Source organism: Mustela lutreola, chromosome 11, assembly GCF_030435805.1.
Source record: "Mustela lutreola isolate mMusLut2 chromosome 11, mMusLut2.pri, whole genome shotgun sequence".
In the NCBI taxonomy this organism is placed as follows: domain Eukaryota; kingdom Metazoa; phylum Chordata; class Mammalia; order Carnivora; family Mustelidae; genus Mustela; species Mustela lutreola.
In genome coordinates this window covers 13,639,096-13,925,633 of record NC_081300.1, presented here as the reverse complement: position 1 = coordinate 13,925,633, position 286,538 = coordinate 13,639,096, and the positions used below count along the sequence as shown (strand labels likewise).

Sequence of the window (286,538 nt, the reverse complement as noted above, 5' to 3'; positions counted from 1 at the left end):
TTGCTAGCATTTTGTTGAGGATTTTTGCATCCAAGATGAAGGCTAAGCCTGCAGGACAGAAGAGACAATATAAGCCATATTTCACCACTCCTTTAGGGTCGATTGCACTGAAAGTAGGAGTGGTTAAAAGTTGTTCAAAGGATCAGACTCCCAGATTCCCTTTCTGACTTTGGTAGAATTCTGGAACTTTACTTTCTGAACTTGGGTTATATCACATGTAGCTGAGAACAGGAATGAGTGCTGTAACGAGAAGGGGGAAATTAAGTGAAGGCATAATGATGGGAAACTTTGTTACCTTTCCCCTTCTTGGGTCCAAAAATGCTGGTAGTCGGGATTATTCCCATAGGGGAAGAAGATAGAAAGTTTGTTTGTGCCCAATTTACCTTAAAGTGAAGTTACTCATGCATGAAGAAAATTGTAATCAGCACTTTAGTGCTCCAGTCTTTAGTGGACATTCCAGGACCACCAACCATTTGAGGAAAACCCTCTAACATCAAAGAGATGAAAACATACATGCAAGAAAGAGGGTACTGGAGGAAACAGACAATTCTGGGAACAGAAGAAAAAGTACAAAAAACTTCCCCCAAACACAAGAAAGCAGAAACTAACTAAACAAACAAAATCTATAATCTGTGAGATGAGAGAGTGGAAAATCAGAAAAGATTCAAAGAGGATTAATTTAGATCTAACATGCATATGACAAAAGTCTCATTTAGTAACCAAAGTCCTTACTGTCATCTGCAAGGCAGTCTAAGCCCTGGCTCCCTCTCCCTGCACATCTCAGACCTCATCTTCTACCCTCTCCTTTGCTCACTATGGGCCCACCAGTCTGGCCTCCTTTCCTAGAATGTGATAGGTGTACTCTCACCCAGATGGAGCCTTTGCTCAGCCTTTTCCTGGTGTCTAAAACACTTGTTCCTTCATCTCCTTCATGCTTTTCCTTAAATGTCATTTCCATGAAGACTGCTGGGGATACCTCCATGTAAATTGTAACATTCTTCACCTCGGCCTCCTAGCACCCTATGTTTTATTCAATACTCTTTCCAAAGCCCTCTCACCTTCTAATATACTACATAACTTGCCTATTTTTTATATTTATTTTCAAGAAAAAGCTCTCCGTAAGGTGGGAATGCTCTCTGTTTTGTTTGTGCATTCTTTGTATCTAAAAAAGTGCCTGGCACATAGTAGATGACAGTAAATATTTGTTGTTTAGTGACCTCCATGCCCGAACATGGGCCAGGAATATTCAGGAAGACATTCAGTTTCTGGTGTGGTTACCAGCTTAGAGGAGCAGCTTAGATCCCTCCACCCTTTCCATCACTCACTCAGTCTTCCTGAAAAAATGATGTTAACTCTTAGGTGCCCATTGTATTCCCAGTTACACTTTAGTAACCACAGACCTATACCTGGTCCCTGCTTTAGACATTAAAATAGAGCATCTTACTATTTGCAACGTGGAGAAAGCAAAGCAGCTTTTACTGGGAAAAATGTGTGTGATCATGGAATAAATATATGTTAAATGTATAGATGTACACCAATTTTATTTTTACCATTAGATGGTAGGAAAAACTAAGGGAGAATTGAAGTCAGAGTTAGGAAGGTTAGTGAAAATCAGAATCAGTTATTAGGTTATATGATTGAGGTCCTTTTTTATTTTTAAGATTTTATTTATTTATTAGAGAGAGAGAGAGAGATCACAAGTAAAGAGGCAGGCAGAGAGGGAGGGAAGCAGGCTCCCTGCTTGCACCAGAGAGCCTGGTGCAAGACTTGATCCCAGGACCCTGAGATCATAAATGAACCAAAGGCAGAGGCTTAACCCACTGAGCAACCCAGACGCCCCTGATTAAGGTCTTTTAAAACTATTTCTGCACGTAATGTAGCAATCTAATGTGAATTTCTTTAACAAAGTGACTGCTAAAACTTGACACTTTTAATTAACACTAGTTTGTGGTAATACTAAAAGTTAAATTAAAAAGTTTAGATTAAATAATAGTATTTCACTAAAGTCATTTTTTTTTTTTAAATCAGGTCATTTTAAGTTCCATGATAAAAGAGTGTGAACAAAAAGTAGAGAACAAGACCGTCCAAGAGCCTCAAGGGTAAGACATTAATTTTCTTTTTAAGACTTTATATTGACCTTAATTTCTCTATCTAAATTTTCTGTAGATGGGTATGGTGTTTTATTTTGTGTTACCCTTTAGTCACTTTTGGAAGGTAAGAAAATTATTTAAATCAGTGGTTATCAAATGCTAGTTTATAAACCATGTATCAGAATTATCTGGGGAATTTAAAATTTTCATCTCTACCCCATGCTCTGTGCCATCCTCTCAACAGTCTGATTCAGCCAGGGATCTGTATGTTTAAAAGCTAAAAACAATGGGATAGGTAGCCGGATTTGGAATCACTGGTCAAAATAGTGTCTTAGAAATTTATGACAAGAATTATAAGGTGTAACTTGATTCACTGCGTAAAGGATTGTAAACTCATGAATGTTCTCCTAACCAAACCAACTTGAATTCGAAGATTCATTGAAGTTAAAATACAAGCATAAATGTGGAAGAGTAAAGGTGGGCATTCAGGAGAGGAAGTAATTTACAGATAGACTGTGTGTACTCTTACCTCTTATTCATGTAACCTTGAGCAGTTAATCTTAAATGGACTCTGTTAGGCATAAAAAGCTCAAAGGTTTTTCCTTTATTAAGATGACTACTAGGAATAAGGTGTCATCCTATCAGGCTAGGTACCCAGACACACACTTACCTCCTCACACCCCCAACTTCTTCCACACACACGTACATATACAGTTTTTTATTTCTTACTGTGTGTCAGAGCCCTTTCTTGAGCCTCCTGGGATATTAGGAACTTTCCTACCATTGTAGCCATGGAGAGTTAAAAAACAGTAAAAGTACTTTGATAGACTTCAATTCTGAACACATAATCTATAAAATTAATGCCAAAGCAAATGCTTCTGTTCATTTGTCATACATTTAGTGTTAAGATTATCTGGTGCCTTATCAGTTGAAAATGTAAAAAGTTTGGGTACAAAATTAAGAAGAAGTATATGTGAAATGCATTCTAAATGAAATTTCATTAATTAGCATGCAGAAATTAAGAAAAAGAAAAATACCTTCATAACTTCCCAAGACTGCTTCAGTTATATGAACGTCCTTTTAAAAAAGTTTATTTTTATAATTATATTTTCCCATTATTCAAAACTTCTATATTATTTTTTTAAACTTTTAGATAATTGCAAATAAGCACAGAATAAATTATGCAGTGAATTCCCATGTGTTCATCCCTCAGCTTCAGTAATTATCAACTCATGGTCAATTTCATTTCATCCATCCCCCTCCTATATTCTGGTATGCATTTCTGAAAGACCAATGCTATTTTTAGAAACATAAACATAATGTCACTAAAACCAAAATAACTACTTCTTAATATTATCAGTTATCTGGCCTGTGTTCAAATTTCTGATTGTTTTATAAATGTTGTTAGCAATTTGTTGTTGTTTTTTTTTCCTTTACAGTCTCTTTCTTTGAGTCAGGATCCAGAATTCCATTCATTGCAACTAATTGACATGTCTCTTCAGTCTCTTTTAATCAGTAGGTTCCCCTTCTGTCTCGTTTTTTTCTTCATGTACTTATTGAAGAAATTGAGTCTTTGTTCTGTAGAGGTCCGCACAGTCTGAATTTGGCCGATTGCATTTCCCTCTTGTTGTTTTAACATATTCCTCTGTATTTCCTAAATAAATTTGGTGGTTGGGTCTAGATCTAGAGGCTTCATCATATTCAGTGCATATTTCTTTATTTTGCAAGACTGCTTCGTAGGAGGAGGTGTGTTTTCATCGTGAGAGAGACAGTGTCTACTTCTCTCTTTGTTTCAGTGGTATTAGCATCTGTTAATGATCAGTACCTGGCTCTACTAATTGATTAACTGTTACTAAATATATTACTCTAATTCTGTCATTCCTTCTTCATTTGTGAGCTAGAATACTTCAGGGAAGAAACCTTCCCCCATATGTATTACAATTACCCGGTGATACAGTTTTTTATAGTAAAGGCAAGGTAAATGTTCATTCTTTCACTTTACTTGCCAGTTTTCTAAAATAATGAATTGATTCATCTTCTGATGGTGACTGGTTAGTCACATTTGCTCAAGTATCATAAACTCATGTATTTTCAAATACCTGATACAATTCAGTGTATTGTACTTAGTATCTTTTGATGTCCAAAGTATCCCATCTTTGGCCATTGTAAGGCTTCTCAAGTTGACTTCCCAAGCCCTTTCGACATCAATTTGTAAAATGGAATGGTATGGAGGGAGAGAGAAACATTCTAGGATATAAATAGTTTTGCAGATCAGTCAGGTATAAGAGGTTCTGCAGACGCAGAATAAGAAACGGCAACTGGTTTGATATGAGTTACAAAAGAAAGATCTGAGATTTCCTTGAAAACTTGCAGGAAAGGGATAATATTACCTTACAAGGCAGCCCATTTTTTTTTTAAAACAATTCTATTTTTTACAGATTACTCTTATCCTAAGTTAGTCTCCCTTCCTATTACTTTTCCTCTCTAAAATGGGTTTCATCATCTGGCAGAGAGATGGGGGGTTGTTACAGACCCCTTTGTAAAACTGATAAAAATGTAAACTTTCTTTTCAGAAAAAAATGCTGTAATGTAATGGTTCTCTGTTGGAAAGCTTTGTGTAAAGTAGGTGCCTGTATCCTTTATACCGTATGGAAAGAATCAGAATAACTGGGTTTAGGACAAGACATCTGTATTTTCAGTACTTCTCTGGGTGACTATGATGTATATTAGTAGAGCTATACAAATATATACAGCTATGCAGATATATATTTAAATCTAATATTTTACATGTTTAACATTGGTATCTGTTAAGTCTTCTGAATTTACTCTTCTCCAGACTGAACATCCCAGACGCTTTAACATCTTTGTTGCCCTCTGGTTAGACTATCATTAAAACTTGATAATACTCGGGGCACCTGAGTGGCTCAGTCATTAAGCGGTTCCCTTTGGCTTAGGTCATGATCCCAGGGTCCTGGGATGGAGTACCTCATCAGACTCCCTGCTCAGCGGGAAGGCTGCTTCTCGCTCTCCCACTCCCCCTGCTTGTGTTCCCTCTCTTGCTGTGTCTCTCTCTATCAAATAAATAAATAAAATCTTAAAAAAAAAAAAACCAAAAACTTGATAATACTCAAGTATTATCTGACCCATGCATCCTATTTTTCTCAATGCAAACTAAAATCATACCTTTCAGCTTACAGTATTGTTCTACAGAAAGAAAACAAAACTGTAAACTTGGTACATTAAGGAAAGGCATTAGAGAAAATCTAGGACGTGAACTGGGATTTAAAGATTGTTTAGGCACCAGATAGAAAGGAAGAGATAAGTTAAAAATGTTTTGAACACAAACTTAGCAGGCTTGACGTAGGGGGATCTAGAAATTGAACGTTAATTGTTGGTTAAACACACACACACACACACACACACACACGAATAGATTGCTGTGTTTCTTGAATGCCAAGCACAATTTATCTTGTAGGTAGTAAGTAGCCATTGAAGATTTGTGAAAAGGGATAGGATATGAAGAAGTGATTATTTCAGAAGTTAATCTGATCATGCAAGAAGACCAGATCTAAGACTTGGTATAATTCAGTTGGAAGGTATTATCGGTGGAAATAAAAATAAATGATAGATGTTTCATAGAATAAAATCAGAGGATTTGATGATTGGTTTTATTTATTTTTTAAGTTTAATTTATTTAATCCCTACACCCAGTGTGAGGCTCCAACTCATGACCCCAAGACCAAGAGTCCCGTGCTTTCTGACTGAGCCAGCCAGGCACTCCTGCTGATGTGTTTTAAATAGAAGACAGGGAGCCATTATATTCACTGTTGGGAGGAAAGGAAAATGTTAAAACCACTAACAAGGAAATAAAAACAGTGGATCATTTCTAAAGTTTGGAGGTAAAAAAGCTTCATGTTAGCTTATCAAAAAAACAATAGTAACCGGACACTTTTTCCAAACTCCTTATGGAGATGATACTTGAAACTTCAAGAGAAAGTTTCAATAGTGAGTTTTGTAATTGAAGAACCAGGAGCCAAATGCCGAAACTTATGGAGGATTACTTTGTGGGAAGAGAATGCAGCAGGAGACAAGTAGAGACAAGGGATTGGCCAGGTTGGTGTACTGGCAGAAGAGCTGTGGGAAGAGATTTTAAAGATGGAGTCATGGTCTGGCATTTAACTTAGTAATTCACAGCGCACACCTTTAAGGACTAAGAAAACCAGAAGCGCTTGACGGCAGCACGTACTTCATCTCTAGTTTCCCTGGACAGGTCCCGGGCTCCTGCACCTCGCCATTCACTGCCCTTGACATGGTCAAACATATTCTCTCCTTTGGTCCTGCAAATGCAATGGGCAAATACAGTTTGCAGCAGTAATTGCAATCTGTATTTTTCAGTTTAAGAAATTGAATCAGAGTAATCTAAAGCATATTGGCCAAGGCTACAGGGCCAGCAAACTGGGTTTATTGTTGGATCACTGGAAAATTGCACTTGATCACTGTTTTGTTTGGTATTATGATAAATTAGCAATCTTTAGTAGTTATTTAGGTGTGTTTACTCCCTATACAGAAGGTTGTTCAAAAAGAAAGAAGAAATGGATTTTAAATTGTTGATTGAAACTAATGCAAGTGGCAGTTGAGGACATTGTGCCCTGTCCTCCCAAAAGTAATGTCATAGGATTGTTATCAGAACAGTTTGTAAAACCTCACTGTGATTTAATATACTCATTTGTGAAAATAGGGATAATATCTATCTTCCAGGGTTGCTATAAGAATTAAACGAAGTGATGGTGATGAGAAGAAGAGTAACTACTCATAGTTACAGCATGTTATTACGTGCCTGGCACTACTAATAAGCACTATGTGCACTTGTATAATTCTTAATAGACCTGTGAGGTAGGTAATAGACTTATCTCCATTTTACAGATGAGATCAAATAACTTGCCCAGGGTCACAAAGCTGCCAAATGACAGAGCCAAGATGCAGTCTCACTGCAGACTTGCTTCTAACCTCTACACTATACTGTTTCCTTTAATATAAACAGTGAATGTGAAGCAGAAAACCTAGTATGGTCCATAAAAACTCCTGTCTGTAAATACTAGCTTCCCCTTTGTGATACCAGCTCAGAATGTATTTATTAACATTATTACTACTGAAGAAATGAAAAAAATGGATATTCTAGTTTTTTAATTGCTTTACTTGAATTTTAAAATTTCTTTCCTAGCTCAATGTCAATTGCTGCAAGCTTAGTGAGTGAAGATACAAAGACCAAGTTTTTGAACAAAATGGGCCAGTTGACAACATCAGGTGCCATGTTGGCCAATGTGTTTCAGAGAAAGAAGTAAAAGCAGGAAGGAAGCCCCAGTAGACACTAAGATGGACTCAAGCAGACTGGTTCCTTGTACTTGAAGTACTTGCCTTTTTTATTTCCTTGTTTTATGTTCTTGCATTATAATTTTATCCTAACCTCCAAAGATATTTGCACTGCTTTTGATTATTGCTGTATATCTGTTAATTTTGGAGTTATAACTGTGGTGATTAGAAAATTGGGTTTATAGTCTGTACCAAGTTTCTCTTCTATGTTCTTGTCTTTTGGAATAATTTTTTTTTTACATATATATATACATATATATATATAGTGAAGAGTTGTTTTTTTTTAATTTTTGGATGGGATATTAGCAAATCTGTATTATACACTAAGCTATTACAATGGTACTTAAAATAATGTAAATTTGAAGTCATTGTTATAAAGTAATAAAAGTGGAGATTACTTAAGTATTTAAATTATGAAAGAATAATGCAGACTTTTTATTGTTTCTTAACTGACTAGAAAGAGCCACCAGCATTACTCTGTGCCTTTTGGACTTCAGTTTTTGTGTCTGTAGGAATTGTGTGCATTCCATTCACACAGTATTTTATAATGCTGTGATGAATTTGAGTTACAGATCCTACAGAAAGTAGATTATAATGAAACCTTCCACATTTCAGAGCTCTCATGAATATTCTTTAAGTGCTATTCAAACCTCCCCAGCACTTACATGCATATAATGGACTTACCTGAGGAAAGACAGCACATAAACACGGTGGGGGGGGGGGGGCGGGGGTAGTAACCAAGGTGAATTTTGAAAACTGATATGTAGTAGATTTAAATACTCAAAAGTAAACGTAGGTAAGAAGAGCTAATAATTGTGAAATTCTTCCCCAAATTTAAGTACACAGGAAAATATGGTTTGAATTTGAAATTTAACACTGACTTACATGAAATATTTTATTTAAAATATTTTCTAATGATTTTGATTTCAGAGATTATCTTTTCATTCTGTTTGTTACAGAGAAGTACCGAAAAGTTAAGGACATTTGGGGGCTGCTTTTTTCCCTCTAAACTCAAACTGACATTAGCTAAATTACTGTTGGTTAGTTAACACCTTGTCCCTTACAGTCAGTGACTATTCTTGTGTTTGATATATATTACATAGAGTCTTAAGTCAGTGTACAGCTCCACTGGAATTGGACAGTTGTCTCTGCAGTAATGCAACTTGAAGTAGAAAGAGTGGGACTGGACATAGAAGGGGATGATTGGTTTGAGGGGGTAATGTGAGGCCTTTTTGAAAAATGAATATTTTGGTAAAGAGAATTCTTGTTTGAGCACAGTTGATACATATAGGCGATTCTCGTGTTTGTTGTATAAACTGTTTTAATACACTTGGAACATAGTTGGATTACATTCACTTCTGGAAAAGATAGCTTACCACACAGTCAAGCTTATAAAATGAGTTGCCATAAACAAAGCCATTTAAAAAGTTCATTCTGAAATTATTTCTTTTACCTGTAGTGACACAATTGTTAAAATTAGTCTTTCAGAAACTGTTGGATTCTAGGCATTCCTGAGAAATTGAAAGTGGCTACCTTTCATGTCAAAATTGTTGATCTATTATAAATAAAATGTTTTTGCATATTTGTTTTTGTTTTGTTTCTGGCTATGTGTATTTATTTTCATTTTGAAGCACTATATATTCTGTATCCAAGCAAAAGGAAATGAGAAGGAATGTATTCATTGAAATGTACTGTTATTTAAGGAATATAATTTATATAAATTACCTATTTAATTTACTTTTACTAAAAGAAGATTGCTGCTCTAAAATGAATATATTTCAGAGACAGTTTAAAGGAACTGTTATGGTTCTCATTTGCTTTGAAATGCAGTAAAATAAATATATTCGTTACCAAATGTATGAATATAAATATTTTTATTGTGATAATTTTTATCAGTTTGTGAATCCATTTGTCTAAATGCTAGTGTTTTCTTTAAAAGGCAGCATCTAGTAAGATACACAGTATATTTCAAGGGAGTCTCCCTTATTATGCTGTTAAGCATCTTAATGTCAGTAAGACTTCATGTTTATTTTCACAATGATTTTTAAGGCAAACTATGATTCTTTAAAGACCAGATAGACTAACCATACTAATCACTGAAACTGAGTGTGTTCTTCCAAAACAGGCCTTAAAATTCCCAAACTCACTCTTTTTACACAGAAATAAAAACAGTACAGATTTAAATATTTGACTTAACAAAAAACTAAGTGTGCAAAGTAAACTTGATTTAAAGCTAATTTGAAATTATGCCTGTGTTTCTAAAGCAAGCCAGAAATTAAAAATTGTCAGAAACCCAGAAATGCCATAGCTAGCAATTTTGCTGAATTACTCCAAGAACTATGCTTGAATGATAGCAGTATCTAACTTTATATGTGGATGTCCTTGACTTCATTTGTTTGCACCAGTCACCCCTTTTGAAAGATTGCTTTGCTAAACACCAAACAGACTTGCAGCCTGAATGAAATTGTAAATAATTTTAATAGAGTCTCGATTCAAGTTGCTATCTAATTCCTTCTTTAACAGGAAAGAAATACTGGTTCAAATAAATAGTCTCTGATAGAGTTTGGGGAGATGAAATGGCTATGTATTGATTTGTCTTGTCATGATCCCAATTTTTAAAATAACCTATTTTAGACCATTTTTTGAACTTTAAGGACAGGACTATCTCCAGACATCACCTTGTTGATCTTTGAACTGTGAGAGCTAACTACAGTGAACATTGTGTGCTAGTTACCAATTCCTTAACTATTTTTGTATAAAGAATGTATGTTTGAAGAGTTTTGTAATTAGCAATTCTAATTCCGAAAATTCTCCAGATTGGCTAGGTCATAAAATTCCAACTTTGTCTTGGATGTTAACTCTTTTATAAGCAAACTATGAAATAAATTTAGCTTTTCATATGAATAGATATGTGTTTGAAAGTTCTCATGTAACTTTACAGTATGCTTGTTTTCATTACTATTTTATTTCAGTATGTTTAAAAAATAATAGATTAAAGGTGTTTGCTAGTAATAAAAAATAATGTATCTGGTAGATTTCTGAATCTTGGCAAAATAATTGTATTTTAGGCTATTTTCACACTACAGATGGATGTTCTGCATGCATTTCATCTATGGAATTTGCACTCTAGTCACAATCTCTGAGTGGCACATCAGTCTTCCGGATTTTCCTATTAGAACTAACTACAGGAAACTTTGCCTTCTTTATAGTTTACTTTGTTTGCATGTTTAAGAAAAATCTTTAAAAATTCCTGTTCACTGTAAGACCACACCAGTCATAAAGTACATAATAGATAATGAACTCAACACAATATAAGCTATAATATATAACTATACTATATATAGTATATGTATATTATATGTAATATATAAATATATATTTTTAAAGTGATAATATATAAATAATTTTGATGATATATAAATATTTCCTTTGGTTCAGGGTGGTGACAGATGTAAATTATTTACTTTCCTTAAGAGTCTTCAGTAATAGCTGTAAAATTCTGTCCAAAGCATATCTATATTGAAAAGTATATTATTGGGGTGCCTGGGTGGCTCAGTTGTTAAGCGTCTGCCTTGGACTCAGGTCATGATCCCTAGGTCCTGGGATCAAGCCCCACATCGGGCTCCCTCCTTGTCAGGAAGCCTGTTTCTCCCTCTTCCACTTCCCCTGCTTGTGTTCCCTCTCGCTGTATCTCTGTCAAATAAATAAATAAAATTTAAAAAAAAAAGAAAGAAAGAAAAGTATATTACTATTTTAATATCCTTTTAATACATTAAAGACTAATCCATTATATTTATTTCAGTTAGATCATTGCATGAATAGATTCCTTGAGGGATTTCAATGTAGTAAAATTTATGTTGGCTTTAAGCTGGCATTTTGTGTTATATGTAATAGATATTAAATTTTTCATCAGTGATTGTTATTTAGGGTTATCATTTGTTGACAATCTACATTTCAAAATTTTTATGGGCACCTGGGTGGCTCAGATGGTTAAGCTTCTGACTTTGGCTCAGGTCATGAGCTCCAGGTTCTGGGATCGAGCCCCATGTCCAACTCCCAGCTCAGCAGGGAGTCTGTTTCTCCTTCTGCCTCTGCCTCCGATGCATGTGCTCTCTCCTTGTCTCTCAAATGAATAAATAAACTCTTAAAATAAATTTAAAAATAAAATTTTTAAAAACTATTCTTACTGGAAAAACAACCTCTTTTTAAATTGTTGGCATTTCCAACCTTAAGATATTTTTAGGATATGCATTTTCAATGAAGCTGAAAATGTTATAAGTATCTTATGTAACATATATATTGCTAAGTAAATATAATGATTTCTCAGTGACTTTACAGTTTTAAAGATGCTTTATCTACATTTATGATAATTGACAATTCTTTAAATTTTTAGCTTCCTCTATTCATAAATCTCCCTGTTATGTATTAAGTATTGAACCTAAGGTGAATGCTTTTCATAATGTAAATCATTTCCTAATTTCATTTTTATATGAATTTTATAAATATCATTTCCTTTTTAGTAAGTTCTTTTTTGTCTTAGAATCAAAAAGCATGGAAATAATAACATGCTCTCTATTCCTTATAGGACTTAAGGACTTACGCAATAGTAAACCTGAAAGTATGTTAGCACTTAGTATCAGGAAAGTTCAAATTGGATTTAAAATAAGCCCCTGAATAACTAAGGCATAGGTAACTGTGTATAACCTCCTCCCCCATACTTCTGTTTTCTAGTAAGTGTATAGGTTACCGTGACATGCATCATTTACCTAAAATTGCAGTAGAAGGCAGAAACCACTTTTGATTGTTAATTTTGCCTACTTTAACCATTCCAAGAGTTTCCAACCTAGTGAAGACTGGTAAGGTAATTTTACTTTTTGCTTACCAAAACTTGAAATTAATTTTTTTCAAAAGCCTAATAAGTAAATTAGTCCAATAAATTAATTTGTATTACATTATTTAGATTTTATAAAATATTTTATTTACCCTTTGCAACTTCACTCATGTCTTTTGGTATATATTTGATTCTTATAGTAATTTACAGATTTCTTTGGTATGTTATTTGAAGTTCCTTATAACTAAACTTTTCATACTAAGGGAAGAAAAATAAGAACTGCCATTTCTTGAAAATAATTGGTTCCTAGTGTTATCTAAGAGAAGGAAACTCTTCAGTTAACCATTGATCATTGATTTCAAAAGTCAGAATCTGGTTTCTTGAAAACATTACGAAAGTTTTCACATCTTAGGAGGTAAATGCTGCAAACCAAATTTGGAGACCGTTTTGTTCTGTCATACTACTGAAGGCACGGTGTTGTAGTGTAATAATCCTCAAGAAAATCATGGAGAGGCAACAGACTAGAAATGGATAAATCTCCTGATTTTCAAAAATGAGAAGCCAAAAGATAAGAAAAAATATGGACTACCATTCTAAATCTATATAAAGCCTCTTCACGTTGGCCTTTTCGGACTACTCAGTCCAAAGTAACCCCTATAATTCATTCCTTAAGCTCTCCCTGTTTTCTTTCTTTCATAATTATTCTTCTTAGTACTCATTTTCTTATTTTTTATTGTCTGTCTCTTTCACTAGACTCAGCTCCATGAGAGAGAATGTTGTCTATCCTTTTCAACCAATATGTCTCCGGTATTTGAAGAATGCCTGGTGTATGATAAGTACTCAACATTAACTGAATGGAGTAATGAATTGTGAGCTTGATACCAATTCCATGCAAGTTTGCCAATTAGATTAAAAGGATGAGACCCCCAGAACAGGATCAATTTACTGAGCCTACATGCCAAACTAACCTACAGTCCTTTTCATAGAGCTATTATATGTTGTGGATCAGGAGGATTGTGTAGTCTTGTGCATATTTTGACCTCAGCAAAATATTTGACTTTGTTCCTCATAATGTCCTTATTTATATCCAAGGTAGAATATATGGAATAAATAAAAGTGCAAAAAAGAATTGTGCCATGTGTGTATGGTCTAAAAAGCTCTGCAGAGTTTATATTCATATCTGGCTCTCTGCGCAGCACCTCTTAACCAACAAACCTCACCAAGTCTTCCAAGTGATCTGTCAGTGTAGAGAAGCCATCCCTTTTTAAAGATTGTAAAGTCATTCACCATTCAGCATACATCTGTGGAGGACGTGTTTTGTGCTAAGCATGAACGAGACTGACAAGACAGCTTAACAGCCGGACGAGGAAACAAACAGGTTGAGAAAGTAGGGCTGAGGAAGACGTACGTTAGGGGGGATTATCTTTATGGTTTGCTTTGAAGACATCTGTGAGGTAACATTTTACCTGAAAACCAGGAAGAATAGGCTTTGAACATGTTTTCACATAAAAAAAAAAGAGCAGTATGTGCACAGGCAATGAGATGAGAAACAGTGTTGTGTTCAAGGAATTGGGGGAAAAAATTACCAATATGGTTGAGACACTATCAAAAGATGAAGTTGGAGATGGATATAGCCAGATCATAGAGAGCTTTGTACACTATGATTAAAAGTTAGAAAGGGGAGCCTTTGAATAGTTGAAAAGTAATTGAATAGTAGAATGGCTTAATCCAATTTATATTGGATATACTTGTGCTTTGTAAGATGCTTTTGAAAAGGAGATGAGTAGAGGCTGAAGGCAGAAGCTATTGAAATGCAGTAACCTAAGCAAGAGAGGATGGCAGCCTGAGCGAAAATGGAGGGAAAGCATCAGATCTCCAACATAGTTGGAAGCAGAACTGGCCTGACAGTTTGAGTGTGAAGAGGGAAGGAAAGGGGTAAACCCAACATGTTGCTGAGATTTCTGACTGCAGTAACAGAATAAAATAATGGGTGATGACAATAGTGAGGAAGTAAAGAACAAGTTTGGGGGGTTAATTTACATTTTTGTTCTAGATAGGTTAAATTAAAGATACCTGAGCACTACCTATGGAAATGTTAAGGAAGAAGTTAGTTATCTAATGAACTATTGGGACTTCATCAAAATCAAAAGCTTTTGCACCGCAAAGGAAACACTCAACAAAACCAAAAGACAGCTGACAGAATGGGAGAAGATATTTGCAAACGACATATCAGATAAAGGGCTACTATCCAAAATCTATAAAGAACTTATCAAACTCAACACCCAAAGAACAAATAATCCAATCAAGAAATGGGCAGAGGACATGAACAGACATTTCTGCAAAGAAGACATCCAGATGGCCAACAGACACATGAAAAAGTGCTCCCCATCACTCGGCATCAGGAAAATACAAATCAAAACCACAATGAGATATCACCTCACACCAGTCAGAATGGCTAAAATTAACAATTCAGGAAATGACAGATGTTGGCGAGGATACAGAGAAAGGGGAACCCTCCTACACTGTTGGTGGAAATGCAAGCCGGTACAACCACTCTGGAAAACAGCATGGAAGTTCCTCAAAAAGTCGAAAATAGAGCTACCCTGCGACCCAGCAATCACACTACTGGGTTTTTACCCTAAAGATACAAATGTAGGGATCCGAAGGGGCACGTGCACCCAAATGTTTATAACAGCAATGTCTACAATAGCCAAACTATGGAAAGAACCTAGATGTCTATCAACAGATGAATGGATAAAGAAGATGTGGTGTGTGTGTACACACACACACACACACACACACACACACAATGGAATACTATGCAGCCATCAAAAGAAATGAAATCTTGGCATTTGCAATGACGTGGATGGAAGTAGAGCGTATTATGCTGAGCAAAATAAGTCAATCAGAGAAAGGCAATTATCATATAATCTCCCTGATACGGAGAATTTGAGAGACAATGTGGGGGGCTTGAGGGGTAAGGAAGGAAAAAATGAAACAAGATGAGATCAGGAGGGAGACAAACCATAAGAGACTCTTAATCTCACAAAACAAACTGAAGGTTGCTGGGAGGAAGCGGGTAGGAAGAGGGTGGTTGGGTTATGAACATTGGGGAGGGTATGTACAGTGGTGAGTGCTGTGAAGTGTGTAAATCTGGCAATTCACAGACCTGTACCCCTGGGGCTAATAATACATTAAATGTTAATTTTAAAAAAAAATTTTTTAAGTTAAATGGATCTCAGGCTAGACTATGGAGTCATCAATATTTGGATAAAGCCATGGGGCTATATGAGATGGCCTGGGGAGAGAGGAACCGTGGAGAAGAGGATCCAAATCTGAACCCTGGGGCACTCCCCATATTTCAAAATCCAACAGAGCAAGAACTACTACTAAAAGAATTGGAAGGAGCATACAGTGAGATAGGAGGGAAACCAAGAGAGTGGTTTCATGGAAGCAAAGAACCTTTTTTTTTTTTTTTAAGATTTTATTTATTTATTTGACAGAGATCACAAGTAGGCAGAGAGGCAGGCAGAGAGAGAGAGGAGGAAGCAGGCTCCCTGCTGAGCAGAGAGCCCGATGCGAGGCTCGATCCCAGAACCCTGAGATCATGACCTGAGCGGAAGGCAGAGGCTTAACCCACTGAGACACCCAGGCGCCCCAGCAAAGAACCTTCTAAGGAGGGTCAGTTTCTACTCACAGGTAGAGATGAGGATGGATCTGAAACCCACTGGAAGATAACCTCAACAGTAGTTTCAGTGCATTGATGAGAATGCAAACCTGATTGGAGTGGGTGAAAGACTGTGACTAGAGATGACAGCTCTTTTAAGACATTTAAGGGAGCAGAGCTATGGCAGGTAGGAAATAACAGGAGGCCATTTTAGGGTATTTTTAGTCTTATTTTGTAATAGGAGAAATCAGATCATGTTCACGAATGAGAATAAGCCAGTAAAATGAAAGATGATGATGATGCAGCAGCAGTAACAAGCAAAAATTGTGCAACCAAAGTCCTTGGGAAGGCGAGAGAGGTTGAGATTCAGAGAACAAATGGAGGGACTGGCCTTCATTATAATAGGGGTGAAGGCAGAGAAAAGATGCACGTGGAGGTGATTGGGTAGATTTAGTGGTGGGAAGATTAGGGGGTTTCCACTTAATTCCTTCTGTTTTCTCAGTGAAGTATGAAGCATGGAAATCAACTGGGCTGGCATATGGAAAGTGTTAAATGTTTGAGGAGAAAGAAGGTAGACATGGTTGTCTCTGTGAATGGCAGGATGAATTACTGAGGGAATCGCAGAATTGCTAAGCAATTTTGAAAGCCCATTTGAGAACAGTAATTGTGAATTTAAAGAGAGCTAGTTAACACAATGAATTCTTTTTCTCCAGCCAGGAGCAACTCAAGAGCAGGTGTGAAATATCAGAGAAGTATAAATAGGGCTGGGTTTTTCTAGACGCTTAAGAGGAGAAGAAAGGACAAGGACTTTAAAGCTGCTTGTGAAGTAATGGTTATAGCGATGGACCATAGAATCCCAACCGGAGAAGGGGAGAAAGGAAATACTGGAATGAGGGGGGAAACGAATAATCCGAGGGATGGGTCCCAATAAAATGTTAAAAATACGTTTTAGTGAAAATATTCAAGTAGGTGAACTGGAAAGATACTTCTTTGGGGAGTAAAAATAAAAAGCAAATAAGATATCTGTCCTACCTCCAGGCTGCAAGCTACAGAAGATTTTGAGAACAAAGATGAAACGCCTCCACTCTGAAGCTTAGCCGGAAGGTGGTGTCTTAGGGCGAGCCAGGATTCAATTACACTTGACCCTTGAACAACATGTGCTTGAACTGCACAAGTCCACTTATACGTGGAATTCTTTTACAGTCTAGAGCTGTAAATGTATTTTTTCTTCCTTATGATTTTCTTAATAACATTGTTTTTTTTCATTAGCTTACTATATTGTAAGAATATGGCATATTATACATGCAACATACAAAATGTGTGTCGGTCAACTGTTTATGTTATTGGTAAGGCTTTAGTGGGCTCAATAGTGGGCTGTTAGTAGTTACGTTTAAGGGAAGTCAAAAGTTATATGCAGATTTTTGACTGTGTGGGGTCTGTTCATGAGACATACTGGTCTATAGTTTTCTTATAACGTGTATGTCTAGTTTTAGTATTAGGGTAATGCTGGTCTCAGAGAATGAGTTAAGTATTCTCTCAGTTTCTATCTTCTGAAAGACCGCAGAAAATTGGTATAATATCTTTCTTAAATTTTGATAAGAATTTATCAGTGAACACATCTGGACCTAGTGCTTTCTATTTTGAAAAGTTCTTAATATTTTGATTCAATTTCTTTAATAAATATAGGCCTATTCTGATTCTGAGTTTTGGCAGATTGTATCAAGGAATTGATTAGTTTCTTCTTTTTTATTTAAGTAATCTCTACACCCAACATGGGGCTTGAACTCACCACCCCAAGATCAAGAGTCACATGCTCTACCAACTGAGCCAGCCAGGCACCTTGGAATTGGTCCATTTCATCTAAATTGTCAAATGTGTATGCATAGAGTTGTTCACGGTATTCCTTTATTATTATCCTTTTAATGTCCATGGGCTCTGTAGTGATGTCCACATCCTCTTTCATTTCTGATAGTAGTGATTTGTGTCTTCTCTCTCTGTGTTTTTCTTAGTTAGCCTGGCTAGTGGCCTCCTGGTTTTATTGATCATTTCAAAGAACCAGCTTTTGATTATGTTTATTTTTTCTGTTTTTCCTGTTTTCAATTTCATTGTTTTTGGTTTGTTTGTGGTTCTCTTATTGTTTCTTTCTTCCTTTTACTTTGGATTTAATTTGTTCTTTTTGTAGTTTCTTTTTTTTTAATATTTTATTTATTTATTTGACACAGGGAGAGAGATCACAAGTAGGCACAGAGGCAGGCGTTGGGGGTGGGGAAGCAGGCTCCCCGCTGAGCAGAGAGACCGATGCGGGTTAAGCCTCTGCCTTTGGTTCAGGTCATGATCCCAGGACCACCCAGGTGCCCTCTTTTAGTAGTTTCTTTTTTTTTTTTTTTTTTTAATTTTATTTATTTAGGGGCGCCTGGGTGGCTCAGTGGGTTAAGCCGCTGCCTTCGGCTCAGGTCATGATCTCAGAGTCCTGGGATCGAGTCCCACATCGGGCTCTCTGCTCAGCAGGGAGCCTGCTTCCTCCTCTCTCTCTGCCTGCCTCTCTGCCTACTTGTGATCTCTCTCTGTCAAATAAATAAATAAAATCTTTTAAAAAAAAAACAAAAAACAAAAAAAAAAACAATTTTATTTATTTATCAGAGAGAGAGGGGGAGAGAGCGAACACAGGCAGACAGAATGGCAGGCAGAGGCAGAGGGAGAAGCAGGCTCCCCGCTGAGCAAGGAGCCCGATGCGGGACTCAATCCCAGGACGCTGGGACCATGACCTGAGCCGAAGGCAGCTGCTTAACCAACTGAGCCACCCAGGCATCCCAGTCCCTCTTTTTGTAGTTTCTTTTTTTTTTTTTTTTTTTTTTTTTTTTTTTTTAAAGATTTTATTTATTTGTGAGAGAGAGAGAGTGAGAGCGAGCACAGGCAGACAGAGTGGAAGGCAGAGTCAGAGGGAGAAGCAGGCTCCCCGCGGAGCAAGGAGCCCGATGTGGGACTCGATCCCAGGACGCTGGGATCATGACCTGAGCCGAAGGCAGCTGCTTAACCAACTGAGCCACCCAGGTGTCCCCTTTTTGTAGTTTCTTAAGGTAGAAGCTTAGGTGACTGATTTTAGATCTTCCTTTTCTGATCTGTGTATTCAGTGCTTTAAGTTTCCCACTAAGTACTGTTTTGCTGCTACCACAAATTTTAATAAGCTGTGTTTTCATTTTCATTTAGTTTAAAATATTTTGTACTTTCTCTTGAGATTTCTTCTTTGACTCCATGCATTATGTAGAATTTTTCTTAGTCTTAACATATTTTGGGATATTCCATTTATCTTTCTGTTACTGATTTCTAGTTTAATTCCATTGTGATCTGAGAGCTGACATTTTCTGATTTCCATTCTTTTGAATTTGTTAAAATGTGTTTTATGGCCCAGAATATGGTCTGTCTTGGTGAATGTTCCATGTGAGCTTGTGAAGAATGTGTTTTCTGCTGTCCCTGGATGAAGTAGTTTACAGATGTCAATTATATCCAGTTGATAGATGATATTATTGAGTTCAACTATGTCCATACTGACTTTATGTCCATTTTTGAGACAGTTGAGGTCTCCAACTGTAATATAACTGTAATAATAGATTCATCTATATCTTTTTTTTTTTTCAACACATAATGTATTATTAGCCCCAGGGGTACAGGTCTGTGAATCACCAGGTTTACACACTTCACAGCACTCACCATAGCACATACTCTCCCCAGTGTCCATAACCCCACCCCCCTCTCTTTACCCTCCTCCCCCCGGCAACCCTCAGTTTGTTTTGTGAAATTAAGAGTCTCTTAGCATTTGTCTCCCTCCTGATCCCATCTTGTTTCATTTATTCTTTTCCTGCTCCCCAAACTCCCACGTTGCTTCTCGACTTCCTCATATCAGGGAGATCATATGATAGTGGTCTTTCTCTAATTGACTTATTTCGGATTCATCTATTTCTCCTTGCAGTTCTATCAGTTTTTGCCTCACATGTTTTGACACTCAGTTGTTAGGCACATACCGTCTTAGGATTGTTAGGTCTTCTTAAAGAATTTACCCCTTTATTATTACATAATGCCCCTCTTTATCCCTGATAACTCTTTTGTCTGAAGTCTGCTCTGTCTGAAATTAATACAGCTACTCTTGCTTTTTTTAATTGGTGTTAGTGTGGTATATCTTTCTCCATCTATTTACTTTTAATCGTTATGTGTTTTTAAAGTAGGTTTCTGGTAGATAACAAATAGTTTGGTCTTGTTTTTTGATCTACTCTGAGACTGTCTTTTGACTGGTGCATTTAGATCATTGAGGTTCAAAGCATTGATATAGTTGGATTAATATTTACCATATTTATTACTGTTTTCTATTTGTTCATTTTGCTCTTTGTCCATATTTTTGTCTTTTTTTCTTCTTTTTGTGGTTTTAAATTATAATTTTAAATGATTCCATTTTCTTTCCTTTCTTAACATATCAATTTTCCTTTTTTTAAAATCAGAGTTTCCAATATATATTTAAAGCTAATCCAAGTCCAATCTCACAGAACACTAGAATGCTTCAAAGGTAGTGCAAATAACTTATAATAACAAAAAAATCCTAATTCCTTTCATTCCTTGTATTATACTGTCATTCATTTCACTTACATATAAGCATATATTAGCATGTATATAATATATACGTAAGCATACATAAATCAAGCAAAGCATACATAAGCATACATAAATCATAAATAAATGATATATTTTGAAAAAACTGTTATTGGGGCACCTGGGTGGCTCAGTGGGTTAAAGCTTCTGCCTTTGGCTCAGGTCATGATCCCAGGGTCCTGGGATAGAGCCCCACATCCGGCTCTCTGCTCAGCGGGGAGCCTGCTTCCCTTCCTCTTTCTCTGCCTGCCTCTCTGCCTGTCAAATAAATAAATAAAATTTAAAAAAAAAAAAAAAGAAAAGAAAAAACTGTTATCTTTTAGAGTAAGAAAAGAAAACGTTTTTATTTTACCTTCACTTATTCTTTCTTTAATGGTTTTCCTTTCTTCATATAAATCTGAGTTTCTGACCAATACTATTTGCCATCTCTCTGTTAACATTTCTTGTAAGGCAAGCCTGGTAGCAACAAATACATTCAATTTTTGTTTACCTGAGAAAGTCTTTATTTCTCCTTCACTTTTGAAGGGTAATTTCACAGGTTACAGAGTTCTAAGTTAGTTATTTCTTTGAACACTTTTCGTCTCTGCACTCTTCTCTTACTTGCATGGTTTCTGAGGAGAAGTTGGAAGTAGTTCTTATCTCTGTAGGTAAGACATTTTTCCCCCTCTGTCTTTCAGGACTTAATCTTTGACTTTCTGTAGTTTGAAAATAATATGCTTATGTGTATTTTTTCTGGCATTTATGCTGATTGGCATTCTCTGAGATTCTTAGACCCGTGGTTTGGTGTCTGATATTAATTTGGGGGAATCCTCAGTCATTATTGTTTCAAAGATTTCTTCCGTTTTCTTTCTCCCTTTCTTCTCCTTCTGGTGTGTCCATTATGCATAAGTTTTTAGTTGTCCCGGAGTTTTGAGTATTGTGTTCTGGGCTATGGGCCCTCTACCCCACCCAGTGTTTTTGGTTTGCTTTTCATTTCTGGAAGTTTCTGTTGAGATATAGTCAAGTTCAGAGATTCTTTCCTCAGCCATATCCACTCTATTAATAAGCCCATTAAAGGCATTCTCCCTTTCTGTGCAGTGTATTTCATCTCCAGTGTTCCTTTTTGGTTCTTTCTTGGGATTTTCATCTCTCTGCTTACAGCCCTCGTCTGTCCTTGCATGCTATGTGCTTTATCCATTAGAGTCCTTAGCACATCCGTCATAGTTGATTTTCAGCTCCCCATCTGTAATGCCCATATCCCTGCCATGCCTAGTTCTGCTGCTTGTTCTGTCTCTTCAAATTGTATGTTTTGCCATTTGGTATGCCTTGCAATTTTTCCTTGATAGCCAGATACTCTGTGCTGGGTAAATGGAACTACTGTAAATAGAACTTTAATAATGTGGCAGTAAGGTGTGCGGGAGGCAGCCAGTATTCCATGCCTCTGCGATTAAGGCCTCAGCCTTTTGCGAGCTTGTGCCCCTGGACTGTGAACTTAACAAGCATTTCTCAGTTTTTCTTCCCCCCCTTAGTGAGGCAGGTGGGTGAGAGTAGGTTGGAATTTGATAACCCCCTTCACCAGGTTAGTTTGGCTCTAATAAGACCCATCAGGTTAGGCTCTGGTTAACTAGTGTCCCCTGAGGGCAGGCCTTGTTCCAAAAAACCAGTTCAGAGTGGTTCCTTTTCCTCTCCCTCTGCCAGAAGCACAGGAGATTTCTAGGATATTTACTGTGAGAACCTGGTTGAGCTCCTGAAGGTAAAACTTACAAAAGTAGGGGGAGCCCTCTACAATTGGGTCCTCCTAGAGTTCTTCGCTCAGACCTGCCCCCTCTGAGGCTCCAGCAATTTATCAATTGCCCTTGGGGTTTTCCTGCCCAGCACTGGTTCCCAGGGCGATTTCCACTCATGAGTTTCTGAGCTGGTAACTTGGGATTCTCTGTATTTGCCTGTCAGTTTCTAACTTGGGGGGCAGCAGTATGCCCTGTGACCTCACTTCACTTATGGATTTTGAGAAGATGTGTTGATTTTTCAGTGTGTCTGGCCTTTCACTTGTGGTTAGGACAGAGTGGCAACTCCCTGTGTGCAGAACCGGAAATGGGAAGCGGCACAGATTTTTTTTCTTAAATGCAAAATACAGAAAAGAGGGTAAAAGTCATATGAAGGAGAAAAGAAAGAATGGGTAGAAATATTATTTGAAAAGCAAAATGGCCAAGAATCCTCTCAAACTGACGAGCCATCAGGAAGGTCAACGAACCACAAACCAGGATAGATTCCAAGAAAACTAAGTCTACATATGTCACAGTAAACCTGCTGAAAACCAAATACAAAGAGAAAATCTGAAAAGCAGCAATTATAAGACTGGTAGTTTACTTACCAGTAGAAACAAAAGAACGATGTCTTTAAAAAGCTGAAAGAAGGGGCACCTGGTTGGTCCAGTGGGTGGCACATGCGACTCTTGATCTCTGGGTTGTGATCACATTGGGTGTGAAGCTACTTAAAATAAAAATAAATAAATAAATAAAATGCTGAAAGAAAATAACTGCTACCCTAGAATTCTATATTCTGCAAAAATATCTTTTACAATGAAGGTTGAACTAAGATATTTTTATTTTTTTTAAATATTTTATTTATTTATTTGTCAGAGAGAAGGAGAGAGAGAGAGAGCACACAAGCAGGCAGAGAGGCAGGCAGAGGCGGAGAGAGAAGCAGGCTCCCTGCCGAGCAAGGAGCCCATAGAGGACTCGATCCCAGGACTCTGGGATCATGACCTGAGCCGAAGCCAGCGGCTTAACCCACTGAGCCACACAGGTGTCCCGAACTAAGATATTTTTAGACAACACTTGCACACACACACACACACACACCCAAAAACACAATTTTTTATCAGCAGACCCACACTGAATGAAAAACCATAAGAAATAATTCAAGCAAAAGGAAAGTGACCCTACATACCAATACAATTAAAAAGTTAAGTTGGAAGGACATATTCCTGTTACCAACACAAAGGGGCACCTGGCCGCTCAGTCAGTAGAACATGCGACTCTCTCAAGGTTGTGGGTTCAAGCTACATTTGAAAAAACAAAAGCTTTAAAAACCCAACACAAGAAGAAACAAAATCTCAATAGTTCTAGATCTATTAAAGAAACTAACCTTGTGACTTCAAGCTATGCCACGAAGAAACCCCAATGCCCATGTGGCTTCTTCAGTGAGTTCTACCAAATAGTTAAGAAGAAAATAAAGGCATTCTTACACGTCCTTTCAGAGTTTTTCCATGTATTTCACAGTCTTGCCCAGCAACATCCCAACACCATAAATTGACCCAATTCAAAAAGGATAATGATGGGCCAATCTCTTTGATATGAAAACTCTTAAACTAAATATCAGCAACCTAATTCCACCAACATGAGAAATAACCCAAATATCCTTCACCAGTAAAATGACAACTGAAAAGGGGTATATTTTATTTATTTATTTGACAGAGATCACAAGTAGACAGGCAGGCAGAGAGCGAGAGGGAAGCAGGCTCTCTGCCGAACCATACATGGTTTCATACAACGGAAACCATGCCGTCATGAGCTCGATGACTCCCATAAACACGAGCAAACACTATGCACAAGGGGCACCTGGGTGGCTCAGTGGGTTAAAGCCTCTGCTTTGACTTAGGTCATGATCCCAGCATTCTGGGATCAAGCCCCATATCGGGCTCTTTGCTCAGCAGGGAGCCTGCTTCTTCCTCTCTCTCTCTCTGCCTGCCTCTCTGCCTACTTGTGATCTGTCTCTCTGTCAAATAAATAAATAAGATCTTTTTAAAAAAATTATGCACAAGATAATACTACAGTGCAGACTCCATTTATATAAAGCCCTAAAGCAGACAAAATGAATCACTGGTATTCTAATTAAATCTATCAAGAAAGATGGGGTAATGATTAAAGGGGCTTTGGGGGTTCTGTTCTACTTCATGATTTGGGTGCTGGCTCCGCATACGTCTTCATTTCATGAAAATTGGCCATGCTGTACACTTGATGTATGATCTACTTCAATAAAAGTATTGCTGAAAAGAAACCATTCTGTCTCCATCTAGACTGAAGCATGAGTGGTCTATTATGGCCAGTCTGAACCTGACCAGTCTGAAAGCAGAAGTGGCCAATGGCATATAGGAGAATACCTGACTTTGTGTTCATATGTAAGGGACATACAGCTGCTTTGTCCCTCGAATCACTAAAGTAGGGTTAAGAAGAAGGGAAGTAGAGGAAATAGAAATTCTCTCTCTGTTTCACTTGAAACCATTTTATCTATAGCAAAATATCCAAACAGTAGTGATAACTACTAGTTTTACAGTTCAGCTCCGAAATGCGTTTATTTTGAATACCAAATCCATAGAACTAAAAAAAAAAAAAAAAAAAAATTCTTGTCTACCAAAGCAAGCAAGATAGGTTTCCATGTATACAGATCAAAATTTCTCATAAATTCTCGTGTTCTGTTCAGGTATCGTTACGGATAGTATTGTGCCTTAATTTATCTCTGAATCAACACTCATTTATCAATGCCTTACTTTTGTTTAAAAAGTGTTTTATGGCAAGATGAGAAGAAGAACAGAGCATAACAGGGTAGGTAAGGAAAACATTTGTGTTTATTAGTAAGTTTTCACTGAAAGAAAGACTTGTAAAGCCCTACACTTATTTAATAACTTCACTTTTTTTTATAAGTATTTTTTTAAGATTTTATTTATTTATTTGACAGAGAGAGATCACAAGTAGACAGGCAGGCAGAGAGAGAGAGGGAAGCAGGCTCTCTGCTGAGCAGAGAGCCCGATGTGAGACTCGATCCCAGGACCCCGAGATCATGACCTGAGCCGAAGGCAGCGGCTTAACCCACTGAGCCACCCAGGGGCCCCAATAACTTCACTTTTTAAATGTATTCTCCTTAGCTCCTTACCGCAGAAACAGTAACTATTTGATGTCACCATGTCAAAAAATAAGGATTTCATTAGGAAGATCATGTCTTTTTGCTGCTGCTTAAATGAAGATTAAAATGTTACATTAAGATTAAAATATTACATTAAGCTGTAATATAAGACTTAAAAGCTATCCACTAGAAACAAAAATGATAGCTACATTTTTACGTTACCTTTGTGATTCTGAAAACTGAAGAGTTCTTGCAGAAGTGGGAAGTGGTGGGGATTTCCAGGGTGAGATGCACACTATCCATATAGAAGAGTTTTCATATAAACCTATGATTCCTGTATTTGCGTAATGTACTTTGTTTTTCCTTAGTACAAGTAAGTACAATTCATTGTCAGCTGATTACTTTTTAAAATCAGAAACATTTAACTTTACTATATAGTAAAATATCCTTTGCCTAAAATGTATTTTTATTTATTACATATAACCAAAATTTAATTGTACATGTGCTGGTAAATGTGGGGTTTCTTAAATCATAAGTAACATTTAAACTAGTTTCTGTGAACGATGAACAACCTGACTGTAATATGTATGTCCTTCACTTAAGAGAAAAAAACTATTTGAAATAACTTTCATGTTCCTAATAATAATGTTCTTTTTATAGGAAAGAGGACATCCTCACGTCCGTTTTAGTGGATTTTGTTAACAAATGGTATTCTATATTAATATTTATAAAATATTTGAATTATGTGAGTGATAGTTCTGTGAATATAGAAATAGAGTCTCCAAAGAGTAATTTTGTTTTGTTAAAATTAAGCTCTTTTTTTTTTTGCTAGTAGGTTTAATGTGTTAACATGGGCATTCTATTGTTCAAAGTGCTTCCAAAACCAGCACACTCACCTCTGGGGCTTTCCAAGCAGAAGTTTAAGTCCTTTAATCTTTTTTGAGAAAAGAAGGGGGTAATGTTGGAAATGTGCCAGGAATAAGCCTTGGTATTTCTCATGAAGTGCCACAGTGAAAGTACCCTCTCCACGAGTCAGTTCCTTGTAGCAAAATCCTAATCTCTTCTGGCTTTCACACCATTATCTTTTTCTAGAAAGCCTTTCTCCATATTCCAGACAACAGTAGTCCAGATAACTAAATAAAGTTGTTATTTTCTCCTTTCTCTTCATCATCAGCATACCTGATACTAAAAATTGGTGCCTCATAAGTCAGAATAACACTCAAGAGCCAGATAACCAGGGTTTGAATCCCAGTTCTGCCACATTGGCAAGTAACCCTAAGGCAAGTTGTTAACCACTCTGTGCCTCAGTTTCCTCATCTGTAAAATGGGACTAATAATAATGATATTCCTTACAAGGCTGTGGCAAGGATTAAATGAACTTGCATGCTTAAGTATGCTATTGGTGTTTGCTATGATTATTGTCTTTCTAGAAACTTCCTTTACATCTATGGATAAAATCATTTTTATAATTGTTTACAAACAAGGGATATTACTCTGTAACTTGCTTCTTTTACTTAGTATATGATAGACATCTTTCCAAAACCAGCTGCCTTATACTCTAAACTACAAGGCACTAGAGTTTTTTCTACCATTTCTCCAAGAGCACTCACACTTTCCTCTTTTTTGGGGGGGGGGGTTTACAAAAATGCTAAGGTAAATAGGCATCCTTGTATATCTCTCTTTATGTCTTGATATATTAGAGTCCTAGACATGGAATTGCTTTTTTAGAGGATATTTGCACTTCTAATTTTTTTAATTTTTTATTTATTTTTTTAAAATTTTTTTTTAGAGAGACAGATCACAAGTAGGCAGAGAGTCAGGTGGGGGGGGTGTGCAGGAAGCAGGCTCCCCACTGAGCAGAGAGCCTGATGGGGGCTCGATCCCAGGACCCTGAGATCATGACCTGAGCCAAAGGCAGAGGCTTAACCCGCTGAGCCACCCAGGAGCCCCTGAACTTCTAAGTTTTTAAAGGCAACACTGTCAGAGCATTTTCCAAAAGCCCCGAAGTAGCTGGGCAGGCTGCACAGTCGGGAGTTACAACGCAAAACAAGGGGTCTGACTACAGGAGCACAAAGCTGGGAAGGGGAAATGGAAGTGTGCTGCTCTACAGTCCTTACACTATACGTCAGGGGACAGAATTGTTTCTGAAGGTGGACTGTGACAAGTTACAGATGCATGTTGTAAATCCAGAGCTAAAAAAAAATAAGCAGGTATATAAAGTAAGCTAACAGTGGAGACAAAATGGAATCCTAAGAGCCCAAAAGAAGATGAGAACATTGGAACAAAGACGGAACAAACAGAAAACAAATAGCAAGATAGTAGACTCGAATTTTGCCATCTATATAGTCACATTAAATGTGAATGATCTGAAAACTCAAAAGATAGAGCCTGTCAAAATGGATAACATGAAAAAGCAAGACCCAATTATATGCTGTCACTTTCCATAGATATAAATTGAAATAGAGGGTCCAGGGCCCAGGGACATGACGGAGCTAGAGGGTCTGCACTTTCGAGACTCGGCCCATGACTTTCTTTACCTGGTGCCTCTACTCACCTGGGCTTTGCCTACCCGACACACCCCTGAGACCCACTGAGGACAGGGCAGATGCTTCACCTTTCTGAACCTTCCAATAGCTGTCTCCGTCCTCGTCCTGGTCCCACTGGCCCTTCGGTGGCCCCAGGATATCCCCTCCCCTTCCTAGTTCTGGCTCCTTCAGAGGAGTTTGCTTTGAACCTTTGAACTCCCCAAGCAGCATCTTACACCTTCAGGCCAAGACCTAACCATGTGGGGCCAGAGTCCCAGGGTCTCAGAGGTAGGGCTGCAGAGGCTTGCGTGAGGTCCAGTGTCCACCCTCTGGCCACTTGGCTGAGAGCATGGTAGGGAGGGAGGGTGATATATTGGGGCCCTCCAGGCTGGCCTGCATCTCACCGTTTCTCCTCTGAAATCCTGGTAGTCTGTCAGTGAGAGGTCCTTGTCACCCTCCCCTTGCCTTCTCCCGCCCTGCAGAGCCCTACAAGTATCAGGCATCTCTATCTGTGGTAACCTGGCTGGTGTGCAGATGGGCAATGACTGCTGGGAACTCCATTGCCTGGAACAGGTGTCCAACCTGATGGCCAGATGCCAAGTGACACTACTGGGGGAGGAGATGACTCTTTCACTGAGACAGGTGTTGGTAGGGCAGTGTTTGTAGACCCGAAGCCCACCATCATTGATGAAGTTTGTACCAGAACCTATCACGAGCTCTTCCACCCTGAGTAGCTCATCCCAGGCAAGAAAGATGCTACCAATAACTATGGCCCTAGGCACTACACCATTGGCAAGGAGATCATTGATCTCACCTTGGACCAAATTCAAACCAGGGCACAGATTTTCAGGGCTGCTTGTTTTCCCACAGCTTTTGTAGTGGTACTGGTTCTAGGTTCAATTCCCTGTTGATAGAACCTGTCAGTTATGGAGAGAAGTCCAAGCTGGAGTCCTCCTTTTACCCAGCCCCCAGGCTTTCACGGCTGTAGTTGAGCCCCACAACTCCATCCTCACTCCCCACCCCACCCTGGAGCGCTCTGACTGTGCCTTCATGGGCACAATCGAGCCTATCTACGAGCCCATCTACAACATCTATCTTAGAAACCTCAATACTGAATGCCCAACCTGCACTAATCTAAGTAAGCGGATCGGTCAGATTGTGTCCTCCATCACTGCTTCTCTCAGATTTGTTGATTTGACCATCCTGGTGCCTTTATCGCCACATTTACTTCTCTCCGGCTACATGTGTCCTTGTTATGTCTGCCGAGAAAGCCTACCAAGAATAGCTAACTGTAGCAGAAACCACAGATGCATGCTCTGAGCCAGCCAACCAGAGGGGGAAATGTGCCCCCTGCTGTGGTAAACACATGACTTGCTGCCTGTTGTGTCATGGCGACAAGATTCCCAAAGATGTCAATGTTGCCACTGCCACCATCAAGACCAAGTGTACCATCCAGTTTGTGGACTAGCGTCCTACTGGCTTCCAAGTTCCCATTAATTACCAGCCTCCCACTCTAGTACCTGGTGGAGATCTGGCTAAAGTACAGTACAACACCACAGCCATTGCTGAGGACTGGGCTTGCCTGGACCACAAGGTTGATCTGATGTATGGCAATCTCGCCTTTGTTCACTGGTATGTGGATGAGGGCATGGCAGAAGAAATTTTTCTGAGGTCCATGAGGACATGGCTGCCCTTGAGAAGGATTATGAGGAGGATGGAGTGGGCAGTACTCAGGGAGAGGACGAAGGTGAAGAGTACTAACCTGTCTGCTGAAATTTTGCACTCTCTTGTCTTGGGACTGTCCTATTTCCATTGTTCTGTGAAGCTGTCCATTGTGGCCTTAACTTGTCAACAAAAGTGATTTTTTTTTATTATTATCAAGAGGCTATTAAATCACTTATTGATTATACACAATGGATGATACATAAGCTTTAATCCCATCTACAACTTTATCTGATACCATAATTCAATTTAGATATATTGCATAGCATGTGCCAACAATCATACTAGCCAAATAACCAAATAAACTCCATGACTTTCCTTAGGTGACCCTTTTAATGGTGAACTCCATGTCACAACACATTAAATTTCAGTTCAACAACACCAAAGTTTGTGGAGACAATGGCTTCTGTGGCCAAGCAGTTTGCAAGTAAATTCAAATGGAACCTGGCATCTCCTTGAAGGAATTCTAGTTTCACCCTATTGGGGTAGTTTACCAAGATGACTTCAAGTAGACTAATTTTACACAGCACATTTTTTTAAAAAAACACATTTATTCAATGTCATGATTAGACAATTACATTTAGCAATCAACAGCATGGGTGAAAAAACAAACAAACAAAATCCTAAAGACCTTTTTTGGAATGCTTTACATTTTCCACAGGATAGAAACTAAAATAACCTGTTAGACAATTAACAAATACGGTCCTCAAGCTTTTTGCCCATACACGTGAGTATTGTCTGAAACATGTCTTCTTTGGAGCAACTCGGCCCCACTACCACTGTGCTTGGCTGAGTTCACGGATCTGGTGCAAGTGGTTTCCACGTTGCTTTTCTGGCTCTCCTCTCCTGCTCAGTTTTGCTTCCTCGCAGGAATGAAAACTGTCTGCCACTGCCATTAGCTACCACTGCTGCGGGAACCACCACAGCCACCTTGGTTTCGTGGTTTGGCAAAGGATCAGCTTCCACCACCATAGATGCCAGAGGCACATTCTGCCTCCACAATTTCCTCCTTTCAAGGGCCCCAAATGTGAAGATTGATTGTTGTCATTGCCAAACTCATTCTAACTTCCGCCACTTCCAAAACTGCTTCCAACACTAACAAATCCATCATAGCCATTCCCACGCCACCATACCTGCCACCACCACAACTGCCACCAAAGCCACCATGCCCAATGAAGTTCCCTCCATGGCCAAAGTGGTCTCTTCCACCAAAACCACCTCCACGGCCACCACCAAAGTCTCCAGAACCACTTCCACCTCTTTGGCTGGATGAAGCACGAGCTTAGTTAGCTAGGGCTACCCTTACTTCCCAGTTGTGGCCATTCACAGTGTGGTCTTTTTGAATGACAGTCTTATCTACAGAGTCATGGTCCCCAAGTGTTAACAGAGCAAAGCCTCTCTTGTTGCCATTGCCTCAGTCAGTCGTGATTTCAATCACTTCAATGTTCTCACGCTGTTCAAAACAATCTCTCAGATGACGCTCTTCAGTGCCTTCTTTATGCCACCCACAAAAATCTTTTTTTACAGTTAAGTGGGCACCAGGTCTTCCAGAATCTTCTCTTGAGATCATTCCCCTTATGTGGCCTTGCATTCATGGCTACATTTCCCTCCTTCACAGTGGCAAACCCGACAAACAGCCCAAAGCCTCTGTTCCGCTTGGTGTTTGGGTCTCTCATTACCACACAGTCTGTGAGCTTTCTGCGTTCTTCAAAATAGCTCCTCCGACTCTCGTCAGTTGTTTCAAAGCTCAGAGCTCTCATGAAGAGTTTCCACAGCTCTTCAGGCTCTTTGGGAGACTCTGAGTTAGGCCTGACATTGGAGGGGAGACTTTTCGATGCTTACTCGCCAGCATCCATGGGCAGAAAAGGCTGATGTTTCCTTTAAGTTTCTATTTTAAATGTTTAAGAAAAGGATGATATGTCCCATGTAAATGCTATTCATAAGAAAGGTGAAGTGGCTATGTAACTAACATGAAAGTAGACTTCAGAACTGAAAGTTTTTTTTTTTTTTAAGATTTTTATTTATTTATTTATTTTATGTATTTGAGAGAAGAGCACACAAGTGGGGAGCAGAGGGAGAAGCAGGCTCCCCACTGAGCAGGGAGGACCCAGGCTGGGCTCAATTCCAGGACCCTTGGATCATGACCTGAGGGAAGGCAGATGCTTAACCAACTGAGCCACCCAGGCACCTCAGAACCCAAAGTTTTATCATGGATCAAGGAGGACCTATAATAATGATGAAAAGTCAATTCATCAAGAAGACGTAATAATTCGAGATGTTTATGCCTATAGTCTGAGCTTTAAAAACAAGGGCGGGGGGCGGGGAGGTTGAGAACCGAAAGGGAAAAAGAAATAAACCCACAGTTATTGTAAATTTCCAGTTTTCTCAGAACAAGTAGAAAATGATATTTCAAGCAATTTGACCTAATTGACGTTGAAAACCCACCTGACCTAACAGCGGCGGAAGATCACAGAGAACATTCACTAGGCTACACCATGCGCTGGGCCAGAAGTAAGGCAAGTCGAGAGTTCTCAAGAACTACAGAACACCGGACAAGTATTTCTGGGGACACCGGACAAGCATTTTCAATCAAAAAGTTATCTATTCCAAGCAGCGGGTGTGTGCGCGCGTCCAGCGCCGTGTGAGGGAAGACGCCCTCCCCAGCAAGGACAAGGTGAGAACAGGTGCAGCGCCCCGAGCAGTGGCTGCTTCTAGACCTGGAGAGGGACGCGGCAAGGCGGGTGTCTTGGCGGGGGCGGGAACAGGGTGGCGGCTGGCACCCCGGAGAAAGACCCTGGAGGCGAGGCGAGAAAAACCGGCTGCGGGCCGGGAAACTCTGAAGGAGGCTGGTAGGAAGCGTGCGGGACGGTCTGCCGCGGTGACCTTTGCGCAGCCGTCCACGAAATCCCCACCGAAGGTCGAGCCTCTCTTGGTTAATTCCGGGGTGGGGGGTGGCATCCAGCCTCGCCGGGGAGGCCCGGTCTACCAGGGCCGAGCGCGCGGGCTCCAGGCGGCCGCCGCTGCCCTCCATCCCCGGGAAGCCGGCCCCGGAGGTCTGGGCGCAGACCGGCCCGTGCTCGCGAGCGCGGACGACGGCGCAGGCCAGGCCAGCCCCTGCGGCCACCCGCGCGTAGAAGCTCCGGGCGATGCCGCAGGGGGTGCGGGCGGCGGGGCGGCCAACCCTCCGATCGTCCCCGCCACCCTCACCTCCCAGCCGCCGGGGTCCGCCCGCGCACCCGAGGGTCGGAAGACGAGCACCCTGCGCTCGGGCACCACCTGGCGGGCGCGGCCCGGGCTCCGGCCGGAGGGGGCGCCGCGCGGGCGGGCGGGGACAGGTGGCGGGGCGGGGCGGGGCGGGGCGGCGGCGGGGCGGGCCGACCCCCGGGTCCCAGACAGGCGCGCAGCCCCGGCCGCAGAGGCCGCAGAGCGCGGCGCCCGCCCGCCCACCGCGCCATGGCCCCGCGCGCCCGGCGGCGCCGCCCGCTGCCCGCGCTGCTCGCCGTCTGCGCGCTGCTCGGCCCGCTGCAGGTAAGGAGGCCGAGGCCGCTGCCGCTCGCGCTCCCGCTCCGGCCCCCGCCCGGGCTCCGGATCCCGCTCCCGCTCCCGCTCCCTGCGCACCGGGGCCGGCGCGCGACGCCTCCGTGGGAGCCGGGGAGGGACCCGGGCGCCGGGGCTGCGAGGCGTCCTGGGACCCGGGCGGAGACGCGGGAGGCGGCGGAAAGGGGCTCGGCGGCTTGGACGGTGGAGCGACGGGAGGGCGAGCGGAGGGGTGATGGGGGCAGAACCCGGGGTCGCGGGGCCCCAGCACCCGGACACGGGCTTCCGAACGTCCACTGCGCGGCGGGCTTTGAGGTCAGTTATCCAGGTTCCCAGGCCGCTGCGGGGCGTCCCCCGCGCACGCAGTCAGCGAGCGGGAAAGTTCGGAGCCGCCGACGTGCCCGCCTTGGCCGAGCGCTCCCGTGTCCAGCCGGTGCTTCCGGGCCAGTCCGAGCCCCGCGGGAGCGCTAGGCCGGGCCCTTCACCCGGCTTCGCACCCTCTCCCCGACTCAGTTTCCCTGGTCATCCGAAGACCGAGAGAGCAAGGCCAGTCGCCTCATGGGGATGTCTGGAGCGCGCGGTGAAACCGAATTTTGGCAGTTTCTGCGGGAAAGCGGACAGAAGATTTCCTTTTTATGCCCCCATCCTGTTTTTTATGTTACCCCCCCCCCCCCCCCCGACAGCTTCAGGTCCACCAGCTCAGGCTCTGGCCCGGAATAACCCTAGAATCACTTGTCCTTGGAAACAACTTTGATGACTTTAGGACAGAACACTGTTGGCTGTTGGAGAAACCAAAGCCCTTGGGGTGCTTCAGGCTCTGGGGGCGGGGGCGGGGGGAGCCCGAACTGCGCCCTGTTGTGCGCGAGCTGGGCTCAGGCTGGGGCTCGGACTCAGGCAAGCCCAGCGGCGCGGGGCTCATCCTCGCTGGGGCTCCCCAGCCCAGGATGTTCCCGGGGCTCCGCCCCCCCCATTCCGGGCCATCAGCCCTTGCCCTTGGGAGGGCTGCTTGGCTTTGGCGTGAAGAGGGCGACGTGCCAGGAGATGAACCTCCCCTCAGATCCTTGTTGCCACCTGGTTTTCAGAAAGAAGTTTCGTGACCACATCACTCAGTACCGTTGCCAATAAATAAACTGGTTCCTGGTTTTCTGTCCTCCTGGAGGAGAGCTACAGAGCTGCAACCCCAGCACCGCAAAAGCTATAAAAACCTTGTACACTTGGAAGTTCCTCAGAGGGAAGAGTAAATGGTGGTGGTTTTCTTGGTTTTCAGCAGTTTCAGATTTCCCTTCTCTGTTACCGTCAGATTGAGGCAGAAGGGCCCAGAACTCCGTGTGTTTGGCGTGGGGGGAAGCTGGCTTGGGATTTGAAGTCTTGACAAAAGTAATAGGAATGTGAGGTAGGCTCCAGCAGAGAACTCTCTGGAAGGTGCATTCTATTCCGCTCCTATGGGTATGGGTCTCTTAGAATGATTGAGGGAAAAGAAGGCGGAAAAACCTAATGGAATTATTTCATTTTAAGCATGTCAGGTGTTGCTTAATGAAGTGCTGGACAGGTTGGACAGGGTGCTGCCTCATTTAAACAGTTAGCTACCTGAGAAAAACCTACCCAGTCTGCAGTTTCAAAAACGCATCTCACGCTGCTATTGCAAAAACTATGCACATAACATCTCTTCATTCAACGCGGTAGGTCTGATATGAGCCGCTGATGCCTCCAAAACAAATCTATTTTTCGGAGATAGCTTTCAACAAGTGCTGTTTCCCCTCCCTTTCCCTTTTGGCCACTCGAATTCGGTGCAGTTTTGAATCACCCCTAAACAGGAAACCAATGATACTTCGACATTTCCAATGGAATGCTAGGAGTTTGTGCCCAGTGTCGCCAGTGGGAATCCTTCCGTTCTGCAAGGTGGAGCCAGGTGCTGGAACCGTGGCGGTTATGATCCACAGATGGTAACGTGGTGTGTTCTCGCAGCGTGTGGCTCTCTGCGTGTTTCATGACTGCTTCTTGGGCCAACCTATTCTACGTGTTCAAAAAAGGGAATGGCTTCGGCAGTCCACTGGCATTAGCCACCACACCCTGGGCACGGCTTGAAGAACGCTGAGTGAGAGGCAAGGATATTGCTTTCTATAAAATCGCTGGCAAACCTGGCTTCTAGAAAGTGCTTTATCTACGACTTTTTTTGAATGAAACTATTTCGTTTCATCGACATTATGGTAGATAGATAGAAATGTCCCTGGAAGGCTGAAAGTTTTGCCCTTTATTTATTTATTTTTAAAGATTTTATTTGTTTATTTGACAGAGATCACAAGAAGGCAGAGAGGCAGGCAGAGAGGGGGAAGCAGGCTCCCCGCTGAGCAGAGAATCCGATGCGGGGCTCTATCCCAGGACTCTGGGATCATGACCTGAGCTGAAGGCAGAGGCTTTAACCCACTGAGCCACCCAGGCACCCCAAGTTTTGCCTTTTAAAACCTCTGTGTGCCTGTATCTATGAGGGAATTTGTTTTCAGTGTTTGCCCACAGACAACAACGCTTTATGTTTTTATGTTGGTAGTTCTGCTGTTTATTCCAAGTAAGAAAATAGAGAAGCTCGCTGCTGTTTTCGCTAAGGTCACTGATTAGATGAAGCCGGTTTTTGTCCCCAGTTATCTAAGACCTAAGGGCAGACCTATTGAGATCCAGGCCGACAAAGGTTTATGGCTTGTGACTCCAGGCTCATGAGAAACAGGACAGAGACAACAGCGTTCACAGGCCACTGTCTAGTCAGAGGACTAGACGGATGAACCTGTAATAATAATAAGGCAGCATGTGATCAAGGAAGTGCAGCGTGGGGGCGGAGAGCAGGAGGGAACCAGTACAGCTAGAGCAATCAGGGTGGACTTCTGGAGGAAGGGGTTTTTCCTGAGTAGTCTTTACAGCATGGACAGGGAATCAAGGGCCAGAGAGGGACTGAAGCCAAGAGGCTGTTGGGGAAAGGAAGCTTTCTAGTCAAGAGAGTGGTGTGAGTGGTTCAGGCTTAAAGGAATCTTAAAAAACAAAAACAAAAACAAAAACAAAACCTCACTTTTTTTTTTTTTAATGACTTTATAAATACTACAAAGCGCTTAATCAGGAAGACCCACAACAGCCAAGACATTAAACACCTACAGTTTCTGAGCTAGCTTTCATATGGCCTTTGCTGAGGTGGTAAGGTAGAGTCATCAGAGACAGAGAAGCCACAGGGCCCTGGAAAAGCCTGTGGGGAGACCCCACGGAGGAAATCCCCTAGAGGGGAGCTGTAGGCTTTGGAGAGGCACCTGCTCGCTGTTCTCCTGCCCCCTCCTGTCCTAGAGAGAAGACTTGGCTATAGGTTAATACTTTGGAGAACCACAAACGTGTAGATCGGTGGTCTTTTAGTCCATTCTGTTGATAACAAAGTATTTCAAATGCCTCGCTTGCTACTTCCTTCCCACTACTCCCCTCCACCCCCGCCACGACAGATCTGTAATATAAACACATTCTCTGTGTTGATAAGGAAATATGAGCTTGCTTTTTCAGTTATCTACCAGAAATTCTTACACCAGGAAAACTGAAACAATAAAGGTGTATCTTTGAAGGTCAATAAATCAGTGCTTTATGAGGCCATGAAAAGGGGAGTTCCAGACCAGGGCCTCCTTTGCAGAGACTGTTGTGTTGAGAAGGTGCTGCGTGAACTTTATCACCATGTCAGTATTAAAATTTCCCCCGTTGTATTTTCCCATTTTTGAAGTACAGAGAAAAACTAATATTGTTTTTCCCACATGGTGTGTCTAAGGTGCCAGAGGTTTTGTCTGTTGTCTAGGCCATTTTTGTTTTGTCTTGGTTAGGTTTTGGGTTGTGGTTTTTTTGTTTGTTTGTTTGTTTGTTTGTTTTTGCTGATATGGGTCTGCACCCTGATGGTCATTGGCTCTCCAGGTGATTCACTCCCAAGGGCACCTGCCCGCCCAGTCGGGTGGCCTCCCCAGACTGCCAGTCCACCGTCTCCCAGCAGCATCCCGACCCTAGCCCGCAAGGGAAGCACCCCTCACAGGGCCTAAGGCAACCTGACCCCACCTCCGCGCACCCAGAGCTGGTCTGGGGAGCATTCTGCCCAGCAGGTGAGTGTCCCCCGCCCCCCAGCAGCAGGCACTGCCAGGCTCTCCACCTGGTCGGCAGAAGTCAGTGCCTTTCTCTTTGTGCTTGCAGTGGGGTGGGCTTCCCGCAGGGTCCACTGCTAGAAACTCCTTTCATGTTTTTTGCGCGGAGAACACGGAGTCGGGAGAAACCAAGAGTGAGACAGTGGGCTTCAGCAAAACAAAAGACTTGGTCGGTCTAAAGTTCGCAGTGAGCTTTTGAGGTTGAGCCCAGAGTGGGCGGCGAGTGAGATTACGCACGGCCCCATATCTCTGTCCTCATTCCGAGAGGCGCGCTCCGTCTGTTTCCTGCCACCCAGACCGACCTGCCCGCGCCCCTGCAGGCTTCCCCGCTGTCTCTGAAGTCAAGGGCGGGCGGCCGGCGGGGCTCTGCCTCTGCCGTTCTCACAGCAGCGCGCGCACACGCGCGCACACACACACACACACACACACACACACACACACCCGTCAGCAGTTGGAAGCACATGCTTCAGGGATGTGTGCAGATAACCTGACGTCTGCATTCGCCGCCTGGGCCCCCTCCTCTGCCTGGCCCCTTCCCAGCCTTTCATGTCCGCGGGCTGCTGCATTGAGAACAGGGGACCCAAGAGTGAGAAGTGACACCGAATCTGTGTTCATGTATTTCAACAAAATGAGCACTTACTACGGCGTGTGGGACACTCTGCAACAGGCAGAGGAGACAGAGACCAGGGCCATAGCCACCCCCCACACACCCCCTCTCCAGGAGGCGCACAGCTAAACCTGCGCACAGAGATTCGAGGAGGAGGCTTGCTTACTGGGAGCATTTTCCAAGTGCGGCGGGCACCCGGGACAAGGAGTGCTTTAACCTGCTTGAGAGAAGAGCTCCTTCTTCCTCAAGGTCCAGTCTTGTACATCTAAAGCCCAGAAGGAGGGACAAGGGGGCAGCATTTGGGCTGGGGGACCCCGGGCGGCTGATGCCAGGAGACGTGACAGTGCAGGGTTTTCGGGGAACTCTAAAAAGGACCGTGCTCCTGGACTCCCAAGGACATGTGGGGAGAGGGAGAGAGAGCCAGCCCTGGAGAGACTTCTGTGCAAGCAAAATAGTTCAGATTTTATCTGGCTGCTCTGTGGGCTGGGGAGGGTCATGCTCAGATTTGCGCGTTACAAGGAAGGGGGTGGGGGGGGGGTCCAGGGGGCAGTAAGGAGGCCACTGCCCTGGTTTGGGGGGAGCCAGTGAAGGCTGGAATCAGGTCGGTGTAATGGCAAGAGAAAGGAGAAGCCAAGTGCAGGAATGATTTCAAAGCTAGCCGAGCAGTGCTAGGCGCCCACAATACAGGGGCAAAGGATGTGGTTGGACTGAATACTTAAAAAAAAAAAAAAAAAAAAAAAAAAAAAAAAAAAAAAGATGTGATGGGTGTCAGAGTAAAATAGCTGACCATTTGAACTGTGTTTCTCACAGCTCATTAAGGAGACTTCTGTCCCAGGTTCAAGTCAAGAAGGATTTTTTTTTTTTTTCCTAAGCCAGTAAGAAATGAATTTTAGGCCATTGAATTTCAGCTGCTTTGGATTATTTTACTGTGTGGAGAGACAAAGTTCATCACCCTCCAGCGAGGTAAACAAGCTGAGAGCCCCCAAGGCACTGGGATCCTTGGGAAATTAGTGTGCTCTGGAATTTAGAGCCATTTCCTGACTTAAAGGTGCCTTTGAATCAGAAGTTCAGGATGTAGGCAGAATCTGAAACTCTCAGACTCAGGCAAGAGAGAGATAAGGGGCCAGGATCCCAGAGGGTCCATCATTAAAGCAGGTGTGACCTGACCTGCGGTCCTCCTGCACTGGCCTCGAATATGTCCCCTGCTCCTAAATAGAAACCGTATTTACCTGGGAACCAGGGCGTAGCAAATCCTTTGCACTTAGAAACAACACATTTTCCCAGTGGATTGTGGTGCCTACGAGAAGCGTTTCCCTTTCTCTCTACCCAGCTCCCTTCTGCCTCGCCTCCACCACCCCAAATCTAGCCGAGCAGGTGACACGGAGGCCCGGCGGGCACCAGCACAGTCAGAAAGCTGCCAGGTTTCAAAGTGGAAGGAAGAACCGACTGCAAAAACTATGCTTCCAGTTTATCAGAATAATAATAACTCATTACATTTCCTGTTCTCTGTGGAGAGTGCAAGGGCCACTTCCTCCCGCCACCAGAAATTTGAAGACTTTCCATTAAAAATGAGGAAGAAAAACTCTCTTAACTTTTTGTGAATGTGATGGTTAAACCTGGCAAGTGGGCAGGGAGGCCTGCGGTGGTGCATAAATCCTACTGGCTGCGCAGGGTTTGGCCCACGTGGGTTCCCATGACACCCCTGAGTTGGAAAACCAACCACTTCCCCAAGGTATTGATTTTTTAAAAAAATATTTGTGACTCTTTGCAATGCGGATAGCAGTGAACTTGACAGTGTGTATCTTTAAGTAGCACGAACAACTTGCCAAACCCCTGTCTAGTTAAAAGAAACCTGTATACAGGGCCCTTCCCTCCCCTCAACTTTGTACCCAAGATATTAAAGCAGAATCATGTCGAAAACTTCCCCGGTAATCGAGAATCTGTTCCATCTTAGAGCAGACTGGAGATTTTTCACATCCGCCTTCGCTAAGCCAGCTCCCTGTTCATAATTCCCTATATCAGGAACTTCCCTATAGCAGACCTAAATCGAATATGTCACAGTTTGACCCATTTCCTCAAATTTGTTCTTTCAGGGGGGTAAAGATCAGTTGGTCAATGTTCTTTATTTTAATGTTTCCACTGTTGAAGATTGTTGCCCACAACTTCCCTCTGCCCAGAGTTATTCATTCTGGTTCCTTGAACCTCTCTGTCAGCTTTTTTTCCTTTCAATTCAGTGGATCCTGATTTATTACTTAGTGGCAAAAACTCACAGACATCACAAACATACAAACAGAAGGCCAGAAGACCCCGTGGAAAACATCAGACCTCTGCCACATGCCCTTGACCCGAAGGCTCCCCATCTGGGAAGGCAGACGAGACAGGACAGTCCACACTCCTTGCAATGCCGAGGGTCTAAATCCCTACAAAAGAGGAACCCGGTAGATGGCCAGGAGCACGGGGCAGGGCGGAGGGATGACTGGAGAACTGAGCACGTAGTTCCTGACCTGGTCCTGGAGGGTAGGGGTGTCTCTGAGGGCAGGCAGCAGGGGAAGGGGCACGGGAGACAGGGCAAAGCTGAGTCCAGTCCTGATGTCTGGAGTCCAGGGCTGGCCAGAGAGACCAGGAAAGGGTCAGGCCGACGTGGCAGTGGAGGGAGTGTGGGCTGACTCGTCGTGAAGGGCTGTGTGGACGAGCCTCAGGAGCTGAGATGCGACCCCGTGGACAGTGTGGTCCCTGGGTCCGGCATCCCCACCACCTGGGAGCTTGTTAGACATGCGCATTCCCAGGCCCTACCCCATGTCACTGCATCAGAACTTCTGGAGGCAGGGTCAAACAATCTCTCCAGGGGATTCTGAGGCGCCAGTAAGCTTGAGAACCCCTGCTGGAAACCCTGGGATTCCCTAAAAAGATTCTGAGCCAGCTCGACGTTAACATTGTAGGATCAGTTATATTAAAAACACCTGCCATCTGTTGGCTCCCTTCTGGGTGCCAGGCTGTGCTTGGTGCATTCACTCTAATCCTCACTTGGACAGGACAGGGGGAGAGGGAGGCCCAGGGAGCCCCGGGTCGCACAGCCTGTAAGTGGCGGAGCTGGAACTCCTAAGGGCCCCTCCAGAGGCAGGGCCTTCCCCCGCTCAGGGAAAGCGCTCACGCAGCCGACTGCACAACCCGCTGAAGACCTGAGCAAGACCCTCCAGGAGTGCGGGGACCAAAGCAAGCTTTCCGGTGTCTTTGGAAATACCATAGCCAGGCTGCTCCCTCATGAGAGCTTTCTTCTGTTAACTGTTGTTATGCAAAAAGAAAAACGCTGTGACTTGACGCAGGTCAAGTTTCAACCAGTGCCCTGAGTACCCAGTCCAGGGTCCCTGGCCAGTTGACCCCTGACTCAGGTGGAAAAGAAATGTGACAGATTGAATCACCCCTGCCACTTCCTGGTGCAGAGATATCTCTGACTTCTCTGTGTTCCACCCACCGGGAAGACACCAGACTATCGCTCACCGTCGTCCTGAGTGTGTCCCTGTCTTGCCACCTGCCCCGTTCTGTGCCAATGAGGTAGGGGAGGGGAGACAGGTGAAATGTAGCTCTATTATCTTTCTAAAGGTTCTCTATGGCTTAGCATTACTATAACCACAGTGGATCTGGGGACACCTCTCTTGGCCCAAATGACCTGACTCCGATTTTGATGTCTCTACAGCAGCATGCTTCTGAATCCTTCCTATTCCGAACGGCCATCTTTTAGTGTTGTAGAAGTCACTGCCCTAAGTAGTAAGAGAAAAGCTCCAAACAGGAGAGTCAGAACATACCTAGCCTCTGGTCACCATCACGTCTTGAGCTTTCCCTTGGCGTGAGAGGAGGAGTCCCCAGTGGGGTTTGTATTATCCACACCCAGTAGCAAGAAACTTGGACACAGACCCCAGACCTCTGGCTATGGAGGACCAGTCACAGGGACAGCTGAGTTCAGTGGGAGCATACCTGAAATCTGTCTTAAAAGTTAACCCTTAATTTCTAATGGCTCCAAGGTTTAAAAATTTTTAAATGAAATCATAAAACATTGCCCACCACGGGGCTCCTAGGTGGCTCAGTGGGTTAAAGCCTCTGCCTTCGGTTCAGGTCAGGATCTCAGGGTACTGGGATTGAGCCCCGCATTGGGCTCTCTGCTAAGTGGGAAGCCTGTTTCTCCCTCCCACTCTCTGCCTGCTCTCTGCCTACTTGTGATCTCTCTCTGTCTCTCAAATAAATAAGTAAAATCTTTAAAACAAAACATTGCCCCCTTCCGATGAGTTCAGATGAGTTCAGACGAGTTCCATGGCTCAGTTGGTTCCGGGTGACCAGGCCCTTAAGGTCCTATATATACGTCAAATTGCAAACGGGCAAAGGATCAGAATGTACTGCTGACTGGTTGTTATCCTAAGGGTGCAGAGCGGCCCTCGCAGGCCGGTCGGTGCAGAAGGGGTGAGCAACAGGCCGCTCGTTCTGCCTGCCCCAGGAATGCAGAGGGACTTCAGGAAAAGGGCCAGGGGCACCCATTCCCGGGCCTGAGGCCGGGCCAGCTGTGTTGTGTGCTGGTTGGGCAGATCTATGTTCTCCTATCCCTATTAGAAAGGAGAATTTGAGGCCAGGAAGAGATTTCTAAGCTCAGTTTTGCAACCGCCTTCCCTCAGGGTGGCTCTCAATTTGCCCCAAATTGGTGGAACTCTTCTAAGCCCATGCTTGGAAGTGTGAGTTTAATCCAGAGCTAGGAGAAAACGATTGTGTCTTCTGGAAAGGGAAGTTAGGAGCTCACAGTGGTCCTTCAGGAAAAACGATTCGTCAGTTCAACAAGAATCTGAGCTTTTGCTACGGGCCTTTGCTGTACCCCTAATTGTTTTAGCCGGTTACTCTCTCTTCTTTCAGGACGCAGGAAGTGAGAGAAAGGAAAGCCTCCAGCATAGTGCCTGGTACACAGGCGGTGTGTCGTAAGGGCCGTGTGTTGTAAGGGCCGACTCTTCCTTCACGTCCACTCAAGATAAATGGCGTCTGTATCCAGTAGTGGGAGGTGGTTCTCAATATCCATTATATGGATGGAGATGACTGTGTGGTGTTTGGGGATATGAGAAAGTTCTGGATCTTGGTCTTTAACATGATCTCTGACCTTGCCACACAGAGACCAGCTGCCGCAGAACCGGGAGCCTGTTAGAAATGCAGGATCTCAGGGCCTGCCCCAGACCTATTGAAATCATCCGATTTCTGGGTAATTCTGTGCACGTCTGAGAAGCGCTGGACTTCACTCTGAGGGCCAGGGACCAGCTAGTCCCTTCTCTGGCCACTTCAGGGGCTCGTGGTCTTAGTAGCTCGGTGCATCCCCAGAATGAAGGCCAGCGCGCTCTTGGAAGCACAGGGGTCCTTGACTTTAGCGGTGGGCACAACGGAAAAGTAGCTCTCATCTCAAATGAATGCAAGCTTCAAAAAAATCAGGATGTTGAGAGAAAGAAAGAAAGAAAGAGAGAAAGGAAGAAAAGAAAAAGAAATGAAAGAAAAAAGAAAGGAAAGGGAAGGAAAAGGCAGGCGCGGGGAGAAGAAAGGGGAATTCACTGGAGCCTCTCGGTTGATAATACAAGGACAAGTCAAAGCCTTCCTAATTACTGTGTTTAGGAAACAAAGGGTCCTTGCACTTTCCTTTCAAGGAGCCCACAGCTGCCAACTTGTTTCCCTCTTTTTATCTGTCTGGGAGACAAAGACACTTGCAATTGGAGTTTTGAAATGCAAGGTTATTTCTTCATTTTCCCTGGGGCCGTATGTTTTCTTTTCAAGGAACAGAGATAATGACTGTATTGTGAGGAAAGCACGGAAGAGGGCTGAGCAGAAATCAATAGAGCTTTGACGGGCCCCTTTCTGAGGGAGGAGAGAGTGAGTGCAGCCACCGTGCTCCTGGTTTTCCTTCAAGAGCACACCTGGAACCCAGGTTGGGGGGGGGGGGGCGATGCTGATGGGGCCACACACGCCTTCCAAGATGCTGATGAAGTCACTCACCGAATGCTTGCTCAGTCGAAATGGCCAGTATGTCAAGACGCTGAATAGGCCGTAAGTTAGTGTACGTTTTTGGGGTGGTTTGTTGTTTTTTTTTTTTTTTTTTTGCTTCACACTTGACCTAAGTCAGATTTTTTTTTTTTCTGTGCCTAATATCTATTCCTAAAAAATCTTACAGCAAAGTGGTTAAGAGAGTAAATTCATGGGGAACGCCTGGGTGGCTCAGTCAGTTGAGCGTCTGACTCTTGATTTTAGCTCAGGTTGTGATCTCAGGGTTGTGGACTCGAGCCCCACGGTGGGGGCAGGGCAGGGGGTCCACGCTCGGGGGGGGGGGGGTCTGCTTCAGAGTCTCTCTCCCTCCGCCCTCCCGCTGTGTCCACGTGTGCTCGCTCTCTCTCAAATAAAAAGAAAGAAATCTGAAATGACTAAGATAACACATTTTGCATCATGTGCACCTTCCCACAGTTAAAAATTTTAAAAAGTTCACCTCTGATGGCAGATGTTGTCATCCCAGCCCTGATTATTTAAGCCTTGACGGTGTCCGTCACCCTTGGCAGGGAGCCGGCCGTCAGTGCCACCCAGTCCCAGCGCTGCGAGGGCACGTTCCCTCGAGATCAGGGTGATTATGTAATGAGTTGTGTGACTTCCTGGACCGCCCTCCCCTCACCGCACAGGGCCCTGGGGCCCTGATGCTCTTCCTGACCCAGCCCTGCGCACTTCTTGGAGTTCTGCAAATGCTCCTTATGCCCACAGACAATCCTCCTTCTCTTGACACTTGCTGTGAACTTGGCTTCTTCCCTTCCTTTATCCGGGTCTCTACCAATGTCATCTGACCCGCACTTCCTTTCCCAGGCTCGTCACATCACTTCGCGGACCCAGACTGCGTTCTGGGTTAGCCCGTCCTCTGTGTTCTACCGTGGACGCTAAGCAAGGACACTCCTTCTCCCCAGGGCTCCCCCTGCTTCCTCCTCTGCCTACCTGCCCAAGCACCTGCCTTCACTTCTCCCTGCTCTGCCTGCACCCCTCAGCCCTGCCCCCCTCACCCCTGCCCTCTGGGGTTAGTGCGCCTCCCTCTGTGATCTCTTCCCAGTCCTGGAGGCTCTCTCTCCTTCCCTGCCCGTGTCCAGGGCCGGTCAAATGCAGACACTCGGTGTACTTGGATCTTTCCAGTCCATGCAGAGCAGCTCTTGCTCTGTTTCGTGGGTCTCTATTACAGTTGTCCGTCTGTCTGTGCCTGTGTCCGGTGCTAAGCACTTTGAGAGGCCAGGGATGGGCTGATTTCTTCAGTCCCGCACCCAGCCAATCCCTTGCCCAAGTATGAGGGCTCAGTAAAGACACCTTTGAGGGTCTGATGATAGCAGAGCTTTCGAAGTGATCACTGCCTTCTAGTATTAAACCCTAGGCTAGGGCAGGATTGTTTTCTGGTCATAAGCACAGCAAATGACAGGCAAAGGAGTGACTGGCCTTACTCTGTTACTTGCACAGTGAGTAAATGAATCACAACCGCATCATGGAGTGTGGTCTCTGTGTGGGGAGGGGGTTGATTCATATTTGTTATTTTCAGTGAGACAGTGGGAGTTGACCAGCTGTGATGAATATCCTTCGAGTCTGAGTTTTACATCCTCTTTGTTACTGGAAACATATTCATAAAATGCATCGTAGGATGTTCCAGATCTTTTCAAGATTTTATTTATTTATTTGAGAGAGAGAGAGCAAGAGCGGCATGGGGGGGGGGTGGGATGGCAGAGGGGGAGGGAGAAGCATGCCCCCCGCTGAGCAGGGAGCCCGACATGGGGCTCTGTCCCAGGACCCCAGGATCATGGCCCGAGCTGAAGGCAGATGCTTAACTGACTGAGCCACCCAGGTGTCCCCTGTTCCAGATCCTTTAATAGCAGGTCAATTAGCAGAGTATCTGTGACAGTCATAATGTTCTTCACAATCAAACACAGTAGACTCATCTTTTCATGTTAATTACAGAAAACTTGAGCCTCAATTTTAGCAGATATTTTCCCCCAAGAGTTGTGTATAAACTATATTTCTGTGAAATGAATTATATTTTAAATACTCAGGGCATTTTCTGTTCAGACCCTCTGATTCTCTGTACCCACTTCTGTTCTGACTTGAGCCAGTTCCTGGCTGGTTCAAGGGTGTCTCCAAGTGTTCAGTGGTCCCATAGCTCAATATCTCCCAGGTCAGGGCAGTATGCTAGGTGATCTGTTGGCGTGTATGGAGGGGGGTCCCCAAAAGCTGCCCCTTTCTTCTCTTTGTGCCTTTATAAGCTACTGTCTTCCTAGATGCCTGTGTAACGTTGTTCTGAAGTGTGGAACCTGAAGCTTTTGTTGTACAAAAGGAAAATAAGGCTGATACTCTGTAAATCTCCAAGCCTGAACTTCTGTCAGTTCATTTAAATGAAAATGTGTAGAAGGCATTTGGTCATAACTCAGTTATGTCCTAGTTAACAGAAATCCCTGGCAGATAAAATCTAGCAGCCACTTTATCAGCAGCCGCCCTGAGTAAACTGTCTCTGCCCTCATCCAAGTGCACCCCGTGTCACAGACTGAACCCCCCCCAGACAGAAAACCACTGAGATGAGTCTGACCACTTGTCACGATTTCAATCCTATGAGAAAACACTTCTTTATGTGAAATCAAATATGCTTTTAAAAAGGGCATTTTTTTTCCCCCTGGGCGCCTGCATGACTCAGTCGGTTAAGTGGCTTCATGGGCTCAGGTCATGATCCCGGAGTCCTGGGATCGAGCCTGGCATCGGGCTCCCTGCTTAGCAGGGAGTCTGCCTTTTCTGCCCACCCCCATTGCCCCACCCCTGCTCATGCTCTCTCTTGCTCTCTCTCTTTCAAATAAATACATAAAATCTTAAAAAACAAAAAAACAAAAAAACACTAAACCCCACCCCTTCCCCCCCACCCCATTCCCTCACCTTGGTACGCCCAGGGAAACTGCCAGGTCTTCAGAGTCTCCTGCAGGTCCCTCCTCTTCCCCTTTCCTGGTTACAGTCTTCCCTTTACCTCCTCAGGGAATGATCTGCTCTAAGTGACGGATGCTTACCAGCCCTGCCCAGGTAGGCGTGGTGGAATCCAGCGCCCCCATCACTGGCCGCTGGCCCAGGCATGGCCGTTGTGCTGAGCGAAGAAGGCGGTTGGTTACCTCGCTCGTTCTTCCACAAGTTAGTAGAGACATCTCAGCTTCAACGGGGGGAAGCGGAGCCTTCCTTTTTCTGAGTACTGCTGCCTCGTGTGCATGGATGATCACATGTGATCTCACGGCGGCGGGAGGCGTGCGATGATTAGCCCCATTTTACAGGTGAGAAGACTAAGGCTTAGAATGGCCCTCCCCCTTGTCCTCAGGTTGTAGAAAGGTGGCCAGTTTTGCGGAAGCGATGTCAAGCTCCTACTATCCCAGCCAAACAGGAAGCTCCGTTCTGGGCACTGGTGGGAGGACGCTGGAGCCCACTGCCCTAACCATGCGGCGGCCGGGCCAGGCCCTTCCTCCCGGTCCCATGCTCCCCTCTTCCCGTGTCCCCCCGGCCCTTCCCTCTGTTCTGCTGAATTCCTGCATGCTGGCAGGTCAGACTTTATTTTAGTTAATATTTCATTTTTCTTTCTTTTTTTCTTTTTTCTCTCTTACTGGACCTCTGAGCTACAAATGATTCCTGTGTCATTTCCACTTCTGGTTATGAACTTTTAACCAAGAAGCATGAGGGGAGGATGCTTTCTTTTTATCAGTACACGGATGACTGTGCCGTGGTCGAGGACCGATAGAGAAGAGCATCGGGAGACTCCTGGAGGAGAGGAACTAAGAAAGGAGTAACCTCAGGGTTCCTCAGAGCATCTCCGTGGGGAGGGTGCTGACCTCTGAGACAGCTGTGAGGGGAGGACCTCTCTGGCCTGCCTCCACAGCCAGAGGAGAGAAGTCGTCGCTCAAGGAAATGCTCCAGCGGCGGCAGCGTTTGCTAGGTTGCTCTGATCTGTACAGTCGTCTTTATCGCTGTTATCTCTTGTTTGTCACTTACTTGTTTCTAGAAACAAAGTCTTCAGGGACAGTTTCCTGGCGTGAGACCATGCTCGTACACCAGCTGTCTTGGTATTCGGAGGGACATAGCTCCCTGGTCCCCGGTACTCCGCTCTGAGCAGGAACAGTTTCAATGGTGACTTTGTTTAAGGACGCTTTTTCTCAAGGGCCGTGGGACTATTAAGTGAGGTGTTAGTTTCACATTTCATAGTTTCTCTCTTAACAAAAACCACATCTCTCAGTTCTGCAACATTCAGAAATCTGATACCATCTTTACTTAAATTATAGCCAAATTTCTCAAATAGAGTCACAGATGATATTTTATAGAATGAAATCTATGGAAAATCCCTCATTTGTTTTTCTGGGTTGAGTTCTTTTTCCCCTTGATCTGACAGAAGGGGCCAAGCTTCTTTCTGCTCTGTCAGATGTCAGCATGAGTCTTCAGTAGAGCCAGAAAATAATTTTAGTTTCTGTGATGACTTTCACTACAGTTGGGTTGCTTAACAGCACAAAAAATAAGTATTTAAGTCAACCTTCTCTACAGGATCTAGATACAGACCCACGGGTCTCTGTCACTCCACTGGTAGAGAGGTTGTGTTTCTTCAGTTTCCTTTTTTTTCAGAATTGGATCCTATGTGTCTTTGCATTGGGAAATAAATCCACGCAGCTTTATACAGAGAAACCTGATTTACAATTTATTATCTTCCCCCTTCCCCCCAAAGTCTTTGTACCAACTGTGGACATGCTTCTTCCAGACAAGTCTGCCATCTGTCAGAATAAACAGCAGCCTGTACGCCTCAAAAAAAAATATGCGCGCGACACAAAACATACAAAAAAGTAAAGCAACAGAAGGCAAATCAATTAAGTGTCACATCTTGCCATTTTAGCTCCTTTTTTAAGGACTTTCCAAGGAATGTATGCGGGTGGGTGGGCAACAGAAAGCCTATTTGCCATAAACAGACTCTCGTGTTCCTTATTCATTCAGGGGAGGTGTAGCAGAGAAAAAGGTTAGTTGACATAAACTGTGGGCCAGACATTGTGTTAGTAGTTTATTAAGAACTGTAGTAAGCAGGTGCCTGCGTGGCTTAGTGGGTTAAACCTCTGCCTTCGGCTCAGGTCATGATCTCAGGGTCCTGGGATCAAGTCCTGCATCAGGCTCTCTGCTCAGCTGGGAGCCTGCTTCCGCCCTCTCTCTGCCTGCCTCACTACCTACTTGTGATTTCTCTTTCTGTCAAATAAATAAATAAATAAATCTTTAAAAAAAAAAAAGAACTATAGTAGGACCCTGTCGATACATAGCTGGTTTTTCTTACTCCCACTAAGAAGTCCAAGTACTGTTGTATTATTCACCAAACACAAGGGCTGTGAACAGACTTGCACCAGGCTGACCTCCAGATCAGCTGTTTCGTAGAATCGTTTCCCCGGTGGATCCCAGGTCACTTCTCCCCTACACCTGCCTGGGACGCACAGGGGAACGGTCGCACTGGTCCTACTGGGAGAAGTGGTCGGGAGAAGAGTCACGGGGAGACTTCCCTCTAAGCCTGTGGTTACTTTTGGATTTTACATCACATGACTGTAGTCTTTAGTAACTAGACATTTGTTTGTTTATTATTTGAGCGAGAGAGAATGAAAGCGCCTGCGCGAGGAGAGGGGCAGAGGGAGAGCAAGGCGGACTCCGGCAGACTCAGTACTGAGTGTGGAGCTGGACACGGGGCTGGAACTCATGAACCTGAGATCACGATCCTGAGGTCATGACCCTGTGCTCGCGACCTGAGCAGGAACTAAGAGTCTTGACGCTCAACCGACTGAGCCACCCTGGCACCCCTAATAACTAGAAATTTAAAAAAAGTGGTTCCACTTTATTTGTTTAATGAAGACAACAATGGTTCAAAAGCTCTATTGCTTTAGAAGGAAACAAGTCAAACTTAAAGGACAACTGGAAAAAAAGATCCGGATAACTAGAAGGTTGTGTATCTCAATTCAGTTTCCAAAGGCCTTCTGCTGCTGGGTCTTGAGCAAACAAGAAGACTGTAGGTAGACCAAGAAATCACCCCATTAACTGCAGCCTTAGGCTGAGTTCCCCTATTCTCCGGGGGAGTACGGTTCTGTAACGCTGGAGCAGTAATTTATCAATTTACTGCCCTTCTACCGTTGCTATGGATCATAATAGCTACCACCTCACAACAGAGAGCTTGGTCTTGGAGGGTGGCCTCCGGCTCCAGTTCTGAGCAGTTGGAAGGGAAGGCTTGACGACCAGCAGGGTCTCCAGGGGCCTGGTGAGATGGGAGACATCGGAACCCAACTCTGTAGGCAAAAGAAAGGATGGGACTGGGAGGGGCTGGCGGGCGTCCATTCATGCCCACTGAAACATGCCATTCAGAGGATGTACCTGGCAAGGCATCCAGGCAGAAGGAGGCTGGCATAGAGGAGCTGCAGTGCAGGAAGGAGATCTAGCGCAGGCTAACCAGAAACCAAACCCTAGCAGGCAGGCCTCGGGGACTTGGAAGCTGGGAGGCAGACAGGTAGACTCAGTCTGGCCTGCAGCTCTGCGAGACGAGGCAAGTCTCCAGGGGACCAGCAGCAGGCCAGCAAATCAGAGATTTGGATTTCCTAATCATTACAAGCACAGGTACTGTGGTTCAGAGAGCAGCCCGGAGCCTGTTCCTGGGAGCGGAGCACAGCTCAGGGTGAGACTAGCACAGGGAGGCCACCGCGACAGACGGCACTGGGTCGGGGGAGCTGCGAGGTCCTCTAGTGGGAGGCTTCAGCCAGGAGCTGCGTCTCTGGAAAAGGACGGAAGGAAAGTTGGTAGAGAGCCGGCCGCGAAGGGGAAGGAAGACAAAGGCATGACTTGCCTTCTCCTGAATGTGCAGCCATCCTCAAGAAAATGGTTCGATTCTTTCTGTTAACCCCCAAACCATAGTTCTTTACGTATATGTGTATGTAGCCTGTTGCGTTGTATTTGTGTTGCCATTGTGAAGGTCTGAAGCCACACTGCAAAGTACAGAATGTGCCTAAGAACAAAATGACATTCTGTTTAAGCTCTACCTCCAATTAATTTTCTGCCTCACCACTGCAAGTTTTCCAGAAGCAGAACGGCTGCTGCTTCTGAAAAGATCCATAACCCTAGAGCTCTATCAAGCAGCTATGTTGTTTTGGGGGTGATACAAATGTTCTAGAATTATATGGCAGTGGTATTTGCGCGGCCCTGTGAATATACTAAAAACCACTGGCGTGTACCCTCTCAAATGGTGCATTTTATGTGAGTTATCTATTGATTTTTAAAAAAGAAGACACGTCCAGGTATAGAGTCACAGTGAGCTTAGGAGTGAGGAATGGAATCGAAGGGTCAGTTTGAAACTCAGTTTTAGAGCTACGACACCTGCTCACCTCTGGAATCCGTACACCTCCCCCTTCTTGCCAGGAGGTATAAGGCCCCGGGTTAGACAGCGGGCTGAGTGGATCCCGGCCACGCTCCCGGACGGGCGGACAAGCCGTCCACCTGCTCACATCCGATGGTGCACGCCGGACCGTGCTGTGGAGCCCAGGGCAGCGCCAGCAGGCTTGTGACAGCGTCACAGGGTAGCCCTCTCACCAAATTCCCCTAAAAAGAACCTCTCTGTGTGTACCGTAAAGCCCGAGTTTATCTCACAGAGACTGTTGCAGCTTGCGGACGGGGCAGAAGCAATTGATAACCTTGATCAGCCTCTGTCGTAGGGCGCGGGAGCGCTCACACGCCGGTCGGCTCAGCCCAGGCCAATGGGGCAGGATTCGCACGGGCTGCCTCCAGCTTTTCCGTGTTGCTTGGGCCCGTCTCTCCTCCATGCCCGTTGCTGTGCGAGACGCACCAGGGCTGCCCACTGAGTTGCGGCTGCCTCTAAACACGGGAAGGGACAGAGAAGGGGAAGGAGGGGTGGTTTCTGTGCGGTCCTTCTTGCTGGTTTCGTCGTTCAGCCCTTGTGCCACGGCTGCGGCGCGGAGCCCCTAACTCGGGAGCCCGTGCCCACGGGGAGCGCCGGCCGACCTGGCCCACCTACAGCCTTTCCGGCGCAACGGGCTCTGTGAGCCCATTGACCTTGTCGTTGACCTCAGAATGGTCCCTGCCCCTCCCCACCTCCCTCCATAAGCCCTTGCCGGTCCAGCGTGCGGTCAGACAGGTCCACATTGGCTGTGTCCCCCAGAGCCCACTCCGCTGGCCTTGGGCTTTCTGGGTGTGGGGCTCTCTTCAGAACTGAGGTCTTCTGGGGCTGCATGGCTGCTTCTAAGCTCTGTGATTTCTACACCTTCAGTCCAGTCCGTCGGGCGAGCCCTCTGTGAGCTCTGTCTGGGCTCCCACCACTCTGCTGATGGGCCTCCGGTGCCACCCCCACCCCACGTGCCACGGCAGGCCTCAGTGGCTCTGTCTGACCTGTTCACACCATTTAAAAAAAATATTTTATTTATTTATTTGACAGAGACAGAGAGAGGGCACCAGCAGGCAGAGGGAGAGAGAGAAGCAGGCTCCCCACCAAGCAAGGAGCCTGATCCCAGGACCCCGGGATCATGACCTGAGCTGAAGGCAGACGTTTAACCCACTGAGCCATCCTGGCGTCCCCTATTCACACCATTTTAAGTGGTCTTCCTTGCCTCTCCTTCCCCTGCCGGTTGCTTTTCCCTCCTCTGGCTGATTTCTCCGTATCCTGTAAGACAGAGCTCACCTATCACGGCCTTTAGGACACCCTCCCTGACCTTCTCTTGCTGAGGCCGGGGCCTGTCTGCCCCTGGGTAGGGGCAGAGGGACGTAAGTCCCCTGGCATGTGTAAGCCCCTTGAGGGCAAGGCTTGTAACTCAGGATCCCTAAGACCCAGGAGGGATCTTGGTCCTTGGTCTGCGGCACCTCGTGTCTGTTCAGTCAGACCCCCTGCTGGGTGGTTGCCCGGCTCAGTGTCCAACGTGACCGCCTGTCCACAGCACTGTTGTTGTTTCTCTCACTCCGAGAAAGCTGATGCAGAGAAGAGCTTTTCTGTGACAAAGTGATAAGAATCTGAGTGACGGTAGGGGACTTGGCTTTTTGTTTTGTTTTGTTTTGCTTTACCTAGATGGGCAGATTTGGAAATTCTGTTTGTACTAGACTTATACAGAGGCTCAAAAAGCTTAAGCAGCTTGTCAGGGGGTCCCTCAGCCAGCAGGCGGTGAGGACTCCTTCAGCCAGGCTCCGGGCTCCAACCCCTCAGGGTTCCTATGACATCCTGCTGTCCTGCTTTAAGACATTCTCAGCAGGTTTAAATTTTTAAAAGGTAAGCAGTATTAAAAATCAGAGGAAGTGTGTAAGACCAAATTTGACATCCCTGGTATATGATAGCTATAGTAAGGGTCTTCCTTATGTTCTCCTACAGTCTTGTGACCAAATTTGTGACTATAATCCATCATATTACCAGATATTTTTTAAAAGACTTATTTATTTTAGAGAGAGAGAAAGAGAGGGAGAGCCTGGGCTGCGGAAGGGGTAGAGGGGGGAGGGAGAGGCTCCTCCAGCAGACTCCTCGCTGAGCACCGAGCAGACTGCCAGCTCGATCCCAGGACCCTGAGATTAGGCAGGATCTGAGCAGAAACCAAGAGTCGAACACGTAACCAACTGAGCCACCCAGGCGCCCTGTAGCCAGAATATTTTTAAATGCTTTAATGGATTTTTAAGCCAGTATCAGTTGGCTTTATACGTTCTTAGTGGGGAGTGGTCTAGTGCAGGAAAGTGACATTTTGGGGGGAGGTAATATCACATAGAGCAGTTTCAAGACTTTATTGTATTTTCTTATGCTTTTCAGAAATGGAATTCAGTGATTCATTTTTTATTTTATCCAGAAGGGACTTGTGCAAACTCTCTGTCTGATGTCCATTTTTTTTTCAGGTGACTTTTCAGATCACCCCTCCGTGTGCCCGTGAGAGGCATTATGAGCATTTTGGACGATGCTGTAACAAGTGTGAGCCTGGTGTGTATTTCTGAGCCCTCTTTCCTTGTTCCTCAGAAGTGGATGGGGGCTTTGATTTTATCTTTTAAATTCAAGGGATAATTTCAATGCTGCCAGCTTAAGAAAAAGCAATTGGATAGTGGCAGGGAATAATGTGTCCCTCTGAAGACAAAAACCTTTCGATAGATAAAATCCCTTAAAAGCAGTTGTAGAACCTAGTACTTAATTTATACTGGAATATGGTTTTCCAAAACACTATTTCTTGAGAAAGCATGGTTATATTTTATATATTTTAGCACTTTGCAATTCGAACTTTCAACATATAAAATGCACCTCTTATTTAAAAGTATTTTACACAAAAATTTCTTGGGGGGAATAACCATACTGGAATTGTTGCTGCTGCAAATTGCCTAAACCCTGTTATATCTTCTCCTCACACCCCTGTTGAGAGGCAGAACTGCTCACCTCCCCCCACAGCTGCTCTGCCAGAATGAGGCCAAGTGTTTCTACGGCCTCAGTGAAGTCCCGAGTCCGCAGTTTCTTCCTTACTCACTCATTGTTCTAGAAGCGGTGGTTAATTACATCCGGACATCAGGATCCTTTAGCTATTCAAGCTATAAATATTTCTCGGATATGTAGAACCAAGACCCAGTGATTGTGGGAGCATGCGTGTGTGAGTGTGTGTGAGTGTGTGTGTGTGGGGGGGGTGCGCATGCGCGTGTGCATGTGTGTGTTACTCTGGTCATTCTGTTAATTGAGGGCCCATGGTAGATGTAGGACACAGGAAGTTAACACTTCAAATTGGCAGTAGAGGGGATCTTGAAGATGGGAGCACAGGGGTACAATGAAATTCTTGCTTAGCCCCCAGGGAGCCCCTCAAAATTTTATAGGCACGTTTGAAGACCATCATCTTTTCCTTGGTCAGCAGAGGTGTGTGGTGGGAAGGGTGATCTTTTACTGAGATGAACTAAAATGTGGCTGTGACCATATAGACACAACCAACCTAGCGGAGATTATTTTTATAACAGATTTTATTTATTTGACCAAGAGAGCACAAAGAGGGGGAGGGGCAGAGGGAGAAGGAGAAGCAGACTCCCCGCTGAGCAGGGAGCCCAAGGTGGGGCTTGATCCCAGGACCCCAGGAGCGTGACCTGAGCCAGAGGCAGACGTTTAACCAACTGAGCCACCCAGGCACCTCTCGGGGAGGTTGTTTTAGCCAGCTGGGCAGCCTGAGGAGCCCATCACTGATACATGTCTCTATTCTGTGTACCAGACTGTGTTAGGGGACTTCCTAGGATCACAGTCATTTAAATGGTCTGGTAAATTGCTGTATTTCTGTTGTTATTTTAGGGGGGTATTTTTCATTCGTGCATTTTTTTTCTTCTAATTGAAGGAAAGTACATGTCTTCTAAATGCACTACTACCTCGGAAAGTGTATGCTTGCCCTGTGGCCCAGATGAATACTTAGACACCTGGAATGAGGAAGATAAGTGTCTGCTGCATAAAGTTTGTGACACAGGTGAGTCAGTCATGTCAGCAGGGAGTGTGGGGAAGTGCTATTTTTAGATACAATAGTGCTCTCTCTTTTGGAGGGTATAGGAAGAAGTCTTTGACCGTGGACCCCCAGAGGTAAGTGCTTCAGATCCCAGAAGCATTGTATTAACATTCTTCATTGAGAACCTTCTTTCTGGAATATAATTGTGTCTCAGTGTAATCACAGAGCACACGTGTTACAGTTGATAAAATCTTGCCACAATGTTTCTGTGTATGTTGTTATTTAATTTCCACAGAAACCCCACCAAGTAACCACAGTTATCCCATTTTAAAGAGGGAGAATGGGAGACCAGGAGAAGTTCGGTTACTTTTCCAAGGTCAACAAATTAGGAGCTGAACTCAAAGCCAGATCTCTCAAGACTTTTTCCTGAACCTTAAGTGTCTTCCTAACTCTACAGTTTGATCTTACAGGGGTCCTATAGTTTTTTGTTTGTTTGTTTTCTACTCCAAATTTTTTAAAATTATAATTTAATTGTAGGAATCAGAATCAAATATGTCCCTTAACCTAGAGGTACCTTTCCCTCTTTTTTTTTCTTTTTCATTTTACTCTGTTAGAGAGACCACATTGTCAGTCCTGTGGGTTACAGGAATCCTGTAGGTCACAGTCTGATTTCTGCTGGTTGCACTCCTTGGTGTCATTTAATGTATTTTTCTGTCTCCTGTATTTCCTATGAGTGGTTGTTGGATCTAGAAGGCTGGTCAGAAGCTGGTTTGTAGTTTTTATTTATTTATTTTTATTTTTTTATTTTTTTGCAAAACCGTGTCACAGTTGGCATAATCTAGTTACATCAGGGTCGTATAGAAACTGTTTATCTCTCTTCTTGTGATACGAGCAGCTGTTGACCATCATGGCCTAGACCCATTTTCATGAAGAGCTGTAGGTAGATGACCTTCTATCATTCCTCCTTCATGAATGGCTGGATACTTTATGAAGGGAAGCTTTCCTAAGCAATATCCATCTCCCTGAAGTACAATCTATATGGGAAAGGCAGAATGAATGCTTATAGCTTTATTTACCACTTTCCAAATCATAATTTGATCTCTGTGCTTTCTCCAAAGGATTTATATGACTATGATAAACTCAGCCATTCAGACATATTTGAGGTGTTTTAATCTATTACAGTTCCTAGGTGTATGGATGCTTGGATTGTCTCACCTCTTCCAGGGACCCCCCAGCCCCCAGCCCAGTCTTTGATATGACCCCAGGTGACCCTAAGAGTTTTCCTTGCTTCCAGGTTCATCCTGGACATTCCCTGCCTCAAACCTTGAATCAGTCATTTCCTTAAGAATTCGTGATTGCTTCCTGCAGAACATCTTATTTAGCAACCTCAGTCTGGGTGCTAGGGAGGTTCACTGCTACCGGACTGATCCTTGTTTATAGGTTCTTTTCAGAGGACAGAACTAGGAGTGAAGTAATTTTTTAAAACATCATAACTTTCTAGTGGGTTAGAGACAGCTGGCAGATTTTGGCCACAGAAAGTAACATGGAAACTCCACTGAGCAGAAGCATCTGATCAAATCTTTTTTCTTCCCACTGCTTAGTAATGACCTTGACTCACTGCTGTCTCCTGGAAATAAAGATTCATTCTGTCTACTGCCAAAGTTGATTAAAGCCCCAAACCTGGTACATTAAGATATTTAAAAACATGTCAGAATTGTTCACCACCACACAGGCTTGCATTCACTCACAACTAAGTGGGGCCATGGGACTAGAATTTTCCAAAGAAGTGACTGTCTGTTCTGGGTGTTAAGCACATGTTTAGGCAGAGTGGCCTCCGTGCTGCACCAGTGACCTGGGCCTCGCAGGATAGACCCAGGAGGGACACAGGAAGATTTCTCCAGGTTTGCCACGCTCTGGTCTGAAAGGAATGGGAATAGAAAACGTCCCTTCCCTGCTGGCGGTAACCTGAGACAGCAAAGGAGACAGGGTTCTGGTTTGCCTGTTTATCTGTCCCTTGGAGCTCTGTCCTAGTCCGTTCAAGCTTCTATAATAGAACAGCACAGACTGAGGGGCTGAAACAACAAACATTTATTTCTCATGGTTTGGGAGGCTGGACGTGGGGGACAGGGTGCCAGCATGGTTGGGTTCTTGGTGGGAACCTGTGTTAGGATTTCAAGACACTATTTTCTTGCTGTGTCTCCAGATGATGGAGAACAGAGAGGGAGGAAGCAAGCTCTTTACTGTCTCTTTGGTACAGGTACAAATCCCACTCGTGTGCCCTCCAACCTCATGGCCTTACCACCTCCCAAAGGCTGCACCTCCTAGGACCATCACTGGGGGTTAGGATTTCAACATGAGTTCTGAGGGGACACAAACATCACTCCATAACAGACTCCTATAAGTACTCAGGAGTCTAAGTCCATGGGTTATGGAACAATCCAGGAGCGATAGGGTCCTGTAGAGGTGGAAGGTCTGTTTCAAATAGTATTATTGTGTTTCATTGTGTGTGTGTTTGTGTGTGAGTGCAGGTTGATTCTTGTTAGTCATAGAATAATGTCAGTGTTCTGAACTAGCAAATACTAAACCATTGCTCCTAAGCGTAATACAGGGTTAGGTTCCTATGAGCCTCTGGTCACATTTTTGTGAACTGATCCACATATAAACTTGTTTTATGTGTGTTTCTGTTTAAAAATACCTTAGCAAATACTTTGATTCATTAACATTGAACTTAGAACCGACAGTGCTGTAACTCATGCCTGAACAAAGTTTATCTAACATGTATTTTGCTCATGAGACACATCACAGCCTTCTTGGTCCTGGAAACAACATACAGCACTTGAGCATTGTGACTGTGGGCCATTGTGAGCGTGGAATCACTAACAAAAAGCACAGAAATGCCCAAAATGGAGCACTAAGTAGACCACAAAAAGGAAGCTTACTTCCAGTCTAAGAGCTATAGTGAGAAGGCAGAGTGTGACCTTGTTTGACCACAGCTGAGAGTATGCACATCCAGCCCATGGCTGGAAATTTCCACCGTTCTGCATGTGTCCAAGATTGACTGCCAAAGTACCAGGAGCACTGATTTGGGGGTCACACTGAAGTGTTAGTGGGTGGGTGAAATTGCAAATAGGAGGCAACAAATAATGAAGCATGACCTCTATTTCACCAAAACTGGAAGGGGCAGGAGATTTGGGACAAGAAGGAGAGCACTTTGCTATGTGTTGTGAGAGGAGAGACAAGTAACACACGGATGACCCTAAGTAAGGGGGCGGGGGGTGGGTAATTCACTTCCAAGTGTGCCATCAGGGTGGGCCTCTGTAAACACATTCCCTTTTCTAATTACCTGTGACCCCTGTTGCCACAACTCTCGATACTCCCGTGGTCCTGCAGGATCCCAAGATGAATCCCCAGTCTCCAGAACCTACACTCCTAGGTTCAGTCTAGCATTCCTGTTCAAAATATGTCTCACATTTGCGTTTACTAAAAACCAAGAAACTGTGCGGTCTATTTTGCATTAGCCAAAAGAGCCAAGGATCCTCAACTCCCCAGTTCTTAATCCTCCTCCTAGCCTTAAAACTATTAAAAACCCACAAGACTCTCAGTTATTGGGAGTGGGGTAGAGAACCAGCCCCACTGGGATGTTTTAGCGCCAGCACAGGAAGGGGCTTCTCGAAACCTACTGTCCTGCGCAGCCAGGCTGCTGGGGAGTTGCTCGCGGGCCGGGGGTTGCGGGAGGCCGAAAGCGAGCAGCCTGAGCAGCCGTGTGTCTCTGTCTCCCGCAGGCAAGGCCCTGGTGGCGGTGGAGCCCGGCAACCGGACGGCCCCGCGGCGCTGCGCCTGCACCGCCGGCTACCACTGGAGCGCGGACTGCGACTGCTGCCGCCGCAACGCGGAGTGCGCCCCCGGCTTCGGCGCTCAGCTCCCGGGTACGGGTTCGCGTCGCGTGGCCCGAGGCCCTCGCCGAGTCGCGCGCTTCGACCAGGGTCAGAGCGGGCTTTGAGGGGCGTCCCTGCATCACTCGTGCTCCGGGGAACCCGGTGGCGCTGGGGCAGCTCCAGGAGCACCCGAGGAAGGGCCACGTGACCCTCTTCCAGGGGAATGAGAGCGCGCGGTGCACGTGCTCCCTGGAACGCTCCTCCCTCTGGGAAACCTGGGGATCCCCCCTTAGGCGGGCAGGGGTAATGCAGGGGGCCTCAGACTTTTTTTTTTTTTTTTTTTTTTTAACTGGCACACACATGCCCCCCACCCCCTTGGAAGAATTCTGAAGAGCCGTGCGCCCCTGGCAGATTTTTAAGTCGGCAGCTAACGTTTTTTATTGCCAACTTAAAGAGTTGCTAAGGAATTCGTTTCCAAGGAATTTTAACAGCAGTAACACTTTTAAAAATGGAATTCGGCGGGATCCAAACACCGTAGCAATTTGATAACACCATCATCCTTGTTAAAATGCACTCATCGTCCTTCACCGTTGCAAGATTTGTGCAGTCTCGGCCCTCCTTGGATTTGTATCCATTTCACCTTCCCCAGAGAATTTTACCCTAATGGGTTTTATGCTTGGAGGGCTTTTACTAATCACCTTTTCATGCACTTTCACATCAAAATTATGCACCCGTTTGGGATCGTAATTTAAAAAAATTTCCTGTGATTCAAGGTTCTAAGAGTTAAAACACTTCCAGACTAAGTTGTTTTACAGTTATTACAGGATTGTCAAAAAGTGCTATATTTTGCTATATTATAGTTGTAAAAGCTTTACGAACTTAATATTGAATGTTCTTTCCTGATTCATATATTCATGGTTGAATATTATTTATTGCTAAAATGTAACAGATTTCAACATTAATTCTGTTTGCACTAAATGCTGAGAAACTCGCTCACATAAATAACTGAATGGCTAAGGAAGCCTTCTGGTAGAGGAGTGTGCGTCAGTTCTTTCAACACTTTCTGAGTTACATGTCCAGAACACAGTGGTGTGACATCAGAAGCTGTTTTTATTTTTTAATTTTTAATTTTTTTGATTTTGAAGATTTTATTTATTTGACAGTGAGAGACATAGCGAGAGAGGGAACACAAGCTGGGGGAGTGAAAGAGGGAGAAGCAAGCCTCCCGCTGAGCAGGGAGCCCAACATGGGGCTCAACCCCAGGACCCAGGATCATGACCTGAGCCCCAGGCAGATGCTTAATGACTGAGGCACCCAGGTGCCCTAATAGCTGTTTTTAATCATCTCTCAGTTAAGAACTCAGTTGTGTTCTCAGTTTTGTTAAGAGTAAAGAAAGAGATATCTTTTTGCCAGAAAAGTAGTTCTTAGAGTTCTTTACCTTCCTGATTTCTGGAAAGTACCCCAAGTGGTTTTTTTCAAGGTGTAACAAATGATTATCCATACCTGTTAATCTTTCACTTAGAGGCATCTTGTTTTAACCCAAAAGACTTGGCCAGGGGTAGGAGAATTAAGATAGTATTCATTTAAATTCGTACGGAGGAAAATGTCCGTCAGAGTCTCACTGGTCCCGTCAGTCCTTATTACCAAATGTATCAACCAAACCAGATGAGCTTTCTCTTGGGAAAAGTCTGACTTGATTTTTTTTTTTTTTTTTTTAAAGAGAGAGAGAGAGAGGATTGGGGGAGAGGAGCTGAGAGAGTGAATTTTCAAGTAGACTCCCAGCTGAGGGCAGAGCCACGATCTGAGCCAAAATCAGGAGTCCAATGCTTAACCAACTGAGCCATCCAGGCGCCTCCTGATTTTTTAATTATTAAATCTCCTGATGACAGCCAACTTCCTTATGAATTTGACTCTAAGACAAGGCTAAGAGCCTTTCCGTATCGTAGTGCTCTGAATCACAGGAGCTTTGCTCTTAGCAGTATTTTGATTTGTTATGGGTTTTGTTTTGTTTGGTTTGGTTTTGGGGTTTTTTTGTTTGGTTTGGTTTTTTGTTTTGGGGGGTTTTGTTTGTTTGTTTGTTTGTTTTTTTGACATAGCAGGATTTGGAGTGGATAAGCAGCATGCCTTCTTTGTAAAATGGGAACAGGGTGATTGCGTCAGGGGGAACGGGAAAGGAGAACCTGCAGGATGCCCCTGGCAGGTCAGTGCTTCAAAGAGTTAATGGGAACTTAAGTGCATGGATTTAAGGCCCTTAAACCTACATGTAACTCGTGGCTCCTTAGGAAGTTGCTTTGTTTTTAGGGGTTACTCTTCTAGAGTGTGTTAATATTGTAAAAAGCTGTTTGAATTCATGTGAGCAGCTAGATGTTAACTGGGCTTTTGTGAAGATCATTACAAGGCGACTCAGATTACTGGATTGAGGGGGGGCACCCTGCTTACTGAGGCAATTGCAGAAATCTAGAATGCACTTCCCATTTTTGACTTTGGACCAAGAAAATGTAATTCCTTATTTTAGTGTTTTAGTTATGACAATAAATCACAGAGGCGCTACTAATTTCAAGAGTAAATTGTGGTTTGGGCACGAGTCAATTGCCTGATTATGATACCACGTGGAAGCCAATGTTCTTCTTTATTGGAATTACCAAAGGGCCATCACATGTCAGTTGCAGCGAGGCTCATAGACGTAGGAAATTGGAGACATGTCCTCCTTTGATAATGGAGTTGATGAGGAAGGTGAGAGTGCTGGAGAAAGCTTCCTAACCAGGATCAATTCCTGCTCTCACTGCCGTGGCTTGGGGCAGGGGTCCAAAATCCATTCTACCCTTGTGTTGATGTAAATAGAGTGTTAGTGGAACACAGGCACGTCTCTTTGTTTGCCTATTATCTCTCATGCTGCAAGTAATTACAGCAGAGATCAGAGGGCCCGCAAAACCTGAAATATTTATCATATGGCCCTTTCTAGAAAACATTTGCTGCCAACTCTTGATTTAAGAGAGAGATTTATAGGGGTTTATTGGGGGGGGGGTTGTTTTTGTTAATGGTTTTGTTTGAGAAAAGTGTGTTACAGTCACTCTTGTGTTCGGACTGGTAAGATTTATCTGGTCCGAAGGAGTCAGGACAGGAAGTTTGCCTTAAAGGTGAGAAAAGGACAGAAACTGACTGATATAAACTCAAAAGGCTGAAAGGGGAGGGCAGACAGGTGCCTGGTGAAAACACGGGGGATAGCAGGTGTCCCAGCTGGGAAAGAGGCTCAATGACCAGGACAGTGGCTCTGAACAGCCAAGGGGCAGTGCCTAACTCAGATACTGAGGTCAGTTACCTTGCTGAATGTAAGTCAGTAACCTCCTGCTGGGTCTGGGGGCCTTCTGAAGCCAGGAGGACCCAGAGCCATCAGCCTCAGGAGGCGAGGGTGGGAATGGAGGCCAGAGGCCCAGGGGGCAACTCCTGATCTCTGGTCCTCTGGAATATCGTCCTGGCCGATCTCTAAGTGTCTTTGTTGGTTTCGCTTGTTCTTTTGTCCATTCGTTTTTTTGACAGTGCAGCTCAACAAGGACACGATTTGCAAGCCCTGCCTGGTCGGCTACTTCTCCGACACCTTTTCGTCCACCGAGAAATGCAAACCCTGGACCAAGTAAGTGGCAACAGGGGAGCCAGGAGAGTGTGCTGAGTTCGAAACTCGACCTGCGCTGTCTCATCTAGGTTGAAACCAGACTGATCGCGTTTGGGGAGGCTTCTGCTCAAACCCATTTTCAGAATGAGAAAAAGTCTGTCAGTTTAGCAGGGGGAAAATCAACCAGGCCAACTCATCTCCAGCTTCACGGGCAACAGGAACTCTGTGTGACTTTTCAGATTTGGATGGACCAAATCTTTGACTTACAGTTGCAGCTTCTTTTGTCCTTTTCCTACCCTTAGTTACTTGAAAATGATTTACGATGTTCATTATCCTTCACTCGACACTCCCACCGCGCCACCAGTTTATTGGTCCAGAAACGTGTGTGTGTGTGTGTGTGTGTGTGTGTGTAGTGTGTGTGCATATAGAAGCCTCCTGTTTATGGAAATGTTTGCATATTCTCAACACTTTGGGTTTTTTAACATAATATATGCTAAAGGAAGCTCATTCCATATTTGTTCACTTAGATCTTTGTGGCTTCTTGTAGCTTAGAAAACTTTTGCTGCCAACTCTTGGTTTGTACCATAATTTATTTTGGTAGGGATGTACATAGAGACATACCGTAGTTTTACTTAATAATAATTTACTTAATAAATTCCCTGTAGGTAGTCGTTCCAGTAGCATCTAGTCTGTTGTGGTAAGAACTAATTCTGCAATGAATCATCTCATCTATATACTGGGTTTCACACTTAATGTGAGTGTGTGTGTATATACATATATATACATAATATGTATATATAGTGGAATTATATGTGGAATTATATTTATAGTGGAATTTTTGGGTCCTTCCATTGCATGCTTATTATTAAATACTAATATAGTCCCAATATATTTTTTAAAGATGTATTTATGTATTTATTTTAAAGGTGGGGAGGGGCTAAGGGGGAGGGAGAGAGAAAATCTTTGAGCAGACTCCCTGCTGAGTGCAGAGCCTGACATGGGGCTCGATCTCAACTACCCTGTGTTCATGACCTGAGCTAAAATCAAGAGTCAGATGTTTAACCAATGGAGCCACCCAGGTGTTCCCCACCAGGAATATATTAATTATCATTAGATATTTATTTTCTGATCCATTTATCCAGGTTTTATGTTAAAAAGATTTTTTGTGTTTTCAGCTTCAGAAGAGCTTTCGTCCAAAGTTTATCACTCAGACAAAGGCAGCTGAAGCACTTGGCATCTTCTTCACTGAAGACACAAGTGTACTCTCTTTTGGATCATAGTGTCAGAGTGGTTTTTGGAGAACCCTGGTAGTGGTTACTTTTGCTTATTCATTGGTCCACGTGTAGACAGACACCGAGGATTCAAACATGCAGGAAGACCTCTCAGTTCTCCTGGGGAAGCTAGCAATCTAGCAGAGTAGAGCCCTTTGTGCCATGTTTTCTTTTCTTTTCTTTTCTTTTAAGCAAGATTAGAAAAGCAAAGCAGTTGACTACCTTTACCTCCACAGCTGTAGCGTTCTTGGAGAGACAGAAGCACATCACGGGACTGATAAGTCAGATGTGGTTTGTAGTTCTTCTCTGCCATCTGCAAAGCCACCAAGAGGTACGTTTAAACAGAGTGGGTTGGCTGTAGCTGTGCCCGGTCTAGTCAGCAATTCTAGATTTCTCCTGAACTACATGCTTTGTCTGAAGGGGTTCACAGGTCCCTCATCATCCCATTTAATCCATGGTCACTTTTATCAGTATTTTAACTCCAGATATGTTGTTTATTTGGAAATTTCCACTCTGAAGTGGATAACTAATAAAGTATATATATATACAAAAAGAAAGAAAGAACAGAAATGGAGCTACAAACATGAATTAAAATACCCCAGTGTGGCAGGATTGTGGAGGGCCCAGTCAGGGTGTTTGTGGGAGATTTGGGTCACCAACCAGAGTTAGAATATAGCTAGCGGTTTACATGGCACATTTTGTAGATCAAGTTAACCTGAGCCTAACAGAGTTGACAGTTCATGGTGGAGGCTGATTGTCCAGGGGCGTGAGATGGTGAGAGGTGGGTCCCGACATGGCAGTGCTGGAAACGGAGACATGGCAGGAAGAACCCAGGCCACAGATTACTAGGGTTAATGAACTAAGAACATCAAACGCTTAGATTTTGACATTTTGGGAAATAGGAGGGTATCTAAGCATTCTGGATATGGGGTTACACAGAGTAGCCTATAAGAAAGAGCATTTAAAAAGATAACATTGAAAATAAGAGAGGGAATAGAAAGTTATTTTTTCTTTTTTTAAAAAAGGTTTTATTTATTTGACAGATATCACAAGTAGGCACAGAGGTGGGGGGGGCGGTGCGGGGAAGCAGGCTCCCCGCTGAGCATAGAGCCCCATGTGGGGCTCGATCCTAGAATCCTGGGATCATGACCTGAGCCAAAGGCAGAGGCTTTAACCCACTAAGCCATCCCGGCACCCCCAAAGGTTTTTTTTTTTTTTTAAACAAAAGTGAAGATAGAGAATTAATTACTCTTTAACCCCTTTTTCTCATTGTCTTTCAATACAGAGCCCCTGATTTACTTGCCCAGTTTAATTATTCTGCTTCTCTTCTTCTCCGTGGCTTTGGTTGCCGCTGTCATCTTTGGTGTTTACTATAAGAAAAAAGGGAAAGCACTAACAGGTACTGTGTCCATGCTGGTTTTCTGAAAATTAAGCTTAAAGAAAGGAGATACATTTCTAGATATGTGTGCCTCTCACTACCTCTGGTGACCCCCCTTGAGTAAGGATCTCTGTGTGATTGCGGTTAAACTAAGAAGAAATACCCTTTATACCTAATTCATTGTTCTCCAGTCAAAGAAATAAACAAAAACCTGTGGTGCCTGTTGATGTGTAAGCACACAGAATATGCTGGGTTCGGAACACGGATGCCTCGTAAGCTGTGTGTTCCCGTTGGGGAGGTCAGGCACCATCAGTGTGAGCAGGTCACCTCTATCCAGGAATACCAATGGGTTTAACGTCACGACGTATTTGACATTTACATGAAGCTAACAGAGTGTCATTTTTTCCAAGATTTTATTTATTTATTCATTTGAGAGAGAGAGAGAGCACGAGCAGGAGGAGGAGGAGGGCACAGAGCAGGAAAAGCAGGCTCCCTGCTGAGCAGGGAGCCCCATGTGGCGCTCGAGCCCAGGACCCTGAGATCATGAGCTGAGCCGAAGGCAGAGGCTTTAACCCACTGAGCTACCCCAAGAGCATCATTTTAAAGAAAGGGTTCCTCGAGAGATTTCGTCATGCTTTTGTGGTCAGCTCTTCTCCTCCAGGAGCACTGCTGTCTCGTTATCCGTTCTCCCCTTCTGGCTGCGCAGGGTAGCACGTCCACCTCCGCCTCGCTGTGACGTGATCAGGTCTCCTGCGTCCCGGGCGTGGACTTCTGAAAGCCTGCCTCTCGTGCTCTTAACCCCCAGTGGCACGCTATGTACTCCTGGGCCGGCAGAGGTTTTTAAAGAGGGAAGATGCTGTTTGAAGACGGCCGTGTGAAGCAGAGAACAGTGTTAAATGGCTTTTGTTCAAGAGTTGACTCATTATTGAGTAGTTTTATTTAATGCCACTCCACTTCCCTAGCCACCTGCTAACTAGGGATTAGAAACTGCACGGTCCGACGAGGCTCGCTGGTGGTGTCCTGTTTATGTGGGATACACAGAGTTATGATTATTATTATTTTTTTTTTGTCTCTACAATCATCTCTTCCTGCCATATCTTATCAGTGAGAAGGACAATGGGCCTACCAGTTACTGAATCAAGATGTAGAGCTGTTAGCCCTTTCATTATCCATTCGTGGGGGGCCCCAGTTTATTGGCCCCCTGGGGCAGAACCGGCCCTGGGAGCTCCTTACTGAGTGGCACAGTGAGTGCCCTTGTCGAGGAAGCGGCCAGGGCAGCAGGGAGCCCCCAGCCTGAGGCCAAGGACTGCAAGAGAAGTTGCAGAACTGCAGACCAGCAGATGACGGGGTCGTCTCAACTTGGGGCCAGCAAGGGCCTCCCAGAGGAGACCAGGAGCTGAGTATGAAAGCCGGTTGGAACGGGCTAAGGTTTGCGCAGCTGGACGGAAAGCCAGAGCCAGCGTGAGACAACACAGGAGAGGAGGCGTGGCCAGATGACGCAGCCCCCCAGGCTTGGTTAGGGAGTTTGCTCTTGGTGCTTCGCAAACAGAAGGAAAACTAGCCCTCTGGTTGTAGGATAGAAAAGAAATTCAGGGGTACAGTAAGACTGGATGGAGACACACGAGTCGGGAGGATGTTTGCTGTCGTCCAGGAGAGAGATGAGCTTAGTAATTATGAATATCTCCTCGTGCACAAGTGTCATCTTTTTACTATCATTTGAGATTATCTGGTACGGATCCCTACAAGGGAAGAGCGACAAGTTTCCCTTAATTTGGGGTAACTTTATGTGATTTCAAAACTAGAGAAAGGAAGCAAGAATAGTAACAAAGATGATAACAACAGCTGACATAGATTGAACATTTATTCTGTACCAGCCCCACTTAATGTACTCACGACATCACAGCAGCCCCACGAGGCAGGCACCGCTCTCTCCCCTTTCATGATGAAGAAACGGAGACTCAGAGAAATGACATGAACTGGGCAAGGTCAGGGGATACAGATCATCAGCTGAGACTGTGACCTGATTATCTTCTGGAGCATGGACGGCCTCCTGCTTCCATGTTTGTAGTGAATTCAGCATCAAATAGTCAGTGGAAGAGGGGGGGAAACTTTTATGTTTGTAGAACAGAAATTCATAGATTTTTTTTCAGTTCGTAGATTTGACTTTTTTAAAGTTACATCAGTTCTGCTTTTTTTTAAAAAAAATAAAGAGTTTATTTATTTATTTGAGAGACAGAGATCACGAGTAGGCAGAGAAGCAGGCAGAGAGAGAGGAGGAAGCAGGCTCCCTGCAGAGCAGAGAGCCCGATGCAGGGCTTGATCCCAGGACCCTGAGATCATGACTGAGCCAAAGCAGTTGTGCCTTTTTTTTTTTTTTTTTTAATTTTATTTAGTTATTTATTTGAGAGAGCGAGCATGAGCAGGGGGGAGGCAGAGGGAGAAGCAGACTACCCCCTGAGCAGGGAGCCCCACCTGGAGCTCCATCCCAGGACTAGGAGATCATGACCGGAGCCTAAGGCAGCCGCTTAAACTGACTAAGCCACCCAAATGCCCCCATCACTTCTGTTTTTAAAACTTAATGGAGACGTGCATTGTGGATGCTACAGAACGTACCTTTTCTCCTGGGAAGCAACAGGGTATAGTGGAAAAGGATTGGGGGCCCCCGGCACTCAGTGGGGTCTGACTGCCTTCCGGCCGGGGACTGCACTCTTCTTGGTCGTACATGTGTACATCCGTATGAGCCGGTTTCCTGGAAGGGCAGTGCCCTAGGCCTGTGTCTTCATCATTGCCCGGCAGTGCCTAGCTCCGTCCTGCCCTCCTAGTCACGGGAAAGTGGTGAAGGGAGTGGGGATGCGTCCAGCTCTGAGTGTGCCCAGAGGAATTGCGTGCAACAGTAGTGGAGGATACTTTGCTTTCCATAGATCAGAAGGTTCTGTTTGGGGGAGGAGGAGTCTTTGAATTGGTTGATTTTTCTTTTAAATGTTTTCACTCGCAGGGACTCTCCCCAAAAGACTTTCAGAGGATCGTGTTTAAAGAGATATTGAGCTGGCATAGTGATCGATAATACTGAATTAGACGAAGTAATATGAAGTTCTTATCCTTACTTTGTTTTTCTAGCTAATCTGTGGCACTGGGTCAATGAGGCTTGCGGCCGCCTAAGTGGAAATAAGGTAAATTGAAATCTTAAGAGCCTCCTTAACACCCTTTTAATGGTTTAGGCCAATGTGGCTGTTATCAGTCAAACCTCGAGCCCCGCTGTAAACAGGGTGCTTCCTTGAGGGATGGAACTTCGAATCCCAGGACTGATCCCCACCCTCAAAGGCCAAGTGGGCGCCCGTGGTAAATGCTCTTTTCTTTGTATTTCCTTCCCCATCGTATCCGTGAGCATAATTATTCATGTTGTAGTTCCAGCGCCAATCTTGATTGCCTGGGACAGGTGCCAAGCAGGAAGGAGCTGCCATGTCCCTCCAGTCTTTAGTTATTTTGGTGACTTTTCATTTTGATATAATCAAAATTATAGAAAAGCAGTAGGAATAGTACCAAAAAAACCCCAAAACCCAACCTCCCCCACACCCTAAACTCAGACCCACCAAGTGCTCACACTATCACAGTGCAGTACCGTTTGCTATCTCTAAGTGTGTCTGTGTGTGTTTTTATTCAGGGACTATTTTAAAGTGAATGACAGACATCATGCTCCTGTACCCTTAAATACTTCCGTGTGGATTTCTTGAGAAAAAGCACATTCTCCTATATAACCATAGTACATGTATCAAAATCAAGATAGTTAATCATGATACAAACTATTATCTGATCCACATGTGATATTAAAAATGTCTTTGATTATCCCATCATGTTCCACAGATCTATTGTCTGCGGTATAAAGATAGATACCGCAGGCAATAGATATATTTAAATATATATTTACATTTTAAATATATATATTTAAATATATATTTAAATATATATATTTAAATACATTTTATACATTTTATACATATATTTATACATTTTAAATATATATTTAAATATATAGAATTTAAAATGTAAATTTTAAACCACGAGGTCATCTGATTCTTCCAGGTCCAGTTCCAACACCACGGGATTCATTCGGTCTCTCCCTTACCTGGATATGAATCTTCCTTCTCCAACAGGACGAAGCCTGGTTCCTGTTATTCTCAATATATTTACTCAATTCCTCAATGCCAGAATACACAGAAAGTAGTTTCAGAATGTTTGAACTGTACTACAGAAAAAAACAAAACTGCTAACTAGAGTTCCTTTTTTGTTTACTTTTTTTTTTTTTAATTTAGATTGAATATATGGTCAAAATACCGTGTTGTAAAGTTACTTGAGTTTTGCTTCAGTGTGAACACGCTATTCATTTGAAATGCAGTTTGATTCTCTGGTTCCCATATTCTATTTCAGGGTTCTCCCTGACTCTGTAATCTTAAATAACACAAATAAAGTGCCATAAGGAGGTTTCCATCTATACTTGTTGTGGTGGAAATAATTACTCTAAACCATCTCCAGGCATGTTTAGCAGAAACATGTTCTAATAACTCTGGGCATTAATACTTCTGCCTTCTGAATTTACCTCAGCAGGAGTCCTCAGGCAACAATTTCAGCAGCACTCCTAGGGAGGCCTCTAGTCAGCGTGAAATTTGTGATGGTGTCTTACTGCTGACTCTGGAAGAGAAGATGTTCTCTGAAGATCTGTGCTGTCCCGACGGTGGCAGTCTCTGTGCAGCGGCGTGTGCAGGCGGCGGGCCTGGTGCACAAGGCCAGGAGGCCGGGATGCTCACCCTGGTCAGCGAGATCGAGGGGGACCCCTTCCGACAGATTCCCATGGAAGACGAGTATGTGGACAGGCCCTCCCAGACCCCAGACTCTTCTTTGCTGTTCCTCACCCAGCCTGGGAGCAAGTCCACCCCGCCTTTCCCCGAGCCCCTGGAGGTGGGGGAGAATGACAGTTTAAGCCAGTGCTTCACTGGGACAGACTGCCTGGCCGATTCTGAGAGCGGCCACTTCGCAGAGCCCCTGGGCAGGACTGACTGGACTCCCGTGGCCTCCGAAAAGTACTTGCAAAAAGAAGTGGAGGGCGGCCACTGCCCGCCCTGGGCAGCCAGCGCCAGCTCGGCCGATGGCTGCGCAAACTGCGGAAACCCGGCCTGGGAGGCCCGGCACCCCCTCCTGGCTTCGGCGAGCAGCGGCCCCTGGCCCCAGTGTGCCTACGGCATGGGCCTCCCGCCCCAGGACGCCGCGGACGGGGCGGACCAGCCCGCCGACGGGGCGGACGCCCGGCTTCCCGGAGCCGCGAGGGGAGGGCCCGGGTCCGGGAGCGCCCCCGGTGACCCGCCGCCTGCCTCTGGTAAGTGATGCTCCTGGTGTGTCTCTTGCTTTGGAGACAAGAGGCCTGTTCCTGGGGCAGCGTCTGGAGGCCAGTGTCCCAGACCGTCTGGGGAAGGACGCCAACGCGGGGCAGATTCCCCTGGAACCTTTTCTCCTGATAGGCTTCTTGGCAGGGTGGGTTTTGATTGAACGCCCATGTGCAGTCTGTGAACTGTGACCCTGCCCCACCCCAGGGGGTGTCTGTTCGCTGCCCCGCGCCCAGCACCCACCGTCCGCTTCCCTGTGCCCCGCGCCCCGCACCCAGCACCCACTGTCCGCTCTCCCGCACCCAGCACCCACCCTCCGAAGGCAGCGTGGACGTCGGGGTTGCTGACGTTGAGGTGTTCCCTCAGATCGCTGGGGTTTGGTGTTGTTTTTAAAGCAGCCTCTACCTCAGATCTCCTCTGAGAAAGCCTTTATGATGGTCAGGGGGACAAACAGCATCGTTTGGTTCATCCTTAATTAATGAGCTTTTATTCAGAGTAGCTTGTGGGTTCTATACCTAATTAACGATGCAGTAAAACTGTCCTCAAATGCTCTGTAGGCGAAGCCCCTTTTACAAGCGCCGCCCGTGGTACATGTAGGGAACCAGGAGGATCATTTTGCGATGGAAAATCGTGGTAGAGGTTTATCACTACTGTGCCGCTGGAGCATGAATAACCCACCAGTTACAATAGTAGAACTTTTTTCCCCGCACAAGGGTAAAACACCATCTGTTTTATGTTGTAGCTAGAAGGAACTCTGCCGCCGATGGTGAGGGCTCGGGGATCTCTTGGAGAATCTTCTGACAGCTATAGACACTCGCTCCAGAAAAACGAATATATGGGTCTATGCTATTTAAGGGGCTTCACAGAACCCTCCTACCCTCAAAGAGAAAAAAGGAAAAGAGCCCATTTGCGGGCCTCCTTTATCCTGGGATGCCTTTTCTTCTTCGCTTCTGCCTCTTTATTTAGACAGCAAGTAGTGCTGGCAGCTGCTGTTTGAATTATTTTATAACCCAGGGGTAGCTAGAGTCTGCCCTGAATGGAGACTCTTCTGCCTCGTGTTGAGGATGGCTCCTGGCTTGTTTGGCAGAACAATGTACTTTGATCGGTCTCCCAGGCTTGGTGGTTTTGCTGCAACTATACAAATTCACTGATGTGTAAATTCTATAACATCAGTTCTCAGTCAGGCTGAAAGGAGGAGATACATTTGGGGATTTTTTTTTTCCCCCAAGAACTGATTTGTTGGTTTTTTTTTTTTTTTTTTCCTTTCGAAGACCTCCACCTTAAGATTTCAAGGAATTTCCATAACTAAATGTTTAGTCCTCCTGTTCCTTTGTAGAATTCAATTGCTTCTTTCCGTGGTTGATTTTCTATCTGTTGGTCATAGAGACATACAGAATGCAGGTTTCGGGAGCTGGGGGCGTGGGGAGGCCACAGCTGAGTGTGGCAGTGACCGTGTCCTGGTACCATGGCCAGGGGCAGACCAGTTTTTCAGCGAGTGACACCAGGAAGGGGATGTTAGCCACTGTGTGCACATGGTCAGCAGCTGCTGGAAGGAAAGAGTTGCCTAAATTTAAAGAGATCTTTTTCCCCCTTAGTGCCATGCAGCCAAAAGCCAGACCTGTGCTCTCCTACGAAGAGTTAAAACAGTGCCCTAGTCTGGTTTTCATTACCGTTTCTTTCTCAACCGCTAGGCATGGAGGAAAGGAGGGGGGAAAGTGTGTCATCAACTAAATGGTGTTAATTTGCAGAAAGTTTACACTGCTTTCTCTTCTCTTTCGTCTGGTGCTTAGCCATGCAAAACATCCGTGGAGAGTCTGCCTGCGGATGCCAGCAAGAGGGCCGAACTCATTCTCGCCTGAGGAGAAGCAGCGGCCAGATTGGTTTTTTTAAGCTGTGCTGTTCTCTCCATAATTACTTCTACATGAACAGGCCTTCTGGTTTCTGGTCAAAATAGCACTTTCTCATCATTGCTTTTATGCCTTTTTTTTTTTTTTTATAAGAGTGTCATTATTTATGTTCTATAAAATCTGTGAAAGACTGTGGAGCTTGGGTGACAGATGAGAGGGAACCTAATCCTGTTTGATCTCCTGAAAGCCACTGGAGGTGGCCTTTTTGGTTAGGTTTTCGTTTTTTATTTGTGGGTTATTTAAACACACACACACAACCAAATCAAGCGGTTTCTGAGAAAATGACATGATTGGGCACTTCCTCAGTAGGGAGGAATAGCTCCTGGGCTCTCAGCATCCCTTTGAAGAGAAGGGTGGCACTTCAAACAGTTCTACAAGGGTAACTTTTAAAAATAATATCCACTGTTAAAGCTATTCCAGCAATGTTATAACCTTCCAAGAACAGTGAGAATTATGCAAAGACCAATAAGGGGAAAACATGTGTTTGGCTATGTCTTATAAAACCATTTCCTAATTTACATCTGACATTTCTGTCCTGAGGACATGATGGCGGCCACCTTGGTAATAAATCCTTTCACCTGGAGTTTGGAGAATTCTCACTGTATCCAGAAAAGTAGTGCATGGGAAAGAAAGAATCACTTCTTACAACCAAGGTGTCTGCAGTGGCCGGGGACTTGCTTTTGGCTCCTGAAACCACTTTCTTGCGTTGGCCACTTCTGAGCTGGAAACAGGTGTTTATCTACGGGGTCCACAGCAGTTAGCAATGAACAGCAGCGTTCTATTTGTTTTTCTATCACATCTTTACTGAGGGTCTACTGAGCCCTGGAGACTGGGAAACCCCACAAAACAAGTACAGATTGTTGGGACGCCTGGGTGGCTCAGTTGCTTAAGCAGCTGCCTTCGGCTCAGGTCATGATCCCAGCGTCCTGGGATCAAGTCCCGCATCGGGCTCCTTGCTTGGCAGGGAGCCTGCTTCTCCCTCTGCCTCTGCCTGCTATTCTGTCTGCCTGTGCTCTCTCTCCATCCCCCCCTCTAAGAGAAATAAATAAAATCTTTAAAAAAAAAAAAAACAACAAGTACAGATTGAGGTCAGGGAATGGACAACTGAAGAAATCAGCAACTGGAGACAGCAAGGCCTCAGACAGCCTGCTGCCCCTTCCCCTCGGCCTAGCACCCCTCCCTCCCCCCCTTCCCCACCCAGCCCCGCTTGTCACCCCACCCCTGGGCCTGCTCTCTCCTCCCATCCCCCCACCCAAGTTTTGGCCAGAGCCAGCCCCTTTTTCTAAAGTCATGTCTCACCTGCCTCTTCTGCTCTTTCATGTGTTTCTGCTTGTGTGAACTGCCTTGGACCCACACTGTCCGCTTTCCCAGAGCGCCCACTCCTCCTGTCCTTCAAGTTGCTGCTCCAGTGCTACTTCTGAACCAGGGAGGGCAGGTGTGCTGGCTGCGTGGGTACCCTCCCCCCCCCCCCCCCCGCTTCTGTGCGCTTTCTGTCTTTCTCACTGAGCCATGCTGGTGCACGCCTTTATCAACAAGGGGGCTCTAGGTAGCACACCATTCAGTGGGAATTCCCATGACCTTCTCCACACCTGATCTTTCCAGTGTCTCCAAGGCAGCTTAGTCACAGGGTGTGAAGCTCATTTATTCAGCGAGTCATGGGTAACTAGAGGAACAGGAGACCATACCTCCTTGTCTGTTCCCTAAACTCACTCTCAGCCTCCCGCATCTTCAGTCTCTTCTGGTAGCTGGAGGCCAAGCAGGGCATGGCAGGACTGGCATGAGCTCTCCTGGACGGACCTCAGTCTCCTGGGTGGAGGAGGCAAGGTGAGCTGCTTCATGCAAGAGGCAGTGACACGCCAAGGCTGATTCCTGGGAGCCCAGGGCACTGGCAGTTGAAAGGCACTGCCTGACCCCGTGTCTCCCTAGCCTCGGTAGGTCTCCCGTCCCTGGGTCCCCCTCTCTTGAAGTAACTATCTTTGACCATCCATTTCCGTCCTGAAAAGACAGATAAAGGTTCTCCTACCTTAATTTTCTTCTCTTTCTCTCCCCAACCCCCAAGCAATAGGCAATGCTCTATCTAGTTCTAAGTTCCTTTTCTTTCTTGCTGGAATGCCATCCACGAGCTTGTGTTTTGCTTTTAGCTAAGTACTATAAGGGCTTATTTGGTTATTTGGTTATTATTTGGTTATCTGGCAATATTCATTGGTACTGAAAGTCCGTGCATTCTTTCAAAATATATGAAAAAATATGTTTACTGGATACTTTAATTCAGTCCTGCTTGCTTTCTTTCTGTTCTAATGGGGCTCGTTTTGGAAGAGTTTCATTCGTAAGCCATTCTAAGTAACTTTCAAGCATGATTCAGAATGGAACTATTAAATACTTCTTCCCTTCCTTTATCATCATATACTCCGTTTCTTCCAAATGCCTAAAACAGCACTTGCATTTCCATAAAAAGGAAAATCACATGAGAAGCATATGGGTTAAATATAAAATAAGTTTTTAAAAAATTCCAAAAGAACTCAGTGTAGCCTGGGTAGTTTGAGTGTATTTGTGTATATTTTTAGTTCTGTTCCTTGGAAGAAAAATCTACATGACAATTGGGTGGTTTTATTTGCTATAGTTCATGTGATTTAATATTCACACGTTATGCATTTTAAACAACATAATAAGCTTTTGGGAAGAAGAGTGTGCATTACCTTGCTTAAAAATGTGAATTCTCTCAGAGATTGAGTTCTTAAAATGAAGCTTGTTTTCTTTGCCCGAGAAAGAGAGACTCCACAGAGGGGCCGTGTCAAGCAAGGACTTAGGCAAGTGTAGACCTCTTTCTGATTAGGATGGACACTTCATTTGTCCATTGCTTCTGTGGACGTCAATGCTGTTTTTAACCGTCTCGAGTCACCTGAAAAATTTGCTAGTTAAGTTCCAGTAAGTCTTAATGTAAACCCAACCGACCCATTTTAAATGTTAGAAATTCTTCAAAATTTCTGATTTCATAAGAATCCTCGTGTCATTCTGGCTCTCAAATCCCACTTTTAGGTAGCTTCAAATACAATTCCCAGTCACCTTGTCTTGAGAGACGAGGAGACGCTGCTCTCCTGACCCCGTGCCTGTGAGGCCCGTTCCTCGTCCGACTGCTCTGCTGTCATTACATCGACGCCATCGATACTGATTTCCTCTGTTCATGGTGTGTCAGAGACCCTCCAGGGTGCCACAGGATGAGGGTCTGGGAGAGCTGACTACTCTGGCTGAGTGAGGGGCTGTGGCCAGGCCAGGCCCAGAAGTTTCCATGGGCAGGAACGCTAAGGTCTGTGGGAGTGATGCCTACCTTGGCCTGTGAGTCCCCGCGCTTCCCCCAGCGGCCTCCAGGAGGTACTGTCTTCACTATCCCCGGTTCTTTGGGGAGGAAAGTTCTTTCCTTCATATACCTCCAACCCTGTCTTTTTCTCAAGTGGCAGTGAAGTTAGAATCAATGCCAAGGGCAGCCTACCAGGGGAAGGTGTCAGAAGGGCAACCTTGGCCTCCTGGAGGCTGACTAGACTAAAAGTCTCAGGCCTTTGTAAGGCATCTTGAATAAGCCTCATCTACACCTTCCTTCCCTTTTCATATTTCCCCTTACCAGCTGCCAACAAAGGCTGGGCCCCTCCCCAACCGCAGAACAATCCAGGGCTTCCTTGGCCCTCAGTGGAAAGAGTTACCCCTTTGGGGCAGATACCAACCATAGAAGCCATCCAGCCGTGCCCAAAAGGAGACCCCACAGTGCCTGCAGGATCACGTAGCTTGCTGACATGGGGACCCGCTGACTCGTCCTCTCCAGTCTGCTTGCCTAGCCCTATAATACCTTTCTGTCCTAAAAGCTAGAAAGCGCATCAGAAGGAATTATTTGCTGTTGAGAAGGACGGTTCAGGACTGAGGTGTATACAGAAGAAGGCTATTACCGACTCATTCTAAACCTTGATCCACGCCCATGCCACAGGCAAGTCATCGCTGACTTGTGTGAGGAGAGAGAGACCATGGGCTTTAGGACAGAACCATATGATGAGGGTTCAAACCAGTGACCATCATAATGATGAATCAGTTTGGCAAAGAAAACCAAAGTTGCTTGGATTTCTGGAGGAAAATGTCCTCTTGGTCTTCAAGACATGTTGAGATCTTCCAACAAGACATGCATTGAAAAATAACATTACTGCCCGGCACATTCTTCCCATCTGTCTCCCTGGGAGTTCCACCTGCCGGGAGACGTAACGGCATCAGCGCGCCTGTGCCTTGTTGTCGGCAGTTTCCCAGCATTTTCAAACCCATCACCTCATTTGATCCCTACACCGTCCTGCAGGCAGGCTTTCTTTCTTTCTTTCTTTCTTTCTTTCTTTCTTTTCTATCATTTAACAGGTGTTCCATGCTGCTCTGTGCGGCCGCACCTGCCAGGCTAACAGGGCTTGCAACTTGATCCTCATTTCACAAACAATCAGGCTGACATCTGGAGAGGTTGTTAGATGGCTTGTCCCAAATCCCACAGCTAGGGCGGGCCAAGCAGGACCAGACCAGAGCTTCCAGACCCCTGCTCTCTCCTCTGTCCCTCCCCACGTACCCTGCTGGACTTGGACAGCCGCTGAAACCTCATCCCTTTAGTCAGCACTGAGTACCTTCTGCTCTTTAGAGGCCGCAACACTAGGATGACATTGACATTACTAGATGACTAGCGGGTCAGTCTGCATTGGACAAGCCATGAGAGAAGAAGGCTCTTTGAGAGTTTCCCTTCTTAAGGCAGTGGTGGAGGCGGGAGCAGGGAGAAAGAAGTCAGCCTGGAATGCCCCCATGCGAAGTAGCCGGGAGCTGGTGTTTGCAGTGCAGCCAGCCCGGTGTGGGGGGAGCTCTCAGTAAATTCTGGATTGGGAGCACTCACACCTAAGGAATACCCAGGCCCTTCTGCTCCCACTTGGCGAATGGCCGTCCTTACTAAATCCGTGGGTGTTCCCTGCCCCAGGACTGTGAGCTGATCCCGTTGAAACTGGTGAGCTGGTAAAAACAAGTCAGTTTGAAAAGCATGAGAACTGTTTCTGTGAAAACCGTTCAGTGCTTCTGGACTATTCAAAGAGTGAATCCAAAATCTGTTTGCTGTGGAAGCTGAGGTGGGTGAGACAACTGTGAACATTGAGGGAAGACAGCTCTAGAAGGATTCTGCACTCAGACTGCTTGGCAGGTGGCTTGGTTCTCATTGCACCCTGAAGAAACCAAAACTCGAGGCTGTAGGCAAAGCATCAGAGGTAGCATTGATACCATCCTAGACTTTTCCTCAAAGGGACGAGCCTCAGTGCTACACCAGAAAGTTGGTGTCAGTTGTTTCCATAGCAAATAACAAGTGGCTTGAGCATCAGGGAACTATATCAAAGGATCCACGTTTCACTGGCCCAGGTAGATAGCCTCTGTGACTCAGTGTCTTCCCAAACCTCGAGTTCTGTATTGGTACAGAAAGTCAGATTCACAAATACTTCTGCAATACTGAAAGATCTCCAACTTAGAAGAGGTTACCTCCAAAATGAGTCACACTAAATTAAAGCATCGATGTGGGGGAAGACCCCAGAGCAACAATCCTTAGAGCTGCCAGCCACTTAGTACCTGCTACATCATTTCCAGAGCCCAGTGAAAAATGAGAACATGAGGTGTCCATGTGCAGAAATTAATAAGTCCAAGATGATGACAGCAGAGCATTAAATCAAGCATGGCCTTCTGAGGGTAGGGCGCCATTAACCACACAGGTCACGTGCCCCTGAAGATGGCTCTGCTGCCACTTACTGTCACTGGCAGATCAGTAGAACTTTTTTAGGAACTCCAGTCTATGTCAGTTTACTACTTTCATAAAAGTCAGCATGGACGGAATGCACTCGGACTTAATCGAAGGACGTCTTTGTCATTAATTTTACCTTGAGTTAAAAAAAAAAAAAAGAAATGTGAAAAAGAAAATTGCTTTAAGGGGCACCTGGGTGGCTCAGTGGGTTAAAGCCTCTGCCTTCAGCTCAGGTCATGATCCCAGGGTCCCGGGATCAAGCCCCGCATCGGGCTCTCTGCTCAGCAGGGAGCCTGCTTCTGCCTCTCTGCCCACTTGTGATCTCTGCCTGTCAAATAAATAAATAAAATCTTTAAAAAAAGAAAATTGCTTAAAAAAAAAGATTTTATTTTTTTATTGATACAGAGAGAGATCACAAGTAGGCAGAGAGGCAGGCGGAGAGAGAGGAGGAATCAGCCTCCCTGCTGAGCCGAGAGCCTGATGCGGGACTCCATCCAAGGACCTTGGGATCATGACCTGAGCCAAAGGCAGAGGCTTTAACCCACTGAGCCACCCAGGCACCCCCAAAAATAAAATTGCTTTTAGAATCTTACACTCCTTCTAGATACCTTTTCTTTACATCCTAATTGTCAGGAATTTAAAGGCCTTGTTCTTGTCCATCTCCACCATTCTGTCTCTACCCTAGCCCCAAAAGAATATTCTTGATCCAGTCTCAGTCAAAGGATTCTGAAATGTTTAAATATATCTCAGGCGAAAAGTTTTGAGTTCCATTTTCGATGAGAAAAAAAAAATAAGAATATAGATCCTATGGAATATATCAAAGATATTGTTTGCCATGAGGCAAATTGGCATGGGATGAAATTCTTAATGTGCGTAATTAAACAAGATCTTGATGTGCAAGATGATAAGAAAAAATGGGCTTTGACTTGAGCTCAGACAAATTGAAGATTCTGGCCAGGAAGAAGGTCAGCAACAGTGGATTCATGAGGATGATTTGTTGGGAAAAAAAATTTTAATTAAAATGGGGGAGAAATCATATGTACCATGACATAAGTGGATAAATCTCTGTATGAAGAGGATGAAGAAGATGGGAGATTAAATTCAAAGCCATAAGCTAATCACATAGTGGCTAGCGAAGCCCTCTGTGTAGCTCTCCATTCTACTGAGACCAGCAGAACCAGAAGCCAGTGATGTTCTAATAACAGACTAGGGGAACTATATGCAGAAAATCACACCTTTAAACAACTTTTTAAATTGCTGCTTTTATTTTAAAAAAACATGGTATGTTTCAGTTAGAATAGAATGTTGATGGTATCTTCATACTGTTGTTAATTTCTCACTTTGATGTCTGTTCACTAACTAGTGATCTCTCCACTGGGAGGACTTCAGTGTCATGGCGTCCACTCCTCCAGCAGCCGCCACAGGAGAGGCCCTGGTATCAGCCCAGGGTCAGTAGTTGCTGAGTTACTTGGAGAAGTCATTTACACATCCCATGTCTTGGGCACCTTTTAAAACTTAAAACGCAAAACTTAACATTCACATGGATTATTTTTAGTAAAGGGCCATATGTGTTGGCTGATGATAGTTTTTTTTTTTTTTTTTCACATTAACCTCATGATCTTAACTTCCACTCTCTCAGTCTTTAGTGTGGAATGGGAAATTGTAGAAATTTGCAAAGCAAATTTGAGTGCAAGATCCTTCTGTAGTTTTCATGTGTTTCCTTTTTTTCAATAGTTCTCTTGTCCATGTCACCGTACCAGTTCAGCCATTTGTGGATATTGTCTTTTGTTTTGCGTTGAGTGACTGACTCACTTTTATTTGGGTCCTTGCACTCACTTGAGTTTTTACAGAAACACTTCCCCTCTTGTATCACATCTACATCTTACCACGTTAGAAACTAGATAGTTAATTAGATTTCCTAATGAGTTCACCCAGTGAAAACAGAACTGAGAACTAACTTGGTAACTGGTGGGAGAAATAAGGCACAGACAGACTAGAAAGTAGAAGACTCCTAGTGTAGAGTACATCATATGTTAGGAGCACTTGCTGATAAATTCCAAAGGATGTGGAGTGATCCAGCTAGCCGGTGAATGGAAACACTAGCTGGCCTCCTCCATGTTGCTGGGGGGCTTATTAGGCAAATAAATCCCCACCACCATCTTGAAATATACCCCCTACAACTGCCTGTGACAGAAACAGCGTGAGTCATAAATCTTTCCGATTTGTCGCTCACACGTGACATCTGTTTTCATTTAAAATCCTTGTAGTTCCCTGGGTCACTGGGTCTTCATCTCAGCTCCTCTCAAGGCACCTTGTGGGTGGAAGGAAGTCTCCCCAATGGGATTTTCCTGTAGACTGTTGGTATTTTAGTCAAACTATCCAAAACTTGCCTTCCAAATATGGGGGAAATCTCTTCGTGTGGAGTAGTGCTAGAAAGCTAATTTGTATAAATTATTATGAAGCTGGGTCACAGTAATTGAGAAAAAAAGATGAGGACGTTAACAGTGAGGAGCCATTTTGATGTTCCCCTCTTCTCCTCAGAATGAAAGATTCTGTTTCTGATACTGAGTGTTGGGACATTTCTGCATGTGCTTGGTTGATAGCATTCATTTTCCCCTTGGACATTTCTAGATACTGGTTTTTAAAATAGAAGAGTAATAAGAGTAGCGACTTCCCTTGTTGAACTTTGTATTTGTTTCCCAAAAGGTTCACCAATTAAAGACTGATCAAATCAAATCTAGTCACCCACAAAGAGGTGATGGTAGAACCCCATAGGGACAAAACACACCTCAGGGTTCAGAAGGAAAGAGTGATTTACAGGATTTCTTTTCTTCTAGTTTAGTCTTATGAATCTCTTTTGTTCCAAGAGTTAAAGGTGTTAAGGAAATTGATTTAACCTCTGCTAAATACTGAGCCTGGGTGGACCCATGGCCCTCCAGGGCTGAACTGGTAGGGACCTCCGTGGAAGGTTCAGAGGTGTGACAGTCTGGTCACAGGGGAGGCTGGGCTCCTGGGCTCCAGGGTCCTATCAAGCAACAACCTTCCCTCCAGCAGCGCGCTCCCTCACTGAGGCCTCCGACCGCAGCCAGGCCACTGTCTGTCTGCCGCCTGGGGATCTCCGCACGCACACCTTTTCCCAGGTAACGGCCGCACCTGTTACAGCCCGACACCTGCTGTGCTCGCCTGCCGGTGTCGCGAGTCCCGCGTGGCAGACGACGAAACTGGAGCATGGCCCACAGTCTTGCTTCTCTTTCGCCTTCTCCCCCGCCCCCCTCCTCAGCCGCAGCGCGCCTGGTGAGCTGACACATGAAGGAACCGCTGGGAGCGTCCCTGCGCGTTGGGACGGTGTCGGAGGGGACGCCGCTGCTGGAACAGCCTGTTCCCTTGGGAAACTTCCCTCACAAGACCAAGTTCTCACCCAGAACCGATGACTCACCTTCTGCCCGTTCTCTCTCCTTCTCCCCCTGCAGGAAATGTGACTGGAAACAGTAACTCCACGTTTATTTCCAGCGGGCAGGTGATGAACTTCAAGGGCGACATCATCGTGGTCTACGTCAGCCAGAACTCCCAGGAGGGCCCGGCGGGGCCGGGCAGCGGCGCGGGGGAGCCGGTGGGCCACCCGGTGCAGGAGGAGAGCTCGCCGCGCTGCGACTCGTTCGCGGGCCTCGGGCCGCGCTTTCCCGACCCGTGTGCCGGCCTGGACGCGCGCCCGAGCGGGGGGCTGCAGGAGCGCGGCGCCCCGGGGCCCGACAAGGCCTCGCGGCCGGTGCAGGAGCAGGGGGAGGCCGAGGCCGGCGCGGCAGGGGCGCGGCGCTGAGCACCCGGGGACCCGCAGCGGCTCTCGGCGCCCCTCAGAGCCGCCTTGCCTGGGGGTGAGCGCCGACCTCCGGCCCGTCCTCTGTGGGCACCGCAGGGGCCGCGTCCTGGAGCCACGCGCACCTGCCCCGCGCGCGGACGGGGGCGGGGCCCTCGCACCTGCGCCGGGGCGGGGCCTGGGGGGCGGCGCGCACCTGTGCCGGGCGGGGCGCGGCGGCCCCCCGCCCCCATCTGCTCCCCGACGACGCTCCCTCCGGGTACATCCGCGTGGGATGACCCGACGGTCAGCGCCCGCGTACTCTGTAGAATCGGGCACTTTTCAAACACCTGCATTTGTTATGAGCATTTACTGATGCCCACAGTCACGTATCAACTGATGACACAGGTACACGGCGCTCCACTTTTACCTCCTTTCGGGGTTTTCGGTTTTCCTCCGTCCCATCCTATTCCCCATTATCATTTCATCATTAGTTTGTCTCTTTATGGCTCATGTTTTAATGATTGTTCTCTTTGGGTCTGCTTCCCCCCCCCCCTTGTATTTGTATTTCATTTCGGTAACATTTTCTTAATACTCTTCCCCTTTTTGTTTGGACTATGTAAGGGTTTTCTTGAAATTCTCCTAAGGGTGCTGGTCTCCTTTACGTATTTTGTGCACCCCTTCTTGAAAGGTTGCCCGGATTTTGGTGATGGGGTTTTGGGGTGGGGGCAGGGAGGTCTGTACTAAGCACTTTTGGTGAAAAGGCCTGGACTGGGAAGCCTAGAGGGAGGCTCAGGGAGCAAATGGAAGGGCTTTTGGTTTTCAAAAAAAAATTGTTGTGTTCTCATTTTCTTTAAGGGAAACCCTATTTTTTGTGTTCTCATTTTCTTTAAGGGAAACCCCATTTCCCCCCCTGAATGTTTCTAAGTTTCTGTCACTCTGCAGGCAGACGGAAGTCGTACTGGGTCCTTCTTTCCCCCACCCCCAAATGGCTCATTCCTGAGGGGAATGTGTTTACTCCTTCCAGCAGAGGCAATCACCTACTTTGGTAACTAACTTTCTAAAATCCGAGTTGGTGCAGCTTGGCATTCTTATTCTTGATGTCTCTCTCATAAATACATGGGAAATAAACAGGACACGGGATAGCCCGAGTACAGGGTGACAAGCAGCTGCCAGGAAAGTTCAGGAAAGAAGGGATGGGGCACCTGGGTGGCTCAGTCAGTGAAGCATCTCACCCTTGGTTCCCACTCAGGTCATGATCTCAGGGTCTCCAACTCTGCTTGAGATTTCCTCTCCCTGTCTGCCCCTCTCCTGCTCGTTCTCTTTCAAATAAATAAATACATAAATAAAATCTTTAAGAAAAAAAAAAAGAAAAGAGGGATAAAGCCAAAATGTTAATTTGCATTTTCTTTTTCTAAGTAAGAACCACCTAAGTGTATTTAGGCAATAGACCCTATTTTCTTCCTAAATAATTGTGCATCTGTAATTTAGTCTTGTAGAAATGGAAAACATTTCTGCTATTTTCCTTGTTTAAAAACCAAATCCTCATATTGTGAATTTAAGAAAACTTATCAAAGAGATACTTTTCTCTAAGATCAGCTCTCTCGTGAGGAAACACACAGCGTGAGTCAGATTAAAAGGAAGGACCTGACTTCTTCCATCTGTTATGGTCAGTGAGTATTCTCATATACCAAAGAAAAGTTAAAATACCTAAACATATTAAATTAATTTTGTGGTTCTGGTAGGTTTTAAGAGTGCTAATAGTGGTCAGTGTCCAGACTTAAATGGCCATAGGTGCCTGGCTGAAGGAATGATCTTTGGTCGCTGATTTCTCCCTACTGGTGGCAGATCTCTTGGAAACACTGAAATAATAGCGATTATGATTTTTTTGTTTTTGAGAGAGAGGGAGAGAGAAAGTGAGAATGATTGGGGGGGCAGGCCAGAGGGAGAGGGAAAGAGAATCTCAAGCAGGCTCCATGCCCACCGCAGAGCCCAACGTGAGCCTCAGTCTCACCACCCTGAGATCATGACCTGAGCTGAAATCAAGAGTCAGATGCTTAACCAACTGAGCTGCCCAGGCGCCCCTCAATTATAATTTTTAGTGGAGGAGCAAAGGCTAGCTCTCTAATTTATGGGACTCCTTAGCTTACGTAAAAAGCTGCAGGAAGTAACCGCATTGCCAGGATGATTAGTTTTTGGGAATCTACTGTTTGTTCTGCCCATTTAGTTAACATCCTTCCGAAGAGACATGTCATAAAAATGGAAGAAACTATTATACATTTTGATATGGAGTGTGTTTAACAGACAAAATATGGTTCGCAGAGTAGAATGCTAAGCTAAAGACCCAAGTTTCTACTGTGACTGGAATCATCTCATGGACCCTATTTTCACCTTTCTGTACTTTCCTATTTCTTTTTATAAAAAAGCACTAGCGATCATTTTTGACACTTTCCTTACCCAGAGGTAACAAAAGGATGCTACAGTGAATGTTTAAGTATCTTGAGCTCCTTAAATAAAAGGTGCTAAATAAACACATTAAGAATCTACCTTCAGAAAAAGGTAGTATTCTTTCCCACCCTGATCCCTACGGTCGATATTGATCCAAAGACAATTAAGTGGTAGAAATCTATGACAAATAGAAGTCTGTGTCTATGTGTTACAGAGACGTATATGACAGATGTAAACAGAATAAAATGAAGACAATAATGAAAAATTGTTTGGGGAATGTGATAAAGAGATTATTAAACTCAGAGTTCACCATAAAAAAATGTTTTTAAATGGTTGTTTGAACACGGCTCTTTGCAAAATAATGGATGTGACTTATTTCTGCTCTCTGTGGTCTGCTATCGTGTCAGATGTTGGTTATATTGTTTCTTTTCGGTGGAGCCCTCAGCAACAGAGTTGGGACAGAAAAGGCTTTGCTTTGACGATATATCTACTGTTGATCTCCTAAGAAAATTCTTTAAAATACAGGTTGGCTGTGCAGCGAAAGAGTGGAAAGGGAAGTGGAGTATAGGGTCTCCCGCTCACATTTACCTCTGCTACCTGAAGAAGGCAGAATGCATTTCTCTCTCTACCTGTAAGTGCAAAGAACAATTTGAATGTCATGTCCTGGAACCTTCCTGTGGTAGGAGGAAGGGGTTTCTGCACCCCAAAACAGTGATTTAAAGCAACCACCATTTATTCTGTGGGTTGGTCCCACCTGGGTGGTTCTGAGTGAGCCTGGTAAGGCTTGCTTACCCATGTGCAGGCTGGCTGCTGGCTGGCTGCGGTTAGCAGGGGCCAGCCTGAGCTCTCCCCATGTGCTCCCTCAGCCTCCCAGCGAGCTAGTCTGGCCTTGCTCTCTGGTGGTGGCAGGTTTCTGAGAGAGCAAGCATCCCAGTGCTCGCACTGGTATTCTGTGACTTCTGCCACACTCTGTTGGCCAGAGCAAGACACAGGAGCAGCTCAGGTTCAGGAGTTGGGGGAGACAGAGCCCCAGCTCTTAGCGGGAAGAGGAGCAGCGTGAAAGAGGGAGAGGGATGGATGCAGGAAGGGGAAGAGTGAGTCCCTTTTACCATCCGTCTACACTGGAGTGTTGTTCAGAATAAAATGGTGTGGAGTAAAATGCTCCCAGAGCACATCTGGGAATAAGAGAGGGATGTTCCCAGCCCGGGGGGTGCTTCCATCTCCAATGATCACATTCCAACAGAGAGACCCCCACATCCATATTTAAGGACTGAAATTCCTTCCAAAGCCAAATATCCATGGTCGGGGTCCTGTGTCGACTGTACTACTGCATTCCAGCGGCACAAGTCACTGAAGAGCAACTACTGCACAGTCAAGAAGACTGTAGAGGAACCTGGTATAGAAACAGATAAGAGATGTCCCACTCACCCTTTATGCTCATTCAGCAAACCATGGTGAGGTATTGGGCAAAAGAGCGAGCTTGAGCGAGGGTTCTGTCTCTGGTGGAAGAGGCATCATTTTGAAACATTGGCTCTTTGACAGTCTCAGGATGCATGCCTCCCCTTGGCCATCTGCTCCGGGGAGCTGGGGGGTGCTCTGGGCACCAGTCGCATAACCCCCTTTGAGGGGAGGAAATAAGCATTCAAAGGCCTAAACATTCAGTTGGTGAGTCATTGTTTTTATTTATGCTTGGCCCTGAGCATCCCTGAGAAAGGAGGTGAAGCGGGCTGGAGAGTCCCAAGGCATCTGGGGTCCTCCTAGGGAGCTAGGGAAGACTTTGGGTGTTGCTCTACCCCAGGGCAGGAGAGGAGCTGCTGGGAACAGAGATTATCTGAAGAATTCCTGCCACAGTTCGACCCCCACCCCACCCCTACCCCCAACCGAGGCCAAGGAATGAGGCTGTGCCGGCTGGTGAACAGACTGCCCTGCGAGGACTTGAGCCTTGCCAAAAAGAGGTGGGGCCAGCAGCGGGCACAGCATGTCAGGTGGAATCACTGAAGACAAGGCCAGAGGTGCAGGGGGCCACAGATGCTGGAGACCCTGGCCCGATACCCACATGGCTGGCCCCACTAAGGAACTGCCTCCCTTGGGGAAGTAACCCAGAGTTTCCCAAGGTTTGAGCAAGGGGAGCACAGAATACATTTCTGAATGGAGAGGGACACCTAAGCGACCTCTGACTGTGATCCTCGATGATCCCCTTCAGCCTGGCTTCTCATGCTCTTGGGAGCCTGACTGTCTGTCTGTCTGTCTGTCCATACTCATTCCTGCACGGTTACCTTGATCCCAGGTATCAGGGCGAAGTTGAAACTCCTGCTTAGTTTGCATCTCTTTCCTCCATTCTCCTTAGTAACACTGACATGCAAGAACACTTGCCCCAAAAAATCTTCACTTAAGATTTTCACTAATAAGATTACCAATAGCATAAAAAGTTAAAACGACAAATTCCAGGACGTTTCTGGTAACTTCATTCTACCGCGAGGCCCTGGAGGCATCCCCCTGCTTCCCCCCCCCCCCCCCACCGTGTGATGGAACAAATTGAAGAGTCGCAGGCAGACCTGGAGTCGAGATTCAGCCCTGCAGCTTACTGCCTTCCCTCGCACCGCGGCCCTCCTTAGCTCTGTTTCCCACGTGTGTGAATTGAAGATAACCATATTGGTGTACAGCGCTGGGGCAAAGGTGAAATGGGAAGATGGACAGCCACGCACCAGCAGAACTCCTGGAAGATGGTAGTGGTAGAGACCCAGCTGTTACACAGCACCCTCTGTGGTCTCTTACAGCTGTCCATTCCTGGGCACAGCGGGGGCCTCAGACATCACGTCCACTTCCTGTGTCGGGCCACGTAACTATCACTCTGCCCCCCACCTCGGACACCTTCCCACTCGTTGAAACAAGACCCAAGGGGTGCGCCTTTTCCACTGTAAATTCACAAGACTGTGGCAGCTGATCCAAAGTTGTCATTTCCTGACATCACACATGGAGGGAAGGGGGCTTATGCCCAGTAGCCCCCCAGTGTACCGCCTTCACTGGCCAGTACAATTAGAATGGGTGCTGGGGGATAATAAATCTGCCACCAGCTTGGACAACATGGCAATATAGACCCAAGCCCCTCTGGGAGGGGACTGGAGCCCGCCCCTCTGACCCAGGCTGTTGATTTCTTATGGGCAGGTGTAGTCCTGAAAACAGTCTACGTGGACATGAGTCATGAGAAAAACCACATTCTTGTGATGAGACTCTGACAAGTTGTCTTAATTTAGGCAGAGGTAGTAAAACACCTTATCCTAAAATGGAAAAGCAAATTCAACTTACTGGCTTTCATGGTCTATTTCAATGACAAAGAAACCACCACCACCAAAAACAAAACAAAACAAAACAAAAACCAAAAAACCTGTATATTTAAGGTTCTTAAAAGAGCTTTTTCTAAATATCTACTCCTTCAGTGGAAAAAACAAACAATTTTTCATATCAGGTTTATTGAGTTTGTGATTTATATCCAGTAAGATTCACCCCATTTTAGAGATACAGTTTTAGTATAAGTTTTGACAAAAATTTATGGTTGTGTAACCACCACAATCAAGACAGAGACTATTTTCAGTCCCCTAAAATTTCCTGTTTGCCTTTGTAATCAATCCTCTTTGTGTTACCCCCACCTCCTGGCAACTGCTCTCTGTTCTCTGTCCCTATAGTGTTGCCTTTTCCGGAATGTCATCTGAATGGAAGCCAGTTGAGTTTGGCTTCTTCTAGCATAACGCCCTTGGGCTGCATCCCAGTTGTTGGGGGTATCCGAAGTTGGCTCCTTCTGATCGCAGAGTCGTACTCTGTGGGATGGATGCACCACCGTTTATCTACTCACCAACCTTCAGATTCCTTCCAGTGTGGGGCGATGACAAATAAAGTTGCTCTAAAAACTTGAGTGGACGTGTGATTTCATTTCTGCTAGGAGTGGGATTGTGGGGTCATGTAGTAAATATATGCATGGAATTGCAAAACTATTTTTCTGAGTAGCTGGGCCGTTCCGCACTCACATCAACAATGAATGGGAGTGCCAGTTGCTTCACGTTCTCATCAGCACTTGGTATTGTCAGTTGTTTGACTCTTAATTTTAGCCGTTCTGCTAGACGTATAGTGTCTCATTGTGGCTTTACTCTGCGGTCCACGATGGAGCATCTCTTCATCTTTACCTCTTGTTTGGTGAAGCATGTGTTCAAATCTTCTGCCCATCTATTTTATTTTATTCTAGTCTATTCTCTTTTTTAAGTAAGCTCTGTGTCCAGTGTGAGGCTTGAACTCTGAATCCCAAGATCGAGTCGCTCCCTCTACCGACCAAGTCAGCCAGGCACCCCTTTTGCCCACTTTTTAATTGCATTATTTATTATTGAGTTTTGAAAGTTCTTCTGTATTCTGGATACAAGAATATATAGGTATTTAGGGCTTTTAGGGGATTCTGTATTTACTACTGTTTGTGAAAAATAAAGACATTAAAATTTTTTATTTTCTAAAAAAAATATGTTTCAGGAGATGTGTACCACCAGTAATATTTATTCAGAGTAAATGTTTCCACAATGAAAACTCTTTTCACAGTGGGACTCCCAGTGTCAGGGCCGAGAGCCACCCCTTGTTCCGTGGACTGTCACATCCTATAAGGCTTTCTGGAGTGAAGCAGGCACACTTCTAGGGAACACGTTCACCCGTGGAAATTGTGAGTTTCGTGATAAGCATGCCGACGTAAATGTCTTTTTATTGGTTGAGGAAAGATGGAATGTTTTTCTATTGATATTTTCTGATTTCATTATTTTTATATTCATAATACGAAAATAATGAGTGACTGAATAAGAAGAAAAAAAAAGACAAACTCCTATCTTCTCTGTGTGGAAACAGAGAGAGCAGGCGGCCTTGAGAAAGATTGTCAGTCGCCTGAATGTAGGGCTAGACAGTGTCTGGAAGGTAAAGGGAGCTGTTGTCCCCTATAAAATGGGCTTGGTCTGCAGAGCTAGTGCTGGGGATCAGGGAAGTCCAGCAGCCTCCTGAGAGGGTCAGCACCAGCGAGCTTCTTAAAGGATCAGGAGCATCTTAGTGAGGTTCCCCCAGCAGGAGGGACACCACGGGCTCCCAAGGGGCTCTCATGCTGGTGGTGAAGGGTTGGGCCAGACAGGTGGGGGCTCCTGAGGTCCAGCCACCTCTGACTCATCTCTGGAGACCAAGGCTGTGCATGAGCAAGGTGAATGTGATTTTAACCCTGGGGCCTCCCCTCCCTCGGCAGTGCACAGTATCTCTATGAGTGGGACAGAGCTGGACAGTGGCCAGGGGCTGTGACAGGGCACTGCTGAGCTCACAAGCCTTTCTCAATCTCTTGGGGGAGGTATTTGGAAGGAAAATCTGTTCCCTTTGGACCAGTCAAAAAACGAGGACAGTCTAGATAGGGAAAGGCCATGACAAGAGCTAGATGGGGAGAAAGCGTCAGAACCAGGGAGCATCTCTGGCTGCCCTTTCCCGTTCTCTCCCACTATTCCTCTCCCACTACCCTGACCTCTTTTCTGTGGTTGCTCATTCTGTGTCTCTTTCTTTCTCTTTTCCTCTTGCTCAAGCCATTCTCAACTCTCCACCTTGGGCCCCAGGCCCTTGGTGCCCCTCCCCCTTTCCATCCTCCCGTGTGGGTCCCACATTTCTTATTGTTCCCTCAATGACTCCTCTGTCCCTCCCTGCCTCAACACTTGTCTCCAGAACACTGAGAGCCTTCCCTGCCTCGTCTCCTTCCCTCTGTCCGTCTTCCTTCTTGTCCCTTCCTCGGCATCTTCCATTTCCCTTCCCCCATCCCAGGGGGCCCCAGCTGCAGAGGGGGCTGTGCTGAGATCTTCTTGCTAGAGGTTAACCTTCTACCGATGGCTCTTTTAGAACTTGGCCTTTTCCTAGAAATTACCCCATTTGTTCCTCTTGCGCCAGTGGGCAGACCGCTGCACCGCTTGGTGAATGCAGACCCCGCCCTCCCTGGGATGGGCCCCCTCAGACATGAAGGGCAGGGTTTGGACTCCGCCTCACCATTTCAGCCACTGGCAGTGTGTATGGACCCATAGCACTGTCTTTAAATGATCTTTTAGGAAAACAAATAAATAAATAAATAGTCTTTTAGGGGCATCTGGGTGGCTCAGTCTGTTAGGCACCCGACAGCTGATCTTGGCTCAGGTCATGATCTCAGGGTGATGGGATTGAGCGCCATGCCGCCCCTCCCGCATTCAGCAGGGAATCTGCTTGAGGTCTCTCTCCCTCTGCCCCTCCCCAAATTCTCCTGCACACATTCTCTCTCTCTCAAATTAAAAAAAAAAAAAAATGTTTTTCTAAGCCTTACTCCATGGTAGTTGAAACCAACACCCATTTCTGACTGGGTCAATGGCTTGTGTGAAGGTTTCAGGAGTTAGGAACCCACTCTGGAGAAGTCAGGGCAAGCGAGGGAGGGATCTCAGGATGGCAGGGGAAAGTGAAGCCCCAAGTGCTGGAAGGGGGGGACTGTGGTAATTCCAGACACTGCCACTCTGTTCTGCCTCCCTTACCTCCCAGTCTCTCCTCACGACCTTGCTATGTGCAGTGTGTAAAATGTCTACTCTCTTCCCCAGTCTTCAGCTCCCAGATCCCTGCCTTCTCAGCGTCCACTACCCACTGGCCATATAGATATGTGCATGCGTGTGTGTAACATATGAGCTTTGTGTGTGCATATGTACAGTATATGAACTGTCCAGTTTATACATATGACAGGTCCAAATTCCACGAGATAGACTCTGGTCACTGCAACGTAACTACGGAACCAGAGTATCATTCATAGGTTATATGGATCAGCCCAATCAGCTGTGGCCAGGGAGGGTCACTAACACCAGAGGAGGCCACCTGGGATGGTCAGGTGTGTGGCAGGAATGTGTCCAGAAGAGGACGGAGGAGGCCTGGACCACGTGTGCACCCTGACCCAGGTGTCACCCCAGACTGCTTAGGTCCAATGACAAATACAAACACATCAAACACAGGGATGAGATCACTGTAGGAATTTTTTCTCTTCCGATTTCTGCTATTGTTAATGACTCAAGAAAAGATATATTTTTCTAGTTGGAAGTCCTGACAATTTAAGGGTCTTCTCTGGAGAAGCTGGGGGGGAAATGGAGCTATTTAGATAAGGATTCTTTGTGCGTCTTCCTTCCTTTTTAAAACAGGCATTTTTATTATCCCGGTGCTGGCCATGGTTCAGAAAGCAAAGGAAGGATAGAGCAATAATCCCTGATGATATATGAAGCGGCCATAAAATAGAAGGAAATCCTGCCATTTGTACAACATGGATAGACCTTGAGGGCGTTATGCTAAGTCATCTAAGTCAGAGAAAGACCAATATTGTATGCTCTCACTTATATGCAGAATCTAAAAAAGTAAGACTCATAGAAACAGGGACTAGAATGGTGGTCGTGGGAGTTTGGGGGGTTGGGGGGAAATGGGGAGATGTGGGTCAAAGGGTACAAACTCTCAGTTACAAGACCAATGACTTACGGGGATTTAACATACAGCTTGATGACTATAGGTAAAAACACCATACGAAGGATTTGAAAGTGGCTAAGACAATAGCTCTTGAATGTTCTCCCCACATACTCATACAGACCAAGTAGTAATTTGTGAGGGGGCGGAAGTACTAACTAGCCTTACTGTAATAACTTCACAATATATCAGATCAGCATGTTGTACGCCTTAAACACACACAATATTGTATGACAATTCTATCCCAATAAATCTGGGGGAAAATAATTCCTGTCAATAAAAGAAACAAACCTTAGGCCTCGTGAGAGTTCCAATGTCAGGGCCATCAGCACAGCCAGGGGCCCAGGACTCTGACCAGGATCCTTGCCAGATGCTAAACTGTCATTTAATGCAGAGCCCGGGTCCTCTCCACACTGACTGGAGCCTCTGCTCTTGACCTTAAATTCCCATTGTAAATATGTCCACTTGTGGCTGCCGGTGGAGAAGGAGCAACAGCAGCAATCGCTGGCCATTCTGTGAGGGGAAGAAGAGTGTGAGGGAAGACGAAGCCTCCCTTCACATCAGTTGGGCAAACAGCCACCATTTGCTGAAGCGACGTGCTGAGTAATGTACATGCGTTATGTCATATGTCATAGTGTTATGTCATTTAATCACTACAGCAGTCCATGAGGTGACTGTCATTTTGTTTACACAACAGGATAAGGGTCAGAGAGGCTAATCATCTCCACAGGCTCACAAAGCCAGTGTGTGGATTTTGCACCCAAGCCCCAAAGGGTGAGTTCTCGCCCACTTTTGTAACGATCCTGTGGCCAGCCGGTCACGATTATCTCTGTTTTGCTTTCTCTCAAGTGTCCTGTTTTCAGCTGCAGTGAAATGACGTGCATGGAGCTGAGCCAGTGCGGGCGAGGGAAGCCAGTAATGAAAATATCTTTAAAATAGCTTTTCATGATAATCAGATTTAGTTTCTCAGATTCAACATTGAGCCCTAAAATGTGGCATCAGATACCTTATATCCTAAGCATACAGTCTATGGGCCCTATGCCCCCAAAGAGATTCCATTCTTTGGGTAGGGTGATACTGTTTAACCTCTTTTAGCTTCGAGAGCAAGTGTTGATTCATGGGATGTGTCAGAAGGACGATCAAACACCCCCACCCCCCACCCCCGAGCAAGCCCCAGGTGGGCATTTACCCATGACTGCCTCCCACCATGTGTGTGCTTCTGGGCCCTATAGATCTGTGTCAGTGACTGTATATTTATTGCAGTATTTATGATGAGTAATGGAACAGCCATCATGACATAGTTAAGAGATCTTTAAAGTCAAGCAAACAAATATAAATCCGGCGATTACTTGACGTGTCCACATCCCAGGGTCCATGGATGGCATGGACGATCTGGAGACGACGTCCGTGGGACAGAGGAGCTTTTCCAAAAGGGACAGATGGAGGCCACTGTTCTTTAAGAGCATGACAGGTCAGTCATGGGCCCTGTCAACTGAGTGCATTGCCTTCTTCTCAGACAGAGGAAAGCAGGTACAGTGTGCCACCTCGGCTAGATATTTAAGGGCAAAGGACCCGTCCACCCGGCCCACCCATGTTTGCATCGGGGGTGTTCATGAAAGCTTATTCAACATCAGCATGATAATTAGGAAGTCACAAAATGACTGGTTTTTAAATCAGCTTCATGGAGACATTGTAATTGACATGCAGTAAAATTTACCTTTCCCTCATCGACGATTCTATAAACTCTGACAAATGCATTGAACCACGCCGCAGTTGAGACACAGAGCATTTGTGTCATTGCCAAAGCTCCCCCTGGTCCTTTGTAGTCAGTCATCTCCACCCCCCCCACACCCCCGGTGATTGCTGCTCTGTTCTCCATCCTTACAGCTTTGTCTTTGCCAGGATCGATGGAATCGTGTGGTGTGTATCCGTTAGCGTCTGGCCTCTTTCTCTTGGCACAGGGCTTGATTCTGCATGTGTTTGTAGTTTGTTCCTTTTTATTGCTGAGTAGTATTTACTTTACAGTAATTTGTCCGTTTGCCAATTGAGCGACATTTGGCTTCTTTCTAGCTTGGGGTAATGACGAATAACTCTGCTGTAAACCTTCACATACAGGTTCTCGTGTGGACACGGTTTCTGGGCTGGACTGCGTGGTGAGCACACGCCCACGGTACGCCGGTGTAGGAGAGATCCAGTCGCTCGCCATCCTCACGAGCCCCGGATACTGTCCACAAACCGACTCTAGAAACAGTTAAAAGTAGTTGCTAAAGCCTGGCAGTGTTTTGTTACCTAAAAGCAAGGTTTCTATCTATGTTTTAGATCAACCTGAAGAAGTTAATAATAAAATAAAGTGTTTTTCTGGGTAATTGCACCCTTAAATTATGGCTTTCCCCCATTACTATTTAATTAAAACTTTTACAAACATCCTTGATACCCAAGCGGTAGGTAGGATAGCAATTGATCCTATGCTCAATGGGTATTTTTAAACATTCAAATGAGGTGGTATTTTCTTTAAAAGGAAGTGTTCGACTTCCCTAACGTTGTTTTGAAAAGATGGTGAAGATTCCTGTGCTCTGGGGAAAACCAAAGCCAGAATTAGAACAATGGCAACCTTGGGCTGTTCTCATTTCTCTTGCAGGAAATGGCTTTTTTTTTTTTTTTTTTTTTTTGAGTTAGTTGTGTATATTCTACCTATGGATTATCTACTTCCAGAATTATACACAAGCATTTTAGAACACCAACTTGCTCCACATTTGCCTCTAATTCCCACTTCCCAAGCCAACCAATTTTCTTTCCAGTCAACCCAGGCATACTCCAAACTTACATAATGAGCATGAATGCAAATGGAACATAATTAGAGAAATAACTCAGGAATCAAGATAATTACATACACCCACATCAAGACAAATACTAAGACAAAGACAGCTTGAAGTAGTCACCATACTTTGCAGGGGGGGCTGCTGCATCAAGTCTGAGGTTTTCCTTCAGCAGCCGGGGGGGATTAAGAGCAAAATGGCGATGTGTCCACTACAGGGTAGTGGGAAAGACACAGAGGAGAACGGTCTGAGCAGGTTCGGCCTCCTCCCTGGCCTGTCGTCCCACAGCACAGGGAGGCTTCCATGAAGATATTAGCTCACTGTTCTGGTAGAATCTCACTGAACCTTTCAATGACTAGGTAGACAAGCGGCTACCAGTTTAGTCTCACCATGGTTTCTAGAAGTCTTCAAGGTTCTTTGGGTCTGAAGGGCTGTCCCAGGAATGATGAGAAGGCAACTGTCCGTTGGGTCCTGACTCTGAACTACCAAAACCCCAAAGAAGTTGCAAGGTTGACAGTGCAAGTCTTAGGAGCGGCTCTGTGCTCCCAACAGCCCTCAGGAGCCAGCAATAGGAAGTGTTTCCTCAAAGTTTAACCCCAAATGAAAGAGAAACTATGTGGAGAAAGTGGACCTGGGGCTACTATGGGCCAGAGTCCATTTTGTGAAGTTTCAAATTTAATTCTAACCCGTGCCCCATGAAGGAAGTATTACCTCCCATACTTGTGTGTAGCTGGGAAACGCAGGGTCTGAGAAGTTGCTTCAGGCCTCACTTGGGACATATACTAAAATCGGGACGATACAGAGAAGATTAGCATGGCCTCTGGGCAAGGGTGACACGCAAATTTGCGAAGAGGTTGCTTCACTGCCTCATGTTGCTAATTAGGTGGCCAAGTCCTGCCAGGTCTGTCTGGCCCCCAAAGCCCTGTCCTCCTTCGAGAGCCCAAGAAAATATCTGATGCCCGCTTAAATTTTCAGAGAAACAACTGAATATGTTTTTAGTATTTGTAATTCCCAAATATTACATGGGATGTGCAGATATTAAAAATTATTCCTTGTTGGGGTGCCTGGGTGGCTCAGTTGGTTGGACAACTGCCTTCAGCTCAGGTCATGATCCTGGAGTCCCGAGATCGAGTCCCACATCGGGCTCCCAGCTCCATGGGGAGTCTGCTTCTCACTCTGACCTTCTCCTCGCTCATGCTCTCTCTCAAATTAAAAAAAAAAAAAATCTTAAAAAAATTATTCCTTGTTTATCTGAAATACAGATTTTTTTTAAAAGATTTTATTTATTTATTTGACAGAGATCACAAGTAGGCAGAGAGACAGGCAGAGAGAGTGGGGGAAGCAGGCTCCCTGCTGAGCAGAGAACCTGATGCGGTGCTCCATCCCAGGACCTTGAGATCATGGCCTGCGCTGAAGGCAGATGCTTAACCCACTGAGCCACCCAGGTGCCCCTGAAATGCAGATTTAATGGAACATCCTATAATTTTATTTGCTAACTTTGGTGACCCTGACCCTCATTGATGTTTTCAGCCACATGATGGAGTTGCTGATATCCTGCCGTTTGCTGCTCCTCAGTAGATTATTGCAAAAAGATTTCTCCCCCTCGTGTACTTTGGGGGACGGGGTGAGGAGGAAGGGCGCTAAGGGCGGGCCCACCTGAGCACAGTCACGTGTGGGGAAAGTTACAAGCACCTCCTTCTTTCAGGATCACTGAGCTGCGCTGGGTCAGGTCATTTTCCGTAACGTACATGTGTCTGGGTTAGAGATTCCCGAAGTTTGTTTTCGTGGAGGGCTAGCCCCTGAGATATTTTGGGCACAGCTAACTTTGGGAAGTGCTACAAATGGTCCCCTCTTGGAGGGTCCTGGGGCACAGTCGGTCATTGTAGGTCTTGAGAAAGCCTGTCAGGAAGACCGCAGTTGACTTTCTGGAACTGAGAGGTTTTCACGCTCCCAGCCCACAGCGGGAGCCCCTGCTGGTGGGATGATGGGAAACTCCGTCCTTTCTGATGGTCCCTTGTGAGACACTCTCTGAGAATCCACAAGCTATGTTTACACACTCTTTTTTATCTGGGGGCCTCAGAGCTGAGCTCACGTAGCTTACGAACCGCTAGAGGTGTCAGCCATGTGGCTTGAGCTGCACGCCACACACACGTCCCCTCCTGCCACCTTGTCACCTGCTTGCTCTGCTGCTGGGCTCCTCTATGTTAATTTGTCCTGGGCTCAGACACTAGCCTGCTCCTTGATTCCCCTTTCCAGGTGCAGAGAAACAAACAGCCTTGGAAACAGGACAACTCCCAGAGCCTCCACGGGGTCCCCCTGCCAGCCGTGTGTTGCTAGATGCTTAGCAACGGGCTAGAGGAGTCTGATTCCCAGTGTGTGGGGCTCAGACTCTCGACCCCCGTGGTCAAGAGTCACATGCTCTACCGACTGAGCCAGCCAGGTGCTACATAATTTGATTTCTAATGATGGCTGTGCTTATCAACCAGCTTGCAAAATCCCTGACAATTTTACAATTTTACAGGAGCCCAAATTTACAGGAGCTAGCTCCAGCACATCCCTACGGCTTCAGGGTGACTCGCTCCTTAGCCTCTAACTCCCAGCCACCATCCACTTTTCCCATCCCCACCCCAAGTAAAGGAAGGCACTCAAAACCATTTCTGCCCTACCCAGAATCCAGGCCTAACTGCTTCCCCCAGAATCACTTTATAGATTTATGAACACAGATTTTTATCTTATAATAAAAATGCCTTTACCTTGAACCGTCCTATTTCAGAACAGGATACACGCTTTCATTTGCATATATAAAAGGGCAATCAGTGTATTTTTCCCCCAAAGAATCATCTGCACTCCCAAAGGTGACTTCTAGCCTCTAGTTGGAATTCAGCCCAATGGAGAACCACTAAAGGTTTAGAATTTGGGGGTCAGTTTTTTCCTCCCGGGTTTCAGAGACTTCTGGACCAAATCTTAGATGGGGCTCTGAGTCTCTTAGGCATTCCTGTCACAGCTGCTATTGAAGAAAGGCTTTTCCCAGACATATGGCCTGTGGAGGGGGGTGGTATGTGGGTTGAATTGTGTTTCCCCAAAATATGTTGGAGTGCTATAAATGGGATACCTATAAACATGACTTTATTTTGAAAGAGGAGGTGCTCCCGCCTCCTATCTTCCTACTGTGGACAGCACTGCCCCGAAGAACCTAACAATCAGGACAGGAGTAAACGTATCTCTACATGATTAACTCCAGGGTGGTCTATCCTGATCCTAACTTGTCCTTGATTTGTAACGCATGCAAACTCGAATTCACCTCCACTCGTTTATTAGTAGCCGTGGACAACACTTCTCCCTCCATACTTCCCAAATAAATCACTTCCCTGCTAGGACCTAGGAGTTCTGGAAGTCTCCAGAATTGAAATAGATCACCTTGAAAATTCTTAATTCAGTTGATTTCTGTCTCACAGCAGATGTTATATAAATACTTGATTATTGATAATATCCTCAATTTGCATAAGTGTTGATACTATGTTAAAGAGGATGAGAAGAAAAATGATATAATTACTACAAACTAATTTTACTAATTACTCAGAGCAGAGCACAATCAGGGGTTCCAAAAGATGCATGGAGAGAGGACTAGGTGCTGAGCTCTGAGATTTCAGGGTACACAGTGATCCAAGCACTCAGACGTAGGAGGACTGGGAGCAGCCAGTGTCCTTTGCTGACCAATTCAGCAGCCAAGTGTATGGGCTGAGACTTTTCTGCTTCCAGGTCCCAGACATGCCCCTGAACCTTTTCTTCGGATCCCTTCATTCACAGCCCCAGCCCTCGTTGTTAGCATGGTCACTCCCCTCCCCAGTCGAGGTGGCCAGGCCCCTTACATTTAGAGGTCTAAGAGGAGATGGAACTCCTGAGCCGGCCTGAGTCAGAGGAGGTGGTTGTTCTTCACTGTGGCAATTACCAACGCAGGCCACCCATACCTGCTGGCGCTGTCGGGGGCAGCCCAGGGGTTTGCACCGAGCTCCTACTTAGGGTTTTGCCCAACTATTCCTTAGTCATTTTGTTGTTGTTGTTGTTGTTTGATTGACCGCCTCTGACTAAATCCAAGATCCAATATCTAGGAACCCCTGGAAGACAATTCTTCCAGGATTCTGGCCCTAAGTGCCTAAGCCTGGGTTAACTTGGGAACCAGAGGTAGAGGCAGGACTTAACAGACTCTAATGAATCTCTCTGCGCGTGTGTAGCACCTGGCGTCAGCCCCGCCCGCATCGCTGCGGGGTGGGGTCACGTGACTGGTATGGGCTGCTGTGCGCTTGCGCGTGAGCGCTCCCGCAGTAGCTGGACCCACCAGGTGCTGGGGCATGTACCCTGCGGGGGAGCGGCTCTTGCTCTTGTCTGCCGAAGAGGTCGTAGGGTCGAAGACAGAGGCTTCTGGCCAGTGGTCCCCCCGCATTCAAGCGAAGGTTTCTCAGACCCTGCAGTCTTCTGAGTAGCCCCACAGAGGACCGGCCAGCCAAGCCCAGAATGGGGAGCAGGTAACGGTGGCATTTTAAGCTGGTAAGATGTGTTTTTGTTTTTTTAAAATATTTTATTAATTTATTTGACACAGAGAGAGATCACAAGCAGAGAAAGAGAGGCAGAGAGCGGGGAGGAAGCAGGCTCCCTGCTGAGCAGAGAGCCTGATGTGGGGCTCGATCCCAGGACCCCGGGATCATGACCTGAGCCGGAGGCAGACGCTTAACCCACTGAGCCACGTTCAAGCTGGTAAGCTTTGAGGTTAGTCGTGACTCAGTGATAGACGATGATTAAACACTGCTTGAGCTGCGGAACGTTTTTCCAAGACATACCTTCCTGAGCACCTACTGTGTACCAGACTCGGTGACAGGGAGCGGGGAGACCGAGGTGAACACAGAATAGCTTCCATCAAACAGCGCAAAGTTCCGGGACAGAATAGACGGCGTCGTGGTCTGCACAGCAAGAAGAGGCGCGTGGCAAAGGTGGCATTGCCTTTCTTTCTTGCATTAATACTTAATGAGCTTCTGTTGAGTGCAAGGTTCTGTACCAGGGACAGCAGTGAATGCGAGAAACAAGACTCATAGAGCTCGTGGCATTCAAGGTAGACAATTCTGGGGAATCCTGGGTGGCTCAGTCAGTTGAGTGTCTGTCTCCGCCCAGATCCTGATGTCAGGGTTCTGGGATCGAGCCCTCCATTGGTCTCCCTGCAGTGGGGGAGCTGGGTTCTCCCTCTGCCTCTGCCATTCCCCCGGCTTGTGTTTGCTCTCTGTCAAATAAATAAAATCTAAAAAAAAAAAAAAAAAAAAAAAAGTCTAAAAAAAAAGATAGACACTTCTGTTCCCCTTCTTGTCTTTGTCCTGGGGGTGATACCTTCTCATCTTACCCCAGGGTGTAGGTGGTCCATATGAGAGAGGTAGAAGAAGGAATAACATTGCTTCCATAAAAAATGCTTTTATGTAAGGCAACCATTTAATATTTGTATCTAAGTAATTTATTTTTTTTAAAGGTTTATTATCTGAGAGAGAGCATGGGAGCAGGGGGAGGGGCAGAGGGAGATGGAGCAAGCGGACTCCCCACTGAGCAGGGAGCCCAATTCGGGGCGGATCCCAGGATCCTGAGATCATGACCTGAGCTGAAATCAAGAGTTGGACACTTAACGGGCTGAGCCATCCAGATGCCCCTATATCCAAGTAATTTAAGCAAAGAATTAATTTCAGCAAAGAGGTAATTGAGATGTTGACAACAATGCATCTGCATACCTTAGTGTGGGGTGGAGAGCAGTTGTTTGGGGCCGTGGATATCAGTGACCTGTTTTCTCCCCCGCCCCCCACCCCCCAACCACCTGTTTATGAGCTGCTTGAGAAGGTAGGAGGAAGCAGGAGTTAGGCACAGCTTCACGTCTCCTAACAGCAGCTGGTTGGCAGCAGGACAGCTCTTTTGAGGGTATCTACCAAAGTCTTCTGGAGAGTGGTTCCATCACAGGTTCCGGGTTGGGTTCTCTGGGACACTCACTCTGAGATGGAGACGAGCTGCTGGAAGTTTGTTAGGGAGCGTTCTTAGGGTCGGCACCTGGGGAAGAGGAAGGAAGGAAGCAGGCCTGGGCAGGAAGTGGTGGGATTAACCAGCTCCTTGGGGAGCTCAGAAGCTGCCCTGGTTTTTCCAAATTTTCAGGTTGCGCTGAGGGGCCAAGGCCTTTATACTCCTGAGTCAACTGCTCGCTTGCTCATTGGCTTGCAAGGAAGTGGGGTTCCCTGGGGCACAATAGCTTTTTTCAGCCCCTGTAATCCCTGAAGAGGGATGACAGCTGAGGGCATCTGCGTGTTGTCAGCCTCCGACAGACCGCCCTTTATCTCTAAACAGGATCTGCGGGGTGCATCCCAGCGGCTCCCACGGAGAATGAACAGGATCTGTCCTCGAGATAACAGAACATCTGATGTCATGGAGCTCGGCCTTCGTTCCTCTCCGGGCACCCGTTCTTCCTAGCATGGTAGGTAACTGGCTCCGTCTCCTAGACCGCTCTCCCATTTGGGCCGTTTCAGAATAGAGAGGCTCGCGATGGTACTCGAGGTGATGAGGATGACGAGGGAGAGCGTGGGGAGATCCGATTTAGCCATCCATTTGAAAAGGCCAGCCTTCTCCGAATGCACATAAGCGATGCGCCGTTATATTTGCTGACCAAGAGACTGAAGAGAAGAACACAGTTTGAGTCAGTATGTTCCATACCTGGCAGACCAGATTTCAGACTGAGGTATCTGCACTGGCAGTGTGAGGCTCATTGCTGTGTCGGGTCCTGGCCCTTGGGGTTATGCTGTCAGTCAGGTAAGTGGGGTAAGGAGCCAGCCTTCCCTTGGCTCGTGGAAAGCGTCATGATCCTTGATGTCTCAGGGACTGATGCAGTAGAAGCCAGGAGCTAATTTAGTTCACCATAAAGAATCTGCTAAAATAGGCATTTCTTTATGGCAGAAACTAACATGTATAAAAGTAAAAAGATTAATATAGTGAGAGATCTCTGATCTCCACAAACCATAACTACAGAGCAGTGTCATCCTCTTAAAGATTTTTTTTCTTTCATTTATTTGAGAGAGAGGGCAAGTGAGTGGCAGCAGGGGGAGAGGGGGGGAGGGGGGAGGGACAAGCAGACTCTGTATTGAGCGCAGAGCCCAATGCTGGCTAGATCCCATGACCCTGAGACTGTGACCAAGAGTCGGATGCTCAGCCGACTCTGCCACCCAGATGCCCCAGGGCAGTGTCATTTTATACTCTGTAAAATATGCACTTAGTCCCTTGGCCACATACCGGGGCTCGTGTTTGTCTGATTTCGACCCTTTTCTCTCATCAAACACAAAACAAAGATAGAAAGGTTTTTCAAACTAGTCACCATAAAGAATCTGTTAAAATAGGCATTTCTTCATGGCAGAAACTAACATGTATAAAAGTAAAAAAGATTAATATAGTGAATCTCCCATGTACCTAGCGCCTAGCTTCAATAGTTAACAGTAGCTTGCAAATCTTATTTTACCTAACCACATATTTTTTTTTTCTGGAGTGTTTTAAAGTAAATCCTAATCATCATGTTATATCACTGGCATGTAAATATTTCAGTATGCCTCTCTCCCTGACAAAGATGTTTGTTTTTTTAAATAACCAACATGGCATTATCTTTAACTTAAAATTTTGCAATAATTCCTTGACATCAGGTAATATTCAAACATTTTTGTCTTAAAAATGTCCTTGTGGGGTTGGTTTACTCAAGTTGGCCTCCAGGTAAGATCCATGCATTACATTTGATTTTTATGTCTCTTAAGTCCCTTTTATTCTATTCTGTTACACGCTTTTTTTTTTTTTTTTTTTAAGTAATGCCATTGATTTGGCTTGTTTGAAAATGAGTTCTTGGCCCTGTAGAATGCTGCACAGTCTGGATGTGGCCGGCTGCTTCCTCAGGTTGTTATTTAACTAGTACCTCCTCCTACTGTTTCTCATGTAAAATAATATTTACATCTTGAGTTATTATTAGATTCATGTTCAATTATTTTAGGCAAGAATGCTTCCTAGGTGGTGTGATGTCCTACCTATTGCGTCTCATCATGTGGGACATTATGTCTGACAATCCCACATTTCCCAAAGCCTGTTTTGTCCTAGATCGGCAGATTCAGTGGCTCTGACCAATCCCTTCATTAGAAAGCCTTTCATCTTGATGATGCCCTTTCTTTCCTGGGCATGCCATCTCTTCCTGCCTACAAAGGCTCCCCTGATATTCGCAGTATCCGCCTGTGAATATAGCCTCGATCCATTTCAAAGTGGCAAAAATGGTAAATCATTCAACCCCCTTATCCTCTCTGCACTTATTGGCTGGAATTCTTCTATCAAAACCAAACAAAAACCAAAAAACTTCCCTCATCAGTTATCGGTTAAGAACCCATTTCGGTGCTCTGGTTAAGTGTGTGATATTTATTGTTTGACTTATGTTTACCAAGGGATCTCTAAAGAAAAACATGGTTTAAACATCTACAGCAGCAGAATCTGGAGGACAACCTGGCTGCTGGACTGTGTGCTTGATGCCATTCTGTCCCTCCATGTTCTTTCCGAGGTCAGGTTCTGTCCAGGTGCTTTTAGTCCCATCTCAATGGCAGATCAGCTGGGACGTTGCCCTAGCAGTCCTCTTCTTTCGCCTTTGTCTTTAAATTCTGTCTCCATTGTTTTTATGCCCTGCCTGAAATATATACAGTAGTTTCCCTTATTTTGGAGAAAAAAAAAATCCTTCTCTTATGCTGTAATGCCTAACGTGTGCTCCTCCTGAGCTGGGCCCACCATCTTTCCAGCTTGATTTCTGTTCATCTCTTCTTATATCTCATGGCTTGACCAGACCAAATCTTCCTACTTCCCATAGGTGGCCTGTGCCTTCCTCCCATCACTTCTTTATTCACACTGTTTCATCTGCCAGAAACATTCTTCCCAACATTTGTCCAATGTTCCTATCCCCCAAAGGCTTGGTTCAAATGCCATGTCTTCATGAAACTCCTTTTTACCTCACCAGAAGAAAAAGATCAAAATCCAACTGCCCAAGAAACATATACCTCTGTGGGACATAATCTACTAAATTTTAGTTGTTTGTTGTTGTTATTGTTGCTGTTTTTTAAGTAGGCTCCACTGCATGGAGCCCAGTACAAGACGTGAGCTGAGATTTAAGAGTCAGATGCTTAACTGACTGAGCCACGCAGGCGCCCCTCTATTAAACTTTTGAACAGATCCACTAAATGAAAAAGGATGCAGAGAGACAACAGACATACACAAAGTTTAGTGAAATGGAAAATCAAGAATAAGGAACAGAGAGATGCAAGCTCACTAACTCTTTGGGTTACCAGAGTTGCTGTGACTGAGCCACAGAGGTGAGCTTCCCAAAACCTTGAGAAAATGAGAGAAATGCCCAAGTTACATGATTTTCACTATTGGAAGAAGTCCCTTCTGTTCTGTAGTGTTGTAGGAAAGTTTTCTGGGCCCCAATATCTGAAACAAACCTTTCCAGGTGGGGCTGTAAATGGGTGGTATAGTGAACGACATTTTACAGCAAGTGCAGAAATAAATTTTGTGTGGCCAGTGCCTATAGCAACATCAGATAAAAGGTAATGCAATCAAAGATAATCTCATGATGAGTTAATCACGTTTAGTTCAAGTATCAAGGCTTCTGGTGTTCTAGTCTGATCAAAGGAAGTGCAAAATACTTAAAGAAATAAATGGAATGTGCAACCTGCATAGGCAGTCATCTCTGTTTATCACCTTTCCAATCCAGTGATAAGAGCTGGGCAAAAGAGAGTTCAAATCGAACCCATTGGTAAGAATCTACAATGCTTGATCCCATATGGCTCATGAGGGCAGATGCATATGATTTGAAAACCAAGTAAGCAGATGGTAGGGTTGATAACCTTCAGTGGAAATTGAGAAGTTAATCTGGGTTCTCAGTCAGAGGGAAGGTCATTGTGCCTGCAGTTAACTGTAGAGAAGGTTAGGAGTTCCCTAAATAGACTGCTTGTGATTGGCTCTGGAAATTGAACACAAGGGCCTCTAGAAAACATTTGAGAGCCTAGACATTTTTCAGCATGGTTTTTAAAAATTATCCTACAGTAATACTATGACTCAGTAGCTTTCTGACAGAACTAGTTCTGTGGCTCCTGTCTGCCTCCATGGGAACACCACCATGTAGCTCGATAAGGAAGCTTTCTTCAAGGAATTACTTCATGTCATCCAAATATTCAGCACTGGATTTTGGAGAGTGTGTGATGAACATACTTGCTTGCTCTACTTTATTTAAGGGGCTTTTTATTCTGGAAGATTTCAAACATACATAAAAGTAGAGCTTCAACAATTAACTACATTTTAATTTGCTTGTTTTTAATTATAACAGTAACACACATGATAGAAGAAAAAAAATCAAAAAGTACTGAAAGACATTATGTAAAGTCCCCTCTGCCCTCTATCCCAGCATAACCACTGTTAACAATTTCTTGAGTATCCTTCCCGAAATGTTCTATGCATATAGGTATGCACATTTGTCCTTTGTAAAATGTAAAATACTGCTTTTCTTATATGTGTTTTTCTCCTATATGTACTGTTTTTCACCTTGCTGCTTTTTTTTTTTAAGATTTTATTTATTTATTTGACTGACAGAGATCACAAGTAAGCAGAGAGGCAGGCAGAGAGATAAGAGGAAGCAGGCTCCCTGCTGAACAGAGAGCATGATGTGGGGCTCGATCCCAGGACCCTGGGATCAGGACCTGAGATGAAGACAGAGGCTTGAACCCACTGAGCCACCCAGGCACCCCCACCTTGCTGCTTTTTTAAAGCCCAATAATATACATTGGAGAGATTGCCACATTTCCAAGTATAAATCCACTTCATTCTTTAATCACAGGAATCACTCTTATATACTCCTAACCATATACCTACAGTTATTGATCTTTTTTAAAATTTTTTAAAAGATTTTATTTATTTATTTGACAGAGAAAGAGAGAGAGCACAAGTAAGGGGAGCAGCAGAGGGAGAGGAAGAAGCAGCCTCCCCACTGAGTAGAAGCCCAATGCGGGGTTCAATCCCAGGACCCTGAGGTCATGAACTGAGCCAAAAGCAGACGCTTAACCCGCTGAGCCACCCAGGCGCCCCAGTTGTTCATCTTTCTTTACATATCCTAGTCCTGATCCTTGCACCATCTCTACATATTATTATCCCATTTTACAGATGGGGAAATTGAGGGATGGAACACAAAACTTTGTGTTCTTCACTCCCTCACTAGCCTGCCTCTGTGTAGCACCATGTTGTACCGCTGCATGCTAGCCCATCTCAGGGACTGACCATGCTGTCTTTCTGGGGCTGCATGTTTAGGTTGTGCCCAACTTTGCTTGCTTAATAAGAAGAGCTCTGTGACTTCCGATTAAACATGGAAATCTGAACACTCTTCCTCCTGAAGCTCCACCAGTATGACAGTGAAGATGTATGTGTTCATAAACAAACACACACACACACACACACACACACACACACACACACGGAAAACCAACAAGGATAAAGATAACAAGGAAAGAATATGAGGGACTCCTGGGTGGCTCAGTGGGTTAAGCGTTTGCCATCGGCTCAGGTCATGAGCGCAGGGTCCTGGGAGTCCAGCATTGGGCTCCTTGCTCGGCGGGGAGCCTGCTTCTCCCTGTACCCGCTGCTCCCCCTGCTTGTGCTCTCTCCCTCTCTGACAAATAATAAATAAAATCTTAAAAAAAAAAAAGGAAGAAGATGAAAGTACCGACATTTTAGAAGCTGAAAAGTAGTAGGATGACCAGAGAAAGTTGAAACCTTTGTGGTAATGGGTGAAGCCAAGAGGCAGGTCTGTTGGTGTTTCAGGATCTCAGGAAGCTCAGGGACCTGGAGCCATGGAAAGAAGGAAGGTGTGGCTGAAAACAAGAGAGCTGGTACAAATGTATGAGATGAATAAAAATTTAAACAGTCATGAAGCAGAATAGGGAAGGATTTCCTAAAGAAGACACAACAGGCACTAACCATAAGGAAAAGACTAATAAATTCAACCGCTGGAAGAACTCTTCATCCAAAGACACCAGAAAGAGAACACAAATGAAAACCACAGAGTGGGAGAAAGCGTTTGAAATATAGGTAACTAACAAAGTATTCAAAAGCCGTAAAGAATTTCCAACAATAAGAAAATAAGAGAAAGTACAAATTTTAAAAATAAACAAAACATGCCAAAATGCTCTTTGCAAAAGGGAAAGTCCAAATAGTTGATAAACGTGTGGGAAGCTATACCCAATGTCATTTTTCATCAAGAAAATGTAAAGTAAAGCCATAATGATATATTTTTACATATCTGGCAAGTGGGCAAAATTTGAGCAATTCTAATGACCTCAATTATCCGCAAGGAAGATACAGACTCTTCTGACACTGTTGGTGGGAATGAATCAGGGACGGGTTCTTGGAGAACAGTTTGGCATTACATGACTAAGTAGTGTAAGTTGTGCATACCCTGTGACCTAGACCTCCGGCCACTAGCTCTATGACCTTCATTCTGACACCAGTTCTGACCTGTGGGGGGTTTCCCCCCACGCCAAGCAGATCTCCCACACCAGATCCCACAGGTTCAAGGCTCAATCCCACAAGACTGACTGCCTCTGTTCTGATACCAACGCCGAGTCCAGTTGTCACCTGTTCTTCTGGCCAAAGGGTTGTACCTCTGAGGTTTCCATGACCCCCTCCTTGGCGTCATTAATTTGCTGGAGGAGCTCACAGAGGAGCTCAGGGAACTCAGGAATACATTTTACTCACTAGATTACCAGTTTATTAAAAAAGGATATAACTCAGGATCAGCCAGATGGAAGAAATTCCCACAGTAAGGGACGGGGAAGAAGAGCGGAGCTTCCATGCCCTCTGTAGGAAGCTCTCAGAACCCTCTCCTTTTGGGTTTTTATGGAGGCCTCCTTACATAGGCATGATTGATGAAATTATTGGTCATTGGTGATTGAATCAACCTCCCAGAGGTGGGAAGGAGGGAAGCGTGAACTTGAAAGTTCCAACCCACTGGCACTTCTTGGATTCCCTTGGCAACAAGCCCCTACCCTTAGGTGACCTAGGGGCTTCCTAAGGCATCGCATTAACATCACAAAAGACATCTTTATTGCTCTCACCACTTAGGAAATCCCAAGGGTTTTATGAGCTCTGTGCCCACAAAAGGATGAAGACAGCTTATTTTTCTTATTATAAATCACAATATCACAACACCTTAGAGAGACGTGTGCAGACATGTATCAGGGTACCTGACCAAACAGGCTCAGAGCGTCATTTCACTAACTGGTCTCAAAGTAGAAACAACTCAGTTGTCCATTAACAATACAATAGATAAATCACTCTGGCACAGACATTTGGTTCTGTGGGATCTTGTACAACAGTGAAAATAAATATAAATGTCATACAGTAAGACAGATGAACTGCAAAAAAAGTTGAATGAGAAAAGACACAAAAAATGCAATAGGATGTCATTTATAAAATCTTCAAGAACATCTGAGAGCTGGAAAATGTTAATTGTAATAATTTTATTATCTAGTCAAGCATGACATAAGATCTGTCCAGGAACCGCGTGTAGCCCAAGCTGCAAGCTGCCTCCCACAGACCTTTCCCAGGGTCTGTGGGGCTCCCGGCCTCAGGAGATAGGGCCCTCTGCTTCACGGGGGGCTCTTTCTAGCCTGACTGCCTCCCCAGCGGGCCTGCCCCTCAGGACCTTTCTTACCTCTTTGCTGCCTGCCCCAGCCAGGACCCTCCCACCCCAGAGGCGTGCGAGCACAGCAGCTCAGACAGCAGGCCTGTGGTGACGTGGCTCTGTGCTCAGGAGGATGGCCTCTGGCTCAGACTTGGGGTTCCAATCACCTAAAGGCTTTGTAATCTGCAGCAAGTTACTTAACCCACCTGTGCTTCCCTGTCTCACCCCCACAATGAGATATTAGTAGAACCCACTTCATCATGGTCATGATGAGACAAAAATGAGGTAAACCAGTGAGTGTGCCAGGTGCAGCCCAAGCTCCTAGGAAATATTCAAGATGATCGTTACCTGCCGAAGTACAAGTGACATCGATGACGTGAATCCCCGATGTTGGAGGTTTCTCACAGGGCAGCTTTCTCCACAGCCTCTGCGTCTTGTCCGTCATGGCCACTCCTTCCCCCAGCCAGTGCTTTCCTTTACCCCTAACCTTGACTCCATCCTGTTCTTTCTCAAGCAGCGTAGCTCCCCGGAGGCCTTCACTCAGCCCCTGGCCTGCCTCCACAGCCAAGGGCACCCACGTGTGCCCTGAGCACCAGGCCATCCGCTCCAGGTGATGACAGACTGCAGAGGCAGCGACTCTTTGGCCTCCCCGGCTTCCTCCGAGCAGGAGAGGATTCGTTTTTGCACAGAAATGAATGATGCCGGTGCCCTTCAAACAGAGAAGCCGCTGCCGCCTGGCACCTCAGGTTTCAAATAGCAAATGTTCCTTCACGCTTCTGAATAAATGCAGCCATCTTTCCTGTTTGATCTGCGTCGCTGTCTTCCCCGCTAAAGGGACGGTAGTGAGACCTGAATCCTCCTGCCATACATCTGGGCTCTCATCCGGACCAGTCCCCGAGTGGATGGGTGGTTGGAGCCAAAGCTGGTTGGGTTTGACCAACTAATCCTTCTAAACCTCCCAGCTGACCCCGAAGGCGCGCTGTGACCTCTGCTGGGGGAGGGGGGGCGTTAAAACTGGGGGAAGGGCAGAGAGTTCTGATGACAGGCCCCCGGGGGCTCTGATCCGGCCCTCTGATAGCCACGGAGAATAAAAGTCCAAACCCGGAGGCTTGACTGCATCTCTTTCAGGGGTTGCCCATCCCCAGAAGGTAGAAAAGAAAGAGACCTAAAGCCTTGGAGGTTAGAAAACTCATTTTATAAAAACCAGGGCTCTTGCAGCAGGTAATCGTGACATCATGGGAAAGTTGACCCATCAGAATATTTGCTTTGAAAGTTCTGCCTCACCTCCACGAACAGCTGTGGGGCAGCATCGACAGCATGGCAAGTAGAACGTGTCCCTTTACCGGTTATTTGGTCCAAATCAAACAGCCCTGGGTCTCCACTTGACAGGAGGAGCAAGAAATCACTCTCAGGCTGTGCTTCCCATGGGTGCTGTGAGTCTGTCCAGAAATTTCGGGAGAAGGCCATCCCGAACGGTGCTGTGGATCCTCCCACGCTAACGGTGTCCACTCCTGAGCTGGTGGGAAGGCGGAGGGCCGTGTTCTTCCCAAACGAGCTTCAGACACAGAGATCTTCAGCTTCATGGCTTTGGGCCTGGCTGTCTGCTTATCCCATCAGAAGTTCTGCTGCTGCAAAGGGAGTCGGGGGAGAGGAAAGCCACTCCTCAGGCCTGTGCGATCTGACCCCTGTCTCAGGGACCACACCACTCCTCACTTTCTCAGCCCCCTTGGCCTCTTGGGAGACTGAGCCATGGGTCTCCGACTACAGAAGAGACGAGCAGATCAGGGAGTGCTGTGAGCGAGGGTATGCAGGCCAGGGACCACGGGGCAGCCTCTGGAAGCAGGAAAAAGCAAGGAAACGTTTTCCTGAAGGCTCCAGAAGGAACTCAGCCCAGTCAACAGCTTGATTTTTGCCCAGCAAGACCCATTTCAGACTTCTGACCTCCAGAACTGTGAAATAAATTTGTGTCATTTTATTTTATTTTTTTAATTTGAGCATAGTTGGTACATTTCCATTAGTGTCAGCGGTACAACATAGTGATTCAACTTCTCTATGTGTTTTGCCGTGTGCACCACATGTGTAGCCCACCTCTGACCATATGATACTATTACTGCACCCTTGACTCTATTCCTTAGCTGTGCCTTTTATTTCTGTGACTTACTCATTCCCGAACTGGAAACCTGTGTCTCCCACTCCCCTTCACGCATTTTGCCCAACCCCCCTCCTTCCCTCTGGCAACCATCAGCTTGTTCCCTGTATTTATAGGTATCATTCTGCTTTTTGTTTGCTCCTTTGGTTTTTTTTTTTTGGATTCCACTTATGAGTGAAGTCATGCGGCATTTGTTTTTATCAGTCTGACTTACTTCACTTAGCATAATGTCCTGTGGTCCATCCATGGTGGCACAAATGGCAAGATTTCATTCTTTGTTATGGCTGTGTGATATTCCATTGTGTGTGAGGAATGTGTGTGTGTGGGTGTGTGTGTGTACATTTATAAACACATTCCTTATCTACTCACCTATCAATGGACACTTGCGTTGCTTCCGTATCTTGGCTACTGTAAACAAGGCTGCTATAAACATAGGGTGCTTATATCTTTTCAAATATACATTTTTGTTTTCTTTGGGTAAATCTGTGTAATTTTAAGCCTCCAAGTTTGTGGTCATTTGTTATAGTGGCAACAAGAAACAAACGCAGCTCCTTTCCTCAATGGACAATTGAGCTCTTTGGCCCAGAATTTTGAAAGTAAAATTTTAATGGGATGAGAGAAACCCAGCTCCCCGGGATGCTAAGACCAGGCTGGTGGCCTCCTTAGAAGGGGGAGGGGAAAATATCTGCATTTTCTTCACATGAGCTCACAGCCGGACGTAAGACACAGTTGATCTCTCAGTCACGTGATCCTGTCCCTCAGGAACATCTGAAGTCTTAGTCTGGGGGGTTCTCCTCCAGCAAACCTGGGACCGGCAGCCTGCAGCATAAAGCTTGGGGCCATGCAGGTCTGTGACCAGTGCTTGGATAACCCATCCTTGGCTGGGTGGGCCTCAGTCACCTGGACAAACACAAAGCCTGCTGACCGATTCTTCCCAAAGAGGAAGATGTTGATGATCTCCTTAGAAGGGTCCCCCGAGGAGAGGCAGGGCTCAGTGGAAACTCAGCAGGACAGTAAGTCTAGGCAGAGGGGAACTGAATGTGGGCACAGCAGGGAGGAGGGGTGTTGCTTTGGCTGGTGTGTGGACAGGACAGGGCTCCCCTTCATACTCTCAAGCTGTAAAAATAGGACATTAACAGGCAAGAATTCCACTTAGTTGAATTAGTTGAAATCCACTTAGGCTACGTCCTAGATATTGATCATGCTTTGTTTTGCCTTCCTAAGATAACATTATATATCTCTAATGGGAAGGAAAATCTGTCCTTCTTATTTTTCTCATAAAAACAAGTTTTTAAAAAGGTTTTATTTATTAATTTGACAAAGAGAATGAGAGAACACAAGCAGAGAGCACAGCAGAGGGAGAGGGAGAAGCAAGCTCCCCACTAAGCAGGGAGCCCGACATGGGGCTCCATCCCAGGACCCTGGGATCATGACCTGAGCCAAAGACAGATGCTTAGCGGCTGAGCCACCCAGGCGCCCCTCTCATAAAAACGTAACAAGGTCATCTGGTTAAAGGCGGGTGTATCCATTTCTCATTGCTGCTATAACACATGACCACAAACTTTGTGGCTTAAAACAACACAAATGTATTATCTGACAGTTCCTTCTGGAGACTTGGGGAGAATCTGTTCCTTTTTCCTCTTTCCATTTCCACCTGCACTCCTTGGCTCATGGACCTTCCTGCATCTTCAGAGGCTGTGAGGGCATCACTCCTACCTCCGCTTTCATCTGCCCTGCCTCTGAGTCTCCGGCTTCCCTCTTTCACTTCTAAGCACCTTTGGGGTTGCACTGAGCCCACCCGGATAATCCGGGATGATTTCCCCATCTCCAGATCCTTGAGTTAATCACACCTGCTTGGTCATTTTTGCCATGAGAGATAACGTCTTCATAGATTGCAGGGGTTATGACCTGGTCATCTTTGGGGGCCATTATTCTGCCTACCATAGCAAGCTACTTTATAAGATTTTTAAAACTTAGCTATAAAACACCTGTTCATGGAATCTTCTTAAGGGGGGTTAGGTTTTTCATAGGTGCCTAACATATAGTAATGACTATTTGCTTCTTTCTCTCACAGCTGTCTCTGTCCATTGGTTCACTCCTGAGTCCTTCCTTTCCAGTAGACAGTCGTTAGGAGATGATCGTACGGTGAAATTCTTCACACTCCTCACGAAGGACCTCCAAGGACCTATGGATAAACACATCCACCCTCCCTGCCCTGGGGTCTGAGGGCCAGCTGCTCAGTCCATTACCAGAGAGAAACCACCCTTGTTTCTAGCCAATCAGAAACACACATGCTTCCAGAAGATGGGGCCAGACATTGCCTTATTTTTCCCTTAGGGTCTGCTGTACTGAGCTTTCCTCCATGAACTCCCAAGAGGGTCCCCACTTTCTCTGCTTCCTCTCCTTCTCTCCTTCCGTCCCCACCCCTTCCCCAAGATCCTGGCTCCATCCTGGCAGCAGTCCACGGAATCATGAGGAACATTCCTCCACCATCCAGGTAGGCAGAGCTAGTTCTTCCCTGCTGCCCTCATTAGTACAAGTCATAAAACTTTCAGGTTCCTCAGAGCAGGCCATGAACAAGACAAGCCCTTCTCCCCAGGATTAATCACTAATGTACGTGATCACATTTAATATGTCTGACTAGGTTGTCTGTCTTTCCAAGGCCCTCTCTCCACAGGGCAGAGGGAAGGAAGGCTTTAAGGGGGAGAGAAAATTTCATTCTGCCACCAACAAGCAAACAATTGAATAAATAAATGAATGGATGAATGTATGAATGAATGATTGATCCAATGTCTTTAACCTCCTCCTGTCTTACACCTCTTAAAACATTGGTAACGTTGGCCTGAAGAATTTGCCTTTACTACAGAGGCCGACCAGCGCCCACCTCTGCTTGCTTATCTCTCCCACGTGCAGCACATACCATCTTTCTGCTCTGACTTTGGCCTCTCAGTGTACGGACGGACACCCTTAACTCTGAGGGCAGTCTGTCTTCTCTTTGGGAATGCTGGACAATATGAAATTCTGTAAATGTCAAGTTGGAAAGTTATTTCATAATTTATGCTCCAGAAATCTCAGTATATTCTCTCAACTCTAATGGTCAAGGGCTGCCCAACTGCTTCTGCCAAAATCTCTTCATTACCACATCTCATATTTCTGAATATTAATTTGGATGCCTAAAGCATGCTCGCACCTTCCTGCATAAAATTATGTGCAGTAACTCTCAGTTAGCCAGGCTAGCACGTGCCGTAACGTCAGACCTCCACTGGGAATATTCTCCTTTTAGTGATCTTTTAGAGAGATTGTAGGCATCTGAGCAAAACTTTTAAAGAGTTCCCTCTTTGAGGAAAAATCTCCTAGAAATATCCTTGGTGGGGCTCTTCTGAGAGTCGCTGGGCGATAACAGTGCCAAACTGCATTTCAAGGAGGGTGTAATTGAAGTCAAAAGCTGTGTCCTAGGAGAGTAGGGTTCACTCTCAGAAAATCACTTGGAGAAGGCGATTTCTAATCTAGACTGTTTTTATTAGGGGTCTTTGGGCTTAGGTGGAAACAAGAAAAACATCTTCCCTGTGAGCATCTTCTGCTAGGACTGGATTTTCCACCGTAGACTGAAACCATCAGTGGGCATGGCTTCACCAACTACCAATTTATTTGAGTATCAAGCTATGAAGACTTTGAAATCAATTATATTGGCTGTGGTGATTAAAGTGTGTTCAGTCAACTCTGGCATATAATGACTACTTGTAATGCTTGCTGTCACAACCCCTTTATCATCGATGATGCCCTCATTAATAATCAAACTCATATCCAGGTCTGCCTAATGGCCAGTCTGCTGAAGTCAGCCCAGTCAGCCCCCAGCCCTGCAGCTAATGCATCTCTCTTACACTTCTCCCCAGTTTTCCAACATTTGTCTCCAAACTCTGACAGTTTTTCATTCATCAGTGTGACTCAGAAAAGGAAATGTGATGCATAAAATATAAAATTGGCAATAGCGTCAGGAAAGTCACCACTTAAGAAATGAAGCGTGATGTTCCACTTGGCGCTGACCGATGTGAACGGCAGGTTCAAACTTTTGACAAGGTCCAAAACAGAGATGATTTGCGTGACATCAGCAGGATTTCAATTCTAAAAGATCAAGAAGGAGGTCAGCTCAGCTCGGGCACCTGTGAAAAATCAGAAATGCTTTCGAAGGTGAAGGCGCAACCTTCTAGATCAGAATTATCCTACAGAATTTTCCGAGTTGATGGCTGTTCTGAACCTGTCCGTCCAATATGTAGCCACTAGCCACAGTGGCTATGGAGCACTGGAATATGGTGAGTACCAGAGAGCTCATAAGTTTTTAATTTTATTTGATTTTAAATAAGTTAAATTTTTAATTGAAGCATCTTTAACATACAGTGTTATCTTAGTTTCAGGTGTACAACATAATGATTCTACAGTTCTAGGCATTAATCAGTGTCGTCAGCATCTGTCACCCCATAATTTAAGCAGCCACAGCCCAGATGTAATTCAGAAAGTCCTTATAGGGGAGAGGTCTGAGAGAATGGGATGTACGTCACACCTTCCGCAAACTTAACCATTTAGATACGGCCAATCCACAGGCTTACAAGGATAAAGCAGGCCACCTGGTGTATAAGCTGGAAGCTGTCTTTCCCCATGTGACCTTGTTTCCACATTTTGGCTGAATGTAATATGTTATGAATGCTTATGTACAAGTTTTCGGTGGAAACTTAGTGGAATTACTGGGTTTAATCTTTTGAGGAATGAGCTCACTCAAGGGGGGAATGCATCTTTGTATTCCTGGTATCCAAACTCTACTAGGAGAGATGTAGTAAGTTACCAAGTTCTCGCTCAGAGATGGCATCCCATCCGTTTTCCTGCATTTTGGAATCGGAAGGGAGATTTCTTACCGGCGGGCCCGGGTTCTGGACCAGGCAAGCTCCCAGGCTGTGGTTGTGAGGCGATCATCCCTGGTTCACGTTTCTCCGTCTTGCTTACGTGGTGCCAGGATAGCTGAAGGGTCCGTAGACAAAAGGACGAGACTGATACAAAGCGAAGGTCAAGCAAAGCTTTATTTCGCGCCAAGCATCGAGAATCAAACTGACTGGCCAGGGCCATCTCTTGCAAAGAGGCGACCCCTCCCAGTCTCACAGACTAACTTTTATAGAGCAAAGGCCATGTGGTTGAGCCTGGCCACACACAGGTGGCCAATTGAATTATATTCTACCCCATGGTAGTCATCTAATTCAGCCTATGACCTTGGCTAGAATTGGCGCCTTTGCCTGGTGCCCAAAAGGCGGGGCTCACACTCCTTGGCGGGTAATATGTGCGCTTTCCCTTGATTGGACATTTGCACCCGGCCTGGCTCATCCTTGGCGGGTAGGGACGTAATACATGCACTTTTACTGATTGGACGTTTCCACCTGGCCGGACACGTCCTTGTATGTGGGCTCCGTTATCAGGGGCTGGCCAGTCATATTTCATCAGTTCTGTTTCTAAGCTCTTTTCTCTTGGGGGAAGGGGCAGGTCCAATCTAAGTTTACTGCATAAACAACAAAATGGCTTGCTCAGGCTAAGTAGGCCCTTATAATAGCCTCGGCCAAAATCCACATCCCCAGGCTCTCTGGGTTTCCCATGACATGCTAGTGTAATTGTCATCCTATCAAATGGGGAAATGGGGTTGGTTTGTCACCACCAATTCCTCGTGCTCATGCTGAGGGCTAAAAGCAGACTGCTCTGTGACATGCTGTCATCTTCAGCCAGGAATCGATACCTGTTGTCTATACATTCCACTTCCCTCTTTCTCTTAGAGCAGGACCTCTGATTTGTCGTTGGGAGTTGTCATTTCTCTCTCGGGGTCCTGCTCTTCAGGCTGCCCCTCAGTGGCTCCCAGGCCCATTGCACGTGGTTCTCCTGAGCTTGGCGGCCTGTCGGCTCTCGCTCTAGCTCGCTCTCTGGGTTTTGCATCTCCAGCCTTATTTTTCTTTGCCACTTCCGGGTAGAAAGATCATTTTCTATGATACAGAAACAAAAGTGTTATTGACTGGTTCTGAGTAGCTCTGTAGTCCTTCCAGCAGGTGCTGACGCCACGCTCCCCCTCAGGCTGGTGAGTCATCTTCCTCATTCCGTGGCTCTGAGAGACCCACCAAGGCCCTCTTAGTTGACCACGCACTTTTCATAAGCTCCAGTCACTGAGGTCTTTGGAACTTCCTGACATGGCTCTTAAAAGGTCCAGCTCTTCTTGTGTGGCTGGCCGTAGGGAAGTAACCCAAGGACCATTTGCCTGTGGGCGCTGTCTCAGAACTCTGCGTGGCGGGGGTGCCCCGTGTTTGTCTTTTCGGCGGGGCCCGGACTGGCCGGCTGCTCTCTGCGGCTGCCCCATCTACTCTGAGCCAGGCTTCCGCCTCTTACTCAGGCGCTGCAGGGAGGAAGCCCGCTGGACATCTTTTGCCCTCCTCCAACTCTAAATAAGGCTACAAGTATTTTCAAAGTCATCCAAAGTAATTTAGTGCTGGCCAGGGCAGGAAAACAGAGGAGAGGATGAAAAATGACAGAAAAGTGATAAGAAAATTGTAGCATCTGTGGTTGTCATCCCTGGAGCCTATCGGGACATGATTCGTCCTGCTCTTTCTCGGTCCCTTCATGGGATCAGAAATCAGCCCTCCCCAACCCTTCCATCCCCACGTTCAAGTGTGGGACACTCATGGGTTTTCCCATCTTCCTTCTCCTTCTTATCTGGACCTTCCTGCCGGCAGTGAAAGAGGCAAAGATCAGAATACTTGGTCCACAAATCAGAAGTCCTCTTCAAATCTAGTAACTTCTAATCTAGTGACTTTTCTTTTCACTGAGTGTCGTTACCTTCCTCTGCGTTCCTCCTCCCATTTGTATACATGAACTCATCTGCGGGGTGCTGAGCGGCCGTACTGATTTTTGTAGATGCTCCGCTCCTCAGGAGCACGTGGGGTTCTCCCAGTACTCGGTATAACTCTGTGTGTGTATACGACAAAGAGTCTGTTCTGATTCAGGGTAGTAAGAGTCCATAAGGTCGCCATGAGTCCTGTCCCACTTCTCTTGGGGGAAACACGGAGTTAGTTTTCTTGGAGTTTTTTTTTTTTTTTTTTTTTAAGATTTTATTTATTTATTTGACAGACAGAGATCACAAGTAGGCAGAGAAGCAGGCAGAGAGAGAGGAAGGGAAGCAGGCTCCCTGCTGAGCAGAGAGCCCAATGTGGGGCTCGATCCCAGGACCCTGAGATCATGGCCTGAGCCGAAGGCAGAGGCTTTAACCCACTGAGCCACCCAGGTGCCCCTTTTTGGAGTTTTGATCATACTTTCTTTCGTCAGCTGGTCAGTACTTAAGCTTGCTTTCTGTGTGTTTCCTCTAAAAGACAGCTTATTTAATATATCTTGTTAATTAACTACATTGAGCTCACACCACTAGCGTTATAACGCAGGCCTGAAGGAGGCTTTTCTAGCCCACCCGGTTTCCCTGTGAGGCACAGCCCGGCCTTCTTGCACTTAGCGACACTGGTCAGTGCTTCATCTCTACACTCAGGGACATTTTAAACAGCAAAATCAACAAAAAGCACCCAAAAATGCAAGAAACATGACACCAAGTAGATGGCGGGAAGGACCCATGTTTGCATTGTGGTGGCTGAAACAAGCAGGTGGAGCGCTGCCTGGTTTGCCCTGAGCTGGGAACGCGTCACATCAAGGGGTCCACATTTTTGACCGCTCGGCACATCTCAGCAACTGACCACAGAAGCACAGGTATTGATTTGGGGGGTTTTAAATATATTTTCGTGAGTAGGTGAATTCACAAATGAATACTGAAAATCAGCTCTTTACACACAAGTACATACATACATACGTTTATACAAGTGCATATACACATCCGTACACACACACACACACACACATATACATACAGAACTCCCAGGGTAGATCTCTCTGTCTGTGTTGTAACTGCCATGGCATAGGCCATGACACAAGCCAGGAGCTATGTTATCTGCTTCACCGGTGTACACACCATACCTTACACCAGGCCTGGCACATTGCCCGATGAGGTCAAGCAGATACTCGCAGATGCGACAGCCTCTCCATCACGTACTGTGTCCATGCAGAGATACTGCCCAGATATAGTCCGTAAGAATTGCATGTGATTTTATAGCAAACTACCAGGGCCTTTTTAAAGTTGCTCATCACATCTTCACCTTCATTAGATACCTAATTTTTATTATGATTATTACACGGATGTAGCTCTTTGTGGATTGAAACATATATTCGTGTAGTTTCCAAGCCTATAGTGTCTATTGTACGTAAATTGATTGTTGATTCGACCACCATCTGGAATTGCTGTGGAATGTTTGTCACTTTTAATAATGTGATGAATAGGGTAGTTCATTGGCCTAGTTCTGTGTGTTTTGACTCACTAATAATGTGGTTCTGGCTCTGTGGCCATTTGAATTTCAGGGGCCCAAAGAGGAGAGATGAATTCACAAATATATTTGTTAAAGAGCTCAAGATATTTTGGAGATGAGAAAATGGGCACATTTCCATCTAGTGGTTAAAAGTAATATGTGGGGGCCACCTGGGTGGTTCAGATGGTTGAGCGACTGCCTTCAGCTCAGGTCATGATCCCAGAGTCCCAGGATCAAGTCCCGCATTGAGCTCCTAGCTCCATGCGGAGTCTGCTTCTCCCTCTGACCTTCTGTCCTCTCATGCTCTCTCTCTCAAATTAAAAAAAAAAAAAAATCTTAAAAAAAAGGAAAAATGTAAAATGTGAGAATGTTGAAATGGGTTTGGACCATTTGGCATTTGTCAGCATACCTAAATGTGAGCTGCTCTTCTTGTGAGGCAGAGGTTGGGGTAAGGAAAAGCGGCAAGATTTGTTAGGGAAAATCTACCAGGCTGACTCTGGAAGATGTTATGTGAAGGTGGCCCAGTACAAGCTTTGAATCATGAACTCGAATCCGGATTCCACCTTTACCACTAAACAGCTGGTGTGATTTGGGGCAAGATCTCTGCCGCCCAAGCTCAGCTTCCTCATCTGTAAAGTAGAAATGATACTTAGAGCATAAGCTTATTTTAAGAAGTAAATAAAATGATGCATATAAATCAATTAGCATGATGTCTGACACCTAGGAGCAGTCAGTCAATGATCGGCATCACTATTAAGTCTATTTGAAAGGAGGGATTTTTTATAAGGTTATAAAAAAAATAAGGAATAAGAGTGTTGTATGCTTTGGTGCAACAGGATCTACTGAATTATCTAGCAAATAGATAACATAGCAGATAAGAAAGAATCCTAGAGGGACAGCTGGGTGGCACAGTGGGTTTAGCATCTGACTCTTGGTTTCAGCTCAGGTCATGATCTCAGGGACATGGGATCCAACCCCGCGTGGGACTCCACACTTAATGGGGAGTCTGCTTGGGAGTCTCCTTCTCCTTGTCTCCACTGCTCTCGCTCTCGCGCTCTCTCTCTCTCTCAAATAAGTAAATTAAAAAAAAAAAAGAGAGAAAGAAGGAATCCTAGGTAAAATGACTGAGAAGAAAGTTGCATATTTCTGGTTGGCTCTTTTTCAGTGAAAATGCAGAGAGTGTTAACTGGGTCATATTTATTTCCAGCACACCTACCAAAAATAAATGGCGTATGTTTAAAATATATTTTGAATCCTATTCTAATAACAGTATGTGATATTGGGGTCTTGTCTGGTGTGCATATGTAGCCTCCTGTAACGGATATCTGGAGGGATAAGAATGTGGGAACTCGAGAAAACAACCATTGGCCACGATGGGGAGTCCCTGCCTCCATGCTCCCCCACCCTCGACACTGGCATTGGTCTTGTGGTTTCTGCCTGCTGTTGTCCCTTCCTATTTCTCATGAGTTGAACATGTCCCCAAAAAGATACATTAAAGTCCTAACAATCAGTACCTGTGAATGTGACCTTCTCTGGAAATAGGATCTTTGCAAGATGGCATCAAGAAGGAGGTAAAGATGGGGTCACACTGGAGGAGACTGAGTCCCTGATCCATGTGACCGGTGTCTTCATGAGAAGAGCAGAGGAGACGCACGGAGAGTGCAACATGGAGACGCAGGCGCACACAGAGGGCAGAGGATGGGAAATCACGGCGCAACGCCGCAGGGAGAGCCTCGTGTGCCACGTCTACAAGCTAAGGAAGGCCAGGGATGGCCAGGAGCGCAGGAAGCTGGGAGAGAGGCCCAGATTCTCTCCTGGCGCCTTCAGAGAGCATCGCGCTGCTGACACCTGGGTGCTGGAGTTCTGGCCTGCAGAACCGGGAGAGGGCACATTTCTATTGCTTTAACCAGTTCATGGTGCTTTTTCAAAGCGGCCTTGGAAAACGATACGCTATTCCTCATGGAGCTCCAGGGTGGCTGGGTGGTGGGAGTTTATCTGAGCACTTGATTCCCTGAAATTCTAACCCTGCAACATTGTAGCAAGCTGCCTCTATAGGAGAGGGATGAAAGGACTGAAATCACTTATGTTCAGAACACATTGGGCAACAGGCGATGTAGAAAGAATTTAAACATTTAGGATGTCCTGACAATGCCCGTGTGGCGGGGTGGGGAGAGATGGGGATTTTCCCTCTGGGTGGCTGAGAGCCAGCTTCCGAAGCCTGGGAGGCAGCTCATCTGTCTGCCTCTGTGTTCATAAGGACAGCATTCATTTAATCTGCCCTTGCCTGATCTTACACGGAAATTTCCAGGACACGTGCCTTGTTCTCTCCTCTCCTTCCCTACTCCTCTCCACTACTGCAGCAGCCAGGAACTCCATCCCAGTATAAGATCCACTCTGCTCTCCCGGAGTCAAGAGGACGTGGAGCTCAAGCTCTCAGGCTTTGAAGTAACCTCTCTCAGTTAACATACACCCTGCTTACATCCGCGATATGTTAACACGACTGATTTGGATTTGGGAAGTGCCCAATCATCCCATTGACACAGAGCCTGAAATAAGAAGCCAGTGCCAGATCCCTTACGCAACAGGGACTCCCTTGGCAGCATAAAGCTTGCGATTGAAGGCAGTTCCGCTAGATGGAGCTCTGCTGAAGAGTAGGCCTTGACTTCCCGGTCAGTACTGGCAGTTTCGGGGCAATTCCGGAATGAATGAGAATCTCCAAAGGGTAGCCCTGAACTGCTCTGGACAGCTTTAGAAGCCCACTGTACTTACCCTCGAATGTTTGACTTAATCTTCAGTTTGGACAGAGCCTCTGACTGCTCATCTGTGGGTGGGTTCCTCCTACCTTCCCCTCATTGAAGGGTTCCAGATAAACCCAAGCAAACCTCAAGGTCACATGGAAACCAGTGAAAGGAGGCTCTCAGGGCCCTGGGGCTGTAATACAGGAAGCGATACCCAACCAGGCTAGCCGAGTGCCTGACAGGGAGAGCATGGCCCGGCATCTCATCAGCCGATGCCATCTGGCCCTGGCTAGACGGAAGGGACAATCTGTGCCTGTTAATAACCTTCTGGAACACTCAGAGTGACCAGCTGAGAAGATGGGATGGATTGACATCACAGAGTGAAGTGCGTTTCTAGTTGGACAAGGAAAAGAACCTGTACAGGCTCCGCCCATAGAGATCCCTGTGAGTGTTTCAACATGGGAATACAGCCGGGCACCACGTAAAAACAAGAGAGACTAAATAAAGAGTAAGAAAACCGAGATGAGCTCTTTGGCTACCACCACTGTATACCTTGAAAGGAGCTTCCCCTTTGCATTGGCCACAGAAGACTGGTTTTACTAAGCAACAAAGGTTCTTTTGAACACCAGCCTCACGACATCCTCCTAATCCTCAATTTCCTCGACCGTGAGTTGGAAAAATTCGTTCTTTCCCTGTGAGATCACACTGAGGCTTGGAAATAAAGCACTGAACTTTCTAGCGAAGGGCCTGGTGTATGGCAGCTCCTCAATAAATAAATTTCTCCTCTTCCTGCTGTTCTTCTCAGAACTCAGAGGAGACAAGGGCTCTGCAAACACAAGGGATGGACGCAGTCATTACGCATGAATCACCAAAGCAAAGCTGCTGAATCCTTAAGGGTAGATTTTTGCCACAGGTGCAACGAGAGCGCATCCCATTCTCTCCACCTTCATTAGCATCAGCGGTGATTATTGGTTTATGAATGGTGGGGAACGGAGCCCGGGGCTCCCTGCTGCCCGCCAGTCTGCCAGCTCAGTGACTGTGAGGAAGGACCCAGAATGACAAAGCCAGGTGTGCTGACTTCCCCCAGATGATCTGGGCGCTGGAGCCTGGGCAGCAGCGACCATTTTAAGCCTTCTCCAGGACACTGATGTAGACAAACCTGAAACAGGGCACTTTCCCCTTCTCCCGAATTTCCTTCTTTCCTCCCCCATAAATGTTACAGGCCTCCCTCTTTCTTCCCTTTTTTTCTCCATCAAACTTGTTTTTTTCCTCCATCAAAACTTAATCTTGAGGAAAAACTGATTATCAATAACTTTAAGTCAACACATGTTTGTAAACTGCTCTCTCTCTCTCTAGATAAGATATTCCTCATTTATTCACCACCAAGAAGGTGGTGTAAGTGCTCTGGAAAGCAGGGATCTTGTGGTGTCACTGACATCACCCCAGAGGACGCCTTTGCTCTTTGCTCTGTCTAGGTTGTTGGAAACGTATTTCTCGAGGCCTTCCTCAGGAACAGGTGGAGGTTTGTAATAGTTTGGTATCTGCTGCTGGAATTCCTGAAATACAGCAAATATCTGTAAACAAAGCATTGGAAATGAAATACAAAATGCTTGGCATTTGGTGTATTTTTAAAACTTTATTTACCCATTTCTTTCCTCCTTTGCCAGTTGTTAGAGTTGCCAAGCAGCTCTTTAAGATTGGGCCTGGGCCCACCTCTCAGATCGCAACCCTGGCTCAAGGAAAACATCATCTGAATTCAAACAAGCCAAATGTGTATTTGTGCCTGCTTGAATATCCAGACTGTTCTATACCTTCGTCAAACACGTCACCTTAGGATGTGGGACACGCGCTGGGAGGCAAACAGGGAATAGCCAATGCGGAGCTCCGTTCGCCGGTGTTCTCGGCTCCCTCTGCTGCAGCAGCCAGCTAGGACTCACCCTTTGTTCTCGTGGGGGCGGAGACAGAGCCTCACAACCCTCTTCCACGCAGCTGTTTGAGAGCGGGCCCTGAGATGAGACTCTGATCAGAGTTTAATGTGGGTGCCCAATGGGAAGGCCAAAGCCACCTACCAATTGTTAGATTCCTTAAGACAATGCAGAGTAGATGTTTCAAAAGAGACGACAGGTTGCCCCTAAAATTCCTCCCAACTCCACTGTTGGCTGAGCCCTTAAATTCTGTCATTAGACTATCCATCCCTAGTCTGTAGTCTTGGTGCCTACAGGGCAAACACTGTACTGAGTCCCCATCATATGCTAACTCATTTGATTTTCATGATCTGCTATTATCCCCTTCTTATAAATAAAAAAACCAAGGCTCAGAGATTGAAACCACTGAGATCAGACAGCTAGTAAGTGGCAGAGCCAGGATTATCAAAATTAGATCTATTTTTCACCCCTCTCCAAGACCTTGCTTTCCGCGCCGTGCCACACAGGCTTCAGTGGGTGAGGACGGAGAAGGAGTCAGGGAAAGGGAGCATGGGAGGCAGAAGATTTCATTTCACAGGGAGAAGAGAACAGAAGGAAGGCTGCAGGCTTCCCAGGCCTGAAGAAATTCCTCAGGCTGGCCTTGGGTTGGAAGAAGAGAACCTGAGGAGAGGCTGGCATTCCCCCCAGAATCAAGGTGCCTGCCTCCCACAGGATTCAGCAGGCTCTTTCTTCGGCAGCCACCTGAGAAGCAGATGCAAGGATCTGCTGTACTTTCATCGACGTTGGTGCTGTTGTTACTACAAAATTATGTAGCCATGCTCTCTGAAAGAGTGAATGTTACCTTTGATGGGTGGGCGGAAACTCCCAGAATGCTGTACCTTCTCCAGCAGTGGCCTGGAGCACATCACACCCATGGTGGCTTCTTTTAACAACTCCCCTACCATAGTGTACAGTTAATTTGAGTCATCTCATGAAATTAAAGAAAAACCAGTAATGGCAGGGAAAGAAATGCAGACAATGAATTTTTTCTTTTATTAAGCTTCACATACATAATCATGGCAGTTAAATATGTATGAGTCAATTAGTAAATGAATAGTATATTATCATAAAAGGGGGGAACGGGGGGGGGGGGTAAATACTTATCAGTCTTTTTTTTTTTTTCTTTAAAGAAAAGGGAGAACTTTTTGCCATATGTTAGGAACAAATGGAACATTACAGTTTTTGTCTTTGAGACTTCTGCAGACTTGTCAGTGATTTCATCAAAATTGATCCCGAATAGTCACATTCAATAGGCAGCATTGTCGGATTTGTCAGTGTGTCTCATAGTTCATTGAGGAATGTTTTTTACTCATTTTAATTTCTAAAGTTTTCTCACCTTTTAAAATTGAAGTATAGTTGATAGACTGTGAAGTTTATTTTTACCTGTAACAAGAGACATGTAAGCAGTTAAGGAAAGCCTGAAGCATGAGGATAAAATTGGCAGAGACACTTACCAATCCCATGTCACAGCGAATTCCAGAAAGGGCAAGATAGTTCACATCTTTGTTCCTACAGAACCAATTCTAGCAGCTTTCTTTCTTTCTTTCTTTCTTTCTTTCTTTCTTTTAAATATTTTATTTATTTGAGAGAGAGAGAGAGCAAGAATGAGAGACAGTGTGAGAGGGGATAGGTCAGAGGGAGAAGCAGACTTCCTGTGGAGCCGGGAGCCTGATGTGGGACTCAGTCCTGGGACTCCAGGATCATGACCTGAGCTGAAGGCAGTTGCTTAACCAATTGAGACACCCAAGCACCCGATTCGATTCTAGCAGCTTTCAAATGTCCTCTAGGTTGAAAAATTTTTGCCAAAAACCGATCCCCTGGAAATTTAGCACAGATTTCTATTGTATTTGGTTCTCAAATTTACAATGCAAAAATAGAGAAAGTGTCCGAATGACAGCAAATAGGGACTTATCTGAGCCATTGTGTTCTTGTCTAGTCCTTGGAGAAACTGACTCAGGCTTCAAACACTGCCCTGTTAATTTCCCCAGGCAATGTCAGACTGGCACGTCTGCTTGTTTCTCCTAACATTTCTTCCTTACCTTTGATTCTTTTTTCTATTTATTTACTTTTTGTTTTGTTTTGTTTTGTTTTTGGCAGAAGTCGTAGTCCTCTCCACAGTTCCTTTGCACTGATCTTGAGGAATCATTTTAAAGTGTTGTGTGCCCTTTTTAAGGTCGATCCTGCCAGTTTGCAAATATTTCTGCATGGTTCCATACGACAACAGGATTAAAGTCACTCAAGTCCATGCCTCTGTCTATGAGGGCTCGCACTGTCTTCTTCTCATCCACTATTTGGAAACAAAGCCATGTGCTAAGTTAACTCCCATACGGAATACAGTATTTTTTAAAGGATAAAGAATATGAATGTGCTAATTTGGGTTTAAGATTATTCAGGGCAGGGCGCCTGGGTTGGCTCAGTGGGTTGAGCCTCTGCCTTCAGCTCAGGTCATGATCTCGGTGTCCTGGGATGGAGCCCCACGTCGGGCTCTCTGCTCGGCGGGGAGCCTGCTTCCCCCTGCCCCGCCTACTCTCTCTGCCTACTTGTGCTCTCTGTCAAATAAAAATCTTTAAAAAAAAAATAATAATAAGGGCGCCTGGGTGGCTCAGTGGGTTAAGCCGCTGACTTTGGCTTGGGTCGTGATCTCAGGGTCCTGGGGTCGAGTCCCATATCGGGCTCTCTGCTCAGTGGGGAGCCTGCTTCCCTCTCTCTCTGCCTGCTTCTCTGCCTACCTGTGATCTCTCTCTGTCAAAATAAATGAATAAAATCTCTTAAAAAATCCCTATAAAAAATAATAAAAAGATTATTCAGGGCAGAACACTGTGTCACTAATGTTATTTAGAATTGCCAGTGCACAGCGAGTGAAAAGCAGACCAACTTTTAGATGGTTTGACCATGTTTTAAAATTTCACTGCCCCGGCTCGGGTTCAGATCTCATGAACATCCTGTTCTGAGACTCTTACAACCTCATAACTTCTTGCTGTCGAGCTGGTTTCGTTAAATAGGATTGAACATTTAAAAACTAAAATCTCACAGGTTGATTTTCTCCCAGTCAAGCTGTAACCCCCTTACCTGGGAAGGGGCCCATGGATATCAGGGCCCAGCTGCATCCTGCTGGGATCAAGGCCAGCTATTTGCAAGGAATATAGGGCTCCTTCTGGGCCTCCCCTCCAGCATCCTGCAAATTCTCTTCTTCCTGGCATCTGCAGAGTGGCATTCTCGTCTCTGTGCAGCTACTAATTAGCTGTGGGATCTCGGAACAAAAACTTTTCCTCCTGCTTGCTTACAAGCAAGCGTTTCACTGAGTCATGTCTAAGGCTCCTTCTAATGTCCTCAGACACTGGCTATGAGGGCACATGACCTTGGCCGCCCATCCCGGGCTTCTGCACGTGGTGCCAGTGCAGTAAAAGGTCAGCTTCTGGCAGTCCCTCCCTCTTCAAATTGTTCCTTGTACGCCATCCCAGGGACACTGCTGACTGTTCAGACTGTCACATTTCCTTGTTTGGCATCTTCAGAACCCCTGGTCTTCGGAGACTTCCAGATGGCTTTTTTAACCGTCAGAGCTGGATTTCTTGGGCAGTGCCCTCCTCAGCAAACGTTCTTATTTGTCATGGCACTGGCCTCAGAATGTGCAGGAATGATTTCTAAAAGGCATTGCCAACCTGTCCTGGGCCCGCCCTCCTGTTCCATCCCCACTGCACACCAACCGTGGGGAAGGGAGAGGTGGACTGGCTATACCCCTTTCACAGGTGGGGACGCCAAGGTGCCGAGGCTTGAAACGCATGACCATGGCGGTGCCAGCAGGGTCAGGACTGGGACGAAAGCCCTCCGATCCCCATTGTCCTATTTACTCCTCTAACCCCGACTCCAAGATGCTGAGCTCAGGCTTGGCCCAGGCCCAGTCACACTAGCTATACAACCGCTACCCAGCATGCCTTCGGCTGCAGAGGAGGAACTGACCCCATGCCTTGTGGCTAAGAATTTATGATTCAAAAATCATAAGATTTGTACACTGAGCATTAAGACGTCTGTAAAGATGTTAAAAAGTAGTGATAGCATGGTAATAGCTTATTTTTATGACTTTGTATATTTTTATATCAGGACATAAAAATCTCTTCCCTGTGTTTGGCAGCAACATATTTAGGAATTGGTTCCCCCAAAAAGCTGTAGACCAGAGATGGTAAGCATGTGGCATCTGCCTGATAGTCCTTGGGGATGTCTGTGGTAGACGGTGACTCTGTCGTGGCTCTCTTTCCACTTAGCACAGATGCGGTCTCAGAATCTTTCCTAACACAGCGTGCCACGCAGTCACATAATTTACACCAGATTCCAAATAGTGGGCCAAGCTGAACTTGCCATCCCTGCTACACATCTGGGCCTGATTATTCTCGAAAATGGAGGAAGAGTGAAATTTTGGTGGTTTGCCCTTTCAGGGGGCTGCTCCTTGGTGTATCTTTTCTTTTCTCCCTTCACATCTTCCCCCAGCCCCCAAACAGGTGCTAAGGTCAACTGATGGCCAGGAAGTAGGTAATCCTGGTTGGAAACAAAAGTTACACAACTGAGATAGAGAAAACGTTTGCAGAGTGATGGTGGGTTACTCTGTAGGGGACCCCTTCACCACGCACAGCTTGCCGCCCACCTCCTGCAGAGTCCCAGAGCAGGTGTTCTTTGTAAGACACCCCAACCAGGCAGATGATTCTGATGCTCCCCACCCATGCTCCCGCCAGGAATCACAGCTTGAGAAATGATCTCTTGGTGATATTTGCCATTTCTCAGAGGATTGAGTCTTGAAGATCGCGTTAAATGATTTAGAAATTCTTCGTGGGAAAACTCAGCCATAGGAGTAAGTGGTGAGCGGGTATTTTGAGCACCAGTGATGATCTCCTCTCCTGGCATCCACTCCCCCAGTGCCAGCATTAGATAATTCCAGAACTAAGAAAGAACCTGAGGGGAGCCTGGAGCCCTAAGCTGGGTTGAATAATGTCTCCCTAAAATTTCGTGTCCACTCAGAACGTCAGAATGTAATTAAGATAAGGATTGAGGTGACAATGTACAGAGTTTAGGTGGGCCCAGAATCGAATGAGAGTGACCTTAGGGGAGACAGAAGAGGGTGTACAGAGACACACAAAAGAAGGCCACGTGACAACAGAAGGAAAGATCGCGGGGATGAGTGACAAGCCGTAAATTGCCACGGATGGTGAGCAACCACCAGAAGCCGGGAAGAGGCAGCAAAGGATTCTCCCCTGAAACCTTCGGAAGGAGCGTGATCCTGCCAACACCTCGGTTTGGACTTCCGGCCTCTCAAACTGGAGGAAAGTATGTTTCTGTTCCTGTAAGCCATCCGTTTGTGGTCCTTTGTTTCAGCAGCCCTAGGAGATGAGTATGCTTTCCAAAGGATAAATCTGCTCCCAATTCTTTACTCAGGCTCTGCTCTCAGAAGAGAAGAAATCCAGACTAGGTGGAAATGTCCTCGTACTGCCGATGAGGAGCCCGAGGCAGTCTTGCTCAAAGAGCAGCTGTGGGAGGAAACAATGAGCAGCGAGGTGTGGCTTGTAGGAGACAGAGTCACCCCCTTGGCGGTGCGAGAAATGTGGTCATAAAATGTAAAACGTGAGATCCTTTGTAAGCAGCGGTCCTAAATGGCCGAAGGATGGTGGGGGATGGGGGTGCAGTCTCTTCCCTTGCACCGTGGCTAAACAGATCTCTGACAGGCACTTCCCTCACTTGTCTGCTCCCAGGTTGGGAGGACACAGTGAATCAGGCCATTTTGCCTGAGAAAGCTGCTTTAACAGTTGGCAGCTCAGAAGATAATACAAAAGTATTTGTCTTTCTCGTGTTTGATATATTTTTCAAGGATATATTTATTATTTTTTGAGAGCTCCTGGACACAATCCATATTTCGTTTTCAGGAAGAAAAATCCTCAAGTCTTCTTGCCTTTTCCTTAATTAATCACTGAAAATAATAGAAAAGCATTAGCAACCGATGTTGTATATTTTCATAAACTTAATCAGTTGGTCTGTAATCTTTTATCCCCTTTGGAAAGGACAAAGACCTTTTCCAATAAAGAAGTGTTCTCTTTATTGAAGATTTAAATCTCCATGGCATTGTTTGCTCCCCATTGGTGGACTGGAAAGAGGCCAGTTTCAGGGCACTGGTAGATTCTAGGCAGAACACAACCCAATCTCCTCACGCTCCCGGGTGGCAGGAGCTGGGATCTGCAAACCTCGGGAATGGGAGGATCAACAGAAGCAAGTGAAAAGGAGGACAGAACACCTGCCTGCAGTGTCTCTGCGTCCTGGGGGCCTCCAGGCCGCATTTCCCTCCACCTTCCCTGGAGCGCAGCCCACCTGCGCCCTGCTCATCTGCCTCTTCGCTTCTCTTATCTAAGGATGACTCAGAGGCGCCTCTGAGCCAAGGGATTTCTGCGGCCTGGAATGGCAGCCATTCCATCTCCGTAGCAATAAAATGCAGCTGGAGGAAGGCCTTTGTGCGTGGAGAGAACAGGCAGTGAGGCTTCGGCTCTGGGTTTCCAACAAAGGCAGCAGCTACATACGTCATGCTGCACAAAGGTCTGGCCTGCGCAGATAGATTGAAATCTTGGGACTGCTCAAATCTGCTTCCTCGTAGCCTCCACGGCCTGTCCCATGAGAGGAAGGAGCCACGTAGAAGCCCAGAACACGGCTGAAATGTTGCTACCTTAACATGGGTTCTAAGAAGGGCCATTTTGTATTTGTTAGATGTGCACCAAACACAGGCCTTGTTTTCATGATTCCTGAACCGCATTTTGATACATCGGAGTGGCTCGGGGGGGTTTATTCTAAATCAAGGTTCATCCCCCCCCCCCCCCCCCGCTGCCCTTTCCCAGAATGCTGTAGAAAGTCAGTCCCTACAGAAAGATGGTACCTTTCAAAAGTCAGAAGAGACCCACAGAGCTGCCCGAGAAGCAGCCATACTGCAGGGTGGCGAGAAGGGTAGTTGCCTCCACGGTGAAGGGTTAAAGGGGAGCGATCATGACCTGGTCTAGACCAGACCCGGATCTTCTACTAACGAGCTATTAACTATTGACTAGCTCTTAGCTGGAGAATCACTGGACTCTAGTTAGCTCGCCTGCTAGGCTAGGCAGGTGTCCCCTGTGACCACCCAGGTCCCATCTCTTCCTAGTAATTCCTGATCTTGAAACCCATTTAGTGCCCGGGTTACCCTCAGACCACTGGACAGATGCCCCGTGGTTCTCTTGGATGGTTCAAACACCTCTCGGCCCTGAAAAGCTTGTAAATGAAAAGCAGAGAACTTCTAGCTCGCCGGTGTCCCCTTCCCAAATAGTAAGCTTGAAAAACAGCTCCCTTTCCTGAGGAGTGGAGAAAATAAATCAGTTAGAAATAAGAGGGTGACGGTTCAGGTCAGGCGAGAATTTACAAGGGGCTGTTTTGGGAGGGCTGTTGAGGAGGAGGCCTATGGATTTCCTCCCCATAAATTGTCACAAAGCTATAGAAGCAAACTAATAATCGTGTTGTCTACTACGTGACTACGTCTGCTGCAGCTGAGAGGGGCGGCGAGAGGAATAGACTACCCTCAGCTTCCAGTTATGCTATGATGATTGTTTAAATTTTATTGAGTAAATAATTATCTTTGAATTGAACAAGGAACAAAGCACAGCCTAATTCCCATTACTCGTCTGTCGGAGGTAAGACTTAAGTATGTATTTTACACATGTGTTTTTTGTTTTTTTTGTTTTTTTTTTTTTAATTTAACGCCCTGATTCAGCAGAAGGCGTGAGCTACTCATACCTCCCAGGGGATAAAGGACTTGTTCTTTTGGTAAATTAGGTATTTGTTTTCCTCTCTTGTTAGAATCTTTGTTTTGGGTTCTTAATTTATTTTGAACCAAAGGCAAGAAGGGAGAAGAATATGCAGGTGTTTCACGGAGACCTATGTGAGAATGGGTGTGTTTGTGGGGGGTGGGGGGAGGCAAGTCCAGTGGTTTCCATGGGTCTGGGTCACCAGAGAGGGACATAAATGTTGATTTGAACCAGGAGGGAGGCATACAGCAGAGCTTTGGACGTACTGATTTGTCTTTTAAAAGGACTAGTTAGTGAGGCCTCTTACATTGTCTGTGCTGGGCTGAAAACAAAGGTTTTGTGGACAATAATAGGAGACATGACACTGAGGTAAAATGAAGAGGTGGACAGTGTTTCCCCCTTTGATTATAAGCAGTCACATCAAACCATTATGCGTGTGGCTGGTGTTGATTCTGCTGTCAATTCAGATGAGAGCTCTCTCTAATTCATTGTAGGAATGGGTCAGCTTCTGGGGTGCTGACTGCTGAAGTACGGTTTCCTACTCTTGTTTGTGATTACATCTGGATTTTCTTCCCACCCAGTACACGTTTAGGGAGTTGAAATCGCGATGGCCAGAAAAGTGGGTGATTACGGTGACTTGGGACTAAATAGTAGAGCTCTGTCCTACACCGGTGTGGTGGGGGTGTGGGCCGTGGAGGTTCTGGAGGGAGATGCCAGAGAACTCAGAGATGGGATCCCTTGGTGAAGTTGGAAAACTATATATTGTCACGCTTTGAACAGGTTTAGATAAAGCTGAGCCATTTGGTAGTGAAAATGTTGGGCTACATACGGATTTCCTCATCCTAGGACACCACTCTCTAAAAACCCCTTTTGTCTTGGTTTATAACTAAGCCCAATGCTTCTTGGGAAGAGGAGAAAAAAATAGGTAGATTTTGTGCTTTCCTTCATCTTTGCTGGCTAAGCCATCTTGTTCTAGTTGGAGTCCCCTGGGAGTGTGAACCGCTAGGCCTAGGTGCCAGTCCAGGAGCCCCTTATCTGACAGTGTACCTGTCCCCCAGCTGCTTAGAGCTGCTTGCCGACAGAGCTGGGTTGGCACATGGGCGCTGCCTTACTCAGGGGAGGGGTGGGGTAGCCCCTACTCCCATAAGCACCCTTCCATGTGGCCAGCAGCCTGGGACTGGTGAGCCACCAGGGGACAATGACAGGAGGACATCAAGATGGGGTAACTCTGCCTCACAGCTTGTGTTCCAGAGCTTTCTTCAGGTTGAGTGATCTTAGGCGTCAGGAAATCCTCGGACAGTTTTGTGTAAGAGATGACGGTGGCCTTCTGGCTGGAGTCCTGTATTTAGGAGCGGAGGTATGATCTTCTCATTGGCGAGCGAGGTACTTAAGATTTACTCCAGGTGGGTCAGGGAAGTAGGATCCGTACTTCTTTTTAAAATTCATTCATTCATTCACTCATTCATCCATTCATTTGAGAGCGAGAAAGAGCACTTGTGAGAGAGTAGGGACAGGGCAGGGAGAGGGACAGCCCGAATCTCCATTGAGCCTGGAGCCCCATGCAGGGCTGGATCCCATGACTCTGAGATTATGACCTGAGCTGAAATCCAGAACTGAACGCTTCCCCGACTGAGCCACCTATAGGCGTCCCAGGATCCGGCCTCCTTAACCAGCTAACCCCAGCGTGCTGCCGTGTAGGGGAATGGCATAGGACCCAGCCGAGGCAGCTGAAACCGGGAAAACAGCACAGTCTCCAAGAAAAGACTTGTTACCAAAGCCAAAGCTTAAGGCAGTAATAACAACTTTGATTTATAACGAGAACTATTTGTACATAATTACTAAAATATTGATTGCACATTCAGCAGTATGCTTAAATTAACAACAAACCAAATCTGGTAATGGCGCCAAAGGAGTCTTCTTGCAAACAGTCACCATTTAGTTCTTTCTGGCAATAATCTGGTGGGATTTTATGGAGCGCAGTGTAATCCAGTGTGTGCACTGCCGAAGCCAGTGTGGACACTGTTCAATTTATGGAGTGCTGCATTCATTGACTACGGCTCCTCGTGACCCTAAAAGAGTCCCCAGTTAAAGGCATAAAACAGTAACCATGATACAATGTCGGCTCTGATACAATGTCAGAATGGGGATCGGGGTGCAAATAAGTGTGGCAGAAGGGGTCAGGGAAAATACCAAAGACAGACGAGGGGGAGGAGAGAGCTCCAGACACAGGAGGAAAAACACCGGACAAGCCGGGATCATTCCAGGGGTTGCTTGCAAGCCGTACTTTGCAGCCAAATTCAAATTTAAATTCATAACCACTAACTTCATATGGGCCTTTAAAGTGTGATTGCAGGCTGGTACATCCTGTCTTACTCGGCAGGGCTCCCAGGACCTGCCTCCCATTACCTCCCAGAGCCCCCAACCCACTCTCCCACCCACACCGGCCTCTTTGCCAGGAGGTCACATAGATCAACCGGATCCGTACTCGAGGCCACTGTACTTGTCATTCCCTTTGCCCGCTGTGCTTTTCCCTCCAGTATGCCCACGTATTGTTCCTTCATCTCTTTCAACCTTCACCCACATGTCCACTTCTTGGCGAGCTGTTTTTCCATCTTTCCTATTTATTAAAACACAGCCCTATTCACCGGCAGTGCTCTCTAGCCTCCTTCCCTGAGTTACATTTCCGAATAGTATGCTCTGTATTTGACTTACTTGCTACAGTCTATTTTGTAATCTATGTGTGGGCGGGGCCTTTTGTCTCTTCTGTCGGTGGCTATATTCTCCCAGCCTAGAAAGGTAGTTTACTCGTGGCGAATATGAAAAACATATTTGTTCAGGGAATAAAGTGACCTCCTCAGCTATGTCTAATTGGCTGTCTCAACCCCTCATCAAGGGGCATTGTCTTTAACTTTTACAATTCTGTTTTTCATTTTTCACATTGACTTTTTTTTTTTTTTTTCCCAAAACCTTCCTGGTCATTTTTCTGGTCTCTTACTGCTTGTCTACTTTAATGATCCTTTAATGATCTTCCCCCCGCCCCAACTTTCTACATTGGCTCCATGGTTATTTTATATCTATTTGTGTCTGATAATTTCATTACCTAAAGGATGGAGATTTAATTCTGGGATTCATAGTTTCTGCTGATTCTCACTCACGGTGGCCCGTTTGCTTGTAGGTTTCATGTTCTTTAATTCTGGATTCATTGGTTGATCTTCATTGGGCGGAATCCTGAGGGCCTTCGATGGGGATGCTTTTATCCAGAGAGGCCTTGAGTTTGCTTCTGCTGAGGGTGGGACAACCGTCCTAGCATAATGCAAGGGTCTCCATTTTTGCTCCTTACCCCCTTTGGCTGCTGGTCTGTCCCGAGGCTCACCATCACCGTGCTGACTATGACATCAGAGCTCAAAGCAGCTCTGCCTCCCGAAGTGGCTTCTTCCCTGACGGTCGCATTCTCGGCTCATCTCACTCTCCTCCCTCCCTTACTTCCCTGCGGGAGTCTGTTTTACACAGGAGTTAGCGCTATAGTATATGGAACTGCCAGACTAAATGCAGGGCTTCCTTCCGCTCCCGGGACTGGGCACTGGATTGTCAGCTCTGCAGGCCGCGGGTGCTTCTGGAGCTGTCTCACGACTCTTGATCTCTCAAGCAGGGCACTTGCAAACAGTGTCCAGTATATAAATCCTGCTTTGTTGGTTAATCTGTAAACATCCAATCAGGCGAGTGAACATGCTTCACAGCCGTGGCCCTTTAAGTGAATGCTCTAGATCCGTGTGATCTATGCTCACATTCTCCAGAGCTCCCCTCCCTTTGCACTGCAGGATTACGGCAGTGTTGCCGGTACGATTTCGCCCACCACCACCTCCGAGCCTGTTGCCACCCGCGGTTTGGAGTGGCTGGGCTGGCATCCCGGAGGCCTGTTTGTTTGTCCTAGTATTCATTACTCCTTGGCTCTCGTCCCATCTGCTGCCAGTGTGGAGTTATTTATAACAAACCAGAGAAGCCCTGGTGAGCTTCGCAGTGCTAACTCACATCCTCAGAAAGCCTTGCGCCCCCAAGGACTTTACACGCGGTATCCTCACAGGAAACCCTCCCCTGCTGACCCAGGGGGAAACTCCTGGTTTCCCTGGGAAGTGGCAGCTGCTCCATCCATCAGCGTGGCTGATAAAGCCTTTGCATTTAGATGCACAGTGCTGGCCCACAGAACCTGCCGTGGAACTTGCCCACAGAGGTCATGACAGCTGAATCACAGAGAAGAGCGTTTACACCGCAGTCCTGGGGAATGGAAAGCGCACCTCCAGACTGGGTCCAGAGTGCTGAGTCATGCCCCTCGGGCCAGCACTGCATGGTGTTTTTGAGAGCTCCCAGAAGAAGGGGACACTGCTCAAAAGTCACCAGCCCTCCCACCTCCGGGCCTGCCCTGTGCGTTCTGAGACCAGCAGTGCATCCCCCTTGAAATGACTGTGTCAGTGTCACATGCGGGCCGCAATTCATCAGCTCTCACATGTTCGACCCATAAAACTTCATCGCAGCCAGGGTTTCAGTGTTAGACACAGGACAGAGCCAAGTGAAGGTCTTCTGCTGGCCTGACGATGCTCTAACTCAGTTAACAAATTCACATGAGTCTACAGGCACAGATCTCTACAGAAATTAGATCAGCTCTGAAAGATATCAGGTCGGAGGTGGAAAAGGTCAATAGTCATTTTAAATGAAATTGAACAAATCCTTGGTAGTCAAATCCATACTTCTGTTGGTGTTTGTAGCAAGCAGCATCAGAGACAGGATGTTGGGGAAGGAGCCAAAGAGAAAATGTATGGCCTGGCCAAATTTTGTGCTGAAAATAAATTTTCAGATAAAATGCATTTCTAAGTCTGCCACACACTATCAAATCACAATGTGGGGGAAGCTGCTAGTAGAAAGCCTGCCCCATCTTATAGCCTCTGGGAAGGAGTTTCTGCCAGGGAATATCAACATTGCACCACCAGGCCAGTGTTGAAATTCAGTGGGTGCAGGGAGGTGGCGAGTGTGGGCGGTCAGTTTCAAAACAGTTTTGAAACTCCCACGGCTCTTGGCAGCCCGGTTCGATGGTGGCCAGACTCACAGCCGTGGAAGGTTATTCTGATTCTCCTGTTATAAAAAGGCCAGGTCCGGTTCCGGGAGAGCAAAGCAGGCAGTATTGTATTCTTCTGGTTTCATTGCCTTTCTCTTAAACTCAGCACTTGCTGCAGAGTGTGGTCATAGGTTAAAATTTTTCCCTTTGCTCTAAAGGATTCCTTTGTCATTCCCTGAAGGTTAGTCAGAATAAATATTACAACTTGGACTTTAAGCTTAGGACAAGCAGATGGTAACTATTCCGTCACTTTTGTTTCTGGAGAAAGGTAAACAGAGTGTGGTTTGTAGAAATCCTCCAGAACTTGACGGTGTTCTTTGCTAGAGAAACTGGGCTTATGGGTTAGCAGTTTATTCCAAAGAGAATACAGTGTGTTGACATCCTACTTTTGTTCATTAGTGAACATTTTAAGGGTTTTGTTTTGTTTTGTTTTTGGTGTTTATCATGGGATATAAAAATTTCAGGAATAAAAATAAAAACCTTTGAAAGTTGATTAATATTATATCTGTTTCTCTCCTTTTCTCAAGCCTTCAACATCCTGCTCCCCTTCTTAATTCACCCAGAAAATAGAAGAACTTAGCAGAGAACTCCCGAGGTACCACTCCCTCGGTCTACTTGTCGGTCTGTCCCTCTCCTTGTCTACTTGGCTTTCACTCCCCCGTCCTTCCCTACCTGCTGGTAGGCTCGCTCTCTCTCTCTCGCTCTCTCGCTCTCGCTCTATCTCAATTAAATAACTAATATTTTTGAGGGGGAAAAAAAAAAGCCTATCATCACCATGAAGACAAACCAACGCTGTGCCTGGGGGTTGGCTTTCCAACTTTTAGGGTTGATCACGATACTTACTCTGTTCAAATTTGTCCATGCAAAACTGAGGCAAACAGCGTAAAAAGCAAAATGAGCAAACAGTATGAACTTGCAGAGCTTCACAGGAAGCAGCACCACTGGCCAATAAACATATCCCCAAATGCTAAAATTAGTAATCAAGGACATGCAAGTTAAAACCCATCAGATTAACAAAACATCTTAGTCCGTCCCACCGAATTGATGAGGCTGTCGGCAGGGGCACTTGAAGACACAGCCTTCTTGAGGAGCAGCTGAGCAAGATCTCCAAAAGTGAACACTGTGCAGCCATTTTGACCGCAGCCGTAGAGGAAACCCAAGGGAACTTGCCCAAGAGTGTGTAGAAGAACATAGATAGCACCATTGTCTTTGATAAGGAAAGATTAGAAACGGCCTAAATATTCATTATCAGAGTTCAGATAAGCAGGCTTCCTGCAGAGCAGGGAGCCTGATGTGGGGTTCGATCCCAGGACCCTGAATCATGACCTGAGCTGAAGGCAGGTGCTTAACATCTGAGCCACCCAGAGTGCTCTGTTCTTAACAAGGCCTGCCCTCAGGAAAGACTGGTTACCAGAGCCTAACTTACTGGGGTGTTCTCAGAGCCTGGCTGACCTGGGGAAGAGAAATAACCAATGCTGGTGCACACGCTCAACTGTGTCACACCTAAGGGAGAGAACAAAACTGAGAAATGCTTTTGTAGTTTACAATCCAGAGACAGAAGAGTAGAAGACTGACATGTGTCACAGAACTCTGGGTTACTTCCCCTCCCCCAAACCCCACCCCCGTATGGCGAAAGAGCTATTTATATCCATTCCTCTTATCCAGTACACCACACCTGGCGAACTAGAAAAAAATTATAGGACATACCAAAAGGTGAAAACATACAACCTGAAGAGACAGAACAAGTATCAGAACCGGACATGTCAGGGATGTTGGAATTATCAGACTGTGAATTTTTGAGTAACTGTGATGAATGTGCTAATGGATGAAGTTAACAGCAGGGAAGAACAGATGCGGTGTACGCAGAGAGGTGGGAGTCCTAAGAAAGAACCAGAAAGAAATGCTAGAGATAAAAAACACCATGACATCAATGAAGACCACTTTTGATGGTCTTATTAGTAGGCCGGACTTGGCTGAGGAAAGAACTGCTGAGCTAGAACTATCCATAGAATGCTCTAGAACTGAGAAGCAAAGAGAACAAAAAACTGAAAACAAACAAACCAACCAATATTCAAGGACTGTGGGACAAGGACAAAAGGTATAACGTGCATAATGGGAATAGCAGAAGGAAAAGAGAGAGACAAGAGAATAGAAGGAATGTTTGGAACAATAATGACTGAGGATTTCCCCAAATGAATGTCAGACACCAAACCACAGATTTCAGGAAACTCAGAGAACACCAAGCTGGATAAATGTCAAAAACAAAAACAAAAACAAAACAAAACAAAAGCCCTACAGCTTGGCATACTATTTTCAAATTGCAGAAAGCCCAAAATTAAAACAAAAAAATCCCAACAGAAGGCAGAGGAAAAAAATACCTATAGAGGAACAAAATAAGAATTACATCCAACTTCTATTCAGAAATCATGCGAGCAAGAAGAAAGTGAAGTGAAATATTTAAATCATTGAAAGAAGCCACCAGTTTAGGGATGCCTGAGTGGCTTCATTGGTTAAGCATCTGCCTTCGGCTCAGGTCATGATCCCAAGGTCCTGGGATCAAGACCCACGTCAGGCTCCTTGCTCAGTGGAGAGCCTGCTTCTCCCTCTGCCTGTTGCTCCCCTGCTTGTGTTCTTTCTCTCTCTTTCTCTGACAAGTAAGTAAATAAAATCTAAAGAAAGAAAGAAACTACCAGCCTAGACTTCTATAGCTGCAAAATTAGCCCTCAAATGCAAAGGAGAAACAAAGACTTTCTGAAACAGAAATCGAGGTAATTTGTTACCAATAGACTGGCTTTGCAAGAAATGTTCAAAGAAGTTCTTTTTAAAAAATATTTTATTTATTTACTTAGAGATTGTGTGTATGCACATGCATGAGCAGGGGCAGGTAGAAGCAGAGGAATAGAGAGAAACCCCAGCAGACTCCACCCAGTGAGTTTGGGGCTGGATCTCACAATCCTGAGATCATGACCTGAACCAAAATCAAGAGTCAGATGGCCAACCAACTAAGCCACCGAGGTGCCCCATCAAAGAAATTCCTTAGAGAGAAGGAAAATAATCCAGGTCAGAAGCTTGGATTTACATAAAGAAGGGAGAACATCTGAGAAGGAATAAGTGAAGATAACAAAGTTTTATTTTTCTTCTTTTTAACTGACCTAACAAATAACATTTTGCTCCACATAATAATGGCAACAGAGTTTTCAACTATGTATACTTAGATGTAAGTGAAGTGACTTCTAGATGTAAGTGAAATGAGTGACTGCAAGGGACAGGCAGAAGGAATTAGGATGAGGAAAGCCCTCACACCACCTGTGAAATGGTATAGTGATATTTGAAATTGAACCTGGATTCATTGTAAAAAATTTATTGCAAATTCTAGCGCAACCACTAAAAAAGTTTAAAAAAGAAATAGAACTGATTTGCTAAGAGAGAAAATGAAATCATAGGGAATGTTCAATTAAAACCACAAAAAGTAGAAAAAAAGTGGGAGACAAAAACAGGAAGAAAGAACAAGGGCAATAAATAGAAAACAGTAACAAATACGGCGGAATGAACCCAAGTATTTCACTGGATTCACTTAAACTATCTCCTCCTGATGGTGGTGGAGGAGGAGCTGAGTGTCGAAAGTGTTCTGAGCTCTCTGAGCAGAATTTCAATGTACACCGCCCCCCGCCCCACCAACACGACTGATGGCTCAGAAAGACTTGTTCACCGCAAAGGCAGAGTGTATCAGAGTGAGGGTGGTAGGGAGTGATCCTGTGTTAGCCTTGCAGGTAATTCTGGGGTGTTCACTCCTTCCCCACCTACCCACCCTCCTTTTTCAGAATCCCGGCCTTCAAGGAAGATGTTATTTGAATATAAGGCAAGAAAACCCACATACAGTCACTAGAGCTAGATGAGTTGACCTCATGGCTATGACCTCAGAACCCTCATGATCAGCCCTTCCTACTCTGGCAAAACAAACAAAAAACAAAAACTGTCCCTCTTTGTCACCAGGGCCCAGAATTCTACAATGAACATCATTCACTGAGCTTGAGGCTTTGGTGTCAGATATGTCAAGGTCATTTGTGGAAGGGACTCGGACAGGTAAACTGGGAGACGACCTAACACTAAGATTCCACAGTCACGTGCTGCCTTCCTTCAGGGTGAGTAAATTCCAGACTGTGACTTGAAAGGAGATTTGGGGAAAGGATTGTAATCCGAGGAAATGGGAATGAGAACAGGAGGACACAAACCAAATTTGGGGTTCCTCACCTATGTGTGGGCTTTCCCACAAGCAACTTTTTCTCCGCTTGAAAGGGTGTGGGGACGGGGGGAGAAGAACTGGTCTCAGGGTATGAATCGGCAAGCCTGATGGACTGGCAACTTCCCTGCAGCTTCGGGACGGAGAGTCTAAAGCTGGAAGAGAAGTGTCTGGAAAAAGCCCACCTAGATGGGTGTCGTGTCTCTTCAGTCTCTCCAAAACTCACCTGTTCAAGTCCCAGCCCCTGCCCCTTCAGGATGGTAACCTGAGCTAGATGTAGTGTCGTTGAGAATGTGAATTAGTTATGATGGGTCCTGCATGAGGGTGGGCCCTAATCTGATCCATGTCCTTGGAAAGGGGGATGTTTAGAGTCTGGTATGCACAGAAAGAGAACAGCACGTGGAGACTGGAGTCATTCTGCCAGAAGCCAAGGAACCTCCAGAGGCAGGAAGAGAGAGCTAGGGTAGTTCCCTCCTAGAACCTTTGCGGAGAGCATGGCCCTACAGATCTGGACTGTAGACTTCGGGCCCCCAGAACCATAAGAGAATCCATTTCTGTTGTTCTAAACCTCCTCGTTGGTGGGATTTCCTATGGCAGCCCTAGGAAACCAGTGCAGGGAGCTTGTGGGAGATCTGGCCTGGTCTCACGGAAGACTCATCAAGCCCTACACCAAAGAAGGGTGCGGGATTGGTTCCCCAGAGGCCCCCGGGCACTGGCTTCTGATCCCACTGTAGCCCTGGGGGCCCCTGTTTCAGAAGAAAGACTCTCTCCTAAGACCTCCCTCCTTGGACCCCCTCTGCCTCCCCCAGGAGACAGGAAGGGTTAACAGAAATTCCCATCACACAGAAGCCTGCTGCTGGCACATGGTTTATTTAACTATCTGGCCCATTTTTATTACTCCTGCTACACCCCTGTACAAGTGACTCATAAAATTGGATATAAAAGGAGGGGGTAGATCATTTCTAATCCCTTTAATGTAATATAATGGGGAAATTAATCATTTATTACAGCAGACGATTGAAAACCACTCAGAGTGTTCTCTTCTGCCTGCAACTTGGCAGTAAGGCTCATTTCCCACAGTTTTCTGAAATCTTTGCATCTTTTAAATCTTTGGCAAAGGAAACATCAGATAATTTAAATAAAGGGGGTTTTGTTGTTGTTGCTGTTTCTGTAAGCTTCTTCGTTCAAGAAGACCCTAAGTAGCAAAGTAAAAGTGGGGAACCCAGCCTTCTGGGGCTTCGCCGAGAGGAGACAGTGAAGGAATCATCTGCCCAGAAGGGAAGACCCACATCTAATCTGTTACTTCCATTTAGCAATCGCTTGCTCGTCTCTACTAAGGACCTTAAAATATTTTGCAAAGGGAATTGAAACTTTATAATCACCCAAGGGGTAGACCTAGGTCAGCTTAATTTGCAACAAAGTAGGGTAAACGAACATCTGGGGACAGAGCCGGTGGGGCCCGGACCGGCCGATCCGACCTGGGCCTTCTCGAGCCGGCCCGCCCTGAGCACTCCCACCGCCGTGGCTCAGTGCAAGTGCATGGAGTCTCACTACCCTGAGCAGAGGCTAACTGGCTGTTTAAGGCTCCTCCAGGTCCCCCACCAACCTCGCTGGTCCCTTCCCTGTTCAGCCTCAGCGCAGAGAAGCAGAGCAGATGCTGCTGTCAACAGCCCCTACACTGTCTGCAGGAGCGCAGCCAAGGTGACATTGTGGCACGTGGCCACCAGCTGCCCAGACGGATGCCGTGGTATGATTCAGAAGGCCCCGGCTGCCATGATGTGCCGGTCGCCCAGCTGACCGAGTGAGGAACCTGGATCTGCTCCAGGCAAGCCCAGAACACCAAAAACAAACAAACCCACAGCAACACAGGGGAGTTGTTCAAAGTACTTAAAAAAAAAAGTCTCTGGCCTTGTTGGTGTATCATGGATTCAAATGGCAAAGCACGGGAAGGTTTCCAAAGAATTTTTGACTCAAGGTTGCATAGTGGTTCCCTGCGGCAGCGGGACTGGAGCGAACTTCCAGTAAGGAATGTCCTGGACCACTGGGAGTTCCTGAGCCCGGCAGCTCTTCGGTGGTCTTCATTCGCCACTCCTGCCACCTTTCATCAACAGGGGCGTGAAAATCATGGGAAGATCCCAGAGTAGCGCTCTTCGCCCCCCTTTGCCGATGCTGGGGTGCCCTGGCCCTGGAAGCTCCCCCTGGGGGGGTCGGCTGTGATGGGGTGCACTCTCCCCACGGGACCCTGGGCCTCAGCCCATTGTCCCTACCGCCTTCTTCCGCAAGACACCTGCTGCTCAGGAGTTCACGGCCCCTCCCCTCCTCGGGCTTCGGTGAGCAATATGATTTCTTCTCCTTCACAACTCATCAGTGATTTGTGGGGTGTCCACTGGGTGCCCAATGCATAACGAAATGAAAGACTTGGGTGTAGTCGGTTCTGGAAAATGCCTCGTGTTCCTCAGACCCACGTATTTTGCACAGAAGCATGCCCGCGGATTCAAACCTGTTCGCTTCGCAAGTTTTGGAAAGTGGTAGCAAGAGGTTGGATACCAAGGGCTGTTCTTTCTCCAAACTGCTCTATTTCAGAAAATTTTATCTAAATAATTCAGGTCCTGAGAAATGAATAATAAGAGGACAGCAGACAAAGGAGGGACTGATGCTTCCAAGAGAGCTAACAGACTAGCTTCCCAGCACAGTATTAGTTACCTACCTCAGGCTTTGTTTCCAACTTTAAAAAGCATTAGTTCGACCCAGCGTCCCTCTCAGGAATGGACTTTACTGTATTTTTTAAAAATGCTTAATTATTTCAAATATTAAAACAGAAACAACAGGGACATTAAATCTTTTTTTTCATTTATTTATTTTCAGCATAACAGTATCATTATTTTTTCACCACACCCAGTGCTCCATGCAATCCGTGCCCTCTATAATACCCACCACCTGGTACCCCGACCTCCCACCCACCCCCGCCACTTCAAACCCCTCAGATTGTTTTTCAGGGATATTAAATCTTTTAAAATAATGCAAAATTCCCATACCTCACAAACCAACCATTCCATTTGCCATAGTTCCTACTAGACTTTTAAAAAATTTTTATTTATTTGTTTTTTATTTTTAAATTTAAATGTCTTTTTAATTTAAATTCAAGTAATTAACATATGATATATTATTGTTTTCAGAGGTGGAGGTCAGTCATTCATCAGTTTTATATAATACCCAGTGCTCATTGCACCATGTCTACCAGTCCCTTTTAAAGTGTATTAACATTTTATACATAATTGTAGAATATAAATGGAAATGTATTATCCCTTCCCCCCTGTTTTTACCTTAAATCATAAGCATCTATGAAAATTTCATACTTAGAAATGCTTACTGATTCATGATACTTGGTCTTGTAAATATCTTCCAATTTACCTACCATCATTTGCTGTTACAAACACCTAGAACAAAGATCTTTCTTTGTGAGTCTATCGTTTTTTTCCTTTGGTGGACTATTTCCTTCGGAAAATTCCTAGCGCTGCGAATATTTGCTCAACGGGCATTTTTATGTTATTTTATTGTTTTTGGTAAATTGAAGTGTGTTTTGTTTGGAAAATTTCACAACAGCTCTCAAGGTCATGGGAGCACAAGGGTGTTGCAAAACCAAGGCTGGTGATCCTAGAGCCTGGCATCACATCTGCTCGGGCTATACCGCTGGCACAGAGACCTGCCAGACTGGCCTTGATGCACAGAGAAGGGTTTTTAAAAGCAGACAGGAAAAAGAGACAAGTAAAACAATGCAGACATGGCATACGAATGACTCAACTAGAAAAATGGTCTTTTGCCTTCATTGATTTTTCTTCCTGCTCTTACACAGAATGTTATGAAAATGTCGTTGCCAGTTTTCGTTTATCTGTGACTCATCAGAAAATCTTTTCAGCACATTCAGGGCTAGCAGGGAGCCTTATGACAAGCACTCAGCAACTCTTCCTTGAATTGAAGGGAACTTGAGTTTTATAAGACTTCATTCCGTTTTCCCATTTCTGCAGTGGACATACAGCATGAGCAATAAGTAAACCATCAATGCTGAAAGCACAGAGCTCTGGGGGCTACTTGTTACCCAAGCGTAATCCGGGCTCTCCAGGCTTTCTTTGAAAAAAAAAAAAAATGCCTGGACCCACAAAGGTACTTATTGTATCGTTCTTTACAATGGCAAAAGAAAAGAAACTGGGAATTAGGGCACCTGGGTAGCTCAGTCATTAAGCGTCTGCCTTTGGTTCAGGTCATGGTCCCAGGGTCCTGGGATGGAGCTTCTCGTCAGGCTTCCTGCTCAGAAGGAAGCCTGCTTCTCCCTCTCACTCTCCCCCTGCTTGTGTTCCCTCTCTCACAGTCTCTCTTTCTCTCTGTCAAATAAATAAAATCTTAAGAAAAAAAAAAAAAAAAGAAACTGGGAATTATTGAGAACATAATGCAATTCCATCACTTTATCGTAACATCATTAAAATTAGTGTCCACACAGACTTCAAAATTACATGGAAAAACCTCATCCTGTGAGGTTAATATAATTATATTTTATTTTTAAAGAGCTCCTGCGCATGAAGGGAGCAGGGGCAGAGGGACAGGGAAAGAGCCTCAAACAGACTCCATGCCAAGTGCAGAGCAGGATGCAGGGCTCAATCCCACAACCCCGAGGTCACGGTCTGAGCTGAAACCAAGAGGAAGTCACTTAACTGACTGCCCCACCCAGATACCCCTGTAAGATTAATTTTAAAAGGAAGACAATTGCATATATACACAGTTAATGTGACATTTAGAAATTATGTATGTGGAAAAAGGATGAAAACAATGCAGCTGAATAACAATGATGGCTTTCAGGGCGCCTGGGTGGCTCAGTCAGTTAAGTGGCTGCCTTCAGCTCAGGTCATGATCTTGGAGTCCCAGGACCAAGGCCTGCATGGGGCTTCCTGCTCACGGGGAGTCTGGTGCTCCCTCTCCCTCTGCCCCTCACCCTGCTTATTCTGTCTCTCTCTCTCTCAAATGAATAAATAAAACCTTACAAAAATTAAATAAAAAAACAAAAAACAATGATAGCTTTCAGTTGAGAGAGTTGTTTCTCCTTCTTTCTCCTTAATTTTCTAAGTGTTTTTAAGAGTGTGTATTCTTGCCACTCTGGAAAAAAGTATGGAGGATCCTCAAAAAGTTGAAAACAGAGCTACCCTGTGACCCAGCAATCACACTACTGGGTATTTAGCCTAAGGATACAAATGTAGTGATCCGAAGGGGCACGTGCACTCCAATGTTTATAGCAGCAGTGTCCATAATAGGCAAAGTATGGAAAGAACCTAGATGTCCATCAACAGATGAATGGATCAAGAAGATGTGGTATATATACACAATGGAATACTATGCAGCCATCAAAAACCCGAAATCTTGCCATTTGCAATGACGTGGATGGAACTAGAGGGTATTATGCTGAGGGAAATAAGTCAATCAGAGAAAGACAATTATCATATCTCTGAGATGAGGAATTTGAGAGGCAGGGTGGAGAGTCATGGGGGTATAGGGAGGGAAAAAAATGAAACAAGATGGGATTAGGAGGGAGACAAACCATGAGAGATTCTTAATCTCAGGAAACAAACTGAGGGTTGCTGGGGGTTGGGAAGGAGGGATAGGGTGGCCGGGTGATGGACACTGGGGAGGGCATGTGCTGTGGTGAGTGCTGGGAAGTGTGTAAGCCTGATGATTCACAGACCTGTACCCCTGGGGCAAATAATACATTATATGTTAATTTTTTTTCAAAAAGAGTGTGCATTCTTCTCATTTTGGAGACGACTTCTCTGCCTAGGGACCAGTTTTTTCTTACCTATTTCTCTTGTAGTCGTTCGTTCAACAAATATTTATCACTGGGCTCCGCCTGTGTGCCGCTCCTGGTTCCGCGCGCCGGCACGCTGGCACGAACAGTGCAGACAGGACTCTTCTTGTTCTCACAGAGTTTTCATGTTAATGAAAAATTATAAGCAGAAGATTTCCATAATAATCATATATTTAAGTTACTTTGGGACTTTTTGGAGGGAAGGGAAGGAGAGAGTTGTCTAAATGGGAAATTTGACCTTTTTTTAAATGAGATGTTTAAAGATTTAATGAAAGTCATCGGCTAGCACTTAAAAAAATCTTCACTGTTCGAATTGTGTCTGCTTTGCAGTTTTAGTTAATATTAATAATTGTTATTAAAATATAGAAAATATTACTCAGTGGTTTCCTCATAAAGATGCCAGTCATGGGCATGTACAGTATGGGGCAGGTACACAATTACTGGACTCCAAGTTCCATGGAAATGTTCAGCTTGATCCTCTGAATTCAGAATCAAAAGCCAGACTCATCAAAGAGCAGAAAGGCATAGTCCCACTAGTGCAGGAAGTGGCGGGGCATGGGATTTCCTCTGGTTCTCAGGGCTCTTACTACGTTCTCCAAAGCCAGCCCAGAAAATTGCTCTGATTAACAAAAAAAATTTTTTTTTCCTGAAAGAAGCATAAAACACTTACAAATAAAAAACTAAAAAGAATGAGTGGGGCACTCGCTCTGATTTTTAATAACCTTTATTGTTTTACGGATTGTAAAAATATATGTTCTTCGAAGAAAGTATGAATAATGCAGAAAATTAAGGAGATATAAAGCTCATCTATAATCCTGCCACACACAGATAACCACTGTTATTAGTATGGTGAACCTCGACGCGGTCTTCCAGAGCAGGGCTTGGCAAACTTTTTTGGCGTAGTGCCTGGTGGTAAGTATTTTCACCTTTGTCAGGTGCAGGTGCCCACCTGTGGCGTAGCCAGAGAGGGGCCCTCTGTGACACCTGAATGAACGAGCGTAGCTCTGTTTCAACAAAAGCTGCATTTACAGAAACAGGAAGCAGGCCTGATTGGGTCCCATCCATAGTTCATTCCTGGCTTATTCTAGAGCATTCCATTTGGAGAAGGACCAGCTTGGACTTACAGATTCCCATTTGCCCTCTTCTCTCCATCATGCCCATTGCCATCATCCCACTGGAGGGATCTCATTACTGTTCACCGTTATGAGAAGTCAGCAAGAATTCACTGCTAGTCTACTGCTCTGCGTTTGAACCCCGTGAGCGGTGTCCGAGCCCACTGCGTCCCTGCCCTCCTTGAGGTAGAGGCAGTAGGAAACTCATTACAAACATGTAAATAATAACGGGTGTGCCCAGGAGAACCATTGGGTGCTCTGGGAGCAGAAACCTGGAGAGCCTAACTCGACTGGAGCTTCAGCGACAGCTTTCAGAGGAGGGTCCGTGAAGCTGTGATTGGAAGAATGAGTAGGGGCTGCCCGGGCCACATGCTGGGAGAGTGTTAGGAAACGGGAACAGCCAATGCGACGGCTGAAACGTGGGATGGCCTGGACAGCCAGGGGAGCTGAAGCGAGGCCCATGTGGCCAGAGCATGGAGATACCAGACAGCCAGCAAGAGGCATTGACCGGAGCCAGGATGGGTTTGGGCTATGACACCGCCTCAGGCATGCACCTGAAGCATTTTGGACTTGATCATGAGTGAGAAGCCACCTGAGTTTAAAGCCGGGGAATCATGAGATCAGCACTATTTCAATGGATCCTGAACTTAGCACCCTTACCCCTGGCCACTAGGAAATGTCCCTTTCCATCCTCTCTGTGCGCGGTTGCAGAATGACCTCTCAAGTAGCCTTGTCTTGTCCTGGCTCTGCTAAGGCACCTTTACTGTCATGGTGTTGGGTGTGGAATGAAGATCAGACCATTACCATTATGTCTGCAGGCATTACGGCCCCCAGACCTCTTGACCTTTTCCCTCCCTCTTCCTTCTCAAAATCGTTTGCTATTTTCAGTCCATGCCCCCTACTTTTCCATCTCTGTGTTTTGGTTCAAGCCATTGTCCCCATCTAGAATGGCCTTATTCCAAATTCTGCAATCTAGTCCCGCTTCATACGTAGCCTCCTAGATCCCGGTTCATGTTCAGATGTTGGTGTGAACATCCGATCTCAAGAACAGAGGTAGCCCTCTCTCTTCCCAACTTCTGAAACACGGTGCCTTCCCTCTTTCCACCCACATCGTCATGTGTCTTGTATTAGAGTCACTTGTGCATTTGTCTTATGTCCTTTCCTTGGTGGTATGAAGGAAAGAGACACGGTCTCTTTAAAAAATAACAAGAGCCGCTGTTTGTAGAGAACTTGATGGTGGGCGCTGAGCTAAGTAATTCACGAATATTTTAATTCATGTTTACAATAACGTGGAAAGCTTATGGTAGTGGTATTACTGTTTTATAGATGAATACCAAGGTACTTGCCCAATATTATCAAGCAAATAAAAGCTGGTGCTAGTATTTGAACCCAAGTGAATACTGCTTAGCCCTTACAGAGTTCTGGCTGGAGAGCAGCACCATAAGAGAGAGAATCACTGGAAAGGCCTAAAGCTTGACGTTTTCTGCCTGAAGCTTGATGTTCCCTCCATCCCTGCCTGCCCATCCCACGCTTAGCAGGGGCAGTGAACCTCTTTTTTTCATGAGGGTGGTGACTCACAGAAAAAGATCCATCAACGTTAAGGTTGCTAGGTTCAGCAAATAAAAATACAAAACAATGAATGATTTTTTCGTGTATGCCCAAGATTTATTGCTTATCTGAACTTCAACTATAACTGGGCCTCCTATATTTTACCTGGCAACTCCGATCAACAACTCAACAAAAAGCAAAAAGAACCCCATCACAATGTTCTCTAACGTCATTAGTAGAGACTGGTTAAAATTTTTGTTGCTCCTAGAACCTTTAATTTCCAAAACTTACAAAATTTAAAGCCTAACAGAGTTGATGTGCCAAGTTGTTACTAATATTTTAATGAAAATAATCTTTTGCCAAAAATGTAGAAACATTTAAAATACAGAAATGTATACATATTAGGAAAAAAAAAAAAAACCTCTGAGAGTAAAAATCACCTAAGATCTTGCCATCCAGAGGCGATCATTTATAATAGATGGGCTCTTTTCTTATGACTGGTATTTTAGCAGCACTCCCGTTTAGGGAAAGCTAAAATGGGAACAACCTGAAGGTAACAGTGCTTCTTAGGGAGAGTGAATATTATCAGTCTATCTGCTTTTCAACAGGACAACGAAGAATGCAAAATCTTACTCAGTGAAAACAACACGCTCGCTTCCCTTTCCTGCACGTACCTCTTTCAGGGAGGGAGTGAAGACAAGAAATGGAAAACAATGACAGAGAAGAGGTAGAGCAGAAGATGAAAAGGAAGAGGGAGAGTAGTGTGTGACCAGAAGAGCAAGACAGAAGAGAAACAAGTGCCTCCAAGAGTTTGAGGAAAGCAAGGGAGAAACAAGGGGAATGAGAAGCTTCCAGCACTTTCTGAAGTGAGAGCTTGATTATTTGTCTGCCATCTGTCTTTGGGACAAAAGGACAGCAAAGTGGAAACAGAGACCCAGGTTAGATAACGGCCCTTTTGCCAGACTCGGGTCCTGGGAGCCGAAGCACAGAGGGCCACAATGAGGTTTTGTTCCTATGTTTGCTTGGTTGGGGTTTTGGTAGGGGGAGGAGGGAGGGGGAGAGAGAATCCTAAGCCGACTCCACACCCAGCGAGCGAGCGGACGTGGGGCTCCATCTCACAAGATCGTGACCTGAACCGAAATCAAGAGTTGGACACTCAGCTGACTGAGCCACTCAGGAGCCCCATTGGTTGTTTTTTTAAAGTATTTTTTTAGGAAGCACAACAAAAAGAAAAGTATGCAACTTACAATTTGTATCACTTGTTGAATTTCCCAAAGCACACACAGTAGTGGAACCGCTCCCCAGAACAGGAAATAGGACATTCTCAGCACCCCCAAACCCTCCAGTGTGTTTCCTGTCCTCCCAGTACTGACCCCTCACAGGTAATCCAGGCTTCTACAGTGTGGATTAGCGTTTGCCTGCATGTTCTGACCTTCAGATACACATTTATATGTAAATTAAATGAGATTTCACCATAAATACCCTGGGAGACCTGGCTTCTTTTGCTCAGTATTATACTTATGAGATACATCAGTGCTGCTGTGGGTGGCAATAATTCGTTTTCGTTGGTCTCACAATTTTCCTTTGCATGAGGATATCACAGTTCATTTACTGCTTAAACTGTTCATGGGTATTTGGGGTTGTTTCAATTTACGGCAATTATGAAGAATGCTGCCATGACCACTCTGGAACGTGTCGTTTTTAGTACACACACACACACACACACACACACACATTCATTTCTGTTGGGGATGAGCCCAGGAGTGAAAATGCTGGATCATAGGGTCTGCATGTTTTCAACTTTAGCAGAAATTGCCAAAGGCTTTTCCAAAGTAGTTTTACTGATTTGTGCTCTTACAGCGTATGAGAGTTCTGGTTGCGGGACATCTTCACCAGTTTGTGGTATTGTATTACCGGTTATTTGGTTTTCTTTCTGTTTAGCCATTTTGATGTGGTGTCACGTGATGGCTTTTTTAAAAAATTGTATTTATTTGACACAGAGAGACTGCGCACGACATGAAGAGCACAAGCAGTGGGAGTGGCAGGCAGAGGGAGAGGGAAAAGCAGACTCCATGCTGAGAAGGCAGTGCAATGTGAGGCTTGATCCCAGGACTGAGATCTTGACCTGAGCCTAAGGCAGACACAGCTGAGCCTGAGCTACGCAGGCATCCCCATGATGGTTTTAATTAGCATTATCATGATGACTAATGAAGTTAATCATCTATTTATAAGCTTATCAGTCCTTTGCTTATTTTTAAATTGTTTTCTATACCTTTAAAAATTGATCTGTAGGTCTTTATATATTCTGGGAATGAGTATATATACTTTGTAAAATGTGTGTATTAGGAATATATCTCTGGCCATGTAGCTTGCCTTTTCTTTCAATGGCTTCTTGGGTTGAACAGAAGTTCTTAACTACGATATGGTCTTTTCTTTATTATTAGTGTCTTTTGTTTCCTACTTAAGAAATCTTTGTCTATTCTTAGGGCACCTGGCTGGCTCAGTGGGTAGAACATGTGACTCTTGATTTCAGGGTTGTGAGTTCAAGCCCCATGTTGGATGTGTTGCCTACCCAAAATAAGAGGGAGAAGGAGGAGCGGAAGAGGAAGAAAAAGAAGAAATCTTTGTCTACTCCGAGGTCATGAGGTTTTGTGCTACAGTAGCCTTTAGAAATTTTATTATTTTACCTTTTACATTCATCCATCCATTATCTTTTTTCTTCCCAATTAGGTGTATTTTATTACTTCTTTCTTAAATATATGAACGACTTTACCAGTGAAGCCATCTAATCCTAGAGTTTTCTTTGAATCAATGCTTAAATTCAGTTTCCTGGGTAGACATCAGAGTCAGATTTCTTCTTTCATCCTATATAAATTTGGATAAGTTATGTTTGCCTAGAAATTTGTCCATTTGATCTAAATTTTGTTATTTATTGGTACAAAGGTATTCATGATCTTTTATATTATATTTTTCAAGTCTGTAAGATATTTAGCAATGTTCCCTACTCAGTCCTAATATAAGTGGTTTGTGGCTATCCCTTTTTTTCTTTTTCAGTTTTGCTAGGGATCTATCCTATTTATATTTGTCTTGACAAAGAGCCAGCTTTCAGTGTTGTTGGTTTTCTCTATCGTACATTTGTTTTTTACTTTGTTAATTTGTACTCTTTATTTTTTTTTTCTTCTTTTCTACTTTCTTAAGGTTTAATTTGGTGTTCCTTTTGAACTTCTTGAGATACTTAGGTCATTGATTTTCAGCCTTGCTTTTTTTTCTAATACATATATTTAAGGCTATACATTTCTAAGTTCATCTTTGACTATATCTCATACATTTGTTTCCATTCAATTCAAACGTTTTTTTTCAATTTCACTAAGATTCCTTTTTCTTTCTGTAGTTATCAAAAATGTTATCTGTGTTGAGGCAGAAGATGAAACAAGACAGACCACGAGTTGATCATTTTTGATACTTTTGGCAGGGCTAAATGAGAAAAACCTCTCAACTGAGAATTCAAGATTTGGCAAAACTTGCCTTCACAAATGAAAGAGAAATAAGATATTTCCAGATAAACAAAAACTGAGAAAGTTTATTGCTAGTAGGACTGCCTGACAAGAAATGCTAAAGGGAGTCCTTCAGTCTCTAATAAGAGAACACTAGGCAATACCTCAAAGCCATATGAAGAAACAAAGAATCATAACTACACAGCTACTATTATATTATTGTATATTTGGTTTGTAATGGTTCATTCTTTTGCTTAAGGACAGATGTATATAGATCAGTAGACTAGAATTGAGAGTATAGAAATAAATCCATTCATTTGTGGTCAACTAATTTTTGTTAAGATGCTCAGATCAGGGGCGCCTGGGTGGCTCAGAGGGTTAAAGCCTCTGCCTTTGGCTCAGGTCATGATCCCAGGGTCCTAGGATCAATCCCCACATCGAGCCTGCTTCCTCCTCTCTCTCTCTGACTGCCTCTCTGCCTATTTGTGATCTCTTTCTGTCAAATAAATAAATAAAATCTTAAAAAAAGAAAAAAAAAGATGCTCAGATCATTCAGAGGTGGAGGAATGGTCTTTTTACGGAGTGGTGCTGGGACAACTGGACATCGGCATATGAAAGGATACAATTGGATCCTACCCCATACCGTAGGAAAAAAATAACTCAAAATGGGTCAAAGACTAAAATGTAAGCACTAATAGCATAAAAATCTTAGAGGAAAACAAAGGTACATCTTCCTGACCTCTGATTTGTCACTTAATTCTTAGAAATGACACCAACACCACAAGCAACAATTAGACTCCATCAAAATTAAAAACTTTGTGCTCTAAAGGATACTATCAAGAAGATAAAAAGGTAATCCATAGAATGGAGAAAACACTTGTAAATAATGTAAATAATATACTTGATAAAGGCTTAGAATCCAGACTACATAAAGAGCTCTTACAACTTAACAACTAAAAGACAGACTACTCAACTTAAAAATGGGCAATGGACTTAAATAGATACTTCTGCAAAGAACATATACAAATGGCCAAAAAGGACTTGAAAGATGTTAAACGCCATCAGTTATTACGGAAATATAAATCCAAACCACAATGAAACGCCACTTTCTGCCAACTAGATGACTATTATAAAACAAAACCAAATAGAAAATAACAAGTGTCGGTGGGGATGTGGAGAAATGGGAACCCTCATCATCACTGGGGGAAACGTAAAATAGTGTAGCCAGGGGTGCCTGGGAGACTCAGTCAGTTGACCAGCCAACTCTTGATTTTTGGCTCGGGTCATGATTTCGGGGGTTGTGGGATTGAACCCTGCATAGGCCTCCATGTTCAGCATGGGGTCTGCTTGAGAGATTCGCTCTATGTCTTCCTCCCTCCAGCCCCTCCCCCGACTTGTGTAAGCACATGTGCATGCATGCTCTCTCTCTAAAAAAATTAAAAAAACCTAAAATAAAATAAAATAAATAGTGCAGACGCTCTGGAAAACACTTTGGCAGTTCCTGGAAAAGATAAACAGAATTACTGCATGGCCCTGCAATCCCCCTCCTGATATATACTCAGAAGAACTGAAAGCAAGTATTCAAACAAATGCTGGCACGTGAGAGTTCATAACAGCAGTATTCACAATAGGCAGAAACAAGCACATGTCTGCCAATGGATGGACAACAAAGGTGAAATATCTGTACAGTGGAATACGATGAAGCCATAAGAAGAGCTACAGTTGTACCAAATCTGTGAATGTATTAAAAACATTAAATTATACCCTTAAAAATTTATACTCAAGACCAAAACGGAAGCTCATTCACTAATCTCTAAGCGACTGGTCTGCAGCTTCTTCTGACTTCCTCTATTTACCACTGGGAGAACGTGAAGGAAAAAGTGGTGTAGGGAGGGTGTGTTTTGACAGGTAGCACAGCCTTAAATCAAAGTACTAAAGCTCTGGGTACATTTTCAGCGTCAGCCCACGGGTCTGAAGTGAGCTTTGGGGTCTCCTGGAACAGCAAGCAGCTGGCTTTCTCTGAAGGGAAGGCTCGTCAGCTTTGCCTTAAAAGCCATTATAATCTCCTTTCAAAGCTGTTCCACTTCAGATCTGCAAGGAAAGTCTTGCAGTTAACAAGCCTGATTGTGAAATATTTATAAGCCCTAATATAGCATTTACTCTGCTGTTAAGATATGTTGATAGTGTTAAGATTAGCTCAGGGCAACACTGCGTCACAAGGATTGTGGCAGACTTAATACATATAAGGTTTTCTCATCTCACCCTCAAACGTTCCTTCTGCCTTTTAAAGTGAATATCCCTCCCTTGGCATTCTTTGATCCTCCCTCCTTCTCTCCGTTCCACAGCTTCTGTACTTAATGCTGCTTCCCCGCCACCAGCTCAGATCATTCCAATGCATCTGACGAGATCGCAGACTTTTTAGCAAAGCGATTCTTGGAATGCCATCTGGCTAACCATGAGATGTGTCCAGACAGACACTTTGCGGATCATCTCCAGGAAGGAAGGAAAATAGAAGAGAGTCTCAGAACTATTTATACAATGATACTGCAGGGTTTGGCCTGGAAAATAAGAAACTAGGACTTTAAGGGTTTTTGACTGAGTTTCTTCCTTCTTGTATTTCCTGAAGTTTAAATTTATAACCATCTGTTTCAGAAGATATAAAAACCCTGAAATCCATACTCTTCCACATTACCAGAATACGAACGCTTTGGGGAATCTTGTGTTAACGGAGGTGCTCAGTAATAATGATACTAAAACCACGTGATCTATCTACCTCATTTACCTCTTGTATCTAATGATGAAAGGGGCATCTGTCTCCAAGGTGTGTCTTCCAATGTGAATGTTTGCCCGTGTGCTGACACTGACAGGTTTTTCTGCTCCTCGGATGATGGTGTTGCGGAGGTGATGATAGTAGTGACGGTAGAAGCTCTCTTTCCTCCGTTTCTTATTAGAGGCCATTACACATTTGGGCATATTCTTTTACTCATCCTTAATTCTTGATATAACCAAATCATTCCTAGTAGACTCAAAGGCCTTTCACACTTGGTGATTAATTTATTTTGCTTTCATTTTTACAGCCTATCAGACACTATCTGTGTGAAAAACACCTCTCTAAAATTCACCATCTGCAATGAATCTCATCCCATTCCCCCATCCTGTTCTCTGCCCCCTCCCCCAACCCCAATTCCGTGGGTAATTCTCGGTACCTTTCCAATAAGCTAGAGGGAAAACATGACATTACGGCTGCATAAGATAACCTTTCCTATGGCACAGAGACTCATTGTGTTCCTTTTAGTTAATGTGCTAGACTCCAATTTTCTCTCTCAATAGGCTTTCTCTGTTCTTCTCTCAGAAACACTTTCCCTTCTCCTCCCCATTAATAAACCTTCACAGGACATCCACTGTTTTCTAAACACCACACCGGGGACTCGAGATGTGGAGGTAAGCAAAATCTGGTTTTTATCCCAGAGTAACCAAAATCCAATGTTTCTAGGCCATGTGAACAAATACCCACAATGCAGTGAAACAAGAGCTTTAGGAGCGAAGAGCTGAGTGGCAGGGAGGAGGAACAGCCCCCAGAGAATGTCATCTACCATGGCTGATTTCCTAGTGCTCCATGATGAATTTTTTTCTCTTACCATTTCATATAGCTTTCAAATCTCTAAGTTGTCAGTGTTTCTCTTTTTCATCATCTTTTATTATCACACTATCTTTTGTGGGTCTCGCAGATAAATAGAAGTTTTTATTGCGTCAGTTGGATCTTTGGGATCTGGAATGAAGTAAAGAGAAGGCTTTGGAGTGTGTGCTAATGCGGCATCTTGTTGGGGAAAACTTGCAGGCGTTGCTGGGAGTGGAGGCGGCCCTTCGGTGTCGCACAGCCTCGTGGGGAAATATGCCTCAGTGAGTCAGAAGGCATGAGGAGGGGGACGTCTTCCCCCAGCCACAAAGAGAAAAGAGAAAGAGAAGGCTTGGAAGGCCAGAGAGGTTATACTCATGTGCCCTTCCAGGAAACAACAGAACACACTCTAATTTAATGACTGCGTCACTGCCAAGGGGATACAGTTTTTAAGGAGTAGAACTAAAAGCAAGTGATTGCTCCTCAGCAGGGTGCTCCTTTCTGTCAGGACCCCGAGGCCAAGGATGAGGCCAAAACAATTTGTCTCAGAGTAAAGACAGACAAAGGCTTTAAAGTGTTGTGTGGGGGGCTGGGAGATGGAGCATGGCAAGAAAAGAGAGAGATGTATTAACTTGAGAAAGATCAGAGAAAAGGAAATCTCTTTTTATCTTGAAAAGGTGATCATGTTCTTGCCTAAGAGGAGTAGTTAACAGCTCATTTTGAGGGAAACTGAATTAATGGAATACTAGAAAGAATTTTCTGATAAGTGTTTAAGGCTTGAACAGCATGATCTATCCACCCTTGGAGGGAAATGTAGTTGCTTGGCTGTACCAGTGGGTACCTCAGGGGTTTCGGCTTGAGAAGGATTCTTTGCATCAACGGGGTGTTTTGGGTAATCTGATGGGACGCCTCTGGGAAAGAGCCAGTACGCATAACTGAATTTTAAAAGTCAGCGTCAGAAACCGATGGGTGTATGTAGACACCGCCAGCTGTCTGTCCCTTGGGGCTGACCACCATCACTAGTGTACTTTCAGTGAGAAACCAAAAGGGGGATTTCATTGCAACAAGGAGCACAAGCAACCGGCTGGTGATGTTCCCAAGAGGTTGAAAAGGGCAGAGATGTTTGGCCTCTGCCACTGGGTGGCTGGCAGCTGGGGGACCAGCCCAGTCTGGGGCACTTAGCAGTCTCCTCCCACAACTCCTGGGGGTGCTTACATGGCTGGAAGCCCCGTGGGAGGACACAAGAGCCAGCAGGTTTGGGGAAGCACCAGGAAGTCCTTGAATGGGACAGTCCATGAGACCTGAGAGCAAAACTCCCAAGGAGGGACTTCCCATAATGACACCAAAAAGAGCGCCAGGCCCTACCGACTATCAGCCACATTTTCCCACTGCACTCCCTACCTCATACTCTTCCAAGGCAGGAAAGCCAGAGTGATGTTGCTGCTCAGCTTCTGGCATCCCTAGGATTTAGTCCACCCTGTGTTAGTGAGGTGTTTCTACCCTGGCTATCCAGAATGGTGTCCCCAAGACAAGCTTGTCTGATTGCATGCTCCATCAATAAGACATTTGAGCATGCATCCTGGTGTGCATTTCTTTACTTCTAAATTATAGGCATAGACTCCTATATGGTATGCATGTTATGAAGCATGCACAAAAATAGAAATTACAGAAGAATGAGATAAAAATTAAGTATAATAGAAATTCTATTTCTTCCATCCAGTGAGGTTCCTTATGCATCCTATAGGGTACATAGAACCACTCTGAAGGTCCCAGGAAGTGGTAGGAATCTCCTGGTACTGACTAGCTGGACGGTCCATTATCAAACCACTCTTCTGTCATCAGCATATGTGACATCAGGTGCTTAGGTGGTATTGGCTCAATTCTCACTCAGAAGTGTCATAGGAAAGTCACCAGTCACCAAGGGAGCCAAGTGGTCTTACAACAGTATTGTATGATTTAAACATCACCACACCCAGGGCGGGATTAGCTGTTGTTTGCATATACAAATAAGCTCAATTCTGGCACAGACAAAGAAAACAAGCAGAAAAAGTTAGGGTAATAGCTGTGAACTCACTGGAAGAAATAAGGTAGAGAGAGTCATTATATATAATTTCTCAGGTGTTTCTTTCTTTTCCCATTACTCCTGAAAGGCACTTTAATGACACTAATTCCATCTGCCTATTAAGCATTTTATCTGGTCCTCTATAATTAAATTGTGACTATTAGGCACAGATAGAAGGCGGCTGATTTTCCTCTGGTAGTTATTTCCAGAAGATTTGTTCAGTTTAAAAATAGCTCCCTTTAAATTTACTATGTCTAGTTTTGGAGTGTCCCATGAAATAGAAACATAGACATCTTTTGAGAACATCTCAAATCATTATGATTCTTGGTTATCATATTGAGTTCTGGAGAATCATGTTCAATTACACCTGAACTTTACCAATGCTACCTGGCCCATTATTTCTCAAAGTAGTAGTGGGATTTTAGAATTATTAAATCACTGTTAAGCTGTGACCTCATAGTTTTCTTATGGACACAGTATGTAATGGTGGCATCCTTGGCATCTGTGTAAGATAGCACCAAGATGTTATCTCTGCTAGCAACACGCTTACTGCTAAAGATTCAGAGAGGAGTTTTCAGAACATTATCAAGAGACAAAAGACCATCGAAATTTGTCATAGGCTAGTTTGAGAAATCACCATTCATTCACTAGATCATAAGCTCCACGATGGTACAGATTTTGTTTAGTTCTTTGCTATACCCCTAGCGCCTAAAATCATTCTTAGCACGCGGAGGTGCTTAATGGATATTTGTGGAATGAATGAATGAATTTATCTATGATGCAAAGCCAAATTATTATCATCATTAGAGGACTATAAATTTGCCTAAGGAACAAAGGACAACTACCTTTGGTGGGGGGATGTAAGTGAGATCATTATAATTTTTTTTAATGAATGAACGAAACAGAAATAATAATGAAAAAGGAAACTTTAAAATTGCCTTTCAAACTACGCTCAAGGAAAGCTTGATTGTGACCCAATGTTCACTGTACTTGGGAAGAGTAACACATTTTTTTTTTAAGATTTTATTTATTTATTTGACAGACAGAGATCACAAGTAGGCAGAGCAGCAGGCAGAGAGAGAGGGGGAAGCAGGCTCCCTGCTGAGCAGAGAGCTCGATGTGGGGCTTGATCCCAGGACCCTGGGATCATGACCTGAGCCAAAGGCAGAGGCTTAACCCGCTGAGCCACCCAGGCGCCCCAAGGTTTTATTTCTTGTTTTGATGGAGAGCACATGCAGGGGGAGAGGCAGAGGCAAAGGGAGAGGGAGAAGCAGACTCAGGACCCTGTGATCATGACGTGAGCTGAAGGCAAGACACTTAACTGCCTGAGCCACCTAGGCGCCCTGAAAGAGTAGTACATTCTTATGATGTATTACTTTTTAAACATTTGCTAAAAATGCACCCAAACTAATATTATGCAAATTGTGCCTATGAGTCAGGAGATCCTGGAGTAAAACTATCAGAAAAGAGTCATTGGCTTCTGAGAGCTCCCAGACGCAAGGGAAGGAGGAATGGCAGCCCCTCCTTGATAGATACACATTGAGCACTGCACAGGGCCCTGAGGCTACAGAGCAGACATTGAATTGGTCCACAAACTCGAAGATCTCAGATCTCATAATTAAGCAAAGCAGCAGGTGTGTGGCGGCGGGGTTGGGGGCGGGGGGATGCCTAGGCTAGTGTGAAAATGTAGACCAGCACAGAGAGCTGGCAGACTCTGGTGCAGGAGCCCGGGACACGTGCACCTACACATCTGAGCACACCTGCCACACAAGGAAGGAGGCGAATGGCTTTCAAGGGGCAGTTGTGCCTGAGGCCATCTGACACACAGGGTGGGCATAAGGAAGCCCGCATTAGTCACTTGGACTGTTGGACTGCCGTAACAGAAGAGAAGCGTAGTGGCTTAGACAGCAGAAATTTACTTTCTTATAGCCTGGAGGCTGAAAGTCAGCAGGGTTGTTTTCCTCAGAGGCCTCTCTCTGTGGCTGGCGGACTGCCGCCCTCTTACTGCCTCAGCGTAGTGGCCCCTCAGGGCACGCGCACCTCTGCTGTCTGTCGGTGCATCTTGAACTCTTCTTATGAGGACATCAGTCAGATGGAATTAGGGCCGCCCTCAGGGTCTCATTTGAACTTAATCACCCTTTTTAAAGGTCCTGTCTCCAAACATGGTCGCAGTCGGAGGCCCTGGGATTAGGGCTGCAGTGTATGGATCTTATGGGGAAGACAATTTCAGCCCATCACAGAAGGTGAAGCAGCAGTTCTCCAAGTGTGATGACGTGGGCCCCTGGGGGCCTCCAAGACCCTCAGGAGGTCTGCAAAGTCAAAATTATTATGATAGCGCCAGACGTCAGTTGCCGTTTTCACTGTGTTGCTGTTTGCTCAGATGCCACACAAGCCACCGGGTGGGGGTGGAGGGTCGGTAAAACTGCTGCCACCTTAACCCAAAGCATGGCACCGGCCCAGGCTGCCCCTCCAGTCATAGACTCTTCACTGCTGTCCGCGATGCGTTGGAAAAAAAAAAAAAGGCCAGTTTTTCTGTGAGAATGTCCTTGGTAAAACAGTATAAACTAGTAGTTTTATTAAATCTGGACTATTCTGTGTGATGATGCAAAAAGTGCACACAGAGTACTCCAGCGGCCATCCAACCACCGTGGTGACGTCAAGGAAGAGCACTTGTATAGTTGTTTGAGTTGTGGGCTGAACTAACTGCTTTCTTCATGGAACACTCTTTGTACTTGGAAGAACAACTGGCAACTATGGTCATTCAGACTTAACGGCTTGGCAGACATTTTCTTGAAAATGAAACAAATGATCTTGTCACACCAAGGACGAGCAACTGACAGTATTTGTTTCCTTTGAGCTTTTATAAGCAAAAATTAGATTTTTAAAAAAAATCTTATATCAGGCATCATAAGTTGGGCAGCTTCCTGGTACTTAAAGGCTTTTCAGATGAGATTGGTGCTGAAATTGTATAATGAAATGGGTCAATATTTGGAAGATCTCCACAACTCAGTGAACCAATATTTTCCAAATCGTTAATGCATGATGTTATAAAATTATGCATGGGCAGGGATGAAAGATCCATCCAAAGTGCAAGATGGACCAATGGACTAAGGAAACCAACTAGGGCGATTTCACTGGTACGGTTTCAGATTCCACATCACAGCTAACCTTAAGAAACTGTTCTTGTCTACTTTTGGTGAGATTTCAAAAAAGAATATCCAAAGAAAATTCTCCTCTCTCTTCCAAACACATATCTGTATGAAGCCAGACTTTCACCCCTGCATATGTAAACTAAAACAACATATTACAACAGACTGAATGCAGTAGAGGTGAGAAACCAGCTGTTTGGTATTGAAGAGGGGTTAAGCTTAATATTGAAAAGACTTGCAGAAATGTAAAACAATGCCACTTTTCTCACCAACTATTTTTGGTTTTTGAAAATACATTCTTCATAAACATGTCATTCATGTAAACAAATGATGGATTTATTATTGTTTTTAAATGATTTAATCCTTTTAAAAGTTATAATACAGTAAATAACTATGGGGCTATAACTCACATAAGCCAGAGCCTTTTGGGCTTTCAACAAATTTTAAGAATATAAAGAGGTTGGGGCACCTGGGTGGCTCAGTCAGCTAAGTATCTGCCTCCAGCTCAGGTCATGATCCCAGGGTCCTGGGATCAAGCTCCGTGTGGGCCTCCCTGCTAAGCAAAGAGTCTGCTTCTCCCTCTCCCTCTGTCCCTCACCCCCACTTTTGCACTCTCTCTCTCTCTCAAATAAATAAAATCTTTTAAAAAATAAAATAAAAATAAAAAGTTTATATCAACACGTGCTGATATGATCCAGGACCAGGGTTTTGGGCTATGATGACGAAAGGAAGCAAAGAAAGGCCCCAAATCTACATACTGAGAAGCGGAAGATACTTTTGATTAGAAACAATGGGATCAAACTATGAAAGGCCTGGAAAATTAAGGGCCTGAACCGAAAATAATCTTATATTTGAGCTGGACGAGAACTTAAACATGTTGAGTCTCATGGTGCTATTTTAGGATGAGGAATTTAGATGAGAAATCTCAGGCCCAGGGATAAGGCGACTTGCCCAAGGACAACATATCAATTTGTGGTAGATGGACTCTCCTTTCTCAACAAAGACAGTCATTCATTCTTACCTCGCATCGGGTATCAAATCGGGACCTGTTGCAAGAAGGAACACAAGCCATTATAGCCTCTGGGTGTGAGCAGTGACATTCATTCCATTCTGTTCCTGGGGGAAGGATGAAAGCATTGTTCCAGAAACATTCACCCGGGAGAGGATTGCAGAAGGACTTTTGAACTAGGTGTCTCAGTCCATTCAGGCTCCAGTAACAAAGTACCATAGATTGGGTGACTTATAAACAACAGATGTTTATCTCTCACAGTTATGGAAGCTGGAAGTCCATGACTGAGGCACTGGCAGCTTCTATGTGTGGTGAGGGTCTTCTTCTCTGTTCATAGACCACCATCTCCTCCCTGTGTCCTGACATGGCAGAAGGAGGGAGGGAGCTCTCTGGGTCTCACAAAAAGCACTAACTAGTCCAATTCATGAAGCTCTGTCCTCAGGACCTAATCACCTCCCAAAGGCCCGCCTCTTTTTTTTTTTTTTCCTTCCAAATTTTTATTTAGATTCTAGTTAGTTAACATCTAGTGTAATATTGGTTTCAGGAGCAGAATTTAGTGACTCATCACTTACACGTGACACCCAGTACTCACAACAAGTGCCTCCTTTATGCCCATCACTCACTCAGCCCTTATGTCCATCATGACCCTTTAGCCCATCCCCCACCCTCCTTTCTCCATCAACCTTCAGTTTGTTCACTGTCTTGAGTCTGTTATGGTTTGCTTCCCCGTCTCTCTCCTTTTTTTCCCCCCTTGCCCTATGCTCATCTGTTTCATTTCCTAAATCACACCTGTGTGTGAAATCATATGGTATCTGTCTTTGACTTATTTCGCTTAGCAGAATACACGAGCTCCATCCATGCCAGTGTAAATGGCAAGAGTTCTTCTTTCTGATGGCTGAGTCATATTCCGTTGTACATATACACCACATCTTCTTTATCCATTCATCAGTCCATGGACTCTTGGGCTCTTTCCATAGTTTGGCTATTGTTGATAATGCTGCTATAAACACTGCAGTGCACGTTCCCCTTTGAATCTGTATTTTTGAGCTAATCATGTCTCAAAGGCCCCTCCTAATACCTTCTCATTGGGGATTAAGATTTAAACATAAGGATTTGGGGGGAGACCAACATTCGGTCTATGGCACTGGGGTTAGACAGTTGGTTGAAGTCCTCGACTCTGATGCTGTGGGACTGGAGAAGAAGAGTTCAATCTGAAACATAGGAATTAGTGAAGCTTTGGAAATGGACATACAGCATCAGAAGCACTCAGGAATGGCCGCCAAAGCTTATAGTGTCCCGTGTTTGAAGCTTAGCTGTTTTCTGATTGCACCTCATTCAGCAAATGGCTATAATTCTTCGTAAACCTCACAACAATTTTTTTCTGGTTAAGTCCCACAAAAATATATTGTTTAACCGCCTTCTCTCTCCATTTTTGCTTTTCTCCTAAATTGCTTCCTGTTCTTTGACCTATGGTACCATCCATATCATACCAATGTCCATAGGACAGTTAGTTACACATCAACGAGATGAAGAATTAAGATAGATAGTCCATTAAAGAAGAACACTCTGCATGAATGTTTCATGAGGGCTTCTGGGGAAGGCAGTGGGCTGGCCCTCCTGAGTGGTTGCCTGACCCAATCCCCGGACACCGAGGTCTGCTTTGTAGATAATGTCACAGGGATCCTTAAGTGAAAACAAACAAAATCCTGTATTTATATCGTAACACCACCATCGTAAAGCCCTATTCCTCAGTAGTCAACTAGTGAAAAGGGCGCTCTAGGATCAGAGCTAGGATCGGGATTGTATAATAAACCTTATTTGGATACAACCTTATTTGGAAACCTTATTTTGGATACAAATAAATGTATGGAATGTCCAGAATGTTGCGGTACTACTGGAGATTAGGAAGGCTGTGTGGTCAAGAATTTTTCTAAATCTAAAATTTAACATTCAGTGTCTCCTTTTCAACCAGCCAATTTTCACGTGCTTAGTACCTCACATGGCCAAGGACTGCCATATTGGAGGGTGCAGATAGAGAATATTTCTCTTGTTGCCGAAAGCTTTGTTGAGTAAAAGTGATCTAGAACATGATCTGTGGTTTTCAGTTTTTAAATATACAGCTGTAGAAAGACCATACCTGACTTTGAAAGAAGTTTAGTAATTTGAAAAATTGATTGCATAAAAAAAATGTCTTTTTGTTTTGGAATTCCATTTACCAATTCATGTTTTTAAAGTAATTAAAATGAATACAGCCCAAAGCATGTATTTGCAGAGCAGCTTTCTTCCAAGTTGCTTATTCTCCCATGCCAACATCCATTTATTCATTCACAAAATATTTACTGAGTGCCTTCTGTGTGCCAGGCACTCTCCTGGGCTCTGGAGCAGCATAAATAAATGCCTGGCCTCATGGAGCTTACATCATGCCCAGTGAGATGAGAGGCAAATATTATTTCTGTTTTCAGAGGCAGACAAAAATGTATTACGTGCCAAACCAGTGAACAAATGAGAATATTCCAGTTCATACTTTGTTGCTCATTGAGAAGTCATAGAAAAAGGCAAATATATTAAGAATATAACTTCTGGAGCACCTGAGTGGCTCAGTCAGTCACACATCCAATGCTTGATTTCAGCTCGGGTTACGATCTCAGGTCTTGTGAGATTGAGCCCCATATTGGGCTCTGCTGGGTGTGGTGTCTCCTTGGGGATTCTCTCTCTCCCTCTGCCCTCCTCCCCTTGCTCTCTCCCTCACTAAAAAAAGTAAAATAAAATAAAAATCATTGAGTTCCTGATCTCTCTTTCCTCTGCTAAGGAAAGTATGTAAAACTTGGAAATAAAGGGTTTGCTCTGTTTAAAAAGCAAAGAATATAATTTCTGATTTTAAATGGTATTCTCACCATCAAAAACAAGCCTTGCAAAAAAAAAATCTTTAAATATTATTTCTGAAAAACCATGTTTACCTGACAAAGCATGAGAAGAACTTATACACAATTTCTAATGTCACCATCGTCCTTCATGGAATCAGAGCATCTACGGTTGGAAATGGTTTGGCTTCTTCTGTTCCAGCTTTCCTCCTACAACATCTGGCCCTGAAACCGTTTCCACTATAGCTGAGCACCTCAGGCAACAGAGAGCTCACTGACTTAACGGACAAGAGGGGCATGTTTTCATCAGTCCCAACTTTGTTTAGAATTAGCATTAGTATTGGAATTAGTATTATAGTATCACATATCCATAGTTCAAAGTTTAGAAGTAACAGATAAAACAAAAAATGTTATATTAGTTGTATTCCTGACACCCACAGAGATAACTGCCATCAACATTTTGCTGTATATTCCTCACGAATTTCTATCTCTGTCTCTCTCTAGCAACTACAAATATATTTCTATTAAATTAAAATTGTGCCATTTGTATCTTGCTTTTTCTATTTAGCCATATGGTACAAACATATTTTCATTCAAGTAAGTGTAACTCTACAACACCATTTTAACCACTGTATAATCCATTCAGTGGAAATGGATACACCTGAGTATCTAGAGATCATGATTTATGTAGAAAGTTCATGTTGTTCGAAACGTGTCATTATTATAACCAATATTGTGTTGAGCACCCGTGTACACATATCTTTTTGATGCTGATAAATTTCAAAGAAGAAAATCTAGAAATGAGACTCCAGATTCTCGAGTCAAAGGTTCTACGCATATTTAAAACTTCCATACATATTGCCAAGTTCTCCCCCAGAAAAACTGTGCCTGTACCCTCCTTCCAGCAGCAGCGAGAATGCCCGGCTCCTGAAGCCCTAGCCCCTGGTACTGTCCTTGAGAAACTTCACCTTTTCTCTGTGTTTCACTCAGTGGCTTCCAGCTTGCTCCTGGGACAGACTTTCTAGTGTTTGAATAAAACCGTCCTGTCCTGCAAAGTCCTCCTTTTTAGACTTAATATCTCCCCAATACGGATTAATGAATTATTGTCAACCTGGCACCTGCAGGATCGATAGTTCTGTCCTTGAGCTTTTAGGGCTCAACATTCTAAAAATGACTTGGAGGAATCTATAAAAAGCACACTTGCAGATTCTGCTCAACGTTTACTTAGAGCCCACCACATGTCAGTCGTGATGCCTGGTTCTTAGGACATAAATACAAATGAGCGCCCTTTCCAGCCCTGGAGGAGCTCTTGGAGCCATCCAGGTGGAGAAGCCTAAGATGTGGCTCGACCCAGTGATTTCCAACAAAGCACGCATGGTAAACAGTATTGGTGACAGAGGGTACCAGACATCCCTGGCCCTTCCACAGGGCTGCCACACACCGACTGGGACACTGTGACTCTAGGCAGCGGTGTGTCAGGCCCTGTTCTCCAGACCAATGCCATAGAAATCATTTTTTAAAGCATCTCGCCTTTTCTCTCAGTGTGGCCACAGCAGGAGCGTGTTTCTAATACGCTGGGATGCAAGTGTCCTCTAGCTCAATTCTGGCTCTCCCTCCTTGGTTATTTATTTTCTCTGACAATCTCCCAAGAGACGTTTTGGTTGGCAGATACAAAACCAAATGCATTTTGAAAAGTTTTAGGATCCAAACATATTAATCTTAGAGGGGATAAGCTGCTTCAAATCCTTGTGGGAGGAAAACTAAGCAGGGCATAAATACGCAAGACGGTAATTCCAAAAGTCTGCTGTGAAATATAAATTAGGCGGGGAATAGAGAAAGAAGTGCTCCAAACGCTAAACATGCAGCACTTCGTGACTGACGGATGATTCTGTTACTGATAATTATGAATACTAATCCAGAAGTTTCTTTCACTGCGATTTGCTCTCCCCTGTGCCCTAACAGCCTCGCTCAGTTTATCCTCAGAGAATGGGCTTGTTGCGCTTCTCAGGAAGCCCTCGGGTGTGACAGGACTTGGCACGAGAGGCAGCCCCTCCCCACTGTTGGCCTCCTGGGCAGACATCCTGGTGGAGCCAGAAGGATCTAGAAAGTGTTACTGTACTTGGAACTGTGGGTGCTGGATGCCAAAATCAACAGCCCTTCTTCCCAGAGAAGTACAGTCAACCTGTGATTTGAAGAGTGAAATGATGAAGCAAAATGCAGATGTATACGCTTTCATCTTCAGATCGTGCCTGATGTTGGACTTGACGGCTAGTGAGTGGCTGGAGCAGAACAGTGGATCTTGCTTCTTGTGTGTCTTACAAACCACGTCCCACTTACAGGAGCTCAAGGAGCGGACCAGACTGGCTCTGCTTTCTTGTTCTCCTTTCCAGAATTCTATGGCTCCAGAGGAGAGAAACAACGCGCCTGCACTCGTTCCTCACTGGGTCACCACCATGCGGGGTTACCAGCATTCTAGATCTTCATTTGCTGAATCGAATGCTGTTCATAGTCTTTACAATCAGCCACCCCTTGGCCCACCCGGGGCTCTAAAGGTGTCCACACGGGCAGTGGGTCAAGACCCAGTCAGAGTGGCAGCAAGAGGGAAAGGCTGTGCAGGCCCCAGAAATGGGCTGTAGGCTGTTTCGGCAGGGAATTCCAAGGCCCTGGCTACCTGGAGCACGATTTGGAAAGGAGGAGCTTGGAACGAGGAGTAGGCTCCTTATGGACTCCTTGTCCCAAGTGGGGGGCTCCTATGAAGCAGACAGGCCTTGCGCAGGGGCACCTCTCCCTTGGGTGTGTGGGCCATACTGCACACATACCCCCCGACACAGACTCTCTTTCTTTTCATTCTTTACTCCTCCTCTTTTAAAAAAAATTTTAATTTTTATTGAGATATTATAGATTATTACCATGAAACGATTATAGTTACAATTATAACAAAAGGTAGTAAGAATAGTAGTGAACATGGAATGGTTGACTGGAGTGTCTACGTACAGATCTGAAAGATTGTGGAACAAACCAAGAAGAGAAATGGGGGTAGGCCGTGCTCCAGGGTTAAATAGGAACCTGTCGTCCATGTCATGATGAAGTCACATCTACGTCAAGGAAGGAGGACGTGTCATTTGACAGTTTCCTAGTTGATTTATGACTTTTAAATATGCAGACATATGGCCTGTGACCCCCCCCTTGCACCTCTGCCTTCCAGCCCTCCCAAGGTTAGGGGTGGGCCAAGGACTGGAGAGAGGTTCATCCCTAAGATAATCAGCCCTAGAGAAAGCCTGAAGATTCTGGAACCTAATGAGAATAGCCTGTGAGGCCCCAGGAAAGGTCCTGCCCCTCCCTCAGGGCACCTGTAAAACTGTGGCAGCCAAGGGGAGGAGCACGGTAGGTAGGGGGTGGTGTGTGGAAAACTGGGGTTTAGGAAAACACCCTTCTAGTGAGACTGAAATCAAGAACTCTGTTCCCTTGGGATAAATAATCCATGCTCCGTAAACTTGTCCCTTTCTCTGCTTGGTTGTTTGCTTCTTTCTTCTTGTTCTTTGGCAATTTCCCTTAGCATCCCAGCAAAATTCCACAGGAGAAGCTCCTATGTGTCTTGGCTGAGCTGAGAGGCTAGCGGGCCCCACACCTGTGGACCTGACTAGCTGTAAGCTCAGAGTCCTGGGGCAGGACGCAGCTGGTGGGGCCCTGGAAAAGTGACTTCTGCTTCAGTGCCCTTTATAGGACCAACCCAGGACCCAGCAACTATAGGAAGACAGGGTCTGCTCCCGCCTCACCCCGTGCCCAGACTGTGTGCGTTTGTGCTCAGACAGTATTCACTGAATGAATACACAAATGTCATCCACCATGGTACACGAGGTAAAGCCCTTGATAAATTGTTGAGTTAAAGAGTTATTTTTAAGCATTTTCATGAATGAGGGATGACTAATAATTAAGAAAATAGAATAACACAATGTATTATAATTAAATATATAAACATACTAATAATAACATTAAAACATAATTAATACTTAGTTAAAATTTAAATAGTAAATCATAAGTTACTTGGATGACCTGATTGAATTTATTTGAACTAAATTTACTCTTAGAAAGTTTGATCATTTTGTCTAAAGAGAGAGAAAAAATTGTTATGTTAACCAAATGGAAAACAGGGGGATGATTTAAAGTAGCTTCAAGTTCACACATCATAATTTCTTCCTAGTTTTAGCCTACAGAGCACCATATTTTGAACTGTTTGCAGTGTTCGTGATGGATCTGCCCTTCCTTAAGATGTTTACTTGTATTTGTAGAATGAGTTCAGCCACCAAGATAAGAACCATTGCTTCTAGGACAGGTTTGCCAAGTAAGGCCGCTCGGCTTGTCTTTGTTTAGATATTTTTATTCCAAGTTCTTGAACAAGTCCCTAGATCGTGGCCTCTGCACATGCGTTTGCAGTATTTATGCTTAATGTTCAAAGCTCTGCTCTTACTCACATTTACCAAGCACTATGTGTCTCAACCTTTGTCCAGGTTATTGACATGTTACCGTGACTCTGTGTAAGGCAGATCACAGCCCATTCTGACACATGCTTATCCACACCCGTTCAAACTATGACATACAGATAAGTGGAATAGAATCAAGGGTCCAGACATAAATGCATAAGTCTGTGGCTAACTGACCAGGGTGCCAAGCCAATAAAATGGGGCTTTGGCAAATGGCACTGGGACAGCTGGATCTCCACAAGCCAAAGAATGAGGTTGGACCTCTGTTTTACAGTGTGTACAAAATCACATCAAATGGATCAAAGACCTAAAGTTAGAAACTAAAACTGTAGAAGTCTTAGAGGAAAACATAGCAGTAAATCTTCCTGACCTTAGGTTTGGCAATGGAGTCCTTAAAATGACAAAAAAAATACAAGCAACAAAAGAAAAAATTAATTGAATTTCATAAAAATTGTAAGCTTTTGTGCATTAATGGACTATTTATGAAAGTGAAAAGGTGACCTACAGAGTGGGAGAAGGTATTTGTAAATTATATATTCAGTAAAGGACTTGTATCAAACGTATAAGGAACTCTTAGAATTCAATGACAAAGAGACAAACAACCAAATTCAAAAATGGGCAAAGAACTGGCATAGACATTTCTCCAAGTAGATGTATAAATGACCAACAAGCACATGAAGAGTTGTTCAACATCATTTGTCACTAGGGAAATGCAAATCAAAACCACAGCAAAATACCACTTCCCATTCATGAGGATGGCTACAATTAGAAAGAAAGTTAACAGAAGATAACCGGTGTTGGCAAGGAGGTAGAGAAACTGGAACTCTCCTACATGGCTGGTGGGAAGGTAAAATGGTGCAGCCACTGTGGTAACAGTTTGGTGGTTCCTCGAAAAGTTAAACAATTACCATATGACCCAGCATCCCAGGGATGTACTGGAGAAGACCTGAAAACAGGTACTCAGACATTTGTTATCTGTGCACAGATGTTCATTGCAGCACTATCTGTGGCAGCCAAAAGGTGGCAACAACCCACACGTCCGTCAGTGGCTGGTATGGATGAACCAAGTGTGGTGTGTTGACACAATGGAATATAATTGGTCCACAATGCCCCAGAGCTACAGGCTACATTCTACAATGTGGGTGAACCTCAAAAACATGACGGTAAGTGAAAGAAGCGAGGCACAAAAGGCGACAAAGTGTATGTTTTCATTTCTGTGGTATGTCCGCGATAGGTAGTCGATAGACACGGAAAGCAAATTAGTGGTTGCCAGGGGTTGAGGGAAGTGGGGAATGGGAGTGACTGCTTCATGGGTATGGGGTTTCCTTTTGAGGGGACGAAAATGGTTTGGAACTAGATAGAAGCAAAGACTGCCCAACTCTGAGTGTACCAAATGCCATTGAACTCTATACTTTAAACTAAAAAATGGTTACTTTTACGTTACATTAATTTTACCTCAACAAAATACAGGGGGAGAAATGACAACAACCAGGCCCTTGCCCCTGCTCCCAGATATCTCCGTGGAGCTACCTCTGTGGAAATGAATCCCAGTCCCCGTGAACCCTCAGATTAATCCTGTAGGTGCTAAGTCCATCCTCAGGGGACAGGAAGAACAATGCAGCCTTGTCCTACCATTCACTGGGTTATAGGAAAAAGTCACACATGCCAGGGCAGTTCTTGATTTCCCTGTGTCCCCCTCTTCACCATCCCCCCAGCACTCTGCTAAGTGGGTCTTGGATGTCATACCGGGACTAGCTCCATAATTGGTGGAGGCCAAGGTAAAATTAAATTATTAAAAGGTTACTAAGAATTTCAAGATGGCGGGGCGTCTGGGTGGCTCAGTGGGTTAAGCCTCTGCCTTTGGCTCAGGTCATGATCTCAGGGTCCTGGGATCGAGTCCCGCATCAGGCTCTCTGCTTGGCAGGGAGCCTGCTTCTCCCTCTCTCTTTGCCTACTTGTGATCTCTCTCTCTGTCAAATAAATAAATAAAATCTTAAAAAAAAAGAAAAAACCCACAGATCTATCAAGAATTTCAAGATGGCAATGGCAGAGGATTTAGACAAGCCCAGGGCTCTTCTCTTCTGAGTCCTGTGTCCTGTCTGCATGGCACCCTTACCCTGTGATCCCCATCACCATCTCCTGTGTCTGGCTTGGTCATCACTTGATGGTGCCGCAGACCGAGCCACCTCGCCCCCTCAGCTGTCCCCACAGAGCTGTCTTATGAAGCCAGATCAGCTTCATGTCTTCCATTTCTTCTCTCACCCTGTCCCTCACATTGCTTGGGACTCAGGTTGCCTGGGCCCTGAGTGGGCCCTACAGAAACTGGCTGCCACGAGAGCTTGCTGTCCTGACAGGAGAGATGTAGCCCTGAATGTCAAGGGACTGGGAGGAGGCATGGCTAGGACAAGGCCCTGTCCTGGTTGGGGGGTAGGCGGAGAATCATGCCTGACGATCCCTAAGGCCCCCTCCAGCTCTGAGAGTCTATATTGAATCTTGGCTGATGTGTGCTACCATACCCATCTTCACAGACAACTAAACGAACACTCAGAGGTGTTTAGTAACTTTAGCAAGATCACACAGCTGGTGACCTGTTTCATTTTGAGTAGAAATGTAACCTAGGACAATTTAAGACATTTAGTTCTCTTACTTTTGATAATACTGGCTCGTATCTAGTTACCTGCTATGACTCTGTTAAGATCAGGACTTTTTTTTTTTAAACAGCTTTTCTGGCTAGGTTTCAGTTTCGTTTCATTTTCTATCACTTTGGTTTCAGTTCTGTTTCTCAGGATACTCTCTTTCCCTTTCCAGGGGTAGTATCTGATCCTTTTAGAATCGTTCCTTTGTGATTCCTTCTGATTAAGATACACGAATTATTCTAAGGCAGATATTCCCAAACGGGATGTTTAAAAAACAGTTTTAAAACTTAGTACCAGGCAAATTCGGTCCAGCATTAAGCAAAAGGCACTTGCTTTATTAGTATCATAAATTTGCCTAATAGCTGCCTCAGTGTGTATGTCCCATGGCTGACTTATTTTGTGTGTGGTTCTTGACGTGTCAAAAGATCACCAAGAATCCCTGTCACCCTGATCAGTCAAAGGTAAGGAACCATTGCCCCTTTGCAGGGGTGGGGGGTGTGTGGAGTACAGACTGAAAACTGCCTGACCGAGCTGGGAAACTGACCATAAAGTGGAGGAAGGGAGGTGTGAGTCTCTTTCTTCAAAGCTTATTCTCAACTCCGTGGAAGTGCGAATATTTCAAGGACTCCACAGGACAGCATGAGCAGAAAGTTTGAGGAAGAGATTCAAACTAGTGACCGAGTGGTCGGATCACTCTTCAGACTTGACCACACTCAGAGGGCGACAGAAAAGATCGAACTTCTATTTAGACAACCACATCTTCTTCGGATGCTAAATAACTAAGATATTTGAGTTCTTTAAAAAATGTCTGCTTGAAACTTAAATCTTTGGTGTCCCCGTATTTGAAATTATATTGTTTTCCATTCCAAATTGAATGTATGCTCAATTTTGACAATGTGGAAAACAAAACAAAGCAAAATAGTAGAAAGAAAAAAAATTCAAATTGCAATTCTGCCATAAAAAGATAACGCCTTTTAGCATTTTAGTATACTCTCCTCCATTTCTTTTTTCTACTCATAGTTTTGCATATTGCATTTGTGTTTTTGTTTTTGTTTTGTTTTGTACAGAGAGAGCATGAGCCGGGGTGGGGAGGGGCAGAACGAGAAGAAGAGAGGGAGAATCCCAAGGAGGCTCCAAGCCCAGCACTGAGTCCCACACGGGGTTTGATCTCAGGAACCTGAGATCACGACCTGAGCCAAAATCAAGAGTCAGGTGCTAAGCGGAAGGAGCCACCCACACGCCCCTTTGCTTATTGTTTTGACCTTGCTATTTGTAAACGTTTATATCTTGATGTTTTTCACTCAACATTATGTGAGACCATTTCCCTGTATTGGTAGACATTTTACCAACTACATTTGTAATGGTTACATAATATTGTCTCATGTGTATATGATATATTTGCCCATTCACTTATCTGGGGATAGTAAGATTGCAGATTAAGCTATTATGCACATGTTTTCGTATAAAGCCTTTTTTTTTTTTTTTCTGATTTAGGATTATTTCCTTAGAATACCTTCCCAGAAATAAGTATATTAAAAGGTACAAACACTTTTAAGATTCTTGATATATATTGTCACATTGTTTTACAAATTGGTTGTAGCAGTTTATGTTCCAAAATAGCCCATTTAATATAAGTATTACTGGTAAAACAAGTTCTTTAAACTTATATGAAGCAAATATTCCATTAAAACAGTTTGCTACACATCTAATTTATATGAAAATGTCCTTCATTTTACCTATGCCTCTGAAAGGTTTTTTAGCAGTTTACTAATATATTTGAATTTAAAAATCAAGCTTTAATCAGTTTGTTTATTTAACACAGAGTCATGAAAAGAAACGGAACATATGGCCCACATCCTATAGGATAGACAAGAATTACACATAGAAATAACTAGGGAGAAAAGAGGACTGAGTGGTAGGGGATGTGGTAGCTCAGAGGGTGGGGGAGGTTCGGGGGGACCAGATGGTTGGAGAAGATACGTTAGTTCCTTTCCTCTGGGACTGGCAGAATCTGACCCTGAAACAGGGTGAGACTTACGCACACACAGACAGGGTGAGAAGGGCCTTCTCGACTGGGAAAACAGGTTCCACAAAGATGGTTCATCATAAACATTAGAAAAGGAGGAGACAGCAGGCTAAAATTTGCAAGTGATGTAGACTATATTTGTACAGCAAATTCTGATGTTCCACTTCCTGATTTTTATTCAAAGAATCAGTCTGCAGAAGCTCATGTAATTTTAGAGCTCTAAGAGATTGTAGCAATCACTCAGCCCAATACCTCCCATATCCTATATTTTGCAAAGGAGGAGATGGACATTAGTGAGGGATTATAAGCTTTATGTCCTAATTTCAGGGACAATGCTCTTTCTCCTGGGCCCTGCACTCTCAGGCAACTATCTGGGAATCTGACACAGGCTGGGATTATTTAATGCTTTATATGGTGTTATATTTATATGGTTCTGTACGCGCGCGCGCACACACACACACACACACACACACACCCCCCAGTCTTACAGAAACTGGAAAAATAATGGAGATAAGGGGAGCCAGGTAGGAGTCATTATGTAACTGTGACAAAGTGACAGACTTTTGAATAGTTTCAAAATTTAGTTCCATACCTGTATTGAGATATTTGGGGTGGAATGATTAAATAATATAAATATTGGAACTATTTGTGTCTTGCAAACTTCAGTATCTTTAAAGAAAGTCTACAAATGTAGTCATCATATAAATTAAACTTCCCTACCCTTTACTAAATAGAAGCACCCGACTACATTTTTTTTTTAAGATATTTATTTATTTATTTACAGACAGAGATCACAAGTAGGCAAAGAGGCAGGCGGGGGTGGGGGACAGGCTCCCTGCTGAGCAGAGAGCCTGATGCGGGGCTCAATCCCAGGACCCTGAGATCATGACCTGAGCCGAAGGCAGAAGCTTTAACCCACTGAGCCACCCAGGCGCCCCCCAACTACATTTTATAAGGAATGTAAGTAATACAATGGAGGATATAGCCCAAGCAACTCACAATTTAACTGAGAAAATAAGATATAAACACATATCTGCAAGTGCGAAATGATTTGATACAACTTTCCTATAACTTCTGTTGCCTAATTGTTGTCTTACAAAGAGTGAACCTTCAATACATATTTGCTGAAGGAAGGAAGGAAAGAGAAAAAGGCCATTTCCGGATGGGCTGGTCATGGAAGAGTTCCTGAAAGAGGAGATGTGAGCTCAGTCCCTGAGGACGGTTGAGTTTTAGAGGAATGAGAAGATAAGCAACATTCCAGACAAGGAATAAAGCACCAACTTAGCATGCCTCTTCATGGCAAGTTAGATAAACATGTTCTCTGATTGCTAAAAATTAACCTTCCACAATAAATAAATGCCATGTAACCAGACATGTGAACATACACATAGCAGAAAATTAACAGCATACCTCTCCAAGAGGTAATTTTGGGGCAAGAGGAAAAAAAATATATTATGCTAATAATATATTATGCTATATATTATGCTATAAATGCTAAGAGACAGCATTGAAAAATAAACTATTCCTTCTCCAAAAAGGAAACATGACTAAAACAAAGACCACACCCTAAAAAGTTTTCCTCAATTATATTGCTACAGACTAGTACAATCAGGAGTGGAAAATATACCATTTCCTGACATGTCAAAGAGATATGAATGATTAGTGATCACGTAGTCACAAATTAGTGGTGGATGCTGGTTCTCTCCTGATGTAAAAGTTATGTAAGTTCAGGTCTGTGTGATCTCATGGGGGCAAAGGTGTTACAAGTACACACAGATCACTCACTCTGCACATAATACCTTCGCCCCAAATAACCCTCTGTACCTTTTATACAGTGAAAGAATTACAGCTATTATTCTAGGCACTAGTCCCTAAAACACAGACTTGCTTGTCCTTTCAAGAATTTTAAACTTAAGAAAAGGCATGTGTTATTCACAGATGCATAACATATGTAAAGAGTTTTTGTTATAATTTTTTCTTCATTAAAAGCATTTGTGCTTTCTAAATGACAAGGGGCTTCGTGACTATTCAATCTAAACCCTAAAAATTTTTTGCAGATACTCATAGGTATAGGATAGGACGGGAGATGGACTGAGTGTTTACATATGCCTCTTAGAAATGGTAAATGAACCTATGTTTTTTGAGGTGAACAAACTTATGTATAAACCTAACACCAGTCAATGAACCTACACCTACATTTTGCATAAAGTGGAAACAACATGAACTAAAGTAGACTGGGAAAAGTTAGGGACATATAGCTCGTCCCTACAGAAACCACTGGGGTTGGGGGGTGGCTGAAGGCAGGGGTTAGGGGTACATGAGTGACTGAGGGAGAAGCATGCCAAATCCTTTTCCCAAAAAGCACTGATGAAATTGGACAAAACTATCAAAAACGGCCATTGCGGAACTCTGTAAACTGACCCAAGTCCTACAACAAATTGAGAAGAATTTGGTTGCGATCAACTGTTGAACTTCATTTCAGTAAGATCAGTGGAAGTCTGTGGCGCTCTAGCCTGGGGCTGTTCCCTCCACCCCTTTTCCCAGCTCCCAGTGACTTAGCTCTACTCAGACAGCCTAGATGATGAGAGGCGGCCAGCGAGAGAGCTGAAATCAGCAACATATAACAAAAATGATACATTACGACCAAGTGGGATTTACCCTAGGCATGCAAGATTGGTTCAGTATCTAAATATCATTTAATATAATATACCATGTAAAGTACAAAAAGCACATGATCACCTCCAAGACCCAGAAAAAGCGTGAGACAAAATCCAATGCCTATATAGGATAAAAACCCTCAGCATACTAGGAATCGAAAGGAACTTCCATAATCTAATAAAGGGCACTTATGAAAAAGATGTAGCGAACATCATACTCAATAGTGAAAGACTGAATTTTTTTCCCACACTAGATTGAGAATAAGGTAGGGACTTTCACTCTTACCTCTTCAACATTGCACTAGAAATTCTAGCCAGGGCAAATTGAGAATTTAAGAAGGCACACTAGCAGAAAGGAAAACGCGAAACTTGTCTTTATTCACAGACTTATGATTCTGTACAGAAAATCTTAAAGCACGTGCGCGCACACACACAGACATGCACATACACTACTAAAATGAGTAAATCTGCAAAGTGTGGAATACAAGATCAACATACAAAAATGAATATTTCTATATACTAGCAATGAACAACCCCCAAATTGGGAAATCTACAGTATAGTCTTAAGATAAAAATGTAGCACCCCCCAAACTAGTTTATAATACATATATACTCTGCACAAATATTCTCACATACATACGTGCGTGCTCACACGCGTTCAATCACAGAAAAATACTGGAAATGGAATGTATAGTAGCTACCTGTAGGGAGTGGAATGATGGCTAAGTTCAAATTCTTAACATTAATCAAGGTTTTTTATTACTCAGATTTTTAATAGCGAACACCTGTGGCTTTTATAGTGAGGAAACTAGTGGTAAATGTTACTTTAAATCCTTTCGCTCCTGGAATTGAAAGTCTTCCCCATTCTCTAGCTGGTACAGTGGTTGGAAAGGCAGTTTTGGGTGGCCAAGCAGGGTTGGAATCAGGCCTCCGCCATATTCTGGCATGAAACCTTGGGAAATGGCTCAGCTTCTGAGTCCCAGTTTATAACATCATCTACAAAATGGCATTTATCTGAAGAATGTTATGAAGATTAAGAGAAACTGTGCCTAAAGTGATCGGTTCGACAGGACGCAGCTCAATACCCGGTAACCAGTCTTCATCACTGCCGCGGTTCAGAAAGACTTGGACTTGGCTGCGGCGAAAGGATCCTTCTCTCCCGCTGTCTCTCTGCTCTGCCGGCTTCGCGTCGCCGGAGTCGGGCCTTCACCGGCCAGTCCCGAAGACGTGGAGCTGGAGGGAACCAGGGCCACTCCGCGCGATTGGGGCCTCCGGCCGCTAGGGGACGTCAGCTCTTCGGGCCCTCCGTTGAGTTCACGGGCAGGACGTGCAGGGAGGTGAGCTGTGCTGCCGCGCTCGCCAGAGCCTTCCCAGGTGGGAGCAGAAGCTACGGTGAATCCACGGAAGGGCCTTCCTCCTGGCCATGGGGCGTTGGACGTGGAGACCTTGGGGTCAGAGGCGGAGGCGTGGGAGGAGAAAGGGGGACGGGTTTGAGAAGGGGACGGGGTGGGGGGTGCGTGGGAGTCTTCCTTCGGCCCCGGGCAGTCATCTCCTCGTGTGGCTGACTGTCCGAAGCCCAAGGCTCCTCGGAGGCTGGAAGTCGGGAAAGGACAGTTTAGCCGAAGTCCTTCTGTCATCCCCAGCCCTTCTGACATCAGCAGGCGAAGCCTCCCGATCGAAGTGACATGGTTCTGCCCGCCCTCCGGATTTCAACAGCAACCGTGACTTTCGCCGCGAGTTTGCCAACCTTACACGAGCACAGTTCAGTCTGAAAAACAGTAGATCTATGTACATAAAATCTTAAGGTCTGGAGTTAGCGTGCATTTCTGTGAAATAAAACTATTCTCCTGGTGCCTGGGTGGCTCAGTAGGTTCAGTGTCTGCCTTTGGCTTTGGTCATAACCTCAGGGTCCTGGAATCCAGCCCCCCTCCCAGCTTGGCAGGGAGTCTGCTTGTCCCTCTCCCTCTGCCCTGCTCTGCTCTCAGCCTCTCTGTCTCAAACAAACAAACAATAAATAAATAATATTTATTTATTTATTTATTTATTTATTTTGAGGGAGAAAGTGAATTTGGGTGAGTGGATCGGGGCACAGCGGGTAGCAGAGAGAGAATCTTAAGCAAGCTCCATGCCCAGCCCAGAGCCTTAGGGTCTCAGTACCCTAAGATCATGACCTGAGTCGAAATCAGAACTCTGAGGCTTAATCCACTGAGCCACCCAAGTGCCCCCTCATGCCTTTTTTAATAGCACAATATTTAAGAATGAAGAAAAACCTTTAAAACCTTAAAGTTGTAAATGTTGATTGAACATTTTAAGTACAAATATTGAATGCAAGAAAAATAAATTCTGACGATGTTTAAAAGCAAAATAAATATTTCTTTTAATATTTCAACTATAGTTAGTCTACAGCACCAGTGTTCTGATGTGTAGATGTGCTCTGGGATCAGGGTGGCAAGAGGTATGTTTAATTTAGGTTATACTTGCTTCACTTGTATCCACATAGTTCCATCAAAATCAGCTGAAAAAGTGAAAAATAAAACAAGTATTTTTCTACATCGGAAATTGGTAGTTTTTAATTGAATAGTTTTTTTAATGAACTAAAATAATTCACCACTTATTTATATATATATAATACATATATATTCTAAACATAAATTTGTTTACAGGATTTAAGTATTAGTCTTTAATATTTAGTATTTTCCTTTTAACATAAAAATTTGTAATCTGTCCTCTAAAGCTGCTAAGGAACATTTTTTAAATTTTAGAGTTTTAAGAAATTGTTTCAAATAGGTTTTTTTTTGCCAAGAGAAAATCTTTAAATTGTATTATTTGGACCTAAATGTGTAGAAGTTAAAATTATCTCAGACAAGAACAGTGGGCTGCTCAAGGTAGTATATGTAAGCCAGGATCCAAGAAAGTGATCTTGTTCACTCAGAACTGACAAGATTCAGGGGAGCGACCCCCTCTAACTAAACCTACAAAGAATCAGTAAGCAGAATGTCAGTGTATTTATTTCTTGGGAGAAGATTATATATCTCCATTCTCTAGGGGTATCCTTCCAGCATTAAGTCAATAGGAAACTGAATTGCTAATTCAAAGGTTATTAGGTTCCGAGTCAGAATCCTAGGGTGAAAACTGCATGGTCTTAAAGACTTTCCATGGGAGTGAGGGAAAAGCCTAAAGAGCTCAGTCTTCTGCCAAAGTGTGTCGTTCTGGGGACAGCAAAGTCCTATCCATCAGATGCAACGATGGTTGACACGGGGAAGTCCCACATTAACTTGAACAAATGCATTGACTCTCCATTTTCCCTAGTTAGATTACAAGAAATCTCCTTAAATTGCTTTTGGTAGAAGGCAGATAAGAAAAATGAAGGTAATTTAATTATAACATGCTCCCCATGGAACACCATCCTCCTGGTACTTAACCAAAATTTCTCTATTTTGGTTCCAGCAGATTATTTTGCACCCTTCTTTAGAAATGCTTCTGCCTGAGGATGACCTTGCTTGCATTTGGCTAGATCCCACGTTCTTGCTTTGGAACGTGTTGCCAAATTGACTCTTGGGACACTTCGATTCTGCAAGCCTTTACAGGTTGATCTTGACCAGCTTCACTCTTTAATTTTCAGGGAGGTCAATATACGGAGGTAACAAATTTAGAAAATGAATTCTCCATTAGGCTTCCCTGTTCCTTTCACGAATCTTACTATTCCATTTTGTTTATAGTTTTAAAGAGGACTTTGATTAATGTTTTGTCCCATTTATAAAACCAGTTAATTTGAAATGGGATAAGCGACATTCATAAATTTAATATATATACTTTGTGCCTTTTACTCATCCTGTAGATCTGTATTTGTAATCTCCACTTTCTCACTTTATTTTGAAAAGAAAATCACACCTACAGAAAGGGGAAATGGTTCAGTGTTCACCCATATACCCTTCACCTAGATTTGCCTATTGTCAATGTTTTGCCACACTTGATTTCTCTCTAATTTTTAAATAAATAAGTTGTGGATACCATGACGTTTAAACCTTCAATGCTACAGCAGATACCAACTGAAAACAAGGACATTTTTCTATATAACCACAAGGTCATTATGTCACCCAAGAAAGTTAGCATTGATAAAGCAATGATGCCTAACAAGAAGTCCGTATTTAAGGGACTCCTGGGTGGCTCAGCAGGCTAAGCGTCCAACTTTTGATTTCGACTTGGGCAGTGATCTCCGGGGTCCTGGGATTGAGCTCTGCTGGAGTTCCGCATCCGGCTCCTTGCTCAGCATGGAGTCTGGGATTCCCTCTCTGCCCCTCCCCCCACTCACTGGCTCTCTAATATAAAATCTTTTTTTTTTTTAAGTCCCTATTCAAACTTACATAATAATCCCCAAAATGTCTTTTAGAGTTTTTTTTTTAAATATTTATTTTAAAGAGTGAGCGACTGAGCGAGAGAGCACGAGCAGGAGGGGTGGATAGAGAGGGAAACAATCCCGATGACGGGCTCCACGCAGGGCTCAATTTCATGGCCGTGAGATCCCCACCTGACCTGAAACCAAGAGTCCTATGCTCCTCCAGCTGTGCCACCCAGGTGCCCTGAAGGTTTTTTTGTTTTGTTTTAAGCCTTTAAGCCCACGGTCCAATCACTGATCATTGATTTGGTCATCATGCCCCTTGGCATGCCTCTTTGGTCATTTAGTCATCGTGCCTCTTTAGTTTTCTTTTCCTTTTTTTTTTTTTTTTTTTTAGTATTTTATTTATTTGACAGGGAGATCACAGGCAGGCAGAGAGGCAGGCAGAGAGAGAGGAGGGAAGCAGGTTCCCTGCTGAGCAGAGAGCCTGATGCTTGGGCTCAATCCCAGGACCCTGAAATCATGACCTGAGCTGAAGGTAGAGGCTTAACCCAGTGAGCCCCCAGGTGCTCCTCTTTAGTTTTCTTTAGTTTAGGACAATGTAGTCCCCTGCCTACCTTTGCTTTCATGACATTGATATTTTTTAAGATTCAGGCCAGTTGTCTTGTATGATTTGTTTTATTTCACCATGATTACATTCAGCGTAAACATTTTGGCAAGATTTTTCCAAGTAGTATGTTCTTCCAGTGGCATCCACAACAGGAGGAAGAATATGGTATTAGATTATCCCATTATCAGTAATGCTTATTGTGACCACGTAGTTAAGGTGGTGTCCATCAGATTTAGGGATGAAAAAGTAGCTTTCTGAAGCTTTTAACTGAGGTGTCGAGAACACATGAATGTTCTGCTTCCTAGCAACTTTGTACCCAATGGTGAAAATGTGTAAATCGATTATTACATTGGTGGTTGCAAAATGGTAGTTTCCTCATCATACATTCCTTCTACATTTTTTAGCTGGCATTCTTCTGTAAAGAAGAGCTTTCCCTGCACTCTTCTCCACACTTTCTCTTTGAACATTCTTATGGACTTGGATTCTTTTTTTAGTCACTGGGTACCATGCTATTCTTTTTGATACTCAAATTCTGCTAGATTTGCTGAGTAGGAGCCTCTCTGTGTGCCAGAGTTTATTGGCTTGGGTGTCCTTTTGATGTATCCCAATAGCTCCAGATTTTTGAACCAACTGGCAAGAAATCTGGGCTATCCTGATTGGGTTACTGCTCAAGATCTATCTATGGAGCTGGCAAAGGTGCCCCTCAAATGATATGGGATCTTTGGGAGAAGGCTGGATGCTTGGGAAAAAAAAAATGGGCTTCTTTTATGAGCAAAAATATAAGAGATAGTGGGTTTGACCTGGGTTGACAACTAACAGCTCACCAGTACTTTGATGTAACCATATTTAAAGCAGTATATGAATTCAGCAAATTCCATTCCAGAGAACACTACTGGAATAGTGATTTTCTATCTAGCAAGCCAAACTTCTGACATTTCAGCTCTACCTCTCCATCAGTCCCTAGGAAGCAGTGTTGTCTTTTCTGGGGAGACAGCCTTTACCTTTCTGAACAGTTGGGCACAAGGTCTATTTGTAGACATCCCACAGACCCAGGCAAGTATCTAATGTCATCAAGCTCCTGAAATTTTTATTTTAAAGATTTATTTATTTGAGAGAGAAGGGGGAGAGAGAGAGATGGGGAGGGGCAGAAGCAGAGAAAGAGAGAATCCCAAGCAGACTCCGAATGGAGCCCAGCTCAGGGATTGATCTCACAACCCTGAGATCAGAACCTGATCTGAAACCAAGTCAGATGCTCAACTGACCTTGCCACTAAGGTGCCCCTAGTTCCTGAATTTCTAACAGGAGTCAGTAGCCTGAGGATTTTCCAAATCAACCCACTTTAGAATCAGGCTTATTTCTGGACAGGCTTCAAAGATTTGTGGATTCCACGGCTTCTCCACATTTCAATGTACAAGTGAGAGAACTTGGGCCATCTGGTCCATCTAAGTCCCTAAGAATCTCTCTGACAAATGAAACCACAGCTCCAGGGAGACTCTGAATTCAACCAAACACTAGTCTCCCAGGAAAGGTGCCATACATTAGTGTTGGGCATGGTATGTAAAATACCAGAGAATCTAGAGCAGATTGAGAAGCCTACCTCTTCTCAATAGGTAGGCTTGGTGGGAGGAATACCTTCCTAGGGTGTCTTATTAGAATCATCTGGGTAGTTTTTCCCAACTAAACATACCTACACCTAGCAGAATTTGAGTATCAAAAAGAATAGCATGGTACACAGTGACTAAAAAAAGAATCCAAGTCCATAAGAATGTTCAAAGAGAAAGTGTGGAGAAGAGTGCAGGGAAAGGTCTTCTTTACAGAAGAATGCCAGCTAAAAAATGTAGAGGGAATGTATCCCGGGACATCCATCTGGGCGACTCCCAGAAAGGCATTGTAGTAGTACATCCCTCTTGCCCAATGAATGTATCCTCTCTCTCAATTTTAAAGGGTGGGAAAAAAGTTGAGTTGGTCTAGTGAGTTGCAGTATGGAGAGAGGTCTGAAACAATGCACTGGGGTATAAATAGCAAATTGTCCAGCTGACAGAAGACAAGCAGAATCATTAAATCATTGTATATATGTCAAATATATGCAAAAGCTCTGATCACTGCATTTTCTAATATTGGCCATAGATAGAAGGACAAATGTCATCATCTTATTTTACAAATCTGAATTCTAATATAAAATTCATGGGTCAGGTATCGCTGAGAGCTCCTACCAAATGGCTTCTTGTTGCCAAAGAACTTCTGCCTGGGTCACATATAAAAATCACCTCCCAATAGGTATTATCTTACTACATGAGACACCTGGATCTAGACAGGTGACTCAGTAGGAGCCTGTGGAGGATCTAGCTGGGCTAATAGAATTACTGGTTGCCTGAAGTATTTCAGCCCATGCTTTAGAAACGTGGGAGGTAAGTGAGATAGGGTAAAAGATTCCAGGGAAGTTGAAGAGGACAGCAAAAGGGAGTAAGGACTGTTAATAAAAGTCTTTACGAAGGTTTCTCCTGATTGTAGCGATTTCTACGTTACAGCCAAAGAATGCAAAGAAATGGTAAATTTCATGGAAGAATGGCTTTCATATACTTTGCCAGTCTCAAATGTGTTGAAAATAATTCCCTTTCCCTGTTTTATTGCTGAAACTGACTTGGGCTTCAGTTCAGCCTTTTATTCAATTATAAATTAGCTTCTTAGGGTATAAAGTTGTGAGATAAAGGGCTCAGTGTATGCTCTCCCATAGACGTCCCAACATTTCAGAGTTACAATGTTATTTTTATTTTTTACATACTCCTGCTATATAGCTGGGCTGGAATAGGACTTAAAACATTAATGATTTAATGGAGCGCCTGGGTGGCTCAGTGGGTTAAGCCTCTGCCTCCCTCTCAGGGTCCTGGGATCAAGCCCCGCATTGAGCCCCGCATGGGCTCTCTGTTCAACGAGAAGTCGGCTTCCCTCTCTCTCTCTGCCTGCCTCTCTGCCTACTTGTGATCTCTGTCAAATAAATAAATAAAATCTTAAAAAAAAAAAACTCAAAACAAACACATTAAGGATTTAAAATCAAACCCAGCTTTTTAAAAAAATTAACCCTCAGAAAATCCAGATGGGTATTAAAAATTGGGGCTATGTTAAAAAAAAAAAACCTACAATGTGAGAGAAACATTTTAAAGGCCCTTAAACCTTAAATATGTAACAAAACTAAAAAAAAATAAAAATGTTGAAAGCCTGTCAAGGTGGTCGCTTATTAAGTTCCTCGAAATCACCGGGAATTCACACCGGCACAAGGATCCAAAATGTTAGTGTTAGGCACCGATAAGGTTATTTAGCAAATAAAATGATCCCCAAAAGATGGAGGCTGGGGGGTGGGGGCGGAGAGGAACTTTCGCTAAACTGTCTGTCGTGCAAAAAATTTCCCGAGAGCGTTACAGACCAGAGGCCACTGTTAGGCCAGGGGCGTCCACATCGGCGCGTCCCCCCTCCGCCCGGAGGCCGCGGAAGTTCCTCGGGTCGGGTCGCCTCTGCGCCCCCGGGGCCGCGCGTCCCCACCTCCGCTCTGGGCAGCCAGCACCCGGCGTGGGCGCTCGCTCGGGCTCGAGGCGTCCGGGCTCCCCAACCACAGCCACAGCCCTGCCTCCCGAGCCAGCTCCCCGATCCGCAACTCAGAGGGCCAACGCCACCCATCCTTGTGAAGTTGTGCGGGGGATTCCGCCTCCGCCGACTGCCCGAGTGGAGGGCTGAGCGAGCTCGTCTGGGGCTTGGCGCGCGCGCTTCAGAGCAACCTCCGCTGCCGGGACACGCTCCCTGCGGCCTCGGAGGAAACCCGGCGGCGCTGGCCGAGGTGGGGCGGCGGCCCCCGCGAGGAGACAGAGCAGGGGAGTCAGGAGTCCAAAGTCGGCCTAGGGCCCTGGGAAAACGTGAAACAATCCCCCTCAGTCCTCTCACGTGGGCCTCGCATGACCTTCGTCGCGCTCGGGCGCACCTGGCCACCGCCCCTCCGTCCCACCCGCGTCCGACCCTAAACTGGTAAAGACCTGCGCTTGGGACCGCGCGGAAGCCGCTGAAAGAGAGAGAGCCGGTCCGGTAGCAGTTGGGCGTGGCTTCTCGGAGAGGCGACCCCTGGGGGCGGGGAGAACTACGCAACCGTCGACTCTGGCCACTGATTGGCTGAGGTACCTGCGCGGAGCCCGCAAGCGTCTCCGCCCGGCCCGGGCGCTCCTCCTCCTCTCCCAGCCGCTGGGTCCACACCGGCTCGCGAGGGAACCGCTCAGGCGCCGCCGCCCCAGCCCAGTGCGGACGACGGGAGAGAGGGAGGAGGAAGGAGAACACACTCGCTTGCTTGCTCCCACCCGCACTCGGGCTTCCAGAGCCGGCGCGGAGCCCAGGGGGAGGAGCCGCCGCGGGCACGCCCCGCCTCCGGCCCGGGAAGACGACGCCGGCGACCCCGCCGGCCGGCCACCGCCCCCCTCGCCGGCCGAGACCCGCCCCCGGCCCCGGCCCTGGCCCTCCCCCGGCGGCATGGAGGGGCCCCGCTCCTGACGGCCGCGCCGCCGCCTCGGCCCCCGCCCCCCCTCCCGGCCCCGCCCGCCTGCCCGCCCCCGCTCGCATGTCCGCGCCGCCTTAGCCGAGGATGCTGAGGATGAAGCTGCCGCTGAAGCCGACGCACCCCGTGGAGCCGCCGCCCGAGGCGGAGGAGCCCGAGGCAGACGCACGGCCGGGCGCAAAGGCGCCGCCGCGTCGCCGCCGAGACTGCCGTCCCCCGCCGCCGCCGCCCGCGGGCCCGCCGCGGGGCCCCCCGCCGCCGCCGCCACCACCGCCGCCGCCTCCGCCGCCGCCCCGGGGGCTAGGGCAGCCTGTTGCTGGCGGAGCAGCGGCGGGGGCGGGCATGCCGGGCGGCGGCGGAGGCGGCGGGCCCGCGGCGGCGCTGCGCGAGCAGGAACGAGTGTACGAGTGGTTTGGGCTGGTGCTGGGCTCGGCGCAGCGTCTGGAGTTCATGTGCGGGCTGCTGGACCTGTGCAACCCGCTGGAGCTGCGCTTCCTCGGCTCGTGCCTGGAGGACCTGGCACGCAAGGACTACCACTACCTGCGCGACTCAGAGGCCAAGGCCAACGGCCTCTCGGACCCGGGGCCGCTGGCCGATTTTCGAGAGCCGGCCGTGCGCTCGCGCCTCATCGTCTACCTGGCGCTGCTGGGCTCGGAGAACCGTGAGGCCGCCGGCCGCCTGCACCGCCTCCTGCCCCAGGTGGACTCGGTGCTCAAGAGCCTGCGCGCGGTTCGGGGTGAGGGTTCGCGGGGAGGCGTGGAGGACGAGCCCGGCGAGCGCGGGGAGGACGGCGAAGGCGAGGAGGACGCAGAGAAGGACGGTTCCGGCCCGGAAGGCAGCGGCGCCGAGCCCCGGCCCGGCGGCGGGTTGGGCTTCAGGGCCCAGGAGGAACTGCTGCTGCTCTTCACCATGGCTTCGCTGCACCCGGCGTTCTCCTTCCACCAGCGGGTCACCCTGAGGGAGCACCTGGAGAGGCTCCGCACTGCGCTCCGCGGGGGCCCCGAGGACGCAGAGGTGGAGGTGGAGCCGTGCAACTTTGCCAGCCCCCGGGCCCAGGTAAGGCGCGCGAGCCTGCCGGCCCCCGCGCTGCGGTCACCGCCCCGGCGGCCTCCCCGGCCTGGCTTTCGGACGCCGCCTGGCCGAGCCTGGCCCAGCGCAGGTGGCTCGGAATCCCTACCCCACGGCTCCCGGCCCCGTAATACTAATTTTCGTTCTGCTGGGCGGTTCAGTTCCACTCTCCCACCCCCACCCATGCACACTCAGGCACCCGCCATAACAGAATGCTCTAGAAGTCTCTTCCGTGCCGGAGTTGCCACGGAAAACATGGAGCTCTCAGCCTGGCCCCCCTCTTGGAGGAAGGGTCTTAGGACGTTTTTGGCTTAGAGCATCTCCCGCCCCAGGTGGTTGGAAAGGCGAAGCGCTGGAGGTGACTGTGTTAGCCTCAGTCTAGCCCCGGGCAGCGCCTTCTCTTTCTCGCCATCTGGCGCTCTGGTTGCTGTTTCGAAGCTCTGCCTTGTCCCCTCGCTGAGGTGTTTCCAAAGGTGCGCTCTCGGCGAGCTGCCCTTGTCTTCAGCACAAAGGGGCTCTTTTTGCTCAGTGAATGCCTGAGTTTTTTTTGAAAGGGGTCGTAGGGCTTTTGGCTCTTGTTGCTAACTTGGTGTTCCCAGAAAAAGCTTGATATGGAGAGCTGCGAATTGACTCAAAAACTAGAGGAGCCGTAGCGCAGGTTGTCTGGGTCAAGAAACCTCTCCTAGAGCGGGCTGCTTACACCTTTTACCTCTGGCATAACTTATTTTCTGTCGGACTTGAGTCTTGCCTACAGATTTAAATCGGGGGATATTTGCTGGGTCTTTAATGTACGCATACATGTTATTTTCTAAAAGTTGTTAAACACGATAGTGTAGACGAGAATTCAGATGAGTCACTTGTCTCAAACATTAAGGGGAAATTTTATAGAGCCGTGAAAGCAGTTTAATAGTAATCTAGGCCCAATATAAAGTCCTTGATCGTAATAATTTAATGGAGGAAAGGAGAGCAGGTTTCAGTTAGAATAAAAAATTAGGTACAATAGGTTTATTTTCGTGGTTTACAGTCATTTGAAAGGTAGTAATTTGGTTGTCATACTTTTCAACTTAGGTGATCTCCAGGAGTGATGTATTGGAAAGGGGGATTTTTTTTCTGCTTCCTTTCTTGAAAGTTAATTCAACTTATGTATTGCTGTCATTCAATACTCTAGAACTAAAACTGGGCATTGTATTTCTCTAACGGCCTTGTGGGCTCAGTACTATTGAATCCAGGAATTTGGGGGCTGGAAGGGATTTAGGGATAATCTAGGCTGAGATCCTCCTTTTAAAAACGAGGCTTCTGTGAAGTGACTCACATTTTAGGGCATATTGTATCAGACTCTAGTGTAGTAATGCTAGTATCCAGTATTTTGGTGAGCTTCAAATTTTGTCTTCTATTGTCTATTTACTACTAATTTGCAGCTGTGTATACTGTTGGTAAAAGCCCTTTCCCACTCTTAGCCTAGTCACTGAAATAATTGCAGAAAAGTCCTATAAGCCACTTATATTTGGAGAAGAGAGCCTGAAATCAGGAGGAATACTTGTATCTTTTTTTTTTTTAATTATATAGTGTAAAGGTGATCTTAGATTGTAGGTATATGAAAATGTCATAGTGGAACAGTTTTATTCCATTCATATCATTTCAACGATAACCGATTTCTGATTTTAACTGCTAGGAGTCTTTTTTTTTTTTTTTTTTCCTCCATTAAATTTTGCTTGTAATGAGAGGGTCGGAAGGCGACTAGAGAAAGAGAAATATGCGTGTACACTATAGTAATGAGATTTTCATCAGGACTGCAGTGTGTGGCCTTTTCTGGCTACCGGCGAGTGCTGGGCAAAGTGAGGTTGGGCATCCTGCCATTAATTTCAGCACATCGTTACTTCTCAGGCAGTGCCCTGTGCTGGGGCCATCCGTTGAAGTAGGAGAATAAATCATACGGGATACGCGTACTACAGGTGACGCTGAAGGCTATTTTTAGATACTGGTGGCGTGATGAACTTTTTCCTCGGGTAGCTTAGGTTACCGTAACAAGTCATTCACGTCTCATTAAATGGTTCTGACCCCGCACTTTCTGCTTGTTAGCCTGGACTCTGAGGTCCTCAGCTGTGGCTAGTTCTGGCCTTGAAGACATTTCCGCCGCTCTTGTTGCTCCCAAGCTGTCATTCCAAAGGCAGCTGATGGGGGTGGAAGGATTTGCATCTCGATTCGCCGCAGCCCAGACCGCTGATGCTCGGCCTTGCGCCGCTGGGACACTCCCGGTGGGGCAGGGCCCACCTCCGAGTCTGCAGGGAGGTGCCCGAGTCTGGCACGTCCCTAGCGGGGACGCGCGGTGGCGCGTCGGAGGTCCCCCCCCTTCCCCCGGTCACGCGCCGCCGCGGACAGGCCGACGCGTTTGGGGACCCGTCCCTCGGGGCTCCTCCCCTCCCCCTCCCAGCAAGATGGCGGCTGCCGCCGTCCACGTGACTGGCGCGCCGGTTCCGCCCCTGGGAGGGCGGGCTGGGGCGGGGCCGCACCTCCCCGGGGCTCCCTTCCGTCTCTGCGGGCGATAGGCCCCTGCGCCGGGCAGAGCTGAGAACCACGTGGATGGTGCGCTCTGAGAATGGCAGGGGGGAGCTCGTGGGGCAGACTTTTATTGCCCCGGAAGTAACCTTCTAGACACGTGTGTGTAACTTTCGGCTGGGAATCATTCTGTTTTTCACCACTTTCGTCCATACTAGACGCATAAAGTGAAACTGATTTATTTTTCCATTAGAATAAAAGCCCCTATTAGAGTTTCTGGCTTTCAAGACTCGTATTCAATACTTAATATGGAGCAGCTTCTCTTTTGAAGTTTTCTGTGAAAAACTAGTAACGTTTCTCTCTCTCTCTCTGACAAATAAATAAGTAAATCTTAAAAAAAAAAAGCAACTTGTGTTTTAACACGAATTTTATGTTAATTATATGCTTTCAAGTTGACCAGTCCCAGCAGCTGTTTAGTGACCTACCATGTTTACCATAATAACTGATAGTTGAGGGGACAAGTCCACAAGCTTACTGCTAGAATATACAAATTGGGTCATTTTCGAAAACTAAAGGAAGATTCAAGTAGATTTTTACATTGAAAAGTAATATTCTCGAGCTTTTTAAAAAATGTGATTTGGAAAATGTTACATTAGATTACAACTTAAATATTGCTTTTAGGATACTTGTGCATAAAGTTCATCTTCTTTAACTCCTGTGGACTGCCAGTCACTTATATAAAATTCAGCATGCAGTATACGTTAGCAGTGTCCTGGGAAATGTGTGTGATTGATGTAGTTTGTTGTGTTGATAAAGTTACAGATTGCCTCTATAGCCTAGCTGAAAAAAAATTGGTTTTAAAAGGGGTCCCTTATTAGGAACCCAAACTGTAAATGGCCTGTTAGCAATAGTGACAAAAAACTGCATAAGTTTTTTTTTTTTTTTTTTTTTTAAGATTTAATTTGTTTGACAGAGATCACAAGTAGGTGGAGAAGCAGGCAGAGAGAGAGGAGGAAGCAGGCTCCCTGCTGAGTAGAGAGCCCTATGCGGGCTCCATCCCAGGATCCTGGGATCATGACTTGAGCCAAAGGCAGAGGCTTTAACCCACTGAGCCACCCAGGAGCCCCACGCATAAGCATTTTAAAAGATGTAGTTTTGTTGGTGTTTCATTGAAAAGAGAAGAGCCAAGCTTCCTATCTTTGCATGCTTAAAAGACTCTCCTAACTGCTCCTGAAAATGGATGTTCTAATTTTGGGGACTTAACCCTCCATTAGCAACACAAAGGCTGAAAAAAAAAAGCATAAAATGCATAGACTATCATAGTAGCCGGTTAGTAGTTAATATTGTTTGTGTGGTGGTGTTTCTCTGGAGATTGTGTTTTCAGTATCCTTCCTCAAAACATAGTTGCTTGGCAAATACCTTGAATAAAACAGAAACTGAAAACTTCAGATAGTATTTAGTGTGGTAGATAGTATTTAGTGTTGTTTGAATTCACAAAACATACCTGAACTCAGAAAAATTAAGTGGTCCTGTGTCTTCCAAAAATCAATGAAGAGAACTCAAAAAATTGTTACTTTCTTATAGCTTAGGTTAATTAATACGGTACTTGACAGAGTAAGTATCGCAAGTCATTCTGATAGGACAGAAAATGCACTGGTAGTGTTGGGGCCTGGAAAAAAAAAAAAGAGTGTTAACACAAATGCTCCTACTGTAAGAGAACTTGAATGTGTATGTGGCAACACTAATCCTAGTGCAAGTATGACTGAAAACGAGAGGGGAGATGTCAGTGGTCAGGATTCCTGCCATCAGGCACTAAAAAGATGTTTTCTAAAAGTGATTTTTCAAGAAGAATGACTAAACTCCCAGATGAGAAATACCTTTATTTAATTGTTGGCCACCACTGGGAGATTTTAAACTGAATAGCAGCACTGGAGCCGTAGGCGTGGAGAAGGCTTTCCTCCCTCCTACGGTGGGGGGATAATAACAGTGCTTATGTGAGATTGTTAGGATCAAATGAATGAGTACTTGTAGAGTAATGTCTGGCACGTGATCTTCGCTAAATGTTAGCAATTATAAGTAAAAGTTTAGTCTTGTTTGGAAGGTGCTGGTAAGAGGAATGGGAATAGCATCTCACAAATTACCAGTGGGAGACAGAACCAGCCGTATCTTTTTTTATTTTTTTTAAGACTTTCTTTATTTGACAGAGGTCACAAGTAGGCAGAGAAGCAGGCCGAGAGAGAGAGAGAGAGAGAGAGAGAGAGAGAGAAAGCAGGCTCCCTGCTGAGCAGAGAGCCCGATGTAGGGCACGACCCTGGGATCATGACCTGAGCTGAAGGCAGAGGTTTTAACCCACTGAGCCACCCAGGCGCTCTCCAGCTGTATCTTTTGTGGGAAATTTTAGATTGGTTTGGCTGCAGTAAAATATAAGAGCAGTTCAGTTAATAAAGGCCGTTTTCCTGGAAGAGGCTTTTAGAATATGAGAGTTAGTGATTATTTTAGTAGCAAATGGGAGCTACTGGTATCCTTCTCCAAGTACTTCTGTTTTTCTGTACAGAGATTTTACTCAGGCAAGAACTCAAGGAAAGCTTGACCCACAATAGGAGAGGGTGGTTGAAAGGGAGAGGAGGAAACTGCTTTCCCGCACGTTAACTAGTATGATACATATTTATACACACACACACATACACACCTTTTGTACACTTTTGTACCGTTTGTACTACCTTTTATTTTTTTGTGTGTGGGAGAGAGGACAGGAAGTATGCTGCAGAGGTGACCAGAGGCCTTGAGTGATTGCCTGTTTAGCAGTAGACTCGGCTTCCATTCCTGCTCTGCCATTCCCTCTGTGACAGTAGCCAGGCTATTTAAGTTCCTGAGCCTCAATCTTATCTGTGAAATGGCATTAATAACTTTCTTTTGAGGTTGTGGTAATTGAATTAATGAGATAGCATGTAAAATAACATACTGTCTTGAGTACAAATCTTCTGTTGAGAATGATGCGCAGTGCACTTTTCTTTTCCACTAAGATGGAGCCTTCTGCATTATTTTATCAGTTGTATTCAGGAATGGGCTTTCGTTTTTTTCTTCCCATTTACATAGTATTCTCCGTATTGTTCTCTATTACCATTCCTCTAAATTGATTGGCATTCAGGAAGGATGGGTAATTGTAAAGGTAGTGTTTGAGGCATTTATTTGAGGCAGTTATTTTTAACTTTTTAAAATTTATCTATTTGAGAAAGCATGGGGGGAAGCAGAGGGAGAGGGAGGGAATCTCTCGCATATTCTGTGCTGAGCTCCGAATCCAAGTCCAGGCTCAATCCCATGACCCTGAGATCATGATCTGAGTTGAGATTATGACCTGAACCCAAATCAGTTATTGGACCGTTAGCCAGCCAGGCACCCCTGAGGCATTTATTTTTAATATTTACATTGTAAAGATCTGGTATGCCACAGATAAAAGAAAACCAAAGGAAGCATTTCTCTGGGTTACAAATTATTAAAATATGTATTTTCTCCATAGTGAGTTCAGGGATAGAAATGGAGAACATACATATTCTGATTTGGGATAATCATTAACTCCCATGCAGCCATAATCTACTTTAAATCTTTATCCAGTTTTCTCATTTAGTCAGGAAACTATCCTATAATTTAAAGCTGTTTTGCCTTTTTGTTAGATTACATAATTTTTAGTTACTTCAAAGCACAGCCTGCAATCCATGCATAATAAAGGAACATTTTATGCTTTTTAAAATAGAAGCTACTAAATTGACTATTTTTAAACTTATTATTTTTTTCTTTTCTTGAGAAATATTAAGCTAAAGTTTAAAAAAAATTTTTTTTATTAAAGACAGAGGCAGAAATGACATGCGCTAGCCTCGAAGCCAAACGAGCTTATTTATTGACTTTTTCATCACTGAGGACTGTGGAGCAGCACTCCCCTTCCTCACAGAGAAGGCTTTGTGGCAGAGCCTGCTTCTCGCCGCCTGTGTAAACAGCCACTCCAGAAGGGAAGTGCCTCGTTGCGTGTTGCTGTTACACGTGGCAAGACTCCTGGGCCCTTGGTAGGACATTTCCCTCCTGTCCTTCCTGTGCCACAGGGAACCTTTGGCCTTTAATTCCTTTCTCAGTGTCTTGGCTCGTTCAAAATGTCTCATGCTTCTTCAAGAATTAACTTACTTGAGGTCACATACAGGTTTTAAACAGGTCGCTTTGGCAAGTTGTTTTGTCTTTACAAGTTCCCGGCTGCTCAGTCAGAAATCGGATAGCATCCGTGTTCCTTGCCTGTAACTGCCGGGAAGGTGACCCCGGTCGCATGTATGAAAATGCCAGTAAACAAGCGTAAGAGGTACATACCCGTGGATCTGTCCAGTGTCCGAAGAGGGACTAGCACAGTCGGGTTGCAGTGGATGAACAGAAATGCCAGAGTAGGAAGGGCTGGTAGGGGTTGGGTCACAGAGGGCCTTGACAGACAGGAAAGGAGTGGGTTGCCAACAGGTTGCAGTGAAATTGAAAATCTGTGTGGGTGTACTGGTCGTGTGTCTTTCTGCCACATCCACTGTCCCTTTATGTGTGATGTGTAGGAAAGGCATGAATCATTGATTTAGGAAAAAAAAACCCCAAACTCTTCCAGGCTAATCCAATTCTCTCCGTGGTACCATTAAACTCCTAGTCACTCTGATTGGTTTGATAACCTTAACCCTCTCGTCCCCTCGTCCTGGCTGTGCCGTTTTCTTCCTGGACTTGATTCAGCACGGATTCTGCTGTTTTCAGCCTTTCCACCTCTTCCCTGTTGGATACCACTGCCAGATATGTCTTCCTAAAGCAGTGTTGAATCGCATCACATACTTTGCATTGACTGAGGGAACCTGGCCTCTAGTAAGTCTTGGTCTTAAAAGCTCTGTCTCCCACTGTGTTCACACATCCATCCCATCTTCCATTCAGAGTGCCCGCGTGATGTCTGCTGGAATTGTCCCTGTGGCTATCTTCTCATAAGATTCTTTGCTGCCTCTGAAGGCCAGCAGTGTGTGTATTCTCTGCTGTAATTTTGGTACTTCTCTGACTTTTTTCCTGTTTTTTTTTTTTTTTTTAAACTTTACTTTGAAATAGTCTTAACTTATAAAATTGACCTTCCTCCTAAATTTTAAGTTCCACAAAGACTTAGGCTTCATGTTTCTTTTTTTTTCTTTTTTCTTTTTTGTCAACAATGCGTATATCCTAAAAGCTCACTCAAAATTTCTTATGCTTAGGCTTTTTTGATATGGCTCTGAAAAATACCAGTATGATAAATTGCTTTAAGACAAAGTACATCAGGAAGTGATTTTTTTGCTTTGTATGAATTATGCTTCTCGGCTACTTTATAACAGTCTTTGCAGCTCTGTAGTACAGGCACAACTGTTCTGGAAATAATAAAGGGAGTTACTGCTTTAGGTAAAAGCGTGGAGCAGTATAGATTTGAACTGAATCTTCAATAGGTGAATGGTCAGTAATTGTATTTATTAGTTATTATTCCAAAATCAGGCCATTTATAGTCCAAGTTAAGCTTTTTGTGTGTGGGGCATGCATAAGTTGGGCAGACCTGTGGATGGTGCTTTGATAGGATGAAGAACTCCTAAATCGTAGGCCAACCTCTTCCTTAAGTAGTTGTTTGTAGTTGCCTGGTGTTGATCTCCAATCTGTGATTCTTTTGAGGAGTGGAGGAGTCAGATGCCCAGCTGACCCAGTATCCTGCTTAGGATCAGAAAGTTAAAAACTGCTCCCTGAAGTGAGCCATCAGCAGACTAAGAATGGGGGATTTTTACGTTCTTGTTAGGAATATCTAAGGAAACCTAACTTTCCCCCAGCATGTTATTTTTCATGAAGGGAGGGTGTCACATGACTGTGATTTGGTGGTGGTCCTAGAAGCCACCACGAACAGCGTCGTGTGTGTTTGGAGCTACTTGAGAGAGAGGCCATCAAGCTTAGGGGAGGTTACCTGATGAAGAGAGCGGTCTTGGGTGGGCTTGTTTGGGGATAGTGCCAGTTCTAACAGGTGGCATTAAATGCAAGTCCTCATACAGCGTTTCTCTGCACTGTCCTGTTTACCAACCTATCCGTTAGTCACTGTCAAAGATCCATTTTAAACACAGTAAGCTTGCATGTCTGCATGGCTCCAGGAATGTTTCCCCGCTGGCGCCGAAGGCTGGGGCTCTGCTGCCGGAGCTGGAGGGCCCGCAGTGCCGCGGGCGGTCAGACTTCTGAGCCCCGGTCTCGCTTCCTTCCAGGACCCTTTGAGCCTCCTCCCTCATCTCCTCTGGATTGGCCAGAGAAGGCAAGGGCAGCTGGCAGGTGTAATTCGCTGGAGCTGCTGCATTGTGAACGGGGTGTGTTCTGTTCACCTCCCCTGAAACATCTGGTAAAGTGGGATTTAAAGGTTTGGGGGGTCCTAGCCCAGGGGATGTTGCTGTTCCTGGTTTAGCCTCCTAGTTTGAGGGAACAAGAGGAGATCTCTTCCCTTCTGTAGTAGGGAAGCAGAAGCTTGGTTGGTAAATGCAGATGCTGGGTCTGAGGGTGGTGGAGGGATCCCAGCTTCGGTTTAGGACGGGAGGCTGTCCCCCTCCCCCAGCCCTGCCTTCCATACTTTCGCAGTTTGTGGTCTAAGTTTATAGTCCTCCCCCATCCACCTGTGAGCCGCAGGCGCCTACTAGAGACTGTGCTGTTGGCACTGAAAGCAGAACCATGACGGGAGTTTTGCAAGGAAAACCTCAAGGCCAGCGACATTTTTCTGGGATGGAAGCTGCGGTCCTCCTGCTCCGCTGTAGGCTTCCCTGTCAGCATTCTTGCTAACTGTAGATCCTCCTGGTTCAGCTCGCTGGACAAGACAGTCACGTCAACAATTTGAATGGTTTTAAAATTCGTAATACATTCCCGGGGCTCTCCAGAATCCGCAGAAAGTTCTGCTTCCCTCCCCTCTCGTTCCACCCGCCCAGCTGCCATCCGGTCGCGCTCTGCACAGGTCACCACTTCGTGTCACATCGAGGAGACCTTGCAGAGCTGCAGTCGCAGTGGCCACGGCGGGTCTGGGGGCTCCAGTGGCAGAGAGGACACATGGGTACGACGAACTTCGGGCCTCCCCCTCCATTCAGTGGCTAGGGTGCATTGACCCCTGCTTTATGGTCCGTTCTGCCACATTCGTCTACACCTTCTAGCCAGAAGAAACCAGAAGTTACAAGCGAGGTGAGCCCCGATCCCAGCAGAAACTCGCATGGTGCTGTCCCCCAGCCCCTGAGCTGTGGCGCGGCAGGTGCTGGCAGCGGGGCTCTCCCGCGCTGCTTACCGCTCCTGCCGCTTCCCGCACAGCAGTTGCCCCTCCTCAGTTGCTGAAAGGTGACGCCAGGTGTTACCGTGGGTTGAGTAGAAATGAGGCAAATGCCTGGCCCTTCTCAGCAGCCTCTTGGAGAGGCGGCAAGGAACTCTTCCCTTCTCCCTGGCGCCTTTCCTCTTCTTCCACGGAATTGGACATCTCAGGACATGTTTCTTGTAACTAATCGTTTTCTCACATTCAAAGTAAGGCTTTCTATGAATCCTTCTTAAATAATAACATGCTTTAGTTGGGACCTGGTGATGGAGAGAAGAGAATTTAAAATCTATGACTATGTAGGGGCGCCTGGGTGGCTCAATGGGTTGAGCTTCTGCCCTCGGCTCAGGTCATGGTCTCAGGGTCCTGGGATCGAGCCCCGTCTCAGGCTCTCTGCTCAGCAGGGAGCCTGCTTCCCCCTCTCCCTGCCTCTCTGCCTGCTTGTGGTCTCTCTCTGTCAAATAAATAAAATCTTAAAACAAACAAACCTATAGCTGTGTAACAAGTTATACCCAGACTTGGTCTGGGCTTAACCCAGACCCATTTTATTATTATCTCCCAGAGTTCCATGGGCCAGGGGTGTAGACGGGCGATGAAGAGTGAGGGAGGCTTGTCTTGGTTGCGGGGTGTCTGGAGATGGTGGCTGGGACCTAGAGCTTCCCCCCACCCTCGCCAGTGCGGCCTCCTCAGGGCAAGTGCACTATGTAGGGGGTGGCTGGGGTGGGGGGACGGTGCTCAGGCCCCAGGGCTTCTGGGGACTTGCCCCCGGCAGTCCCGAATGTTCCTTCCCTCACAGTCTGTGGGTCAGGCATGTCTGGGAAAGCCAGCTGAGACCCACCGGCTGGGGGGTTAGATCCACCTTTCAGTGGGAGGGCCATCAAAGTATTTTTAGCTCTATTTAATTTACCACAGAAACTTAATAAGATTTTGTGGTTAGATACTAATCATCATCAAGTCTCACTTGATGAGTGTAAAAAAAAACTTCTGAAGAATTTAGTCCATTAAAAAAAAAAGCTATAAAATTCTGAATTTCTTTATTTTTTAATAGAGAATGCCCTGGTGTTTTTAAATTTAGTCTGCATCAAAGGACAAGAGGAAGCATGCAGAACACTGTTAGATGAGCTAAAATAAACTCCATCTACAGCTTGACCTTTGTTAAAATAAAAGGAGATCACTGTGACCTTTATTCTCCATGATATGTTAGAAGACTCTTGTTTTGTTTTGTTTTTAAGATTTTATTTATTTGACAGAGAGATCACCAGTAGGCAGAGAGGCAGGCAGAGAGAGAGGAAGGGAAGCAGGCTCCCCGCTGAGCAGAGAGCCCAATGCGGGGCTCGGGGCTTGATCCCAGGACCCTGAGACCATGACCTGAGCGGAAGGCAGAGGCTTAACCCACTGAGCCACCCAGGCGCCCAAGAAGAGTCTCTTTTGGACTGTCCAGGCAACTGACTATTTTAGGCTTTCCTCACACTGGTGAAATCTCAAGTCTGTAATTGTGTCGGATATACATTATAAAAGTTAAATTGGAGTAACCTCTGGAATGAATGAACTGTCCAGCCTGCCGTGTTACCTGACGTAGATTTGTGCTAACCAGGAGCTCTTAAGGCTCACCTTAGCACAGAAAACGCTTTCCTCAGATGACTTACAGAAAGGGAGAGGGAGAGCACACACATTCTCATGTTTTTTTTGTGTGTTCCTGTGCATATATTTTATAGGCTTAGATTTTTAAATTTCATTTTTTAATCCAAGCAGAGAAAGATTCGCTACTTTTCCCTTGTTCCTGACTCTTTAATCTAACTAGTCTTTGTAAAATGCCAGTTTTGGCATGTCTTCTATAGTGCGTTTTCCTGGAATCTGAACTTAATAGAGAAAGGGAGTGTAACGTCTCTCTGGAAGATTCCATAAACCAGTGCTTCTCAACTTTTATGACACCCTTCCCCCTACTGAGAGTAAAGGAAGCATATTTGACATGTGGAAAGGGGAGACAGCAGAACAGAGAGCCATTCGCTGTTGGGACTCCTAAACTTGATTCTGACCTCTGAAACTCACTCACAAAGGCGTTAGATTAAATTTTTACTAAAGTGATAAAATTGCGAATTTTATACATAGTTTCTGAACTTGGTTTAAATAATTTTATAGCATTGAAGCATGCTGAGATGTAGGGTGGAAGAAAACTTAAGTAGTAGGTTTTTTCATGGGAAAGACTCTCGAACTTCATTTTTCTCCCTAGATTATTAAATAGGAGACCGTTTCCTGGCTGTTAAAAAGTATAACTTCAGACTTTAAAAATTTGATTTTGACTGTGAAGTGGACTACTTTCTCATGGTTGCTTCAGTGTAATATTTGTGGAGGCAGCATAATAAAATTATTTTTAAAAATTTTTATTTTTTGTTATAAAATGTATAACATAAAATGTGCCATTTTCACACCTTTTTGAGTGTATAGTACAGTAGCATTCAGTACATTCGCATTCTTGTGCAACCATCGCCATCATCCATTTCCAGGGCTTTTCTTTTATCCCAGACTGACCCTCTACATCCATGAAGCAAATTCTCCTCTGCGCCCCAGCCCCGCACCGGTCGCCACCGTTCCGCTTCCTGTCGGTGACAGGGACCGTTCTGGGTACCTCATGGGAGTGGGATAATACTTTGTGCTTTTGTGCCAGGCTTATGTCACTTAGCACCATGTCCTCGGGACTCATCTACATTGTAATATGTATTCGAGTTTTATTCCTTCTGTAGGCTGAATCCCACTCAGTTGTGTACACAAGCCACATCCCGTTTATCTGTTCGCCCAGTGGTAGACATTTGAGTTTCTACCTTTTGGCTGTTGGGAGTGATGCCGCCATGAAAAAATGCCTTGTTCACGTCCCTTGCTTTTCTCCACCTGGGAGCAGCATCGCAGGACCACGTGGTAACTCAGTGTCTCAGGGACTGCTGCTCTGCCTCCGCCGGGGCTGCTCTATTTTCCCTTCCTCCGGGGCGGGGGTGCACGAAGGTTCCAGTTCCTCCACATCCTCACCAGTCATCGTCGTGTTCTGTGTTTTTTGGAGAACAGCCATCTTAATGGGTGCGAAGCGGTATCTCAGTGTGATTTTGATTTGCGTTTCCCTGATGAAAACTATCTGGTTTGTTTGTTGTTTGTTTTGGCGGATTTTGCATTTCTATTTGAAGGTGTTATTTTTAATTTATGAATCACAAATGAGCAGTGTAGAAAAATATTCTATAAAAAAATGGTTGACTTACTCAACTAAACTTCCAGTGAACACAAGTATTTGAGAGGAGTACAGTGCTTACTTACATTGATTTTTTTGAAGTTTTTACAGCAGTGTTAGGCCAGTGATGTTTTATGACTTTGTCATTGATTATATGATCTAGATTAGGAAACAGATAAGTTTGTTGTTGCTAGAAGGATTCTTGCGGTCTACCTTTTTAAAATCATTAATACTGAAAATTGTTGAATGCCATCATGCAAAATGATTTGGAAGTTGGATGTTGATGAAGAGAGCTGTGCTGTCCTTCTTATTAAGTGGTTCTGTGTAGACAAATGCTTATTTCCTTGGGTTTCTACAGGAAGACAGGCTATATATAAGGCTGAAGCTTAGCTCCCAGGAGTGTCTAATAGGATGCTTTCTTCCCAGAAATAGAGCTGTCAACGTGCAGCTCATACCTGCTGTCAGGCCAGCATGCGTGAACAAAATATTTTTAAGATGGCAGAACAAAATATTTTAAATGAGGATTCTAGGGAAGTGATGCGTCTCGTGTTTGCTTCATTTCTAAATTGGCACAATTTTTAAAAATTAGTGTATATTATTGCACGTTTGTCAAATAGTAATTGTCTGTTAAAACTGGGGTGGTTTGTTCTGAGTAGTATTTTGAGATTCTGAATGTGAAGGTGTAAGGTGTACATTGTGATAAAGAGTTGTAAGGTTGTTTTATTTTTTTGGCTTAATCAGTGTGTTGTAGGAACAATATATGCACTGCTTTGGTTCTGGAGAGCCGTGGGTGAGATAAGCAGGCCCTTCCTGACTCCAGGCAGCAGTTCTCTCAGAAGTAAAACTTCCTCCAGCTCACTGAGGATAGTGATTGGCTGAGCAAACTCAGATTTAGGGCCCAGTCGCTGTTAGGTGGCTACTGTGACTAATGGTAAACCCACTGGCCATACTCATTCTTGTTCGAAAAGATTTGGCAGATACTGATGATAACATTTTGTAAAACTTTTTCCTACCAAAGCATCTTTTAGACCATCACTAAAATCAAGTAGTGAATAGAAATTGCGAAATTAATGTAAAAAAGAAAATTCTCATGTATATGGGGTGTTACCATAAAGGATATCCTCCTTTATCTGTGTTCCTTTGATTCTGGTTCACTTTGGTTTGAATTGACATTACTGGGAAGTCCCAAGTCATAATGTGCAGTATGTCCCAAGAACATTGGGACAGGAAATAATGGATGGAATATTACTATGAAATGAAGATATATATTGATTCTTTTTCCTTACTGATGAATGCCAGTTTGTACCTTTCTACCCGTAACATATAATCAGCTATTTGAGCTCTAAAGTTGCTGTTAAAATCATTGCTGTTACAAGTATAAGACTTGAATATCGTTTATTTCTGTGGAGTTGACTCTTCTTAGACTGTGCAGTAGACTAACGTGTGCCCCTCTTTCTCACCTAGAACGATTCTGCTCATGGTGATTACACGCCAAGTAATGAGGCCAGTTTACTAGAACAAGCCCCAATACCTCACGATGGACTTCCTGTGGCACCTCATAGAACCCAGCGAGAAGGTATGCTTGTTTTTTTGTTTTTGTTTTTTTAAGGATTTTATTTATTTATTTGACAGACACAGTGAGAGAGGGAACACAAGCAGGGGCAGTGGGAGAGGGAGAAGACAGGGAGAAGTAGGCTTCATGCCAGGCAGGTGCCTGATGCTGGCAGGGCTCGATCCCGGGACCCTGGGATTATGACCTGAACGGAAGGTAGACGCTTAATGACGGAGTCACCCAGGCTTCCTGGTATGCGTGTGTTTTGTAAACTACAGGGGAAGGTTGCAGAATGCTAGTTACCTTGGTTAACTCTAATTCTTCTCTCTTTTTTGGAGTAGAGATATTCTCCAGGTCCTACGTTTGGCTCAGGCCCAAGTCCCTTACCTTTCGGATCTGCATCTGGGCTCCTGCTTCTCAACCCTTGGCCCGTCCTAGCTTGTGTTTACTTGGTTCTGCCTTGCAGTTGGTTTTCTTAAATCTAGTTGCATACTTTTGGAGTGCAGAAACCTTCACATTTTCCCAAAGTATTTGGTTGAGTGCTTTATCTGGAGAATGTGCTCAGCATTTCCTGAAAAAAGAAATTTTACGGAAGTTCACTGTAAGAAAGTGAAGAAATTTCTTACAAACCCATGCTTCCTACAGTAAGGCAGATTTCAAGAGGGCTGGGATGGGGGAATTGAAAGGACATTTCCATCTGAAAAGAAGGGAGCTCAGATATTCACTTCTCTTAATATTTGGGGAGTCCGTTAACCTGAGGGGAAAATTGAAATGGAAAACATAGACGCCCCCCGGGTAGCCTGGGCCCAGTGAAGTGTGTGCAGTAAGCGTCACACACAGTTATGGCAGCTTTGAATCAACATCATTTTGTCTCCTCTCAGGACCAACAATAGTCCTTTTTGTGTAGTGCATTTTTCCTCACAAGAGGAAAAATAGGTATGCATGTTTAATGTATTTTAAAAAGTCTACATAATTACCTATTCCAGCCTGTTCAAAACTATAGAACTACCTGACTGATCGTCTCCTTCAGCCACACTCATTGCACGTGCGAGTGACCCGAAGCAGAGTTTGCTTCTTCAATGAAGGTCCTTTTTTTTTTTTTTAATAGAAAATATTTTAGAAAAACAAAAAATGCATCAAAATGCTAACACCCACAAGATGGTACTATCGGTGATTTTTCTCACGTTCTTTAGTTTTGAACCAACGCATGTGATCTCTGCTGCTTAGTTTTAATTTATGAGGGCCGGAGGGATTTATGAGGGATGGCTTACCGGCCATCCCTCACCATACTCTTGTCTTGCTCATCTTGATTCTGAGAGATCAGGCTGAAGACCTAGCCCCATTCCCTTACCCCATAATGCCCCAGTGGTCCCCTATCCTTGCCTAGCCCACAGACTGGCGGAAGTAGAGGTGCTTTGTATTTTCTGAACGTAGATTGGTTCGGATGGTTGTTATTAAATAGCATCGTCCTTTACATAATTTAACAGGAAAGAAAACGGCGGCTCTCCTTGCCCTGCACTCGCCGTGGTTGTACCGCGTCAGATCTGAGGACTTCAGGCTTCCCACCTGGCTTTTGAGATTTTCTTTTGTTTCCATCCTCAGCATTTCTCGCCCAGTGAGGGGACCTTTTCCTAGAAGCGGGTCACCAAACACTGTATATGTATGGAAATTTGGCACAAAATAATGGTGGTGGTATCTTCTTTGTTAGGAATGTCTGCTTTCCCCCAAATGTCTGTTCCTTTCCCTTTCCTGTTTCCCCATTGCTCACTCTCCGTGGTCTACAACCGTCTTAATTCTTCTCTCTGCTTCTGTTACTTTGTGTATTCTCCTTCATCTATTTCAACTTTTTTCTCTCCGAGTAAAGTCTTTTCCTTTTCTTCACCATCTCCTGCCCCCTGAATTTAACAGTGACCCTAGTCTGTGGAATCCCTCTCCTGACTCCCATGACCTTTGTCATGTTCGTGACTACAGTCTCATTAGTGCTTACATGCTGTTTCTTCTTTTCAGACCCTGAGAAACAGCTGCTCTTGCCCCCCCCCCCCCAAGTCCCTGTATTGCGGTTAGTAGCCTGGCCGTTTTCAATTTGTAAAGACACTTACTTCCTGAAAGATGGTATTAAGTGAGTAGTTCCGGAATTTGCACATTTGCTTACTTCATTAATAAGGTGGCATCTTACCTAGTTCAATTCAGAGTTACGTATGTAATTTAGGACCACTACTTTAACTGTATATAGTCAGTTGTGAAAAATTTTGCTATAGTGAAGCTTTACAGTGAAGTTCATGAATAACATTACATTTATAATACTATTATATGATATTAAGGGTCCTGTTGAGAACAACAATTTTTAAATTCCCAATTGGAAAGAAATTTTTATCAGTTTTATGTATTACATTTGAAAGTTCTCTTTTCAGTTTACTTATTTTTTTTTAAAGACTTCATTTATTTATTTGACAGACAGAGATCACAAGCAGGCAGAGAGGAAGGGAAGCAGGCTCCCTGCTGAGCCAGAGAGCCCCGCAGGGCTCGATCCCAGGACCCTGGGATCACAACCCGAGCTGAAGGCAGAGGCCTTAACCCACTGAACCACCCAGGCGCCCCATAGTTCTTTTTTCAGTTTAAACAAAAATTGGGTATTTTCTAGTTCATACCTACCAGGCATGAAAAATTGAATAAAGTGCTGTCGGCGGTAATTGGAATAACAAACATTTTGGAGATGGTCCTCTAGAAAAATAATCTTTCCTGTAGGTGTATTTTATTTATTATTTATTGGTGCTTAACAGGATGCTCGGAGAACTGCTGAGGTCCTTGGCATGCTTAATGGATATAGGAAAAAATTCACGGATGAACAGCACGATGCTGTGCTTCTGCGCTTTTCAGTTTTATGTCGTGATTTAAGACCAGTAGTAAAGGTGAAGCTAAATAGCTTAGTCGTTTAGCACTTGTCGGACTGGGTGACCGAAGCCTGCATCTGTGGAACCAGTCCTCGTGTTTTCTCTCTTTCAGCTGTGCACATTGAGAAGATAATGTTGAAAGGAGTCCAGAGAAAAAGGGCTGACAAGTACTGGGAGTACACGTTCAAAGTAAGCCCCTCTGCCCCAACGGGCTCTCATGTACCGTGTTAAACAACCTTTCGGGAAAAATGAAAATTGATCTTTGGAAAAACTTACAGCAGGTTTGCTAATTTAAGAAAAAGCTGTACGTATACATACGTTTGTCTTAATTAAGGGAATGTCCTGTTTTCATATGTGCTGCATGGTTTGCCAAGTTTTTAATTGTATCACATTAAAGTTACTTGACGATTTTATTTAAAAAAAAAAAAAAAGTAAGAGCCTTTGATTTAAGGTGTAAGATATATCTTTAAAAGTAAAAGTAAACATTTTCTCTAGTATTTTTTAAATCGAGATCATGGGCCTTGTCTTTTCCTGGCATGGTTTTCCCTGGTATTTTTCTCCTCCTCTTCTTTCTCCACGAAGATTTTATTCCCTGGCCTTTGTCGCCTTGTCTTCTTATCTCTCATTGCTTTCCTGTCATTCTGTCCTTCAGACAGCTGTCTAGTTAACCGTAGAGTCCAGCTTTGTCCCTCCCCATGTCTCCTTTTTGCCTGTTGCCTCTCATGTGGATTCCTCGTCCACATCCTGCTTCCTCCTCCCTGCTCGGGCTTCACTGTCTAGCCCTTTCTCCCAAGGTTGGACTGAGCGCCTTGAAGCCCAACGGACCGACGCCACGTTTCTGTGCTCGCTCACTTCAGTTCTTCCCCAAAGGTATTGCTCGCCAAACTTTAGCTGTGCCTTTCTCATGAAGTCATTTCTGATGCCCCGGCAGAGTGTGTTTCCGTGCATTCCGCGGTATCCTTCCTTCACCAGCTTCCCGGTCTTCCGTTTGGGTGACGTTTTTCCTCTCCAGCAGGTTATTAGCTCATGGAGAGCAGGACTCTTCATCCTTTGTCATCCCACTGTGTCCGACTTGCTCAGTGCATTTGTTGAGTGAATGTCAGAGCTCTGGCTTCTGCTCCGTGTGAGGAGTAGCCTCAGATTGCAAATTTTAAGTCCTTGTCTCCACATATTTCACTTAACGTGATGACAACCTGTGGCACAAGCCACTGCACTCTCTTCAGGCAGTTACACAAGTACTCCGTTTGTTGTTGGAGCTCTTAGCTTATTTTTTCCTCCAAGCCTTTGTCATCCCCAGCCCTGGAACAGCCTTTCCCAGGCCATGGCACAGCTCCCACCCCTTCGACTCCTAGCCTGGCTCAAACGCTCCCTCCTGTGAGGTCTTTCTTGGCACCTTTCTGATGTGCTGTCCTGCTCCTGCCCCATGCCCTGTTCATTTTCTCTGGAGCCCGATCCCCGAGGGGAAGTCTTAACTATTCATTTGTTGTAATCTGTCTCATGCACCAGACCCTGAACCGCAGCCAGCAGAGACTTCGGCTGTCTTGTCCACTCCTGTGTCCCTTTCACTGAGAACAGGGTCTGACACAAGTAGCTGCTCAGTGAACGTTCGAATAATTAAAAATCACTTAAAAGATGTGCCAGTTAATGAGGATATTTGCTTTTAGGGTTGGTAGATACAATCTCTTATCTGTTATTAACTGTCTGATTAATAACGATATGACTAGCTGGTAAGACTGAGGTATTTGCATAATGTAAGTTTCACTTGGCTCAGATCATTGTAAAGTAGACATTATTAGTGGGCCGCCATCCAATCCACTGAATTAAAAGTGTCCAAGAGGGAAAGTGGCATAACAGATTTCAGTCTGGCTCTTCTGCTTCCTTGGGGTCAGACGTCAGTAAGGGAACCGTTAGAGTTTTAGTTTCTCCATCTGGAAATGGGAGATCATCAAACCTGCTCCATCCACCATAAAGGATTTTAAAGAATTGAGATAAAGATGAAATCTCTTCATAAGCCATTTATCCCATAAAAATACAATGTGGTACTATTGAAGAGGGGCAGTAAACTCTTAACTATTTCTCTGAAGAATTTATGTTTAATAATTTCCAGGAGATAGAATTTTTATCTTTCTTGCTATATAGATCTATACCGTCAGAAGTGTCATTTTAGAGTCATGCAACTTCTCCCTTTTGAAAAATTACTATAATGTAGTCACATTTTAAAAGACAACTTTACCAAACCATGTGGTGTGAAAGGAATTATTAAAACATTTTTTTGAGTAGAGTATGTCAATGTGCCATTAATTTTAACGATTTTGAGGAAATTAATGACAATGCCAGATTAACTTTATACTTCTAGTTGTTAATTTTAATAAAATTTAAGGCCCTTTGTTTTACATGTGGCTTTTTTCCAGCCAGTTCCTGCCTAAGAAATAACTATATAATATGTGTGTGTGTTTTTTTTTTTTTAATCAGGTAAATTGGTCTGATCTTTCAGTCACAACAGTAACAAAAACCCACCAAGAACTACAGGAATTTCTACTGAAGGTAAAAGTACAGATTTTGTTGTTAAAATGATTTTTACGTAGTATATAGAATCCAGAAACCTCAGTATCAAGACAGACACCAGGAAGGCTGAACTACGTATATGAAGGTTGACTTAGAATTCTCCACGAATATCACCTATAGAAAATGTCATGTTATTTTAAACCCAAGTTTTCTTATGTGACCCATAGAAGGAAATGAAGGGTTTTCCACATTTAAAAGAAGTGGAACCTTAATTCCTTGTTCCTTGTCAAGGTGTATATTAATGGTGGCTGCTTGCGAGGGTCCTTCCTGTGAAAGGGTGTGTCTGCACCATGGGAGGAAGCTTGTCAGCCTTTGTTGTGCTTCTGAGCCCTAACAGCTCTTCAGCTCGCTCTGTGGACTTCCTTAAATCCATGTCCCTTGGTTCCTTCTTTGAGTTCCAGCCACCCCTCACCCCCCACCCCACTGTGATAGACTCTCCAGAGTGTTGAGAATAAGGGATAATGGAAACATCTTCCATTGACCTGCAGACGTAAAAGGTATCTCAGGTCATTTTGGTCAAACTCTTGCCCGTTTCTTTAAATTCTATTTTATTGAAGTGTGTATGAGTCGAGCTAAATATTAAAAGGAGGAAATGGGCTTAAATGGTTAACCAGTACCTTCCTATTTCTCAATAAGCAAATATACTTTAAAATATTTTTCTAATAAGGAGATAGAAAGTCCAGAAGCCAGGGAACATTCCCAACTCCATTACTAACTTTTGGGTGAAGGTGGGATGTAGTTATTGAACCTGTAACATGGGAAACTTTCAGCATCGTGCTGGTTTCTAAGTTGTCTGCTCGTCACTGTAAAGGTAGTCTTTCAGATCACGTGGTGGGTCTCCATTCTGAAAGCTGGACATCACTGTGTCGCCAGGTGGCAGAACTAAGAGCAGCCTGGTAGGTGCTGGCTCTGTGGGTGACATGGTTCCGTGGGCTTTCACAGTGTTTGTCCACTAACACCCAGGGACAACTTGAATGTCTTCCTTCAGCTTATTTTAAAGTGCGCTTTCCTGGTTAAGGGCTGAGAGTGCCTTCTGCCACTTGAAGATGGTGACCTAACTGCGGGGCGGGGAGGGGTCATTCATTTCAGTTGGTGAAGGTCCCACATGGAAGGACGCGGCGCAGGAGCGCTGTTGTGCAGAGAAGAGGGCCCTCGGCTCCCCAGGAATACTAGCTCCTGGCTAACGGTCTGCCTGTTGAATAAGCTGGGAAGGGCTGGCCCGCACCACCGCCACACCTGTGCTTTTAAAATCTCTCCCATTTATATCTGACTTCTCTGTCTCAGTAGAATAAATCTATCCGAGTTGAAGGGCAAGTAGTCATGAACCGGTGTCCTACGGGTAGGAAATCAACGTGCTTTGTTTCTTTTTCTTGGGTTGCCCTTTCCATGGTGGAGTCTAACGCTGGAGGGTAGGTTGCAGGGAGATGGAGCTGAGGCTGAAATGTCTTGCATTGTGGAGTTGGCATGGTGGGGGTCCAGGGCTGCCACGTTTCAAGGCCAGTTCCCTGAGGCGTTATGGAATCGGGGTGCTACCCATCTGTCCCATGTGCTGCCAAGAGACTTCAATGGAGAGCATGTGACTGAACTCCAGCCTCGGGCCTGGCATGGGGCAGAGTCTCTTCTTTTGGGTTTCCCTAAGCTTCAGCTCATTCATTCTTTGTCCTGACAGATTTTTTTTGCAATTGTCCAATTTTTCTAAAAGCTTAAGTGCTTGAAGAAAATACCGCCCCCTCTAAGTCACTCTTCAGAATCATGGTAGTTAATGATACCTCTAGTTAGTCAACTTTTGAATATAGAATTTTTCTAAAGTGGGACAGATGCCTTATCATTACATGAAATAATTGGCAACGTTGCATGCTTCTGGAAACTAATTGCCTCTTCTCAAACATCCTTTCAAGTTTACCATTTATCTTAACTCCTTTTTACCTTTTAAAATTGTCTATGAAAGTTACGAGTCGAGGTGTCCTTTTGACAGCCTGTGCATACTAACAGCCTTTAACCTTTGTAGATGCTGTTTAACTGCACTTACTATTTGCTATAATGTGGAAGAGGGAGTCTGAGGTCAGCGCTTTCAACCCTTTTTTCCCACGTAAACGGCAGCCTCTGTCCTCGCACCCCGGCCCTCTTCCCCTGCTGCTCTGAAGCTGCGTCTGACAGCTGTCTGCATCTCACTGTGAGGCTGGAAGCTCCATGCAGGCAGGCTTCGTGGCTTCCTACACGGCTGTATCCACGGAGCCTACGGCAGGACCAAGGACAGGGTTGGGGTTTGACTCTTTGTTGATTGAACGAATGAGGGATGACTGAGAAGAGTTACGGAAACTGAATGAGAACGGTGGCTCTCCATTAGGCCTCAGTGTATTGAATTTTTTTTTCTTAAGATTTTATTTGAGAGAGAGGCAGAGATGGTGACAGAGCATGTACAGGGAGGAGAGGGAGACACACAGACTCCCCGCTGAACGGGGAGCCTGATGCGGGGCTTGATCCCAGAACCCCAAGATCATGACCTGAACTGAAGGCAGTCGCTTAACTGACGGAGTCATCCAGGCGCCCCAGGCCTCAAGGTTTTTAAAATGAAGCTTGTGCTAGCGAGGAGAAACGCTTCCCAAACTCTCTATGCTGGTGCGAGGCTGAGCTGGGGCCCGGGGGTGGGGGCTGGGCCTGGAACGCAGACCGAGAGGTGAGGAAATTCAAAAGTGAGTAGAATAGAAGAGACATGATTTAAAGCTGTATTTTTAGCAAATGTGCCTTCCTCTAGGACTAGAAATAGTCCTTGGAAATTGAAGATAAAAACCACTTGAAAATAAAGCATTTCGCAAATCCTGATGACTGCACATCCGTGCTCTGGCCCATCACGTGCGCCGTCGGTGACCAGGCGGAGACGTGTGTGCTCGTGCCTTCCGGCACTGCAAGGGCCAGCAGTGATTCCGCGGTGGGAACAGACCGCACCGAGGCTGGTTCGCCTTGGCTGTGTACAGATACTACGGAAATACATGCATAAAATGGGTACTACGGCATCTGTATTAAAATAATATAAATACTGAAATAGTCCTTTCTCTGGAAAATGTGTAGATTCGGGAGCTGTTTCTTCCCGATAGTGACCAGAGGCCTGGCTCTGCGCAGCGGGTGTGAGGGGGCCGGCAGGCCTCCCGCCGTGCCCCGAGGTCAGAGAACCAGAACCATTCTGACAAAACATCTTGATTCCATAGTCTCACTGCCTAGAATTAGTGATGCTTTATGCTGTCTTTGTGAAGTTTTCTTCTGTTCCTGAATTGTTGACTCAGAACGCGGATTTGTTGAGAGCAGCGTGTGAGCTGACAGTTTGTCACATTGTTCTCTTCCCACAGCTCCTCGGGGACTGTGTTAACGCTTCTGCTCCTCGTTTTAGTGAAAAGTGCCAGGAATGCAGGAGTTCGTTGTAAAGACTCATTATCAGAGGTTAAGTTTAAAACTTGAAATTCTTGAAAGACTTGGGAAGTTAGTTTTATAAGTGATTGCTTCATTAGGAATTTTTAAAAAGTGAGCTACTTAATAAACAAAATGACTTAAAGTTTTGTTTTTAAATAAAACCTTTCTTGGCCAAGTCATGATTTTCTGTGTGTGTGGCTGCTGGTACATCGCTGTGCGGGCACCACCGGCACGTGGCGGAGAGGGTTACTCACCCTTCAGTTAGTGCGTGAGCAAGACAGAGAGTTTTCGCCCCCCCCCCCACGCCCAGTTCTTTATGTGGTGCGTCGGCCTGTCAGTCTGGCATTGCCTGAGATTCAGATGCGGAGCAGGAGGCGCGAGGGTGGGAACTGTAAAGGCAGGGATAACACTTCTCGGAATCCTGCTTGAGGATTAAAATAACCGTGGCCCCGCTAGGCAAAATGTAGTTCCATGTCACTGAAGCGCTTCTGTGCGGATGGTCACTTCCATGTGGCACGTGGCACCTAGAACGTGAGCAGTTTGTGGGCGTGTCCCAGGAGCGCGCTGAAGGCTGCCGGGTTGTTCTGCCCTGTTCCAGAGCCCTGAGGTGTGCCCAGAAGGCAGAAGACCGTTTCCTAGTAGAAAAATCAGTGCTGCTTCAGTACGGGGCCTGTGTCCTGAAGATTTGGAGAAGGAACTGTTTTGGGATGATGACTGAGCAAGAGACATTTATCTTCCTTTCATGCCTCTGGTTTGTAACCTACTTAGTGTTAAGTGAAAGCTTAACATTGGCCTTGCTGTTTTTCTTTTCTAGCTCCCAAAGGAAGTGTCTTCAGAGACTTTTGACAAGACCATCTTAAGAGCCCTGAATCAGGGCTCATTGAAAAGGGAAGAACGGCGACATCCTGACCTAGAGCCCATCCTAAGGTAACCGTTCACTGGCGCGGTCACAGCGGTGTCACCGATGAGATAATAGGCATTGGGGGTCTTAGAATGGAGTTCAAGGGAGATCACTTTCTGTGGTCCTTCTTAAAATGGACTTTTTATCTGTGTGTTATTTGGGTCTAGGCTTACACTAGGAAACATCAAACTAATTACTTTGATCACTGGACTCCTCAACTCTCCGATATAAATAATTGCTTCTAAAATATACCAATATACAGTGACCCTCTTGTTTTCTCCATAAAATATTTATTAAAAGAGCTCCTTGTCCAAGAGCTCAACTTTAGAGATGTTTTCTATTTTAAGTTGTCAAGTAAGATTAGGCTAATGGGTTGGAAAGTAAAAGAAATTAATGCTCTGAAGACCAGCTCTTCTGTAGGGAGGGGAAGTTACAGTGGCGACAGCTGGGACACAGCGGGTCAGGCACAGCACTGGGGTCAGCTCCCGGAGCGTGCTGCGGGCAAGTGGGGTAATGGTGGCCCAGGGCCTCTGTGTGGACAGGATGGGTGTGGATGTGGGTAAACATGCTTATTTCGTGATGGCAAGTGGAGGGATCTCTTGCCTATTGGCTTCTATTTTTTCCTAAAGTAAGAATCTGCTTAAGAATGGCTACCCTGAGGGTGGGGACCGAAAGTTGGAGAGCAGAAGGGATGTCCAGGACTTGTGTGGGGACGTGCACAATCTGATGCAGGAAACCTCGTCGACTGGCCAGGGCGTGGAGCCCATTTGAGATGGAATATCAGTAAATTATAGTGGTCTCGGGCTTTCGTTCTGTGTGGATTTTTAAAAACATCTTTCCAGCATTTCAGGTTCAAGTGCTAGGAAAGCAGATGGTTGGATAAGGACTTTTTTGCGATGTGATGAAGGGACACCAGGGCAGAGGAGTTTAGGGAAGCACGTGCAGTGTTTAAAAACAGACCGCTTCCCAGTGTGAGGATAGGGGAGCCGGACAGGAGCGTGAACCGCAGTTGAAGAACCCAGCGCCGTGGGAGTAAGCGGTAATGAAGCCGGTCAGAGCCTGAAATGCCTGAATTAGGGAATTCCGAGGCGGACCGGTGGCTGTGACTCTGAGAGGTTTGGGGTGTGGTTTCCGTGATTGTTAAATTGCTGCAACTCCCCCTTCTGTGAGGGTTTCCCTTTAGGAGAGAGAAATGAGGGCAGTCATGGCCAAGGAAACAATGCCGTTTTCCTGGCGACTTGTAGGGATTAATAAGTAAACTAAGGAAAAGCAGAGTTGAAACATACGGGCTAGATTCTGGGCTTGAGGGGGGCATCCCGCCCACCGTCCGAGGCCAGGAGTGGGCAGAGGGGGTGTTGCTCAGTGCCTGGCGCTTCCCCTGTGCCGGGGAGCCAGCACTCTCAGGATGGGGCGGGCTGGGAAGAAGGGAGGATGTTCGCTTCCCGAGGGACAGAAGCAGAAATCTGGGAAGGAGAGGGGTGTGTTGTGTGTTCATTGAATGACACGATCCAGGGTCGAGCAGAGGCAGACACAGACGGAGGAAATCCCTGGGGAAGAGGCAGCAAGGCTAAGAGCCCAGAGTGTTGGCTGATCCCCCGTGTGGGCTTGGAAAGTTCTAGACACCTTAGAGGACCAGGAATGGGGGAGACAGCGAGGCAGGGGCTAAGCCGAGTATGACTGCGGGAGAGTGACTATGACAGAGGGCACAGTGTCTGGAAGGCAGCTGCAGTGGAGTCCCCCCACCTTTGCAGCCCTCGTGATAGGGCAGGGGAGCACCCCCACCTGGACGGGCTCACAGGCTTCTAATCCAAGCAGGGAGGTGCGCAGCTGTTCATTGAAGACCTGGCTCTCTGGGGTGGCTCAGCACGCCCAGCGGGAGGGCTCAGAGACAGCCGGGGAGCGAGTGGTCACCGAGCATTCCGGGGATGATGGTGAGGGAGAGGTGGTCAAATTCCAGGGTCCCCTGTGCTACTCAAAAGTCAGGGAGCTCCTGCATCCCTGGGGATCTCATAAAGGTGCAGATTCTTAGCCCACAGTGCAGGAATGGGCTTGGTCCTGCGATGTACTGGGCTGTGGAGTGCTCCTGGTCTGCGAGGCACGCGCTGAGCACCCGGCCGTAGGGGGTGGGGAGCACTCAGACCGCTGCCTCCAAGGTGACTCAGGAGGGAGCTTCTCCAGCTGTGACCCTGGGGGGCGGAAGGCCGTCTGGAGCATGAACCTGGCCTGCGGCCCAGGAGGAGATAGAGAGGAGGCCAGCTGGCAGGCTCTGGGGTGTGGAGAGCGGCGGAGTGTGCATCTTTAGGACATCTCCAGGAGGAAGTCCTCTTTCACCCTGTCCATGCTGGCGTCGGGGTCTGCTTTGTTCCCAGCCGGACGGTGCTGGCTACGAGGCCTTTACCTTTACCTTTACGTGCCTGAGACCCTATGGCTGACCAGTCATAGACCCCCAGTCCTATTGCATACTGTTCCCGTTGAGGGGGATAAAATACAGTAAAGTCTTACTTCGTATATTTGTATATAGACTGCTCCGTATAGAGTCACTCAGTTTGTTTCCGTAGCTTGAGGCTTTCTTAATAAATCTGACAGATGCTCAATATAGAACTTTTTTTTTTTTTTAAGATTTTATTTATTTATTTGATAGAGATCACAAGTAGTCAGAGAGGCACACAGAGAGAGAGAGAGAGGAAGGGAAGCAGGCTCCCCGCCGAGCAGAGAGCCTGATGCGGGGCTGGATCCCAGGACCCTGGGATTATGACCTGAGCCAAAGGCAGAGGCTTCAACCCACTGAGCCACCCAGGTGCCCCAATATAGAACATTTGGGAAATACAGAAAAGTAATGAAAAGATAACAGTTACTCAAATAACTATTACTGACATTTAAAATTTTCCTTTTAGTTTTTTGTTTTGCTTGTAATATTAGTGAGCTAAGTTTTATATCTATTTTCCTTCTCACAGTATAAGGATTTTCTGTTTAATTCTTCAAGATTATTTTGAATGGCTACAGAGTATGTCCCATCAGGCTGTGTAATCCTTTGACTCTTTCTTTGTTGGGAAGAAAGACAGTTTCATCCCCCCCCCATACAGCTTTGACCATTTTTATGCATAAAAAACTTTCCAGATTTATGAGTTATTACTGAAGAGAGAGTGTAATTGATTTACTGATTTAAAGAATATGATCCTCTTTTAGAATCTCTGATAATACATATATTATTATTTTTCTTATGAAAATGTTACATAAACAGTATTTACTGTTAGTGTTTGAGTTTACTAGTTCATTAGAGCTTGGCTAGATTTGAGTATCATTTTAAAAAGTATTTCCTCATTTGGTAGGAGAATGATTATCTCACTGGCTTAATGTTCACTTTCATTGTTAGTGAAATTCAGTATCTTTTTCTAAGTTTAGCCTTTTGTGTATTTTTTAAGATCATCTGTCCTTTACCATTTATCTTTGTAGGTCTTCGTGTTTTTAGACTTTTAACAACTTAACTTTAGTAGTATAACGTTTCTCAGTGATGATTTCTTAGATGAAGATTAAAATACTATATTAGGTCTATGTGTCTATGTTTCTGTGTTTCAGTTTATCTCTTCATGAATACAAAGTCATTCCCAGGCTGTTTGTTAAATGTTAGGTGCATCTCTGTAGCCATATGGGGAAAAAGTTAGGCTAGAACCATATGTCATTCCTTACATCAAAATTAACTCTAGATGGCTCAGATTTATTTTTTTTAAGATTTTATTTTATTTTTTTAAGGCTTTATTTATTTATTTGACAGAGATCACAAGTAGGCAGAGAGGCAGGCAGAGAGAAGCAGGCAGGGAGAGAGAAGCAGGCTCCCTGCTGAGCTGAGAGCCTGATGTAGGACTTGATCCCAGGACCCTGAGATCATGACCTGAGCCGAAGGCAGCAGCTTAACCCACTGAGCCACCCAGGTGCCCCTAAAGATTTTATTTATTTGACAGAGATCACAAGTAGGCAGAGGGGCAGGCAGAGAGAGGAAGACCCAGGCTCCCTGCTGAGCAGAGAGCCCGTTGCGGGGCTCAATCCCATGACCCTGGGATCATGACCTGAGCCTAAGGCAGAGGCTTTAACCCACTGAGCCACCCAGGTGCCCTAAATTTTAAATATTTTTAATTTAGTTTTTTTTTTTTTTTTTAAACATAAATTTCTTTTGGGTGGGGAGGGGCAGAGGGAGAGAAATCTTTAGCAGGCCTGAGATCATGACCTGAGCCAAAGTCAAGTTGGATACTTAGCTAAGTGAGCCACCTTGGTACCCCTAAATTTAGCTTAGTTTGCTTTTATTTTTTAAAGATTTTATTTATTTATTTGACAGATCACAAGTAGGCAGAGAGACAGAGAGAGAGGGGAAAGCAGGCTCCCCGCCAAGCAGAGAGCCCGACCTAGGGCTTGATCCCAGGACCCCAAGATCATGACCCGAGCCAAGGGCAGAGGCTTAGCCCATTGAGCCACCCAGGTGCCCCCCTAAATTTAGTTTTAATTAAAGTATAGTCATCATACAACATTGTGTTAGTTTCAGGTATGTAACACAGCAGTCTGACAATTACGTATGTAATAGGATAACAGGACAACATGAGTGGTCCCCATCTGTCACTACACAAAGTTATAGTATCATTGACTATAGTCCCATGACTTACTTATTTTATAACTGGAAGTTTGTAATTTTATTTTTGTACCTCTTAATTTAATTTTATACCTCTTAATTTTGTACCTCTTAATTTAATTTTCGGTATTGGAGAATGTTTCTATTGTTTTGTTCATTTTTTAGATTCTACATATAAGTGAAATCATATGGTGTTTGTCTCTCTCTTTCTGGCTTATTTCGCTTAATGTAATACCCTCTAGGTCCATCTGTGTTGTCCCAAATGGCAAGATTTCATTTTTTTTTAGTGGCTGAGTAGTATTCCATGGTGTGTACCACATTTTCTTCACTTGATCTTAGCCCGAAGCCAAGAATTGATCCATTCGCCTGTTGATGGGCACATGGGTTGCTTTCGCGTCTTGGCTGTTGTGAGTAAGGCTGCGCTCAGTACAGCGGTGCGCATGGCTCTGCTGATTCGCGTTTTCCTGTTCTTTGCGTAAATATTCAGAGGTGGTATTCCTGGATTGTGCAGTACTTCTATTTTTAATACTTTGAGGCCCCTCCGTGCTGTTCTCATGGTGGCTGTACCGTTCACATCCCCAGCAGCAACGCACAAGATTCCCTTTTCTCCACATCCTCACTGACACTTGTTATTTCTTGTCTTTTTGATACTAGCTATTCTGACTGGCGTAGGCTGATGTTGTGGGATTTCTAGTAATTTATCATACAGGAGTAGTCCCACTGTCATGCAAAGATTGAGTGCTGTAACTTTTGACTAGAAAAGACTAGAAATAGCTAGATGTTGATGGAGACTTGGTTAACTCACAGGATGAGTCATTTTAATGTCATGGGACATTCATTGGAATGCTCTGTGGCCTTACTGCAGAAGAACAACAGAGAGCAGAAGGTGCCTTCCGGAGTGCTGGGGGAGAGCCAGGCAAGAACAATTACTAGAATGTCGCCATTTTAAAGGATATGTACGTGTTTGTGAGCAAAGAATATTTCTGAAAAACAGTAGTAAAGATGCGTGTGTCCAGGGAAGAAGAGGGGCTCTGGGAGTAGGAATGAGACCGGCTGTTCACTTGGTAGCTTCTGAATTTGGGCCATATATGTTCTTCACTTACTTCGAAAGGCTTGAAGCTATCCCTCTCTTGAAACACGATCAATTTACTTTTTGTGGGTGGGATAGTTTCTGTTATTTTTATTGTTTGTTTTGGATTTATTTTGTTTCACCAAGTGAGACCAGGATTGAAATCTATTTTTCTTTCCAAACAATGAATTGATTCTTTCCTATAGTACTGATTTCCCACGTTTCTAGGTAGATAACATGTTCCTGGATTTTTCCTCTCAACAATCTTATTTTTGTTCCAGGATCACTTTTTAATTATTAGAACCCTTAGAGTTTATTAGTAGCTGACCGATCTGGTTTTTGTGCTGCTGGTGCTGTTTCTGAAATACTCGTCCGTGTTCTCAGGCATCTGTTATTCAGCTTAGGTATTAGAACTTGATGCATATGACCTCTAGGAGATGCGCTAAGCGGTGGTTCAAGCCGTAGTAATCCCAGTGCCTGCGCTCTTCAGAGGGCTGTCCTTTTTAACAGTCCTCATCGAGTCCCTCCCTGTCCCGAACACATACGTCCTCAAGCCACTCAGAGCAAGGCCGGAGGCAGCAGCTCTTTCGGAGGACGCACCTTAAGGGACTAGAAAAGGGGCCTAAGTGGAGTGAGGCGTCATTCAGTCACAGGGATGGTGCTGGGAGGCCTGGCACGGTGGGAGAGGTGGCCGGCAGGCGCTCGAGCTCCCCTGGTGTCAGGAGGGCACCTGCACGGGAGGTGGGAGGGAGCAGGAGTGGGAATAGATGCCTACGGGGTTGACCTGATGGAAGTATGTTAAGAACCGTGAGGCGCAGGTGTCTTTCTGTTGGGGAACGGGGTTACAGTACAGGAAGGAAGACCGCCAGAATGCACCCTGGAGCATCTGATTGGCATCGAAGATAGGGACGTGACTTTGGGTATATATACGGAAATAAATACGGCTGTGTGCGTACACCTGTGCTCCCTGGCCTTGTTCTTTGAGAAGGTCTGGAAGCAGCCACAGCCAGTTGCCATGGGAATGCCTGGTGCCCAGAGCTTGACTTGTAGCCATTCCGCTCTGCACGGAACTAGGGCTCCTCGGAGGAAGAAGTGATCGTAGTGCTGGCGCAGGAGCAGTGTGAGGTGGGCCTTCTGGGCCAGACGGTGTGCCAGCGCTCCGGGAGTGGAGCGGCTCGGTCACGGGGCTCCAGACACCGGCTTGAAGGGGCTCCTATGGTCCTATCTGGAGCAAATCGAACATCAAAATAAGTAAAACAGTAACATCGAATAGAGGAGAAAGCCACGAGTCCTTGTTGAAATAAATAATGAGTAGCTTGAATGAGGATATTTTATAGTATCAAAGTCCTTTCCCACACAGTAATGCTTATTATTCCTAAAAGGAGGAAGGGCGGCTTTAGAGTGGTGAAGCCCAACAGGTCCCTCTCTAATCCAGGACCGGGAACTTGGTGAGTGATAGGGCGTCAGTCAGAATCACCACACAATAGGCTGTAGCAAAAAAAAAACAAAGCCTTAGTCCTCTAAGATTCCTGCTACGAATCTGGAATCTGGTCGCGAGGGCACATCAGACAAACCAAAGTTGTGACCATTCCATAAACCACAGGGGCTGTCCTCTTAAAACCATGAGAGCCACGGGAGGGCCGAGGAGCTCCCATGGTAGCTGGGTGCGGCATAGGACCTGAACTGGGTCTTGGTGGTAAAAAGGACACTTCAGAGTCAGTTGGAGAAACTTGAATGGGGCCTGAGGATTAGGTCTTAATTTATCATGAAGTGATAATGTCCCATTATTGATTGCGAGAGAATGTCTTTGTAGGAGATACCGATGTCTCGCCAGGGGTTAGGGTGTCCGAGATCAGCTGTTGATGGTTCAGAAAGGTATTTTTTACTGTATTTGCAACTTCTCTCTAAGTGTGAGTTTTTTTAAGAGGGGAAAAAATTTTTCCATAAGGAGCCACTTTTAGAAATTTGGTTCCTGGCTAAGATGGCAATTAAGAAGTATGTGTCTGACTCTTCCTTATTAACAGCTTTTAGGGTTCTCCTCAGTGATGATCATGGAGGCGTGTGGGTGCGTGTGTTTTAAGATCATTTTTACTATAAAGGTGTTATTTGAGCTACTTGTGAAGAATGTAGAGGAAGGTGTGATGCTGAAAGTCCTGAATTGCCCTTTCTCCACATTTGGTCACTAGAAATAGCCTTCCTTACAAAAATTTTATGTAACTTTTCAGAAATTTTCTGTGCATATGCATACCCTTGTATTTATGTATTTGTGCATATTTACTGTGCAAATGAAATTATCCTATGCACACTTTCCTGCCACTTACTCTTTATTAAATATATTGGACATGGTAGTACATCGGTACATGTCAAAAGATTGCTGCCTTTTGCTTTGCCACATAATCTATTTTTATTGGTATCATAAAGAGTGTACTTAATGACTGTTCTGATTCCAAGTATTCTGAGACTACAAACAGTATTACAGTGAATATCCATTTGGATGTGTTTATCTGTGAGAGAAATTTTTAGAATTGAACTTGTTTGGCCATAAGTTATGCATTTTTAAATATGTGATGATTCCAAGTTACTTCTGAAGATTCTAAGGAGGTAGCAGCCCTTGATACCCTGGAAGTCTTGCATTTGGATCTCTGTACCTCAGCAGATGTAAGATATTCTCCATCTCTCATCTTTGCCAATCTTAGAGAGGAAGACTGTATCTTTTTTTTTTTTTTTAAAGATTTTATTTATTTATTTGACGGAGAGATCACAAGTAGGCAGAGAGAGAGGAGGAAGCAGGCTCCCTGCTGAGCAGAGAGCCCGATGTGGGGCTCAATCCCAGGTCCCTGAGTTCATGACCTGAGCCAAAGGCAGAGGCTTAACCTTCACTGAGCCACCCAGGGGCCCCGAACACTGTATCTTATTTTAGTCTGTATTTGAGTCAGTAGTTAGTCTCTATGTGCACTTTCCTGTGAATGGCTTTTTCAGTCCTTTCCACTTTCTATTGGTCTTACTGATTTATAAATTATTTGTTGAATTAAAGAAAGGAGCCCTGTTTGTTGTTATTTCTTGACCATGTGGGCAGTTTAAATTTTTCTGAGATAGGATTTATCAATCTTTTTCTCTGACGGTTTTAGGGTTTTGTATCCTGCTTGGAAAGACTGTACTCTTCAAAAACTATATTTTTAGACTATGCCCCCCCCCATATTTCCCTTAAAAAAAATCTTTGATTTGTGTGACTGGTTTGTGGTCCCAAAACCATTAATAGGATGTGAGAAGACCTCATTCTCAGTTTGTGAATTTGGGGTTAGTATGATTATCATTCATGTCACTTAAGAAAAGGAGCGATTGTAGAGGAAGGGGCAGTTATTGTACATGGGAAATAGAAAATGAGCTTATCGGAGCAGTAGAGATGGGGCTGGTACAGGACGTGGTGCTTGAGTTCAGTTCCAGATCACTGTAAATTAGGAAGAGAGAAATATGGCACTGAAATGTACCTTTGGGGTTGGGTGGTTTTTGTCCTTTCAAAATATAATCTCGTTTTTCTTATTTAATATGTTAGTTTATAGCCAGTTTGGTTTTTATAGACAGGTATGATTACCATTTTGTGGTTCTGCATTCCTGAAATCTTGACTTTAGTGTGGATGCCAGTTTCCAGCCTGTGCCTTGATCTCAGGTGCGGCTTGTCTGCGTGGCTCAGTGTTCGCAAGGTGGACCCGCACTCGGTTCATGGATCGGTGGGTGGTATCTAGGCTGTCTCTTGGGATTCAAGCCTGAATTAAAGGTGTGTCTGTCTGTCTGTCGGTGGACAGGCTGGTGTGTAAATGTAACCAGTAACAGGTTTCGCCACTGCTGTTGGGTTTTAATCCCCAGCTGTAGGTAATGTGTTCAGACCTGGAAATTTAGATCAGCTCGTTGCTCGGTTTTCCTCCCATCTCTTCATTTCCCCTGTTTGTCTTCCAATTGAATATTTATTTCCACATTTGCATACCAAGAAGCAATTCTGCCTAATGTACAAGGTAATTTTGGTCCACAGGGTCATCTCTTGGTACAGTATCTAATGACTTTATAATTAATATGAATGACAGGTCAAACACCTTGGGGAGAAATTTAAGAATTTTTTTTTTTTTTTTTTTTTTTTTTTTATTTTTTATAAACATATATTTTTTATATACATATATTTTTATCCCCAGGTCTGTGAATCACCAGGTTTACACACTTCACAGCACTCACCAAATCACATACCCTCCCCAATGTCCATAATCCCACCCCCTTCTCCCCAACCCCCTCCCCCCGGCAACCCTCAGTTTGTTTTGTGAGATTAAGAGTCACTTATGGTTTGTCTCCCTCCCAATCCCATCTTGTTTCATTTATTCTTCTACCCACTTAAGCCTCCATGTTGCATCACCACTTCCTCATATCAGGGAGATCATATGATAGTTGTCTTTCTCTGCTTGACTTATTTCGCTAAGCATGATACGCTCTAGTTCCATCCATGTTGTTGCAAATGGCAAGATTTCATTTCTTTTGATGGCTGCATAGTATTCCATTGTGTATATATACCACATCTTCTTGATCCATTCATCTGTTGATGGACATCTAGGTTCTTTCCATAGTTTGGCTATTGTGGACATTGCTGCTATAAACATTCGGGTGCATGTGTCCCTTTGGATCACTACATTTGTATCTTTAGGGTAAATACCCAATAGTGCAATTGCTGGGTCATAGGGCAGTTCTATTTTCAACATTTTGAGGAACCTCCATGCTGTTTTCCAGAGTGGCTGCACCAGCTTGCATTCCCACCAACAGTGTAGGAGGGTTCCCCTTTCTCCGCATCCTCGCCAGCATCTGTCATTTCCTGACTTGTTGATTTTAGCCATTCTGACTGGTGTGAGGTGATATCTCATTGTGGTTTTGATTTGTATTTCCCTGATGCCAAGTGATATGGAGCACTTTTTCATGTGTCTGTTGGCCATCTGGATGTCTTCTTTGCAGAAATGTCTGTTCATGTCTTCTGCCCATTTCTTGATTGGATTATTTGTTCTTTGGGTGTTGAGTTTGCTAAGTTCTTTATAGATTCTGGACACTAGTCCTTTATCTGATATGTCGTTTGCAAATATCTTCTCCCATTCTGTCAGTTGTCTTTTGATTTTGTTAACTGTTTCCTTTGCTGTGCAAAAGCTTTTGATCTTGATGAAATCCCAGTAGTTCATTTTTTCCCTTGCTTCCCTTGCCTTTTGCGTTGTTCCTAGGAAGATGTTGCTGCGGCAGAGGTCGAAGAGGTTGCTGCCCGTGTTCTCCTCAAGGATTTTGATGGATTCCTTTCGTACATTGAGGTCCTTCATCCATTTTGAGTCTATTTTTGTGTGTGGTGTAAGGAAATGGTCCAATTTCATTTTTCTGCATGTGGCTGTCCAATTTTCCCAGCACCATTTATTGAAAAGGCTGTCTTTTTTCCATTGGACATTCTTTCCTGCTTTGTCGAAGATTAGTTGACCATAGAGTTGAGGGTCTATTTCTGGGCTCTCTATTCTGTTCCATTGATCTATGTGTCTGTTTTTGTGCCAGTACCATGCTGTCTTGATGATGACAGCTTTGTAATAGAGCTTGAAGTCCGGAATTGTGATGCCACCAACGTTGGCTTTCTTTTTCAATATCCCTTTGGCTATTCGAGGTCTTTTCTGGTTCCATATAAATTTTAGAATTATTTGTTCCATTTCTTTGAAAAAGATGGATGGTACTTTGATAGGAATTGCATTAAATGTGTAGATTGCTTTAGGTAGCATAGACATTTTCACAATATTTATTCTTCCAATCCAGGAGCATGGAACATTTTTCCATTTCTTTGTGTCTTCCTCAATTTCTTTCATGAGTACTTTATAGTTTTCTGAGTATAGATTCTGTGTCTCTTTGGTTAGGTTTATTCCTAGGTATCTTATGGTTTTGGATGCAATTGTAAATGGGATTGACTCCTTAATATCTCTTTCTTCTGTCTTGCTGTTGGTGTAGAGAAATGCAACTGATTTCTGTGCATTGATTTTATATCCTGACACTTTACTGAATTCCTGTATAAGTTCTAGCAGTTTTGGAGTGGAGTCTTTTGGGTTTTCCACATATAGTATCATATCATCTGCGAAGAGTGATAATTTGACTTCTTCTTTGCCGATTTGGATGCCTTTAATTTCCTTTTGTTGTCTGATTGCTGAGGCTAGGACCTCTAGTACGATGTTGAATAGCAGTGGTGATAATGGACATCCCTGCCGTGTTCCTGACCTTAGCGGAAAAGCTTTCAGTTTTTCTCCATTGAGAATGATATTTGCGGTGGGTTTTTCATAGATGGCTTTGATGATATTGAGGTATGTGCCCTCTATCCCTACACTTTGAAGAGTTTTGATCAGGAAGGGATGTTGTACTTTGTCAAATGCTTTTTCAGCATCTATTGAGAGTATCATATGGTTCTTGTTCTTACTTTTATTGATGTGTTGTATCACATTGACTGATTTGCGGATGTTGAACCAACCTTGCAGCCCTGGAATAAATCCCACTTGGTCGTGGTGAATAATCTTTTTAATGTACTGTTGAATCCGATTGGCTAGTATTTTGTTGAGTATTTTCGCATCTGTGTTCATCAAGGATATCGGTCTATAGCTCTCTTTTTTGGTGGGATCCTTGTCTGGTTTTGGGATCAAGGTGATGCTGGCCTCATAAAATGAGTTTGGAAGTTTTCCTTCCATTTCTATTTTTTGGAACAGTTTCAGGAGAATAGGAATTAGTTCTTCTTTAAATGTTTGGTAGAATTCCCCCGGGAAGCCGTCTGGCCCTGGGCTTTTGTTTGTTTGGAGATTTTTAATGACTGTTTCAATCTCCTTACTGGTTATGGGTCTGTTCAGGCTTTCTATTTCTTCATGGTTCAGTTGTGGTAGTTTATATGTTTCTAGGAATGCATCCATTTCTTCCAGATTGTCAAATTTATTGCCGTAGAGTTGCTCATAGTATGTTCTTATAATAGTTTGTATTTCCTTGGTGTTAGTTGTGATCTCTCCTCTTTCATTCATGATTTTATTTATTTGGGTCCTTTCTCTTTTCTTTTTGATAAGTCGGGCCAGGGGTTTATCAATTTTATTAATTCTTTCAAAGAACCAGCTCCTAGTTTCGTTGATTTGTTCTATTGTTTTTTTGGTTTCTATTTCATTGATTTCTGCTCTGATCTTTATGATTTCTCTTCTCCTGCTGGGCTTAGGGTTTCTTTCTTGTTCCTTCTCCAGCTCCTTTAGGTGTAGGGTTAGGTTGTGTACCTGAGACCTTTCTTGTTTCTTGAGAAAGGCTTGTACCGCTATATATTTTCCTCTCAGGACTGCCTTTGTTGTGTCCCACAGATTTTGAACCGTTGTATTTTCATTATCATTTGTTTCCATGATTTTTTTCAATTCTTCTTTAATTTCCCGGTTGACCCATTCATTCTTTAGAAGGATACTGTTTAGTCTCCATGTATTTGGGTTCTTTCCAAACTTCCTTTTGTGGTTGAGTTCTAGCTTTAGAGCATTGTGGTCTGAAAATATGCAGGGAATGATCCCAATCTTTTGATACCGGTTGAGTCCTGATTTAGGACCGAGGATGTGATCTATTCTGGAGAATGTACCATGTGCACTAGAGAAGAATGTGTATTCTGTTGCTTTGGGATGAAATATTCTGAATATATCTGTGATGTCCATCTGGTCCAGTGTGTCATTTAAGGCCTTTATTTCCTTGCTGATCTTTTGCTTGGATGACCTGTCCATTTCAGTGAGGGGAATATTAAAGTCCCCTACTATTATTGTATTGTTGTTTATGTGTTTCTTTGATTTTGTTATTAATTGGTTTATATAGTTGGCTGCTCCCACGTTGGGGGCATAGATATTTAAAATTGTTAAATCTTCTTGTTGGACAGACCCTTTGAGTATGATATAGTGTCCTTCCTCATCTCTTATTACAGTCTTTGGCTTAAAATCTAATTGATCTGATATAAGGATTGCCACTCCTGCTTTCTTCTGATGTCCATTAGCATGGTAAATTCTTTTCCACCCCCTCACTTTAAATCTGGAGGTGTCTTCGGGCTTAAAATGTGTTTCTTGGAGGCAACATATAGATGGGTTTTGTTTTTTTATCCATTCTGATACCCTGTGTCTTTTGACAGGGGCATTTAGCCCATTCACATTCAGGGTAACTATTGAGAGATATGAATTTAGTGCCATTGTATTGCCTGTAAGGTGACTGTTACTGTATATGGTCTCTGTTCCTTTCTGATCTACCACTTGTAGGCTCTCTCTTTGCTTAGAGGACCCCTTTCAATATTTCCTGTAGAGCTGGTTTGGTATTTGCAAATTCTTTCAGTTGTTGTTTGTCCTGGAAGCTTTTAATCTCTCCTTCTATTTTCAATGATAGCCTAGCTGGATATAGTATTCTTGGCTGCATGTTTTTCTCGTTTAGTGCTCTGAAAATATCATGCCAGCTCTTTCTGGCCTGCCAGGTCTCTGTGGATAAGTCAGCTGCCAATCTAATATTTTTACCATTGTATGTTACAGACTTCTTTTCCCGGGCTGCTTTCAGGATTTTCTCTTTGTCATTGAGACTTGTAAATTTTACTATTATGTGACGGGGTGTGGGCCTATTCTTATTTATTTTGAGGGGCATTCTCTGAACCTCCTGAATTTTGATGCTTGTTCCCTTTGCCATATTGGGGAAATTCTCCCCAATAATTCTCTCCAGTATACCTTCTGCTCCCCTCTCACTTTCTTCTTCTTCTGGAATCCCAATTATTCTAATGTTGTTTCGTCTTATGGTGTCACTTATTTCTCGAATTCTCCCCTCGTGGTCCAGTAGCTGTTTGTCCCTCTTTTGATCAGCTTCTTTATTCTCTGTCATTTGGTCTTCTATATCACTAATTCTTTCTTCTGCCTCATTTATCCTAGCAGTGAGAGCCTCCATTTTTGATTGCACCTCATTAATAGCTTTTTTGATTTCAACTTGGTTAGATTTTAGTTCTTTTATTTCTCCAGAAAGGGCTTTTATATCTCTCGAGAGGGTTTCTCTAATATCTTCCATGCCTTTTTCGAGCCCGGCTAGAACCTTGAGAATTGTCATTCTGAACTCTAGATCTGACATATTACCGATGTCTGTATTGATTAGGTCCCTAGCCTTCGGTACTGCCTCTTGTTCTTTTTTTTGTGGTGAATTTTTACGTCTTGTCATTTTGTCCAGATAAGAGTAAATGAAGGGGCAAGTAAAATACTAAAAGGGTGGCAACAACCCCAGGAAAATATGCTTTAGCCAAATTAGAAGAGATCCAAAATCGTGAGTGGGGAGAAAGGGGATAAAAAGAGGTTCAAAAAGGAAGAAAGAAAAAAGAAAAAAAAAAAAAAAAGAAAAGAATTTTTTTTTTAAAAAAGAAAACACCTAAGAAAAATGTAAAAATATATATATATATATTAGATAAACTAGTAAAAAATCGTTAAAAAAGAAAAAGAAAAAGGTAACAGTTAAAAAAAAAAAAATTTTACCCGAAGGCGAGAAAAAAAAAAAAAATGAAAAAGAAAAAATTAAATTAACTGCAAGACTAAAAAAAATCACAGGAAAAAAGCCATGAGTTCCGTGCTTGGCTTTCTCCTCCTCTGGAATTCTGCTGCTCTCCTTGGTATTGAAACCGCACTCCTTGGTAGGTGAGCTTGGTCTCGGCTGGATTTCTTGTTGATCTTCTGGGGGAGGGGCCTGTTGTAGTGATTTTCAAGTGTCTTTGCCCCAGGCGGAATTACACCGCCCTTACCCGGGGCCGGGGTGAGTAATCCGCTCGGGTTTGCTTTCAGGAGCTTTTGTTCCCTGAGCGCTTTCCGTAGAGTTCCAGAGGACGGGAATACAAATGGCGGCCTCCTGGTCTCCGGCCCGGAGGAGCCGAGAGCCCAGGGCCCCACTCCTCAGTGCGCCCTCAGAGAACAGCGCCCAGTTACTCCCGTCTGCCTGACCTCCGGCCGCGCTCCGAGCTCACCGAGCCTGCGACCGGTTCAAGGTAACACGGAGCTGCGAGCTTACTGTCGGCTCTGTCTCTGTAGCCGGCTTTCCCGTTCCAATACCCGCAAGCTCTGCGACACTCAGACACCCCCGATCCTTCTGTGACCCTGCGGGACCTGAGGCCACGCTGACCCCGCGTGGGCTTCGCTCCGGTTTAGCCCCTGGAGCGATGTCCCTCCGCGGAACAGACTTTTAAAAGTCCTGATTTTGTGCGCGGTTGCTCCGCCGCTTGCCGGGAGCCGGCCCCTCCCCCCGGGGTCTATCTTCCCGTCGCTTTGGATTCACTTCTCCGCCGGTCCTACCTTTCAGAAAGTGGTTGTTTTTCTGTTTCCAGAATTGCTGTTCTTCTTCTCTTCGATCTGCCGATGGATTTTCAGGTGTTTGCAATCTTTAGATAAGCTATCTAGCTGATCTCCGGCTAGCTGAAGCAGTCTCAGCTTGCTACTTCTCCGCCATCTTGACTCCTCCGAAATTTAAGAATTTTAAATGAGCATTTAACGTGTTCAGAAGTAATGGAAGGAGGTGTGTATGTTGAGCAGGGCAAGCAGTTTCGTGTGCTGTGTGTGTCATAACCTTGATGAGCTGGTAGTGTCATTCCCTAGGAGGGGAGGAAAGCTGAAAGGGTTAGTAACTGGCTCAGGGCAATTCAGCGTTTAAGTGGATGGGCTGGTGTTCCGATCCGTGAGGAAACTCTCCAGGAGACGGTCCTGTAACTGTGCCCCTTGTTGCTGGGTCCCTTTGCTGAGAAGACTTCCCGCTGAAGTCTTAATTACATTAATAAAATGTGAGGAAAGCTGGTTTTCAAAGATAACGGCTCAGACTCATGGTACGAAGCACAGCGGAAGGAATCATCAGTGAGTGCTGCCTTAGGACGCAGCCCTGTCCGTAACTGCCCGGACCTCCGCGTCCCACAGGTGCAGGCGCCTGGCACCCCGGCGCCCTAGGCTCTTCGGTTCAGTGGGTGGGAAGTGCCTCGTGGGACAGGCAGGTGAGGAAACAGCACCTGGGAAGAAGCGAAGGGATTGCCGTTCTCACTCTGAGCAGAAAGGTGGCTGTTGGACCACTTGGGCAAAACATGGACATCATAATACGTATATATATTTTTTCTGCCAGAATTGCAACCGTACCACTAGATTACAGAAAATTAAAAATACACCTGTGTATTAGATTTTTGCAAATAGGTTTCTTTTGTCCACTTCCTCCTATGGGAAGTGCGTTAGAAAATAATATTCTTTTCCTTAGGAAAACGGTCTGTTTTTTATACGTGAAGTAAACGGCCGTGTGCTCTGGCCTGGGCGTCCAGGCCGAGGCCGGGCCGCACGGCGCTAACACCCTCTCCTCCTTGTGCGCAGGCAGCTATTTTCCACGTCCTCCCGAGCTTTCCTGCAGAGTCGGCGGGTGCACAGCTTCTTCCAGGCCGGACCGGCCGACCCCCTGCACAGCCTCAGTGAGTGCCTCCCCTCGCCTGTCCCCAAGCCGGCACCGGGGTCCCGTCGGGGCAGGGCGGCATTTGGTTGGGAACTTCTGTCGTTGACCGTGACGCTACATGAAAGCTGCTGTCCCAGATCTGCCTGACCCCCGGGCGGAGGCCAGCTCTGTCCCACCCGTGGGTCCCACTCCTGGGTCCTCCTGGGCTCGTCACCCTGGCGTGGGGGTCGTGGAGCTGCCATGCTGAGCGCCTGGTGTAGACTCTCTCAGCGTCTGCCTTTCCTCCTGGGTCCCCTGTTCCCATAATGACCTCCTCAGCCTCCGAGGCTGGAAACCCGGGCCTCACCCTCTTCTCCTTTCCTCTCTGTGCTCGGTCACTGGCGGGCCAGGGCGCAAGGGACGGAGCAGGTCTTCCTTTCTGCCCCTCCTCCCTGGCCTGGTGTCGGCCGTGAAGCCTTCCTTTCCTGCACGCCCTGCGCAAAGCCTCACCCCTCTTGGGTTCTAGCTTCTCACTTCACTTTAACCTGTCCCAGGATTACAGCAGGGATCAGTGGCTTAATCCCCTTCTCACAACTTTAGAAGTTTGCTTTGAAATTGGAGCCGGGCCATGAGCCTCCTTGTACCTTACTTGCTAGTCTCTCTGGCTTGGTGTCCACCCAGTACACCTGCCATTTCCTGTCCCGGTATCTTGGCTCGTTTTGCACCTAAACTTTTAAATGTCCTTCCTTTTGGCACAGCCTGTTAAAATCACACCTGTCTTAGGACCCAACTGAAATACCGCCTCCTGAAGATTTCCCCATTTTTTTTCCTTCTATTCCTGTGGGTTGGTGTTGGCCCTGATGTCTCATCCTTCATCACAGTTGGCCCCGTGTGTCATTTCATGTCATCTTTCTCAACTGCCTGTTTAAACAAATATTTTGCCAGGAACGTGGACATGTGCTTTAGGAGAAAGTGCTGACTTCCAGCACAGCCGCTCTGGCAAGTGGCTCTTCACTTTTTTTAATCTTTTCTTCTGCTTTCAACGAAGTCATATTTTCTTGTAACCAAAGGGGAAAGAAAATGCATATTTCATCATTTTGAGGTGGAAGAAAAAGAGGTTATAAAAAGTAAGATGATTGGATATTATAACCCGGGCTAACTTGTCACAGTTTCTCTCATGAGGCACTTGTGCCTTAAATATTTTAAACAAACAAGTAGCAAGTAGAATGAATGACTTTCAATGACAAGTTAATAAGACAAGATGAACGACCCTGTGGTTAAATTTATGTCTGAATGGTGGCAGTAGCTGTACTTTTTTTTTAAAGGAAAATCCTAATCATCATAGCACTATCTAGATTTAACAGTCGGTGCTTCTGCTTGGACTGAGTGTAAGTATTTTTAAGGAATACTCACTAACTAGCGTCTATTTAATTTTAAAAAAAGCATTGAAACATGCAGTTAAACTTCACATTCAGATTTTTAGCAGGCTGCCTGGGAAAACTGACCCAAGTGAGTAGTGCTTAGTTAAATAATAAAAAACTCATCATGAGAGCTTTACAGTATTTAAAGTATGCGAGCAGCGCTAAAGGTATCAGATTGCTGCGAAATGAAAATGTATTAAACATACATGTTTTGGGATTGTGGAAAATCTCATCAGGATGACCCCATTGTTTCACCAAAGAATACATTGTTGTCAAAGTTCATTGGCACTTCTTTTGAAAAGAATGACTGCTCTACCCTTTTTCTCCCTAGGATAGAGTGTAGTGTTCTATATTCCGACGATTGAGAAAACAAAATTGTTAAACTCCTAAGTGACTTCAGTTTTAAGCTCTGGAATCGCACTGGTCTGTATCGTAATGGAGAAGGCTTCTGGGGCTTTGAGAATGTGTTGGGTGGCCAGCCCATGTTGGCCTCTGAATCACTTGTCCCTGCTCTGTGATAGAAGAATAGAAAGTGACAGCAGACGGAGTCTGGGGAGCAGTGTGACATGGCCACACAGGATCGTGTTTTATAAAAGTAGTAGTTTACAGCACACGAGAGGTTTGCAGTCCTTAGCCCCCAGTGACTTTGGGAAGCACTTACTTGTGCTGCTTCTCATCTGGCACCTGAGCCTGTTTTTATGCTGTCACTTGGGTTTCTTAAAGGACCCAGCTAGCAGAAATGTTCCCTTTAGCATTAACTGTCCATTCTCCCCCTTTTGGGAGAAAAGGAATCCTTCTGTGTGTTTTCTTTTGTTATAGTCTTCCTAAAGATTAATGATACTGAATACTTCCTGCAGATAACTTACAGTCCTCTCTGAAGACTTCTAAAATCTTAGAACACTTAAAGGAAGACAGTTCGGAAGCTTCAAGTCAAGAAGAAGGTAAGTGTGGATTCATTGGAATCAATCATTCTGCCTGATACGGGCACAGGGAGAGGCAAATGGACCAGTAGAACAGTTTAAGGAGCCAAGAAACAGACATCTGGGAACTCGGAATGTGACAGGTGGCATTATAAATAAGTGAGGAAAAAATAGACTAGTCAATAAGTGATGTTGGCTGGCTTTCCGGTTGAAAGAAATATTATCTCATTAGATGTATACTTATGTCAAGCCCAGAAACTGCAAGTGAATAACAAAATATATGTAACATCAACTTAATGTAATGTGTAAATTATAAAAATGAACTTTTAAATGTTAATCATCTGGGACAAGAAGGCTTTCTTGACAAAGCAGAGCATGACTGTAGCAGAGATCTTTCTCATCTAAAATAACTGAACATGTGACCCCAAAACCAGACAATTTGAAGACATTCAGAGGATATTCACAGTTGGAGAAAGACTCTATCCAGACACTACAAATACTCTTTCAAAAAATCAATGAGAACATGGAAATATGGGGCAAAAGATAAAAAGAGCTTATGGAAGAAATTCGAATGTCTATTAAACAGTGTTTAGCCCCACAAGCGGCCTGAAAAATGCACACTGTAAAAACAGTGAGGTATCTTTTCATGCTCATCAGATCAGCAAAGCTTTTTCGAGTGACATTACGAGGGGTATGAAGTAATGGGAACTCTGATCCGCCGCAGATGGGACATAAATTGGTACAACTCATTTGGACAGGAACTTAACACTATGCAGTGAGGTTGGAAGTAATTAATTTTATGCTACTGCCCAGTGGTTCTGCTGCTGTGAAAATTGTTGTCCATGTGCCCAGGGGACATGAAGTCTTCACAGCAGCCTTGCGTGTAATAGCAAATACCTGGGTCTGAGCAGGTCAGGGGCTGTAAGGCTTAATAAACACACGCACTGGAATGTTCCAGCTAGCTCACCCTTGGGGTGGGGGGCGCGTTGGAAGGAATGGAGGAGGCCTTTAGTTGTTTCTGTGATATATTTTTGTTACAACATGGAGGTTAGGGATGCTGACCCCCATGCAGTTGAAGATCTGGGCAGAACTTTTGACTCCCCCACAGCTGAGCTTACAGGAAGCCTTACCGAAAGTGTTTAACACATAGTTTGTATTGTAGGTGTACTGTCTACTGTGTTCTTATAATAGAGTAGGCTAGCAAGAAGAAAATGTTCAGACAATCATATGGAAGAGCAAATAGGTTTCTAGTACTATACTTACCCAGGAGTCAGTTGAATAGACCGGGGGGCTGGGAACGTGGGCGTTTCTTATATTAAGAGATAAGTATTTTTTGAATGTTTGAGACGCTTCATTTTTTTAACAGTTAAAATAAAAGTCTGAAACGGAAGGTCGCCGTTTCATAGTGGCACGTCACAGCAAACTTCCATAGTTTCAGACAAAACCAGTTTGCTCTTAGGTGGCCAGGACCGCATTTGAGAGGATATTTGAGGAAATTCAGTAGTTCAGTATGTCTTTTAAAACTGCCTCTTTAAGGAATTTTCTGTGGAAAATGCTCAGGAGTGTTCTGCATCGTCTGTCAACACTGTTACAGTCCCATAAATGAGTTGCATCATCTTTTTGGATTTTTGCAGAAGCATTTGGCATAATGAGCTGTTTTTTTCCTTTGCTCTAGACGTGTTACAGCACACCATAATCCACAAGAAACACCCCGGGAAAAGTCCCCTCGTGAAGTATGTATCTAATTTCTAAAACGTAAATGTCTTTGTGCATTTTTAATTAACTGGGTCACTTTTACTTGAATTACCGACACATTTGGCTGTAGGTCTGCCATTCTACTGTTTGCTTGTTATGTGTCCCACCTTTTCTGTGTTGCCTTCTTTTTCTCTCCTTTCTGCTGTAGGGTGGCTTTTATTCTGTTTTTCTCTTGTCTTGACCTTGATTATTCTATCCCGTTCTCAGTTCTTCTGGGGGTTACTTGAGAGATAGCATTCTGCGTCTGTAACTTACCCCGGCCCGGTGTGAACTGTGCTGGCACCGTTTACCCCGGAGGACCTTTAATCACTGTCACTTCCCTTTCCTTCTTCCCCATATAAACTGTAAATGTCACGTATTGTTGTTCCTGTATTTTAGAGCTTGCAAAACTCTTTTTCACTCGTGGGTCAGAATTCCAGGGTCCTTTATTCTGGCCTGCGGGTCTTAGCATCGTCTGAGATTTCCTTCTTGCTGCAGAACACCGGAGTATTTCCTGCATCCTGTCTGCCAGTGATGCGTTCACTTTGTTTTTACTTGGAAAAAGTGTTTATTTGGTCTGTATTTTTACTGGATATAAGATCTTAGGTTGGCGGTTACTTTCTGTGAGCACTTTTAAACTCAGTTTTACTGTCTTGCAGTCGAACGCCTTTGGTCCCTCACGTGGTGTCCCCTCAGCCCAGCTCTGGCTCCCCCCGTTGTCTCCCGTCCTGCCCAAGCCTTAAGACTGGCCACCTTCCCCCTTGGGGCATTTGCTGAGTCTGGGGACCGAGTTGTTTGAGAAACCGGCACAGTCCAGAAATGCAAGTTAATTTGTCCCTGGGGCTCAGCACTCAGCTGACTTCAGAGCTCAGCTTCCGATCCTTTGGTTAGATAATTCTGGGAGGTCTCAGCTGCTTTGAACCTCTGCTGCTTCTGTTGGCAGCCTCAGTAACAGACCCTCACGTTGGTTTTTCCTCCTTATCCGTATACTCATCGTTCCTGCTTCCTGGGGTCACCTCCCCTGTCAACCATGCCATGCCAGGTCTGCTTTTCTTTTAATTTTTTTTTTTTAATTTTATTTATTTGACAGAGAGAGAGAGAGCGATCACAAGCAGGCAGAGAGAGAGAGAGGAGGAAGCAGGCTCCCTGCTGAGCAGAGAGCCCAATCTGGGCCTCGATCCCAGGACCCTGGGATCATGACCTGAGCCGAAGACAGAGGCTTAACCCACTGAGCCACCCAGGCGCCCCCCAGGTCCTGCTTTTCTAGGGACGCTAAAGGATAGCCGGCCCTCATCGCTTCAGTCTTCTTGTTATTCTGTGGAAGTTGGTGCACTTTTCAAACTCTGCTTGCTTTTTAAGATTTTCTCATTGTCTGGTTTTTAGCACTTCCCCTAGGACATGTTTGTAACTGTCTTTGACTGAATTCCACTTCTCAAGTCTGAATCCTGATACCTTTTAGGGTTAGAGAAGTCTAAGCCATGCTCTCTTCAGATACTGCTTCTGCCTGATTCTCTTGTTCTCTTTTCTGAGACCTGGATGACTCTGGATGATAGACTTCTCACCGTGCCCCGCGCGTCTTGTCCCCTTCTCCGTGTGCTCTGTGTTTTCTTCCTCTCACGGCTCCGGCCTAGTTTCTTCTGACCAGAGTTCCTCCTCGCAGACTCTGTTAGTCTCTTTCCATCCATTGAGTTCTTACTTTCAGTTCCTTCTACAATTCCAGAGTTGAAATTTGGTTCTTTTTTATATTTTCCAAGATTCTTCCAAAAGGTCTCATCGTCCTGTAGTCAGTGACCTCTGAAGCACTGTTATTTTAAAGGCCCTGCTCAGTACCTCCCTTTCCTGGATTCTTTGAGTCTGTTTCTGTTACGTTTCTTTTAGTTTTCAGTCATGTCCTCCTGTCCTTTTAACATGCCTTAGACATATGCAACTCTCAGTGATCCTCACCCTTTGGGGCTACGCTCCCCTGTGGGTGGTACAGGACAACCATAGCAGAGAGTTTGAAGACCACGTGCATTTGTTACTAATTTACTTAGAGAAAGGGATTAACTCTTAGATAGCTGTGTGATAGTCTTTTAATATAAACTATATTCCCCCGCCCCGAGAGGTCACTAGGCATTATGTAAAAAAATAATATACTGAAGACAGAAAGAGTCACCAGAGCTTCTTCGTGCTGTGATGTAGTAGGTTCCATTATTGAGGGTAAATTTTCATACTTCTGTGAACTTTTCTGATAGCACTATTGGTACAAGTTGTTCTCCATTGGATGGGCTCACCATGCAATATTCCGAACAGAATGGAATCGTGGATTGGAGGAAGCAGAGCTGTACCACCATTCCGCACCCGGAGCACTGTGTGGCCTTAGCTGATCAGGTATTGGAGGGTTTTGTTTCTGTCCTTGCACATCGCTGCTCTAGACGAGTCGAGTCTTCTGTGCATTATTATCTCGGAGAGTGGAGTGTCAGGCGTTGAATGTAAATGTCGGATTACATGTAAATGTAACTGGAATATAAAGTCTGAACTCTTCTGAGGTCTGAAGGAATACCGTGAGATTGCCTTTATTGCTCAGAAATTTAGTACATTTTGATACAAACGCTGTTATGTTTATTCTGACTAGGGATACATTAAACGGTTTTGCCAACAAATTTTTTTTGCTTTTGAAGCAATTAGTCACATGTCAATCACCATCTTCCTGCTGGTGACATGAATTTGGAAACAGACCTTCCCTCGCAAATTGTTGGGGCACTTCCCCTGAGTCTTGACTGTCTTTAGGAAATGCCTGCTTTCTTAGGAGCTGGTGGAGGGAGAGTGCAGAATGCTGTACATGTGTCCGTGAGGTGGGGTCGCGCTGAAGGCAGTGGGGAGCTTACTCTGCAGATTGGGGGAGAACCACGTTCTTTCCAGAAAATAGATGGGTTAACCTGGTTTTTATTTCTGGCCAATGCTCAGATCCAAATGTAGTAACCTTTACTGGAATGCGTTTTTACAAACTAAAGCATTGAAGCATATTTTGAGAAATTGCATGTTACCTTAGTCCTACTTAATGGCCATTTTTGGAGTACATTTGATTATACCTTTTCTCTCACTACTTCAGTGCCTACATCTTCTTAAAGTTGACAAAACCGTTTGGAAGTTTTAACAACGTGGACTTTAAGAGAATACTGTTGAAGGTATAGCAACTACCAGTTTCTTGACTGTGTGTTATTTTGTGGTCAGAGGAAAGAATACAGGTCCATTTTAAAAGCAAAATACAAAGTAGGTATTTTTCTTAGATTAATAATAAGTATTTATCAGAGAATGCACAGATTTTAGTGCTTCAGGTAGGTATCTTTAGGAAGTAGGTTAGAAATCAGAATTTATTAGAATGTTTGATCTCAGAAGGATAACTCCACACTGTGGTTTATTGTTAGTCTGTTTGATTTCTTTTTATTCTTTCCATTAGCATTCAACTGAGAAACAAGGCTTATCGTCAATAAATAAGAAGAAAGGAAAGCCACAAATAGAAAAGTAGGTTCAATGTAACGTTTCCAGTAATAGAAATTGGTAAGAAAGGCAACATGGGGAGGCCTGTTTAGTTGACATCATACAGATGGTATTTTCCGACTAGTTTTCCTCCTATTTTTACTGCAGGGCTTAATTTTTTTTTTAATTCAAAGTTATCAACAAGTGCAAATGATTGAAATAAAGCTATTGCCAAATCTGCTCAGTTTGCAGAGGTTCAGAATTCTCAGATTAAAGGTGAATCTTGCATTTAGATTATAGCTTACTAAAATTTTTTTATTATAAAAAAATTGAGGGGAACTTTATTTTATTTATTTAAAAGTTTTATTTATTTATTTGTCAGAAACAGAGAGCGCAAGCCCCGGGGGTGGGGGTAGTGACAGGCAGAGGGAGAAGCAGGCTCCCCACTGAGCAGAGAGCCCAAATCAGGGCTGATCCCAGGACCTTGGGATCATGACCTGAGCCACGCAGGAGTCCCCGAGGGGCATTTTAGTAATACTACTTAACTGTGTTCTCTAGAGAAGCTTATAAAAAATGTCGCTAACGTGTATACTTTGGGTTTAGGGAGAAAATGAAGAAAACTGACAACAGATTGAATAGTAGAATAAATGGTATTAGACTCTCTACTTCTCAACATGCCCATGGTGGTTCTTTGAAAGGTAAGGAAGTTTTTCTGTTAAATACCCATCACCTAAATGTATTTAGCATGATACCCATTATAATAGGTATTGGAGTGTTGTGTCAAATCTTGATACTCTACTTCACACTGATTGGAATTCGCACTGATGCAAACAGCAATGTCTGAATCAATGGCGTTAATTGAGGACGTAGGATTCAGCAATGGGGGTAAATGTTTCCTTTGCCACAGTTCTACTTACCACCTCCTCCTTCCTCTGGTAGCAACCGGCCCCTCACTTGTCTGCTTCTCAAGCCAGTCACTGCTGGAAGATCTTTTCTACCCTCGTGGAAACCTGTCCTTGTTTTTGTGTAAAGTCATTTTTTGGTTTCTTGTTGACATTTTCCTGTTCTACTGGCCACCCTTCATGGGGTTTTATGGAGCTTTAGGGGAATGCAGATACTCGGATTTTTATTGTGCTAGATTTGTCTACTTTCCATTTACCCACTTTTATTTTAAGGTTTCTTCACTTTTTTTGCTTTTGTATTCATTTGAGAAATATCCTTTCTGCTGGCTCAATGATAACTTTTCAAGGTCATGTTTACTATCAATAGGAAAGATAAAAGAGAATAAAGGGCCATAAACTGGTAGGAGAATGTTTTTTGTTCATGCGTGTACCTAACGCATTTGTTGAGTGGACTGACTCACAAGTTAAGGGTTTTTTAGATGTAAATTTTATTCAAATAATAGCACGCTCAGTTGTGATACAACACGAATAACCAGAATATGTATTTTTAATGGAGTTTGCTTTTAAGCCAGCTATTTATTCAGAGACTGAAAATTGATACAGGAAATAGAGTTACGTTTTGATCCTAAAATCATCTGGCCAACTCATTGAATTAGCCAACTGAACTGTCTTCGGGGGGAAAATGACATGGGAAAAAACCCCACGTTGTTGATGAGTTTATTGTAACACTTAGCTATCTTTGAGGTTTCCTGTGGTAGTGGCAGCTAAGAGGAGGAGGAAGAGCTAAAATAAGAACCACGAAAGGTCTCTGTCGGTGGATGGTTGGAAATGACTTCCGGCACATCTCCCTGTCTCTGGTTTTCCTCCCTCCAGCTCATTTTCTGCACCGCCCACATGTTTGTCTCCTAGATCACTTACCACGTTGGGTCATTTCCCAGTCGAAATTTGTGCCACCCTCAGAACATTGCTCTGTTCCTTGTCTCTCACGTAATGTGGGAACTGCTGCACCCCAAAGAAGCACACCACTCTTCCCTGCTCATTAGCTTCCTCTTTGCAGAGAAGTTCTGTGGACTTTGATCTCAGCCCAGTGTAGGTTTGACTGTTGTACTCCACTAGTTTTGTGAACGTGTGGCCTCTTCGAAGCCTTATTTTTCTCATTTGTAAAACAGGAGTAAGAACCTTTTTCCTTGGATTGTAAGAATTAAATATGGCTGCACGTGAAAAGCATTTCGCCACTGCTGAGCCCTTCGGTGCCCAGTAATTTAGTTCCTTTTCCCTATTCGAAGGTAATTAAGAACTTCTAAATAACATCGCAGCCTCCCAATTCCTTGGGCTCTTTATTTTCCAGTATTCTGAAAATATAACATCAGGATTTTTTTTTTAAATTAAGATTAATTTACATACACTGTATGTAAAATCTCTAAATTTGCACTAATGTCAAATGTAGCTTGAATGTTTGCCGACTGCAATTTAAAAAAAAACAAAACACAGAACCCTCTATTTATTAATGTCCCTTTGAAACATTAGGGTATAAAGAAGGAATTACCTTTAAGCATTCGGTAAACTCAAAATATATTTAAGATTTTTTTCTTTATGGAAAAATCCTGCATGTCTTAAAGTGTAGAAACTGTATTTGAGTTGAAAATACCAGATCCTCTGATGGGGAGGTTGTCTGCATCTTTAAATAACCAAGAGGAGTATTACTCATTTTTTATCTTAAAATTTAACTTCCATCTTGAGTAATAATACATTTATATAGTTCAATATTCTAAAGATACAAAAGGGAGCAAAAGAAGTTCCTTACTGCCTCCCTTCGTGTTGTGTCCTCCCCAAAAAGCAGGCATCCTATTTGTCATCTGTATTCTTTGCAGTATATTTGCTTTTAAAACATCTGTCCACTAAAAGGCTGCTTGCTTTACTTCATCTGCGCTGTTAAGAACTTTGTCCCACTGTATCACCTGTGTTTCTTCCACCCCGTTCTTCCGTTGTGGGTTGTGGCACCCGGAAGTTTGGAGGGGCTGTGAGATAGGTGACCTCTCAGTAGTTCTTTCAAGACATGTCAGAGACTTAAATATCTCCAGCTTCCTCTCATATGGTTCTGTCATCTGACAGACCTACATACTTCTTAGGTCCACCCGAACTTCTGTTGGTTCAAACATACTAATAACCCGGATTTTTACTGTTAGACTAGAATAGGACAAGTTTTGAGGTTTTGTCTTCTTAGTAGCAGGCATAACCTTTTACCCTTTGAGAGAGAACAAATAAAAAAAAAGTATGCTTCTGTTCGAAAGTTCGGACAGTGGGTGGACTGTCCTTTGGCATAATTGTTTCAGCCTCCCCGTCCACGCCTCCTGACTCCAGAGGATCACGTAATTCCTGATGAGAAAAGTTCAAGACTCTGTGCCTTCTGGATCCTCGAAGAGAGGATTATGTTTAGTATAGATTAATGTGTATAGCTCCTGAAAAACTGCAAATGATTATGTTTGACAGTTTGGTGATGAGAGTATTTACTAGCTACGTAATCTAGAGTGAATCATTCTATAAATTGGCATTTGGAGAAATAGCCGCTCTTTTTTTTTTTTTAAACCCATTCCAGAACTTCGGCTTTGAAGTTTCAAAGACTCCACTGGGGTTTCACTGTCTGAGTTAGTGAGCAAATTTCCACTCATCCTACTCCAGGGGCTCTCTTTTAGCATACATTTCTGGTGTGAGAACTGTCCTTGGATCTTTGAGTCCCTCAGTAGAATTGTTCATTTTGTTCATTTTGCTGCTTGAGATATTTATATGCGTGATTTGCGCACATGCCACAGTGGTATAGGTTTTACTTTGATCAGTTTGGTGCCGGGCTGTTTGGCCGCCATGGCGCATTAGATGGTCTTCTGATCGCGTGTTGGCTCGCATCCCTTTCCCTAGTCATGTTGTGACTGGTAATGCAGAACCTATTACCATGCGTAAGTACCCTCCAGCTTACTTTTCTGTAAAACTAATACTTGCCCAAGTCACTCCTCTGCCACTCTTAGAGGCTCATGAGATTTTGTGCCGTTTTCCTTTGGCAGTTTGGCCTTTTATTACCCAAAAGGAATTGCAGCATCTGCATTCTTAATGACTTTATTCTTTAGTATCTCCTTACCATTGGAGTGGGTGGGCTAGGCTAGGTCATCCTTAACCGTACTAACTCTGTTATAAATTGAATACCTTCAGAGGACACAGATTAGTCAGCTAACTAGTTCATTATTACACAAACCATATCTTTTTTCTAAAACATATTTTGTCCAAGCAGTTACCTTTTACTGCTTCTACCAGGTTGCCATAGAAATGGTTCACTCATCTATATAATTCCGAAATGCCTCCAGAATTCCTTATGTGTGGATTTGTACACTAAACACATGTTGAGCGCTTGCTGCAAGGCAGAAACTATGTTAGCTGCTGAGTTTACAGAAATGAATAGAAGAGTTATCTAAGTTTGCTCCAGTGCAGGAATGTCTAATACTAGGTATACTAATAATCTTTCCTCTGTGCCCAAAACAGATATGACTAATTAATCATGACAAGTTCTGTACTATACCCCCTACCCCACCTCGATGTGCGCCTGTTTTCTGGGCAGAACTCAAGGGGCTACTCAGTCTAGATGGGAAGCATTTGAGTCTTTTTAAATACTCAGGCACAGTGATTTCACTGAATAAGCATTTTTGGGAGTCAGTTCTATTCTTGAATTCTATTAAAGAATGTATTTTCCAATAAGCTCTGAGAAGCTAAAATATCTAGACTTAGATAACGGCTTCATATGCTAGGACTGAGCAGTCACTACAAAGAAACTAAACTCTGATTTTTTAAAAAGCCAGTAAGATTGACTTGTTCCCTCTGCTTTTATTTGAAGAATGTATTTGTTATTGTTATTTTCAATTAAAATTGTATTTTAATAATGAATTTTTACCTGGGTCGAGGACCAGCTTTTTAGGTGTTTGTAGACAAACTGAAAGAAAAAAACTTTTATAGCTGTAACTAATTCTAATGGTTCAATTTAGAAATTAATTTAACTACTTAACATGATTTTTAAAAACTAGAATTGTTATTTTTAGATGTGAATTTGGACATTGGATCTGGACATGACACATGTGGAGAAACCTCTTCAGAGAGTTACAGTTCTCCTTCTAGCCCACGACATGATGGAAGAGAAAGCTTTGAAAGTGAAGAAGAAAAAGACAGAGGTTTGCTCTCTGGAAGGGAAATGGGGGTGGCAGAGGAAAATGTATATTGTCTCTTAAAATCAGTCAGACATACATAATTTTATGTTTCTATAAATGTCATTATTGATTTTAAATTTAACTGGTATAAAGGGTGTCTTATAGACCACTGACTTGGCAGTTCCTAGCAGTGTTGATTTTTTAAAAGCTTTATTTCCCTGCATATGAAATTAAGTAGAAAGAAAACAGTCATAATAAAATAAAAAGTTCAGTGTAGAAAAATTAAAAATGTGTGTGTTGCTGGAAGTACTTATTTATGATATCCATATCTTCTTAATGGATTGATCCTTTTATCATTATAAAATATCTTTTTTGTCTCTAATAACAGTTTTTGTCTTAAAGACTATTTTATCTGAGAATAATACAGCACTCTAGCTCTCTTAGGTATTATTTATAGCATACTTCTTTTTCTGTCTTTTTACTTTAAGCCTATTCATGTCTTTGAATCGGAAGTGTATCTCTTATAGACAGCGTGTAGTTGAATTATGGCTTTTTAGCCATTTGCCCATCTCTGCCATTTGAGTGGAATGTTTAATCCATTTAATTTTACTGTAATTGCTGATAACATAGGATTCACATCTGCCATTTTGCTATTTATTTTCTGTATGTATTATGTTTTTAATTCTTGCTTAAACAGAAGCTCAGAGTCAGCCAAAAGTAAGAATGTAGGGCTTTCTCAGGTCTTTCCTGGGCTTACATACAGCTCAAGATACGAGTATGGCCTTTTAAGATTTTTAGGAATATGTGGAAGCTTTTCAAAACTCCTTGTGGACATCTCATTCTTCGTTTTTTTTTCTTTTAAAGTTTTTTGGTCACGCTCTTGTTAGCCCCAAGTGGTAATGCTGCCTGAGGCAGCCAAGTTGTTAAACATTTGCTGCTGGTTGATTGTGACAAATGCCGTGTGGGTAAGCAGCTGTTAACAGAGTGAGGTCTAATTGCTAGGCCAATAGTGACAGCTCTTTGGGGATGGGGTTTTTAGATAGCTCCAAATGCATGCTTTTTCTAGTGGCTGCTAGTTTTATAAAGCTACTGTAGCTGCAAAACTTTTCCTTTATAAAGCTACTTCTGAACTGGAGAAAATATACAGGAAATAGGGCAAGGTAAAATGCCACAGTGCTTGCTCTTCCTAAGAGAGTCAGTAGCTTTTCTGCAATAAACATTCCTCAGGTTGCTGCAAGCCTTTAGTTAATTTCTAGAGTTCTGAAAAAGTTGATTTTGACAGTTTTTGCCAGGATTCTTGTTCCTTTTATGCAGAAGTGAAGTGAGAACCTTACCCTACCATTCTGGAAATGAGATCTCAAAAATGTATATATCGAATGAGGATATCATTCTTTACACATGATAAACACATCTGGTAACATCTTGGTTATAAATAGCTGATTAGGAACATTTTGGTTATTTGACGGCTATAAGATGTACCCATGCTAGTGAGAAGTATTAACTGATTTCTCTTGGGCCACAAAGTATTTGTGTAAATATTCCCACCACAGTATTTCAGCCATGTGTGGCTTCTTGCTGGGCAGGGTATAGCTTTCCCAGACCTTTGCTCCTGTGTTAGAGTATCAGGTCATGTCTTAGGGAGCTACAGCAGGAGTGCTCCTGCATCACGATGTGCACTCACAGCTCGTCTCGACTGTGCAGTTGTTCTGAAGCCCTACCAAGGCAGCATGTAGTGACTCGACCGCGAGTTCTCATCGGAGGCAGCACTGTTTCTGATCTGCACTTTGCTAACAGAAAAGAAAAAAAAAATGGACTGCCCACAGCTCTTAATGAAGGTTAAATGAGAGCATTTTTATGCCTTTTCCAGGATAGATAGGCTTTCAGTGTACTTCAATTCACATGCTCTGCTTGATTCTGTGGGATTTGCCAATAATCCGGGGGCTCTTGAGCTAACAGTGCACATTTGGCCCCTTGGTCAGAATTGGGAAGAGCACATCTGTGCACCCGGGTTACTTTGCAACCTCCCTTTCCTGCCGTCCAGTAGAGCGAGTTGGCAGCTTGGATGGAGGAACTTGCCATTTTCAGATAGGCCCGATTTTCAAGTGACTCAGTTGAGCCTTCCCTAAATGAAGAATCATTTGGAATGTCTAAAACCAGCAGGGGGAAATATATCCACTGTGGGAAAAAGCTTTAATCATTTTTAGAATTTTGAGTGCATGAAAAGGTTGCTTTAAAAAGCATGTGACTTTGTTGTTCTGTTGCTCATAATGGGGTTTTGTTTTGAGACTTCCTACTTTTGAAAGCCAGTGCAGAAAAGGGAGAGACCATCTCTCATTAGCTAGAGGAGTCCCTATAATATTCAGAAAACCACTTGGGATTGTTTAAACTCATAGGGCCATTTGCCATGACTTGAGATTTAAAGAAAGCCCAGTTCAGACAGAAATGTAGTTAACCACCTGAAAAATGATCTGTCTTCTTTGGACTTAAATGTTGGTCTTTGTGTATTCCTATGATGTTACAGAACAGATAAAATGCCTTGAATAAGTTACTAATTTTTGGATACATTTTGTTTTGAAGTGTTTAGGAAGAAATACCTCAGTTACTCAGGGAAGTTTATGCTAGAATCACTTACTCATATATTGAAACTCTTCTTCCTAAATTGTTATAATCGATTCAGTAACACTATTGACATCCTTTGTCATTAAGCAGGTTCTGTTTAACTTTTCTTGAGAAAGACTACTAGTATGATTTGTTTTTAGTATTGTTTCAGAAGTTTTTTAACATCTTTGCTGAGTATTGCTAGCAGTTACCTTAATGTGTAAACATTTTTCAGTATATGATGCAGTTCTGCTTGTATTTATGAGCAAAAAAAAAAAAGTTAAAATAGGCACTACATTTAATTGCATGGTTTCTCTACGAATTACTGCAGTATCTGGGTTTATAATACCTACCTGTTGTGGTCTAGACCTTACCTTTTGCCCTCTTTATACCAGAAGTCAAGACACCCAAGGGAAGTCTAGATTGAAGCTATTTCTACATACAGCCCTAAGAGCAGATTGCAGCAGTAATACCATATAAAGTGTAATTTTGGATTTGCCACTTTGCTGTTTTGCCACGGGAGAAATGGCGGCACTCTCGTGTTTGTCTCGCTGCTTGTGCTCCAGCACCATTTGGTCTATGACTATCCTAGGGGCTTTAAATGTTCTTTTTCCCACTGAAATATGTCAGAGTACGAATATTTACCAGATATTTATTCCATTCTCTTCCGTTCCCTAGTGCTAGATGCCTGGGTGAAGGATAGTCTTGTAACTGAGCTCCTTTAAATGGTATCATGTGTGTGAGACCCATGTGAAGACCTTGGGTTTGGCAGTGCAGAATACAGATCAAGTGCATTGCTTAAAATTGATTAAAGTTAAAAAGACCCAATCCTTTTCTTAGTAATGTGCTATTAAATAAAGCTCTCTGTTTATGTTGTGCTTCATTCAGTCTCCAGTTAACTTTTTGTTGCTTATCTTTCCATGGTTTGGTTTTGTTTGTTTGTTTGTTTTGTAAAGACTTAATCTTTTTAGAGCAGTCTTTGGTTTACGATAAAATGAAGAGGGAGGTACTACAGAACTTTCCCCTGTACTGCCACCGCGTAGACAGTCTGCCCCGTTAATCACTAGCACTCACTGGAGTGGTGCACTTTTTACCGAGCATGAACATCCGTTGACACGTTATTATCACCCAGCGCCCACAGTGACCTAAGGGTTCATTCTTGGTGGTTACACCTTCAGTGGCAGTGGACGAATGTATAATGTCTTATCACCACCCCGAAAGCCCCCTGTGCTCTGCCTCTTCATCTCTGCCCTCAACTCCCCACCCCTGGCGTCCACTGGTCTTTTTATTGTCACCATAGTTTTGCCTTTAACAGAATCTCTGTATTTCTTAAATGAAGTCCATAGGAAGTAAAAAATTAAATGAGTTCAACTTGGTGGTCAGGAAACTGAGGGACATATCTCCTCCAGTTATAAACTTCAGAGTTCATTTTAGATACACTTAAAATTTGGGGCACCTGGGTGGCTTAGGTGGTTAAGCGTCCGACTCTTGATCTCAGCTCAGGTCTTGATCTCAGGGTCATGAGTTCGGGCCCCACACTGGGCTCCACTCTGGGCATAGAAGCTACTTTTAAAAAAATAAAATGTAAAATAAAAGTTAAAAAAAAAGATAAAATTTATTTCTAGCAAGGGATGGGAGTGATGCATGCTTTAACATCTATTTATATGTTTCCCTTAGACACAGACAGCAATTCTGAGGATTCTGGGAATCCGTCAACAACCAGGTTTACAGGCTATGGTTCTGTCAACCAGACCGTCACTGTCCAGCCACCTGTTCAGATTGCTTCATTAGGAAGCGACAACGGAGGCCTTTTAGAAGATCCCCTAACCGCACCCAAGTATCAGCATATTTCTTTTATGCCAACTTTACACTGTGTCATGCACAATGGTGCCCAGAAGTCTGACGTTGTTGTTCCTCCACCCAAATCTGCTGATGGCAAGACAATAGGGATGCTCGTTCCCAGTCCTGTTGCTATTTCCGCAATAAGGGAATCCACAAATTCTACCCCTGTTGGAATCCTGGGGCCAGCAGCTTCTACTGGAGAATCCGAAAAACACCTTGAATTACTGGCTTCCCCTTTACCTCTTCCGTCAGCCTTCCTCCCCCACAGCAGCGCCCCCGCTTTACACCTCACAATCCAGAGGCTAAAGTTGCCACCCCCACAGGGGTCTTCAGAGAGTTGCCCAGTTAACATCCCACAGCAGCCCCCCGCGAGTCTGAGCATTGGATCACCAAACACTGCCTTTCTTCCTGTCCACAGCCCAGGTAGTTTTCCGGGATCTCCTGTTGCTACCACGGACCCCATCACAAAATCTGCATCCCAGGTGGTAGGACTCAATCAAATGGTGCCTCAAATCGAGGGAAACACGGGGACCGTCCCTCAGCCTACCAATGTGAAGGTAGTTCTTCCAGCAGCCGGCCTGTCAGCCGCCCAGCCACCAGCTTCCTACACCTTGCCCGGCTCGCCCCTCGCCGCCAGCGTGCTGCCCAGCCAGAGCTCCAGCGTGCTCAGCCCGGCGGCCACGTCGGCCCCGTCGGCGGGGGCGGGCCTCAGCCAGGCCCCGCCCGCCGGGCCGCCCGCCGTCCCCACCCACACCCCGGGCCCCGCCCCCAGCCCGAGCCCCGCTTTGACACACAGCACTGCGCAGAGTGACAGCACGTCCTACATCAGTGCGGTGGGAAACACGAACGCTAACGGGACGGTGTTGCCGCCGCAGCAGGTGGGCTCGGGCCCTTGCGGTTCGTGCGGGCGCAGGTGCAGCTGCGGGACCAACGGGAGCCTGCAGCTGAACAGCTACTACTATCCCAACCCGATGCCCGGACCGATGTACCGAGTCCCGTCGTTCTTCACTCTGCCGTCCCTCTGCAATGGCAGCTACCTCAACCAAGCACATCAGAGCAACGGAAACCAACTTCCTTTCTTTCTGCCTCAGACTCCGTACGCAAACGGGCTGGTGCATGACCCGGTCATGGGGAGCCAAGCCAACTACGGCCTGCAGCAGATGGCGGGCTTCGGGAGGTTCTATCCCGTCTACCCGGCACCGAACGTAGTTGCCAACACGAGCGCTTCGGGGCCCAAGAAGAACGGGAACGTGTCATGTTACAACTGTGGCGTGAGCGGACACTACGCACAGGAGTGCAAGCAGTCGTCCATGGAGGCCAGTCAACAAGGTAATCATGAGAGCTCCCAGAGGACTTGTTTTTGAGTGTGCCCGTTTCTCCCTGCCTTACTGAGCACGGTGGCCCCGGTGTGGCAGCAAGAGCTGGTGTGTGTTCCCTTATGGGTGTTGTGCTTTCGGTAACGAATCCCGAAATGCAAGTGGGAAGACCTAGTGTAGACCTAGGGCACGCAGCGCAAGGAAGGGGAGAGGAATTCAGTTTCCAAGGAAAGCATAAAACCACTGAGGCACTTTGGAAGGAGTACCATGGGGATTTGCGTTATATATGTCAAATCTCTTGCTTGCAGCACTTTTTTTTTAAGCTATAATCCTGTTGCCTAGAGTAAGCAGACTTTTCAGATACTGAAGATGTAGGAAGTCACGTGGTCCTCTGACAACATGTGATTTCTAGTTTCTCTGGAGTGGATCGGTGCCTGGCCAGCTGGCCTCACACACATTCCCTCATGCCCCCTTTCCCTCCCAGCAGATGCTTCCAAAAAAAAAAAAAATGCTGTTGCATTTTAAGGGACAAAATATTTAAGCACTGGTCTGGGAATAAGGGAATTATTTGAACTCTGTTTAATGTTATTACCACCAGAAACAAGAAAACGTTCTTAGATGAGTCTGCGTAAGACCACACATTCAGCGGAGACACCAGACTGTTCTTTTTCGCCTGGATTTGGCTTTTGTCGTTTTGCCAAATCTCACCACACACACACACACACACACACACAAAAGCTTGAATTGTGAGTGTATACTTGGCATTTTTACAGGAAGGTCGAGTTTGATAGCTTTAGGTTGAGCTTAAAGCACAAACTTCATACTACTTTTTGAAGGTAGTTTATTTCCCCGTTTTGGAATCGTAGTAGTGCGGAGGATGCTGCCTTCTGCCGAGCATGCCGTTTGCTGTCTTGTGGTTTGTGATGCCTTGCCTTGTAAGCAGTGACTTAGCAGTTCTGTTTTCCCGTTTTAGGCACTTACAGACTGAGATACGCACCTCCCCTCCCCCCTTCTAATGATACGTTGGATTCTGCAGACTGAAACAAGTAAAGCTTGACTGCTTAATACCCTGACGTGTTGGGGAGTCATGGTGGGGTGTGGAGGGGAGGAAAGGAAAGGTATTTTGTTTGTGTTTCTTTGTCTATACATTTCCTAGATTTCTATGCAGTTGGGACTTTTCATTTCTCTTGTACCGATGTCCAAAACAAAAAAGATGCATTGCTTTTGAGCCTCTGGTCTCCTGGTTCAACAACAGGCTTATCTGTATGATACATGTCATTTAAACCTCCAGACAAACTATCAAAAGGAAAAGGTTTGCTTTTTTTTTTTTTTTTTACACTGAATACTTGCTGTGTGCAATGTTTACTGAATCTTTAAAACTGTGTATTTGACCTTTTTTTACAACACTGGTGATAGTCATATGGTTTTGAAAAAGAGAAACTTTGCTTCTTCTGCACTCTTCTCACTTTCACCCTAAAGGACACACATCACCCCGCCACCCTCCTTCCAGTGACCCGTGGCCAGGGCAGTTGGCCATGCATCGGTCTACACTTCCATGACCTGCCCTTCCTATAAATTGAGGGTGGAATGTTTCACCTTCCTGTGAAAGGACACATCAAGTCCCCTGAACTGTGTGTATATATGTCCCAAACAGCATCCCGTAAACACATATATGCAGTGCTTGTGGTCCAAATTAAAATTAAAGTTAGTGGAAGAGAGTGGAAGAAGTAAAACCATATGAAACAAAAAAAATACGAAATCTGAAGAGGACAAAGAGCTTTTTCTTATAAAAAAGAAAATAATAATAAAAAAATAAAAACAAAACAAAAAACCCAAAAAACTTTTTACTTCATCATACTTTTTTAGCCTGTTGCTTCAGAGAGACATAATAAAGTAAACAAACTAGTGTGAGTGTTGTTCTGTGTGCCTGTGTGTAATGAAAGTCGACAGCCGATCTTATTTGTAGTCTACCACTGTGTCGTGCTAAAGAGACACTACCTGAGTAAAGAGTTCTTCTTTTCTCACACCAACTGTAGCAGTGTTACGTTGTGTTTAAAAATGTGTATGGTTTATTGCAATCTGAGCAGAAGCTGTGGTTTCTGCAAAAGTCAGGTTTGTTCCCTAACCCATCTCTCGTAGCAAAGTCACTTTGATAAGTTTACCACTATGCTTAATTATAATGTGAAAGACTGAATTCTGAGTGTGTAAAGATGGTATTAATCATGTCAGTGTCATGTCACTAAGTTTAATGCTGCTGTTTTTAAAAAAAAACTTTTTTTTAAAGCCAATCTATGTACTAAATTGCTTCCAGGTAATTTTTGATTTCCTAAAGTGCACTGAGATTATCTGGAAGACTGGGTGTATTTTTGGAACTGCTGCGTTCAACAGCAGTGAGCAACTACCACTGTATAGTCTGAGATAGGGTCGGGCCGGTTTCGTTTTCCCATTCCTCAGTACAGAGCAGAAGGGATAGGTTTTTGTTGTGTGGAGTAACGTCGGTGTACAGCAGAGGGACTTAAATATTTGGTCTTGGTGCAGAAGCCTAACAGATTGCTAGATAAAAGGAAAAACTTGAAGACAAAAGAAGCTTCATTTAATGCTTCCTAGGTAGCATTTATATTTATAGCAGCAATGTACATTTTGAAACTAATTTTCAGGGTGGGAGCTAAAGGGGAAAGGGGCGGGGGATGCAGGGGTAGATGAAAGCTTTAATTTAAAAAGAAAAGTTCAAGTAAAGGAAATTATTTTGATTAAATATATTTTATTTGATCTGGGTATTTTTGGACCACATTATTAAATTAATTGTTAAGCTGCAGTTGAGTTGTTCCGGTGAGAGTTTTGATAAGCCACGTGCGGACCGCATTGTGAATCCCTTGCCAGTTGTACTTCATGGAGCTTATTTTATGATTTAAAATACTGTACTGTACATAGGAGGTATGTTACCTTCTCCTTATTTGTATGTTTACCATATACTTTGATATTTGAAATGTTATGTACTGGAAAGGCCACTTATATTTCTAGAACAGATTGGATTTTATGCAACCCTTTTTCCTTGAATTAACAGCAATAAAAAAAATGAAAAACAGCTTAAGAATTGTGGTTTATTGCACCTTGTGTTAAAGTGAAGAGAGGAGGACCGCACATGTGGTGATTTGATTTTTCTTTTTAAAGAATCACCCCATTTCCCCTGTAATGTGGGGCGGTGAATCCCCAAGTTTTTTGTTTGTTTGTTTTTTTACCATTTGGATGTTCTTGAGTTTCTTCCCCGACCCCCACCCCCCAGTCTTACTCTGTAGGTCGCCTGTGTGACACTGGAAGGAGAGCCTGTGTTTCTGTCCCCGGGGCCTGCGCTGTGTGCCCAGGGCTGTTTCCGATGGAGGCTCCCCGCCCCGCAGGTGCAGGGGACCTGATTTACTCTCTCGGATTTACGACGATTGTGTTTTCCAGGCAGCTGTGAGGACAGTATGGAGTAGCTTGTGTCCCCCCAGTTCTGTCTTCTCCAACCCAGTCTCTAGTCCGTTTCTGCACACGGAGTAATTCACAGGGAGACTCTGGCCTCGCGGGGGTGCACAGCTCGGTCCCGCCTAGCGGTGGTGACCCGGGGCCGACCCAGACCCCTCTGTGCTCCCCCAGCACTCCCAGCCGTGGGCGCGCAGGGGCTCGGGTGCACGAGGCAGGACTGGTGGCCCAATTGTCCGGAGCCACCTTCTGAGTGTTCCCTCCCTCCGGGCCCATTCGGACAGTGAGTTTGAGCAGCCGCTGGAGCCGGCTCCCCCCTCAGCCAGCAGATGCACCTGCGCTCGGGCCCTCGTGAGGAACCGCCTGCCAGTTAGTGCCCAGGCCACCGTGTTGCCACCTGTGTCCCCTGCCTGTCCCTTGTCCCTTCTCCTCCTTCCTCCGCTGCCCCAGGAGCCCACTGTCTGAAACTGGATTGTTGCCCGACGCCGTCTAACCCCCTCGCCCCTTCCGCCCTCCTCCCCCCACCACACTGGCTCGCTCTCTCCTGAGCTTCGCAGAAAAGGCCGCTCGCGGGTAGTCTTCTGTGACTGTCCCTGCTCATCGGGTGTGGCGGGCCTGATGTCCCGCGGCTTATTCATGTTCACTACCTTGCAGAGGGGAAAAGCGCACACGCACAGTGTAGCCGTTCTGTCCACACTCGGGCGGTTTTCGATTTTTGCTCCCGCGGGCGCGTTTTGGCAGGAGTCTCCCGGCTCGTGCGTGTGACGGTTCTCCAGGCTTCAAATCCAGGAGTGCCAGTGCCGGGCTGTAAGCCCCACCCAAATCCTCAGTTTTCCAGGACTTTGCCAGATGGTTTTCCGAGAGTTTGCGCTCACGCGGACCGCATCCCCGCACAGTCCGTAGCGACACCCTCCCGGGCGGACGCGGTGGCACCCCGGAAGGCTCGGCTCGCGGGAGGCCGGCGAGCGGTGACTCTGTGCAGGGGGTGTGCAGAGGGCCGGGTCTTGAGGGTCCCCGTGGGCGGGGGCACGGGATCGTAAGGGACAGTGTTTGGTGGCTGGGGTGGGAGGAGGAGATGAAGGCAGGTGTGGGAGAGGGAACATTCTAGAAGAGGTGTGAGGTTTGTGGTTCAAGAGATAAACCAGACTCAGGCTGGAGGTTTTGAAGCTGATGGAAGGCTACATTGGAAGTTTCCCGGTTTTCAGTAGAGGAGGAACATGTTGACTCTGGTATTTACAGAAACTTGGCTGGTGGAGGCGGAAGGTCTGGCCGTTCGGAGACTGGTTAGGGTGTGGGTGAGGCAGGAGGAGAAGCAGGGCCAGAGGAGGCAAGTGGAAGGAACCTGGGGCCTCTTGAGTTTCATTTTCCCCAAAGAGAAAACGAGACTGTATTTTAATATAAGCAAAAGGCCCAACTTTGGGAAATAGCACCAAGAAGGCACTTGGATGCCTGTTGAATTTGCTTTTGAGGACCAGGAGGATGGAGGTTGTCGGGGAGGAGACCTGAAGGCAGGAAAGAGCAGAGTCCGGGAGGAGGGCGGCAGGACTGGGGACCTAGCAACATGGTTCGTTCTTATGTTGCGATGAGCTACTTCAGCTCTGTCCACTGACAAAAACCAAAATATTCCTTGTCCTCAAAAATCAGCTCTCGTTGGAGAGCTTACCAAATGACGGCGGCCCTGGGCTGAGTGGCCCAGTCCCGATTATTTGACACTGGAGTAGAAGGCAAATCCACATTTACTTTTTTATGTAAGTGCTAAAAATCACATCTTTCTGAGAAGGTTCCATAAAGATTAAAGCACAGTGTAAAATAATCTTTTTTTTTTTTTTTTTTGACAGGTAGCATCTAGTACTTAAGAGCGTTGTCCATTTGAGCTTGGAAGACACCTTTTTTCAATTCTACATACTGATTACAAAAGATCTCTAAGGTTAAGGCCGTGAAACCAAATGGAGGCAAGCTGGGGCAGTAGCTCAACCCCATAACCCTTCGATCACTTCATCTCAAAAGAATAAAGAAAAATGCTGACTTTCCCCACCCCGGCGCCCCACAGGAGGGCCCATTTATTTTCAGGGAAATGAGGTGTGGGGGAATGAGGAAGACATGGTCACCGTGTCTCTGGACCTTCCTGGCATGGTGGGGGACTGGCGGCTGGGGGAGGGGTGTCGGGGGACCAGCTATGACGAGAATGGACTCTAGTGTCCAAGGGCTGAGAGGCAGGGGTCCACTCAAGGTCCCCTTTACACTGATCGTGCACAGAGGGCAGCACTGTCCTTTCCCAGAGAACGCCCGTTAGCACATTGGCCGGTGCGGTCTGGATGCCGAAGGCCGGTCCGACATCAGCATTGCATCACTGCTTACAGTTTGCAGCTCTTGTGCTCATAACATGCAAAAGTGACTTTCCCGGCTGTACCTTGAGACATGAACCAAATTCTTAAATTCTTCTTTTGAAAAATGAGAGGCCTCTGGATGGGAGTGGGGACACGTTGCCTGAGCTGTGTGCGTGTGTGCAGACTCTGTCCATCTTGGGAGCACAGGCCTGGAGGCTTCCTCCTGTGTGCTCTGGAAGTTGGGGCACATCACTATGGAGGCATCGGAGACCCTCCACCCGGCAGTGTACCCCTTGGGCAGTGACTGCAGTTCTCCGTCACCAGCGCTCTTACCCCCAGGTCCCATTTTGCTCACTTGGAATTTGGGTGGGGTGGGGGCGTGCGGTGGGGGAGCTGGGTGGTTCTTCATTTTTTTTTTTTCTTTTTCTTCTTGCAGCTCCAACTTGATCCATGTAAAAGGAGGTCTCAGCCAGCCTCTCGCCAAAAGAAATTGCTAACTGGGAAGCAGCGCCACCTGGTGGGGGACAAGGACAATGCAAGCCAGCAGATGTTCTTTCTCACTGACCTAATTTAGAGAAAACTGAACGTAAGACAGAAAACATTTGAGATTGTAAGCCTGTGCCCCAAACCTTAAAGAACGCAGGAAGCTGGCCATAAAAGTAATTTGAGCAATCTCCTCTTTCAGTCATCACATTCAAAGTTTATTATAAACCTTTGAAACACACTGATGGTGCCTGATGGTTTCCTCTGCACTTTGTCCCCGTGCTTCTTGGTCAGCACTCTGGGGAGGGTGTAGGACCTTCCTCCTTCCCATCTCACAGATTGGGAACTCGAGGTTCAAATGGAGTGAGTGCCACAGACACACCGATGGTGAAGACCAGGCTTCAGATTCGTGCTTTACCTCCCGTGCCGCTGCCTGCCCTCACAGGTGCGTCTCTGCAGAGAGACCCATGGTCTTAATGGCCCTGGGGTCTCTGGGTTTCTGAGAGAGGATAGGGCCGGGATCCTGGTAGGTCCGAACATCTCTTTTCTGTGTCTCATTGAGGGACTTGAAGATGTGGGATGAGGGAAACTTTGCAAAGATTGGAAACCCCGGGACTTTAGGAACTAGCTTCTAAGCATTTGCCTATCTCAGGTACATTCAGGGAGCAGCAACTCTCACCAACATCCGGGGTTTTAAACATGCGCAAATATCCTGTTGGAGCTCCGAGTTTTTCATTGTCCTCAGGGGTCTTGATAAATTGAGCAGTATGTGAATATTCCATTAGCTATAAACTTACAGACCTTCAGAAATGGGCGAGATAAAGTAGCAGGGCAAGCAGAAGAGACAGGTAACCACTGGTTGTCGGAAGCTCCAACATGTAGATGGTCCCAGGCACTCCCTCTACCAGCTGCCATCAGTCACAAACAATCCAAAGGCCAGGAGTGACGGCAGCAAGATCACCTCCAGGCAGGAATAGTGACAGGTTACACCCACCCCGAAAGCCTTCCTAAATGCTAAGAATGCTACCACATTACCTAACAGTTGCCCAGTGCTCATTCTTGCCAGCACATCAGGGTTCGGTCAGGTTTGTCACAGGGTCACTCCGTTGTGTACTGGATGCTTAAATCACATGAACGTGGGGAAGAGCTGACACCCTTCATGATTCCACACCACACCACCACCCAGCCACAGTACACCTATTTACTTATGTGTATATATACAGGCGTGTTTACAGGATGGAGGAAAGAGTTCACTCTGTAAGACAGTTACAAGGATCTCACTGGCAAAATATAGAGAGCACTCAATGTCTGATACGTAGTAGGTGCTCAAGAAATTCATTGTGGTAGCTGATACCTTGAGGCCAAGATACCCTTAGCTCATTTCAGCATCCAGCAACTCTCTGAAGTAGGTGTTTTGCCCTGTTTTAACAGTTGGGGAAGTGGCACAAAGGCTAACCACGCAGGACACAGAGCAATTCAGTGACGCACTGGAGTGGAACCCATGGATCTTCCCCACTGGGCTCCTCCGCTTCTTTGTGCCCATGTCCCAGGACTTTTGCAGGCATGGCTGTGTGATGGTACAGATCTTCCTGTGTTGCAGGCCAGCGGGACTCATGGGCGGGCTCAGCCTTAAACTCCGTCATCTTGAACAACTGGCCCTTCCAACCTTTCTTTTTCTTACCCGAAAGCTGAGTGCTTGCTTGGGAAAAGGTAGTAGAAATTGGACTAGTCTCAATATTCTGACTTAAAGCTTGCTTTTTCACTTTAAAAGGTTTCTTGAAGGTTTAGAGTTCTTTGCCTTCACCCTTACTTTTGGTTTAACGGACATGAAGTCTTTGTTGGGTGTGGTCAGGAACACAAACCCCAGCCGTGGCCCTGAACTGATGGGAGGGGAGAATGTTTTCCAGGTCCTGGGAGGGCGGAGAGCCCTCAGAGCCGACCTCACGGGAGTTGACCGCTAGATGGCGGCATAAACAGTTCTGGCTGCAAGGGATCTCGGGGGAGCGCCCTTTCTGTTCCTCCTCACCCCTGTCCAGCCGTTGTTCCGTTCTTCTCGGCTTGTAGTGATAAGTTTTCATTTGCGAGGCCTTTCGGTCAAAAAAAAAAAAAAAAAAAAATCAAGCTCTTCCACGAGTCTATGGTTGAAAAAGAGTAACTCTTCATGGCACGTGACAGTTACATGAAATTCAAATTTCAATGTCTACCAATAAAGCTCATGGGAACACAGCCACTCATTTATGTATTATTACGGCAGCTTTTGTCCTAGGACAGCTAAGTTGAACAGTTAGGACAGAGCTTGAAATAGCGACAGTCTGTGTCTTTATGGAAGAAGCTTGCTGACCCCCGACAGAGATCAGCCTCATCTAAATAAAGATGCACCTTCCAGTGTCTTTGAAGTTTCAGTGTGTGAGTGTAGGAATTTGTCCCTCTTCTTGGTGCTCTGTTTCCTTGGCACAAAAACAGCATCTGATGGGGAGGCCTGTGCACAGTTCAGCAGCCACTTGGCAAACATCCCTTGGCTGGGACCTCAGAGTGTGGCAAGGGGTTCTCACTCGCGCCTGACCTGGTGACCAGCCCCGGGATCACAGGGAGGGTGGAGAGGTGACCTCGGCCTGCCCACAACTGGGGAAGGGTTTTCAAAGGCCACAACATTTTCACGGGGCCTGGAAGCAGGAGGTCGGATGTTCCTTAGCGAAGGGGTGAGACAGGGCGAAGAAAACCTCGGCGCAGCTGAACCACTGCGGGGGAGCGTGTTGGGCCGGGGCAAAGGCAGTGGGGCTCGCCAGAGCAGCGGTGAAAGAGGGGGAGGCGGGGAGGCAGGAGGAGAAGCAGGCGGGGAAGGCAGTCACGAGTTCGTCTGCTCATTCGTGAGTTTGTGGCACTTGAGTGACATGTGCCAGTCCAGTGTTTGTCGCCAAGTGTGGCCTTGGATCCCCTGCCGCATCATCCAATAAACAGGTTCCCGGACTCGCCCCGACCCAAACTCAGACCTACAGAACGCAGTACCCAAGTTCGGTCCGGGGACGAGTGGGAGCAAAGCGGCGCCATCAAAGCAGGTTGACAGGAGAACTCGAAGATGAAGATCGAGGGTGTGCCCCGAGGAGCAAAAAAATACTCCCCCGACTCCCCCCCCCGCCCCGGGAAGAATCGGCCATCAGTGGCCCACGCCGACGGGGTCCGGAGTCGCGGCCGGGGAGCGTGGCCGTGGCGGTGGCCGGGGACCGTGGCAGGCGCGGGCCGGGGAACGGACAGGGAAAGGGACCGAGGGCCTCTCCCCCTCGGCGACACGGGCGCCAGGCTTGCCTGGAGCTGCTGCTGGGAACTTAGGGAGCCGACGGGCCGGGGAAACCGCGTCCCCGGGTCGGCCGGGGGTGCGCAGCGTGGTCGTGGGCCGCTTCTGAGCGGTGGGGAGCGGGGGGCGCAGAGAGGACCTTCCCTGCGCGGCCGGGGTTGGCTCCCGCCGGCACCAGCCTGAGCCTGAGCGCGAGCGCCGTCCGCGGCCGGCAGGGGGCGCTGTCGCGACTGCGAGCCGGGTCCTGGGTGGCCGCCGCCTCCCGCCCCAGGCTCGGTCCCGGGGACCCCCACCTGCCCCACAAGTCACCAATCAACCTCACTCCAGCCAGGGACGGAAGAGTCCCCGGGCCACCGCAGGAGCAGTGAGGCCTCCAGGGAAGCCACCTCTGATCCGCACCGGCGGATTTATGGAGCCAGAGAAAGGTGAGTGGTCGAACTTTGCCTTCACCTTGATCAGCAGAGCAGCAGGAATTCGATTTCTGGGGCAAGGCTGAAACCGCTAGGCAAGCACTTTCCGAGCGTTTCAGAAGGATCTGTTTACTAACAAATACGTGATGTTATAGCTTTGTTTTAAAGCGGTTCCTGCACAGCGTTTTGAACTCAGTCGAATTGCTAATTTTTTTTTTTTTTTTAAGGCAGTGTGTCCTAGTGATGGGCACGCACCTGTTTGAATCCCAAGACGGCCTGGGAGCTGGAGCCTCTCTCTGAGCGAGCTCCCTTACCCGTAGGTACAGACAACAGGTGTCACGGGGCACTGTGCGGGTTAATACATTCAATGCCACTGCCCGCCCTAGCATATAGGGAGCTCTAACACATCCTTCCATTTCCTTCAGGAATGTTTTGTTATTCAAAACTGGCCTTCCTGTGTTAGCGCCTTCCAAAATTGGGAATGCCTCTTTTCTGTGGATTCAATTGCGTTGTGTTAGCTATTTCTATTCCATAAAATTGTAATCATCCTATGCGTGCATTTTATATCTTTCCTTTTTCTAATGGATGAGCCAATAGTGATACCTTAATTACTAAAGTTCATGGCACTAGAGTTCATGGCTGTGTTGTACATCCTGTGGGTTTTGACAAAGGTGTGACATGCATCGACCGTCTTTTTTGTTTTGTTTTGGTTTGGTTTTTGAGAGAGAGAAAGAGGGCAAGCACAAGTCTGAGGCAGAGGGAGAGGGTGAAGCAGGCTCCCCACTGAGCAGGGACCCTGATGTGGTTTTCTATCCCAGGACCCTGGGATCATGACCTGAGCCAACCGCAGGAGCCTAAGTGACTGAGCCACCCAGGCGCCCCCGACCAGTGTAGCATCCTATAGAACAGTTCCTTAAAAATCCTCTGTGCTCTGCCTCTTCATCCTTCCCTCCCACCCTCAGTAACCACTGATCATTGTATTATCTCCATGGTTGTGCCTTTTCCAGAATGTCGTATAGTTGGAATCATACAGAATGATTAGCAGAAGGTACTCAGTAACTATGGAGACTGAATGATTGGCTTCGTTCACTAAAGTAAGTTGCATTTTTGGTCCCTTCATGCCTTTTCATGAAATAATAACTCTTTTCTTTTTTTGCCGAACAATCCAGTGTCTGGATGGGCCACAATTTATATATCCGCACACCTGCTGAAGCATATCGTGGTTGCTCCCAGGATTTGGCAATTATGAATAAAACTGCCCTAAACATCCACAGGCAAGTTTTGTGTGCACGTCCGTTTTCAACTTCTGGAAAAATGCCAAGGAGCATAATCACTGAACCACACGGTAAGATGTGTTTCGTTTTATAAGAAACTGCCAACCTGGCATCCATTTTGTCTGGCTTCCATTTTGCATCCCCACCTGTATGTTGCGGGAGTTCCTGTTGTTCCACATCCTCGCCGGCGTTTGGTGCTATCAGTCACTCTAGTCTGCCCACAGCGGTGTGTTGCGTATGAACCTGCAGATGCCTAATGAGCTGTGATGGGGAGCAGCCTTTCACAGGCTTGCTTGTCATCTTTTTTGGTAGGTGTCTGTTCAGGACTTCTGCTGATTTTTAAACACTGGGTTGTTTGCCGCCTTCTGTTGAGTTTTAAGAGTTCTGTGTATGTCTTGGGTATGAATCCTTTATCAGAGAGGAGCTTTGAAAAGATTTTCTCCTTGTCTTTTGATTCTGTGAGTGCTTCATTCCTTCTGCTGCAATGAAATGGAAACGTGGGAATGTTAGGAGACGGAAACCAGTCAGAGGGTTTCACTCTGTCGTCATTCTCGTCAGAGGCAACACAGAACAGTTGCCCTCGGCACCTCCTTAAACAGTCAGCAGTGTGCCAGGAGTGGACTCCTTGGTGGTGGCAAATCTCTTGACCTGCAGCTGGCACCGATCACTTGGCAGCGGGGATAGACCCTGGGGGCTCTCAAGTCCCTTCCTTGTAGGGACAACCAGGCACTTTCAAGGGGCTGGGCCACCGCCAACCCCATTTATTACTTGCCCGGAAGACAGACACTGCAGGCCAACAGTGACATCCCCTCATAACTTCTTCCACCTTATTTGGGATACAAAGGCCAAGTTCCTCCCCCATTCATTTCTGGAGACTTGCGTTGTAAAAGAAGAAGTAAGTCAGTTTTAAAACGCAGGCCCCAGGCCGGGTTTGCAGGTGCTGCCTGTCCCTCCGTGGTGCAGATGGGACTCCTTTCTGGAACACAAACGCACAGACCTTCACAGGGCCTTGGTAGAAGAAAAGACAATAGGCTAGACCATTAATCCCATCCGTTTCCCACAGGATGGAAAATCTGTGCTTGGCACTGGAAAGGAAGTTCAGCTCCAGAGAGGGGCTTTTCCTGTGGGTCTCCAGAACCTTCCTCCCACTCTACCCTCCTCACAGCACGTTGATGTGACGTCCCGATGCTTCACAACACCAAAGGATCTGTTCAGTGTTAAGACAGACATGTTTTCCGTATGGCTATATGGAAAAACATGGCAAAGCGAAAGTGAGCTTCTCTACAGTGGGTATGGCCCGGGTGAAAATAAATCATTGTGCCTGCTGAGCTGGTGCGAAATCCTGTTCCCCCTAAATCAGACTTTCTACCTGAGGGAAAGGGAAAGCCGGAGGTGTGTTTGCTCTGGCTAATGTGGCAGTAATTCCTGGTTGCACACGAAGTTGGAAGGGTCCGGTGCCAGACAAGGAGCGCCGTGGGTCATGGCGCTTCTCCCAGTGTCACCCAAGGGCCATCTGGGGGCCCGTGACATGCAGACTCCAGGGCACAGCCTGGCCCGACTAGGAGAGACCCAAGCAGGGGCATCTCAGAAGTTCCCAGGCTGCTCAGAGGTCCATTGACTTTGAACATCATTAAGTTAAAAGCACAAAGTTTACAAACCTGGAAACCTGGATTTAGACGCCCTGTCCTCATTCTTCAGAATAGCAAAGTCTCTTCTCTGAAGTTCAGTATTACTGGAATATTAATTAATTCAGTAGTAACTGTGGGCCTGCAGTGACATCCCCACATGACTCCTTTAACCTTATTTGGGACACAAAAGACTGAGTTCCTCATCAGTGTATTTTTAAATATATGTGCAGTAAAAGAAGAAGTAAGCCAGGTTTTCAGCTCAGGCCTCAAATGGTAGTTGCTGTAGCTGACTGATTTTGGACAAATATTTAAGTACCTTAATTCTCATCTGCAAATGGGTATAATGGTCCCAGGACCCGCACAGCCATGGAATATACCGAAGCTAGAGTGTTTGAGACCCACACTAAAACACAGCAGAGTGTCTCTGAAGACAGAGGGGTTCAGAAAGTACACAATGTCTCCCGCTTCTGCTGCTGTGTTTTATTTCACATGAAATAATAATAATGACTAGCTTTAAGGCTTTATCATGTACTAGGTATTTGCCTAAGCACTCCATGCATTATTTAATTCTGAAACAATCCTATGAAATAGGTTATACTCACAATGCCCATTTTATAGATACAGAAACTGAGGAAGGAACGTGAAGCAGCTTGCTTATGGCTGCATAGCTAGTAAGTTGCTAAGTCAGGATTGGAACATGGGACCTCAGAGCCTGTAGTTCCCCCGTCTCTTTGGGCCTCCAGCCCTTAAAGACCCAATAATAAGCTGGAAGAGGAAAATTGAAGTCTGTTTTCTGAGAAACAGTGAAAATTTAATTCCTCTTTAGCAGTTATATGGTAAGAAGGTCCAGATAAAATTATTCTGGTGCCTAAGGCAAAGCAAAAAGTTTCCTCTGGTGAGATTTATATATAGCACCTGTTCTGAGATGCTTACAGTTTAAACCTGAAATGTCCAATTTGGTAGCCATTAGCCACAGGCATTATTTAAGTTTAAATTTTAATTCATCAGTGGAATATGAGAGTCCAGATATAGGCCCACACATGTATCAAAAACTGATTTTCTTTTTTTTTTTAAGGATGTATATATTTATTTATTTGACAGAGAGAGCACAAGTGGGCAGAGCAGTAGGCAGAGGGAGAGGAAGAAGCGGGCTCTCTGCTGACCAGGGAGCCGGATGCAGGACTTGATCCCTGGACCTGGGATCATGACCTGAGCTGAAAGCACCGGCTTAACCCACTGAGCCACCCAGGCGCCCCCAAAACTGATTTTCCATAAGGGTACAAGGTGATTCAGTGGACAAAGGATAGTCGTTTCAACAAATGGTTTTGAAACAATTGGAAAAAAATGAATAATCCCCACCTTGCTCCAGATACCAAATAGTACATTTAATGGTCCATTTAACTCAAATTGGACCATACATCTAAATGTAAAGACAAAAACTATAAAATTTATAGTAGAAAACATAGGGGGGAAAACCTTTGTGACTTTGGGCTAGGCAAAGATTTCTTAGGTGCCACACTGAAAACACGATCCATAAGAAACAATAAATTAATAAATTGGGTTTCATCGAATTCAAACTCTGCTCTTTGAAAAACACTCAGAAAATGAAAAGACAAGTCATCAACTGGGAGAAGATATTTGCACATCATGTATTTGATAAGGTAAGGGACTTGCATCTAGAATATGTAAAGAACCCTCAAAACTCAGTACCAAAAAAAATATTACAAAATGGGCAAAAGATATGAACACTTTACTTAAGAAGATATACCAATATCAAACCCATGAAAAGATGTTCACCATCATTAGGCAGCAGGAAAACTAAAATTAAAACGGCAATGAGGGGCGCCTATGTAGCTCAGTGGGTTAAAGCCTCTGCCTTCAGCTCAGGTCATGATCTCAGGGTCCTGGGATCGAGCCCCGCATCGGACTCTCTGCTCAGCAGGGATCCTGCTTCTCTTCTTCTCTCTGCCTGCCTCTCTGCCTACTTGTGATATCTGTCTGTCAAATAAATAAATAAAATCTTAAAAAAAAAAAAACACACACAGCAATGAGACAAACCCATTAGAATGACTAAAGTGAAACGGCTGACCATACCAGTTGTTGGCTGGTTTGTAGAGGAACTGGCAGGAGTGGACAATGGTACAAGCACTTGGGAGAAGTTTGTCTGTTTCTAGCAAGGTAAACAAAACACCTACTCTGATCCAGCCGTTCTGCTTTTAGGAATTTACCCCAGAGAAGTGAAAGTGTTGGTCTTTATGAAGATCAGTGCAAGAACGCTCATAGCAGCTTTATTTGTTCATAGCCAAAAAATGGAAACCACCCAAGTATCCATCAACAGGTGAAATTACGTCTCCAAACCATGGAATATTCTTCAGCAATAAAATGAAACAAACAGACAACATGGACGGATCTCAAAGTAATTTTGCTGAGTAAAAGAAGCCAAACCAAAAAAAAAAAAAAAAAAAAAGAAAAAGAAAAGAAAAGAAAGAGTACAGAGTACCTGGATGGCTCAGTGGGTTAAAGCATCTGCCTTCAGCTCAGGTCATGATCCCAGGGTCCTGGGATCGAGCCCCACATCAAGTGCTGTGCTCAGCAGGGAGCCTGCTTCCCCTTTTCTCTCTGCCTGCCTCTCTGCCTTCTTGTGATCTCTCTCTGTCAAATAAATAAAATCTTAAAAAAAAAAAAAAAGAGAGAGAGAGAGAGTACAGACTGGAGAAGGCAGATCAGTGGTTGCCTGAGTGTGGGGGGCAAGGATGGAGGGATACAAATGGGCATGAGGAAATTTCTGGACCTGACAGGTTTATTTGTTGTCTAGATTGTGGTAATGGTATCCTGATATATATGTCAAATCATCCATCTTAACACTTGATATGCTGTTCACGGATGCTTTTTATACCTCAAAATAGCTGTTAAACATTTTAAATGTTTAAATAAAATTTAAAATTCGGTCTCAGTAGCCACACCAGCGCTCAGTAGTTGGCCGCCATATTGGATGAGAACATTCCCTTCATGGCAGAAAGTTGTATTGAATAGGCTGGTACAGACACAGCATCTCTCGTTCTAGGCTGACAGGAAGATCTAATAAAAACGAATGTTTCTTCTGGCCACAGAGCCCGCTGCCCCTGTTGTCTATGTAGGAAAATGGATGACACAGGGGAGGGACATTGTCAAGCAGGCGTCTGCCGTCAGGACAGACCATTAGAAAGGGGCCAGGTGGCAGGTGCTGCTGAGGTTAGGGAAGCGGGGAGGTCCTGACTCTGAGCTCTGAGGTGGGGGAAACCTTCGGCTAAATGAATTGAGAGGAGGAATGAGGGGCGCAGAGGCAGCAAATGGTAGAATTGTAGAAAGTTCCATCTCCTCTAGCCGTCTGTGGTTTCAAACTGGATGAGGGAAATAAGAGTGAGACGGGAAGGGTCCAGGTCTCAACAGAATTAGAAAAAAACAAAAAACTGGAGCCAGGAGAACCCAGGTGTCCTGATGCTGGAAATCTAGGTGTTGATGATTAGGAAAATAAGTAGAAATTATAATTGTGCGGCTGATGTTAAGCATGCTTGTTTCTTCAGTTGTACCCATGGAGAGCACAGTTTCTAGTTGCGTTCCTCGAACCTGGTGTACCCCTAAGTAATCTCCCTGTTGAGTGTGGCCTGGGGAAGCCACAGCCCCTCTGAGAATGAGGTTTTGAAGTGGTGGATTCATGCACATAGACTTACAAAGAAAACCGAAGGTGCTGAGCAGCGGTTTTGCGCCCAGAGACCTGCCATCCCCCACCAGGAGTGGGACGACCTGCCATCCCCCACCAGGAGTGGGACGACCTGCCATCCCCCACCAGGAGTGGGACGACCTGCCATCCCCCACCAGGAGTGAGGCAATGAGGCCACTCGCTGAGTCGGGTTCATTGATGGAAATTCTCACCCTGATTCCAGAATTCAATGGAACAAAGAGTTTGGCTTCCCTAGAAATCGGGCCTTTTTGGAGAAGGAGTTGAGGGGACAGAGGACTCCTGCTGTCCCCAAGTCTGGTGGTGACTTGTGACCAAATCCAGCCTCCGACTGCTTCTCCGTAAATAAGCAAGCTTGAAAATATGCACTTGACAAAAATAGGTTGGGGCGCAGGCCCCAGTGTGGCCCTGGGATGAGACCCTCACGTGGAAGCCGGGATGGAAGGTCATGCGGTTCGAGGGCGCAGGGGCCGCCCGGGGTCGCATCTCCTGGCTCCAAGGAGGTTCTTGGGACCCGCGAGGGGGGGGCGGTTTGTGACATCGTCAGGTCCTCAGGAAGGAATCCCCCACCCCGCCCAGGCTCTCCAAGCCATTTTTAGAAACCAGAGAGCCGCCCAGAGGAGGCCGCCCCCGGGAGTGTCTTGGTGCGGGACGGAGGATGCTGACTCCAGAAACTGCTGAGACCGCCGCAGGCTGTCGTCCCTGCTGTCCCTGCGGGAGGCGTGGGGACCCCGGGAGGAGGAGCCAGCCCCGCCCGCGCCCGCCCCGTCGAGCCCACGAGCACCCCGCGGGCCCGGCAGGAGCGAGTCCCCGCAGCGCCCCGCGGCCGGGCCTCCCCGCTGCCTGCGCCCCCGCGCCGGCTCCCCTGCGCGCCTGGAGGAAGGCGAGGAAGGGTCCTGGCCGGGGGCTGGGGACGCAGCCTCCCCAGACGGGCAGGCAGCCCCGCAAGGCCCGGAAATCTTCCCTTTCGGATGTCTTCCTCCTTCGCCGCCGCCCAGGATCCTACGCCCCGTGCCTCGGGTTTGCGGCCTCCGCGTTTGCGTCCATCCTGGGTGGGGAAGGGAGGGAGACTGGCCCTGGGGGCGTCTGCGGGACGAGCCGGGTCTGTCCACATAAGCACTCGGTAAATGTGGGAGGAATGCAGCGAGGAGCCTCCCCCCCACCCCCGCCTGCACCCCTCCCTCGCCCCCCGCATCCCCGCGGGTCCCTCCGGGTCTTCCTGGAATCGAGCAACGACGATCCTCCGAGCAGACAGGGCAGGACCGCAGCCCAGACACGAAGTCGGGCGGGCTTCACACCCCTGCATCTTCCCTTGAGACGAGGAAAGGCCCTTCAAAGCCATCGGCTTCCTGCGAACAACGGATGGAAAGCAGGAAAACACAAAGCAAATGCAAATGGCCTCATTTATCTATTTTTAAAATGATCCATCGAAAACATGGAGACATGTTCAAAAACATTAAAAACAAAACCAAAACAAAAAAAAGGGTAAACCAGTTAAACATCCCTGGTCTCAGGGCCCCAGTCTCCGTTCTCTCCCCAGGGATAACCGCAGTTGCTGCGACGGTGCCCGCGGCGGCCCCTTCCCTCCGCCTCCCCGCGGGGCTGCCCCGCGCTCCTCCGGCCCGGGCGGCGCCCCCTGCAGGGCTTTGTGCTTTATGGTTCCTCCGCCTGGAAACCCCGCCGCGCCCCGCACGGTGCTCTCTTTTCTTTTTTGGGAAGGGGGTATTTTATTTGATGTTTATTGCAGTACAACCTTCGTATAAGAAAGTGCACACATTTTAGAGTGTGCAGCCCAGGGAGCTTTGACACAGTCCTGTACGTATATATTCCCCCAGGTAGAGAAAACAGACGCCGGCTCGCCAGAAGGCTCCCTCATGCTTTGAGCCCGGGTCCTCCCGGAGCTAACCGTTGTTCTGACGTCATCGCCACAGACTCCTCTAGTCTGCTCACGTGAGTGACGTAATGTCCTTTTGTGTCTCCAGCGCTTCCTGCGGGGGCTCATTCCCATCTTCCAGATCTCGGCCCACATGGCTCCTCCTCCCTGTCTCTTCCTTTCCATAGCATCACCCTGTCCTTTTTTTTTTTTCCCCCAGAACACTTCTCCGTTTGAAATTTGTTTACTTGTTTACAGCTTTTCTCCCCAACTGGAAGGTAAGTGTCCTCTTCTATTCCCTGCTGTGTCCTGAACCCGCAGGCAGCTCGGGGGTCTAGCATATGCAGACGATCAACAGATATTTATGCAATGAATGAATATGTGTGTGAATGAAAGAAAGAAATGCCCCAGGTATCCATTTGTATGGTCCTGAATCTAGAACGAGCTATAGTTTGTCCAAATGCTGGCCTCTGCTGGAGGCCTCTGTGCTTCTTGTCATAAAGACAATATTCAGCAAATTCAAATGTGAAGACAGAAATACTGTCTTTGTTCCAGTCTGCCTGGAAGCAGAAAGTGGGCAAATCCTCACTCCCTCTAGCAGGATTGCTTTCTTCTCCAAGACTGGGCTTTCCCTCTATGCTGTTGAATCAATGTTTTAGAAAACAACTCCACTTGCGCTACCTAAAAAGACTCTCAACAGTGGTAATCTCTCCTGGAGGGAGCGAGGATACTGTGTTTTAAAACTTGCTTTGTATTTTGCCATGTTTTAAAAATAAGCATGTAATAACTTTTTCAAAGAATTTTAATGGTGGTAAAACACTTAACATGAAACTTACCATGAGCCCCCGCAGGAAGCGCTGGAGACACAAGTAAGGAAACTTCGCCAATCTGCAAAGGTACATGCAGTTCGCTGGGCCACCAACCTCCCAACTGTTTCAACTTGGAAAGCTGAAATCCTGTAGCCTCTAAACCGCAACTCCCCCTTCCCCTTTCCCCTCAACCCCTTATACTTTCTGTCTCCATGAATTTGAGCCTCCCTAAGGAGAATCTGTAATGGAGCATTCGACATTTGTCGTAGTGGCTGGCTTATTTTATTGAGCATAAGGTCTTCAAGGGGCATCCATGTAGCATGTCGGAGTTTACTTCCTTTTCAAGGCTGAATAATATTCCGTTGTATGTACCCCTCATTTTGTTTATCCATTACTCCTCGGTGGACCCTTGGGTTGCTTCCACCTTTGGTGGTTGTGGCTAATCCTACTGTTATTAGCAGTGTTATGCTAATGCTCTTTGAGGCCCAGTATATATCCGAAGTGGAATTGCTAGATCGTGGGATAGTTCTGGTTTTAGTTTTTTGAGGAACTGCTGTGCTGTTTTCCGCCACATCTGCATCATTTCACATTCCCACCAGTGGGGCATCAGCCTTCTGATTTCTCCAGATTCTCCCAAATGCTTGATATTTTCTGGGTTCTGGAGAACAGCCGTCCTGACAGGTCTCGGGTGATAACTCGTGGTGGTTTTGGTTTAGAATTTCCCTGATGACAAATGGTGTTGAGAGCATCTTTTCATGTGCTTGTTGGCCATTTGCACATCTTCTTTGGAGAATGCTTGTTCAAGTCCTGTACCCATTTTTAATCAGTTTATTTGTTTTTGTTGTTGTTGAATTTTGAGCAAGTACTACTTTTAACATCAGAAAAGAATTTTGTATTATAAAGAAAGAGGGAGAAGGGGGCACCTGGGTGGCTCAGTCGGTTAAGCATCTGCCTTCGGCTCAGGTCATGATCTCAGGGTCCTGGGATGGAGCTCCTTGTCCGGGCTCCCTGCTCGGTAGGGAATCTGCTTCTCCTTCTCCTTCTGCCTCCTCCCCCTGCTCATGTTCTCTCTCTCTCAAATAAATAAATGAAAATCTCTAAAAAGAAAAAGAAAGAGAGAAAGAGAGAGGGGGAGGGCGGGCATACAGAAGGCCAGCCAAGAGAGTCCAATGGTTAAAAGCTTGGGCTCTGAAATTAGAACATTCAGTCACTGTAATTACTGAGTACCTTCTGTGTAAGTCAGGGTAAGCCAACTAACACAGAACCCTAAAAGCTCAGTGACCTGATGCTCTAAAAGTCTTACTCTGAGTCCAGCGTGGTCTCAGGTGGAACGGTAGAAAGGACTCATGTCACAAGGGTCAGAAGGTCGTTCCGGGACTTTGTGTCACGCAGTCAGTTAGGGACTTAGGTTGTTTCCATCCCAAGGCACTGATGTCCACGAGATGTGGCCTCCCCGGTCACCATGGGAGGGGATAAAAGGGAGGATTCCACAAGGGTAATTTTTTACGGACCACTCTTGGCCTGTATTACATTGACTTAAGCTGGTCAGCCCCACCCACTACCAAGGAGACTGGGAAACTTGCTTTTCCAGTGACCCTACAAGGAAAGGATATTGCACTGTCTCTGCCACAGTCCATCCCTTTGGTCATCAAACCATCTCATTCTTCCCACACATGGAAACGCTCATCCCCTTCCCTTGGGAGACAACTCAAACTCGCACCCAGGATCTCTAGTCATGTACATTCTTCTCCCTCAAGACCATATGTCGCTCCTGTGTGCTGGTGACCAGTGAATTAAGGGGGGTAAGTTGTCTGTCCCACTCCCCACACCCAACACACAGTGGCAAAGTAGAAACAACAAAATTCCCATGGAGAAGAGGGAAGGCACGGTAGCCCCTGGCCCAGAGAAGTGACAGACTCCTTCCTGTAAGACAGGCTTTGGGAGGGTTCCCTGCCCTGGCAAGGGGAGGAGTCCCCCATTCCATTCTGGTGTGACCTCTGAAGGGCACGCCCTGCCCGTTTTTCTCCATGAGCTCATCTTCACCTCGAAGGAGCTTCTCCCGGTTCAGTCTCTCCGCTGACGATAACTGAAGCAGTCTTTAGGAAGGCGGCCCTTCTCCTTGGCGACATCCAGTTCTTGGAGCTTTCCTTCCGCTTGCTTATGGAACCCAAAGGGTTGCTTCATGTCTGCCGTTTGCAGGGTGACTTCATGCTTTCTCTGGTAGTAATTCTCCCAGGAAGCTGGTGGCCTTAGTGAGTTAGGGAGAACTCTGTGAGGGGCAGGCCCACTAGAAACCCACGCACAGATGTGGACAGACCAGTCAGATGTAGTAGCCTGGCCTGAGGGGAGTGTTCTGGGCTGGAGGGGGACACTGGGGAGCCGTCACCATGCTGCTGGCATTTATTAGCAGTGTGGATGGAGAATAGGTCCAAAACCGAGCCCTCAGTCACTTCAGTGGCCAGAGGAGGGGGGTGGCACCAACTAGGAGATGAAGGATGCGGCTGCGGGTGACAGTGGAAAAGTCTGGGAAGACAAGTGAAGAACATGCCTCAAGGAGGGCGTGCAGACCGGTCACTAAGATGAGGACCGAGGCTTGACACTGATGATCTCCTCAAGGTCACTGGTGACTCTGGCAAGGGCAGTTTCCACAGAGGAGCAGATGAGGGTCTGAGTGGAGTAGCTTCAGTCAACAAGGGGAGGAGAAAAGTGAGTGACCGTGACCATGAACGGAATCGTCTTGCCGTGAAGGCGAGCAGGGGCAGCTGGCCCTTGTCCCCCAAGAGAGGGTATGACACAGATGCTGGGGGACAGAGCAGCGGGAAATGAAATCTGCAGAAATGACATGTGTCGCCTGAAATTGGAACCCAATGAGCAGCTGAGAGGGAGGATGAAGAGATCCACGGGGTCTGCGGAGAGCGAAGCAAGCAGGAGGGGGCCGGGGAAGGGTGGGTGTGCTGGGCAGCAGGAAGGGTCCCGCATGTTCAGGTCCTGCATTTAAGGAAAGACTGGCCCATGGGGGCGGGCATCTGTCTCCATCGGGGCCACCACATGAGCAGGGACATGGAGCGGGCACAGGGTTTGATGGAACAGAAGCAGGCGGGGCTCCATGGTGTAATGGTTAGCACTCTGGACTCTGATGGAACAGAAGCCAGGGTTTTGCTACCATTGGTGCTCCTGGTTCTTGGGTGTTCAGGTTTGGACTGGAGCTCCCCGCCTGTGGTCCTGGGCCTCCCTCCCAGATCGAGAGACTTCTCAAGCTCTGTAACTGCATGCACCTGTCCCTCACCATAAACCTTTCTGTACTCTTGGTTCTGTTTCTCGGGAGACCCCTAGAACCAGGCATGGAGGGGCAGGAAGGAGAGAAGGATGGGGGGTGGCAGGCTCGGGGAGGGGGGAGGGGTGCTGGAAGAGCGAGGGGAGCACCTGGCCCGCACGGAGGTCACCTGGGAGCCTCAGCCGCAGCACTGCCCTCACGACCGCCCCCCCTCCAGCGGGCTTGGTTTGCACGCGGAGGTAAAGAGAACATTCAGGAGAGAGGAGGCCCGTGTAGGAAGCGGGGGAACCGGGAGAGAGCGGGACAGGGGTCGCGGAAGGGACGCGCCAAGCCACGGAAGGCGCCATGCCCCGGGGGAAGGGCTTCGGGTCTCGGGTATTTAGGGGACACAATTGTCCTTCCTCAAAAAGGATAAGAAACACCCAGGGTCACAAGACAACTCAGTGACAGAGACGGGACACGTTCCCGATGCTGGAGCCTGGACTCCCCTCGATGTTCTACACTTCTTGGTGGGAAACACTGGAGTTGCTTGTCTACCTCCTATTCGAGAAAACTCCAAGACTCCGATCACCTTTCCTTTCCTATAAGGAGACCCCTATCTCAGTGGTTTAAACCCTTCTGGCCTCCCAGGTCCCTCCCATGCACATGTCCACAGGCTATCACCAGCTGTTTCCGGGGGTTGTGGACTTTCTGAAACCCATCCGAAGGGCCCCGGTCACTACCTCCGATGCTCTGGCCTCCTCGGCCTCATGGAGGTGGAGCTGAGGCGAGCAGGAAGTGGGTCCTGAAACAGAATGGCACGGTGGTCCTGATGTGCCCCCGTTAGCCATGCCCCGTGTTTAAGGGCCAGGGGACCAAGCTGTCATTTCTGTACCTCGCTACCTGGGCAGAAACCTCCCTGCCTGGACACCAGGACGGAGAAGAAGGCATCTGGGTGGAGATGCAGGGAGTGGCCTCCTCAGCGGCCAGTGGGGTGGGCAGCGAGCAGCTCTGAGCCACCCGGGGCTCGGAAACGGACAGCCCGCCGCACCCCGGCAGCGCTAAGTCGGTCACCTGGGCTCCCCGGGAGCCCTTTGGCGGTGTGTGCTCTGCCAGCAGGTCAGCCCTGCCTGGGAAGCTTCCAGGGGCTCCTCTCTTGAGAACACCCAACACAGCCCCAGCCGGGTGGTGGTGTGGCTAGAAAGTACACGTCCTCTTGCCTGTGCCCCAAACCCCACAGGGAGTTCCTCCCATGGATGCCTTGTGCTCTTTTCCAGGCTCCAAATTAACAGTCATCTCCAACTGGAAACCAGACTTCTGCCTGGGAGCAGAAAGCACAGCTGTCCTGATGGACCAGGGCTCGGAAGCAGTGACCCTCGAGAGACAGCGGGCTTTAGCTGACAGGAACCTGCCATGTCGTAGAATGCTCTGGAGGCCTGAAGAGGTTGACACAGATACCCCTGGGGAATTAGCAGGACCTTGAATAAGCTTGTCTGCCAAACATGCCTTGTTTTCTAGGCCTCCAGGAGTACCTGGCTTTTTCTGCCTTCTCGTTTGATGCTAAAGAAACCAGCCATTATTTCACGCTGGAAGGACACATTCCACTTGCCGTCTCCTCCTCTCCTGCCCCCTTTTTGCTGAGAATATGAAGACTCTGCAAACAGTCATCACAGTAAAAGCAGTCCTTAATCTCCCTAACAATAACAAGAATAAGGAACATCAAAGTAAGCAGCTATCTTAGTCATGAGGGTATTAAACTGTACTCGGCCTGGATGTGCTGAGAAACCAGGACTCTCGTGTTTTGATGACGATACCAAAGCCTGATTTCTAGGCAGCTGCTAGATCACCAGATTCCGAGCACCCGTGTGGAATATTATCATTTCCCAGACCAGCAGGGCCCATGTCTCTGCTCTAGTAAGAGTCTTAGGTTACTTTAAAAAAATTCATTATTAGGATACCCATGACAGGTGAGAACTGGTGTGGGTCACTGTCTGGACCTGAGGGCTCTGCGCGCTGGCCAGCAGGGCCCTGCTCCCTGGGCACCTCTGCTTCTCCCTGGACACCATCTGGTGGGTGCTTCTCTGTCCCCCGCCAGCTTCGTCTACCTGCTCACAGACCTGCTCCCTCCAGACCTCCACACCTCAAGTCTCTGATTCCCCTTCATCACCGACTGCCTCTTAGCTCTGATATCCAAGAGCAAAGCGGAATGGCCATCCCATCTGCTAAGGCAGTCCTTGGGTAGGGCCCCTTCGGTTCTGATCTGCTGTGGAGAATGTCTTAGAGAGTCCAACACTGGATAAAAGCAGGCACAGCTTGCTTCTCCTAGGAAAGGTGAGCATCTAAAAGACCGCATAACACGTCCCCCAGGGCAGAATTTCCAATGCACGCTTTCCTCATCCAAAGCCATGGCTAGTTATGGCCCCAGGAGCAGTAGGGCAGGGCCAGCTCTGAAACTACTTGCTCATCACGGAGTCACTTCTGCCCCTGGTTATGGCGATGCTCCTTCTAGATATTTTTCTCCATTCTTCAGTCCACTTACTAGCTGGTTACTGTAGGCACAGCTGCTATTCCAAAGGACACCGGCAAGAAAGGACTCATTGCCCGGGCAGAGAGCCTCCTTCTGCGCTTACCTCCTGGACCCACACGTTCCAGCGATGGCCGGGGCAGCCGCATCACAGCGACCTGTCCCCAGTCTGGCACTGAGTCTGCAGACACCATCCTCGCCTCCTGGTGTTGGACCTCCGCCCTTAGATTAACCACCTCACTCCGCACTGCAGTGACTTCTAGCTGCTTCCACGTGGCTTCTGGAGCTTCTGCGTGCTGGACGCTTATGCAGCGTTTCAGCCGGTCCTACATCCCAGGAGGAACTACCCAGCTTCCCGGCTCTGTTCTCAGTGCTCAGGATTAACTGAGGGATCAAGAATCCTTGCAGCGCTTGTTTGAGTGAGATGTGCCCCCTTTTTATTAGGCTGGGGGTTTTTATGATGCTGTGGGCCCCACAGAACCTCCATTTCCCGCTCTGGGGCCTTCGGGCCGATAGAGGAGGGATTTGGGATTTCCATGGGTTCGGGTCACCACATCCTTTGGAATGTGTGTTTTCCACAGCAGCTCTCAGCAGCTACAGTTGGGCCCAAAAGACCACAGTCTCAAAGCCTCGGTGCCTACTGATCCCCCTGGGGCAGGCCTCCCCGTGCTGGTGGCCGGCAGGGGGCGGGGGAGCAGGAGAGCCTCACATTTGAGCGCTTTTCCTCCTGGATCTGATTTTGACCTTGTTGCCTGACTGGAGGCTGGATGGCTTCGACACAGAAGTGGTGGGTGGGGCGGGCACCGTGAGCACACGCTGCGGACTATCATTATGTCGTATGAAATCCAGCGACGTTTAAAAATAAACTCAGGCCGCCAGCGGGTTCGCATCTCCATACCCAGTGCCACCCCCGTGGAGGGCCCCAACCGGGATCTCCTGGGAGCCTCCAAATTATCCCCGGGTCTGGTCTTCAGATTCCTCACCTTACCACTGGGGAAACCGAGGCAGAGAACATTTATGTGGTTTGCTTAGGGTAACAGGGCAAGAACAAAGCAGGAGGGCCTTCAGTTTGATGTGAGAAAGTGTCATTCTCGGGAGGAGGTGTGTCCGTGAGGGGTGTTTCTCAGGAAACGGAGGACGAGCTCCCGTCAAGGCTTAAGAAGGTCACCCTACTTCATGCCTCCGGGCATCCAGGCTGCCCGTCTTGGCTTATCTTACCTAGGAATTCACTTTGCCTGCAGTGTGCGCCTCCCACACTGTCCTGCGGGGACCCAGGGAATGATTAACTCCCAGGCCTGGCCGTCCCTCTGTCCTGAACACTTTGCATGCTGTCCGTCTTTCTCCTCTGGAGATCAAACTCTCTATCCCTTTCTTGGCTTTCCTTTGATGCAGGCTTTTCTGGCTGGAAGGATGTGCTTGTCAGTCACTGTTCTAAGGACCCACGAAGGTCATTTCGGTCCAGGCTTCTGGAAAAACGGCAACTTTGGAGGAAGGCAACCCAGCCACCGCCCCTTCCTCCACTTTGTTTCCGTGTTTACATCATCTCTTTGCAGCAGTTCTGTCCTCTGTATGAAAAGACGAGCCCTTATTTTGACAGCTGGGCAGTGTCTTTGATATGGGAGATGTCACTTGGAGAAAAGGGGGGGATGACAGCAGATGGGCAGCAGCTGGTCCACACGGCGGTGGCCCCCGAGCCCAGCTGCGGGCGGCTCTGGCGGGACCAGGGAGGGGGGTGCGCTGGTGTCTGTTTGGGGTTTTGCCAGGTTCCCAGGGCTGCAGCCACCAGGCTCTGATTTGCTAGAACCAGGAGCTCCCCACGGCGGGAAGAGGGAAAGAGAAGGAGCTGAGTGAGAGGGGAGGGCAAGTCAGGAGAGGAGACGGAGCCGACCCGAAGCAAAGGTCCTGAGGTGGGGAGAGAAACCCGGGAGGAGCGAGGGCGAAGGGGTGGGCTGGCTGGGGGCGCGGGGCGCGGGGGGCCTAATTGCCTGGACTTGGGCTTTGTCCGAGTCTGTTCAGGCCGTTATGACAAAATACCACCGACTGGGTGGCTTGTAAACAACAGAAAGTTCTTTAGTTTCTGGCGGCTGCGTGTCCAGGATGGGGCGCCCACATGGTCCGTTCTGGTGGGGACTCCTCGTTGTCGTCCTAGGCCTCACCGGGAGGACGGCAGGGGCGAGGGGCTCTGCGCCTCCTTTATGAGGCGCCACCCACATTCCCTGGGCCCCACCCCCACGGCCCAAGCACCTCCCAGTGGCCCCACCTCCTAACACCAGCCCTTGGTGGGGGGAGGGGAGGGTCTCCACAGGGGCTGAAAGGGGGCCTCAGTCTCTCTGTCTCCTGAGCTCTGGAAGTCGCCAGGCCTTCCTGCCGACGGGCATCACAGACGTGGCCGCCGCTTAGCCCAGGGAGCCAGAAGCCTCTAGCCGCCCCCATGACCCCCTCCCGAGCTCTCATCAGACAGGGGAGCTGAGGGGGACAAAGCCATTTGCCAGCCGGCCGGCTCTGCGGGCTGCCTGTCCCGGAAATGAAATGTGTGGGGAGAAGAGACTTTCTAGCTCTTTCTCCGGCTCCCAAGGGCAGACAGTGAATGTCCACCCAGGTATTGCTGTTCCCTCAGGATTGTGGGGCCCACAACTGCCCAGTTCACATGTCGGTCGGGCAGCGGGACCAGCTCACCGCCAACCCTTCACTCACACACACACACACACACACACGCACAGGCCCATGCACACACAAGCACCCCCTCCCTCGTCCCTCCTTCTGTTCTCAGTTTTCTGTCCTGGGTTGTTCCTTGTCACCACCAGAAGCAGGTCCTACCTGAAGGCCCACAGAGACCCGAGCTTTGTGCGGGATTTGGACTGAGCGCCATTCCCAGGGCTCCTGGGTCCAGACAGGAATCCCAGAGACCAGTCTGCCTATTACTGGCTGAGGTGAGCCTTTGAGTAGAGCGAGATGCGGGCACAGTAGACCCCCCCCTCCAGGGTCTGTGACAAGGACATTAGCCATTGGACCTCAAGGAGGACAGCCAGGCGCCTCCCTGGCTCCCCGCCCTTCAAACTCAGATTATGCCATGAAACCAGGGCAGCCAGGACCAACCTGGACTGTGAGGTAGAACACGAGCCCAGAGGTGTTGCTGGTGTTGCTGGAAGGCCCAGAACCTGCTTGGGTCAGCTGCTTTCTGCCTTCCAGTCTGCGGACCGGGAGCTGGGAGCTGCTGCCCCGCGGGGCTGCCTGGAGCCCTCTGTGGGACTGAGGAGGCCGCCCCTCATGCCTACCCCCATTCTGGCTGCAGCCCTTTCTGGCAGCCATTGTCCACTCTGCCGTCGTGGAAGGCTTTCATCGACGGCACACTTGGCTACTAGAAGCTGAGTACTGCAGGGAGGAATTCCAGAACTTTCTAAAGAAGGGTCTGGCCACAAAGAGACCCAGTCCTCAACTCCGTATTTTGGAGAGAAGAAAGAGCACGGGGATGGGGTGGCCACGTCTGTTTCCACAGGCTTTTGCCATTGTGTCTGTCCTATATCAGAAGTTTCCAGAATGGCTGCCACCTGCCTGTGGCCCAGCAGGGGTGGGGTGGGGTCCCAGCAGGGACTGTTGGCATCCACTCCCTCCCTTGTGCTCAGCTGGTGACCAGGGTAGCTATGTGCCTAGGGGATGAGGAGTGGCCTGCCTTGCCGGGCAAGCCCCTCTGCGGAGCCCTTACCTTGCGGGTCCTCGACACCCGCTGCTCCCACGTGTTGGCGCGTCAGACATGGTCCCACGCTGGGGGAGGGAGATCCAAGGAGACAGGTGGTCCCCAGCACTCGGTGTTGCAGAGAGCTCAGGAAAGCATTTACTGAGTCTCATAACCAGGAACCCCCTGAAAGAAGCTGCAGACAACAGCAGGCTCCTTGGGGGGTCTTGGCTGAGAAAGTATGAGTCGGCAAGAGGGGGAATGGGAGGGACCCCAAAGAGGGCATTTAAAGGGGAGGAGATGTAAGTCGGGGTGTCTGGGTGGCTCAATTGGTTGAGAATCCCACTCCCGACTTTGGCGCAGGTCGTGACTCAGGGTGGTGAGATCAAGCCCCACGTCGGGCTCTGCATTCCGCTTGGAGTCTGCTGCAGATTCTCTCTCCCTCTCCCTCTGCCCTTCCCCCCACTTGTGCACATCCTCACTCTCAATCAGTTTAGAATCTTGAAGAAAAAAAAAGAGGAGCTTTAATTAATTTTTAAGACTGAAAAGCTCAGGAAGCACGGTATTAATAATTCAGGAACAGCACTGTTGTAAATATCCCAACAGTTCCTCGCTTCTGAGCTCTGTCACGTGACAGCTGTGTGTGTGACAGCATGTGACAGCATGTGTGACCTACACTGCCAGGACCGAGACCCAGCATATTCCTGAATGTGATGGGAGTGATAGGGACTGTCCTTCTGCCTCTGCCAAGAAAGTATCCTAAAACCGTGGAGTGACTTTATTACAGAGACAACACTGAATTGCCTGTAATTTGTCAAAATATGGTAATAAACCAAAGACTGTTCCTTTAATAGTAACACATTACTTGAATCGTGCCTTGCGAGAACATAACCCGGTAAGAAACTCAGTGAGATGAAACCGTGATGGTTCAAACAACACCCTCGTATACCCAAGCTTTAAAAAAAAATAAAAAACAAAACAGTGCAAGCAACTTAGAGAAAAAAAACGAATAAACACAAAATAGCTATTTGTTGCACAAAAACTCTCTCCGGGTATCTATTGATAACACATATCAGTTTACAAAGCTGTACTCAGGATGTACATACAAACTCATGTTCTTTTCTTCACTATTTCCTTTACACATTTCCATTACCAGCATAGCCTCCCAACCAATCAATATTATGGATTAATATTCCCTTATTCTTGAGTATTAGTGGTTTTCATTGTCTATTTTGTATTTTTTTTTAAGATTTTATTTATTTATTTGACAGAGAGAGATCACAAGTAGGCAGAGAGGCAGGCAGAGAGAGAGAGGAGGAAGCAGGCTCCCCGCTGAGCAGAGAGCCCGATGCGGGACTCGATCCCAGGACCCTGGGATCATGACCTGAGCCGAAGGCAGCGGCTTAACACACTGAGCCACCCAGGCTCGTCATTGTCTATTTTGTAAATCATGCTACTATGTATTTTGTATAAAACTATTTTCAAGTGAAACTATGGGGTTAAAGGGATAAAGGTTTGATACCTTGTTATGGAATCTCGGATTCCTTTTCTTTGAGAATAAACTTATTTTTAGTTCCACGGGCAATATGTAAATAACCGATTCCCTTCAGGCTGAACAGATTTTTCTTTCTCTTTTTTTCCTTCTTCCTTCTTCTTCTTCTTTTTCTTTGCATCTTCCTCCTCCTTCTCCTTCTTCTCCAGTAGTATGAAATATTGTGTAAAGAATTATTTTACATTTTTATTCCAGAACTTGAAACGAGTGGTAGATCTGGGCTTTTGATGCCACCTCGGTGTTCGAGGCTCTGACACCATCCAGCCCTGGCCGGTTCCCATGTTTTGAATGCATGTGACTGGCCAGAGGGGAGTGTGCAGCTGGCCCAGACACCGTCCCCCGCCGCCCCTGGCTCGGCACCTGGTGAAGGGGGGACCGCGGGCAGGGAGTGCTGAGCGCTCGGCAACTCGGGGGCACTGAGGACAATATGGCATTGTGAAGCCACGTGGCACCACACATCACTCCTCAAGAGCTCTCCTTACTGTCTTCGGTTCTAAGCACGGCGACACATGTCCTCAGTCGGCTACCATTCCAAACAGTTGGTCCTGTAGTCCCCTCACAGTGCGCCCATTCTTTTCAAGCCCATGTGTCCTCAATTTGAATCTGGAAAATATGGTCACTACTATTTTGGTATATTGGTCTCACCCACTCTACTAGATGCAAGCCCAAGAGTAAGAACTGCATCGTAGTCGTCATCCAAACCTGTGTGGTCCCTTGCCTCCGACTTACCCTACCCTTTCATTCTAAAAGCAGTTCTGTTTGCTCTCTTGTCACTTGGAGAGCTGCTGTTCTTTGAAAATACACATTTTAAAATAGCATTCTTTTCTTTCTTGTAAGCCGTGTGTGTATGAAAATGAGTTCTGCAGCACAGAACTTTCCTTAATCTCTTATATGCAGCAATATAGAAGCTAGGGATGATAGCCTTGCCTACCAGATTAATTCTGAATACTTCACTGTGCTGATGACAACTGAGAGGCACTGGAAATCACAAATGTCACTGCTTTCACTTAGTATACAAATTAAATTTGGCACGGCCAACGAAAGGCGTTATTCAATAAATATTTTAAAGATGTACACGAAAAACACTTTTAGAAATTACACACTAGTCTAGCATACCCAGCAAATCTTATAGGGTATCCAGAGAAGAATTCTGGCAAATGCTTTGATTCTCAATTCTTCACATTCCACTGATTTTATTACCGACACCAGCGCTTAACATTTTCTTCCAGATTCCCCTGGTATAACTCTCCAGGAGCCGGACTGGCTGGGTTGACCAAGAGTCTTTGATATGCAAGGAGACCCTGGCCGTCCTCAACCTCTGACAGCTCAGAATCAAGCTTGTGCGGCACAGGTTGGGTGAGTGTGAACCAAGGGATATCTTAGCATTTATAAAATGGTGTATTTGAGCCAGCAGGGATCGTCTGTCTTTCATTGTCCACTAGGTGTTTAAATTCCCCATCACAAGACTTGAGCCACAAATCTTAGGCAGAAGAACAAGTGTACTTTGGAAGGTAAACATCATCTCTCCTGTCTGTGGGCTCCCAGGACCTAGGGTGGTATGGGATGCCTTTCACATCTTCTGACTCCATCACTCGGGGCCCCAACCCTGAGCCATCTAAGTCCAGGGGACTTTGTATGTCACAGTCCTCTGTGACCCAGAAGTCATGCTAGACTGCCATGGCTTGCCCGCTCTAGAGCTTCAGGTCACCCGGCAAGTATCTGGTCCTCCTCCCAACTTTCTGCAGGACAGGAGCCAGACCTGATGCCAGCAGGAGGGAGCAGGCTGGAGGCTCAGCCCGTCTTAACTCTGAGACATGTCTCCAGGGGCCAAAGACAAAGCAAGATGGGAACTCCGCCAGCGTTGGAGAACAGAGGTGGGAATATGGACTCGGAGGTCCAGAGTGTCCACGAGGGGGCTGTCCACGGAGAACTCCAGTGGCCATCAGGACCAGGGAAGGGGTATGGCATGAACAAGAAAGGGCTGGGCCTAGGAACGGCAGGGAGGGCTCTGAACGGAGAGAACGGGCTTCTAGACCCGATTACATATCGGAGCAAGTAACAACAACTACGGTAAAACCGTGGTTCTGGACCCTGGGTGAAGGCAAGAGAGTCTGTGATCTAGAAAGTTCTCCTGGAGCCCCTGGCTCTGAGCGTTGTCCGCTCATCAGCATATACACTGAGCTCCTCTCACGGCGGGGCAGGGACCGGAGCCTGCGGGACCCAACAGTGTAAGGTCGGTGTGGCCCCTGCTTCTGCGGCAGAACACGTTAGGGGGTGGGGGAGGGGGTCTGCAGGAAGAGCTGGGATCCACTGGGATCCGCCATCAGCAGGAAGAGCTGGGATCCACTGGGATCCGCCATCAGCAGGAAGAGCTGGGATCCACTGGGATCCACCGCAGAAACTGGCGTTTCTAACCAGGCCCCTGGACTCACCCCGAGCTAGGACTCCACTGCGAACCCTCCAGGTCACAGTCCGTTTCCTGCCTTCCCCGTGTGGGGCTCAGGAACGCGAGGGACCGCGTGTGCGGCCAGAAGAGCGTCGGTGCTCGGCGGAAAGCACTGGGGTCACGCTCCGGTGCTCCCAGTTTCACGGCGGCCGAAAGCGGGCAGCAACCCGGAGGCCCGGCCGTGGATGGGGGTACACAAAATGGGCCCCCCACACGGCGGAATATTATCCGGCCGTAAAAAGGAAGGGAATTCTGCTCCCCCCTGGATGAACCTTGAGGACGTTATGCTGATTGAAAAGAGCCGGCCCTGAAAAGACTGACGACAATGCCTGATCCTACCCACCTGAGGTTCCCGGAGTCCTCGAATTCCTCAGAAACAGAAGGAGGGGCGCCGGGGTGGCTCAGTGGGTTAAAGCCTCTGCCTTCGGCTCAGGTCATGATCTCAGGGTCTTCGGATCGAGTCCCGCATGGGGCTCTCTGCTCAGCAGGGAACCTGCTTCCCTCTCTCTCTCTCTCTGCCTGCTTCTCTGCCTGCTTGTGATCTCTGTCAAATAAATAAATAAAATCTTTAAAAAAAAAAAAAAAAAAAGAAAGAAAGAAAAGAAAAAAGAAACAGAAGGTAGAAAGGTGGTGGCCTGGGGCTGGGGGCGGGGTGGGGCGTGGCTGGGGGTGTGGCTGGGGCGTGGCTGGGAGGGGCTTCCTGAGGGGAGACTTTCCGCTTTGCACACGTGAACCTCCTTAACACTACTGAGAGGTGCACTTCGAAATGATTAAGATGGGGGATGTGATGTGTTTTCGAACCACCATAGAAAATAAGGAAGAGGGGGACAGGAAGGAAACTCGGACACATCCTGCAACGTGGATGAACTTGGCGCATCTTCTGCTAAGTGAAATAAGCCAGAGCAGGCCAAGTCCCGCTTGACTCCGTACCTGGAACGGTTAACTTCACTGAGACAGAAAGTAGGCTGGTGGTTGCCAGGGGTTGTAGGGGTGGGTGTGGGGGGTGGGGAATTCGTGTTTAATGGGGACCACGTTGCAGTCTGGGCGGGGGTGGGGGAGTGGGGGCTTGAAGCAGTTCCAGAGATGGGGGTTGGTGATGGTCGCACGACAGTGGGAATGTGTTTCATGCCGCTGAACGCTACACTTAAAATGATGAAGATGGCATGTTTTATATTATGGTTCTTTTCCCACAATACATTTTTTTTTAAAGCCCACAGTATAGTAGAAAAGCTTCCTTCAAACTCAGAATTCTTTTCCAGACCATCTTCCCCACCTGGCACGTCAACCCCATGAAATTTAGGAAATTCCAAAAGAATAAACTTACACGTTCTCTGGTGAAAAAGAAAACAAAACAAAACTGGCAAGAAGCAGAGCGAGGGGAAATAATTGTGTGTGCGTTGCGGGGGGTGGGCAGGCGCTGGCCGTTTCCACGGGCTTCCTCTGTGCCAGGGGCTCAAATGTTTTGTGCATCTCCAGCAAGTTCTCAGGTGATGCTCACGCTGCTGAGCGGGATCCACACTTTGAGAACCGTGGGCCTCTCCAAAGCTCTTTAAAATGTCCAACCCGCAGTGGAGGAGGTCTCAAATTTTAGCAAGAAGGTTTAAGTGGAAAGTGCATTGCAATGCTGGGATCCTGAGTCCTTTAGTCACTGGCACTTTTGAAAGCTTCGCCAGCTGATTCTGATGTGGAAGTTTTTCATTCCACAGGGAAATAAATGCTGCCCTCAGCATGCACTCCTTAGCCCCTGGATCTCAAAGGCAGGTGGTGGGTGGTTTTCTGGACCAGCAGCAGCAGCTAGAGAACCCAATCGTCAAGCCCCACCCCAAACCTACTGAAGCAGATCCTCAGGGCGTGGGGCCCAGGAATTGGCTTTGACAGGCCCTTTGGGTGGTGCTGATTCACCCTAAAGTCTGAGAACTTTGAGCTAGACTTTTTGACAATTCCTTTTTCATCGATGTGCTGATGACTAAACCAAGGCTTTTGGACAACTGGATATGTAGTTTCCCTGTGCATGTGACCAGTTACTGAAGAAAGGGACAGTTTATTCTTTTCTCTTTTTTAAAAGATTTTATTCATTTATTTGAGAGAGAGCACACAAGAGAGAGAGCGTGAGTGGGGGAAGGGGCAGGGAGAGAGAGAGAAGCAGACTCCCCACTGAGCAGGGAGCCTGATGTGGGGCTCGATTCCAGGACCCTGGAATCATGACCTGAGCCGGAGGCAGATGCTTAACTGACTGAGCCACCCAGGCATCCCCCGCCAACTTTTTTTTTTTTTTTTTTTAATGTTGGCCTGGAAATGTGATTCAGATATTTCTGAGGTTGGAAAAGTTAATGGAGAAACTTACAAATACTCCGACACCAAGGACCGCACCTAGCATAATTCATGGAAACTTCAAAGAGGCAAATTTTAGCTTAGTAAAAGAAAAAGACTTTAATGACTGGTGGGGGGGTTGCCTCTGGTCATGGGGAGGGTTTTCTTGGGATGTAGTAGTTGTGCCCTCATTGGATGGGTTCCATGGGGACCCCTCCCCATGGAGGATGGGGAAATTTAGGAAGAAAATGGACTTTTTCAAGGTTCCCAGATGACTATCTGAGTCACCTGGGCTTGTTAAAAATAAATTTTGGAGTCCCACTCGAGAAGATTCTGACTTGGCACAGCTGGGTTGGGACCCTGGCATGGCACTGGCCCATGGGGCACTTTGAAGTGCTAGGTTTGAGAATCTCTAAATGGGATATATTTGCAGTCCCTTCCGAGTTCTACAACTGTACGAAAGAGGATAGAAAGGTTAGCTTCTAAAGGTTGGAAAATGCAGAGAGATCAAATAATTTTCTCCTTCAGATAAGAAGTCTACATTAAAAAGTAAAAGGGATGGTAGTATTTTTAGCTTTACTAAGAACACCCAGAAGAAATACGTTTAAACTACAGCAGATAGGATTTGGATTAAAGGAAGACAAAATTCCTAGCAATGAGGATGGAAGAGCCTTCTCTAGAAATTTCTAGAACTGCAAGGCCTTTTCATCTGTCTGGAACAATGTCAGGGGGAGATTTAAGACTCCTTTCCAGCCTATGGGACGCCTGGGTGGCTCAGTTGGTTAAGCAGCTGCCTTCGGCTCAGGTCATGATCCCAGCATCCTGGGATCGAGTCCCACATCGGGCTCCTTGCTCGGCAGGGAGCCTGCTTCTCCCTCTGCCTCTGTCTGCCTGTGCTCGCTCTCTCTCTCTCTCTGATAAATAAATAAAATCTTAAAAAAAAAAAAAAAAAAGACTCCTTTCCAGCCTAGATGCCGATGTTCTAATATACACACAGCGTATCAACTAAGGCAGCACGTTTCCCTCAAGTGTATAGGATAGCCTTCATGAAAGCTTCCCTCATTCTGAGATTGCTAATAAAACCGAATCAGGAGGGCACCTGGGCGGCTCAGTTGGTCAAGCTACTGTCTTCAGCTCAGGTCATAATCCCAGAGTCCCAGGATGGAGTCCCACATCGGGCTTCCTGCTCAGCAGGGAGTCTGCTTCTCCCTCTGACCCTCCCCCCTCACATTCCCTTTCTCAAATAAATAAATAAAATCTTCAAAAAAAAAAAATCAACAAATGGTGAACTGATAAAGTATTCACACAGTAATAGACCTATGTTGGAACAGGAGGACAGTTCAGTTTCTCATCAATTAGTCACCTTGTCCGCTGTGGCTGGTGTCACCAGCATCGGCTTTTGTCTGAGACTTTGTCGATGGGCACTAAGTCGCTGATATTTAAAAAAAAAAAAAAAAAATGAGAAAGGGGCTCTTCCTGGCAACATCTCTCTGAAACTCTGATGGTGAGGTTCAGTCGGAGGTAGACATCAAGGCCAAGCACCGAAAAGGGAAGACCTTGAAGAGAAACGGGAGGCAGGAAGGAAGCCTCGGGACGGATGGGGATAGGAATAGCAACTGGAGAGAACAGGCGGGATCCACCCTGGGTGTCAGACGAGGAGCCGCCCTGGGGCCAGGCAGGAAGATGGGACCCGGAGCTAAGCCAGCGGTGCCGGAGCTAAGCCAGCGGTGGGGGCAGGAAGCAGACACAGGCATTGCTGCGTTTAAATCTCTTAAGTATTTCTGCTTCGGGAGAGAGAGTCCCAGGGAGACCCTTGTGTGTCTTCAGCTGGAAGCTGATGGAGAGCTCGGGAAAACCCGCCCAAGTTGTCCTGCAAGTCTTCCTCTCTGTTAAGGAACAAAATGCAGCATCGTGGTTTAAAATGCTGGCCCCGGAGTCAGGGGACTTGACTAAAACCTTCCTCTCTCACTTGGCCATGGATACTTTTTTTTTTTTTTTTTAATACGTCCGGGCCTCAGTTTCCTTATTTGGAATACGAGACCAGTAAACAGCGCTGGGCGATGTCTGTGATTTCAGGAGATACCACCTGGGCTCAGGGACTGGCCCCTGAGAAACGCTCCGGAAGTGTTAGCTTTTCCCATTTTTCTAAAGAAACTTCCGACTGAATGTGTAGATTCCCCGAAACGGTGCCTCGCAAATGCCAGGCTGACACCTGGCACCGGTCTGTGACAGGCTTTCAGCATTCCTTGGCCAAATGGGAGAAATAAGAACAATGTCGGACAGCTGCCTGTTGGCTCGGGCTTGCCAACGACAGCTTTCTTCCTCTGAGAATGCACAATGTCCTTGGCTTTTGGAAATAATAAGCCGTACTTTTACTTTTATGTCCTTTGTTGCTTGAAGTTAATCCTTGAGGTTTTTTGTTTTTTCTCTTTTTTCTTTTCTTCTAGTCCATGAAATCCTAGAGTCTGGGAACCTTGCCCCGGGAAGGTGTGAGGGGAATCCAGAGAAGGTGGGCGGGGCTGTCCCAGTGAACTGGTGTGATTTCCCCTCCCCGCCCCTTTCCCAGGGGTGAACTCAAGGCCGCAGCTGTCCCTTCTCCCACCTACACAGGCTTCTCTTCGTGCTTCTCATGATCTTCCTTTTTTTTTTTTTTTTTCCTTTTTCTCTCCTTGAGGACGTCCCGATCTTCTTCCCTGTCTTGCCTTTGCTCCAGCCCTTGGAGGGCAGCAGAATGCACCACCCCCAAACCTGCCGCTTTGGCAGAAGGATGATTTTGAGCCAAAAGCAATTGAGAAGAAGCAGATACAAGAACAGCTCTGCCCTCCCCAGTCACCTACGAGCAGGAGATAGAAATTTGTCAAGGTGTTCCACCTCCCTCTGTGCCGGGAAGGACAGAAGTGAAGCGCCGGAGCTAGCCCTCGACCCTGACCTTCTCCACGGCAGAGGAGCGCATATGACACATTACTACCTAGCCCTTGTCTTCCCGTGGTTCCCCAGATGTTAGCCTCACGATCTGCCTCCCTAGAAACTCTGAGTCCTTTTCTTGGTCTGGTCACTTCTATGAACATATATTTTTCTTTTGTTAAGATAAAATATAGGGGTGCCTGGGTGGCTCAGTCGATTGGAGCTGACTTCGGCTCCAGTCGTGATCCTAGGGTCCTGGGATCAAGCCCCACGTCAGGCACCCCGCTCAGTGAGAAGTCT

General features: G+C 45.5%; 3 protein-coding genes, 5 long non-coding RNA genes, 1 other non-coding gene and 2 pseudogenes across 25 annotated transcripts in view; 9 read left to right on the top strand and 2 right to left on the bottom strand.

Annotated features, from left to right (window-relative positions):
- Positions 1-13,416, top strand: part of RELCH (RAB11 binding and LisH domain, coiled-coil and HEAT repeat containing) — a 105,804-nt gene extending 92,388 nt beyond the window's left edge. For 4 of the 5 annotated variants that reach the window (XM_059140567.1, XM_059140565.1, XM_059140564.1 and 1 more), the window contains 2 exons: positions 2,029-2,099; positions 7,312-9,045. In XM_059140567.1, coding sequence (XP_058996550.1) covers positions 2,029-2,099; positions 7,312-7,432 — 192 coding nt within the window. In that variant the 3' untranslated portion in view covers positions 7,433-9,045. Of the gene's footprint in view, positions 1-2,028; positions 2,100-7,311; positions 9,046-13,044 lie in introns of those variants that run through there. The other variant, XM_059140566.1, reaches the window with a different exon arrangement.
- A 15,114-nt stretch (positions 13,417-28,530) lies between these two features.
- Positions 28,531-29,763, top strand: LOC131811060 (tubulin alpha-1C chain-like; annotated as a pseudogene).
- Positions 29,764-30,489: 726 nt separating this feature from the next.
- LOC131810932 (heterogeneous nuclear ribonucleoprotein A1-like) lies at positions 30,490-33,179 on the bottom strand (annotated as a pseudogene).
- TNFRSF11A (TNF receptor superfamily member 11a) lies at positions 33,120-82,644 on the top strand. Of its 5 annotated transcripts, none has more exons than XM_059139116.1 (10): positions 33,120-33,252; positions 53,932-54,013; positions 55,386-55,511; positions 59,270-59,413; positions 62,900-62,993; positions 64,480-64,574; positions 65,529-65,642; positions 68,739-68,791; positions 70,224-70,989; positions 82,156-82,644. In XM_059139116.1, the coding sequence occupies exons 1-10, from the start codon at positions 33,178-33,180 to the stop codon at positions 82,500-82,502; spliced, it is 1,896 nt and encodes a 631-aa protein (XP_058995099.1). In that variant the 5' UTR covers positions 33,120-33,177; the 3' UTR covers positions 82,503-82,644. The 5 variants fall into 5 exon arrangements, with proteins under 5 accessions (XP_058995099.1, XP_058995098.1, XP_058995100.1 ...); XM_059139115.1 differs by having other exon boundaries at positions 70,221-70,989; XM_059139117.1 differs by lacking the exon at positions 33,120-33,252 and adding an exon at positions 47,037-47,339 and having other exon boundaries at positions 70,221-70,989.
- Positions 82,645-83,354: 710 nt separating this feature from the next.
- On the top strand, positions 83,355-94,676 carry LOC131811062 (uncharacterized). The gene is made up of 3 exons (XR_009345793.1): positions 83,355-83,526; positions 85,452-89,622; positions 94,545-94,676. It is a non-coding gene; the product is annotated as an uncharacterized LOC131811062 (long non-coding RNA).
- A 1,331-nt stretch (positions 94,677-96,007) lies between these two features.
- LOC131811964 (U6 spliceosomal RNA) lies at positions 96,008-96,110 on the top strand. Its single transcript, XR_009346203.1, has one exon. It is a non-coding gene; the product is annotated as a U6 spliceosomal RNA (small nuclear RNA).
- Positions 96,111-176,087: 79,977 nt separating this feature from the next.
- Positions 176,088-180,244, top strand: LOC131811867 (uncharacterized). The gene is made up of 3 exons (XR_009346148.1): positions 176,088-176,205; positions 176,347-179,353; positions 179,546-180,244. It is a non-coding gene; the product is annotated as an uncharacterized LOC131811867 (long non-coding RNA).
- Positions 178,259-188,154, bottom strand: LOC131811868 (uncharacterized). Of its 4 annotated transcripts, none has more exons than XR_009346152.1 (2): positions 188,016-188,154; positions 178,259-179,670 (listed from the first exon to the last, which is right to left on the bottom strand). It is a non-coding gene; the product is annotated as an uncharacterized LOC131811868 (long non-coding RNA). The 4 variants fall into 4 exon arrangements; XR_009346150.1 differs by lacking the exon at positions 188,016-188,154 and adding an exon at positions 187,013-187,132; XR_009346151.1 differs by lacking the exon at positions 188,016-188,154 and adding an exon at positions 186,871-187,005.
- On the top strand, positions 187,341-254,813 carry ZCCHC2 (zinc finger CCHC-type containing 2). Of its 6 annotated transcripts, none has more exons than XR_009346144.1 (16): positions 187,341-188,435; positions 202,952-203,063; positions 206,043-206,119; positions 208,403-208,474; positions 212,715-212,827; positions 229,873-229,967; positions 232,206-232,289; positions 233,944-234,001; positions 236,237-236,372; positions 237,442-237,506; positions 238,065-238,159; positions 242,443-242,571; positions 246,823-248,316; positions 249,277-249,421; positions 253,601-253,689; positions 254,526-254,813. XR_009346144.1 is itself a non-coding variant. In XM_059140833.1 (14 exons), exons 1-14 carry the CDS (start codon positions 187,467-187,469, stop codon positions 249,342-249,344), a joined length of 3,567 nt encoding a protein of 1,188 aa, XP_058996816.1. In that variant the 5' UTR covers positions 187,341-187,466; the 3' UTR covers positions 249,345-251,388. The 6 variants fall into 6 exon arrangements, 1 of the variants encoding a protein (XP_058996816.1); XR_009346143.1 differs by having other exon boundaries at positions 253,601-254,428; XR_009346147.1 differs by lacking the exon at positions 249,277-249,421.
- A 2,577-nt stretch (positions 254,814-257,390) lies between these two features.
- Positions 257,391-263,659, top strand: LOC131811628 (uncharacterized). The gene is made up of 2 exons (XR_009346021.1): positions 257,391-259,619; positions 260,612-263,659. It is a non-coding gene; the product is annotated as an uncharacterized LOC131811628 (long non-coding RNA).
- A 7,367-nt stretch (positions 263,660-271,026) lies between these two features.
- On the top strand, positions 271,027-280,911 carry LOC131811651 (uncharacterized). The gene is made up of 4 exons (XR_009346036.1): positions 271,027-275,260; positions 279,808-279,934; positions 280,021-280,089; positions 280,324-280,911. It is a non-coding gene; the product is annotated as an uncharacterized LOC131811651 (long non-coding RNA).
- Positions 280,912-286,538: the final 5,627 nt, after the last annotated feature.

Bases quoted from the DNA above. Each gene is read 5' to 3' on its own strand.
- ZCCHC2 (XM_059140833.1), top strand. From the start codon at position 187,467: ATGCTGAGGATGAAGCTGCCGCTGAAGCCGACGCACCCCGTGGAGCCG. The intron at 232,290-233,943 runs GTAAGTGTGGAT...CCTTTGCTCTAG, and splicing joins AGCTTCAAGTCAAGAAGAAG to ACGTGTTACAGCACACCATA. The intron at 236,373-237,441 runs GTATTGGAGGGT...TCTTTCCATTAG, and splicing joins GTGTGGCCTTAGCTGATCAG to CATTCAACTGAGAAACAAGG.
- TNFRSF11A (XM_059139115.1), top strand. From the start codon at position 33,178: ATGGCCCCGCGCGCCCGGCGGCGCCGCCCGCTGCCCGCGCTGCTCGCC. The intron at 62,994-64,479 runs GTAAGTGGCAAC...TTACCTCCACAG, and splicing joins AAATGCAAACCCTGGACCAA to CTGTAGCGTTCTTGGAGAGA. The intron at 64,575-65,528 runs GTACGTTTAAAC...CTTTCAATACAG, and splicing joins ATCTGCAAAGCCACCAAGAG to AGCCCCTGATTTACTTGCCC.